General features: G+C 41.2%; 1 protein-coding gene and 2 long non-coding RNA genes across 3 annotated transcripts; 2 read left to right on the top strand and 1 right to left on the bottom strand.

The window, feature by feature from the left end:
* Positions 1 to 22,219: 22,219 nt before the first annotated feature.
* Positions 22,220 to 256,707, bottom strand: LOC114943145 (uncharacterized). The gene is made up of 5 exons (XM_085487919.1): positions 255,354 to 256,707; positions 229,192 to 229,380; positions 167,769 to 167,871; positions 41,447 to 42,141; positions 22,220 to 26,835 (listed from the first exon to the last, which is right to left on the bottom strand). The coding sequence occupies exons 1-5, from the start codon at positions 256,041 to 256,043 to the stop codon at positions 23,017 to 23,019; spliced, it is 5,496 nt and encodes a 1,831-aa protein (XP_085344045.1). The 5' UTR covers positions 256,044 to 256,707; the 3' UTR covers positions 22,220 to 23,016.
* Positions 42,534 to 65,139, top strand: LOC114943147 (uncharacterized). The gene is made up of 2 exons (XR_003821959.2): positions 42,534 to 42,935; positions 64,773 to 65,139. It is a non-coding gene; the product is annotated as an uncharacterized LOC114943147 (long non-coding RNA).
* On the top strand, positions 154,030 to 155,211 carry LOC114943146 (uncharacterized). Its single transcript, XR_003821958.2, has 2 exons — positions 154,030 to 154,569; positions 154,717 to 155,211. It is a non-coding gene; the product is annotated as an uncharacterized LOC114943146 (long non-coding RNA).
* Positions 256,708 to 262,753: the final 6,046 nt, after the last annotated feature.

Raw genomic sequence — 262,753 nt, 5'->3', positions numbered from 1 at the left:
GTGCCGCGCTTGTATATACCTATCGCGACGCTTGTTTTGTAAGGCGTCTTCGCGATGAGGAATTGCGAACAGCGACAGCTGATTTTGTATTCACGATAAAAATCGGAGTCTCGCATTATTATGCTGTCAACAACTTTGCATACATATTGTATTATAATATTTAATGAATGTTAAAAAGGAACATTCAACAAGAAACACATTATGATTCTGTGGATGGTAAAATTTAAAAGAAAAATTATTTCTTGCATTATATGCAGATAATTGACTTTGATCAATATTACAGATTTTAATATGTCATCATCCATACGTAACTAATATTTAATTAATATTTAATTTATTCGCAATATTAAAATATAGAATAAAAATATACGATTCTCCTTTTAAATTAAATTATTGCTAGAAAGCGGATTTTGAACTTAAAGAGTGTCAGTTTTATATTGCACAGCAGGCTATACAATTATGAACAATTGATATTTACATATGAGTAGATTCTTTTTACACGATAAATTTGATTTGTTGCTCGTCGATAAGATTTGCAGTAAAATTCTTTTAAGATCAACGTGAAACCGTGAAACGCGTTTGCACGCGTATTTACGCTACGGTCCAGCTGCGAATCCGCAACACTACGGAAGAAAAACGGTCGTTATCGGGAGAGCCGGCCACTTCAATCAATGCAAATCAAATCGAGAGCCGCGGATACGAAGCGCATAGTCAAATCAACCGAATAAAAGCTTCATGAATGTAAAGGACCCTCTGAATGCGAACGCGGGCCAATCTGGTAATGCGTCTTTGCCTGCTCGTCCCTATAGTGTATCTCGTTCGACGAACAAAAAAAAGAAGAAATATATTGGTACATCGTGTCACGTGAAATGTCAGATAGTCCTGTGAATAATAGACACCACAATGAATATTACATTTACCAGGGAACGAATGTAACAACGAATTAGACGGAAACCATACGAGTTGTCTATCTTAAAATATTTTTATCGACAGATTTTTTGTTGATTTTTAATTTTAAAACAGAGGGATATTTCTTTACGAAAGATGATACATCAAATAATATCAAACAATAATTTTAATATATTCGTACATAATTTCAATATTTAATTTTTTTAACAATTAATTATTTCTGTTATTTAAGTTTTAAAATACATCTGATTAAATTTTTGCAATATGTAAAGAGTGGCGCTTATCTAAAGTGATTAGATTATTAGAAATAATAATTTCACGGATCTTCTATTTTCTGCTCCGAGCCGGGAACTTTGCCTTTTTCCGGAGTTATGCCATGCAGCTCCGAGGCGTCGCGGGCAGATTTCCCGCAGGAATTCCAGGACTCAACCAGCTCGTAATAACCTTTTTGACGCAGAAGTGCAATCAATTGTGTCGCAGAATGGATGGATGAATTTTCGGGCGCAATAAATGCTTGCACAAATAAAGTTGACTTTGTCAAAGAAAAAAAGTGCATTGGATGGAAACTTTGAATCAACGGTTTTGTTTATAAAGTAATTTACTGAGATACAAGCATAGTATGTTTGTGCTGTTGAATCTTTTTATTTTTTGATATACTATACGGAGAACGATACCTCCCTCTTCTCGATATCGCAACTTTTCCCTTTTAAAAACATTGGCTCCGTCATTGCTGTAATTTTGTAAGTTGTTTCGAACGCCTATTGAATAATAATTTATCGAACATTGAATCTATAGATTTTTTCAACAGCTTTGATAATTAATTATTAAACTATCTTACCATTGACAGATTTTTGAAGGCAAAAACGCAACATAAAAGAAATCATATTTACTGCGTAAAAATGATTTATATCGAATATATTTTTTTTATCAATTTACAATATAAATTTTCATATCAGCTGATCATGTCAAACTGTCAGCTGATAACGTCAAACTGTCAGAATGCGAAATACATAGTTCAAAGTATTTTTATATTATTACCTTAGAGCATATGCTCTAACAATAAGATTATTACTGAAATGATCTATTGGGTGTGCAACTAACAAACTTGAGAAACTTTTTAAATAGAAAACTATTAAAATGATATCAAGCTTAAATAATGCTATTACTTCAATCTTTAATATTATTTAATTTTTTGCTTATTATTTTTATGTTGCTATCTAATAATACATTTTATATTAATTTTGAAAATTTGTATCCGCGATTTGTCCTGATCTGACTATCTACCTCTCTCCGTACCTATTATATTTTATTGGATTTGTTATCACATTTATACAATTATCATCATTATCCTTTGCAATCTGTCGATGTCCACGGGGGATGCAACGTCGATGCAATCATAAGACTTGAAGTTAACTCCTCTCCTTCTCTCTCTCTCTCTTTCCTCATCGTTTGAGTACCGTATAAGGCGAGGCGAATGTGAGACCCCGCGTGAGACAGGCTCGTTGGCGCAATAAAAATTTGACACAATCGTCCACATCGCTGTGGAAGAAAAACGGTCGAACGGGCGGACGGCGGCGGCAAGGTGGTTGACGGAACCGGCAGGGTTAACGTCGGCTGACTTTACGACTCGCGCTCTCCGCGCAGGGCGAAAGGGACGACAACGAAACTCGTTATTATCCGACCGTACTTCTTCGCGGCGTCCAAGAAGAAGACGGCCGCGATGGCGGCCGCGATGCCGTCTTCGGTCTCGCGGCCGCTTCACGGGCCACTTTCCGACCATAAAGAGACAAAGATGCGCTTCTCTCTCGTACCTCGCGGAAGGCAGTAAACTCTCGTTATGCGCAAAATAAAAGAGGCAACTTGGAAGCACGCGCGACCGCGAAAATTCTCTCGCTCGCTTCGGAATTCCAGCATCGAGATGCATCGCAAGAGCGCGGATAGATTCTCTCAGTTCTGCGACAACGTGGACAGATGATTTAATTTTAATCCCTCTATACGCATACGTCTATATTTGTAATATAAGATTTTTTTTTAATTTATTTATATATATATATAATTGAAATTCAACAAATCTTGATGCAACATTTTAATCTTTGATGTGCATTCATGAAACAAATATCAAAGAAAAATCTCAAAAATTCACTTTACCCCAGGATTACAAAAAAAAAGAGAATATTCAAATGTCACATTGCGTGAATATGCGGAAGATCTTTATAATTTTGCGCACATTTTCTCCGAGCTTGCTCTCAGAAAGCAGACATATGCTTGAGACCGAGAAAGAGCACTTTTGTTCCCGTCGGTCCCACGGGTGGACTCTGCCAAGACGTGACGTTAATCCTTCGTAAGCTGGACGTTTCTGCCGTGCTCTCCGCGGCATTTGCGTATGCACCGAGTCGACGTGTGCGAAGCGGCGGCGAATCGGTTGGGACGCGTTAACGCCACCCTTCGTCCGTTTTCGGCGGATTGGGACTGAATGCTCGCGACGTTCCATCCCCGTCACGGTACCAATGGTTAACCAGCGAAATTCGCGAGACGCGACCGTATACATTCTTGCCGATATACATGCGTTATAATGTTTAGAAATTCGCTCATCCAAGTTCAACGTCAAAAGAAATTTAATTATCAAGGTAAAATATAGTTAAAATAATTTATAAATTTTTTATAATGTCAATAAACTATTTTTATAATGTAATGTAGATAGATCAATTTTTAAATCAATGAATGATCAATTCAAGGTGTTTCTCTGATCTTTTGAGCGCTTTTAAGAAAATTTGTTTTATTTTTGCACCTAAAAATTTTACAATAATCTTTCGTGGACAAATTTTTTGATATAACTTTGGAGGACTCGTTCTTGGGCGAGCTATCGGCTCTTTCGGCGCCGGTCGCGGTGGAGACTTGAAATACGACCGGTGCTTATTATCATCTTTATTCGACTTTGTAGTTTGGGCGCGCGAGCGAGCGAAGAGGTAGTAGAAGGAGAGGCCTCGTCGGTCGGATTTTACGATTACGAGACTAATCTCGTTTTAATGACAGGGTCCCACGTGGCCGGCGAATAATGAAGTGTCAAATCGGCTGGGCGCGGTGGGCGTTGTTTTCCACTTTGGGTCCCCGGCTACATATATATAATATATATATATGTATACATATATATATATATATATATATATATATATATATATATACACGCGCGCGCACGGCGGTGGGGCTCCGGTAATGTATTCCGCGGGCAGATTTTAATTAGCAGCGGGAGGATCTCGCCCTTTACCACCAGCCCCAGTATATCATTATATTCTGAGACTCTCCCCGTATTACCTGTTTTGGAAAACGTCCCGCCAGATGTTTCGCGGCCGTCACGCTCATCGCCGAATTTTACGCCGGCTTTTTGGGACGGAAACTCGAAGAGAGGCGCCGCAGCACCTTGTCTTCTCTTAAAGGTCTTCCGTGATATACATTTCGTCTTCGAGCGCTTGGGAAAGCCGAAGGGAACATTACTTGGTGTTGAGAAAATTTTAGCGTATCGAATTCTAGCGTGTCTAAGAATAATTCGATCTTTTATAGGCATTGTGTTTCCGATGACGGTTCTTGGAAGTCCGGGATTTTTTCATTAATCAATACTGTAAAAATTAACAAAACGTTTATGAAAATGTAAATGTAATGAACGAAGATCATTTTTCCACTGCGATTGATTAATACACAAACAACGAGTCTTCGCAATATTTATACGATCGAGGGAGCGTATCCCCGAGCAAAGTGCATAGAACAATGCATCGCGCGTAACATGCGATTGGTTGCACGCGACGCAATTCTCCTTACTCGCTCGCAAAAATCACATGTGCACCGCATGGTTGATGCATAATGAGTTTGTATGCCGATATCGCGAGAAGCCGATCCCGGGTTGATGGGCAACGCAACTTCGGTCGCACGCCCGACGGACGACTTTCGAGTTGCATGGAAATATTCCTGATACAAAGTAGCTTGATTCTCCCACCCTCGCCTTCCTTTCATCTCCTCCTCTTCGTCTTTCTCCCGAGCCTGTCTCTCCCTGACTGGATACTAATGACCACCGTCGCGTATCGGTAATTTCGCTCTTTCGCCGATGGTGACTCGGGTTCAAATGATCCCAGTGTTTTTGACTAATGCGTGCTATTATGACGAACGAGGACGTCCACCGCGTTTAAGTGACTGGAAGTAAGCGGAGGACGACGGGCACATATTATGGTACTTAACATGTGACTCGAGTATTATTGTACAATTTAAAAATAATTTCTCGTACCTGCATTTGTATTTATAATATATATCAGAGTCTTTACCATTTATTGTTTCAATTAAATCAGGATTTCGGTGCAGAAACGCGTGATGTGTGACGTGAAAAATAGCCGTGCGTAATAACGCGGCCGATTACCGTCGAAATTTCCATTCTCAAAGTACAGTCGCGCAGACGGAGCACATTTTTTTTCAGGCAATTAGGAGCGCATCAAGTGACCGCCATAAATGCGCCCGGGACGATTACGCTCCGCGGTTTACCCCGAACGACTTCCCATTCAATTAGCGCGAGCTTTCCAGCCGCAGCATCCTAGTGTACGCACTTCGTGATATGACCCTTTCTCTGAGAGGAGACGAGTGTGCCTCGTTGTACCTTCACCTTTTAAATCGACACCGCGAGATTATTGTATAATCCCTTCGGGCAACGGCCGATTAAATTATCAGTATAAATATACACAATTCTATCAATTTATAAATGTATAAACAAATAAATTGAATATTTAATTAAATAAATAAATAAATATTTATTTAGAAGTAATATTCGCGCTGTGAAACTTCATAAATTTCCATTGCTCCTTCGCTGAAAACCGTATCCCCGTCTTGACTGATCTTTCATTAGTACAGGCACCTCCGCAAATAGAGAAGCTGGTTCTATACGTTAGATGGAAATACGATTAGCCGATATACGTAAGGGTCAGCGAGTATACTCGTGCGTCACGACTCGAGACTGCCGGTTGCCTTGAGAAAGAGAGACGGGGAAAGATCGACGATCATCCACCCCATTCCTTACCGCACTCGTATATACCGATCGTCTCGTTTCCACGCGAAATCTCGGCCGCCATTAATTCAACGCCGGCCGACAGGTCACTCGAGTAGAACAGCCCATTACAGATATTACAAAGTTCGCGTAAGCTCTCTCTTCCCTTATCCCCGATTTTCTCTCTCTTCCGTCGACTCGTATCAAATAATTATTATTGTTGTTTGCTTTGCGGCTCGTCCGCTGCCCTATTCCCCCGGCGATCCTCTTCGATCCTCTCTTCCACCCCGGATCTATCGCGCCTTTTCGCGATGGGTCGTCGAGGTGACCGGCAATTTGTTTCTAAATTTATTACCGATGACTGATATATAGGCGGGCACACAACACAGCGTGCAGTGCCTCCTCCTTCTCCCCCTTTTCTTCACGTGCTGCGTCCGTGAGATATCGAATTGGAATCGGCTCTCGGGACCACTGCGGCGCAGAGTCGGCCGCGAGCGGCTCTCGATTCTTGACGCGCGCGTTACGGAGGGCCGACGAGGGCCTCGATAAGGGTGCGAACTGACTTAGGTGCAGTCGTAATAAATATCGAGAGAGAGAGGCAGGGGAACGCAGAGTCGTGGCGGATGAATCTTGTCGAAGGAACGAGACAAGATTCTCATCGTTGCGTTCGCAGCCGGATCTAGAAGCCTCCTTCAGCTAGCTTCTTCCTTGTTCTCTTCAAAATTCCGCATCGCAAACTGTGATATTTCCATTGAAAATGTTTTAGATCCATTTATTTAAAAAAAAATATTTTTGTATTTAAAAATGAATGTAGAAAAAATTTATATAGAATGGAGAAACAATTTTAGTTTATTGCTTCGAGGAAAATAAAAAAGCAAGATCGATAAAAGATATACAGAAACAGGTTTCTATCTGTCAATCTTCGCATATGATACATGACGTTTCTCTGAATAGCGGTTCCCTGAAATTCTTCGCGCATAGTGAAATTATCTAAATCGACGAAAAGAGAAGAAAATAACAGAAGACATTGTTGCGACAGACACGTAGTAGAAAAATGTGCGAAGAGAGCTAAAACTGCCGAAACCGGAAATCGCTATTTTACGTATAATCGACTAGCTCCTCGACTATCGAATTAGAGCGGTCTGCTACACGAATTTCACACGTGATTCGATGAAAGCGAGGACCCACGGTTCTCACGTTCGCGTGTACCACGGCGAGGAAAGGCAGGGAAAGGGGGACGGTTTGCAAATAAGAATCGTACGAGGAGGGCGGAGGCCCTGGTCGAAACCACCTTAAATACAGGTCACGCGTGCTTCTCACCCGCTTTCTTTTTGCACCGCGGTCGTATTTATCTGCTGTCCGCGTACAAAAGTCATCGTTAAAGGATTTCGTGGACCAGAGCATTTTCGAGCGCGCATGATTTGTTTCGTGTAATCTTTCAAACGATAGAAATGACGCCTTTCGATCGGCGCGGCCGGTATAAATAGGAATTCCTATACATTAGTCAGAGTTCGAAGAGAATTTCCAAGAAGTAACAGAATTCATTGATAAGTTTCATCTGAAAATTGCTTTATTTTAAATTACAAGAATTTCTGTTGATTTTTTATCAAGCCTAAATTAATAGGAGAAATTCGTAAATAAAGGGTAACACGGTACCTCTCTTTAGTACGGTCTTTCGAAACGGCTATGTCATTCTCAGAACGCATCAATTATTAAATGATACGTCTCATGAGCTTGAATTGAGATCATCGGCACGAATTAGCCTTGGTTTCGGGAGCTGCGTGCGGCAAGATGTGTTTGCGTATATATACCTACACTGTATCGGTATAATCCACTTCTTTGTGTTTCTCTGTTTTCTTTTCTTTTTTGGAAAATTATGCTCGGGCTCCATATGCAAATCCCGAACGGCTGATGGGAATGACGGGCACAACGATGCAAATTCCTAATCACTATTTTCGCATGTTCGCCACGGTGTAGCTGAAAAATAAGAGCGCGATCGCCGGTTTCGGGATCCAGGAGGATGCGTGGTACCCGCCCTGAACCCGGCCAAATCACTCACGCGACCCTCGATCAGCGGCAGCGTTAACGCTTCGTGCGTTTTGAGCGCACTCGCTTTTTTCCACCGCTCATTCGACGTCCATCGATCACGGCTAATTTCGGATACTCGGCGGCGCCCGTGCATGATGATGAGCCATACCTTCTGTGCTTTCACGATATACGTGCGAGGAGTTCGCTATCTCTCTCGCGTTTCGTATTTTTGACCGCAATTAGTGCCCCGTTGCAAAGAAAAGGTATGTGTGATCTATCGTTTTCTTTTTTCTTCTTATTTTTTTACGTATCCCGGATCCTCATAAAGTAGCTTGAACGTTTAGCGTCGAGAAGCGAAGTCTTTGTGACGGCTTTCGTTCCCGCGAGACTCTGAAAGATTGACGTTGAATCAGTCAATAAGAGATAAGTACAGACGTAAGAGCAGCGATAAAAGACGTCACAAAAAAATTTGCGATAGGCTCAACAAGTGTATAAGGGTCAAGAATGTTATAATCTTTATTTATCTCTAATGTCCGATCTGATTTGTTAATTTCGTTAAGAGCTTGCACAATATTCAACTCTACAAAGTGAATTAAATCCATAATTTATAAAGTTTACTTACTTGAGATACACACGATTTCGTATCTCTAAAGTGAATCTTATAAATTACAGACTTGATTCATTTCTGCCTCGCATTTCTCGTAATATAAGCTTGATCGATCGATATCCACGTATCGTGGCCTTCTGATGATCATCGGTGTCGGTTCCCGATCACGTTACGTCAGAATTCTGATTCGTCGATACTGCAAATCCAATACAGATCCGATCAATGAATCTAATGATCTCGAAATGTTAGCATACCTGGACGATTTCAAAAAATGTACATATCACAAACGTACGATTTCTTTCCATTTTAATATTTTATCGACAACATCGTTACATGTCGTGTCTCTGTCGCGGATGTATAATCGCGTCAATTTTCATTGAAGTAGGAAACCACTTAGTCTTCAAACGTCGATTCGCCCCCGAGCGATGATTGTACTTCGCTTGTCCTTCGAAGACGAGATACGGCATCTCGTCGAGGACACGTTGGTCTTTAAATCTTGCCATGTTGCCGCTCGTCAACCCAGCCAGCGTAAGTTTCTTCGTCGTCAGAAGCAACGATTATATAGCAGTAAATATCCTAACGACTTTTCTGTCCCTCTACGTCCTGACGCACCAGGTTCAGGATACGAGCAAAGGCTAACCACGAAGTAATTATATAATTGCCGAAGAATTACTTACTAAAGAGTCGTCCCAGGGACCGTCATTCAGTGACATTCCCAGTCGTTTTTACGAAGATCTGAGCGCGGCAAAAGTCGTCCTTAGTCTCCTTCCCTTCGTTCTTCCCATCTTCTTCTGCCTTCAACCTCTCTCGCGTGATATTTCGACGTTGAATTCGCGCGTTGCAGCTGCGTTCTGCCATAGATTGCAACTAAATCGGCGTTCCCTCGAGTTTACGCCGGCACTTTTCTAATTTCGAACGGCGGTCGCAAGCAAAGCGCGAGAGCGTGAGAATGTCCGAGAATATGCAAAACATGTTCTTTTTCGCGAGTGAAAACGAAACTTGTTTCCACGACGCAGTTCGTCGCGCGAAATCCCTCTCGGGTGGAGATTCCGTTTTCCTTTTCCGTACAAGGTTGATTATTCGAATCGCGGCGCCGCGCAATTTGCGGCCTGAAAACTACGCATAATGCATTTCTCCGATCTCCCCCAGCTACATATCCTTCCCGCGTTTTTGCACACCTTCCTTCGGTTTCAATCCAAGTATAGATATACATCAAGCGCGGACCGCTGTCTATCTTTCCAGATCTGTTCCGAGGCGATTGATTATGTTGTTACTCTGGGTTTGTTTCATTGGCAGATACAAGGGAAGGAAGGAGAATACGAGGAAAAATATATCGACGCAGAAATATGTCTGTATTATTACATTATACAAGTTTATTTATATGTATTTTTCGTTATTTATCGTAAAATATTTTTGTATTACTAAATATAAACTAAACTTAATGTAATAATTCAGATACATCTCCGTGCATCGACAAATTTTGTTCTTATTCTTCTTCGTCTTCGATAGTGTGTTATTATCAAGTTTGCTGTGTGGTTTTATAACATAACTGATTATAATTTTTTCTCGTTCTTTACCCCCTTGTTAAATATCTCCGGTCTATATGAATTATATTTCTCTCTCTCTCTCTCTTCGCTATATAACTCATTCATTTTACACGACGTCGATGTCTATCCGGTTCATCGCGCAAATTGAAAAAGAAGAAGAGGAAATGCGATGTTCGATTTGCACGTAAGCGGATTTAATCGTTTCTCCGCTATGCACGCGTTTAAGGCTCACGAACGAGGACTCGCTGTCCCAAGCGAAGTTGCCACTTCTCGAAGTATCGCGTTAATCTCCATATCGCGTGCCGGAGTGTGCTTCCTTCTTGTACGCAAGAATACTATCATCTTGCGAGGGTGCGCACGAGACATCGATTTGATACGCGGAAGTACGGCGTGCCGTCACGATCGCGCCTCGTCCTCTTCTGAAGAGAATCGGATTTCGTACAAACAGATGAAGCAAATATCCGCAAGAGCGTTATCGATCGCAATGTTCACCCCTTTACACGGTGAACAATTTTGTCATAATATTTTAATATCATCTTTAAACAGATTTATTGAATCGAGAATTTTTAATATTATTTTTATCATATCGTTATATGTATTATTATTATATATTCACATATATTATTTAGTATTTGTTACTTAAGTTATATGCAACTCGAAGAGAAATGATTCGTATTATTTTTTCTTTTTGTGAGAGTAAATAGAAGTTATAGCTTCTTTTTTTCCAAGTGGGTACTTTACATACTTAGGCGGCCGATAAGATCGAGTTTCTCTTTAAAGGACGCGCCGCAATTTTACCGTCACACCCGTTGCAGCGCGGCTGATGCATTAGCACGATTATGGAACTCCAATTTGTTGCCGTTGCCGGATAGCGGCACGTTATCGATACCGACGATCGTGTGGTTTTGCCCGCTTTGCACGAAACTAAGACGCAGTTACGCTACTGAGATTATGATTATTGTCGTGCACGATTTGTCATTCTGTCGCGAATGTCGAGATTTCTTCCTCTACCTAGTCGCCACTATCAGATATTGCGATAAACTCATCACTGTTTTAAATATATGAAAGGGAATAAAAATAGTTCAAAAAAATTGTTCAGGTAATAAAAGTTTAAATTTTTGAACGCTGATTTTTTAACTATTAACTATAAATACGTGCTATTTAACTTTCGGATTAACAAGATTACAGTTGTTGTATTTTTAACACCACATTTTCAAAATATTATCAAGTTTTCACATTATTATTTTATATTATTTCTTGATATTATATATTTGTCAATGTTAATAATTTTAATTATAATATGCGCGCGAAATATATTTTATTCAGTAGTTAAATAATAAAAATTCTGAATTCTGTATGCGAGGGGCATGCAGTTATTATAAATTGATTTATTTTTTTTTCTTTGTAAAAAATTATTCTCAAAGAAATGGATACGCAAACATATTTTTTTCTCTTTCACTGTAAATTCGCAATTGCTGAATATTGTTATTTCGTTGAAAAAAATCCAAACGAATAATAATAACATTGTAAAATCGAGTCGATTAATGCGTTTAGATGCGACGTGATATTATAAGCACTCCGATATTTTAATCGCGCCTAAGATGGCACCGCAGACACCGTAAAGCTGTTCCTTGAGTGTCCCGATTAAAATTTTTTAATAACAATATTGTGTCAGAGAACGGTGACGCAACTTTACTTCAGGCGCGACTTAACTCCGCGCGAGGAGCCTAACGACCATTAATCGTAACAGTAATCCGCGCGCGTCTTTATCGTTATTACGGGATCGTTAACGCGCCGCGGGCATGTATATATACGCACGCACGCACACGTGTGTTTGCGTCATTACGCGGCCGTCCGACCCGTTAACGCGAGAATGATGTAATTAATGCTAGTCAGCGACGCTATAATCGCGCGCGCGAGGCGCGTCTTCCGCTTTTTACGCGCTCGCGACTCGTCACGGACATGCGGTTTTTTTTATTATCGGACTTGGTCTTGTGCGTGCATACAAATATGTGCGTGCTATGCCTACGTGTAAAAACCGATTGGACAACCGTGGTTGCGCGATATGATGGACTTCGTGAGAAAAGTGCACATATTTCGGAAGCAAACCATATATATAGCAATAAAGAGAAAAATGTTTTGAATTTTTACACCCGTGTATAAATATACTTTTCAGTCAATTTATATTGTATTAAAAATTATACACATTGAATAATCATTTATATTTTCTTCAATATATATTTTTAATATATATTTTTAAAATATTTATTAAGTTTTTACATATCTAGGACGCAAGTGCGCGTTACGCGTGCTCGCGATTTTATTTAAAAAGAATAATATTTTTAAAATAATTTAAAGTATGTTTAAATTCGATTAATGTTTTTTTATGGAAATCGGCTAAATAAAGTTAAAATAATATATTTTAAATAATTGTTACAATATTTTAAACTCGATTAATATTTTTGACAGTTATCAGCTGATTTCTGTCAAAAAATATTAATCGATTTCAAAGAACTATATAACATATTATTTAAACCATATTATTATTTTAATTTAAAACACATTATTATTTTAAAATTGAATTAGTAAATTAATTTAATCAGCTAACTTCTGTTATAAAATATTAATAAAGTGTTAGTTTGATTGAAAGGAAAAAAATAAATACATGGATTATAATCACGGTAGGAAAAAAATAATATTAGAAAATGATTATAACTGAGAATATTTTAACAATACATTTACAAATATTTTTACGAATAAGCTTTCGTTCCCATTCTTCGGTGGAGAATCAATAGATCAACTCGGCATATTCCCACATATGAATAGCGCTTCGTGACCAGCCGATTCTCTTCACGCGGCGCAAATCTTTGTCGCAGAGACAGACACGAGAGAAAGCCCCATCTCTTTGGACAACAAACGTTCCTCGCCTGCTGTAAAGGAGCTCGTGGCTTTGCGTGTCACCGCGCGGCGACACCGCAAAGAAACTCCTCTTCTCTCAGGAATCGCGTCGCGAGACGATCGGAGAACGCGGAGAGAGAACTTGTCGCGCTCGGCGACAAACAATCCAGATACCAGATGGTAGCCTCGGTGGTTGCATCGCGTGCAGTGTCACTCCAACTGACGCATCACGAGGGAGGTCGCGCCAAGGGAAAAGCGGTTGCGGTCATCGTGTCTGGGAATCGATTCCGGCGAGATTCTGTTAAACCTCGCACCGCATACAGTCTTGATCAATATCAGTCCGAGCCTACACCGTCTAATTATCTCGATTCTAAAAATGTCTAATAAAGGTGAATCTAATTGTAAACATAATTAAAGCATACGCAGGGGCCAAGAAAATTTTTAACTTTGCGGCTTAACAAAGTTTTAGGAATAAAGAAAAATAATATATAACGCGGTTAATAAAATTTCCGCTTAAAAAGAAAACGACTACAAATTGCTCAATTAATGCGCCTGCAAGTTTTTGGCTCATTAATTCAGTTACACCCCATATTCGATCGCATCGAAGATGGCATTTACGAAGGAATCTCGATAATCTTACAGAATTGCATTTGCATTCTGGTCAATGTTACTTTATCTAGATTGCAGGTACTCGAGATGATTATCTTGTTCACGAAGGTGTGACTGGCATCAAGACACTCGAGTACACGTCACCGCGATAAGATCGTTCGTGGTGTGACGCTTGATTGGCTATTAAGATCGGCGACATCAGATTTTGATATCGTCAACCGAGGTGCGAACATGTGACCGATGCGCGATAAAGATCAACAATTTCGTCGATCAATTTTGAGATCGATTCTTCCTTAATTCTTACCAACATGCAGGACGATAAATAAATTCGCGATTGTAAAATAGAACGTATTTTTATAATATTTTATTTCTTTTATATATTTGTCAGAATCTCTAATTAATATTTACCATAATAAAAATATTAATATCTACCACAATGAGATATTAAATATATTCGATTAATTTTACTTCTCTCTGGAGTGGAATCTCTTTTGGAGTAAAATTTACTACGTACATGTTAATATTTTTTATTGTGGCGAATATTACTCGAAGAAACTTTTATAAAATTCTTCCAATACCATATATTGTCGTACGATTACCATGATTTTCAGGGTAAATTCTAAGAGAAAATTCTCTCCGTGCACGATCGATGAGAGACGTCGAGATAGTTTTCCCTCTCTCGTTTTCCATCTCCGCGTTCGTGAATTCGCTTGTTTAGCGGCGTAATTCCTCCTCGTTCGGTTCGGATCGGCCTAGGACACGACATGTGCGGGACGCCGAAATTGCCGTGGCGCGATCTTTATCGGCGAGTCGGTCGAGAGCGAGAGATACGAGGGACCGATATTCACGGTTCGGCATGGAAGCTCGCCCGTGGCGTCTGATTAAACGGCCGAGTGGCCATAGCTCTAACGTGTGTTTAGACCACGCCGCCGGTATATATATATATAGACATATATATGTATACGGTACCTGTCCGTACCACGAGCGATTAGTTCGTATCGCTCTTCGATTAAGGAACGAGCGGGCACATCCGATATACCTTATGCGCGTTTCTCGATCAAAGCACGCGTGCCCGATGTTCGCCGATTTGCTGCTGGATGCTAGAAATTCATCGCGACTCCTCGTCGTCGCGCAGGTGTCTAGGCTGAATTCGGCGGAAAAAACTGCCTAAAAGTACCTATTCGTGCTTCCTGAGACCGTATATATAGTCGCTTAATGATATGTCGGATGACTAAGAGGACTAATTTCACGGAGATTGGCCAATCGTTGCGTATATTTTCAGTATGATTATAGGGAATATTGGCGTGACAATAATTGAGGCGTACGCGATCGAATAGCTGGGTTCTATCATCTGCGTATCAGACGGGTTTTTAGAGGAAACGGAGGAAGTTGGGAGAATTGCGAATCTGCAAGTATAAAGTGGGAAGGATGTCAAAAATTAAGCTAGAGGAAGCTCGGCACATTCACGCGATATAATTTATTTGTTTGTGTCTGTAGATTAAATGAAGACGTGGAAACAAAATTTGATTTATCAAATATTTAATTAACCTGTAAGATTGCATTAGGAAGAATAAAAACTTAAAGTATAGAGGAAGGAAAAGAATTACAAATATACAAACTGCATTAAATGTAATTATTTTTCAGTTAATGTGTTTCTCACGCAACCAAGTAAAAGTTCAACAGTTGATATGTATTGTATTTATATATTATATGTATACATACAATACTTTTCTATATCAGTCATTAGATATAGTCAGTAGTCAGTCATTAAATCTTTATTTGGTCGCGTGAGAGAGAGAAACGCATTAACTGAAAAATAATTACATTTAATTCAGTTTGTATATATACTTGTGATTATTTTCCTTCTATGCAGTTTTTTATTCACATATGATATGTGTATTAAATTATCAGAATCTCTTAAAAGAATATAGGATCATTAACAATTTTGTTAAAAATCAAATGCGATTGAACCTGTTTTATAAAACAGATTTCATTTTTTACACCTCTCTTATTTTTTCGTATGCAATATACAATAATTGTATGAATATTAAAATCTATTAAAAAGAAAAAAAACTATAAAAAGAATAATGAGAGATGGTGACAAGATGCAGACAAGGATTTTTTAGCATATGTATTAATGTGCATTAATTATATAATCCGCGCAAATCATCGTTCGCTAATAATCATAATTATTTTATTTTCACAGTTTAATTAAAAAATCGTAATTCGGGAGATGTATTGTCACGATTTATCAATGGCATACCGAGTCTATTGACCTAAATAATTCACGTGGAGTTGACCTAAATAATCCGCGCGGAGTCAACGAGCAATGACCAATAATCCACAGTCATTCGAGTTTCAATCCAACAGAAAAATCGAAACTTATTCTGTCGCAAAACGTCTCGTTTCATTGGCCAAACGTCGTGTCTTATTGGCCTACCAGATTTTCTTCTAGCATCCTTTTTCGTTCCTTGTCGCGTCTCTTTCTTTTTCATTCGAGTCCACGCGGACTCGAGCTCGAGCAACTTTTTCTTTGTCTCTCTCGCGCTTTTTCTTATCTCTTAGTCCTTATAAGGAGTGCTCGACGAGCGAGCACCGGCTCGGTCTCGGTTTTTTGGTAGGTAAACAAAAACTGAAACTAGGGTACGCCGACACTTTTTTCAAAGGTTTAGATGCCGCACATCGCACTTCGAAGTGTGAAACTGTATGTCGAGCTGTCATCGAGTTTTCTATTGCGAAAATTTATGTCTTAATTCAGTTGCTCCTACAAATTTCTTTCATACATGCGGTTACTCACACACGCGAATATATCGTCGGTGTATTTTCGAGCATTGGCGTTTGTCTTTTCTATTTGCATTCTTTTCTTATGCTCTGCATTCTTTTCAAGTTGTCTTTAACTTTTAAAGAGACACTTAAAGAAGCACTGTTCGATCAAATTCGATGCGCAGAAAAGATGCCGATACTTTTTTTCGACTACAGTAAGTCGTCATTTAAATGTCGCACATCACTAATTAAGTTGTCATGTTTGTCGTCGAATTTTTTATCGTATATATATGAGTTATTTAGTCACGCATATTTTAATAGATAAACATGAATATTAAAATTGCTATTTTGACAGAAAATATACAGATGACAAAGAGCAGGCAGAGGTTTTTTGCATATGTAATTAATCCGCATGAGAACATCGCGCTTAATAACTATGCAACACTGAGCTATCTTTTACTAATGTGTGTGCGTATATATATATATATATATATATATATATATATACTTTGCCTAAATAAATAAGCAAGTAAATTGAGATCTAATATGAATAAAATACTTTGCTAGAGCTGTTACTTAATCAGCTGTATTAAAATTTATCACGCCGTGTTGCTCAACTGATTTCCATATTTCTCCATTACAAATTTTACATAGAAAGCAAATTTAGAGTTGATTTTTTCTTGAGGAAAATTCTGCAGAAACCGAAGCAAAAAATAAATCTTGTAATGTGTTTAATATTTTCTTTATACTATATCATGTAAATTAGAAAATGGATAAATTTTAAAATCATCCGAGGTGATTCTTGTTACATTAAACATTCATTCGATTTGTGAGAAGTTTACAATAAACGTTGTAATTTTATTACAATCTATATTATTGAGTTGATTATAAACTTATTTTTATTACTTTTTACTATAATATATTAGAAAAATTGATTTAATAATTAAATTTAATATTAAATTTTGATATTAACATAAATTTAATATCAAAGAGAAAGAAATATATATTTTTTACACAAGTGTTAAATATCACAGAGTCTAACTGTGGACTGTAATTAATTATTATTCGATTCCAATAGATTTATACTTTGACAATAAAAATTTGAGTTATAATAAATATTACATGGAAAGAATTTTTTCTTAGAATTTACTCTGAAAATCATGATAATCTTGGGACAATATGGTATTGGAAGAATTTCGTAAGAGTTGTTCTGATTAATATTTATCACAATAAAAAATATTAATATATACATAATAAAATTAATCGAACATATTTTATACTTTATATATATATATTAATATTTTTTATTATAATAATAATTCTTAAAAAATGATAATAATTCTTAAAAAATTCTTCCAATACCACATTGTCCCATATGATTCCCATGATTTTGAGGGAAACTTCTAAAAGAAAATTCTCTCTGTGTATTAACTATATAGACTTCTATCTATCTGTATTCCGCGGATTTCGCTGTCAAGAGCGTGATCAGCTGGCCCAAACGACCACGCGAGAGCAATGGTGAAGCCCCCGCGGTGGATGCAATGGACCAGGGATATACGGTATGGACGGTAATGGACGGGGATACGCGGGGGAATCGATGGGCGAGTCGACGTTAACCGAGAAGAGACCGCCTTCTCTCTCTATCGTTTTGTTCTTTTTTGCCTTCCTTCTCCCTGTCTCCTCTGGCCTCTCCCTTTCCCCCCTCGTGACGAGTTTCCTGTGAGAGAGCGTGGACCTACCTCCACCTTCCCACCCTCGTTCTCCCACGCGCTGCACCTGTCGTGCGCACGAGAGAGCATCCGGAGAGGTGGTAGAATAAAGCTCTAGCCGGGCGAGCGCACGTACTCGGTAAGGTCGAAGCTAAATCCATTTATCTCGCGTACATCGGTGCTACGTACACGTTTACGAATAGAAAAAATAGAGAGAGAGAGAGAGAGAGAAAGGGAGGGAGAAAGAAATATATATGGTGCCAAACTCGCAGAGACACGAAAGAATTTTCTCTTGACGCTTTAAATTGCTAAAAAAAGCTTTCCGAAAGATGAGAATTTTTTTAGACGTACAATGTTTCGTTAAATTGAATTATAGCGCAAAGTGGATTGAAATTTATGTTATGTGTGTAAAACAGAAGAGAATATCAAGAACTTCTGAATGGTCTCGAATAGTTGCTGCAATCATCTGGAATGTTAATTATTATTTTCATTACTTACCAGCTTTACGAATAATTTTATCATATATATCGTTATTAGAACCGCTATTTTATAACTATATATTGTATTTTAAAAGTATATAATAATTTTATAAATAATTTAAAAGCGTAGATTTTTTTACATTTTTATGTTTGCATCATGCATTGTAAAAAAATATTATACAATTGCATGTACGACAAGTGTAAAGTTACATATTAAATAATGGAAATGTTATACATTTTTATTATTCATTGTGTAATTTTACACTTAATTGTTCCTGCAATTTTACATATATTTTTTTTACAATGTGATTCATGGAGTTGCCAAACACTAGTTGAAATCTAGCCGGGATTCGGTTTCGCGTGCATCCGTTATTAATCCCCAGTCGGGGATAGCGCGAGAATCGAAGGATCCCTAATCTAATCTGCCGATTAAAGGCTGGGGTCCAAGCGGGATTCGAGCCTTCTCGTGTCCTCCCTTTTACTCCGAAGAGGACGACAGGCCTGCTCGACGTTCACGTGTAATTAAGCGTTTCGTTTCGGGTGGACCCGACCACGAGACACTTCTAATTACTGCTCTGCCATCATGTCAGTCCGTTGGTTTTTTTCGTTGCACAGTGGAGGACTTATCGGTGAGCAGTCTAACAATAAGCGATCACGGAAGGTCCTTCAAGTCGATCCATAAACATATGTATAACTATTTATTTGTCAAAAGGTTTCGACGAGAGCCATAACTAACTATTTTCGTGCATGATGTAAAATAATTGCATCTCTCAGCGTGTAATATAATGATTATTTTGGAGAAAGTTTTACTTCATAATTTGTAACATAATATTTTCTTTTCCTCGGAAGAGAATGTATGTATTTATTTTCAAATTGGAGTAATGGTAATTTGTGTTTATTATATTCTGAATAAAAGTGTAAGTTTTTAGATCAGTATATATAATGGATGCAGCGGAAATAAATTAAAATAAATGTCATATTATTCTAATTTCAAATTAAAGTTAAAATATCTCTGAATATTATATATTTCGCTTCATATATATAATTATTACTTATATAATCGTAAATAATTAAAGAGAACCATATGTTTTTCGCTTAGATTCCGAGTTCCGTCATTATAACGCGAGTGTGATTTTGTATAGGGTCCAGGCTGAAAACAAGTCTTTTGTCAGAGAGAAAGATCCTTTTTTTCATGATACCCGCGGATTAGTAGGCGTTCACGTGCACGCCCGCGAGATCCTCTGATAAACGATCCGACATCGCATCCTGGCAAAAGGATCTTCTTTCCGCGAAAACGAGGTCGCCCCGTGTTAGAGCGTGGGCGGAGTGAGATCTTTCTATTTTTCATTTTTGCTCGCAAACCTATCTGTTTGTGTCGAAAGCTCGATGAAGCGCTGTCCACCCTTTCATCAAAACGGAAACAGACATATGTGTGAATCTTGACAGTCATCTTCTTTTTCCGAACATCCTTTTTTCATGAACGTTATAATTTTATATATTTTTTAAATCTTAATTAATTTTTTATTTTTTTTACAAATAAATGAAACGATGCATAAAATTATATGAATCAAAATATATAGTAGATATATTATTTTAATGGTAATTTAATCGTAGATAAAATAATAAGATGAAAATTGATAAAGGAAACTTTACGATAGATCCATTGTAGAACTAAATATAATAAAGGGAGAAGGAAAAACATATTTCAGTAGATTAGTTTTGATAGGTATTTATTTTCATAATGATGAGTGTGTGTGTTCTTTATAATCGATCTATAATATACATCGTAGCATTCGGTTTATACATAATTACAATTGTAAATCTCATTCGTCCTCTTAATACGTAATAGTAGTGGGTTCGTCGTGTGTCGCGGGAGAAGGGAAAACTTCGCTCTTTCTCTCTCTCTCTCTCTTTCGGGTACGCGAAAATGCAAAACGAAGGTTTCATAGAAAAAACGCGCACCACATACGTACGTACGCTCCCGAAGAGAATATCTCTCTCGCAAGCACCGGTAAATTATACATTTATATCCGTAGATATATGAAAATAAAGTATTATATGTACAACCAAAAAATTATCATTAGGAGGAGCTCGCACTCTCCCGGTTCTTGACCGAATAACTCCGAGTGAATTTTTTTTTCCTCGAAAACGACGATCCTCCGACGTCAATTGTGATTTTCCATTTGTGAAAACGATAAGGCGACTTTACAAGTCTAGAGGAGGAAGTTATACTCGCGGCAGTGCCCGCTACTGGCCGCTCTGCTGTCAAAGTGTGAGTGTTTATTTGTGTAATGCGTGTGTTTGTGTGTGTGTTTGTGTGTGTGTGTGAAGTTCCTAGGAAACAATAAATAAAATCTATCTATTCTCATTTATCTAGCGCGAAACGCCGTCGCTTTGATTTGCTGGTCGATCCACTGTCTTCGTCTATCTATACCGATCGGCCGAACATCCGTCACCCTTCAGCCTCCGAGCTCTCGAGGGCATATGCTCCCTCTCCTTAAAGTAAGATTGCATTTCTTTCTAGCTGCCGTCATCGCGACGTGATATACATCGCTTCCTCTCTCTCCCTCTCTTTCTCTCTCTCTCTTCATCTTTCCTTACACGCGTCCGGCTTCCTCTTTACATTTACAAAACTAATCGTCGTTAACCATCGCGTCGGACGCGTTGGTATAGAACTTAATCGATATAATTACGCTTTTACATCGAAAGGTACTATGTCTGTTTTATATTTTATATACAGCAGTAATAATTGGTTACTGGTTAAATAGTGGCGTTATTCGCTAAACGTACGTTATCACAACGATGATGAAATTAGCCCTTTGGGACCGCGTCTTCTCAGTCCGCTTTTCCTCGTACTTCCCTTATTCCTTCTGTCCCTTTCTTGCTTTATTCCTGATTATGTTAAATAATCCTGATAATGAGACACGATTAAATAACACGACCATTTCGCTCTCTCTCTTGACGAATAAGAGAAATCTAAGCGGACGAGATGAAACACTTTGGCCGAACGGTTCGTCATGTTCGATTCTTCGGCATCGCGCTCGTGAAAAAAAAAAAAATGATCGCACGCCACGCGAATGTGAACATTTTCAAGGTCAGGCAGTTTAATCGACCAATTAAATTCTGAATTTTTGCCAGCCAGTGCCATTCTTACGATTCTTCACAATGATACGAAGGAAAAATGTGTAACAAATATATTCGCGTGCTGCTTCATTGCTCGCTCTAGAATAATTAAATCAGAAGAAAATCTATAAATTTTCAATATCTTCTCAAAAGTTTTCTCAAAAGCAAGTTTTATATTCTAAGTGAGTAATACTTTTTTTATAAGCAGATATATTAATTGATATTGCACAATACACGATTTTTGTCTTAATAAAAATGAATGATTTTATATTTTTGTGTGACATTTCTGAATTTGTCACTAGTTATTTTTAGGACCACAATTTCTAAAAATTATGATTAAACTATGATTATAGGAACTATTATTCTCAAATGTCAATTAATGTAAAATTGTAAAGTATATAAATAAAATATTTGTATATATAAAATTTTCATGGAACATGTAAATTTTGCATATATATAAATTTTTTGTACAAATTTTCTATATATAAAATATACATGAAATATAAATAAAAAAATTCATTCTGTAAATAAATATTAAATTATTTCTTCTTTAACGATTATAAATAATAGGCTATTTAAATAGCTTTTAAAATTCTATGCTCTTTCAAATTAAAATCATTCAATTTTATACAAAATGCGCGCAAGAGAAGCTTCAAATATAATATAATCAAGTATTATGCAATATGATCTGCATAAGCTGCTACATATTCCAGCTCAAATAAAATCTTCCACAAGAATCTGTCGTTTCTTTTGAAAAAAAAACTTATGACTTATTAGACGTGTGCGTTTCTCAAGTTTATTTCGATGCATCTTCATTATTATCAATACAAAATTTGATATTGTCAAAATATCTTGCGCAATATTGTCGATTAATAAAGCGAGATAGATCGGCAGCGATTCAGCGCGCGACTATTATACCTTATCATTTCTGATAACGCGCGAAATAAAATTTCCAGATTGACTAGATTAGCCCAACAAATATCCTGACGAATGAATCTGAGAAATGGAAAGAACTGGCAGGCAGATATTTTGTTTACCACATTGAAACTGGCTCCGTGGGCAGATTCTCGGCGACCTTGATTAACGGAACCACTTCGTAAAAGTCACATGATGGTTGATCATCCCGAATGCACTCCGCTCGATATTGCACGTTTTTATGCACGCCCGTTGAACGTTTCGAATAAGGGCAACGTTCGCGAAGACCGCATCATCTGCCGATCCCTACATAGAAACGAGATCATCGGCGATCGATCGAGTCGCCGTTAGGATTTTGGCATCACAGTAGGGAATAATAATTGTGTCCGCGACCGCAGAACGAGATCGGTCACGAGCCGCTGCTGGTGGTCAGGATCGGCAAATCGCGGTGGGCCTGGGGGTCCCTAGAGTGCGCGTCCCGCACGGCCCTGGAGCCAAAGACACGTTCGCAGCCGGGTATAGTGCACCTAGCCTCCTCTTTACGATCGTCCGAGCCTGGCGAGGACATGGGCGAGGCAGACACGTGCCTGTTGCCCTGATCCTGGGTCAGTCTCGTCAAGTGGTTCAGGTGCTGATGAGTGAGGCCGTTCAGACCGGCCAGGTGAGACGCGAACGAGGAAAGACCCGGGAAGGGGGCGCCGAGATGCGGCGGCAGCAGCAGCGGATGCGGCGGTGGTATCCTGGCCGCCAGATCAACCGCGGACGGTAGGCTAGGTGCTAAGGGATACGCACCCAAGGCGCCTATGCCAGCGTCGGCGTAGAGTCTCGCCAGGAACTCGTTATGCAGCAACGGGTTCATCTGCGGATCGTCAACGCGCGGTGATAGACTCGGCGGCAGACTGGACGAGAGCGGTGGACTCGACGAGGTCGACAGCAGTTTCCGATGCAGATTAAGATTCGCCGAGTGGCGATCGCGAGATCGTTTCGAGGGGAAGGCTGCGTTACAACCGTCTACGCTGCAGCGGTGCATCAGTTTAAGGTGAACGTTTTGATAATGGGTCTTCACCCCAAAGTGATTCTGAAAGACTTTGCCGCAAGCGGTGCAACGGCGCGGATTCTCACGGTCGAGCGGCACCTCCTGGGTGCTGACGAAGCCGCCGTTCTCGTAGCGCGCGTAAGTGATCAGGCTATTGTCCGTATCCATGGCCGCTGTGGAGGGTGAGGCGCTGGATGAACGAGAGCCATGTGAGGAGTTGTCCATGGTGGTCTCCTGGTGGGTCGTGAGGCTGATAGGGCTGGTAGAGCCGCGGCCAGACCTCGAAGCCACCCGCTGCGTCTCGGCGTACGGCATCGCGCATCGACCCTGCGACAAGGACTCGAGTTGACGCAAAGTGTTGGTCGAGGAGTCGTGGGAGAGGTCGTCGGCTGTCGTCGGACGGCTGTCGACCGAGCTCGGGGCACGGGGGGGATCATCGGGACGCTCACCTTCTTGATTGCGCAGCGCGTCGTCCGCATCATCCTCTTCCTCCTCATCTTCTTCGACCTCTTCCATGGGCTCATCATTGTCGTCCTCCTCGTCCTCCTGGTGCTCCACCTCGTTCACTGCTTTTCTCTCCTCCTGCGCAGACGTCTCGGCGGGTTCTCTCTTCGCGGTCGTTTCCTCTTTCGCCTTCGTTTCGTCACTCTCCACGCTCTGCCGCCGATCTTTCTGCTCGGACGACGACGTGGCGTCAGAATTCTTCGCCGAAGAAGTTGTCGTTGTCGTCGCCCCGCACGGCGTTGCGCTCGACGACGGTGCGTTATCGATCTTTGGTTCCGGAGTGATCTGTCGTTTCGGCGATTTGATGCTGCTCGCTCTCGAGCTCAAGTCCCGCGGTTCGTCCTGAAGATCCTCCGCGTTGTCCTGGGAAGAGGGAGCGTCGCGTCGATTATTGACGGACGTCTCGCGCTCTTTGGCGGCATCCGGCGAGCGCGAGTCCGATTCGTGAAAACCGCCTCTGAGATTTCTCGGTGAACCAGGGAGTATCTTTCGCTCTTCCGCTTCGAGCCTGGACATCGACATGTCTTCTGGCTGATTCTGAAACTCGGTCATCGGCGTCGGCGCGACGACGCTGTCGGATAGACAACGTCGTTGGATCCGCTGTTCCTCGTCGTTGGAGGAGTCACCGTCCGTGGACGAAGAGTGCACTTCCACCGGCACGGCACATCTCGTAGGATGCTGGGACTTCCTCTTGCGCACGCCCCGGCTATGGAAGGAACTCGAGTTGAGCGAGTGTTGGCTCACGGAGAAAGACTGCTGATCGATCGTGCCCATCGAGTCGTTGTCCTCGTTGCTATCCGGATTGCTGGCGAGATCCTCGTCGGCAGTGTCGCCGAAGTATAGCTTCGGTCGCTTCGCTAGACTGAAGTCGGCCGGCTGCTCATCGTCGTCGGTACGTAGCGGCTGCAATCTAGATGGCAGATTGCTGGTCTCATCCTCCGCGACCACAACGATCCCACCATCGTCGTCATCGTCATCTTCCTCGCCTTCCGGAATCATGGACGACGCCTGAGTGGATGGTGAGACCGCGCCGCCACCAGGATACGAACCTCGCGCCGGCGTCGTGGTCGTGGTGAGCGCGGCGCTGGACATCGCCAACGGCATCGTCGTCGAGGTCGTGGTGGTGGTCGACAGACTCGCGTTCACCGACATTCTCTGCTGATGCAACGCATCGTCGTACGGTCTGCCCTGGCCCTGCGTAGACGACAGGTCCAGGTGCTTGAAGTCCAGAGCGCACAACGAGGCCGGCGAACGAAGATCCGGCGGCGGCGTGAGCAACGGGAAGGAGCCGAACGGCAGATGATTCAGTCCGGAAGCTGGTACCGGAAGTCCGACCTGCGGCGGCAACACCAGGGCGTGCGCCATGGACGAGCGGCCGTCGTGCGGCGAGATCTTGCGACGTAGATGCGGCGAGTGCAGCTTCGGGTTCGGATTGGCGCTGTGTCGGTTGCGAGATCTGCGCGAGCTGAACATCATGCTGCAACCCTTGACGGTGCACTGGTGCATCTCTCGCAGGTGCACCGCGCTGAAGTGGATCTTCAACGCGCCTTTATCGCAGAAGGTTTTGAGGCAGACGTTGCACTGGACGCGTTTCTTGCCGGTGGTGGGATTGATGAAGGGCGTCCCGAGATTCGGCGGCAGGTTCGCGGCTGCGCTCCACTGGCTACCTGGTCGTTTACCCGGAGAGTGCGGCTTCCTGCCAGGTATACCGGTTGGCCTGCCCAAGGTCGCGCTCTGGAGGGATAACGGAGGCGGGTTGTGCCGATCGGAGAGCGAGTGCTTCGACAAGGCGGAGTCCCGTCTGCTCAGGTTCAGCGCGCTGTCCGAGTTCTCCTCGTCGTCCTCGTCCTCTTCCGAACCGAACTCGCTGCTCTTCTCGCCGCCGCTGTGCACGTCCGCGGATATGGTTAACCCGGCGCCAATTCCACCGGGTGATTTGCCCATCGGTGGTGGCGGGAAATGCGTCGGGAAGCTCGGCGGTAACGCGCCGGAGGAGACGGCGACCGAGAGCGGGTGTCCGAAGGTCAACGCCGACGAGGAGACCGGCGCGACCGGCATGTGCGGCCTCTGCAGCTGCGACGCCGCGGACGAATGATGGGGCGGACTGTGCGGACTCTGCTGATTCCTCATGGACTTCCGATTTTGCAGCAGCTGCTCCGCGGACGGCGGCGGCGGCAACGCCGGAAACGCCGGCAGCCCGAGGGTGCCCAGTTTCCGGAAGTCGAACGGCTGCATGCTCTGCAGCCGATTCAACGGCGAGACCGTCAGGTGCGAGTCCAGGGAGCGCGGCGGCGAGTTCGCTCTGCTGCTGGCGACACCGCCGATGGGATTCATCGTGGACGAGGAATAGTGGTGCTTCTGCGCCGTCGGCGACATCGACGAGTGCGAGATCGACGACGGCGGCGGCGGCGGAGGAGGCGGTAGCGGATGCGGCAACCGGGAACCCGGTGGCGCCAGCCCGCAATGTAGCATGTGCAACGGAGGTGGCAAGTGTGCTAGTGGCATCGTCGGCGGCGAAGGTCGTCTGCTCGGTGACATAGCATCCGTACCCGGCGTTCCGGCGGCCAGCAGCAACTGCTGCACAAACGGACGCGTCTCGGCGAACCTGAGGAACTGCTGTAGAACCAGCGGCTCCTCCTCAGCCGAGCAGATACTCCATCGGTCCAGCACCGGGCCGTTCTGCGAGTCCTGCGAACAGAACACGAGACGGATTAGTCCCTTCGAACTTGAAGACGACGCGCGAGGTAATGTAATCGAACAGAAAAGTTTTTTGTCTTGTGTTTGTTTAGGGGTGCGATTTTGGGTGTCCCTGTCAGATTCATGAAATTCAATCTTTTAAATAGCTACCGTCAATTTTTATTGTATTTTATTTCTCGTAGTTAATGTCGAAACGTTTTCTAAAGGTGATGCGATTAAATTCTTTCTTATTGAAAATTTCCTAAATTATAAATCCTTCGTACTTGTTGACAATATTTAACTATGTGAAGATCTTTTTGTTGTTCAAACACTCTATTTGCTTATCGTATTTTTTTTACCTTAAGTCTATTTATCTATTCATTAAATCTTGAATCTATTTCAAGAAAACGAGCCAAAAATAATCATATTGTATTATACATAATATACATAAAGAGCATTTTCTTTTCAAATTTACCTTTAGAATTATGGTAATTATGAGAAAGTATGATATTGGAAGAATTTTATAAGAGTTTCTCTGATTAATATTTGCCACAATAAAGAATATTTACACAATAAGATACAAAATACGTTCGATTAATTTTACTATGTATGGTACATATATATTAATATTTTTTATTATGATAAATATTAATCAAAGAAACTCTTATAAAATTCTTCCAATATATATTCCATATTATCCCACGATTACCATAATTTTCAGGATAAATTCTAAGAGAAAATTCTCTGTGTATACAATGGCTTCATTAGATCATTGCAAGAATTTATAAAAAAAATAAGAGTTCTCTATTCTCAAAATCAAACAAAACTTTTGTCTGAAATATTTTTCACCAAACTATTCTTGATAGCTCCATATAATTTTATTTCGTATTAAGGATGCTGAAAATGTATAATTATTACATTTTCTTTTTAAGAAAAAGTTCAGAGAACTATTTATACAGTATATCGTAATAAAGTTTTAAAGTTCTCCAAGCAGAATTGCAACAACGTGTATTATGACAGCATTGTCTCTTTCACGATGAAACAAAGGACAAAGGATTTTTTTCGAAGCAATTTCATACAATGTTCATTGCACGTGTTCGTAAATTACCAGTGTTCACGATTATACTGTTTAACCTATGCGGGAAATTGCGTAAATGCGCAAATCACGCGGCAAAGAACGTGCGATATCGTCGATCGATTCACATAATCGTAATGTGGACGAGGAAAGTTTATTCTTTTATTCGACTGTAATTATATATCAGGAGATAAAAATGTTGCTTCTCATATTGTCAACCGCAGAAGGTCAGACGTCCCGGTTTGCGGTCCGTTACTTATTTTTATGAAACGGAATGCGCAAAAACCGGCTGATAAATAAAAAGGATTGATTGATGATGCTTAATGTAGCGAGTAATTAGTTCTGCTTCGCCTGTTAACAGCCAGAGATTGCACTCGAACGCGTTAAGGATTTAACCTTGCATCTCAACGGCTGTATTGTATACATATACTCGATCTGTCTTCCTCTCATACCTGTTATTAACGATCCCCTTTTTGCGATCGGACTTTAGCGATTTGTCATCGCGCTCCATTAAAAAAAAACCCCACGTGTTTAACAGTACGAATAATTTAATCCCTCGACAAATTCCAATCAATCTCGAAGTTCGTTTCTGGAAGTATGAGGTAACGGGATTGGTCGCAAAAAAATAATAATTATATAGTTGTATATTAAAAACGCGTTACATAATTTTCGATATTTTATATATATATTTTTTTTAATTTTAGAAACGTTTTACAAGAGCGGAGAGCATCATTTCCTTCGTTTGTTCATTTAATTTTCTATTTCTGCTAACATTGCAGAACACCGGATGTTTCTCGTTCCTTTGTCGCGATCGTGTGTTACTTGACAAAAGTTAAACTTTTCGTCTTGGCCTCCCTCTCGGGGACTGAGATATGTATCCTGTCGAGAGAGAGGAACGTAAATCTGGCGTTCCGCACGAAAACGTCACGTACATATATCGCGTGTGGAGTCACGGCTTCTTATAAATTCGGGGTGGCGAATCTCTCTCTCTCTCTCTCTCTCTCTCTCTTTGCGATTTGTATATTTATGCATTCCGACGAAGCTCGCGGACGTAACGCAGGTCGCCCAGCGCCGCGACGCTTTTCGCGTCCCGTGTATATTTCTTCAAGCACGCGCACGCGTACGTCAAGTACGCACACGGCCGAAAACGTGTGTGCGAGACACACTCGCAGATCCCAGGACGGACACTCGTGACCGCCGACACTCCGGATTCGATCGCGGGAACGACGTCGTTATTTCTCGCCCCGGGCCAACCGCAAAAATAAAGAATGTCGGACGAAATGCCGGCGATCGCGCCGCCAGATATATAATAGGCGCTGCCACAAAGTTTTTGTTCTCTTTGATAGAATCGATTCGGCGCCGTCATGGTATCTCGATCTTACGGAGCTATTTGCGCTCCTTCTCTTTTTTTATTAAAATAAACAGTACATATATACAATATATGTATAGAATGGAGAATATCACTTGCGCGTATAAAATTTGAATTCATATTTCATTTATTCGCTGAATAAGAAAAATATTTGGTTCCAAACTGATCAAAAAATTCGCGAAAATGAAACCATAACTGATTCGCATAATTTATTAAATATAAATGAATAACGCATCGATTGAACAATGTTTTTCATTTTCTGCTGGCGAGAAATTCGTATAAAAAATGAATGCAGTTTAGGAACACGAGCAAAAATACATTTCTCGCATAGAGAAATGCTAAATGACGTTTGTAAAGAAAGTGAACGACAGAATCCAAACACGAAAAAGATAATTGAAACCATCTGGATAGAAAGACAATGAATAACGAATCGACGTACCGTTACATTGCAAAGTATAATTTTCCGATTTTTACTCACGTCCGACGGTAATCAAACTTCAACAGCGACAGCTGTGACGTCCCCGTACCGTATATATTATTTCTCTTGTAGATCGCACGGAGATTATCGTTTGATGATGCACGAGTAATGTCACACCGTTTCTCATGTGTCCACAAGTGGACGTTTTCTCTCCGGTTGCTTCCCGCGATAATGGGCTCGTCTCTTCGCGCACGATGTATGCAATTTCAGGATTTTTACGCGCATTGTGATACCAGGCACGCGGGAATTTGTTACGCGGTTCTTTGCGCGCATTTATTTTCTCCCATCGATCATCGAACTGCAAACGCGACAAAGTCTCGACGTCTCGCAAAACGGTATTATGCCTTATTGAAAGTTATGCAAATTTTTTTCGAATAACTGCAAGCTCGATACCGATTGAATAAAATGCAAGATTCGGCAAATCAATTCCAGACACCTAATCATATCTTTATTATTATAATTTACTAGAGCTTCTAGACATCTATCAAACTTTTTATAAATATGACATCTTTCTATAATTTCTTTTGCGTGTCACGGAAAGAATTTTCTCTTGTTAGAATTTATCCTGAAAATATAATGATAATCGTGGTACAAAATGGAAAAATTTTGTAAGAGTTTCTCTGATTAATTTATCACAATAAAAAATATTAATATGTACATAGTAAAATTAATCAAACATATTTTGTATCTTATACTGTATAGATATAAATATTTTTTATCATGGCAAATATTAATCAGAGAAACTCTTATAAAAAATTCTCCTAATATCATATACTGTCCCATGATTATCGTGATTTTTTTCAGGATAAATTCTAAGAGAAAATTCTCTCTGTGTACTGATTGCAATGGAGATTTAAATTTCTCGAAATGATACTAGATTCGATTTTTATCAGCAATCTTCTATCGTGTTCTTTGTGTAAACGTTGAGATGTGATCTCGAAATTGAAAAAAGAAATAAAAAGCATGTGCTATATTCACGAGACGTTTCACCGCTTACTATACAGTAGCTGTCGATCCTTGAGATCTCGAAGGCCGAGGATGCTTTTCCCATAGATACTTCACGAAAGATTCGACGCTATACGCGTCATCATTCACCCGCGGCTGTTTTATACACACATGCGTGACGTTCGGGGTGGTGGGACGAAAAAAGGGTTCCGCGAAGCGCTTAAAACGCGCTTCTCTTTCGTCCTTACGTGAAAGGACCCAAACAGTCAGTCGTGTCTGAGAACGCAAGACTACCGTGTACCGTGGGACTCGAATTTTAATCCCGCACGCGAATGAGGCTCGTTCCGACAACGCTCGACCTCTCTCCATCCTCCCTCTGTCTCTCTCTCTCTTTCCTTCTCCAAATTCCGCAACGTGGAATTTAACCGTTTTGTGTCCGATGGGACACGAAATTAGCGTGAACGTGTGGGTGTAAATTATGACGAAAATAGTTTTGACGAAGAAAACTAAAGACGAGAGAGAGAGAGAGAGAGAGAAAGAAACAGAGATTGTTAGTTTTTTTTTTTTAATTATATGTATATGTGTAAATTTTGATTGTCATGATATAATTATACACGAAGAGAATTTTCTCTTATTATTAGAATTTACCCTGAAAATCATAATCGTGGGACAATATAGGAAGAATTTTATAAGTTTCTCTGATTAATATTTACTATAATAAAAAATATTAATATGTGCATATAGTAAAATTAATCGAACTCATTTTATATCTTAGTGTGGTAGATACTAATATTTTTTATTGTGATAATAACTCTTATAAAATTCTTCCAATATCATATTGTCCCACGATCACCATGATTTTCAGGGTAAATTCTAAAAGAAAATTCTCTCTGTGTAATAAACTGAAATTAAGAATACGTATGTCGACTCCTATATGTTAACGAAAAAGTTAACATCGAAGTCGAAAATTAACTTGTTTTGCGATTTTATAGTATTATTATGAAAATTAAAAAACTGTAATAGTTGTTCATTTTAGTTTTGAATGCTGCTTCTCGAGTTACCGCAATTGCAAAAGTACATTATTTACTAAGCATTTAAAGCTGTAATTTAATTTTTAATTTAATTTTTATCATTCAGTTAATTAAAAAAATTCTCTCCCACATCTTTTAACACATAATTACGATTCTTTTTTACTTCGGGCACGACTTTACAAAGTATATGCGACCGTAACACCGAGTGTGTGAGCAAAATGCGTAACATACACGTTACGTTCAAAGTTCGCTTTGTCGTTCGGGGGGATGCCTTTAATTAAATTCGGATAGATATAATTAATTTAAATAATAGCGTGTGTACGTCTCAACATTCCACATATATGTACGAAACACGACGTCGAGGACCCTGGGAACTTTAGTGGCTGGTACCCAAGAATAAAGGAGGCGTTAAGAACAAGAAGCATAGCATTACTGCGTTATTGCATAATGGATAATTACGAGAGCCGAAGACGTAAGATAAACCTCGTTTTACTCGCTTGCTCATTACGTTTTCCTCAATCCTCGTATGTTTCGCATAATTCTTATTTCGTTCACGCAATTCCCTGTGTACTGTTTATTTTATATTATTACTCATTAATTAATTATAATAGGAATCTCGAGCATTAATTAACGATTTAAAAAGGTGACAAACTTTTTAGAATGTTTTTTTTTATATAATACGGTTCAATTCTCCCCTAATTATTTATTTAAAAAAATAATTATTTTGACAAATGAAATTTATTATTACCTTATCTGCAGAATCGAAATTATTTTAATCAATTGGTGATTAGGTATCGTAATAATTTATAAAGCGCGACAATGATAGAAAAATACGACGCGAAGACTGACAGAGTCGTTCCAGTCTGTAGTGCCATCTGGCGACGCGTAGTAGTTTGCTGGCGCGAAGTACGACGCAGTTCAGTTTTCACCGCGAAAGAAGCGAAGTGGCGGCGATCGACGAGGAGGCGAAGCGAAGGAGGAAGATCCAGCGGCGGCGGTGACGGCGGCAATGGCATCCGTGACTGGACACTGCATATGATTTCACGCTAAGTGGGCCCTGTCTTATTCGTGGGTAGAAATCGTAAAGATCTCGCGTGGATATCCGCCGCTAAATTGGATTGCAGCTACCTGCGTCTATCCTTTTCTCTCTTTCTATTCTTCCCGCTCTTTGTCGCGGCCACACACCGCAACTGCGCCGTTTATTTCGACTTTACTCACGCGCTCTCGTTAACGTTGCGACGATCGCGAACGAAGAGAAACTGTCGGCGAAGTCGTCGTAGACGCAAAGAGCTCGGCCGCCGGCACGTCGTAAAATGTAATCTCGATTGCAACGCGCGTGAAGTTTCACCGAGGTGACCGGGAAAATGGCGTCTTAAGCGAGACTATGTTCGCGCGCGCTTGGAGATGGTATTTGAAATTTTTAGAGAGGTACGGCTTGCTTTGAATATACCGTGGGATTTCAAAAATCTTGTGTACGAATATATAAATATCATTAATTTATATCTTTCGTCCCAACAAATTGTATTTTCATTGTTTATCGCTACGCGGAGAGAATTTTCTCTTCATTTATGAAAATCATAGTAATTGTGAAACAATATGGTATTGGAAGAATTTTATAAGAGTTTCTCTGATTAATATTTACGACAATAAAAAGTATTAATATGTACATAGTAAAATTAATCAAATAACATTTCTTATAGTATTTTTATTGTCGTAAATATTAATCAGAGAAACTTATAAAATTCTTCCAATACTATATTGTTTCACAATTACTATGATTTTCATAAATGAAGAGAAAATTATTTATTGAATATTAATCACATACACACACAGAGAAACTTTTATAAAATTCTTTCAATACCGCAATGTAAAAGAAATGTAAAGTATTACATAAAAATGTGTAAAATTACATGAATAACAAAGTGTAAAGTTACGATAATAATGAAAATGTATACATTTTCATACATATCATGTAATATTTTTATGTAATACTTTACATTTTTTACAGCGCATATTGTCCCACGATTACCATGATTTTTTTAGGTAAATTCCAAGAGAAAATTCTGTGTATAAGTTCAATTTTTGTTTGCTTTTACAATACAGGATACTGTCATCTTTGTACTGGACAAATAAAACGCGGAAGCGTATAAAATTCAGCATTAAATATATACAGTGAGAATAAAATATATTCTTACAGTCCCCATCTTCGAATTTTAAGCTAAAAAGAATTTCAAAGATATCGATTACGTCATATATTCTACCAAGATCATGATTTACAAGTACGATCTCGAAACTATGCGATACGCAATATGCTATGATCTATTTCCTACTTACGTCATTTTTGTTCGAAACCTCTTTCATATATCATATGCCAGATATATATACAAGATTCGCGGCTATAATATCAGGATACGTGATACTCCGTTAAACATCATAGCTGCGCGAAAAATAAATTTTATAGATATTAATCGCATATATAGGTATATCGAGAGAGAAAGAGAGAGAGAGAGACCAGACTCTCCGAGAGAAACGCGAGAAACGGCCGGTCGCATTCGTCGCTAAATACGCGTCCGAAAATAATGAATGCGTGACAAACTGACAGGATGAGAGACAGGGAGCACCGAAAGAGAGGAGAGCTTCGCGTCGTAAGTTATTCCGGTCGCGGCATCGAGAAAGAATGAACTATGCGACTCTGATCGCTCGATCTTGTACGTTTAACGCTGACATTATCGTCGGATAATTCGCATCGAGGCTCGCTCCGGGCGAATCCCGAAACGCATTCCGATGATTTACATTCGAAACACGTTTCCCGTCGTCACGAGAAAGAGCACTGCGTCTTATCCGGACCGGAGACATCCCGGCAAATCGTCGGCGATTAACCGTATCGCCGCCGATCGGCAAGGGAGTTAACGGTACGCATGTCGTTAATTTAATGTTAACGCGATATTCAACGCGGTGGAAATTTCGATACTTTGTAGATACACGCCTCTCGTCGTTAATGTTTAAAATTCATGTCAGCGTTGAATGTCAGTTGGCCTCTGGTAGCCTATTGGAAACTGCACGTCAAAGCTCAATCCTTTTTAGAACGGATATTAATAGAAAATATGAAAAAAGAAATTTAGTAGATTTATAGTTAGAAATATAATATATCTGCGACGAGTGAACCTATGCATATTAATTTTCGCAAATGTTTGTCATGATTTTACATTTTGTACATAAGATATAAACGATCAACTTGATAAACCTTTCGTGCATCCCGATCGCGTTCGTTAATCTCATCGTCTTTTTGTCAGAAATCAAAGCCCTACCTCGGCCTCGCACTCTGTAATTTTTCTCGTATTGCCTCGATCTCGTCCTATTCGTCCCCTTTCTCCCGGGACTCTTCCTGTTTGTCTTCCCATCGTCATCGTCATTTCCCCCCTCGATCGTTTCGGTAGCCATGTAAATGGCATGTCGAAGTTTTAATTCGCCGATTGCGCGCGCCCGATTTTGCGTTTCCGCTCGAGTGATCGATCCGCGACGATTCCCCTCCCTTTCCATTTGCTCCTCTCTCTCTCATCTGGCAAATACCCCGGGATCGGTACCCTCGAATCGTCTCCGTTCGCTCGAGAGATGCTCTGTAATTTACGGTTTTGGCTCATGCTCCCATCGAGGTGGAGTAATGACAGGTCGATCGGCTTCGGGCTACCATCTTTACCGATTTCCGCTGCCCGGCCGCCCTTGTCTGCTTTACGTCGCTATATTTTCGATATTACGATTCCTCGCGAATGTGCCGCGACGATCGATCCTGGGTCAGGCGATCTTTTTGACGGGTTTCGAATTCTGCGAGACCACCGGTGAAGGACTTGTTGCCGTCGTCCTTGACGCTTCTGTCCGAATTCAATCGGCAATCGGAGAGAGATACTTTGAGAATGATGTAGTAGTATCGCCGAAATTATCTCTGTTTGTAGCGATAATATTTTAATTCCTAATATACATGTGTGACATTTAGCAGCTATTAATTTCGTAATTAATTTCGTTCGGCAATTTGGGACTCTCATTAATTCTCCCGTAAAAAGTTACGAGCGTATTATTACTTTTTCGATAATATCATTATCATATTAATTGTCAATAAGACGCAACATTAATTTCAAAGTAGATAACAAAAAAATTCGACTCTCGTATATATATTTCAAAGAAATGTCTGTAATAAATTTATGTGAAATATGCGAATTTCTAGGAGAATTTTAACGCATCTATTTCAAGTTTTACTTAATCAAAGAAAAATGTATCGGTTTTTACGACCCACCGTGAAAAAAAAACTTTCGTTTTCTCTCGGATAATAAACGCGATTTTCAATCCCTCGCGTTAGATTTCGCTCATGAAATTTCTACTAGAAATTCCATTTTCGAGAAAAAATATAGCTTTCGTACATTCCGTTAAAGAAATTCTAATTTAAAGTCTGCAATAAAAAATTAAATATATATAATATATAGTCATCGAAGAACTATTAATATAACATTGATTAAACATCGCGTTGTGTGGACAGAAAATCCCATCCGAAAAATTATTCGCAATTAGGCGATAGTCTTCCCCTTTCCCCAATAATCTTTCCGGCCAGCGATGATCGAAGATCGGTCCCAGAATCCTTTCCCGACGCGCAACTCGCTCGTAAATCTCGCGCTGCCACTACGGTAAAGAGGCGCGGTTTTGCGTTCCTCCATCGCGGGCATCTCCGTCGTAAAGCAGCAGAATCGACGGCAGTTAGTCCCCGTAAAATCCCGGGTTTCTCTCTCGCAAAAGCTGCAACCGCTGCGCTTCCGTTGCTCCACACGACGCGGTTGCGACGTGCGAAATTGGCCTCCGCCGCGCCGCGCGAAACGTCATTCTCTCTCGCGTCCACCGAGAACTCTATGATTTACCGTTTCCACGTTCACGACGACGACGATGTTCTCGACACTCGTGTAAGGCATTCCGAACGATTCGCGGAAATTTTCCCGGCGAAGATGGGATATTCAAATTCGAGGCACGACTGGAAGTTTCCTGGTCGCTCGTAGAAATGACACTTTTACGTCACCGCTCGTGATTCAAGAAATCTCGTCATTTCAAGCTACAGTTATATTTTCTAGTGAGGATTATTTTAACACTCATGTATATATATATATATATATATATATATATATATATATATATATATCGCGCGAGAATCAAAATATTCCGCAAGGAAATAACAAGAGATATAAAACAATGCTAGACCGCGCGAATAATTTGCATGTCGAAAGACAAATGCATGTAAATGTGTGCTATAGATGATAAATTCGGAAAGCTTCGACGCCGTGACGAGAGATATTCCGATAAATAGCGAATTCACTGCCAGGAGACACTATTGCAATATAAATCACGATCCAGGAAAGTCTTTGCGAGTCATAAAAGCATAACGCTCGATCGCGAATAGCTTACATACCGAGATGCAAATCCGGAGCGGAGAGCTCCGAGGTCTCGATTTCTCATAGATCGCTCTCCCAACGTGACACTTGCGCGCTATAGATCATGATTCAGGAAGTCTTTGCGACGATATTCTGGTAACGAGCCGTAAAGTAGCGCTCGACCGCAACAAGTTCGCCAGATGTGAAAGAGAATGCAAATCCGTAGCGATGCGAGGCCACAAAAATCTTCTTAATTTCCGGCGGATCATTTCTTCGGAGCGATCCACTTTCGCGTCGTAAGACGGGTGATTAGGAATTATCGACTCGGTGAAAATATCCTTCCATAATGAATTCATAAAGCGGCGTTTTGACCGCGAGAGTGCTGTCAATGGCTCGAGGAAATGCAAATTCTAAGCAGATGCTTATACTTTTCTTCGACTTTCCTGCAAAACCGCACGGATGATTGGAATTTAGCGACTCGAGAATCGTGACGTCTCTAATAAGCGACTGACAGAGTTTGCAGCTGATTCATATCTCGACAGCACTTGATACGTGTATTCAGTAAATATTATCGATAGCTATTATGAAATTCCACAGAAAAATTGATTTTTCTATTTTTTTTCTCTTACGCAAGAAATGTTAAAAGAACACAATGTGTATTATTTTTGTTTATCAATAGAATATCTTCTATTATTATATTATTTAACGCATACTTAATTTTTCAAGGAGAGTAAAATTTTGTTCACGTGTATAGCAAGCTATACTATATTATTTCGATAATAATGACGAAAGTAGCTAGAAAATACTCTATTAGAGCCATGGCGTTAATCTAATCCCGTCATAACCGAGAGAGTTAGAACTGTGTCATTCACGGCGCTTCAACTTGTTAAAGACGTAACGGATTACTATCGAAGCGTGTATTTCGACGTCCGTTCCGGATAATCGCGTGTCTTCTCGTCCGACTTGCTTATGGCGACGAAATACCTAACTAAGCGCGGTGGTACACAAACGCGGCCCTCTCTCTCTCTCTCTCTCTCTGCGCGAGTAATATACAGGAGAGAAGTACGCGCGAGCTAATAGAGTTTCTCGAAGTGTATCGTCACGCGAGCTCTAACAAGCTTGAATTTCGGTTTAAATTTGTCGGACGAAAGTAAACAAAACGATATACACGCGTACACGAGCCCGCACGTGTCAACCCCGGCGGCGCCCTCAATGACAATCCTCGTGTACGAGAGGAACCTCCAAGGTTTTTTTTTCTCGCATCGCGTGCGAAGAGACATGGACATGGGGTGTACGAGATGTCGCGTTTCTCGCCTCGCTCGAAATTTATTCCGATTATAAATTCCGACGACGCACGCGCAGCCTCCTCGCGTATATATTCCACGCCTTTGCGAGAACGAAAAGCCGCTGCGAGCGGATAAGTGCATCGCGGTGGTGCATATGTACATATATCTCTACGCATCCGTCTCGTCCCGAGAAACCGGTTTCCCGTACGTTTTAATTTCACGCCGACATCGGCGCAATTCAGTTTACACGGATACTCCCCGTTTCCTAACGCGTCTCTCTGTCTCTCTCTCTCTTGAAGATTAACGCACGATCGCGTGCATTTTCGGATCCTCGTGGTGGACAAAGTATAATGTGTGTGATCGAGCATTTACTGCGACAATTTTCTGCAACGCGCGAGTTTCCATTGATTCGTCGCGATTATCTTCAGGCTATAAGATTAAAGTTTAAATAATCATCGAGGTGATGTGTATTTGTGCGACAAATTGTGATTTCTTTGTGTTTCAAATTTTGTCTTCATTCGACTATTATTCGCACACGTTGCGCGAGCTGTCATATTAGGCAAAATGGATTTTTTCAAAATATAGATGTTATTATTTAATTATTTTCCCGTGTTATCGAGATTGGTGCATTCATAATTCGAGGCGAGAGAAAATTATGCAAGAAGTTATTTGTTGTAAAATATCGTCTTCACTTCGATCGCTCACGAGAAGTCTATACACATACAGGTATGCATATATATATATATATATATATATATATATATATATATATATATATGTTGCCAGATTCTTTGTAAATTCAGCTTGTTTTCAAAGCTTAGGCTTTTTATCAAAATCAGATTGGATTTAATATTTTATGTGTTGATTGAATCTTTTTTAAAAAAGCTAATTTTACAAAAAAAAAATTGCGACATATATATATGTGTATATAAATATAAAGATTTTATTTATTTTAGTAGAATGTCAAGATCGATATTTAATACGATACAGTGTATACTACGAGGAATTGCGGTTTCATTATTCGAAATGTCGTTTCAGATCAGGTGCGATAATATAATCGTGGTAATAGAGTATGATTTCAGGAAGTATCGACTTTGTTCAAGAATGTCATTTCTATTTTAATCACTTACAGATTATGCGTTCGGAATTACATAACGAGCTTTTAAACTTTTTTATGATACAAAAATTATTGATAATTATGTATTTTTATATATGCGCCTCACCGGTCGCGATCATTATGATATAATATCGCGTATGCTTCCATTTATAATTTTATTCAAACTATTAATTTTTTCTTTTTTTATTGATTTTCACAAACTGTATTTTAAACGTTCGTATAATCACACGAGCCGCACGTGAGTTACGATTAACGTCACTATAATTATCGGAGTTATTATTTAGCGCGATTTATGTTTTTTTATGTTTAAACAATGTTTCAAGCAATTCATCGATTTTTTCGATTCGATAAAATTTATTAGCGAATTTTTATTCACAATGACAAGTACCCGAATTATTTAAACTATTAAGTTTTAATGATAAGTCTCACCTTGATTAATAAAACGTCACTACTTTTTCACTGATCGACACTCACTATTAAAAAAGAACAGTCCCTCAATATGTTTTGATTCGATTCCGGTTGATCCAAGGAATCATGATGATCCACGGTGAACCTCGTAGAAAATCGGTAGCAAAAATAAAACTGCATATTCGATATATTGCAAGTAAAATGAGATACGCGAGAAAACAAATTGTCAATTAAGAAATCGTCACTCGAGCTGTCAAAAGGGCTCTAATTTCAGATATGACATTTGCAGAGAAATGTTACTCAACATAATCACATATAATTAACAAAATTTTAACGTTTAGATTAGAATGTCAAAATATGTCGTCTTCGAATTGTGACAATATTTTTTATCAGAGTACCACTTTGAGAAATATTTTTGATCGATTTGAATTTCTTTTTTTCGGAAAAGTCTTCAATATTGAGAAACTATATCACTTTGTCAACGGAATGCAAAACGGAGTCGAATCATGCATATTGCTCCAAATTATTTTTTCGATCGATCCTCCTCACGAGAGGAGATTTTTTCTTTCTTCTCGGCAACGTCCTTCGTACTTTCCGTCCTCTTCGACGTTAGTGGATGTGTCCGACGGAGGACTCCCATTGAGATTTATATGTTACTGCGCAGGTACCTCACTCGTCACAGATATCTCGATCTTCCGCTCTGACATTTGCACCACTTACACTATCATGCGATACACTTTTACGATGCACTGTTCATCGTCAATTCTGCCTTCTTCTCGTCTTCGTCCTCGACATTTTTCTGTTGTCACAATAAATCACGCGACTATATTTTATAATCATAAAATTATTTTAAAGCATTTTAGAGAAGCCTTTTATTTTATCGAACTCCAATGATTTAATAATCGTCGACACTTATAATTTATTTTATCAAGATTTATCACGTGCGACCTTATGTAGAGAATTTTTCGTATTTAAATACAATCGAAGATATACGATCATTATATAATATACGTTTTACATGTCATATTTCGCGGTAACAATTTGAAAGGTCTCGATTCGCGTCAGACTTGGAGAAGATATTTTTCGATACGGACTTCGTCAGAGAATTACCGCGAACTTGTCGCGTGCCAAAGCCAAGGCATATTCGGAGCACCTATTCACAGAAGATGTCACCAAAATAATGATCGTCTCTAGCGGTTGCTGTCACAACTCTGGAGGTAATCCAAGTGTCAAAGTCGTCGTTCGCCTCGGTTACGAAGAGCGCAGCTGATCGTCGCGCGCGAAACATCAACCGCGTGTCTCTCCGGCGAGCGTCCAAAGATACGATATGTCAAATAGTCCCAGTATCGTCGTCACGTGGTACACGATCGCGACGTATCCGCGATTCGACCGTAGGGGTTGTCTCTCGTCGCGCACAAATGTATCATATGTGTGTATGCGTGTGTGTTTGTGCATGTCAAATTTTTTTTTTTTTTTTTTTTTTTTTTGACTCGACATGTGTCAACTCACCTGCAGTATGTATCCTCGCGTATAATCCTCGTGGGTCCAACCGAAGGCAGCTAGGATACGTGTCACTTGCGCGGGGGGCAACTGGTTGAACAACTGATCGAGCAAGATCTTAAGGCGTATCGGCAGTGCGCGCGAGCCGTAGAGTACGAGGGATGCGACGTCAAACGCGGCCGTCGGCTCGACAGTCTCTGAAGCCGGTGGCCTCTCCTCCTTCTCCGCGACTTCGCCACCACCACCGGCACAACCACCTCCACTAGTACCACCGCCGCTGTTACGGTCCCCACCAGGAGTACCGCCGCCACCACCACTAGTACCACCACTGTCACTGCCACCACCACCACTACTACCACCACCACCACCACCACCACCACTACTGCCACCGCCGCCGCCACCTACCCCTCCGCCTCCACTTCCACCCCCGGTGCTACCATCCGCGAGTATCGTCGTCGCCGTCGTTGTCGTCGTCGTCGTCGTCGTCGCCACCACCGCCGTCCCGGTCGTCGTCGTTGTTGTCGTCGTCGTCGTCGTCGTAGCCGGGTGCTTTACCCTCCCTACGACGCTTTTATCCTCCCTACCAGTGGAACGAGGGCTGGAGACATCCCCACCATTGGTACCTCCACCGAGTCGCTGTTGTTGCTGTTGAGCCTGCTGCTGCTGCTGCTGTTGGTGGTGGATGCTTGACAGTCGCGCCAGCGCTGAAATACAGGTAAGTGGAAAAGAGAGAGGTCAGAAAGGATTTTCTTTGCTGATAGCGTGCACACGCGCGTGCGAGCGCGTGTGTCGGTGGTGAACGTGGACAAACGTCCTCTGTCCCCCTTCTCTCCCTCGTGTCCCCACCCTACGCGCGTCCCACCAGGATGTCCTAAGCTCCGGGGGTACTCCCACCCCCGCACACGCATATAAACACACACATCTTTCGCGCGTCTCTCCCTTTCCGGTCGACTATATCGTCCGATTTCTCTCTTTCTCTGTCACCCGGTCGTCCCCTCGAGCGGAGACTCGCGTGTCCCTCTTTCCTCGCCGCTCCATCCTTTTCTCTCCCTCCGATTCTGTCTCCGGCATCGTCGACGCAACCTAGGGTCGTCGTGGTACCGAAGGTACTTAGTTACCCCTACCCGTCCTCGCGACCGGACCTATCGTCCCCACTCTGGATCCGACCCTACTCTAGTACTCTGCCGGCGTCATTCCTACTACTACTACTACTACTACTACTAGTACTACTATCGCAATACTACTACCACTGCCGGCGCCGTCGCCGTCAGTCCGGTACCACCACTAGAGCCTGTGCCACCACTATGTATGCCGAGTATGCGAGGACGACTACACGACGGGAGTCGCGCGGCTTATCCCCTCCATCCGGATTTTCTCATGAGACTCCGGCATCCATCAACCTGCTGCTGCCGCCGCCGTCGTAACGTCTCGACTCGTACGAGGACCATCCGCACGCTACCGTCGTGGAGCGGCGAGGAGGGAGCGATATTATCCGAAGGTATCCTTTCGCGATTTTGATCACTCGATTTTGCTACGGGATATATTTTTTTTTTTTTTTTTTTATAGATAGCTCTCCCCTTTTTAAAGAGTCTGGGGGAGTCTCCCCCAATTTAATAAAAAAAAAAAAGAGGATCAGCTGTGTCGATGTTTTTTTTTTGCCATCAGATGAGAGTAAGATACACAGAGAATTTTCTCTTAGAATTTAGCTTGAAAATTATGGGACAACATCGTATTGGAAGAATTTTATAAGAGTTTCTGTGATTAATATTTACCACAATAACAAATATTAATATCTACCATGTTAAGATATAAAATATTATCAGAGAAACTTTTATAAAATTCTTCCAATATCATGCTGTCTCACGGTTATCTTGATTTTTGGGATAAATTCTAAGAGACAATTCTCTCTATGTAGATTTTTTTGCAATCTACTTTATATAGACGATTTATATTTTGATAAGAATTCTATTTATAAACTTTATATATCTCGTAATATATATAATTGTGCGTACAAAATACTGAATAGGAATTGATCTTGAATTTCTTCGCCAATTATTGACCGAGATTTAATTTCTGACGCAAGTATCATTGAATAAATGCGATATAATAGAATTTCGTCGTATAATATTTACGATTTATATCTTCGCAGAATTTAATTTGTTTGATTTCTACGATACTGATATCGAAATAAGATATATAACACGCTTCTAAATACTATAGACATGTATTTATATCAGAATACTAGATCTGTTTAGAATTAATATAGCATTTTGTGCGGTTGTACAGATAATCCAATTCGAATTGCACTTTGATATCCGAGGAGAAAGTTAGTATATTGCAAAGGAATCAGACAGCCATAAGTAATTCGATGTAAGATGTGTTGTGCGAGTTTAATGACCAGTTCGGCTGTAATTACAAATTAATGTACTTATTATTACTTGCAATCGACCAAAAAAGGGTGTATTAAATACAGAGCACGCATAATGCGATTAAACATTATTATTGTTATTATAGACATCGACAGTTCAGGAGTTTCATTTTTTTTTCTTCAAGAACAGTAGAATATATTATCAATTCTCCATCAATTTCAACAAAATCATTATAACGCGATCGCTTATCGGCGATCCGATTCTATTGGATCACGATTCCTTGTTGCGGCACTATATCGAGAGAACTCGCGCGTGAGAGCAACCGAGATATGGGATGCATTTTATATCAACTATCCCCCTCGCACTACCACCCTCGCGCCTTTAAATTAATAATCGTAGCCCTATAGCCTATGTTACGAACGCGGCGCGAGATCGGGCGCGCGATAAATCGCGTACATAATAAGCCTCGGATAAACGTATGACAAATCGACGTCGTATCGTATCGTCGTGAAATCGATAAGGTCGGAGATTTATTGTTACCTTGAGTGCGCAACGTTCCCTAATGAAGCAAAAGCGGATCATCGCCTCGCTCCGCGGTATCGCGTTATAATAATCGCGCTTAAAGAAATATTGGAATGAAAAAAACACGTTCTTTCTTGGTCGACGTCGACGAAAATCGCAACGCACCACGTCGTGGAAACACCCATATATATTCAGCGGAGACCAGCGACCGCGCGGACGCTTTCCCTCCAGACCCGTCACGCTTTTCGCACCTGACGATTACTATCTCGGGACACGAAAGTTTATGGACCTCCTTACAGTCCCGCGGACTTAACGCAGATCGTATCGCGAATCGCGTACGGTGTTTCGCACACGACGAAAACGTTAATCGTGCGCTAATGCACCTTTCCTATCTATTTCCCACCATCGACTCGCGAGGCACTTGCCGAGGACGGATGATCGAAAGTGTCCGTCAGACGAAACTCGCCGCGAGTAAACGAACGATAAGAGATTGAAGTAGCGCAATCTCGCTCTTTTAAAGGAGGATATTGCGATTGTGTGTTTGAAAGCAGAATCGTAATGTGCGCGCGGATTGTGTATACAACGCAGCAAATTCCCAAGGTTCAAATTGTAAAAAATCGCTCTTTTCTTAGTAAAAATGTAATATTAATTTTTAACTTACACTAGTGTCGGAATAAAAATTCTGGAAATAAAAAAATTGTCTTAAAATAGACCAGGCTATCTGTTCTACATTAATTAGTCATTGTTATTATGCAAGTTTGATTACGATTTTTGGCCGAAAAGGATTGGAACCGCCAGATAATTTCGGATTGTCGTGTCAATGAGAAAATCGGTGGTCGGGATTCATTACGATTTTTTTGAAAGCGTCAATCGGCTTTTATCCGCGTTATAGGTGCTATATCGGGAGGAGAAGGTCCCTCTGGGCCCAGCGTGGGATCAATAAAAATCACGGAGTCATCTTGATTGGGCGCCACTTGTCATTAATGACTATCCGATTTTTCGATTTAATTAAATGGCAATGACGATCTTGCCACCTAAATGTCGGCCCTGCCTCGCCCCATCACACATTTCGAATTAAAGATCCCGATTAGATAACGATAAAGATTATTATATACAATCTTCTCATCCTTTCAAATGCACAAAATCGCTAAGCCCGTTCTGCTTTAAATAAAATCATTAATTAAAAACAGATCCGCTTATCAGCGGTGTAATCGATAATCCCTATTTTGCGTATCCGCGCACAAGGATATCACAGTAACACACGACTGCTGATTATAAACGCGCGCGGAGAAAATACACGGCCGAGAATGTTGAATATAAAAACAAATCGCGTCAGTCGGTGGCGTACGAAATCGCATTTCCCGCGGCAGTGATAAACAAAATAGAATTATCTACGGACCGTCGCTATTTACCCGATCCTTGTTTTATTTCCCCTGACAGGCGGGCGTTGTTTTTTTGCGTAATACTCCCGCGCACACGCGGTCGAAGCCAGAATCACAGGTATGTATGCGTGGCTCTGTGTTTGTACGTGGATGCGCGCGTGTGTCAACAAATTTTTCCGCGAGCATGTCCACGTATCGGAGGGGACGGTAATCCGATATATCCCAAACGACATCCCCGCGTGCGCTTGATTTGCGCGATATAAATGAAAATTAAACGAATCTCTCCCGCGTTCGCTTTTGTTCGCGGTTAAATTAACGAGTCCGAAATATTTGCATCTTCACGATCATCGTATGTCATGTTCAGCTACGTTACGCGTTTTATTTCGTTAAAAGATATGAAAACACAATTTTTGTAAAAAGCAAATTTTTTTCTTTCAAAAAAATTGAAATATTAAAAAAAAGTTATACATAACGCACAATTATAGTAATATTTATATGTAATTAAAAATCTATTAATTTTCCAATTTTCGATTCTATTAATTTTTGAAATACGATTTTGTATATTTCGTTCATATATAAGTGAGAAATACGTCCTTTCGATTCTAATTCAAATAACAGAGCGGAAAAATGTGCGAATCAAGAAAAATGGGGCGCTTTATAATCCTATCTCCGGAAGCGGCGCGATGAGCAAAGTCGAGGAATTATCGTTGTTATTTACTCCGTTTCTTTTATTTCATTTTTTTTTCATGTGCGCATAATACTTTAATATTTTCATAGCACTCTCCGAAAATTGCCAACAATTGTCAACTCTCTAACAATCAGACGCCAAGTTCGTTCGGTTAAGAAGAACGCAATCAAATCAATTACGATTAACGACAGACGATCGTTCTTTCCGCACGATGGATAACCAATATCGTGATCGTTGAGATACGCTCGCTCTTGAGTAAAATCTCTTCTCAGACAAACATGATTACACCGTCGATATGAATGTGCCTGCGGTATTTTCCCGACTATCCGATGCCCCCGGCAGATACCCTTCGACATTTTCGCGAGCGGAAAGTCCACATTGCCGCAAGTCTATCGACAGTTTTTTTTTTTTTTTAACGACTGTACATCCCGCGGTGTTTACGGGGGCGGCTTTCGACCCTTTTCGAAAACTCGAAAGCCTGACGGCCCGGTCGATCCCGGGTGCGCTCGGCCACGGAATGGAGATTCGAGAGTTTACACATATATGTGTGTGTGAATGTGTACATATAATATATACATATGTACACACGTGTATATAACCGCACGAGGACGTCCGTGGTGGGATGTAATATCAATACGCCGCGGAAGCTGGATAGTCGCGTCTGATTTTCCGAGCGCATCGGCACGTGGATAATGTTTTAATGGAGTTTGCGGAGTGCGAGGAGAGACAGAGAGAGAGAGAGGGATACTTGGCCAGGGTTGAGGCCAAGGGTGAAGTCGGCACACGGTTTACATACCATTTACTCGCGCCCCGTCGTAACCTCGCCGAACGCTTGTTTACAGTGCTGTACAAACGGTATTCGCCGATATTCGCGATGCCGATCCCACCCTGAGCTCTCCTATCGTCGCGAATCTTAAATCATTTTCCAGACCATTCCAAAAACTTCAATTAAATATATTCGAAAGAATAATCTTTTCGCTGTCATTTTTCTCATTTATTTGTCTAACTTGAATCATTCGTGAGAGAGACTTTTAAATAAAAATTTGATCGATATTTTGCTTTAAAAAAAGAGAGAATATATCTCTTTTGTAAGTATTTTCATTTAATTATTGAAAATGACACTGTTGACTTTCTCGACAAATTCGGCTGTGTGACTGCATCATTGACATTTGTTACACAGCAAATAAAAAGCTAATATCGCTTCTTTGACAAATATACGCCCACAGAGAAAATTATTTCATCGGATACGTATATAAAAATTAATGTATTTACCGGGAAATGATACATATGGGAGGTGCAACGCATTATCGCAAAGTGAAATCAGCAAACACCAGAATGTGTAATAGGAATTTTTAATCACGGTCGTTTTTTCTGTGAAAAAATTAATCAGAAGGGATTTTCGTGTGGTCGTAATTAGTTGGACACAAAGTCTTCTACGTGAAATTTACACCAACAACGATATGCATATTATTATTACAAGATGGTACATTTTTGTATTTTTAGATAGGATACTGTAATTACGCTAAAATTTGATTTGCGTACACGTGTGTATTTTTTTATCTATATCTACAATGAATATACGCACAAACAGGAGATATAATTATCCGAAATTGTTCTCCGGAAATCTAGAATTTAAGGGATATAACACGCGACTAAGAGACCAAGTCGTATTCAAACCTGCGTCAACGCTATATTTGTCTGTGTGTATGTGTGTGTGGCCGCGTTTATAATGACACTTTCAATCCGACGTCGGTTGGCGGCGGGCGGCCGCGATTATACCGTCCGCGCAAAGTAAGCAAGAAGTAACTTATTACGTTGTTAGACAAATTACACGGATGGGAGTTTTGCGTAATCTCTCCGCACCGCGGACTTCCTTCGGCGACGCGAAATCTCTCCTTTGTCTTATCTGCCTTCCTTCTATAGCTTTCCGAGTATCTGTAAATTCCTGTCACGCAAAGAAGGAGTAGAAAAAAAAATAGGTGCAATAATTCGAATAATTTGATTGAAATCCTTTCTCCTTTTTTTTTTAATCGTGAGATCTATTTGTAAAAAAAAAAGATACCTCACAACGTCACCTTTTTTTTGACGATCTGTCATGTTCGCCAAGTTTAGAATTCATAAGTCTACGACTGACCTACCTATCCGAAGACGTAATCGAGCATCGAGTCTCGCTTACGCATCGATGGTCTCAAATTGCCTTTTCGTCCTCGCGTGAGACTTTATGTCTTCTGCCGCGCCATTTCGCAATGTCTCGCTGGAACGAGTCGGTTATTACGTAAGAGTTGGCTCATAGTCAGCCCTGACACGATCCTCGCGCAACGGAGATCGATCGTGCTACCCGATCGCCGGGTTTTACGAAAAGTTAACCAATATCCAGAATGTCGAAGAAATCCCCACAAAGGACTAATAGGCGGTCACCGTGTGTCCTGCGCAATCGTTCGCACAAATGTGGGTATTTAAAAGACAACCGAGGCACGACAAAAGAGTGACCGTTGTCCGGAGACAGATAAGAATCTACCAGGTGTCCGGTAAAAAGGACCTTATCTTCCACGGTATATTTCGGTCGTGTAAACCCATGTTGCGTGATTCCTACCAATTCCAGCCAATGATCGCTCTCTTACGCTACCTTCCTTTAATTTGTGAGTTTATTCAGATTGCAAAACAAAAAACACACATCCCGTTATGCAAGTGTAGTGTCTTGTCCTAAATAGCGAATGCAAAATATAGACAACACGCTGAAAGTATATATTAAATAATGAATAAATGATTGACAAGAATAATAATTATTTAATATATAATATATAATTAAATAATTATATATTATAATATATATTACATTATATTGTTTGATCACTGCTTCGGACTCGAGCTGTTAACGACTATTTTTTCTGATGGGACATTGTATTTCGAGAGAATTAACGCTTCAGTGTTTTCACACATTTTTAAATACTGATGCGCGCACCTGCTGCTTCTTAACATTGTTCGAGGTGTGTTGCGACGAGGCGGTCGTTGGGAAACGAAGAAAAGGAGCCGCTAATTATCAAAACTATCATTTGTTACCGAACGTAGGGCGTTCACATTCTCGGCATGGGGGCGCCCGATGGGCTTTTTGACGGTCCCGAACGCGTTGTTAGCTTCCTTTTTCGCGCATCTTCGTAATCGCCTTTTTACGAACTTTATTTTTTTCAACCTGCACAAGTTGAGTATGCCTATTATCGCATCGCTAATAGATCGCATATTATTAAAAGTGCATTTAAAAAGATTAAATTTGTTTGCGGACTCCCTAATTAAATTGTATTAGAGCTATAAAACGATTTTTTCCACTACAAATTAGAAGGATTTTCTCACTTTAAAGTGTCATTGATCGATGCGCAAGTGTCAGTTTCAGGACTTTCACTCGTGAAATATTTGCCCAACAATTTCGGGAAGGATTTCGTTAGCGTCTCTTCAGCTTTCTGCGGGAACAATGCCGCAGAGAATCGCATAGGCGCCGAGGACCGGTCGTGATTTGCATGGTTCACCCCGGTGTCCTCTTTTCATCACACACACCATAGATGAAGCTGCGACAGGTTTTCATGCTTTTTAGTTATGCTAGCGATACTTCACGCAATCTTCCCTTTCGTTGTTTCCTTCGGTATATTCCCTTCCGCGGGATATATTTTCCCTCGGGCGTTGAATAGCGCGGACAATACGGCCTCGTCGACTCTTGCTGAAAACGCGTCACGCCCTGCGAACGAAAGCCGTTGCCGTGCAAGCGGACCTGATTGTCCGATCCCGAGAGAGATCGCCTATCGACTTGTCTGACCGCGGTGCCAGTTTGATATATGGAGTATGTATATACGTGCAGCGTGCAACGACTTAGATAAAAGGAGATTTGATTGTTGTTTCAAAACAAAGTTATATTCTTAAAACGAAACGGAAGAAATAATTAATAGAGTTTGTATATATATACAAAAATATACATATTAATTAATATATGATTTTGTCTTCATTTTTAAAATAATTATAACACATAATTATAATAACACATTTTTAATCTTGAAAATGATGAATTCGCGACAAGAAAAGGTTCCATGAATTCTTCGTGAGAAAAAAAAAAATGTTATGGCTGAAGAACTATGCAAAACACTCTGTATAATTCAAACTTAATGGATTCATTTGTCCTTCTTTTTGCATTCCGTTTACAACATCGATAATTCGATCAAATACTCCTATGCCCATAGGATTTTCATGCCGCGGTTTTTTTTTTCCAAGCGCATATTGTTGGTGCAACGAATCCGCGGGGTCCCTGTAGACCCAGCGCGATTACAATCGGTTTTTCGCACCTCCGTGTTTTTACGCAACGTTCGACGGATAACGGGGCGATTTCCGGTTACTCCCGAGGACGATCGTTCTGGTAGTTCGCGGAAAATTCGCCGAAAAAAAGCGGTAGGAAAAGCCGCCACTGCCGGCTTTCGTTTCGATGAGGGATGAGGTTGCTCGCGAAATCCGGGGTTATTTTTGCGCGTCGACACGCGCTGCGCTGCGAAGGGGTTAATTCTTTAATGGACGCGTGAGTGTGCGTGAAAATATAATTTTTCATCTTTCGAAAATTATTACCATTCGCAATATTCTGTTTGTATATACGATTCTATAATAATTATAATTCTATTGTATATTTCTACTTTGCGCGGTTTATCGGACCTGGTTCGGTTCAACGTGTCAGGTGTAGGCTAATCTCTTCGCAAATCACGTCTGGGTCCGTTGCGCAAGGCGGTCGCAGCTTCGACACGAGTTGATCATTAATTTTAGCCAGCCAGATCAAAACACGGAGAGGTGCATCGTCGGAATAGAGAAATAAATCGGCGATACTTTGTCTCTATTGTTCTCGCCGTCCTCTCGTAAACTATAAATCGGAAGATTTATAGACAACAATTAAAGACATTAATATTATATCGACACGGTATTATTAATGACACATCGTTCGAAACAAACGAAAAAACAGCTGATTCGTTTCCCCAAAAATTCGCGCTCACCGGCATTGCATCAAAATGATAACAGAGTACGATAACAATAACGTTGCGATATATATTTTTTCTATCTATCTGTATCTAATCGATCTATCTATCTGTCTATCGTGAAGAAGCGGCGCTAATTTAGGAATGAAGGAAATCTAAGTTCGAAAATCACTGCGATTTGGAAAGCGTGCCGACGATGAATCTTTAAAAAGAAAGAGGACGTTATGCGGCGGGAAAGACAATGTATCGCGCTGCGCCGAGATGCAGGTATGTGGCCCCGCGGCTCTATATATCGGGCCCCTCTTTCTCATCGCCGGAAAGCCGACGATTAGGCCAGTTTTGAAACGTAATGTAGCCGCCGTCACGAGGCCATTTGTCTTGCCGCGCGTCGGTGGACGTCGCGCTGCGGGATATACATTCTGTCTCGAACTGGAGGAGAGCGAATATATAAGCGTGTATAAGAGCGAGAAAGAGAGAGAGAGAGTGGGAGAGGGACCCGCAAAATAATTGTTCGCTCGATGAGATGAGGGGGCCTTACACGCTCGGGGCCTACGGGCGACCCAGAGCGACCCAATTCGACGTACTTTTGTGATCCAAATGGGATGAGTCAACGATTGATGCTTGTGTGTGCCGGCCATTGGCTCCTATCGATTTTGCCGCCTGTCGATGGCTTTTTCGTTCTTTGGCCCCTCCGCCTCCTCTCTCTTTCTCTTTCTCGAAATCGTCTTCTCTCTTGGAAGAAGAAGTCGTCTTCGCTTTTTTATCGCGTCGGATCGCGTTCTTTCAACGAGTCCGCAAATGGCATCTTTTTGTGATCGCGAACGAGGACTCGCGTTGTAGACGTATGTCTTTTGAAACTGTAGCGAACAAATTGGAAATTGAACGATGTATCTTTTTGTGAAGAATCTCCATCCGAGTATAATATGGCATTCGAAATTCGAATCATTTAGAGAGAGTGTAATAATATATAAGAGTAATTAATAATTTGCCTCATATTTAATTTTTTCTCGTATAAAAGTAAATTATCCAGCATGCATACAGAAAAATTCTCCACCAAATGTCGCCGCGACTGTCGTTAATAATTTACGGATTTCGGCGAGCGGGGTTCAACAAGTGCCGTTCGTACGTGAAACGCGAATGGAATTCATCGATTCATCACATATCGACGGTTTTTGCTCCTGCGGGCTTCCGCTTCCATTTCATTCCTCCCTACCTTCGTTTTGCTCTGCTCGCGATCGGTCTTTTTGCTTCACGGCTTCGCCGTCCACTTCTTCCTCCTCTGCTCTTCTCTCATCCTCGGGAGAATCCCTCGTGCGAGAGATACGAAGAATTAAAAACCACGAATGTGTATATCACGGACTGGTTTCCCCAAAAAGCCAATCAATGACGCGGACGATTTGACTCGGTCCGAGTTCCATTTAAACAACGTATATACAGATCGAACCGTACGCCACACACAAATGCAGAGAGATATACGATGAGATAAAAAAAAAAGAGAGAAATAGAGGTATAGAGGACGTAAAAGGTTGTCGGACAAACGCGAGAGACAGACGTGTCCTGTCGTGCGAGTCCTGCGTCGCGAGAAGGATCCCTCAGCTTTGATGTGACCGCCATCGGGTTTCCCTTCCCCCGAGCAACGACGAGGAATCAACCATGCGAGATGGCCGTTTGACATTTTCACTACGGGGGACGAGCTATGATAATAATAGGTTTAACTCCGTCCCGGTCAGAGACTCGCGCGCCTCATCGTCTCCGTCCGCGTGAAATTGTCTGGAAACCGGCCTCGTCCTCGAGGTATATGTCCCCGTCGTCGATTTTTCCGGATCCACGATCTCGACCTAGAACGTGGACCGGTCGCGGGATTAGCCGGGCGAACGCTAAACGGATTCTTCCGCCGCGCCGGTGTGTTTCAGTGCAATCTAGCAAAAACAGAAGCCAATCTCTTGTACCGTAAGACGAATCAAGTTGACTCGGTAGGGGGCAGAAGAAAGGGTATTTATTGCTTTTTATCGATGCGCACACCAGAAGATTTCACTTTTTACATCTCTTTAAACGAATATGACTTTTGCTATTTTGAGGTAAACTGCGAGCTGACCTGTGTTTCATGAGCGTCCGCAAGATTTTTTCCATGGGGGGGACATGATTAAATTTTTTTGTTTCTTTTTTGTTATTTTCATTTCTTTAATATTCAATAGGTAAATAAATTCCAGTGTTTATTCAAAAGGAGAGCGCAAATGCTGAATTTTTTCTACTAATTCCAAGGGGGGCAAATGCCTGGTGTTAGTAAAACTTTAAACTCCAACGTTGAGATAAGTAATGCAATTTTACAGTTGTCTCTCAGAAATTCTCAAGTAAAATCACCCAAGATCGTGACCGTAACGAGACCAGACTCGCGTTCTCCTGTCAATCGTCGGACCACGTGGCGTAAAAACGATAAGTGCGCACTATCGATCGAAGCCGGCTCGTATCGGCTGCGCGCGCGTGCGGCAATTAATATCTATTATAGCGGCGGAAGTGAGAGGAGCCTGCGTGTGATCGCGCCGGGGAAGGACGAGAGCGCGGATGACGTGCCGATGACGTCACTGCCGGTCAACTACAAGTATTTCGCATTAGCCGGGTTCCGCGCTAATTAATTGGGTTAAAAAGACGTTAGGCGAATTGATCGGTCCATTCAAAGGCGGACGCTAACAGCATCGACGCGTGTGCGCGCCGAGATAAAGTTATTATTCGCTCGTATCAATTTGATACGCCTGCGCGATCGCGTGCCGACGCGCTATATCCGCCTTATCGTTTCAATTTGCTCTCTCGCGTAGATCGGGACCGTTCATGGGAGAAACAGTCGTTCGAGCCACGGTTCTTTCCCGCAATAACTTTTCGTCTCCGCGCGTTTTAATTTCTTTTTTATTTTTTTTTTATTTTTTAGATATCCACTCGGATATCTAAATGTGTGTGAAACCAAACAGAGGCGAACCTCTCGAAAGATTTACGGGGAGCTTAATTGATGAACCGTTTAATTTTAGTCCATCGATTAAGAGTCGACAGCTGATTATATTTTATGAAAATTGATAATTAGAAAAATATAATATTTCATTAAAAATTAATAGGATTAATATGACGATAATATTTATTTTTCATTCTGGTCAATCGGTTTCTAAAAGGTAGCGAAAGGAATTATATGAAATATGTTTAGAATCCGGAAATAATATCTTTGGAGATGGACTTTCCGAGATTAAATCTGTAACGTCTTTGAGATTCTCTCGCGCGAGTGACGAGCTGACGAAATGGACAAAAGAATTAGCGAAATATTGCATCCTTGCGGAAAATCGTTTATACGAGGAAAAATGGCGTAGCGCAATCGCGAGTTTTACGTGAAAGGCCCCCCACAATGCCTCGGACAATCGAGGTCTGTTATGAATTTTCAAAAACAGTGTACCGCCCGCAAAAGGCCCCTCGACAGCCTTTTGTGTGCCTGTCACCGAATATTTGAGAGATCCCTAGGGAGTCCCAGAGAAGATCGAATCACTTCGTAGCACCATTCCTTCATCCTCTATCATCTTTTTGTCTCCGTGTCATCGTCGCTTATCTCTGATTCGAAATCAGGGAGAAAGCTCGGATTAGTGATTTTCTTTTATCATTAACATACGAAATGATAAGGACAGATTTCTCGATTTATATTTTTTAATGTAAATATATATGTAAGATTGGCTTGTATGTATAATATTTTTTTCGCGATACATGCGTAACAATTCATGATAAGATTGCCGAATAATTAATCGGTGCAATCGCCAGACCGGAAGAGAGTATATATTCTTATACCACTCGAGATAGGATTCGCAGAATAATGCGCGACTCGTTCGCGAGTTCTGGAGGGAGACGGACGTGAACATAGAGATCTTAAGGCACAATGCGACGCCTGTGGGTTACCATTGACAGGAAAGGGCCGTGTCATCCCAGCCATGATACACCCCATTGTGCGTCCAAAGGACTTTCTGGAGACTGCATTATCGTTCCTATATCATTTTATTAGACCGCTGGTCCTGATTTTTCTCTCCTCTCCACCGGCCCCCGTTTCTCGCTGTACCAAGAGACAGAGAAAGAGAGAGAGAGAGAGAAAGAGTATAGATGCGCTGCTGGGTATACAGATATACACACATACGCGCGTCGCGATGCGTCAGCAAGAAATGGGAGCTGCATCTCCTCCTCTCCCGAGTCGAGAGAACTTCCTTTCGAAACTCGGCGCGGAGCTCGCTGCGTGAGCGTAATTAATTTTGTCGGCTCGGGTGGCGAGAATAGCAGGTCGATGTCGGAGATGATCGGGAAATGACGCGATTTCAAGTTGAACACAATCGACCTTCTTCACTCAACGGAATGGATATACATTAGATACAATATCGAATGAATTAATAAGAGTCACGAGGCGATATATATATAGTATATATATTCGTTTTACAGTTTCCTCGACACAATTTAATTGGAAACCGCGTCTATATATTCTGGGAATTTCCGCGAAGCGCGGAAACTTTGAGATCCACTTTGCGATCCACGACGTGTAAACGAAACTCGTACACGCGCTATCAATTTCGAGTTTGTTTTTTCGAATGTTGAAATTCCGTTTCGATATTCAATTTTCGAAGCTGCAACAATTTTTTTCGCGTCAATCAACCGATATATAATTATATGAAGTCAATATGAAGAATATCGACGACAAGTCGACAGAGGAGGATCGATCGAGCGACTTTCAAGGTACCATTTCATGTGCAGCATGCTGCCGCAGCAGTTTGTCGCTATTGGTGAAGTTCAATTGAACGAACAGCAAAGGCAGCGAAGCAGAAGAACACGCAACTAGTCGATTCTAATTATTATTATTATATTAATTAAATATAATGGATTTTTTAAAGAATAAAATAGATTATTACGAGAATATGAGCAAAAGTGGTAATTTTAACCTTGCAATACTAAGAGAACAAAGAAATATGCTCTAATAAATTTGAATCACGCGACTGATTTGCTGCTGCAGCACGCTGTGTATGAAAAGGCATCTTCAGCCGGATATTAGGCGCTCGTCCCAAGTTCCCAAGTTCGCTGCGACGCCATCGTGCAATTACGGCGAGGAGAATCCGGCAATTACGCCGCGCCGCGAGTCGAGTGCAAAGGTGACACGCTAACGGCGGAGTGATTGATTTTAGCGAAAACGCGAATCAGGGAGCAATTTGTCAAGCCGTCGACGTTCCATCTCTCGCAACACAGCGCGGCCACGCAGCGTGAAGATACCGATCTCCTTGCGCGCTCTGTCTTCGTACAAGCGAGAGAAAGAGAGAGAGAGAAGGAGCGCGGTTTCGACTCCTTCGCCATCGATACACCCGACACACGTCAATACACCGCGTCCAGGCCGCCGGCGATATGTGCATATCGCGCGATTTTCGATCGCGAATGGACAATGCACATTGCAAGCGGGACCAGGCCGTCGCTCTCGCTTCTCGCGATTTCGCACGTGGGAACGCGCGGGAAAGGTCGACCGGATCTCGAAGACAGAACACTCAGACTTCTCTCTCTTTCTCCCTATCCGCGGATCGACAATGCGCGAAAGGCGAATAAAAGAAAGAGAGGTACACGCTCTCGCGCCCTATCGAAGCGCGTTTCCATAACCATCGAGAGAGGTTCGCGCGTTCCTTCTTCGACCATATTATCGCCGTCGCTGCGAGATAGAAAGGCTGATTTAAACGCGAAAATCGTATATACACCTCTACTGGCGTATCACCTTTGCACGAGCGAGGGAAACACCCTGGCTGCGAACGTCCGCGCTTCGGAAACGGTGTGTTTGGTGATTTCACGGAGATATCTCGCTCGGGGTGTGCCTTGAAAAAAAAAACAGAATTATAAGAGAGCGAGAAGATGCTCGCGTAAATAAAGGAGATTAAAACAAGATTTTCATCTCACTTCAAATTCTATGAAAACAGAAATTAATTTTTCCTTCTGTCAGATATTATGAACTCCGGAAAAAAATAGAATACAATAAAAAAAAAAATTATTTCTCATTTTCAGGCTCTTGCGTTACTCGAAGATCGTAAATCGCGTCGATGAGATCTATGGGATCGCCGACGTATAATGAAAGCTCGCACCGTTAATCGCGCCGCGTAACAAACGCTCAGGCGGCACGCATACGTCAGTCCGGGATCGTTATCTCGGCCTCGTCGCGCCGGTGTCAAGAAGTTAGCCCTCTCGATGGGGGTTGCCGAAAGAGCAAGAGAGAAGAAGGCACAAAGGTGCATAGGGGCGCGAGAGTGAACTCTCCCTCCTTCTATTCCGCGCCGGAACACCCCCCGTCGTCTCGAATCGGCGCCCGAGATCCCGCTATCTCGAGACTTTATTAAAAGTCTCTCTCTCTCTTTCCGAAAGAGAGACCGGTCGCCCGCTTGCGTGGGACTTGATTGGATTTTACGATCCTCAGCAGCTGCTTCATCGGCGCTTTCCTGCGCGTCTTCGCTGCGACAGGAGCGAGAGATCGATCGTAAACGAAACGCTCCTTCCTCGTTCCTCTTGAACTCGGTTTTATGAGCTCGCTGCTTCATATATCGACCCGATCGCGCACACAGCGGGAGGATTAAGATGCGCGAAAAACGCCCGATTCGATGCAGATGACAATAAATCTTTGCGCGTTGCAACATATTTAACCATCACACAAGAATTAAAGAATTTTAAGTCTGAATTTATTATTAGTTCGCATTATAATACAGAGAGAATTTTCTCTTAGAATTTTTATCCTGAAAATCATGGTGATCGTGAGACGATATGGTATTGAAAGAATTTTACAAGATTAAGAAATTTTGTGAGTTATCACCGCAATAAGATTAATTAATAAGATCGATTAATTTTACTATGCACATATTGATATATTTTTTTGTGATAAATATTAATATCATATTATCCCACGATTACCATGATTTTCAGGATAAATTCTAAAAGAAGATTTTCTCCGCGTACATCTTAAATTACGATTTATATCACTTGTATGCTGCAAAAAATTTAATAATAGGGAATTCCACGTTTGATTAAAATGATGTGTCGTAAAAATCGTGTTGCTGAAGAAAAATATCGTATTTTTTTCTCGTTCAATAGAAATTATTGTCCGGATACGAGACAATCTGAAATACAAGACAAGAGGACGAGGGGAGCGATTGGATGATGGAGAGGTTGATTTTTATAACGAATAACACATAGAGTCGCGTGTGGTCCGTTAGGGCGATAATTAATGGCGTACATCGTCGCGGGCATAAATATCGCTTATTATTATGGGCCGAGATATGCGACCGGGCCGAAGTGGCGGTGTCACATTTGAATAACACGCCCGCGAACTAGTGCATAAATTTCTAATTACAAGAAGGAGAATACTCGTTCTGTTCACGTCGGTTCGCGACAACGGTGGGCTAAGCCCTTATACGATCGTATAAAACGTCGCCTCGAGAATATATAAGGCTGTTGAAAAACTTATTTTCGCCGACGAATTTGTAGCAAAATTATATTTCCCAGAAGATATTATTGGCATTAATGTCGTTTTTTTTTTTTTAAATTTAATATAAAATTGAGTATGATTTTTCGCTAAAATATCTAATATAATGGAATTGAGATAAAAAATGTTTATCGAGAAAGTACCTAAGTATTATTGAAATAACGGTGTCGCATTGTATAAAGATGATTACAAGACTGCGGTGTTGATAGCGGCGATAAAAATTTTCATCAAGATTAATTAAGGTCGGGGCGCAGTTATTGTAATTACTCGCGATCCGATCTCCCGAGTGTATCTAATTATCGAGCTTAATCTCGGCTGATCACACACTCGGCGCAACAATGCGAAGTTGAGCGATGTAAACGATCTTATTAGTATTCCCGATGCGCGTCGACGAATGACGGCATATGCAATATAAAAACGAAGTAACGGGTATATCAGTAATAATAGCGCCGGTGCATTGATAATTATATTATCTAATGATATGCCTCTCCATTAACAGTGCAAATACAAAGCTGGAGTACGCGAGATGTTCTCAAGAACTTGTAGGAAATTGCGCCAGAGGAACGTTTAGATTCAATATTTAAATAATCACTCGATTTTAATTTACTGGAAGGATTTAATTAAATTATAAATTACTCGGAATGAAAGCTGTCTAAATAAAAAAAATTAAATTAATTACAATAAATTTTAATATGTAATATTTATTTTATATTTTTTTTACATTATTTGATATTTCGTTTAAGATGTATCTTAAACCTAAATGAATTATAAGTTCTAATATATTTTTGCACAATCAATATTTACTGTTACGTGAACAAGAAAAGGTTTTCCGCAACCGGCTCTTAATTTGTTAATTGATTAACATAAATGTCTATATAACTTGAGTTGGCAACTCAAGTATTAATTCCTGCGTCGAAGTGCATTAACATAAATAACGTTGCGCGTTTTTGCTTTATTATCGTATATATATATATACATATAGTGACGGCACACATATTGAGTGGCACAGAAGGAAAAACGCGGAATTGATTTCGCAAAGCGGACAGGTAGCGTTGATCGCGCAGCGCATAATCGCTTTATTTATTAATGCACGCCTTTACTTTACGAGGGCGGGTTACACAACCCCATAAATAGCGTATCTTATGGAGCCTAAAAAACCCTCGGTGACACTAAAATCCGTAGTTTACACCCGTAACCAACATTTACGGTCTCTTTGATCGTGGCCGCCATTGACGTCTCTGTCATCCCAATTAGGACGTAGTAAAGTCTCCCCCTTTTTGTCGGGCGTCGTTTTAGGGTTGAATGCGACGGGAGGTTTTCGTCGATAATATCTTCCGCAAAGGGACATGGCACGAATCTACGCTATAGAAGGAAAAAAAGAGAAACCGGTTGTGTTTCTTCGAGAAGAGGACAATATGGATGTAATCAAACGAACCATCCGACGTAATCGTGTCTCCGTCGAGACATCGATTATATAGCACTCTTAGGTGCATTCCTGAAAAGCGTTTTTTCAAAACGGATGACAGTGAGTTTCTCTTAATAAAAAAATAAAAAAAAAAATCAAATCATAAAGTCACGACAATCTTAACTGTTCTGCGTAAAATGGATATGAGAGAGATCCGGGAAAATTAGTATATAATTCATTTTTAATTATGGAAATGAAATTCGTTTCCGCATCTGAAAGACAGCATAAAGAGCGCAGATTAGCATTTTAGCGATGCACTTACGAGCGATTTCCGAGAAACGCGTTTCTCACGCGAAGAAAATCGTAGTGTAGCAACAAAAATCGCACAATCGCGTTTCAAAACATCGCATAGAATTTAATTGCGCACGTGTGCGCGTTAGATTCAGAGATCGAATCTCGCTTCGATTCTTCGACAATTTAAGGTAGACACGCGATGGGGACTTTCACTTTCAGACGGTATATGGCCCGATGGCGATCGTGGCCGCGCGTGTGTTAATTGTATTATTAATTACCGTAAGAGAGCCGCGAGCGACCGATGCGCGCATAATTAAAAGCGCATTTTGCCGTCGCGTTCGCTCTCTCTTTCTCTCTCTCTCTCTCCTGCTGTTGTTGATCGCATTCGCATGCGCGGCGATCGTTTCCTGTCGTTGTATATACGTCGTGCTATATAAGCAGTCATCGGTGATTTTCCGGCGATGGAACGAGAACGCGCAACACGAAGAACGAATCGCGTCTCACCGCGGGAGATCCCACGGAAAACAAGATCTCATCAAGATAGCTGGATGCTCGCACTCTGTTGCACCGACCTGACGTACTGGCCCCTGCAACTGCCATGCACCATTAACCGAGATCCGAGCTAGAGACACCTCGTGTATACGAAAAGAGAAAGAGAGAAAGGACAAGAACGAGGGATGAAAAGAGATGAGATGCAACGGCTAAGTCACGTTGTACCACGTCGAGCAATCTTCCCTGCCTCTTTCTCTTTCTGTTCTACGCATCATTTTCGTGGTTGAGCTCTCCCGTTTCTCTATCTCTCTCTCTCTGTTCTTTCCTTTCGCTTCGATCTCTTGCTCCGGCAAAGGCCGACGATCGTTGAAATGGGAAATCGTTTAGGTCTCTTCGAGAGAAATGCACGCGCGAACTCATTGCGAGATCACTTAATGTTGTGCACTTGCTCCAATTTTTTCGACATTTATAAGCAGGCCACGATATCTGCCAGATGCATTTGGCATCTTGGTTTGATAAATGATATATTTTTTCACAGACGTATATAAACCTTTGTCACATATAATCGTTAAAAGTTTGCGATTGATTTCTCTAAAGTGGGAAAATAATTTAAACGTAATTATTAATTATTTGCATCTTTCAGGGATAGTTTGAAAACTAATTTCAACTTTCTTCCCTCAAAATTAACATTACGCAATAATTGTATCATAGCATACGGTCTCAAGCTCATAGTTTGTTATCTCCGCAGAAATATTTCTGTATTCCAGAATCCAGCTTCTCTCTCTCATCGCGGTACATAATAAATACCCTGTTCCCTTCTTTCTTTCCTGCTCACCTCCGAGAGTCGCTAAAAGTTAGCGAGCATCGTTTCCTCATAATCGCGAATGACGGATCGCGATGTAACGAGGGTCAGTCGTATAAATTACAGTCTCTCTCTCTCTCTCTCTCTCTCTCTTTCGCGTGTGTGTTACGTAGTACGGTCACACACAGGTGGGAACCGTACCGTCCCCCACGTGCACATAGCACTTCTCTAGAGAGTCGAGTGGGAGCGAAGGAAAGACAGTATTTGTATATATACGCCTCGTGGTGTATCGCAGGCTACGGATACATCCGCGTGTGCTGATTGACTTTAATTTGAAACGGGCGTCAAAAACCGAGCCGATGATAGTACCGCGCGGACTCGAAATGGATGGTTTTCACGGGGCCCGGCGATGTGGTACCGCAGAAGAGAACGGGGCCGGCCGGCGATGTTATCTGGTTCGGTGGGAGGCATCTGCCGATATGTATACAATGCCATAGGTCCGCTGGGATTATTACAGCCTTGACAAATTGCCGCGGTGAAGGCCGACCCTGGTAATTACGGGGCGCAGAGAGACGCAGATATAAGGACCGACGTACACACGTGTGTGTGTGTGTGTGTGTGTGTGTGTGTGTGTGTGTGCCATACTATACATATACGTGCGCGCTGCTCGTTTTTCTGTTCGCGATCGGTGCTCTGATTGGCAGATCCGTGATGCCATTATTGGGAAAGATTTTTCGCCTTTCACGACGCATCACAGTTTGTTCGGTCTCTCCTCGCCGACGGCGTAATACTCCGTATTTATTTTGCGAGCGACATTACGTCGGAGCAAAGGCGTTAATTAATGCCGCTTTCACTTTCAGATGTCATCTTTTTTTTCATACAAAAGAAGCGCGAGAGCGTAACAATTTATCATAGCGAGAGACGGTAAAAAAACAAAGATGTGCCCGGATACTTATCGTTATAAAATCAAATATAAGAATTAATAAAATCTAATAAATAGAATTAACAATATAATCAATCAGAAATATATATCTGCAGATTTTTCTCTCTTGAAAAGCGGCAGTCGATACGATATTATATATCGAATTCTAATTTATCTTATACATATACTTCGATGCCATTGCTCCCAGAGTTAATTATATTCAATTATCATCTTATCGGTGCAGTCCGATAAGACAGCCGCGACATGTCCTTGACATCTAGTATTTGCTCGGCACCGATGACCGGTACTCGCTCGTAAATCGCTGTAAAAGAATGAAGAATAGCGCCATGAGTGATGGCACTTCCAGGCGGCTATAAAGGCGGGGGTGATGTTTGGCGGGAGATCAACTATCTCGTACTCGAGCGTGTACGTGATCTCGTAGGACGATGGCTACCAGACTTGAATCCCGGTACGTTCGTGATTACGCTGGATATATCACCGCCGCGCTGCGGGGTTCGCGCGTTCGATGTTTTATTTCTATATCGGACGGATGTAAATATGAACGTAAGATATGTGAAAGAGAGGTCCTGAAAAAAAGATTGAAATTAATGCATCGGGGTTAATGAAGGGTCAGGAGGATCATCAGTTATTAATGGAAACGGAACTATTACGTAGACGAGGAAGCGGAGCGACCGGAATCGAGTTAGATCCAGTCTCATTTTGGCAGCGTAATTGGATGACGTAGAGATGATATTTATTAATATTATCTATATATTATCTATACATGATATGAGAAAAAAGACTGTAGTATCTAAAATTCATGACTGACTAAAGCTGAGATTAATGCACTTCATAAATAGATAAGTTGTTTTATGCTGCAGTCGGGAATTTAAAAATTCATAACATAGAAAATTATGATTATAACAAAATTGAAAACTTTAAATATGATACGCGATAAACAAGAGAGATGTCAATGATATTTTGTCTCACGACATTTAAATATTTTTTTTCAAGATACTCTTTCGCGAAAAGTTTCAGAAATTTCGCGATTTAGCCGGAACAAAAGAATCATGAGTCTTCTAAAGAGATTATTGGCGCAGCTATCTGCGAGAGTCTCCCGACGACGATTCGGCTGATGGCAGTGGTTGATTGTGAAAAAGAGAACACGAAGGAGTGTAATTACGAGCGCCCGCTCCGAAAATACGCGTACGTCCATAGACCAGCCAGCCAACCAGCTAGTCAGAGCCCGGGGCATTAATATTTTCCCCGGTCTTTTCTCAGACGACCTCGGCCCATTAGCCCACCTAATTTATGCATCATCAGCGCAACCCTTTCCCCTTCCTGCATCCATCTTTTCGACTGAAAAGTTTCTAAAGATTTTGCTTCTCTCTGCCCGTCTCCTGCTTTTCTCTCTTTCTTCCTCTTTCATCCTATCTCTACTCTTTCCCTCGGCGATGTGGCTCGCGTCTTAATTGCGAGGAAAAAGGGGTTCCGCGTGCCGCCTTTTCAACGCGGAAAACTTCCCTTTACGCCCCCGCCGCTTTTCTTTACGTTGTATGATAACAAAGAGCCCAATAAATGGTAGGTCCGGTCGGATTATCGGGCCACAGGCACAAAGCGAGCTATATAAATTCATAAACGTGTCATGAAACTCTTACGGATTTTATTTCGAGGACTTTGCGAATTGTGACAATAATTCGATAGATTCGAGCTCTCTTACATCGCGCTTCATTAAAATAACAACACGTACCCGATTTCGAAATTTATTTTTACACTCTAAAAAACTTCTGAATTATCAATAATTTATCTCACGTCTGATTTGTTTTGCCTTGTTCTCCGACAATTTTAAATATAATATTATTTCGATAAATATATTATATCAATCCATCTATTAATTTTTCGATCGGAATTATTTTAGACAACAAGAGTTTAGATGTCTTAATCCTTTCTTTCAGGAACATAACGTGACGGTTTATCTATTCGCTATATGGGATGGCGCATGGGGGTCGTAGGACGCTACAGATTGGTAGAGATCCTGGACAGTAGCCAGGTGCGTTCCTTGCTGTCCGTGACGTCATTAATCCACCCATCGTTTTTCAAGGGATCGCGAGGGCATTGTGTAACAGGCGGGGGATGCTACGCAGCTGCTAACAAGGACGGGTTTGCCAACCTCCATGTCCCGGTACGCACACACAGATACGCGCATATACATATATATATACACAGATACGTATTATATACAAACATTGTACGAAGGATTCCACGCCCGGTAGAGAGAAATGGCGGATCCTGATTCTTGATATTAAAGTTTCTGCCTCCGACCATGATTCGTTCTCTTCTAACGAAAGCGTTCCGTGATTGTTTCCTTTCGTTGTGTCTACGTAGTGGTCGTGTACGTGAAAATGGTCGACATATGTCTCTTTCCGTTTCGAAGACTCCGACTAGGATTCTTCCAAGATGAGATTGTACAATCGTAGGGTTGGATAATAACAGGACAGATGTCATGTTCCAAATTAATCAGATTTTAAAGGTGTATACTTAATTTTTTATTTACAATTATTTGCATTAATATCGTAAAGTACCCTAATTTGAGAAACATATGCCTCGAAAATTAATTATTCAGATAAAAGAGAATCGAGCGTTTTTTATTTCTTCATTTTCTCCCCATTACTTTATATCGAAGGAAGATAACAAATTTAAAGAATAATGATTTATATAACGCGATTATACATATAAGAAATATTGACAAGTTTCTGAAACAGATAAAAATCCTTAAGGTTCGCCAATAATAATTAATAAAAATCTTTCCTCAATGGTAAAAGTCGACCAAACTGGCAATCATTTATTGTAGATAATTAGTTGAAATACAACGTTTCGGCTGTCATTGCAGCCCTTTTCAAGTAAATCTATAAAAAATTACATAAAAAAAAAATTATAATTTTAATACATTTCATCGCAACAATTAATTATAAATTCATAAACAAAAAAATGTTACATACCAAAAGTAAATGCAAAATAAATTAATACAGTAAGTTTCTAAAAGTTCTAAATTTATTACGATTTCTAATCCTAATATTTAGCGTTAGAAGATAATTTGTAATATAATTAACTAGTTTCTCGATGCATTAAATTTAACTTTACGTAATATATAAATCAGGAAACGTCCAACATACATTATACGCAGTGGACGCTTCATCCTTTACGAAGCACCGCTTTCGAGATATCCCTCGATCGCGTATATACCTATATTATCGAAAGAAATAAACCGGCGCTCATTAGTGTTCATTAAAGCTCCAATTAACTGCGAGCAACAGATCGGAGACGTCGCGCTGCTTCGGTAAACATCCTGGCAACAATGATGGCCGAATCGCATTACTTGCACTGAAAAAAAAATTTTGTTGGATTAACAAAAATTCTGTTCGAAAATGGACGAAACAGAATTCTGATTGAATGTACCAGAATTCCTTTTAATACAACAAATATCTTGTTTGCACCAACAAACTGATTTGTTGTACAAACAAGATGCTTGTTGCATTAAAAGGAATTCTGGTAGATTCAACCAGTAATTCCGTTTCATCCATTTTCGAACAGAATTTTTGTTAATCCAACAAAATTTTTTTTCCAGTGTGTAAACGTTCGGGTTCTGATTTATAATCGATTCCTCGCAATTCTCTCAATGAAAACCTGTCCATTTTGGAATCGCTCGACCGAGAGAACCAGAGGATATTGGACGTAACGCCGTCGTGACAGCGTCGAGGGACGTTGCGAAAGCAATGACAAGAGGAGGAGAAAAGGGGGTTGAAAGTAGGGTAAAATGAGAGAGGAGGGAACGTTGTGCGGACGGGGGGTGATTTGGACGGGGTTTAGAGACGGGGCTTGCCCTAATGAAAGAGAGCTGAGCTCCCACTCAACTAGTTCTCATCTGTCTGGTTTCCCATGCGAAATAAAATATCGCTAATCACTCGTGCGCAGGGCGGTAAGTACCTTCCGTAGGACGTACACGCGTGCATCTGTGTACTTAGTGCCCTTTCCAACCTCCCCCTCCTTTTCCCCCTTTACCATCCCCCGTGTCATCTCCCTCTCTCTATGCCCTATGATCGTGCGTACGTCCCACGATGATGGCGATTTTGGCCATTCTTTTGGCTCAACGATGACTAAAAACGAAGCCTTCCTTTGTTCGGTACCGATAAATCCCCCGCGTTATGAACAAGATATTAAATATTCCACAGATTCACGACTGCCGTATCGATTCGATTCGAGTCAAAAACAGTATTACATTACCATTGTTTTTCATTTTTTTTTGTTTTTTATTGACGTATGGTCTCTTCTTATTATTTTATCCGTCTATAGAAATTTAAAGTGCAGCAAAAGTTTAATGGAAAATTTATGATATATATTACATTACCATTGTTTTTCATTTTTTAAATCGATGTATGGTCTCTTATTATTTTATCCGTCTATGCCTATGGATTTCAAGAGCAGCAAAAGTTTAATAGAAAATTTATGATATCTATATATTACATTAGAGAGCATTGTTTTTCATTTTTTTTTTATTGACGTATGGTCTCTTCTTATTATTTTATCCGCGTACATAAATTTAAAGTGCAGCAAAAGTTTAATGGAAAATTTATGATATATATTACATTACCATTGTTTTTCATTTTTTAAATCGATGTATGGTCTCTTATTATTTTATCCGTCTATACCTATGGATTTCAAGAGCAGTAAAAGTTTAATAGAAAATTACGATATCTATATATTACATTAGAGAGCATTGTTTTTCATTTTTTTTTATTGACGTATGGTCTCTTCTTATTATTTTATCCGTCTACAGAAATTTAAAGTGCAGCAAAAGTTTAATGGAAAATTTATGATATATATTACATTACCATTGTTTTTCATTTTTTAAATCGATGTATGGTCTCTTATTATTTTATCCGTCTATACCTATGGATTTCAAGAGCAGCAAAAGTTTAATAGAAAATTTATAATATCTATATATTACATTAGAGAACATTGTTTTTCATTTTTTTAAATCGATGCACGGTCTCTCTCTTCTTATTATTTTATCCTACTATATAGATTTGAAGAGCAGCAAAAGTCGAATAAAAAATGTCCGATATCTATATATTTTCAGAAATATATATGTTGAATTTTTCTCGTAAAATAAATTCCATTCGTTTATCGATATCCGAGGGGAACATACGCGTTCCAGGAGGAAAAGAATGCTTACCGAAGGTACTCGCACGCGTTCGCAGAAAAAGGGCGAAGGACAGGGAATGTGGCGGCGCGTATGATGGCCGCTTTCCTGTCGGCTGAATAAAAAATTCAGTTTTAAAGCGACCGCGCGGTTCGGGACAACCCTTTGTCGAGGGGACGGAAGGGCGCCCCTTCAGACGAGAGGGCACGTACAATGCGTGGGGCGTGTGTCTCTTGGTGTGCCCTATTTACACAGCGACAGCCACCGAATACGAGAGAACTCTGATGTGTCGCGTTCGCTCCGGCCCTTTTTATTCTTACCCTCCGGTATATTTTCCTTCCCTCTCGCGCATTCCTTGCCTCTTTCTCGCCCACGTGTGCACCTCGCCCCACAAATATCGGCGTGGACAAGCCCCCGGTGTATTGTGAGACCCCTCGAGTGATCCCAGCCAATCGGGGTACCGCATGACGATTTTATTATGAAAAAGCGAAACGTTAGGGTGGATCGAACCCCTTTGCAATCCGCGACGGGACGTTCGCTTGCGTGTCCTGAATGTTTACCGTCTCGCTGACGAAAAACATGGAAAGGAAAGAACAAAGACGCACGGAAGAAGAACGAAAGGGTGATCCTGAAGCCGCCGAGATGTAGAGAGGAGACCTTGAGGGATCCGCTTTAGTCGAGAGAGTGATCGCTCCTCGTGCTCGCGAAACGACGAGGGTTGAACGGTCGTCCTGCTCGCGTCGAGAGAGAACTCCTCGTTTTTCTCATCGTGACGGTCTCGAGTGCCCTTAATTTCCCCGTCGCGTCGTCTCGCCGTTTTCGCGTGCGACACGAGTATTAAGCCGACTGGAAATGAAAAGCGCGCCGAGACGGATCTGCGCGCTAGAGTGACATGACAGGCTGTTAGTCTCTCCTGGCGATACTTTACCGTGAATTATTCAAGGATTCGTCAAACGGGAAACGTTGTACGAGATGATGTCGTGCCGGAGTCGCGGGCGCAAAAATTGCCCCGCAATAAAATAATCGAAATTGGATATCGTGGAGAGCTCGCGTGTTTCATTTTTAAATGTCGAAAGATTCGGGAGAAAGATAATTTCGAAATGCTGAAATCTATAAATATACTATTGGTATTTAAATGTCCACAATTTGGAAGAAGAATAGAGAGTATGCGGTAAAAACAAATAAATATTCTTAAAATTTGACAGTACAGTTTTAGCAAAATAATTCCAACCGTAGAGCCTTCCTCTCCTCCCAACTTTCTCCACAATTTTCTTTAAAGAAAACATTTTAAGTAATAATAACGTAAGTGAGACACATGTGCATTGCATAACCAATCCGGAAGTTATCGCATAGGAACCATTTATTTTTTTCGTCTCGATGTAAAAAAAAAAAAAAACAGAAAAGATTCTAAAATAACTAATAACGTTACGAGATTATCGTCACGACGTAGGAGAGATATCGTTTTCGGGGGTTCCATCTACGAGCACCTGTCCCGATAGACCTGATCCGATGCTAGATAACGCTTCTTACTCTCGCTTCCGTGCCGGCCTGTCCTCGGGACCGGAAGCAATACGCATAGTAATAAAAGTAACGACCGAGACCGAGTCGTGGCCACGTGTCATCTTTCCGGGGGACGAGCAGTTTGGCGACCATTGCGCACCGAGGCGGCGCCGACAGGTCGGCTTGCACTTACAACCGTGGCCGGAAGCTAGCCCGCGGGCTCCGCGGTCGTGTATTAATAGGGTGGCGCGCACACACCCGGATGAACACACCGAATGATTATCGGTAAATGACAGAAACCGCAGATCGCCTGTCGTCGGCTATACGTAACGTCAGTCGTGCGCAGGCCGCAGCGCGCTCGAGAGCGGCCATATGTCGGCCGTCCGAATTAAAAGTTGCCGACCCGGATGAGCGATTACTCCAGCAGGTTCCGGCTCTTTCGACAAGTTCGAACTTTTGTCCCTCGATCGGGAAAAAGAGGGAAATTTTATAATTTGAAATTAAAAAAAAAACATGAGCATTTGGCCCCCCTTGGAATCGGTAAAAAAAAATTAAGCATTTGTTCCCTTTTTGGATAAACACTGAAATTCATTTGCATAAATAAAATAAAACAAAGTAACCAAAAAATTAAATTTAAAAAAGAACAAAAAAAATGTAAAGCCCCTTCCTGGAAAAAACCCTGCGGACGCCCACGACTAATTGTGAATTGAATCGCATAATTTGCTCGGATTAACTTTTATTTCAAAAAAATAGAAATGAAAAACTTTGGAAAAATATTTTAATTAATGAAAACAATATTGCGCGTGACTATTTAGATATGGAATATTTTTCATAAAAAATTGCAGTATTATTTTTTTTTTCATTTTACCGTACGATTAATAGAAACGGTAATGAATTCGATTTTACTGATTGAAATAAATGTAACAGTCGCGCGGCAGATTGGCCAAGTTTTATCAAACGTATCATTTAATTCTCGTGTTCGCGATATGCGCGACGGGTAAAATAATCAGTCACTTTTTTTTTATTCGTTTAATACAACATCCACTTGTTTGTTCCGATCAAACATTCAACGTTGCAGCGAATCGCAATCAATTGAAGGGAAGGAGAGGAAGGAAGGGGCAGGGAGATATTACGGTTCTCGTCAATATTAGTAACTGCTAAAATGCTAAAATTCGAGTAAAGTGATTTTTAACCGGGATAATGAGATTTACATGCCCTGTAAAGCATATCGGCGGATATACTGAATTATGTTAATGCAGCGCACCCCGCGTGTAAGAGTTACTAAAGTTTTTTTTAATTATGCCATTATCCTTAGAGACACGAGAGCGTATGTATATGTAAGATATAGACATTTATGAGTCGCGCGACATCTGCCTGGCTTCCGACTGCCGCGAGATCGAGAACTCGGTATATATAGCAACCTGTTCGCTTTTTATGGGGCAAACGGGAAAAGGACGGAGGAGAGAAGAGGCCAGATAATTAGGTTTGTCCGAATAATTGGTCTTAGGAGAGCCACCGGGGCCATAACTCGGGTGCCCTCTATCTCTTTCTCTCTTCGCTGCACAACGGTTCGCCGGTAATTTGTCCGAAATGCCTTCCTCGCCTTCCTGGATCTTCCTCCTTTTTTCTGACCTCCGTCACGACACCATAATGAAAACGGCGAAGTGTGGAATTGGCGGGCAATTTTCTGGAGTTCCGTCCGATCTATAATTTTCGAAAACTGTCCACCTGTTCCGTGACGTTACGAAATATACGGGGACACGCTTCGCGGAATAGCGCACGCCCGACCACGTAGATCATCTATAATTTGCTCAAACATCCGATTTATGTTAATTCCGGATCGGATGCGAGATGAGCGGTGTCGTTTCCACGAAGATGGAATTTTTATTTAAGAACGTCCGACGCAGACGAAATAAAACTAACTCTATACTATAATATGAATATTTATCACTATTCCTGTTCTTTAAAAATATTTCCAACTTCCGCGTATTTTTGCTTTTACGAAACATATATCCCGAATAGAATTATACTTATAATAATGTTTTCACCTGCCTAGATGGTTTGTTGCGCGTAACTATCGGCCACGACGCATCTTATGGACGAATTGGGAGGAGAGCAATTTCAACAAACATCGTTAATCGACATTAGTGCATCGGTGACTGTCCGTAATAGCCGGTTATAGGCCGATATCAATTTACGGGAGGAACACACATATACAGAATACGCATATATAGCGCCGCGGGTTTAACGACCGATCCCGAAGACACGGTTTCCGCCCACGGCGGCATAAACCGATCGCCGGGGAACCTGTCGCTTCCTAGGCGGTTAATTGTACGCGGAATTGCATTCCGCCAGCCGGGGGACGATGCACCACCACCGATGGCATCGCGCGCGAGCTAGGGCCACGACACATCGTTAATTCGTTTACAACTTCCACCGCATACGTGCGCGAGCCTCCTCGCTAACATATATCGGAACAAACGGACAGACGCTTAATGAGTTTTGTTGCGCGGGGAAGGAGGTCCGCGCGTTATAGGGGTTGGAGAGGAAAGAGATAGAAGTGGGATAGGGCCCCGGATACATACATACATATACATATATATGTATAGTCGAGTTATTCGTGATCGCTAATAGGAAACGTATCGCGCGGCTGAACGGAATTAACGGAAGTCTCCGCGCGCAAGTCGCCTCCCGGAAGACTCTCTCCAGTCGGTCACGATAGGCCTCCTCCCATTTAATCGATCGATTCCCGTCTCGTTTATTCTCGCGGATAAAGACGCACGAACGCGGTCCGAGCGAACGCGCGTTGGCACATATCACGCGTCAACTTGTCACCTCGTTACATTCGCCGACTTTCGCGCCCTGAGAAATCAACCGGATTCGGTTCGTTATCTCGATTCGAGCGAAGTCGAGCGAGTTGAATCCAAGCGCAATTGACTGACACGCAAATTGCAATTTTTAGATTTACGTGCACACGCGTCCCCCTTTTTTTAAATCTAAGTCTCGTTTAAATGTAAAACGCTTGGAAAAACGTTATGACCTGGTTTCGACTAACTTTTTATCTTTTTCTTTTTGCCTCGAAGTGAAATCTCCATTAATTCGGGCGGACATTTAATTTATCCGTACTCTAAAACCTTATCCACGGAGATTCGCGAATTTATTATATTTTTGTCGAATTTTTAAATTTTCTGGGCTCTTTGCATATTTTCGATCTCTTACGTCACTTTCGGATGTATACAATTAATTTTATAGAACACCCTAGAAAGAGTTCCTTTAATTTTTATCTTCTTCGCTTCTTAATTTCCGTTATTTAGAAACGCCGAGATACAGAGAGACAGGACCATATATAGGATTATATATATATATATATATATATATATATATATAACGGACTCCGCTGTCCCAATCGTTTGTACGAAGGGTTCCTCGGCTTTCCTGAAAGCGATGAAATGCGAGCGGGAAGAGAAGCAGAGCCAGGACGAGATAATAAAATTCGCCGTGCGTCGTTCGCGATCACGGTGGTCGGCTATTCGGCATGTCACCTGCCGCTCGTGAGAGAGAAGTCACGCGTTCTCCAGTGGACTCTGGAAACTCTGGACTCTCAGGTGTGTGTCTCCTCCTCTTTGAACTTTCCTCTTTCTCTCTCTCTCTCTCTCTCTCTCTTTATACGAAAAAAAGACACAACAGATTTCGTACGAGTTATGAGACCCAGTTTTTCGAGCAGAATCTTACCGTAACAAAAAAAAATAATCTGTATTACATAATAAAACTGAATACATAATTTTAAAGCTGTCTTTTCTCAAAGAATTTGAAAATTTGTAAAAATAAGAATTAATATTAATATTAATCTTAATATTACACAAAATTAATGATTACATGTGTATCTAAATCTAACGTCATCGACTGGATAAAATATTTTTCATCCTCTTTAAAGTAAGTTTCCTGTTCGCGAACACGCACACGCGTAACGATTCGCGGAGCACGTAACGTTAAGCAGATGCCGAGCTGCCTGCGGGACGGTATTAATAATGGTGAGAAGGAATTTAATATGCGCGCGGACACGCCGAGTCGAGCATCAATCAGCTGATGCCACGAGGTCGTCGGGTATCATTGTCATCGTCGGCGTTTCCCGTGGAATAAATCTACGGTGAGACGCTCATTGTCAACTCCACCGTGCAACGGATCCTGCTGCTGCTGCAGCCTGTCGTTGCCAGTCTCAGCACCTCCTCGACATAAATCCTACGCGCGTTCCACGTTTGTTGCGCGCCTTCGCGAACCTCTCGCTACCGTGTCTCTCCGATCCTTTAACTATCGAATTGACAAAGTTTTATGTCGTTACTCGGTTTAATCTTCAAAATAGAAGAATATAATACAAAAATATAAAATAAAGAGTATATATATATATATTGCGCGTACGTAAAATAATCGATGTTACGAGAGAGATTAAACGTAACATTTAATAGATCGGAAGTAATGAGAGACTTGCAAACGAAATCGCGATGGGAGCCGCGAGAAATTCGAGTTGCGGACTTAACGACGTTTTAATCCCCGCCGAGGAAGGTAACGCGTGCAGAGCGCGGAATGGATCGATGCTCCGCGGTTTCTCGTTCACCGCGAACGCACGCAAGTACGCAGGTCGCACGCACGCACGCACGCAGACCTCGCGATATTGCGAAAAACCGAGCGTGGCGCGTGTGAAACCACGAGCGCGACTCGACGCGTATGGAAATGGCGCGCGGTTGCCATTGTATGGAAATGGATACGAGTCCGCGGCAGAAGCAACCACTGTGACCAGCTGGCTCTCCTCCTGCCTGCCTACCTATCTACCGACTCGTGATGTCGCTGTCAGGAAAGCGGCCTCGCTCGGACGCTTACAAGACGCTCGTTTCTCGAGAGACGACGCGAGATCAGGTCGACGTGTCCCAGAATATGTATTTTTTTCTCTTATTGTTAGATGTAACTTGTAAAAATTTAGATCTTCGAGATTCGCAGCGTTTAGACTTTATTTTTTTTTTTTCGCGTGAAGGAATATGCTTGTGTTGTTTGCGGTGCTTAACGAGCAATTAGTCCCGCGTTCTTCCCGTGCGCGGTAAATCGACGCGCGGAGATTAATTGCTTTGGCCGTCGTGTGTTTTAGACACGCGCGTCGGCGTCAAATCCCCGGCAGGGATTTATCAAAGTTAAGCCTCGCTCCGATCTCGCTGGTAATGTCCTTGTCAAGAAAACGGCGAGCCCTCTCTCGCGAAATAAAAATGCGGACGCGAGCACGCTCGAGGACGACGCTCGCGTATGTACATACGCGTTTAATGCAAAGATGTAAAACGTGACGTATTGGTTCCCACTTGTTATGTAAAAAAAATCGGTTTTTTTATAGAATAATGTCACACATATTAGTTGCATCATATAACGTTGCCCACAGTAACAAAGAAAATTCCTAGTACGTGTGCTTTTATAACAACGTCCTCAAAATTATTATATATTTTAAATACAAAGAGGAAACAAAGAGTATTTAAAAAAAAAATTTAGAGAAGCTTAATAATAAGAAATATCCAAATTTTTTAAAATGTACAATTTTCCTATTTACTGATATATACACCTCTTATTTCTGCGAAAGAGAATATACGATTATATAATGATATATCTTCCTCCCCTAAAGTCGCTTGGCGAGTCACAAAAGAATTTACAGAAGACACGGGACGTAAATTCCGCGAGGGTCTTTAACCGACAAATTATAATCAGCCGACAACGCTATATACGTCGTTCGGAATAGAGAGTCCATATCTCGCCTTCATTCCGTGTAATAACTCGCGCGCGCCTCTCTCGACGCAATCTTCCATAGCATAGATCGTTTCCTCCTCGTGTCCGTGATCAACTGTGTGTGCGCTGACACGTAGGTACGCAGTTGTCGTGTATACCGCGGCAGTATCGCGGCTCGAACATCTGTCTTCGCTCGTCACCGCGCGAATGCTAATGTGCACCCGCTCATTATATCCAGCTAGAGACCGGCCATTTTCACGGCGCGGCGGTGACATTTCTCCCCGTAATTTATGATCCCGAGATGGGGAGAGAACACGCGGAATAAAATTTACATTCCGAGCTGGAATCGGTGCGGAGTCGGCGTCAGGCGAAATCGAACGAGACACCTCGTTGCGCCGAGGATCAGCTCTTCTCTCTCTCTCTCGGACCTCCTGCGGACAGCGGTCCAGGATAAGCGCACGTCGTAAAAGTCATTTTGCAGGCTCGCGCGAGGGACAGGTGACCCGCGCGTCGTGTACCCGGCTCGGGAAGACGAAAATAAAAGGTCGAGATGCGCCAATGTCGTCGAGGCGAACGGACGTCGACGCTCCCGACAGGTCCGAGCCCTTTTCCTTTTCTCCCTCACGACAGCGTGTCGGCTGGCTTCTCAGATTCTCCCCCGGCTCCAGAGACATCGTCGGAGGATCGTCGGTAAATATACCGGGACGACACCGAGGCCCGAAACCTCGCTGGTGTAAACAATACTTTATGGCACCCGATCAGTGAGCTCTTTTATATCCCGCATAAAATACGCGAATGGGATCTCCGCGTCTGGCAATAATTTTGTCACCATCTTCGGCAAAGAGCATAGCTATATATATATATATATATATATATAAAGAGTATATAGAATGCAACCGCCTAGATTTGCCAAAGAGAGGATCTACGTATATATCAAATAATTGGATTCTTCTTGGAATTGAATCTAACTTTGATTAAAATTATAATTAGCGAGATATAATTGAATTAAAATTTGGAAACGCTGTGTTTTCTAATTCGTTAGCTCTTAAATGGATTCGCAAGGCTCGGACGAACGAAGCAATATGGTAGTCCACATTCGGCGAATGCATTGTTTTTGGACCCTCTCATTTGCCATTTTTCTTTTTCTCCGTCGCGGAAACAACACGGCACACCGAAGCAGGTGCATGACAGTCTAGACTGTTCCGTGTTGCAGTCCTTCTCAGGGACAAGGACAATTCCGGGGGCCCGGAACTTTAGCCCTCTGGCCATCCCTTAAATGTTCTACCTCCCAAACTGCGGCCACGGGACAGTTCCCTCGAAATCTGGAATATCATAGAGGAAGAATCCTAGTTGTACAACGTTGTATCCTAAGCCGTCAGATAGATGCCAAGGAAGGGGGAGAAAGGCAGAACGAGCCACGGGCAATAATCTCGATGGCTCGCCAATTACGTTCGTCTCGTGGCCATCTGCTCCTCCGGGCCAGGAGACCCGATGACCGCTCATCCTTCAACAATCTTCCTCCTGTTCCGCCCCACCGGGGCTCCGAATGCGATCCTTCTCTCTCCTCCACCTTCGCGTCCTCATCGACTCACCGAGTATATGGGGCCCCGATCGAGAGAGTTTCGGGGCCGAGAGGCGGCGACGTAAATTGCGGAATCGATACTGGGGTCCGCGCTCGCGCGGTTTGTCGCGCGGTAATAATCATACGACGTGCCCCAGGTGCGCGCACGAGAAACAAAATGTATGTGTGTGTGTGTGCGTGTTTCGTGGATGGAAAGACTCGAGATATATACTGCGACCGCGTCTCGAGACAGAGCCGCCGCTCGGACAGAGAGATATAATTACGCCGAAATCGTAGTTAGGCGCGCACCTATAGCACACCGCGCCGGGGCACCGAAAATTGATCACGTACCGTGTCGGGGTTCTGGTTCCCCGTCCCTTTCTGGTCCCCCACGCTCTCTCTCTCTCTCCTTTTCTCCGCTACCGCCCGTTCTTCTCTGTCATTATCGGGAATAAAAGTCACCGCTACTCCATCGAGCTGGAGGAATTCATTGCGGGGACAATCTCGTGTTCAAAAATTATGGCGGTTGCATAGGTCCTCTCTCTCTCTCTCTCTCTCTTCTCATCCTACTTTTTCGATAACCCCGGTCCATATTTATATCGAGGCCCATGAATGATCGAAGGACTCTTGAATCAAATCGCAATTTGACGCAATCGGAGAAAAAAATGTGTCAAGTGTTTCTGCGGAACGCAGAACGTCGGGTAGGTTCTCACGTCTTGGACGGCAACGGTACCCTTCCATGAGACATCTCTTCCACGTTTTAAATTAAGATTAAAAAAAAAGTTACGAGCTAGAATTAATAACGGTAGATGAGAAGGATATGATCCGGCGCCCGGACTCATTTAAGAAATGGGAAACCTATTAGCATAGACGACGTCGAGAAAGAGGAGGAGAGACAGCGGGAGATCGTCCATTGTGTGTTGCCGGCCAGGACGAGGAGGCCTCTCCGCTTTCGGCCGGCCGTGTCCGCCGGAATTCGTCGAGCGTATCCGCGCGATGCGGTGTGTCTCAACGAGAGAGTCGGACGCGCGCCGTGAAAGCGAGTAGAGAGGTCGGTCGTCTGTCCGATTCCTCGGAGGCGAGGAGAGCCATCGCCGTCATCCTCAGGCCCGGCGTCATTTTCACACGCCGCCGCGCCAGGATCGGCGCCGCTCCGCTGCGACTCGCTTGCGCAAGCCGAGCGGTCACCCGCGAAGCGGCCCTCTCTTTCCTCCCGTGTTATTACGAGTATCATCTCTCTCCCTGTGGGCGAAATTATTCTTTGAGAAAGATACAACGAAATTTCAATTCCGACGCGACAAATTGTACCTAAATTAAAAATCGAGAAAATTATATTTTGTCCATTGAGTTGAAATTTCATTTTTTTACTGTTTAATTACTGCCATTACAAAGCCATCACAAACTGGTATTTAATGAAATTCTCTTTTCGTGGTTTTTTTTTAATGCGATTTTTGTAGACAAAATTATTCTTTAAAGAGAAAAAAGAAGCGCTATATTTTGACATTGATTAATATGAATGCTATACAATTCCTGAAATAATTTTTAATTGTATTTACCGTAAAATTATGATTAATTAAAATAATGATAATATAATTATATCTATATATTTCTGTTGTTATATTTGTGTTCGCGTCTAAAAAAATGTAGATTTTATTTTATTTTATTTTCCGAAGCTAACTCGAAGACAGGGGTCACGATAATATTTAAATAACGCAACAATTCCCAAAAATAAATCACATTTATGTCTTCTTTCATTTTTTCGTTCTGCGAACGCTTGGCGTGATCGCAATAATTTACACTTCCACATTTTTTTCTCGCAAAGGTTCTCTTCTTCTTCCGTTCTCTTCTCTCCACGTCAACATATTCGCATTACCATTCCCGTTACGCTCTTCCGCGATCAGACTCGGGAAACTCGAAAGTCCGCTCCGTCCTTTACGCGCAAGCGTCACATCCGGACGTAAACGCGCGCGAATCGCTTCACGCACGTGCGTAGATACTCACGCAATCGCGTCGTACCGCGACCGATTCGCATCATAGTAGAACGCGCAGCACTACTTGTTAACATTTATACGATTATTATCACACCCCAACTCCTTTCATTAAATTATACTTTTATAGACTTGATACCGTATATAAAACTATAAAAGAGGAATTAATATGTATCTTGCACTCATTTTTAAAATATGAATTGCAATTTAAAACATTCTATATATTTAACGCTAAAAAATGTTTTTCATTATCCGTCTTTTTTTTTTAATTTGAATTTAACTCCTTTTAACAATTAACGAGTTTATTTAAAAATGTTGTAATTTTATTTTTAATTGTTACATTATAACTGGCATTGAATAAACTTGTAAATAATCAGTACATTGTTTCTAGAAGATTTTTCGATGCGTGCTAATTGAATAAGAGAGAGAAGGAGAAAGAGCCAATCGTTATTTCGAACATCTTTATAAATCACTATCGGGGTTTCCCTCTTTCACGCATGCATACCATTTCGAAATATTAGGGTCGTATTTATCCGCGTGTGACATTTACCCTAATCGACCTCGGAGAATGGGTGTGTCAGGTTGAGGAACGCGCGGTAGGTCCGGGATAGTATAGAGTATCCGCATATATCTCTTCGGGCACAGTCCGTCTCTCGTCGTCGTTCCAGTGCGCGGAGCCAGGTCACCCGTCGACTCCGTCCACGCTCGGGTAAAGAAGCAGTCCAAATGGAAAGAATAATTAGGCGGATCTCTCGGGCGCGGGCGAGAGGGTCCTCCTTTCCTTTTTCGTTGCATCGCGTGTGCATAACGCATATACGTTCGCTCGCCGATTCGTTATCTCGCGACTTTGTGCGACGCGTGCTCCGTATATATATACATGCGTGACCACTTATAAACCGGGCCCCGTCATCTTCGGGAAAAAAGAAGAGGAGGGGGCACACCGTAATTATTTAATGACGCGTTAATCTCGCGATTTCGTATTTCTTATTTGTATCTCTCGAAGAGTGTATATGCGGAGAAGAGAGATGATGCGGCCGAGTGGAACGGAGTCCGACAAAGGTGGACAGAATGGGTGGACCGCGCGCGTTATCGATGTATCGCCGTGTGTATTAGTTTAGCTTTCATTAACGTGCCGTTTTATTTGACTGTGACCCGCGCGATCGCCGGCTCGATACCATCGTAATTGAGGCATACGTTAATAACAACTTGTATATATTTCTCTGGAGAAGCATCATCGTTCGATGTCATTCGAGTCAGCTGTTCAGTAGTTGCGTCTTTGAGAAAGTATCGAAAATTTATTTCATTGAAAAATGATTTTTGCATTCGAGCACTTCTTTCTATATAACAATCTTCTTGTTAAAATCAACTCATATATATTTTGTTAATTTATTAATTTTTATATTATTACGATTATTAGATATATTTTAATATTAACGCATTTTTTAAAAGCATGATTTCGTTTTTTTTTAAAATAATATCTTGACGTAGTTTTATGCGAATAACTCTGTTTCTGTATAGTTTTAGTATATTGACAGTTATGAATAATTGATTGTTAATTTCTATTAATCTTTAATTTTAAATGATGCGCTGAAGAAGATTGAAAAAGGCAACCGAAACGTTCGAACTTTTTTGTCTGATATTTTATGTTAAAAATTTTTTTCCACAAATAAATATTAATAACAGAACTTAATTAGCTCTTATTGCCTTTTATATGTATATTAATTTTTAAAGAGCTGTTACAAATTATATTAGATATATTTTCTCTAAAACAAAAAATTCAACACAGTGCAACAGTTCATCTCGTTATCGAGCTCGCGAGGAAGGGGCGAAGGAGGAATCTTAAATGCAACGCAACTTATCTAGACTTTTAACTAGAATCTCTACTCGCACGCGGCTGGTGCTTCTAGCTCATCAATGTTGCCGACTAGAGGCGTAAGCAAATCGAAGTTATATCGCATCGTTGGCAGTTCGTGCGCTCGTACGCGGCGTACGCGCGAAGAGAGAGAGAGAGAGAGAGAGACTAATCGAGATTCGAATCGCGAAATTAGTTCGTCGATCTCCCCGAAGAGGAGGAGAAGCACAGGAGGTTTCATCCCCGCGTTCGCGTGTGGTCACCCCGACTTATTAAGCAGGCCCATTCCTTATAGGTAGAGCTCCGCGCGATATTGCCGCTCTCTTCTCGCGAGTTTAACATTATAAATTTATCAGTGAGAACGCGGGGCGACCAAAAGAAACGCGTTGATCGAAAGATGGAGGTACGAGTTCACCTCTGACCCGCCCAAGTATTTCGATATACGCTCTCGTGCCGCGGAGATATTTATTGGAGATAATTATAAGAGCGGTCGTAAAGTCTCGGACGGGCCCGTTTCTTAGCTGATATCTTACACTGCCCCGTGGAGGGAGCGAGAGGCCTTATACACGTACCTTTATACAAGGTGTCCCTCCCGAGCGTTCGCTTCACCCCTTGGGCATCTTAACGAAGCGTTCGCATGAGCGAGAGAGATGTCTTCTGGTGGAATTTCAGATTTATTCAATCACTTTATGAGTAATTATGAAATTGTATAGCACATTTATATAAATGAAATAAATAATAAACAAACCTTAGGAAATCGATGTCTGTTTCAAGTCGATGTATTTACGTATAATAATAAAATTGATTCCCTCTGAGCAAATCTTAAAATTAGTGGAGCTTGTTTATTTTCGTTTGCAAATATTTCCATGTCATCTGCCAGTTAGTTTTGAATGCATCGACATTTAGATTCCAATTTGCCACGTTATAAACTCTTTTATTTAATTAGCGTTTCCAGAAACGATGTGCCAAACTAAATTCAGCTTGATATTATAATATCATCGTGTTGTGTTATTTCACTTCGATCGCGTTTCACGAAGACAATCGTGTTATAATAATTTTATAAATAGATTAGAAATTCCGGCCGAGTCCTTCGTCCCGAAGGCTACTTCTCGGGCACCCCGTAGATGCCGAGTCGACGAAGGCGAGGTGGTTGAAGATAGCACCCGGATAGCGAGCCGCCATGCAACCCGCGGAATGAAAATCGATCAGAGAACCCGGTGCGAGGATCGAGATGATGCATCGATATCAAAAGTTGTAGAGTGGTTTCGCGCGCGCTCGCGCTTCTTCTCTCTTTCTTTCCTATCCCTCTTTCCTCGTATCGTCATACCCTCCCTCTCGCGATCGAATCGCTGTTTATCGGGGAATATGTCCGTGGCAATTTGGATTTGAATTATTCGCAATTTTCTTTATCTCATTTCCAGTTATATCTCGCGAGTCCGGGTCTCGTCGGGATCGCGAGCCGATGATGTGTCGGATCGAGTTTCCATCTCGAGACTTTCGAGAAATCGTGGATATCTGCCGCTTTTAAATAGACCGGCGCTTGAGTGGAGAGAGAGAGAGAGAGCTCTAACGCGACTCGTAGATTTGACGGATTGATATCTCGATAGAGAAATTTGCACCGTGTCAAGGAAGTGTTTTACCCTCAAACTTAACGAAGGGAAGAAATATTTTTAACATATTAAAAATATATATAATTTACAGCTATATAATAAAAAAATCGAAAATTATGTATTATTAAAAATTTAGATATGTACAGTTTTTATTGTAGGAAATAATTTTAATAATAGATATAATTAACATGAGACTTCGGAATCTTGGCGAGCACATTTTAGCAACAAAGAATTGAAGAAACTGGCGAAAATTGAAGATTTGTATAAGTCACGCGTTGGAGGAAAAATCGTAAGCATCGGGAAAATCATAAGTACCCCGAGGCCGTTAATTAAACTCGAAAGCGCATCGTTCTCTTTCGGTTCGCTTACTCGCGCCGTCGTTCTCGCTATTTCGTGCTCGAAGAAGATGCTCCAAAGCGTACACTAATTTCAGGGATTGTAACGGAACTGCCGCGTGTATTAAGAGAGAGAGACCGGTTTCACATTGTTGCCGTTCCAGAAAATCAATGTGCAAGAGAGGTTGGAGAAATCGTCAGCAATTTTTCCGCGATCACGCTACGCGGTGATCTCTGATGTACATCAACGACACGGCGGGAATAATTTTACGGTTCTGCGTTTTTACACGCCGATGTGTAATAAGGCTTATATACTTTTTACGCGGACACGGTAATTGAATTTCTTCTTGAAAAAGGCCTTATACTACGTGTTAATACGCAAAAGTGGAAACTACGAAATGTACAATATATATAAGTATATATACACGATATTAAGGATATTTAAACATAATAATAATGTTCAATCTTTTTTTTCTGCATATCGTTTTAATGATGCACGATAAAACCTGATATATGCCTGAATTTTTTTTCTAATTGTTTTCCAAATCTAGATCGTACAATGTGATAATGCAATACCTTGATAAAAATGTGGGAGAGTTTTGTCGTCTTCGATTAACAATTATAATTAATCCAGACTTTCTTTTCGTATATCTCACACGGCGATTATTAACTTTCACCGATACTGACCAGCTGTGTACTAAGCAATTAACTCATTTTTCCTTCTGCGCTCATATTGCCAGGTAGCAGTACGAGCTAGAGAAAGATAGCGAAATACGTAAAAGATCAGTCGAGATACATCGGTAATACAAATTGGTATTCGAAAGCTCGTATTAGGTTCCTCGTGTGGCGAAAGGAAAGATTAAAAGCATCTGACCGGTAAAGGAAACGTCGGCTTTCGAAACGAGATAATGTCCACGGATTCTCTGGCCTGGGATTTCGATGCATACCCAGGGCGATGCGATGTGACGACGCGCCAGACAGTTAATTACCGTGTCCGGTAAAACGTTGATGCGAAGAAACGCGTGGCGGGAGAGATTTTACAGTCGCCGCACAGTAATATTACGGTCGCGTGCTTCCGCAGGTTACAATCGCCAAATGCATCTAATGTATGAATTGTGGTTCTTTAAAATTTGCGATTTGAACACCCGCGACTCTATCTACAAGCGGAAACGTTTATACTGATATTCGTCATCAAGATTTGTCAACGACGTTTCCGCGGACAAAAAAATATTAGTTAGCAAAATTCTAGATGCCTACATTATACTTAAAATACTTTTATTATTGTGCCTAATTTTAACTAATATTTTTAATTATGATTTAACGGCAAATTCTCACCCTACTATACTATAAATTAAAAATATTAATTGCCATGAAATTTAGGCCAATTTAAATTTAATTTTAAATTTCAGATGTAATACAGGGATACCTAAAAAATTTAGCCACAATAATTAATACATTTTTTCCACAAACTGTGCTATCTACTATGTCATGTTGTCTGTATCGTCTCGAGTAAAAATATGCAAGACTCCAGTTATGAGAGATCGCGCAACGGGATCGACATCCTTTTTCATTCCGTGCGAAAAAAATGCCGCTCTGTATTTATGAACGCATACATTTTGCCAGTCTGTATCGCGGATTTTATTTGTCAATTTACCGAAGAGATGGATCATGTCACGATATACATTTGATGGTATTCGAGTAATCACATACGTCATATCATAACGGAAAGCATGGTGTAAAAAAAGATATGCCAATGTGTCGTCTGAATAAACGACGTACTAATGAGAAACATTATGATGGAATCTAAGTATCGCGGTCGACAAATTGAAAAGAATCTCCCCTTTCGGTCGCGATTAAAGATTACAAGAGATTCGTCGTCTTCATCAAGATTAGCTAACATATCCTGTGTGAAAGCGACGATCACGAATCCTTCCGTTGCCTTCCGTTTCGTCGGGGGATCTCTATCATAATGGACGAGAAAATAATGAACTATATTTATGTACGGATACAAGATCGCGAACGGAGTTAAATGTATTTTTTACGTACATTGTGTCACGGAAACGTACAGAAAAGAATATACTGATAATCAAGGAATATACGTATATTTTATTGAATTATTCATTATATGCACAGGTACACATTTGTACAAATAAAATGGATATATTACAAATTTAAATTTCAACGAATTAAAAGTATTATTATCTTTAATGATGGGATTTGTCTACCTGGTTATATCAAAAAGTGAATAACGTTCTCTCTTTTCCCTCTGCTTATATAGAGACTGTGCAATTATTTTGTATATTTGATCGAAAATACATATGACAAAATAATAACCATCGCAAACATTCTTTCGATCTTGATTATCTATGAGATCTCCGACATAACGAGCTGAAAAATTTCCATTTCCATACAAACGTGAGATTAGCAACGTAAAGAACTGGAGAAATAACGGAAAGGGACGATGGTATCGGCAGGAAACGCATAGTCCTTGTATTCGACGATGTGTTTGATGCGAGTGACAGACAGAAACGGATTCGGGCCAGGTTCCGAGCGATACCTGGAAAGGTAATTTCGAGGGAGATTGCGGTGGCAATTAAACGAATCGCGAGACTCACGCAGCGCGTCCCCAATTAGGTTCGTGGACTGGTGAATCAGCCGGATGGTCGGTTCCCTCCTGTGTCGTGTGACCTCTCTCCTGAGGTCGAAGGTTCACCAAGTATTGCGACGTTGAATTCGTTCGCGACCGAATCGCGCGCGGTTCACCGACACCAAATATGCAATACGTATTAATTAGGGGAAAAGAGACCGCCGTCACGGCAATTAATCGAGAGAAAGGCATCTCGAACGCTTGCGCCAGAGCCGAGGCGATATTTCGGCAATTCCGTATCGCAACGAACCACGACCGACTGCTATTTATCGCGCGATGCAATGTTCCTGTCAAAGAGAGCGAAGAAGGAACAGATTTTTCGAATTACCTATGTCAGCGAAAAAAATATAATAATAATAATGAATGACAATATAGCAAGAGCAGTCAAATGTTAATTTAAGATCAATATTGTAAATTATTATGGTATATATATATATATATATATATATAATTGTCAAAAGACTAATACGCACATCTTTGAGAAAATCTCTTGTAAGATTTTTTGTTCTTAAGATATTAGATTAGAAGTGCAATTATTTATATCGAAAAATAAAAAAAACTTCTTAGAGAAAAAAGCAAAATGTTTGATGCTTACATAAGTTTGTTGCTGGGTTTCGCTCTACGTTGATCGAGGTGACTGTCGTCGGGAAATATTTATAGTCGCGCCTTGATATGATTATTTTGACGTATCGACTGACTTGTAGGATTCACGTGTAGGTGCAGAAATTCCACGCGAACGGCTATATCCGCCACGGATTCGTGATGCGCGACCAACGTTATGGAGTGACCGCTATATTAATTCGCACATTAGCACTTTACACCACGTTAACTGCCGTGTAAAATCACTTCCTTCTCGCCACCTGGGAACACCTGTCGAACGTTTTACAGGATATCGGTGTGCGGCGGTTTCGGTCTCACGTATACGCGGAGCAAGACGCGATGATCGCGATCGCGCTTCGTGAATCAATTACAACCTCCACCATCTCGCGCTCGTTTCTCAATTTACATTTTAATTTTGCGCTCCGAGAGGATCGATGGGACGAGTTATTATCTCTGTTGATTTTCGGGGTATACGCACGGAGCTCCCATTAATTTCAACGAACGCGTGAACCTGACGTCAATTAAGCGAGGACGTGGTTATTAATTTATTCCCGGCGCTCGCGACGTCACGGGACGACATAAGATTGAGTTCACTTAACGAGACCATTTTTATGAAAGTCACCGACGTGCTCGCCATTAGAATTCTCACTTGCTCATGCACACATATGTATGACAGCGCTTAGAATTGAATAAACAATCTTTTTTTTTTTTTTTAAAGAACGGTCAATATTTAGCTTACGTGAATGGAGGAACTTCCATAATAATTTGCCTGATCCTATTTTTATTCGTGACTTTTACTTTTAGAATTGAAGCTAAATGATGAAATTAAAAATCCACGTGTTATCAAAATACTCCATCTCTTTCAACAATTATAATCTTTTTGAAAAAAGGATTCGAAAAGTTTCTTCAAAAGCATTATTTTTTATCCACCAATTAAAGAGCAAAATACTGTTAAATTGAACCTTGTCCATCTATCGATCTATCTCTCTGTTCGCAATCTTATAAATTCGTACAATGCCGGAAAAGAAATCGCTCTCCTCGAGAGAGCGCGTAATAAAATAAAAATCCTTTCCTTCATATCGTTTTGTACTCACGCGTCCAATTCACGGATACAAAGCAGCGAGTAAGTTAACGCGACATTGTACAAACGGCGCGTTAAACGGCGTAATAACCGGTCGCTATGAAGAAGAGGGAACGAGTGCGCGCGAGACACGCGAGGCCACTGACTGAGGGCGAGTCGTCTAATAATTCCTGAAGAGCGATTCCTACGTACGACGTGGCGAGAGGATCGATAACGGTTTTCCCGAACGCGTATTCGCGTGATCGCGCCGTGTCGCCGTAATATAAAAGGGGTAGGTAGGTAGGTAAATCGCGTACACGCCCCCTTTGGGCCGCACCCCTTGATCACCCTTTGGATCAACGCGACAAAGCCGTAGTGCGTATGTCACAAAGAGGGCTGCAACGTAACCGTACCGCTCTTGTGTATGTGCGCACGCTTTCCCTTTCCCTGGGGGCGAGACATGCAGGTGGGGTGACAGCCCCGATTTCATTGCGAACGGCATAATTCGCCGCGGAGCGAGACATATATTACACTTTCACTCATCTGTAATATTGTTATAATGATGACACCGACTCGTCACACTGTATGTATAGAGCTCGTTTCGGAATTAGGGAGCATATTCACGATCAGAATTACAATTTAAGAGAGCTGTTGTTTGATATCAATAACTTAGTTTCCAATATTTCGAACATTTTTGACGATTTAAAAACATAGTATTTAAATGAGTAATATTTTCAGCTAGCATTTATACTTTATCTAAACGTTGTACGATTTAATTGATATATCTTTATTAGTCTCAAAGATAAAATTCCTATCTTTATTTAGAATTAGCAAAATTATTTACGGAGAAAAATAATTAATAATAATTTAATGATGTTAAAAAAAATGACTTATTATTTAAAATCACGTTATGCAAGAGTAATAATATGTCTTGATTTGCGAGAATCCGAGCTGAATCTATAATTTAATCAATTTTGTAAACGAGACTTTATACATACGTCTAAAGTAAAACTGGGAATGTACGCGTGCGTTATTCCAATATTTGCGTAGCTGTCAATAATTTCGCGACGTAGAAAGCAAATATTCTTAAAGTGGCCGCTAATTGTGCGGTTCACCCTACAATAACGCACGCGACTTTCGCAACGTCGACCTCGCCATTACGTGGTCGCCCCAGCCTGGTGCACATTTTTATTCCGGGGATATAGCTTTAATTTTTAAATACGGACTTTACCGTCTCTCTTGTGGCAGCCGCCCAGCCGATAGCCGTTATTGTCTCTCCCCTGGAAATGGCTCGACACGAAACGCACGCGATGCGCGCCGGAACAAGATATTTCGGGCTCGCACGATGGACCGAAAGCGGGTGACTCATTATTTCGTGGCCCTTCGTTCTCATACTCGTCTCCGCTTCCTGGGTGATATCGCGTCGTTGCTAGCCGCACCGAGAGAAAGAGAAAGAGAGAGAGACAGAGGGCCAGAGTTCGTGTGTGCACGCAAACACGCACATCGATGAGCACAAAACGGGAGCGACTGGCTCGCGTTGGAATCTCGAAATGTACAGGGCCTCCGATTTCGGGGTTCGCTGCCGTATAATAATTTCAATAATCCCAGACCCCAGCTCTACACGACGGGATTAATAGCCGGCCAGAAAGCGAGAGTACCGGAAAAGAGGGGGCACAGGGTGAAGTTTGGACGGGAGAAAAGAGGACGATCGAGAGAAGGAGAGGAGAAGTTTCGAGAGAGCAAAGCGGAGAGCGAGTCTATTGAAAGAAGAACACGAACGAAGAAGGGCGCCGATTAATTTCAGCTCGTTGACGGTCCATGCTGCTATCAATATCGCGCTCGTATATCCGTGAATTATTCTTTTGCCTATAGGAATCGTGACTTCTGCGATCCATCAAAATATTTTTTGTATTACACGTGCAGGCAAAGTGGCACTTTGTGTGCGGAAAGCGGCCGATTTCCCACGCCGCCATTTAGCGGCGACGCGGTGAGTGAATAAGCCGCATCCAAAGCCATTGCCTACGGCTGAGCTGCGTTCAAAGTCATTGTCCACGGCTGAAGCCGTGGGCAATGTATTGAACACGGCTATTCCCGCACCGTGCCGCCGCAAGATGGCGGCGTGCGATCGGCCACCTCGCGCACAGAAAACGCGCACAAAGCCTTCGACTCGTGCGTCCATCCCCCGCACTCGTGACCAATTGTCAACTTTCCGCACTAGATACACAATATACTATTTTATTTTAAATATTAATTTAATTTTCGTGGAATGAAAGCGCTAGGTTCTGGATGACGGAGTTTCGCAAAATCGTCGATGAAGAGAGCGTCAATTGGAAGCGCGCGTTTCCGCAATTTTATGACCCGCGAAGAGCAGGAAAGCAGGAAAGAAGGTGAAACGCGTAGGACGAAGAAAAGGACGAAAGGGGGGAAAGTAAAAGAAAGGGTTCGCTAAGCAGATGAGCGGTGCTCTCTGCCGCGGGGGTCTCGAACAGGTTCAGGGCGAGCGAAAGAGCACTCTGTTGCAATTGCTTCGCTGTCGGTGCGTGCATAGAAAGATGTGGCCGAAGGAGTGGTTATGCGACGACGAGAGGAAAAAGAGAGGAGAAGAAGATGCGAAAAGGAGGAAAAAAAGAGAGAAGAGAATGGAAAGGAAAGACCAACTCCGGGAACGAACACGGTGGGCGAGGGAGCCCCTTTAGTGATGAGATTCGATCCTGTGGAAGGAGCGAATTTGGCTACCTAATTCGCGAAAGAGAGGTGGTGGGGTTCAAGGGAGAGGGCAAACGGCGTGGCTGCAAATGGGATTACGCGGATCCCGCACTTCAAACGGCGCTTTCGTTCTTCCTCCCTACGTCGTGCTGGGACGAATTGACAATTGACAGAATTGATACAGTAGCTGCGGGAGAGAGCCACGTGTGTGCCCGGCTGGAAACGCGTGTTTCGCCCGCGGCCGTCGCTTCTATCTTCCTCGCGAAATTGCATCCGACCTCCCTTCCCCCTCCCCGCTTTCTCCGCCCTTCAGCGCGCGAACGCTTACGTTGTTAAGCCTTTTTTCCATTACGAGATTGTTACGGCGTGAAGGAGGAGGAAGAGGGTAATGCGCCGCGACCGGCAATATCCTCGTGTTTTTTTATGCGACCTTAAAATGCTCTCCTCTTTTTCGATTCATGAAGATTCTTTGAATTAGAAGACGTACGCGAGAGCGTTGCTTCTTGCCATCGATAAGATTACATCTCGTGATATTGCTCGATTCGCCTCTTCAATCGACGTGAGTGCCGCGAGAAAAAAGGGCGCTCGCTTTTATCCAAGCTAAGATAGCAGATCTTATCGTATTACAAAAAAAACTGATGCTAACAATGATATACTCATATAAATGCGTACATGTACTAGGAGTGCCTTTGAAAAAAAAAATTATGAAAGGGAAAGGGAGGAAAGGAATGCTGTGTCTCCCCTATTATCGCACTTATAAATACTAATGACGCGATAACACATTTCAATGGAAAAAGCACAGGAGGGAGAATAATCATTTCCCTTCTTCAACACATTTGATAATTATATAGTCACATATGTACGATAATTATAACCCAATAAGAGAGATTTTTTTGCAGCTTTACTACAAATTTTTCAAAATTGCGACAGAATGAATTAGAAGTCGCACAATCATATTTAATATATAAAAGATTACGGCAAATAATAATTATCCTGCTTCTCGTGTGGGAAAAAATTATTTCTTTGACTGTATAATTACTTGTTACTGGGATTTTTTATGAGCCAATTACTGTCGTAAGTTATAAAAATAAAGCACAAGTATAACAGTACAAGGAATTCTAAAATTTTTACTTGACGTCTATGTTCCGCATACTTTAGCGCATTTCGGATCCGTCCTCTCGTTATCCGACCTGCGTAATCGCGTGCCAATTATCGAGGAGCGTCATGCGTGTCAGTTTGCTTTATTTTTGGCAAATGCGTACGCAGAAATTGGGTCTCGTTAAACCGACGGACGATAAAATCACTGGATCGCGACACCGTAAAGGTCTCCGCGTAATTACACGACATCCGGCGGAGATTCGGGGTTTTGTGCTGCAATTATTGTGGTTTTAATCGTTGCCGATTTTCACCGGGACGAATTATCACCGATCGTTTATTAACCGCTTTTGCTTAACGATACCCTAATGTGGACAATATCCATGCTCTTCCAATTTCCTCTTGATTAAAAGAGACACGAAACTTTACTCGTTTCAGAAAAAAAGATAACCAAATGTATGTGCACTTAAAATTTTTTATTAGAAAAAAATATATATTACGTGCCGTGAGAAAAATTTTAATAACGATCTATAATATTTTTCGTTCTTCTTCCTGCAATTTAAATAATCAATGAAACACGAATTTAAATTGATACGTCGGCTAAAAGGCGAGGTGATGAATCGCCGTTAAAAGCAAGCGGATCATCAACAGCTCCTGAGTGATTAATTAAAAAAAAAAAAATCAGAAAATACAAAAAGGGTATCGCACACAGCTTGCGAGACGGCGAAAAGAAAAAACGACACGGATGAATGCCGATACTTGTTGCATGTCGTTTCTTAAATAGGACGTTCGCGGACAATAGCGATCGCTGGAGGTCGGTATATCGCAAGCGTAGCTATATAAGCTCGAAAGCTTTTCATTCGCCACAGGCAAAAGGGAACCGGCGTTTTTTTGTGAGCCGCCTCTTTCGCCGGATAAGGGAGACGCCACTTAATTAAAGCGCCGAGCATCATCTCTCGAGATAGCCGGCGAGTGCCACTCGGTGGTCGTCCGTTCTGCGCGGAGTCTCCATTGAATCGCGAAGAAAGATCGTCCTCTCTCCCGCGTATCTTGATTCTTCGAGTCTCATTCGCCACTTTTTAAATAAGTTATGTTACGACGATCGTATTATTCCGACCAGTTTGTCTGCGATTTGTTAATTAAACGTGAAAATAATCAGAAAGTTCGCTCAGGACTTCGCTTTATGACATTTAAAGAATAAATTAAACATATGTCATATCATTAAAATATTGCGTTCACATATAAGCTGGTATTCATTGAAAATCGATGGTTATAAAAGGATCAAGTTTGATCCTCGAAAAATATTCAAATAATTTTGGACCGTCGGTCGGTCGATTGGATTCTCGCGAATCGCGTTTCGTATAGGAGGAACAAAAGGAAATAAAAATGGATGAAAAAGAGAATGCGAGAAATGTCGAGCTTTGATCGCCGGTGACTCGTCGCGATATGGCGAAAATCCGATTTGTCAGGCAATTTGTCCCGTGACAAAATTTAAATCGCAAAGCACATTGCGGACAGAGGGTGGACGCCACAAAGAGGGGGAAAATCGAATGTCCTTGCCAGGGGGGAGGATTCAAAGTGGATTCGGATAATACGTGGTAAAACGCGTTCGAGGGTGAATCCTAAATTTCGAGCGTAATCTCATTTTTCCGCCAGACGCTTCTAGTGTGGCAAGAGGTATATTTACCGTCACGCATAGTAACTTATCTTGATGGATGAAACAATAAAGTGTATTTCGCGAAAATGGCGAGAAAGCATTAGATTTATTTCTTTCTCATTTCTGTATATAAGTATAATTTTATATATATCATACAAGTAGATAAGTATTTTATTTATAATAGGACATTTTTCTCGAGGAATTTATGTAATTTTAAATATCTGAAATGTTCTAATTATCATCTCAATGCGTTCGAAAAGTTTATTATTATTTTGTGATCATTACCGCCGTTTCTCTATCTCGCCACGGGAGAGGTGCTTTAATAAAACACCGTCGAAGGAATTGTTGGATGCCTTAAATTATAGCGGGGAGACGCGCCCTCAGGTCAAGGATTTGCCTCTATTGTATACACCGGCTCGCTGTAATACCTGTTCCATTCGTCGTGACACTTGTCACCTGATTTTATCACGTCGTTAAACGTCCCCGACGCTCGTATCGACATCAACGACGCTTAATTGTATATTTATTGCCGACGTTGGAATCTCGTCGTTTATGTCGCTCGCGTCGTCCCTCTCGAAACGGTTTTACGGCAATCGAATGCCGATCGTGCACTCGACTCTTAACACTTATTTTTCGAGACATGTGAAAGCGAGGACCCCATATTTACGAGGAAAAACGCTGTCTAAAGCGCCAGATATTTCTGAAAATTTTGAACGTACGTCTTTTTTAATCATCAATATTTTATTATTATTCCAGCAAAAAGAGAATTGTATCTATATAGATATGCGCGATGATAAATGCATGATGATAAATTAAAAATTGTTGAGACGTAAAGCTTTTCACTATAATAGAATATTTATTATCTTGTCATTTAATTCAAATGAAAATTCCAGCGAGACGTTTTCATTTAATGTCCTGTTATTGGAGTAAAATTTATTAAGGGCAACAAGCCTCTCTCATTGTAAACTGTTTCGTAATTAAAACTTCTGTGCTAATTATTATCGGTGCATGTGTTTGATCAAAACCGAAATGTATTCGCTGAAATGAAAACGATCGTATAAAAAAGATATATGTAAAGTTTCGATAATTTTAAAGGTGAATTTAAAATCAGGAGAATGAGATACTCGCTTTCATTCCCTTGAAAAAGTCATTATTGATTTTTATTATTAAAAAATGTAATTCCTCTCAAATATCTCAAAATATGTACAAAGCCACCAAAAAATAACAAAAGAAATAATAAAATTGTCATTATTATTACTTATAAGCAAATCCTTGGAATAATATTCTTACTTCTTTGATTTCAATTAGCATTTCTCGAATATCTACATTACGCTAAAAAAATTATAGTTTCAAATAAAATGTTTTCAATATTGGATTTGTAATTATCGGATTATGATTTCTCAAGATATCTCTCGCTTGTGACGCCGCTTTATATTTAATTATCAATGTTACGATGTGGATAATGAACGCGTGCATTAAAATCCTCAAGAACATTCTCAATGGAGGGCAAAAGCAAAAAATAGGCCAATAAAAATTAAACGATGATAGATTCGCTCATATTCGAAATTTTATTAGCGTCGTCGAAGGGAAGAGGGTATCGTGTGTTCCCCCTTTAAAAATCGTTGCACGTAACAGATGTTAACTCGAAGAGCTAGAACTCGCGAAGTGGTTTTTCAACGACATCGCGACCTTCATCGCAAGATTTCTCGATTTTCGGCGCAAAGTGCAACGCGATTCATAAAAAATTAAGTTAATAACGGATTACGATTTGGTAAAAATTGGAATATCGAGAAAGATGAAAGTCTCTTTAAAGGTCTAAGTGTGGTTGAAAATTACCGAGTTAGATCGATAGACGAATATTTGGATACTATTTATTTTGCAACTACATATACATATGTTATTAGTGTCTTTTCATCTTTGCTTTAAATGTACTCACTCCAAAAAAAGCAGTATATTTAAAATTTGGAAAAAATCACCAAATTTTAAATGACCATAACTTCGTCAATAATAAAGATAGAAAGGTTTCTAAAAAATGAAAATAAAGCTTGGAATTTCTACTTTAAAAATCTATTTATTTTAATGTTGCGATATAAATTTATTCGAAATGGCGGATGATAAAACGAGAACACGCAAAATTGAAAATTAATAGTCCGAGTTTGTCAAGCCACATAGCGTGAGTCAAATGTCGTAACTCTATAGGATAAAAGGATATGATAGTACAGAGTCTTCCCTTTAAAATTCTTTTTTATTCATCTCGATACGATGATTTTTCGCAGAGTTATTCGCATTTAAAGTAAAAAGCTGCCTTTTTATTCAAATGCGAATAACTCTGCGAAAAATCATCGTATCGAGATGAATAAAAAAGAATTTTAAAGGGGAGACTCTGTACTATCATATCCTTTTATTCCATAGAGTTGCGACATTTGACTCACGCTATGTGCCTTAATAAACTCGGACCATTAGTTTTAAATTTTGAATGCTCTCGTTTTGTCACCCGCCATTTTTAATAAATTTATATCGCTACATTGAAATAAACAGATTCTTAAAATAGAGATTCCAAGTTTTATTCTCATTTTTTAGAAACCTCTCTATTTTTATTATATGCGAAGTTATCGTCATTTGAAATTTGGTGATTTTTTCCAAAGTACCACTTTTTGTGGAGTGAGTGTATTTCAATCCATTGAAACAATTTGAATCGAAGAAATTGCAAATAGTAACGTCAATTCAAAAGTAACAATCTTTATAAAACGTATTTATTAAATAGAGTCTATTACATACTTCACTTTTGAAGATTTCTACTCGATCTTAAACTTCGCTTCCTCGACTGTAAAGTTTCGAACGAAGACAAGCGGAGCTGTAGCACCGTTACAATAACGTCTTCAATTAACAAGTTTAAAAGCAACGAAGAGAACGTCCTCTGACGAGAGTCTGACGTTTCTCATTTTGCATAGCCGCGGCTTCACGACTAAAAAGGAGGTCTAAGTCGAAGTGCTTCGGAAGTTCGTCAGGTTCCGTAACGAAGGCGAATCGTGACGGCGCTTCGTTTTCTTCTTCGCGAAGCGGGAGAGTAGAGAAAAGAGAGAGAGCCTCTCGATTTTCACTTCGCTTCCTTCCGCTAATCGTTCTGGACGGAGGGAAAGAAAAGAGGGAGGAAGGAGGCGAGGGCGGAGGAAAGTCGTAAAAAAATAAGGTCGTTTCACAAGTACCGGAGGAGAGATGGACACGTTCGCAGAAGGGCTGCGAACTTTCGCGCGCGTCGGCACGGAAGGTGCCGAGTTCATGAAAAATATGCGATCACGCGAGCCTCCACGTTGCTGCAAACAGATGCACGCGACGCATTCTGGATGTATGTACGTACATATACGTATACTCGTGTTAACGACTACACAGGTCCCGATCGTAAAACGAACAGCCCGAAACTGTCCGCTGTGTATCTCGCTAAGATAACGTCAAACTGTTTCACGTGAATGATAACGCCTTAACATGTTTCCATATTCGTCGCGTATATCTGATCGGTGTAATTTTCATGTGAAAATTGATACCCTGCGAACGCCACGTGACACTACAATCATAGGGGATGCCTTCGAACACGTTCTCCTTTGGTCTTGTTCGAGTTGTGAAATCATAAATGAGCTGTTTGTTGAGAACGATATCAAAGTAACAATTTTTGAACTAAAAAATCGTGATTTATTTTTTGTATTCATTTATGAATTCGTATTAAACTACAGATAATAAAATGAAAAAATTTTACGAGAAATGTCAATTGATGATGTGTTTCTGAATTAATGTTCATTAACACTTATGCCACAAAAAATCATGTATATTATATTAAATATAATATATTCAGTAAATTTTATGATTTAATTTTTGATTCTCTTCCAACTGTGAAACGACAAATTGTTATAGCCTATTTCGATCCCTCGTGACATGTTTACAGATTCTAACGCGATACGTTTTTTTTGGGAGGTGGCAAGCGCGTGTATCGTAACTTGTGTTAAATATGCGGCACGTGTTGTCGTCCGACATTATTGCCGATAGATTTATGCGTTAGGATAATGATATACATTGCGTATAATAATATAACTCGTCGATTATTCGCGTCGTCGGGCTGTAAACCGGCCTGCAATTTAATATGCTAAGCGTGAGCGCGCGCGCGTGCTGTCGAGGCACCTTCCCAGTTATGCGTATACATATACGTACGTATACGCGTGGAATAAGCCAGGTGAGAAAAAGCAAAGGTTACGGGTGGAGACAGAGAGTCGATCTTGAGCGGTGGCATCCAGAGCGAGAGAGAGAACTCTCCTGAATGTTGCTGCCAGGGACGATCCATGAGTCACGATCGACGATGACCTATGAATACACGTACGATAGATCGTAGCCGAAGGTCTTTCTGACACGTTCGGAGCTCATTCACACGCAGATGCGCGCAGACTCTCGATACTCGGATATTCGATACGCAATAATCTAGCGTGTTTATCGACTCGGGCACACTGTCAAATACCACGCGATTGCTTTTCCAAACATAGAGATGAAAAATCTAGATAAATATTGTACGATACGATCTCAAAAGATATGTATATTCAGTGTTAATTTTAAAGATAAAGTTGTTTAATTTGTGTGAAATTAATTTTTTCCAAGAAAATAGATTATCATCTTGATGTTATTAAAATCGAGCAAAGATCAATGTCAATTTTAAAAGTAAATTTGTCGTTTAATTTGAAATTATTTTTTTCGAAAAAAATTAATTATCGTCTTGATATCATTATATGTATAAGATCATAAATACTCTTTAAAAAATATATATATTTTTTAAGTAAATTCAAAGTAATTAACATGTATTTTTAAGTAATTTTTTTGCAAAATTAAATAATTTAAATTTATGAAATTTAATTATAAAAAAATTTGAAGAAACTCTATTGCAACTCCATAAAGATTAATAAATTAGTGACTATGCGTGGGATTGAATAAATGCTGTCGAAGAACTTTAAGAGCGGCTTCTCTCTTGATGCTACACGTCGCTCGAAGGTACAATTTACCTCTAATTAGATTATCGCCGACGACAGTGGTGGGTCGTCGCCAAGCTCGCTTTCCGTTTTATTGTTGCCTCAAAGAAGTCTACTGACTCTCGTATATCCTCGAGAAAGAACGCGTTTCGAAGGGTGGTGCAAGGTAGACAACGGAATAAATTCGGTCGGAATTGCGTGTATACCTGTTGGTGTCCGCGCAAAAGGGGTCGGTCGTGTTTTCGTTCTTTCTATCATAAACTCGTCCCTATTCTTCGTCAGATGGTATGGCATGAATCCCGATGCGCGTCGTGATTTTACAGCTTTTCCAGAATTTTAAGGACCACACTCTTAAATGTCCGAGAAAATATTCGCTGATGGATATCCAAGCGCACGCTTCCTATTCGTCTTTCAATAAGTAGGTCCTGTCGAAAGTGAATAGTGTGGCGAAATAAATAGCGACAAAGTTGCGTGTGATTGTTCGATGAACCCTCTTGTAAAATGGGTTCGAGAGAGCAATAGAAAATTTGAAAACACATTGTAATCAGAAGGGTCAGATCCAAAAGAAGGAAGTAGAAGTATTAGCAAAAATAAATATATAAATGTATAAAAATAGATAGATAAATAGATATATAAATACCTAAATTCAATAATTTCTCAAATAATTGTCAATGCCTAAATATGACAAATTCATGAGCAACTGTATCGATTGTGACTGTATATGAGTCTAAAAAAAATAATCGTCCTTTATGTACTTATTATTTGTCAAAAACTTGAACTTTGTAAAATAAGTATGATATTTCTCTCTCGCATGCGACATGTCTGTGGAAAATACAGATTTTCGTCTGAATATACATATACTATCACTACTCCGTTTTGGAATATCCGTCGTTCATAATGGTCGAGCGATCTCCGGTTCACGCTCCGTTTCCGATCGCGCGTCTCGCGACGACGTCCCGGCCTGTCCTTCGTTCTGAGGTACCCTCGGTCTGTCGCCTCGCGGAACGACCGGTTGACAGTTGACACCAGTTTGACAATGCGCCGCGCTCTGCCATTGTTGGGAACCGCGTGAGCGTGCCGGCTTGCCATTGTTGGGACGTCGCGACGCCTTCGTTCTCCTTCTCTTTCTCTCTCTTTCCCTCACTCGTATTTTCTCCCCTGTTGGTTGGTTGCTCTCCTCGTTACGAGCATGTATTTTGACTCTTGTCACCATGTTGCAAAATTTTCCTTCTCTGTTTCGTTATTAATTTTATTTTTGTAATTATAATTTAAATGGGTGCTCATTCAAGGTTTATATTTATTGTAATGCTGTACAGAGAATAATTTTTTCTCCGTTGTAAATATTTTTTCTTCACATTTATACTATTTTCTTAGTTCATTATATTTATTTTTATTTTAATTACATTCACGGTATTATACGTATATACCTATATTTTATGATTAAAGCGATACTATATGAAAAGCGTATTTCGCTCTAATTTAATCGATCCTACTCTTTCGCGTTATGCGTTTTTTAACTCCGTCCCTCGTTAATTCGTAGCCAGCCGTGGCTCCTCTCCATTTGCAGCCGTTATTTTCGCGCGTACACTCTCTTCTCCTCCTCTTTCTCTCTTTCCGTCCCCCGCGGTACACGTGTAAGTGAATAATTCAGTGACAGAGATATAGCCGTCCGGAATTCGCATCGTGCCGTCGCTGTCGGCCTCGCACGGACCCGCAGCGACAAGTTACACAATACCGACGTGACGCGCCCCTCGATTTTTCGCCTTTTATGCGAAACGGCGACGCGTGGGGGTGGCGCCGAGCTCCATTGTGGACTCTCTCTGCTCTCTGCTCGTGGCCAGAGAGTCGCGCGCGTACGCAGGGGAGCGTCGCGACGCGGGTTACGCGTTCGACGCACCGTAAAAATTGAAATGGGGGCTCGCGTGGAAGCGTCATGTCGGGAGAACGAATGACAGGATATCCTTCTCGTGCAGTCATTTACGTTGAAAAAAAAAAAAAAAAAAAAAAAAAGAATCCATATACCCGCGATCTCCTGGAATCTCGTGGAACTCTAATACGAAAATTTTCGAATCAAATTCTCGCGAGAAAACGCGATGAAATCTACTTCTGTTTTTCAAGCAAACACACGTTCGCAATTAATCGAAAGTCTACTGAGATTTGTATACATGCAAGTAAATCCGAACTGCAATTTCTTACACTTGGACGTGAAAATTCCTTAAAAATGACAGTAAGATATGATAAAATATGAGAATGATAAATGTATGTGCAAGAGACAAATATTAATTTCTTAAAAAAACGTAATGACTTTAATTAGAATCCTGTAATTCGACTTTTAATTGTCCTAATAAGTTTCTGCTTTAATTAACCGAGGTTATAGAGGTTGCCCTGTAATTTCCTTTGAGTCATTCCGATTAAGCGATTTGGTGTCTTGACCAATCTGCAAGAAACTAATGACTACGATTTTTAATTCCAGATAATGTCGGGAAGTTTAGTCTAGATTCTTTCACAATACAATCGGTTAAATCGGAGATTTGTTCCGTGACTTCCTGTGTAATTAAAAAATCGACTACTATGTATAAATATTTAAAGGGGAACTTATCAGCAAAAGAAATCTAATTCATTGTGAATCAATCCTTCAGATCTCAAATAAAATTTTCCCCAATTAAAACCGCATATTTATTTTTATCGAAGCACATATTAATACGTATTAATATGTGATCATGTATATGTGTATACATATATACGAATAGATACGAATATATGTACGATCGATTCTCTATAATTCTTACGAATAAATTAACGATTCGCGAATTAAAAGTCAACATCCAATAGTATATTTAAAGTCTAATGAGGCAACATATTCTGCGTTTAAGAAAAAAAAAGAAGAAAACGCATCGAAGATGAACGGGAAGATATACATCTGCAGATAGCATCTAAAAAATATTTCGAGATTTTTTTCTCAAATAAAATTGCAACGTTAAAAGCCTGGAGCTGTTTCCGAGCCAAAGAAGTAAGAAGCGCACAATAAAATCGAGAGCTCGAGACGTTGCCCCTTCTCCGAGGAAATCAATTAACGCTGTCTGAGTGCTTCAATAACATTAATTGATCGGAGAAGAATTGTTGGGGGTGAAGAGAGAGAGAGAGAGAGAGCAACGTTTCTCTCCCGTTCGCGCCGATCGAATCTCTTCCGTTTAGGGGAACCTCCGCGTTCGAGAAAACTGACGGGAAAGGCGGCACAAGCACGCGGGACGACACCCGGGTGCAGCCACACGACGTTGACGGAGCGTGGTCGTCCAGATACGCTCAACCAGCCAGCCAGCCATCTAGGACGCGGATGCACCTCGCCGCGTTTGATAATGCATTAACGCCGGTGGATCAGAATATTAGCATAGCATACGCCCATCGCATTTGAATTGAGAGGCAGCGGCCCCTCGGTGTATAAGCAGAAGCGAGGAGAAGGCGTCCCAGCGTCTCTTTGTCATGCTAATATTACGGCATCCATCCCGACCGGGCGGCGGCGGCTCCGGGCGCAGATAGACAGAGATAGAGATAGATAGAGAGAGTGAGAGAGACGATGACTCTGCATCGTTTACGCTCCTGTTGCGGCTTCGACCGCGTCGCGGTTCCCCAGAAACAGAGAACCAGTCTCTCCTCTCTCTCTCTCTCTCTATATATATTCGTCTCTCTTTCTTTCTCCGCGAATCTCTCCTACGACGATGCCATTTCGGAGAGGTGCCGCGCCTCTATCTCGAACGGGCAAATGCACCTTCATGCGCTAGATGCATCGCGAAACGAAGTAGGATGCAGATATGCGACCGGGAGGATGATATGTAAATCGAGAGGAAACCGCGAAACTCGAAGAATGCGTTCAGGAGGTCGAAATAAATAAAAAGCCTCGGTAAACAAGCGAATAACTGCGATTCTACGAATCGTTAAATTGATCATACGTTTTTCTCGTCTGTATAAAACGCAATCGTGGATATAACTGTGCATCTTTTTATTTCCTCGGAAATTTGTTCTATTTGATACGAAGCGCGTGATTGCATGTAAGCGACGAATAGCAAACAGAGCAGAGTTTCTTGGGAATATTTGTTTAATTAGTTTAAGTATATTGCAAGTAAGATTGCAAGTAAGATTGCAAGTTTTTAAGAGTACAAAAATTCACTCGTAACAGTAATATTCAAACGATACACAGCCGTACGGCTCTCTTCATTCCTTCTCTGACATCTATCGTCATTTCAGAAGCAGGGCAATGGCCTTGCGATCTGCATGAATTTCCTACAATCATTTGAAGCCCGAAGACCGTAGCCGCGCGCGCGTTCCTCGTGATCGCTGATGCTTACTGTATAGTGAAATAGATAAGGAGAATAAGCAATAGCTGCAATTCGATTTATCGTGAACTACGAGTGTAATAGATCGCCTAGATTTTTTTTCTTTTTTTGTAAATTATTTCTTGAGGGAGAAAGAGAATCTATATATTATATTGCTTGCTCATGGCTTTTCGACACGAAAAATGGTTTACAAGCACAAATAATTTTCTTTTAACCCTGCGTTATTCAAGTATTAACAGAAAAAATAACACCGTCGAGTCTTGTTTTTTCTAAGCATAAAGTAATTCTCAATTTTTTTTAATAGCTGAATATAAAATATAACACCAACAATTATATTTTTATCTCTGTCATGTTTATACTATTATTTATACTAGTTTTCAGCCTGTAATTTTTTAGTATCTAGAGGCAATTTTATTCTCAACAATTTTTCTGATAAATTATTTCTTGAGAGAGAAAGAGAATCTATATATATTTCGTTCGCATGGATTTTCGATACGAAAAATAGTCTATTACAAGCACAAATAATTTTTTTCAATCCCTGCGTTATTTAAATATTAACAGAAAAAAAAACTCATCGAGTTTTGTCAAACCTTGATTTCTCTAAGCATGAATTAATTTTCAATTTTTAAAAATACCTAAATATAAAATAACAAACAATTCTATTTTTCTATCTCTGTCTGTTACCGATGTTATGCAGTATTTACACTATCATTTACACTAGTTTCCAGCCTGTAATTTTTTTTCAGTGCCCCGAGGCACTTTTATTCTCAACAGGTCGAAAGATTCAATCGTATATTATTATGGCGCCGTTAGAATCTCTCCGCGGCGCAGAATCGGTATGTGTTAATGGAAAAACGAATAGTTTTGCAGAAGAGATCGTGATTTCCGTCGACAAGTCCGTGGTGAGGTGACGCATGGTGAGAGGCCGAGTGAGAATAAATCGATATATCGGCGATAGAATGTCGTATCGTCAGGCATCTTGATCGGAGCGATAGTACATCGATCGTCGCGATCGCGATTAATAGCAAAGCCGATATCGTGGGATAAATGTCTCTGCTACGTGTCGCCGATTGCATGTATATACCCGAGAACGGACGCTGCGGGCTAAAAAGAAACGTGCTGACGCTGCGAATAAACGACGCGATCGATCGAGAGAGAGAGAGAAAGAACACTTACATTCGATCTTTAAAGAGACTATGTGCAATCCGTCATACGATTAATTCTATTCACCGTGGACGGATCGCTTAAACGATTAAATGGTCCGTTCGAGAAAAAAGATTAGATACGGTAGGAAAGAATGCGAGCGCTGTACAGCTGATGATTGTACACAGTATACAGGGGATGAGATAGAGAAGAAGCTTTAATGAACTATTACGTAAGCAGATATTGCGCTTTACGACGCGTCGATCCATTTGGAATAAATAGCTGAATTTTTTATATTTTCCGAAATATCATCCACGAGCTGTCAGCGTCCGAATATATCCGATATTCGATTAGAAATACTTCTCTGTTCGTTTATAAAAGCGGCGCGCTTTTCCCTCCCATTTACACGAGAGTTCGCTTCTCTCTCGCGGTATATATATTAATTCCATCGCGCGAGATTAATTCTTCGGAATTAGTCACGGCGATATAGTCGATTGATGCGATCAGATAAAGCTGCCGATAAATATGGCTGGCTATTTTGCACACAAACGGAATATAGCAGACACGAGCGGTGCACGAGCGCCGATCTCCGACGCTTTCGCCGTTTTGTGTCGGTCGCGTAAACGCAGAAATATAATTGCCCCATGTTAATAACGATAGGTCAAAGCCTCGACAATGCGATGTATGACGCATTAAATTCCGCGCAGCCTTCGATTTATCGGGCGGGGAAATCGTCGATCCCTAGGTGCGATTGTCACGGTATAAATCGCGGAAAAGGGAACGCGCTCGACGAGAGAAGAGTAATTGATTCTTTATCGAGCGAGAGACAGTCGTGAAAGATCGCTCGTGCGAATGACACAGATTGAGAGATAATGCGAGATTTTTCGCGATTTCACACTCATCGCTCACTTTCAGATTGATAATCCGCGCCGATGGCTCTCTGCTTCGCGCTTTCGCAAAATATTATTGCGTATCGTTACGTATCGCGTTATTTTTCTATAAGATTTCGTTGTAGACGATCAATCGAATCGCTCTAAACAATCGGACGAATAAATTTTGCCGCGAAATTCCCGACGGTGAAATGATCCGATTCCGATCGAGGCAGATGATTGGCTCCCAAAATACTTGGAACAATCCCAGATTAAATCGCCTGACCTGCTTGCGGCGCGTTTTCGTTCCGCCCTCCGAATCTAACGAAGAAACGCACATCCCGTGCAAGAATACCGTTCGATCGCGAGAGCCAGTGCAGCGATATATACACGCATCGAGGATATGGAATCATAAATAAACCGGAGGTACTGTTGCGCGTGGGTGTGGTCATTCTGGCGTGCTCGGAGAACGACCTTACACGCGTTGTCGATTGGCAAACAGGAAAGAAGACACAAAGCTGACCAAGCTGAACGTTTCATTGAGTCAAGCAAGAAGCGTTCGCGATTTATATTGGTGTGAAATTTATAATTAGCGTTTTCTCTATTTCAGAGAAATAAAGGTATAAATCAACGCAAATCGTTTCGCAAAGGTTCGCTCACCTGCGCGATATCATCTTCAAGAATGAATGATTATCTTTTCCGGAAGGCGAACGCAATTCTCTTTGACGAAATTTTTCGTTATTTCTATATTATTCATTTTAAATCTAATTTCTCGAATTCGCTTCTTCTTGTTTTTTATAATAAAAGGATTAATGTATTGATCTTTATTGCTCAACTACAACCCTTTCCTCGTCATTTTGTCTCTTTCCTTCTCTCTCTCTCTCTTCTCTTTGAGTTGCGCCACGGCAGAGGTCTTTCTCTCTCGAGATTTTTCCACCGCGTGGACATATCAGTCGTTCTTATCTCGCCGAAGTGAGCCAGTCAGCGAGCTGTACAAGGGCTACCGGCTGGAATCAGATAACACGGCACGACCGGAGACAAAAGGATGCATTAGCCAACACAATCCGGTGGCTAATTATCCCGCTCTTCCATTTTCGAGGATAGGCGTGACGATGGACGCGGGTGAAGAAGCCGCGAGAAGAAGGAGAGAGAGAGAGAGAGAGATTCGGTGGGCGATCGAGCGTCGACTCGATCTCGGGCCTCCGATCTTGCCGACCCGCAATGACAAATCCCGCATAAATTACGAGTGCCAAGGCCGGCCGTGATCGGTCACGCCTGCTCGCGTCGGCACCGATCGACTCGACTTTTGCGTTACGTAACTCTTCGACCGAGGATTTAAACGCGGTTCGCGAATTTTTTGCGACTTCTTTCCTCTTTCGCCTCCCTCGCGCCTATCTGTCGGATGATGAACGAACGAGTATCATCTTTTTAAAACCTAAATATTTACTAGTTTTGTTTGAAGTTGTTTTTATCGCCCGGTTACTGACGTTAATGATAATGCAGCGGAGAGACTGCGCATGTGTTTTTCAGCTACTTGAGATTTTGAAAGGATTCCGGATGACAGACAATTGATCCCTTAATCACACTTCTATTCCTTATAGTTTTCAAGAGAGAGAACTTATATTTTTCATCAAATATTAATACAATGCATTTTTTTATTTTTGCATGCTTTTTGACGCACTGACCTGACTTATGGCTACTCGATCGCAAATTATCGAGGATGCTATTCATATCTTGCCTGAAACTTACCTGAAACAAAAATAAAAGCGCATATATTAGTACAATACATATATATTTATGTGTGAATAAAAATCAACTTTAATTTTATCAAATTAATGTGTACACAATAAAGGGATGATTTAAGGTGTCTTTTTAATATCTAGAAATTTATCTTGGCATGATAAAATTCGGTAAAAACTCCGAATTGGTCGAAGAACTTTAAATGAAAAAAAATTTGCACACACTTTTTCCGGGACATTTCACACAGAGCTAATTACGTGTCGTGAAATGCGGCTGGGTACAACAGTCTCAACAGGTACGGGCATTAAACTCTGCGTGGGAGGCTCGCTCGGCCGACACGTTAATCACTCTCGCGCGTTTCATGAAATCCACGGGCTCTCGATATATAAACGACCCACGCCGTCGCGCGGCGAGGACACTCGCACTTTTGCGGTCTCGCGGAGGACACAACCGAGAGCCGGTTGTGTTCGCGCAAGAAAAGGCGGAGGTGGGCCGTAGGTGTGTCTCTCTCTCCTCCCCGAGGTATGTATCTGTCGGCGGTGGTGACATAACAGATCGCGTGTCCGGAAGAAAGAGAGAGAGAAATCTCTATTCTATATCAGATCGTCCACGTGGAAATTGGCACTTGTCGTAGAGCGACCACCGGTAGTTTGCGGTCGACGACAAGACACGCAGCAAAAGACACGCGCGCGCTATTGTTCGGGGACGGATCGGATCCCGATCTGTCATTGTCCTCGGACTCGACCGCGTAAGCCGAGAGACACAACTAAAGAGAGACTCTAGACACTCTTGTGACAGTTTCCGGACTGTTGATCGCCAAAGACGTTTCTATTGTCGTCGATCTCATGACGAATTTCTGTTCGAGGAATTCGACACAACGTGGGGCCGGTGACATCGTGTGCACGTCAACGATCCATAAAAGCGTAACAGGATTATCCCTGGTCGGATGAGGAGGACCCTAGTGCGAACGAAAAGTCGTGCTCTTTGTCGCGCATTTGCGGAGCATCGAGACCCGTCGACCTCGAGAGGACACCGTGGCTTTTTTCCCTTTTCTTTCTTTCTTTTTTTTTTGATTGCGAAGATTAGCGCCGCTTTAAGCCGCTCAGCGACATTTTTGCCCGCTCGTGCATGCGGCGCCGAGCAGAGAGATGTTAAATGGCGATCGTAGAGATAGAGAAGCTTTTACGAAGTTCATCAGCGAGCACGGATCTAACGAAGCGGACGGTAATTATCTTAGGTACGCGCGAGTTTCGATTTAAGCACATTACGAGATCTGCCCGTAGGATTGAATCCCGGTGATTTCATTTGTTTCGTACTTTTTGAAGGGATCAGAGGTGAAGGGATATAAACAGAAATATTTTAAATCAACTTTGAAATAAACTTTTTGATAAAACTTTAGACACTTTTACGGTGCAAGATTATTAAGATAAATATACAAAGTTATTAAAATATATTATTCGATGTTTCATGGAATATTTTTCGTATCTGTCAAATTTTTTTTCAGAGAGTATTGCAGTGTTTTAATAAAAAAAATTTATCGTCTCCATAATGTTTGTCTCTAAATACATGTTTTCTATGTACATTACATTTTCTCCATACAATATGAGTAATACGCGCTCATAAGTCGTTTATTGAACTTTCGCATTTCGAAGAAAATGCGGTCGATGAGAATACGATTCCTTTCAATCAAGAGGCGAGGGGGAGAGGGGCGGGAGGAGGGATCCGATTAACGTCAGTTCTTTTTCTGTCACTTCCCACGAGCTATTCCCATGCAATGCAAAACTTGAGCGGGACGAGTCAAGGCTGAAAGATACCAGGTGCATCGGTGTCGTTCCGCTTGCAACGGGTCTCATTCCAGGCGAGATGACGAAGCCGGTACAGAGTCACTCCGAAGAGGAAAGGGAGAAGAAGAGGGACGACGAGGTGATGCAGGAGGACGAAGGAAGAAACGAACGAAAAGACGGAGAGTGTGATGAAATCGACGGACCCGGGCGATGACGGGATACGACGAGGTGGAAGCCGAGAGAGGTCCCGGCAATTAGTTCAAACGAACCGGGAGTGGCGTGACACGTACTTTGTCGCGCACGTTTTCTGACATCAGCCACCGTGGGAGACGTCTGCGGATATACCTTCGTCGTTCTCGTCACCGTCACGATCGTCGTCATTGTCGTCTGACAGCGCGCTCGACGGCAAAACCGACGACTGGTGATAATTGTTTTGCCGGCGTGAGGATGCGCACGAAGGCCCGAATCCGTGACCCAGTCGAGGCGTAGACGTGCAGAAAAGTGATTTCGACCCGAAAAAAAGCGATTGGATCCGCGAAGCTCTCCCTATTTCGGTCTCCGAGCAAGAACTCTAGAATTCTCTCTTATAGAATTTACCTTGAAAATCATGGTAATCGTGGGACAATATGATATTGGAAGAATCTTAGAAGAATTACTCTGATTAATATTTATCACGATAAAAAATATTGTTATGTATTATACATAATAAAATTGATCGAACATATTTTATATCTTATTGCGATAGATATTAATATTTTTATTGTAGTAAATATTAATTAAAGAAACTCTCATAAAATTCTTTCAATATTATATTGTTTCAGATTACCATATTTTTTAGGGTAAATTTCAAGAAACATTCTCTCTGTGATATAGCTTCGATATCGATATTTATGTGACGTATTAACGAGTGCCATTTTAATATGACAATAAATTTCGGAATACCGAATAGTATTGTTACATGTATTTCTGTATATTCTTACACGATTATGTGGAATTAATTCATACGTTCTAAATAAAAGAGAATAAACGATATACCTATAACAATTACAAATTATTATCATAACTAAATTTGTTAAATAATTGCTCATTAACTCACACCGCCGAGTTATTATTTCTCATTATCGTACATCATTATCATTAATTACCAAAATTATACTCTTCCATGACTCTTTGTGCAGGCTTTTCGCTTTCTGCCTTCCTGATCGTAGTGTGCGCTTTCGAGCGAGCAAAGTGAAAAGAGAGAGAGAGAGAGAGAGGGAGAAGGAGGAGGCAGTTGATAACTATCGAAATCAATGTACGGGCCGCAGCCTCCGTCGGCAGATCACGCCGACCAGATAATATAGACGCGGTGAAGATTTTAGCGGGGAGAGGTCACGAGAAAGAAAGATGCGATCTATAAAACCGTAGAAAATTCTCCACGGCTTTTCGTCGTCGAGTATCGAAGGGTTCCCTTCGCCAGACAGCCCGAGATTCGATCGCGACCGTGGAGAAGGCGTCGCTCCTTTCCTTCTTCTCTCGTGAGGACGCGATAATCAGATAATGCCGGGATTAAAAGTGTTGCCGCGGCGGCATTAAATATAGATTTCGGTAATGACAGGTCCTGCTCCAGGAGCTCCTTCAAGCCAGGCGGCCTCTTCTGGCTATGGCCTACGATCCGACGTGTTCGACATAAAAACACATTTATAATTTTTATAAAATGTAATATATAAGTTTTATAAATATGGAATTCATATTTAATTGCATATCCCGTAGTTTAATATTATACGAAAATTCTTATTTAAATCAGTTGTGCGAAAGAGAGATAATAATTTATCTACGCTAATCAAACATGTCACGTAAAATGATAACGGAATAAATCTTGTTAGGCTCGAATTAAGTATACTACTGTTAATCACGCGTAAACATATTTAGGAATCAACGGAACGGAACGTCGATAGAGATTGTAAATTACTTCTCCACTATATATGAACTAGTCCTCGTTTCTATCCGTGACACGTTTCGCCGAGAGTTTCTGGTTTTTGCGCTCGGCGATGAGTATTTTCTACGGGACGAGATCGACCGAAGGCGAAGACGAAGACGATGGGAGAAATGCGCGCGGAATGCTGCCGCGGGGCGTCTTAATGCGTTCTAAATTGCGGCGAATGCGCTTTAATTGATTGACAAAAAGCGCCAGGCGGAAAAAAGCCGGTTGTGCTGCCCGGTTTGCCTGATGGAATAACGCGCCGTGGTAACGCAGATAGGTCGCCGTGTCATTCGTTCATCTCTCGCGCAACTATATATATATATATATATATACATACGCCCCGCAACACCTCGGAGGAGAGACCGAGGCGATCGTTTCCCTGACAAATTGACTTTTAATGCGTCTCCTTCTCTCTACCGCGGCCTGGCCGCGGCGAGTTTATGCGCGCATTATGTCCCGCGTGTTAAGTATGTGCCAGTTTCTGGATTCGAGACGCGAACGGCGGAGGACTTTTTCGAAGGTTCCCACTTTCGTGCGGACAACTCGCCAGCGATGTTCCCATGGCGTGTTTTGCGCTAAACACGACATGTAAATGTCATATAAATCAGAAACATGTGTGTGTATATATATATATATACATATGTAAATTAAATTTAGATTTATCAATTCTGAAGTTGATATTTTTTGTCGCAATTCTACACGTCACTGCCTGAGGAGAGTGTCGGTTTTTTAATATAAAAAAATATTTTTGATGAAAATTAGACGAACATCTGTTGGCGTTAAAAATGTGCCGAAAATATCCATCCATTATTATATCATTAAATATATGTTTTCAAAAAAAAAACGGGGAAATATAATGAATAAAATGCATTGAAAAATTCGTTGAAATATAATATTCGGGAGACGAAAGGAATTTAATCGAAAATTCCATCGTTCTAACTACTTTTATGCGACACATGTTATTACGCTCGGACGGAATCTCTTCGGTGTATTTTGTCGTTTAACGAAATTGGAATAAGCACCGTTGCGTCCAACGGTAATCGATTATTTCGGGACGAGATTCCAAATCGAATTTCCATCCTTAATTGGCCACGGGAGATGAGAGTCGCGCAGGTAACGATTCGTAAAAAGCACACTATGTCACAGTCCCACAGTAATTTAAATCTCATTATATTGGCCCGTGGTTTGCGGTTTTAATACAGCGGCTCTCATTCCGTTCGGACATTCACTCGTGCACGTCAGTATATTTTTTTCGTACAGAAAGATTACTACAAACAGTTATTAATCAAAAAAATTAATGTCATTAATAAATATATGATATAGTTAATATATGATTTTATTCCGCATGTCAAATGATATAACATAATATCGCAGCAAATGTGATGCAATTTTTGAACAATCGATAAATGGATTATATTACATTATGATGCAACAAACCATGTTTACGATGCAATAAAGGATATTGGGTCATGTATAATGTATAATAATTACATATTTAATTACACATTTATGTTAAACTTCTAATAATAATAATAACACGCGGTTTCACGCAATTAATATTTTTAGGATAAAATCTAATTAAAACAGATCAAACAATTTCAACGATATATAATCTTTGTGCTTTTGAGAAGCCCCGGTTTAATAATGTCTCCCGTCCAGTAATATCACCACTCTCTCAAGACGGGAATTCAGCATGCACACAATATGAATCACGGTCCCTTATCCCGCGGTGCCTAAAATAATGTCCTCCCCTCCTTCCCCAGACGTGCCAAAAAAAGAAATTATAAGTCGCAATCAAGCGCAAATTTCATGCCAGGATGGCGGATAATGCAACTCTCGAAAATATTGTGCGCGCATCACTGATTGGGGTGGGTACGAATTTTATAAACTCGCAAAACGCGACGCGAGGGTGGTTATGTGAACGCAAAACATTCCGCGCATTGTTCGCGTCCGATAATGATATTAAAACGTAAAATTCCAACCAGCGAGCGTTACACCAACGGAATTAAAAACGTCCGCCATGTATCGCGTCCTCGTAAAAATCTTGCGAGCGAAGGGGCGAAATAATTTTCGCGTTATGTATTTTGCATTACAATTTCCGATATGTGTTTCCTGTAATGACCAGGACGGGCGCGGTCCCTTTTTACTTTTTTCGATGAAATATTAATATAACATCACGCGCAATTTTTTATTTGATATATGCAAGATGTATCAAAAAGATGGATAGTGGATTCCATTGAAAAAATTGAAGGTGGTCTTCGTGTGATCTTCAAACAACTATCTAAGGTCAAATTCTGGTCACTACCTTATGCTTCCCTCGAAGCCATACAAAATTTAGAATAATTTTCAACATCATCCCTTTAAATTAATCCGGGTTACCACGAAATTTCGTTTAATATTTACGGAAAGCCTAGTGAATTTCGTTTAATACTTACAGAAAATATTTTTTGAATATACAGCAAGATATATAAAATGTTTTCTTTTTTTCTTTTTTAAATACAGTAAGATATATAAATATGTAGATCTATATACATAAATACATAGTGTCCTGGAGAAAACCTGGGTGGTAACCCGGATTAATTTAAAGAGATGATGTTGAAAATTATTCTAAATTTTGTATGGCTTCGAGGGAAGCATAAGGTAGTGACCAGAATTTGACCTTAGATAGTTGTTTGAAGATCACACGAAGACCACCTTCAATTTTTTCAATGGAATCCACTATCCATCTTTTTGCGCTAGGTTAATGCGCGTATAATAAGATATTTGTTAAACCTATACTAATATTTATGGATTTTTTGTCGAGTTTAGCAGAAAAGAATTATAATGCGATGTCAGTGGGAGATGACAAGAAAAGGGCCAGAAAAGGATAGCTGAATGTCACGGCAAGTATAGCAATGGGAGCAGCAACAAGTGGTGGTAAATGCGAAAGAGAGATCGACGGATGTCAAGTCGTGGGGAAATAAAAAAGTCACCCTTATCCTCGCGGGGCGGGCTAATAAAGGTCCGTGACAACAAGCGACAAGAGGGTTCGCCTCGGGAGGGAAGAACCGGCAGGAAGCAGAACGAGAGAGGCTTAAAACGCCGCCGAGCCGGCACAATGGAATTTTATCGAGGTACCTCCGGCCTTTTTTTTTCTCCAACTCTCTCCTCTCGCTTTCGCGGTAATTCGACCTATCGCGCGCGTAACCAGATAAGGCTTCAAGCGGAAGATAGAAATTTTACGGCTTTTTCGCCGAATTATCCGTGAAAATACGACAGCGAGCAAGTTTTATACGCGTCAGTTCTCACGCAGCATTTTTAATTCGATGGAATTACGATTGCAATAAAAATCTGTCGTCGATTTGATTATTCGACATATTATATTCAACTATATTTTTTATCCTCGTCAAGAAGACATGATTGAAAGCTAAGAATTAGGATTTCGATTGACACAGTTTCTCGATAAAATATTTAATTTGATCGAACAATGCGAATTTCTTCCATTCAATCGAGGAGATAAAAAATATCGCCGACTTTTCTCGCAAAGACTCGATCGCGTCGTGAAATCGAGAGCGCGATTGTAAACGTCTGATAAAGAGAAAATGCAGAGGGGAGGAGGCGCAATTCCTCGATGTATCCTCAAACGATTTTCGACCCATCCGGGTGCATGTAAAACTTCTAGTTGCCGATCGGATCTATCTCTCTTTTCGGCGGCGGAAAGAGAGCCAATGTACACCGGAGCGATGCGAGCATCGGACGTTCGAAAAAAGCAAGGAAGTTCCGTAGGAGGATCGTCCGTTTAATTAATTTCGCCGATCCGAGAGGCTTTGATCCTCCGCCACTCGGCGGCCGAAATATCGCGAGTTCACCTCGACGGAAAACAAATATACGGAGTCCGGCGCAGCGCGCAACTCTCGGGCTGCTTAACATTACGTAAAAACCAATTACGTGGGAATGCCTCTGTTGATTGGTATCAGAGATGACCCTCCGGGGGTGGAACGTAAGCGGGATCGAAAATGCCCGCCGGAGATGAAGAGAAAGAGAAGAGAAGGGAGCCGGCTGGTACCATCGAAATGTATCCGATGTCAAGAGCGGCGACCAGAGATCGGAGAGATGCAAACGGGGGTGGGAGAAAGGGGGTGCGTGGCACGTGTCACTTTGAAGCGCGTCCGTGGGGAGAGTGGAGTCGCGCGTATCACCGGACAGAAATTTTCCAGCAAACCTCGTTAAGTTTTCATTTGCCAAATGTAGACGGCGCGATACGACTCGCCTGGCCAGGACGACTGTATAAAGCCGCCGGCAATTACCGCGCCCTTTTTTCCTCCATCCCCTGCGATATCGACCGCGCTCTTCCGAACGATATATATATATATATATATATATATATATATATATAGCTATTTGCGAATGCGAAAGCTGCGCTTGACCTAGAAGCCCGGTGATTTTTAGCGATTATTTCGAAGAGCGGAAAGTATGCATATGCAAGTGATCAACGCCTTTAATAAAGTCCGAAGTGGCGTTGATTCGCGAATGAAACGTTCGCGAAAATTGAAATGTCCGAAGAAGAGTGAGATTTAACAACGGTTAATACAACAAGATTAGTATAAATAGTAGAACTGAAGTGAACTAGGACTACTCCGGTATAAAGTTCAATAAAGAAAGTTACATAGTGAAGCTACTGTACGCTTCACTTGGAGTGAACTGTCAGATTTTCCTCCGGACTCTAAGTATATACCTCCGTCTAAGTAAACAGGAAAGTGAAGCTAAAACCAGCCGCGAAGTACAGCCGGATCCGGATATTAAATCAATTCGAGTGTGTAAATACATCGTCGCGTGCACATACATACATATACATATACATATACATATATATACATACATACACATATATATATATATATATATATATATATATACGAGATAGAGCTCGCGGTCGAAGGAGCGATAGAGACGCGTAAAGGAAGGGACGAAAGCGGGGGCGGAAGAGGGAGAGGAGAGGCCATTACTGTCCACAGATACAGAGAGTATGTACCCTAAACCGTAAACGGAGTTCGGACAAACCCCCGGATAACCGCCGGGAGGCGCGCCCGACGACTTCCCTGTGATCGGCGTACCGTGTAATCGCCAAGTATGCAGATGATTAAATTTGCAACATCATCGCGGCAACCCTAAAGCCCCGGCAAAGGGCTGTACAGCTAACGGCTAGGCTTGATACGCAAGGAGTTTGACTCCGTGGTCTAAGACCAAGTGAAAGACGACGTCTTCCCGAGTCCAAGATTTCGCATATTTCCCCGACGCACGGAAGGGAGCCGAATTACAAAGGATCGGGCGTCTTAAATTGCTCCGAAATCGTGATGACGTCGCTTTTGCGATGAGAGTAAGTTTTATTCGCGCAGTCGTTACCGTAATATACGTATATGTACACGCATGAAGAGATAATTACAAAATTGTATATACATATATGTCATCATTTTTAATTATCCATATTATATATTTAAAAAATTAAAAAAAAAAAAAAAAAATAGCTTGACGTAGTTTTATGCGAATAACTGTGTTTCTGTATAGTTGTATTATATTGACAGTTATGAATAATTGATTGTTAATTTCTATTAATCTTTAATTTTAAATGATGCGCTGAAGAAGGTTGAAAAAGGCAACCGAAACGTTCGAATTTATTTCTGCCTAATATTTTATGTTATAAATCTTTTTCCACAAATAAATATTAATGAAAGAACTTAATTAGCTCTTATTGCCTTTTATATATATATATATTAATTTTTAAAGAACTGTTACAAATTATATTATATATTTAACTCAATATATAATTAAAAATGTTAGATTTAAAAAAAAAAAAAATATATATATATATATAGTTTTTAAAATCTCCTTTTTGTCAGACGATCCTTCAAGTTAGAAATAATAAGTGAAAAGAGGAAGTTTACATTGACAATGAAAATACCAGAATAATAACTAACGTGCCACAAAAAAATCAGCAGTTAAGAAAGCCATTTGCGCGTACTTCCAAGTGGCTCGCTGCCAGAAAGAAACCATTGAAACTCGACATTACAGATAACAAATGTAATCTTCAGAGAAAACAGAAGCAAACGAGTATTGTACGCCGGCATATTTCCTCCTCTTTTGCTGTTCCGCACGTCCAACTTCATCATCGTCAAAAACATTTTGCCGAGCATCCCGAACAAGCGTGGCCATTGTGCGCGAGAACCGTATGAAATTCCAGAGACACGTCGCGCATCGAGCAGGGAAAATATCATATTTTTGACTTCCCCCTCGTTTCTCTCTTCCCTCTTTTTTTTTCCTCCCTAAAAAGAAAGAGATTCGCCTGGTTTAGCAAACGCGCGTCGCTTCCTAGACTCCATTGTCGCCGGGGCCTCGAGGATCGGGCCAGGTAACGTCATATTCAATGGTCGACCAATCACAATATTTTTGACGAGTTATGTCAGGACATAATGGGACCGACGAAAGAGAGGAAGGGAGAATTTTTCTCCCGTAAACTTCGCGTTCGCCAGCAGTGGAACACATGCATCTTCCATGGCGATCCGAGGACGCCACAATGGGCCGCAACCGAAAGCGGTCCTTGAGCCTCTAAAAGTACAAAGACACACACTCCTAGTTTGCGTCCTCTCTCTCTCTCTCTCTTCCACCTTCTCTCCTTTCTCTCGTTTCCTACCCGGCGATATCCCGCTCATCCTAGGACGCCGCGGTCTCCCTTGGGATATAGACGCCGTCGAGCGTGCGTAACGCGCTCAGCGACCCGTGAGTTATGAGGGAAACGCGCGCAATATTAATATTTTGTATCATCCTTGCGTGCCCTCACTCGCTGCCCCTTCCTTAGGATCCCAGGACGCGATCCCCGCCTCGCCGTCTTTTGTCGTTTGAAGTTGTCTTTCGCCGCCGTTGCGTTGCGGCGAAAGAGAAAGGAAGCGGAATCGCGAGGGCGGAAAAACGCCTTCTGTAATATGATTTTGACAGGACGCGAGAGCACGTGGCTGCTTTTTTGGAATACGAGATGAGCTGTTTCCATTTTTTTTATTTATCGCATTTATTATATTCTCGTTTCACATATCGTATATAAATACTGATGATATATATAAAGAGAATGTAATAAATAATATATATCTTTATTGCTTTCACAGTTCTGTATTCTTTTCTATATAGACTTGACACGTCTTTTTTTTTGCTGTTTTGTTTGTCGATCGCTGGTTAAACACCTGAGATCCTTCGGCACGAGACTTGCGCAAGAAGGTAACCACGACGAAGATCATTATTCGGCCGCGTTATATTCCACCGAATACCGAAAATAAACTGCAGGCCTCAGGTGGCATTGTCCGATGTTGAAGCATCATCTAAACTAATTGTTGACAGCCGGACAATGGCGAGGCAGTAATAATAACTTACAGCTCGCTGGGAAGCGCATTGTGTTCGGGAGATCGGTATCTTTACCTGGAATCCTTCGAAAGAGAACCAGGGTGGACCCTACCTCTTCATCGTCTCCTCGATCATTCCGGTGAGAAAAGCGTCAAGTTGCAATTTTCGCATAACGATATGTCTTTTACGTTTACAAATTTTGTTGGGGATGACATAATTTGTGGTATGAAAACAAACCAAGCTATCTGACATGTCTTAAAAGAAAATTAATATTCTTTTTACAAATCGATATTCTATTTAATTCGTCAAATATATTTTGATTTCTTAACAAAATTCCATTTTTCTCGATCCTTTAATATTATTATAAAATAATATTCAAGTAATTTATGTATAACATAAACGTCAATTTTTGTATAAAAAAAAAATATTTATTAAAAAAAAAAAGGAATTTCTACAGAATGATGAATATGGAATATTCATTACACTCGCATCTCCTTACAAGTTACACACGCAGACACGTGATTGACGGCGATATCTAGTCAAAGACGCGTTTCTGCCAATGCAATGGACGAGCTTAGCTCGGTTCACCGCTCTCTTTCCGCGGACGGTTCGAATTTCCTACGAGAGATATCCCATCACAAAACACCGGGCTTCTCTCTCTCTCCCTTCTAGAGTCCGGCGACGATGACAGGAGGGTTTCCTTATAAAAACAATGTGCGAGGATGACTTTCAGTATGTCGGATCGGTGCGGTAGAGGAAATCGCGCCTGTCTGTTGAAAAATGAGATCGAGGATGGCAGCAGCCTCCTCTCGGAGAGGATGGAGGCCGAAGAAACGAAAAGGGAGAACACGAGTTGTGGAAGGTGTGACCGCGCTCCGCCTTCCAATGTGGTCGCGCTGCGAAGAAAATTACGAACTAAACAGTACTTTCACCGGTCTCGGTTATTTGTATTATTTCTGACATCCCCGGGTGCCATTGTTTCCGTTTCGGGATACACCGGACCGGGCCTTAATAATGACGGCCACGCGGGCAAATTGGCAAAACGAGCCGATAATTGGGATCGTTGTTATTTTCCCGACTCCCCGTCGATGATCCTCGTCCGTGAAAACGCGCCGCGTCATCGCATTCTCAATTTGTATCGATTTTACCGTCTTTTTTCCTTCTCTCGCTTCTCCGAAAGGCAACATCATCGTCAATATCGAACACCGTCTAAATTCTCAATTTCATTTCTTCGAATAATAATGGAGAGTCCCGAAATACGTGTGTATGTACACATGGCCCCCTTTTGCCGATTGCATCGAGTGCCGCGACGCGATCGAAAGGAGAGACGTCTTTTATTCTCGCGAAGATACTGTGCAGATATCCCGGTGTATTTTTACAATTATTATAGGTGCGCGCGGGACCCAAGGATATACGCAACTGTGCGATATCCTGTTTGCTCACGCACAACCGCGGAACGCGTCCTGCGGCTGCAGAAAGAGGGAAGGAGAGATCTGGAGGAGGACATCCCTCCGGATGGAGAAATGACCGCAAGGCGAAAAACTGTTTCCATTGTGACGATCGGAGGCGCGACATAAATGGTACATATCGATAGCGATTCCGTAACGGGGTTTGCTGCTCGTTGCGGCAAACGGATGTTAAGTGGTTGTTTAAGAACATTCTTACGCCGGATGTTTAATTTTCGGTGAGTGGCTTCCGTCCAAGAAGACCGACACCTGCGAGCCCCAGTGTGTACAGATCCTCCCCGTCTCATTGCCTAAGGTAAAGAAAAATTATCGAAATCCTCTCCCAGTCGCGACCTCGTGTTTCTACCGCAAGATCGAACAGCTGTTCGTAGAGAGAGATTCACCGCATCTGTCAATACTGCACCTTTTGGACGAAATCGTGGACAATTTGTTTGTTCACGACGTAAAATTTTATAGGAATGAAAGAAAAGAATTTATTATTTATTTCTCTCTCTTTACTTATTTTTAATTCGAATTATTTTAATTTATATATATATATATATATATTTTTTTTTTTAATTGTATGTGTAAACTACTGCTAATTTCTCTCTTTTTTTAATTCCCGATTCATAAAGTGTCTTTTAATATTTATACATACGTATAAAATATTCATTAGGATATATAATATCATTGCGGGAATAAAAGAGCTTAAGTTATAACTATTTTACACACGGTGTTTAAGAATTAAAATTATGACGTAACTTTTTCCTCCGCACATTTTTTTGTCGAAGTAAATCACTCGACTGACGGGTTCCGGCATGTACCTCCCAAAAACATTTTGTAACTCGGCGCGTATATAGATTGGTTATACATATATCGGTCTATGTCGAAAGTGGTACGAAATAATTTTGCGGCGAGGACGTGATCGGACGACGCGACGCGGCGAACAGAGAGAAGAGAGACCGCAGGTATGACGCGGGGCGTGATCGTCGAATAGCAAGAATGCGGCTCTCCTCTCGTCTCTCCGCCTCGTAGTGGACTTTCGAGACGAAATTACCCTCCTCCGGGTGACACCGCGTCGCGGTAATGGCCGGTTCACATTGCATTCCTGCACGCAAGCCCGCCAGGCGACACTTTGGGTAACGATCGGTTTTGCCGGTGCATCGCCGAGCGATTCTCTCTTTCTCTCTTCGACAAATTTGCTCTTCGGCACGTAGAAGAAACGCGTTCAGGGTCGCGCCGCGGACGCGATCTTTTAATAAATCGCGAGAACGCTTTACCCCCGGGGTCACGTTCGATTCCTCGGCACTCGAAAAATATTATGGTCTCGTGCCAGCTGCGCGACAGAGCGTCGTTTAGAGTCACGACGGCCTTTTTTCTCTCTTTCCGACTCCGTATACGTCGCTACTTTGCTCACGGGGGTGCTTTCTCGCTAGCAACGCATTCTCGATTTATCCCGGCCACAACGACGTCATTGTCCGATTCACTTAGTGTTCTCTGAAGCGAATTGTGTGCGATCGATGCCGTTGATTTCGAGTCTCCGCGAATTTCTTGCACTTCGATTCCGCGCAACGTTCTTTAATTGTATTTCACGCTAAGAAAAAAAATTCAGTTTTACTTATACAGAGGATCGTTTGAACTAAATTTATGGAAATAAACATTTTTGTATGCGAAGAGAAGAAATTATTTTTGAAGTGCCAATTTTTAAATAATTTCAGATATTTATTTTCTTAGATCAGTGAACCTTAGACTCTTAAAAAAAAATTTCTTTCTCATTTGAAACATACATATTTTTGTCGAAACATGTGCGCGTTATCTTACTTGTTTGCTTCTCTGTCTAAATGTTGCCAAAGCGACATTGTGGGCTATCAAGTGCATCGACCGCGTTTAAAAGTGTTTTCCGATCGACTTTGTTACTAAAAAAAAAAAAAAAAATCGAGAAAAAAAGGAAAACGAACTGTATTTCTAGGGCACCGGTTCACTCGGAATACCTTGCGAATGACAAAAAATGACGAATTCGCATGGCGAGAAAGAGAGATAGAGAGAGAAGGCACTACTTGTCACTAGTTGTCAGTTTGTCGATCGTACGCGAAAATAGAGTTTAGATGGAATACGACGACGACGACGACGTCGACAGGTCCGACGCGACAGATGTTTCGCGTCTCAGCGACACTCTTGTATTTCTGTCCCACTCAGTATAAACAAGCGAGAGTGACGATCGCGAGTCCGAGAATAGACTTCTTCCTGGCGGCTCTAGGGTTCGTCGATCGCGGATCGATGTTACATTTCGAGAATTCGCTATAAATTTCCGCAGCTTCGCTTCGTCAGAAATTGGAATAAAAATAATACAATCGACCATCTCGAAGGAAAATTTATTTTATCCTCAAAAATGTCATCTTCCATCGTAATCTATGGAGAAGAGATTGAATTTTTTCTAGATACGCAAATTAATTAAAATTCGCGAAACAGTCTTTTCTTCGTGAAAAAAATCTTCAACCACGAGCGAACAAACATCCAGCCAGCGCGATCTCCAAGCAACAAAGAGAACGTTCTTCGTTGCGTCACCTCCGCTGGACCGCAACGAGAAGAAATTCTCTCGCGGCGAAAGACGATCGCGATGATGACCACCATTCGATGACCGAATCGCGTCGTGCTTTTTTTTTCCTACTTTCTGCGAGATTCGTCCGGATGCGGTCACGGCGAGTGTAATTAATAAAGCGGGCTTTGTGGGTGTTTTGTCGCCGGCCGCGACACGCCGTGACGAGGGAGGAATTCTCTCGTACATCGCGCCCGGGGGACGCCAGACTATAAAACGCTCTTTGTGCGAGGCGCGTCCGGAGCGAGGCTCCGCCGGAGGAGACAAATGTAAACATTCTCGCCGGTCGCGGAGAGAAGAGTCCTCTCGAGGAGCCAGAAGAGAAAGAAGGAGACACAGGAGGAAAAAGATCTCGCGCGAGAGCACGGGGATTACGCGACGTATTATATACCCCCGGTGCCACACATATACATATATATATATATATATAGATATATACCTATATAGGCGAGACCTCTGAGAGATATCGTATGTCGTAAGGGTTATAAGGCAAGAAAAGTAGATGACGCTGGACCACTCGGAGATGTCTACTTCCGAGCCGCTCCTCTCGCCTCGAGGGTCATCGTGGCTTGTTTTTTCGAGACGGCGCTGCTGCCGGGGCTCCACAATCCCCTTCCTCCCACCACCAAATGGCGATCGGTCATTTCAATATCAATGAAGCGGAAACGCTATCTCTCGACGCGAAGAGCCCGTGTGTGCTCGCGTCTATGCGGACGATAAGAAGGTTCCAAGGGTGGAGATCGAGGAGAATCTCAGACGCGTCTCCTTATACCTTTTTACCACCGATTATCGATACCCTTATCTTACATCGCTGACCGATTTTTTATAAACGGAATAATGATAAAAAATTCCGAATCCGGTGATATATAATTAAAGGAAAAAAATATAGGAACATCTTCCTTCGATTATATCGCTCTATTCTTTTTCCCTCCTTCGAATCGCCTCGCACGAGCCTTCCGATCGGATCACGTGCCGATTTTGACACACGCCCCGCTATTATTCAAGACCGAAACGCGGATCGTTTTAGAGATCGCTTTATGCTCTTGCTCGTTTTAGCGAAGTGTTCGCACCTCGAGACGTCTAATTAGCTCGCGAACCGATCTCGAACGATGCTCTTGCGGTCTCGACTTAATGCCGGAACGATTTAGTGTAGACGCGCCGTTTACGAGAGAGATTATCGCGCGGGACAGCTGGAAATCCAGTCGCGATAAACAGCGATCAGCCGGCTGCCTCGGAAATTTGGCTGCGGTCGCGAGAGGATCATTACGTTGATTCCTTCGCGCCTCGTTTCCTTCCTTCTTTGACGGCGAGGCGTTTAGTATTTGTATCGTCAGCGAAGCGGAAACGGACACACCTCGAGGTGGCTACGTCGAGATTCAGCGAACGCATATGCACACGCTACTCGTACTATATACTGAATCATGTGTTGCGTCGCTCGTTTCAAGAGTCGATGTGCCCACTCGGAAATATCCACTTACAAGAATGACCCGCGTAGGATTCTTCAATATGTATTGTAGGGGAGAGTGAGCCACCTTCGTCGTCATCTCGAGTTTATTTGCTTGTTTACGCGATAAGAATAGCGTACAAAAAAAAAACCGAACAATTATGATAATCAAATAAATATAATATCGTGATGTATAAAAAATATATAATTAACAGTTGACAGATAACTCGACAATACCGATCTATTGGGAGTATTCTATATAAATCGCTCGATCCCGTGATGTTCGCGATCGCCAGAAAAAAGGAGGAGCGGATCCTCCATCGAAGGATATAAAGAACGCTGTTCCACGATAAAGACCTCGTTCCTCGTCTGGTAATTATTAGGGCCGCGATGGCGCCCACCCGCGGTGTCCGACACGAATACCAAAAGCTGATCACCGCGCGTCTCTAGAAAACGGGAGGTACGGGAGTTCTTTGGAGGAAGAGCAGGGAGAGATGTGAGATCCTCCGCAGGGAAGAATCACCGGTTGGTCACCGGCTGATCGCCGACAGGGTCGGCTTCGCTCCGACAGAGAGCAGAGACAATACGCCACCCGCGGCGACGATGTATATAAATTGTCTTCGAGGGCGGGAGTTTTGTGCGGCCGCGCGTGACAACGATCGACGAACCGCTCGCGCGATTAATCACGGAAGCGCGCGCCGCGAAAGCCGGGCGACGATTTACATACCGTTCGATCGAGAGAAAGTGTCCGAAAATATATTTTTATATTTACGTATTCATATATATTTTATTTATTATATATATATATATATGTATAATATAAATTATAATCATATTTATATTTATATTATATAATTAATAATCCAAGTAATTTTTCGAAGAATTTGTACGCGATATTTAAGAGAGACATATACGATCAATAATTACTATAATAAAAGAATAAAAATTGAAACGAACGAGGGGGAGGATATAGATTTCGATTTCAACTCCATTCCGTTAATAAAGGCTGTCGCATCGAATAGGTGAATTCTCTCAATACACGCACGAGCATTGAAACAACCCCCGGTGTTTCCTCAAAGCGTCGAAAAGCCAGCAGCCATTTTCGGGCGGCCGAAAAGCGCGCGACCCTTCCGTACATCCCCTTCGGCAGCGGCGCGACGATTAAAAGACAAAAGGGGTACGCCGTCGCTCTTTTCGCCCGCCTCCGCTTTCGTCCACCTTGTTGCAGCGGCAACGCGCGTTCCATTGAGTCGCAGAAAAGGTCCAGCGCCGGCTTCGCCGGTTTTGTGCCGCGCGAACAATAGCCGAGCGCTGCTCAGCTGCGGTTCGATGTTTTAACAGTGTTTCCAAACACACTCCTACGCTTTTATGCGAGAGACCTCGGGCCGTTTCTCTTCTCTCTCGTTCTCTCTCGTATAGGATACGATTAACATGCGGTATTTGCTCAGCCAGCGAGACGTCGCGCCGAGAGAGACTGCGCTTTTCTGCAGCTAACGTTCTGCCGCCGAGTGGAAGACATTGGTCTGTATTCTCGTACGTACACTTAACGCTCAATGCGTCTGGCTGAATCCTATTTCACGTTGTCGCTTAACACAATCGCTTCGCGTTAGATAAGCAGAGAATCGAGTTAAACGCCTCTCTCTAAACGTTATTATCCGATATTAATTTCATATTTCATAGAATCCGAACACGATGGATTTTTTTACTTTAAATTTCGCACAATTCGGAGAAAAATGCAGCATTTATAAAATTTCTTTATATACGTATAAAAAATAATATACAACAAAAAATTGTATTCTTAAGATTGCGCATTCGCGTTATGGAATTTTGTCTGATCTTTGATATTAATTTTCTTCAATGCTTGTATGATATTTCTAATAGAAATACATTGAAGTCATGTTTGGCAAAACGTGTGCAAATTATGTTTCCACGAGGCGGGGAACCAAGTTGCGAAGGCTCGCGGGCGAACTATGGTAATGTGCGAGGGACACGGGCTTACACATGAGGAGGAGACTTGCACGGATACCTGGGATAAGCGTTCCAGGAGATGGTGCCTCAGGACCCTGTATGAGTACGGTCCGCATCAAAAGGAACCTACCGCCCATGAGAGGAAAATGGCTATGCGGCCAGGTCGCCTTTGGAATTCTCGAGAAATCCGCGTGTAATTTTTAAAACAAACTGCATACATATACGTGTCTCTTTCTGGTGGCATTTTAATCTCATGCGATTGAGGAGCAAATTATATCATCGCTGACAATTTATGTAACAAGTTCGGAGCGTAATAAAAATAAAATGTTGAAGCGAGAAATTATTTTATGAAAAGTGCGTGATTCTATCATTTCATATATATGCGAAATATAAACAATTATATTATATATACAATTATTATTCATATTTTATATATTTTTTATATCATTTCATTAGTAATCGCAAATTACTTAAAATTATTTAATGAAAGATATTGATCTCTTATAGGGTGATACCGATTGTATCTTTTAATCTGCCAAGTGCTAATGCGCATCATCGATGAAGCCTCGGGCTTCTTCTTTTTATTCGCACGTCAGAGAGCGTCGTTCACGACGAAGGCGCGTCTGTACCCTCATTAGCGACGATCAAAGTATGACATGTTCGATCTTAACAATCTTTCCGGATTGCTTTCGGAAAGCAATTAATAACGATAATCACATCTCGAGTGCGCGCGGATTCTTCCGTCAAGAGTACAGTCGCGTATCGTCGATGACAAGCCGACAACCGCGGCTGAATAAGGACGAAAGTCGAGCTTTGATCGTCGTGCCAGGTTTCTTATTTTCGATATATTGCATTCGTCCTATCTCGGAGAACCTGCCAACATCGAGAACTTCTCCGCGCAACTGGATAGACACACGGATAGAATCGGGACAGCGAGCAAGCACTCTTGCGGGTGGCTGTACGTCGAGAAGAAGGTGGACAAGTTGAGTCCTGGGTCTCTGAAAGCGTGGGCGGAGCGGAGCACGCATAGCTCCCGGCCTCTTCTCTTCTTTCTACCCCCTCGCATCTCTTCCACCTTCTTTACTGACACACCACTACATCCTCCTCCTTTTGCTCCTTCTTCGTGAGCTCGATGTTATATGCGCTCTCTCCGCTGTCCTGTCTCTCATTCTCCGCGCGTACCCTCTTTATTTCTCTTACGCTCGTTTCACTTCCACCTTGTATCCAACGTTCTACTCCCGTTTTGCTCTCTTTGTTGTCCGCTAGGATCCGAGGATGACGTCGAGACTTTAATGCTTCTTAGGGCATACACGTTCGCGTGTGCGTGCACCTAGATATACGTGTGCATATCTCGCGCATGTATAGATTAGATTTAGATAATAGATAGAACGAGAGTTGTCGAAGATTTTTATAAAAATTGAACGATGTAAAAACAATAGACATCACGATCTCTTACGCATCAGTTAATTATTATTCCAAGCTCTATCGCTCAGATATTTAATATTACGTGTTGAAAGGCTTTATTCATCTCCGAATCATTTTATTCTAATGACTAATGACATCTTGTCATCGAGAATCGCGATATCGTCGTCTAGAGGAAACAAAAGTCCGAGCCGACCATATAAGGCGCAAAAGATAAATGCTCATTTCACGGTGCTCCAATCTCGCGGCGAGACACTCTGTATATCTAAATATATATATATATATATACGCGATAGCGCTGGACGGAGCAGATTACATGTTGGAGAGCCCACCCGTCACCTAGCCGCGGAGATCGCTCTCTTCTCTCTTTTCTCTCTGTATCTGCAAGACGATCGTCCCAAACGTCGAGGAAACCCCGGAGGAAGTTCCAAGATACGAGAGAGGCGTCTGGACCCCTTCTTCTCGAGCAGCGGACCGCATTTCTCTGGGCGATCATGCCGTCGAAGTACATCGTGCACCGCAGGCTAAGGTCGGCAATTAACTGTTACGCGCAGAGAAAGAGAGAGAGAGAGAGACGGCGGCGATCTTGAACGCCTCCCATCTCGGTCATCTAATAAGATTCGCTTCAAGATACAATGTGTTACATGCGCGATACACGAGCGGTTTTGCGTCGATCAGCCACAGTAACACACAGTCGGGGAGAGCTCATCGCTTCGTGTGTAAAACGCAGTTAAGGAGTAGACGGTGGTTTCTCGGAAAGTATATCGAGAGAGAGAGAGAGAGAGCCCCTCTCTCGAGGAACGTATTATCGCGTGCATGCGGAAACGGCAGGCGTGGCGAGCGAAAAGCCTGTCGGTGTAACTCGGACGATTTACATCCTTATGTAGATGCACACTCGAATTTTCGTCTCTCGGAAGTGTGCTACGCGAGTTCTACTTGCGAGCCTGAATTTGCATCATCATATTATGTGATGATACTGAAAATGTCCTGCCGCGCTGAGAAATATTTGACAGTCTCCGCGAATTATAGGTAATTGAAACAAAATTTATCGTTTTTGATGAAACGCGAAATTTCTCCAAAAAATTGATGACATAGAAATCTTTCCGAGAAAGAATTATCGGGCACAACGAGGGCACTGCGCGTACTTATGTACCTGCTTATCAGGTGTTCGCCAAGTCGAACGTTTACATTTCCACGGGCGCGGGTTTGCAACGGGAACGAAATAACATCATGCGAAGAGCAAGAAAGGAATGCGCGCGCGCGCGTTAGAAAACAGCTGATCGCTCGATCGCGGCCGCCTCGCGTGCCGAGCGGAGCCGCGGCACGGCGCGATTACGCAATTAACATTCGGTTTAATTACCAGTGCCCGGAGCTTAACGGCTGGGCAACGAGTCCGCCTTGCCCCGGTCAGCGAGCGCCTTGCGGCGGCGGCGGCGGGAGCTTGTATTCTCGTGTTGCACCTCGTTAGCCGGGCAACACCTGGCCCCCTTCGTAGAACTTGGTAGTCTATTTATACCCGGTGCGCGCACAATTGTGCATGCTGGATTATCTCGCGAGTGTGTGACTTTCGGCGACGCGGAACAGTTCCGCGTCCGTCTTCGACGGACTGTGTGCAAGAAATAAGTCCTCTCTCATCCGGAAAATCATTATTTCCCTTTTTTTTTTTTGCATTAAGTGCGAAAGCTATTTTTCTTCTAATAAATGGATGAGATGGAAAATTTATTATGAATAATAAAAAAATTTATTCTTATCCGTATTTATTTTCTAAGCTAATTGTGCCGACGACGTAAAACGGATTCAACAAAAATTTGTCACGAAATCCTTTTTATTATAATTTCGCACTTGAATATTTGAAAATTCTTGCAATCATAAAAAGGTTATACATCGAGATAAATTGGTCTATTTTCGGATAACGATAACGTCGCGGTTGGAGAATCGCCATTAATATCGCGCGAAAGAGAAAAGACAGAGGGTTTCAGAGTTGCAATCTCCCGAATCGCGGTGGATCGAAACGATTTATGGTATTCTGGCCGCGGCGAGGTAAAAATCTCAAACTACTTTAGCACTATATCTCTCCCTCTTTCTCGCTGGCTGCATTAGAGGCAATAGATACGCCGGGATAAGATATGTAACCTTTAGAGCGTCGAGAGATCAACTTAATAAAGCGAGTTAGTGCGGCACGTAGCTCTAACTTGGGTAATCCGCGTGCTGCGCCGACAGAAGTTGCGCCAGTTCGGTTCGATGTTGCGGCGGGTCTCGGTCGACCTTACTGCTGGTTGCGCTCCAATACGTCACGCCGCGGGCGCGATGGTTTCGGTAATAATTGTGAAAATCACGAGCTCACGATCGTAATTGGCGACGATGGACGGCAATGGTCCGATCGAGGGGGCAAGAAAGATTCGCGAAACATTGGTCCTATAATCTACTATGTATCTCTGGAAGCAGCCTTCCACGTCTTGTTCGCGCAATCTTTTAAAGGACTAGCTTAATTTCAGAATATACGGTATAGATATTTTTTTGTTACAATTTAATATATTTTTAATCAAAGGTTCTTATCTTAATCTCAGATCATATATAAGTTTCAGATTATTATATGTATATTTTTAATATATACATATATGATCTGAGTCTAAAATAAAAATTCTAGATTAAAAATATGAAAAAAAGATAAATATGACGAAAAAGAGCTATGTACGGATGTCAATATTTTATTTCAAAACGATTTTATATACATTATCCCGTCGTAATGTCTTACCTTTTGAAAACAGCGGTAAAACACATCCACACGTCACGTTCTCTCACTGCGACGCTTTAATTCCCCTCATCAGGCTTTCGCAATGCGAGATAATCGGGCTGCGGCCGTAACGAATCGCTCGTAAAACTAGACGACTGTCCTCGTGGCTGGTAATTTTCTCCTCTGTCTCTCTCTCTCTCTCTCTCCGCGAGAGAAAGAGCCTATCAGCCTCGCCTCGGATGACGTCGCGCCATACGGACTCGCGCGCGCGGAGGACAAAGATCTCAATTGTTCGCGTTAATCGAGAAGTCGCGAGGTGGGTCCGAGAGATAGAGCTCCCCTTCCATCCCCCGATACGTTTTCGCGATTCCCCCGTCGCGACCGAGCTCCTCTGACGTAATCGAAGAACCCCGGGCAGCCAGATCACAGATTAAACAACACTCGAGTCCTTCTCCTCGATAATTACCCAGGCCAGGGTAATTGCTGCAATCCGGGAACGGCACGCAGTTACCCGCGATAATTCACCCAACGGTGATTTCGAGTCAGATTGCCCGGGCAGAAGTTACGTTATACGCGCTCGGCCATGCTCGCGCACCTCCACCGAAGTTGGAATTGGTTGAGGTAGAAATTGAGAGAAAGAGAGAGGGAGGGAGGAAGGGATCCCATTCTCACAGCCCCCTTTCAACTCCCCCGTCTTCGTACGCCTTCGCCGTGCAACGCGACCAGATTGCGAATGCAATCGTCGAAATCGGCGTGGATTACGCGTTCGCACCTGCTGCGTCGATCAATGTCGATCCGTCACGAATCTATTTACGGTACATGTATATGTATACGTAATTCTCCAGGACGCGCGAGGGATGATGCTCGCGTGATGACGGCCTAACGATTCCGCGTTCGAAGATACTCGTCGGGGTTGCGATATATATATGTACATGCACCCTCGAGAAAAAATTCGAGTCTTGGATCAAGACCGGGAAAGTAGAAATTGCCGGTTATATACATTATAAATTGACGAACGTTTCTTATCAAATAAATTTCCCTCGTCGATTGAAATTACATTTTTATGCTTCCTTTCGTGCAAAAGCACTGGCACTTTTAAATACTCGCCGACTTTCGGCCGCTTTAGCGCTAAGCGTAACGAGTGAAATAATGACGGGAGTGGTTATTGAGGATAATGAAGAGATGAGTCACGGTGAGTGTGTCCAGTTTACAACGGAATCGGCACAATTTTCGTCGGCTCGTCGCAGAAATTGCAGAATTTCTAGCAATTTTCTCCGGCGAGAAAGAGTCGACGTCGGGATAAAAATGTAAAGTAGGCGTGGAAAAAAAGGTGAAAGCGGATAAGCAGCGTGGATGGAACTAGAATGGCTCGGACGAGGGAGGGGAGGGGGATATGACAGATATGTTGTTCAGGCTTTAATTATAGGGGCCCACGTGAGTGATGTATCTCACGCGAGACGCCGCTCCGTTCGCCTGCATCTACTACGTCGTGGCACATTTCGAAAAAGAAAAGATCGCCGGGGCACCGGTAAAGCACCCGATCGATCCTCTTGCGCTAATATATTCCGGTCCCCGAAGGACACCCCACACCCCTCGAGGAAGACAATATTTTCGGGTTTGGCTTGGTCATCAGTTTGTAATTAAAAGCTCTTCCCCCACCAAATAGGGGGGCCCCCGTGTCATTATTTTGAACCGCGCGGCGCCAGGACCTAGTATCTCATCCTTTCTCCGAGATATATACGGTGTACGCGGGATCCCCGTATGTATATACCGGGTGTTCGAGGAAGGAATAACCCCGGTCGGTTCGACCAGTCGAGTAATTTAGCATGCAATCTGGGTGTCTTGAAAAATTAACAGGAGCGATTAATTGGCGCCGATATTCCGCGCGAGTAATTGCCACCATTACGTTACGCGACTGCGTAGTGATTACTAATTAACGCGCGCTGTTATACTCTTGATTAACCGGTCGCTCGATTACGTCGATGGCCGTCAATCGGGCCCCCGTGCGAGAGCAGCGGGCATTTCATCACTGGCCAAACGAGTGTCGGTTACACGATATATTTCAATCACGGGGGGGGATTAACGGTAATTATTTTAAGGAACTATTTTTCATTTTTAATACTAATTTCATCAGAACTAATAAGCCCGGTTACGAGATGATACATTAAAAATTTTGTTAGGGAATTTAATTATTATTTTAACACGTGGTTTGACATTAATAGTATATTGTGTATCAAGTGCGGAAAGTTGACATTGGTGAACAATTGTCAATCCGCGCGTGATACACATACTATTTTGTATTACAAGTGCAGGCAAAGTGGCTTTGTGCGCGTTTTCTGTGCGCGAGGTGGCCGATCGCACGCCGCCATCTTGCGGCGGCGTGGGAAATCGGCCGCTTTCCGCACAGAAAACACGCACACAAAGTGCCACTTTGCCTGCACGTGTAATACAAAAATTATTACATTAAATTATTTATAAAAATTGTTATTTCGCTGATCTCTCTCTCTCTCTCTCTCTCTCTCTTTCTCTATTTAGTATCAAATATTCTGCCTCTCTCTATCTGTGTCTCGTAACAAAAGTCGCAATCTTAGAGAAAGAATACTTGTTCGTCGCGCTTCGTCGCGGCACCCGGTATAGAAAATCACGTAGGTGCGTGTCTAGAGGCCTTTTTTAAAGGCGTATATAGAGATGGGCGGAATGCCGGCCGCGTTTTATTTACGGCCACTGGGACAGTTTTTAATTTGTTCTCCCTCGGGGGAAGTGGACCAACTAGAGGAGGAAGCGAGAGAGAGAGAGAGAAAAGAGAAAGAGACGGGAACTCTGTGCTGTTCTCGGTCTCTAAAGAGTTTTCGACCTGTTAGTCGTTAGAAACCCAAGGAGGCGTTTCAACAGTCTTCTGACATGGGGGAGAAGTAAAGGGGTCCGGAGAGGTGGCAGCGGTCGATGCTAATAAATCCCTAATTATAATTGCGCGTGACGGGAATAACTCTTTGATTTAATTATCGGATCGATGGCTATTATTGGACGGTCACAGACACGATTAGTTTGCCGATCGGGGTCAAAGGTTGCCGCCTGTCGCGTTATTATCGTATCTTTATGTTTGTTAAATTTGTCGTAAGTGATGTATGTGTGAAAGCAATCGTTGTTACTCGGTATAAAAAAAAATTAAAATCCCCTTCTTATTTATTTTACGCGCGTTATCATCGCGCGTTTTGCAAAGGGATAACGCGACAAATTTAAACTTCTTCGAAAATAAAAACATTTTTTAACGAGCCTTCCTTTCGAATAATTTTCTAAAGTTGTTTCTTTGTTTCGTAGCGAAGAGTATAAATTCCAAAAAGATTCCTCTCTCTCTCTCTCCCCGTTATTAAACGACACCTTTTTGCCAGATAATCGACGACGACGACGACAACAGTAATTCGATTTAATTGGCTCCCGAGATTATCCTCGTCGAAGAGATTATATAGCTAAACGCCAGACGAATTGTCCTTCCTTTCGTCGCTGATTGTGGATAATTGAGAATGGATTCGGTCCGACCTCCCTTCTTCTCCGGCAATTTTTTTTTTTTTTTTTTTATCATTACCGAGAATTCGGGATCTGTCAAAATGTCCCGGCCATGGTTGCGCGTTAATTACGGTCCTCGGAGGCCTCACCGGAATAATTATAATAATCAGAGAGACACGCCCCTATACCGCGTTTCTCTCGGTTCAAAGACACGATGTCTGGACAGATTTTTCGGTATCACACACACAGTTCTCGTACAACCGAGGGCAGACACGAGTGACAGGAGACAGACGGCGAGAGGAGGGCAAGAGGGCATATATGAGAATGCGTTATTATTCCGCCTGGAGCGTCGTTTCCTTCGCCACTTCGGAGGCACGTCACGGCAGAGGGACCTCGCCAACTCGTGCCAAGCGGCACTGATCGCGCAAAAAACCCTAACGCGCTTAATTGCGACTTATTTTCGTTCCGGCGAAATCGAGGTCGTTGTCTTTGTCGTCGTCGTCGACGACGTCGACTTCGCGGTTGTTGATTCGCGCCCCACGGCTACGGCGACGCGATAGATCGATGATCTATCCCGTAGAGCGATCTATCTCGTATATAGAGGAGAGGATGGGAAAGGGAAAAGGAGAAGAGATCTCCGGCGGACCTTTTCTTGTCTCCGCTGATTTACGAGCGCCGGCAACGAGCAGAAATCGAACTGGAGCGACCGCGAGACGACGGGGCACCTTTAATTACGGACACCAGCTGGCTGCGCATCCGAGATCGCTGAATTGTCAGAGTCGCTCAGCCCGGCCGATTTCTCGGCGCGTTTGCGTCGAGTGATATAGTCGATCGGTCCAACGCTTTCGGAAACTTTAATAAGTATAACTTCCTAACGCATATTATGGCACAACTATTTAATTCTGCATTTCGATATTAATATTGTCAATTCATATATATATATATATTAATTTACAAAAAACCCAAAGGGTAGATAAAATATATATATATATAGATTTCGGCACGACATAATTGTAAAATTGCTCCGGATTAATATTGAAAAATAAATGTTTGCACGACGGAGAAGAGTGTCATTGTTTCACGCACTCTCTACACGCGGGATCCGAATTCTGATAAAATTGTCTCGGTAGTATACCTAATCACCCGATCGCCTGTTCAACATACATAAAAAAGTTTGGCGTAATTCGCATTCTATCTACGAACGACGACCTTAATGAAAACCACTGCGCCTCTGTCATTAAGGACCCCGTGTCTCACCTCAACCTGCTCTCCCTCGCTCTTTGTTTCATTGGCTGGTGGCATCCCTCTTGTGGAGAGGGGGAGGAAGGACCTGCGGGGGTCCGAAACCGTCTGTCATCTCCGAACGACTAATGGTCGCTTCACGCTGCTTCATTATATTTTCTAAATGTAAATTCGTACACACGGTCCCAGGCTCTTTCTCGTATAGCCCGGAGGCCGGGGGGGTCCTTATAAAACTTGGAACTCTTCTTCGCATTACGACAGACGAGGTCGACGGGGCGGGATACGATGGAGGATGGTTCAAGAGTGAATCCAGCCGCGGGCCAAAATCGCGCATCGTTGATTGCAGGCGACAGTTTATGGTTCTGTCTCGTCCTGCGGACCAATTAGCCCCCTAGCTTCCAAGAAGACTCTCTCTCTCTCTATCGCTACGCTCCTTTCATCATTTTACAGCCGGCGTTAGCGTGCGACGTCTCGTCTTCGCGCGGGACGCCCGGTAGACAACGGTAACTTTCACGCATGCTTTATAGTCTGAAATTGTATTGTGTCTTGGAGCCAAAGGGTCCGAGAGACGATCAGACCCGCGCCGATATAATATAAAACGAAGACTCTTTCTTCGGTGCCACGTGCGTCACAAAAATGATTATATACAAATATTGAGGATACTATAGAAAAATATTGATACAAATATATGATCATAAATTATTTTAATTTTACCAACTATATCAGAATTTTATAAATTATAGGATGTGTAACTGAGCAGCGGCGTGAATATTTATTTAGTCATCGATTTATTAAAACGTACAATAATTAAGGGAAACTAAGACATTAATTTTACAATTTTATTTTAATAAATTATGTAATGCAATCAAATTAGCGACAAAAAATCAAGAAAATCAATCAGGCATGATAAGAATATTATTTTTATTAGGCTCATTACTTGGAATAATATTCCGTAACTTAATTTCTTCGCTTCTTTCCCGAGGCTCTCGGATATCTCTCTTTAGTTGCGAGACTTTTTTGCTAAGGTCGATGACGGAGGATGTTTTGTACGAGTCGAAGGAAGGGACGTGTGTATATGATTTAAAACCATTCGTAGAATTAATGCCGCGATAGTAGCACTTACAATTACAAAAGCGAAAATCACGGCGTATACATATAATCGGTTGCAGTTTATACAAAGAAACGTTCTTTGTCGCGTTTTAAAGCCTTCGGATCCATCATTGACGGCGACCTTCGAGAAATCGGCACAAGTTAATTAGCGAGAAGACGTATTATGCAATTGATTTTACCATTATGCATCATCGTGCGAAAAAACATCATGCATATACAAATAAATTTTTGACATTCGAATATTTGTCAGATTATTTTATCATGATAAAATTATCATCCAAATCTATCGTTTCGATACCAAATTAAAAATTCTAAAGCACTTAAAATTGTTTTTCAATAAATTTACAATTTCTGATTTTTTGTTTCGAGACAAATATATATGAGACATCTTCAAAACTTCATTCACTCTTTTCTTATTTCAGTTTCGTCGAATTATTTTGATTTTTGCGAACAAAAAATTGGTAACGCAGCGCGCTCGTGTATGTATACGGGGGTACAAGTGAAATGAAATTTTTGATGCTTCCGAAATTCGTGTAAATATTGCTCGACACGATTCGTGTCGTGGAATGTTCGGTACACGCATTCCTCCGGAATAACCTGTTTCAGTTCGTCCGCGCGAGACAACGTCGAGAGAGTAATCGACGTCGCGGGTCCCGTCGCGGTATAGGAAGGAATTCGTCCGTGAGGGAGAAAAAAGCAAACGAGAAGACGCAAGGGGGCCCCACGATTGCCCGGAGCGTCGTGGACGATGCGTCGCGGCTATTATGGGGCCCGGGCCTTTTTGCGAGGCGGACCGATCGGTGAGCCATTGTCTCGAGATGATTGCAACACGTTCGGGGCTGCTTATAATATAGGGGGCCCCCTATCTCTGTCTCCTTCTCCGCCGACTCTCGTCTCTCAGCGCGGGTCTTGTTGCGCGGACCTACTCTCTTGGAAGCTGTAGAGCAGAAACGATCCGACCGTGGTACAGAGACACACACGGAAGGGCGGATACCCGACTGTTCCCCTATCCTCCCCCTTCCTCCGGTGGAGAATATGGATCCTGGTTAATGGGATCGCCACGGATCTTCGTCCTCCGGAACCCTTCGGTCTCCCTCTCATCTCGTTTTTTTTTTTTATCCTTAACGTTATAACGTATAAGCGGAGAAGAGGAGATTATTGTATCAGAATTTTCTTTAAAGCCTAGCTATCATAAGTTATTGCATATCGAATGAATAAAATTTCAATTTCAAAAGTTGTATATTCATATTCTAGATTTTCAAGAGATTCAAGTTTAGAATAATAAAAATATTTTCGACACAAAAATATATCTTAATGAAATTCGTAGCGATATATATTTAAAAATTGTATTTATTTTCTAATAATCTCGTATTATCTCGTGTGCGATGACGAATTACATTTATTCGCGGGAAATCTTCTCGATATCGACGGGAAGAAATGAAATATCGCACGAAGAAGACACGCACGCGGGAAGAAGCTCCCTCGTGGGAAGAAAAAAAAAAGAAAGGGACAGAGGAGGAGTTCGGTTAATGGGATCGTCTTGGATCGCGTCGTACCTTTTTTCTTCGTCCCGGTCCCAGCTTGTTCCTTTCGTTCCCTCCCTCGGTTCCGCGGCGTCCTGGGAGAGAGGACTCTCGACGACAACACCCAATGAACGACCGCAGAAAAACTCAAGCAATTTGAGTCTTCCCCGTTGCTTATTACCAATCGCCTCGTCAGTCACAAATTGGCTCGGTGGGACCCGGTGTGTGCCACCCTGTCCTCCTCCATTTCGGAACCATTCAAGCCGCACTCGTATTTGCAAGGGAGATTGAGTACGGCCAGGTTGACGAGAGACGTTCGCACGTTCCTCCTCCTCGCAAAGGAGAGGAAACCGCCGGAAGAAAGTATCCCTTTACGATGTGGATTTTTGCTTTCTCTCTCTCTTTCCCTTTCTATCCCGACTCGTTATTCGAAAATTCCTGCCGAAGGGCGTCCGCGATCGTAAAAATTCATTACGGAGCACGCGAGTGTATCTCGCAGCTGCGTGTTTTATTTAACACGCTTCTCCTCCTTTTTCTCCTCTTCTTCTCCCAAAGCAACATTAGCGTGCCGATGGAACCGGCAATTATTCCTCTTCCGCATCCCGACGTAAGCCTAATTCCGTCGGGCAAAAAATGATACGATATACACGGGGATCGAAGAGCGCGAATTGCGTATGTGCACACGTGTATTACAGACACACGCACAGCTGTTTCGCCTACTGACCCAGATACGCCGCGGGGATTTGTGTGTGGGTGTCAAGTTGGCGAGTTGCGCGGTTGCATCGCGGCGGCAGTTCATCACACTCCGGGGTCGGGGATTGCCGTGGACGACAAACCAGCGATTGCCCAACTTATTATTGGTTATTGATCGGTTATTTATTCAAATGAATGCAGATTACCGTGGCGGGTTTTCAATGCTCCGCCAGTTAGCGGGCGCAATGAATAAATTGCTACCGGGCTGCTCGCGCGCGCCAGTACTTAGCGTCGTGCTTCTGCAAGGTTCGCTTTCTCAATGATACCGAGAGAGGCAAGAGCATGGCCAAATATCAATTCGCTGCCGACCCGTGAATTATATTCGTCGGATGCGCCTTCGACTGCAATCGCGTATCTTATATAATTATCTGTATATTTTTTTGAAATGCGCACACCGAAGTACTTATACAGAAACATACAATTATATAGCAAAGACTGGATGCAATATGCTACGGAAAAGCTCGTTAGGCGGAAAGAGGATCAACAGATGACGCGGATAAAAACTCATCTTTCACGAGCACATGTTAGTTGATCTCAGTTAAACGCATATTCGAATTTATCTTCAAATTGTGGGTCATTCCTCAAGTTTGCCATTCGTCGCCTGATTTAGATTAAAACAAATTCCAGCAAACACCGATATATAATTGTTACATTGCTATAATAAAACATGTTAGTTGTAATTTCCCATTCATAGATGTAACATTTTAATGTAACATATATTACTTTATAGTTATATTGTAAATTATATACCAAATAGCACATTGATGTATTGATAAGTCAGTGCTATCTTGGGATATAATGACAATATAACTACAATGTAATATATGTAATATTAAAAATGTTACATCCATGAGTGGGAAATTACAACTAACATATACGTTACATGTAACATGCTTAAGTATATAACATTTATATACGTACTGTGTTTGCTGGGATCATCTCGAACGCAATCCGTGGATTTCCTCGTAAATCTCCTAACAACGACCTCGCGCGAAACTCCACCTTCGCGTAAACAATTCGCGAAACGAACGCACGAATAGGCGATGCGCCGCCGTTGTCGTCGGATGCCAGGAGAGGTGCGAATCTTCGTGCCCTCAAAAGGCCCATTCCTCATTCACCGTTCCCTTCACGGACGTCGTCCGCAACGGAGGTATCGTCCCGAAGAGCGCCGCCGATGCGCATCCCACGCGCATGAATTAAAGGCCGGCTGGTTAGTCTTGATTTATCCCCGAGCATCGGTCTTCCCTCTTCTTTTGTTTCGTCGCTTCTCTCGGATCTTCTCCCTCCGTGGTCGTCGCGCGGCGCTCGGTGCATCTATGAAAGAGAGAGAGAGAGAAAGAGATTCCTCTTGTTCCTCTTCCACGATTTCTCCTCGCGCCCCACCGTTGCCCTTTCGTAATAATCCCGCGAGAATTAACTCGGGGGCCCCGTCTCCCTAACAAATGCGCTGTTTTCAGTGTGCCGTGAGCGCGCAGTCATCCCGCAGGACCTCACGACGTGGCGGCCATTAGTTTAACCGGGAAACGTGATGGAAAGGTTGCCTGCGTGCCGGCATAACGCCCGGCTAACAAACATTGTTGTGACTTCCACGGGGTGAAACCGGGTATCCGTCATCTCGCTGATCTCTCGCTGCTTCTTCTTCTTCTTCTTCTTCTCCCTCTTCCTCGTCCCGTAAACGCACCATCTCCATCTTCATCTTCCATACCTTCTCCAGCTTCGTTCTTCCTCTTTCTCCGGCTTCGCCCGTTCCTCCCCCGACTTCCACAATCACCGACGCATTGTCGAGCTAAGAGATTGCCCTCTACGCCCGAGAGTTATGCGCTTGGGATGAGACTACGCCTCCTTGAATTCCCTACGCAGGTCGCTTCTGGTGCCGGTAACAACGGTAACCCGTTGTTTCGAGATAATTCAAAGCGTAGCGGGCCTCGAAGACGCGTTAAAGGACTGTTTAATATGCAGGACTCATTATTTGACAAATGACACCCCTCACTCACTTCTGCTCTTGTCTTAAACAATGCATTAATCTCGTATCTCGCGCGCTCTCTCTTTCTCTCTCCTTTTCATGCAATTCAAGGGCTTCGTAAACGATAATCATCAATCCTCTTTGATAAGATATATATGTTTGTTATAACTATGGATATAAAAAGTATCATTCACATCGCGTACGAGAGAATAAAGCCTTTAGAAAATTTACTCCGGTGTTTATACGTGAATTGATAAGTTTTGCCACTCGATTGTCATACAATATCTTCTTTTTATGAGGCGACGCGGTGTTGTAAACTTGATTATCATATTTCTAAATATACTCTTATTGTTTATATAATATTGTCACTCTGTTATTTGTTGGCTGTGACTATCGATGGATTTCGATAGATACAAACCAATGGAAAACCGAAAAAGTATCATATTTTGTCCATTAATATTAATATTGTTAATTTACTTAATAGTGATAACATAAGTATATCAATTCTCTTCATTCTTAATAAAAATATGAAATAAAGAATTATATATTGTGTGTTATAATAATTGTTACATCTTGCAATTTCCATTAATAAACATCTCTAAAATTACGTGATTAGAAAACATGAATTACGAAATTAGATATCTCTGGAAAATTTTGGATTCTTTGAATGATGACAATATTCCGATAAAAAAGTTGTGTCATCAGACATTTGTTTACTTGTATCCATTATCACTGTCATATCGTACAAATATGCAGACGCATTGCATTTGCGTATAAAAATTGACACGCGGAAGATTCGATTGCTCGATAAAAATAACCGCGCAATTAACTCGATTGCTCGATTGTCACTACTTTTCAAAATAATTATATTCGCTTAATAAGACATTCTCTAAAAAAATTCTTCGTGATACTGATATTAATAGGAAACTATAATTACGTATTCATTTATATATGTTCTGTTAAAACTCGGACTTTATTACTTTATTCCTTCTCTGTAAAGAGGACAATTCCATTTAAAGGCATATTTCAATGATGGAGAACCTATCTCTTAAATGAGAGTCTACTGACGTAAATTCCTCAGTCTTCGGGGGAAACATCATTACGGCAATTTTTCTTCTTTTATTCAGACAACTCATCGAAGCGGTCTTTAATTCCGCTGCGAAGAAAGAGAAAGAGAGAAAGAAAGAAAAAGGAGATAAAATAAAGCGCGCGCGCGAATAGCGACGAGCGGGAGTTAATAAAGCAAGGGAACGCTAATTAGACGGCCATTAAAACGATAAACGGTTGATACACGTTTGTCAACCGTACACATATACGACATGCGATTTTAGTTTTGTCTTCTCGGGATAACCCCGCGCGATAAACTCCGAGTCGATATTTTTGTCGCGATGTCACATGTTGCGCTTTCGTGAACAACGACGTATATAGTGTCAACGCACATGTCGTGTCCAGCCTATTTGTTTCATCATACACAGTGTCTTTAAAATTGTACAATTTGTCTGATAATTTCGTATATAATTCTTGAAATTCCTCCCTTCATTTAATTTTAAGCGCATTAAACAAAATAAATACAAGTATACATAAAACTCCATCAAGATATAAAAATCATTATGCAATTAATTAAAATATGACATGCATTTGATTTTGAGCGGTCGAAAAAATAAAACTTTATCAAGAGAAAAATTACTTAAAACTAATAAAAAAATAACATGTATTAATTAATTTTATCATAGAGTTTTATTTGATGCAAGTTTCCAATTTTTAATCGATCGTAACACAAAGGATCAGTTACGCTATGAACGTTAAAACTACAAATATTTTTTTTTTCTAATTTGTACGTATTGTTTAAGGCATAGAAGACTTTCTGGAGTTCCTTGTATAAGACACAGGCGGTGTTTGCTTTCTCGCGTAACGCGACCCTGCGAACCTCGACCTTGACAGGCGACCGGCCGTATTGTGACAGCGTTCGACAGATAGTGCGTTGTCGATAATTTCTTTGTTGGAAATAATGCGGGTTTTGTCATGCTTCATGTAATCAAAATGTTTGTTCTCGCTCTGCTGAAGATGCATAACTGATGTAAAAATATATACATAATTTTTTAATAATTACATCGAATAAAAATTATAATAGACTTCTCCTATAATTAAAAACAATTTTATATTATTAGACCTGTTGATTATATTAATTTATTATCATTTCTAGATCCTCTAGAAAAATATACTACGTGTTTCCAGTCATATGTTTAGTCTATAATATTTAAGTAAAAGAAAAAGATTCTCATATCCGAATAACAGGTTGGCAAATTGTGCTGCCTAAAATCGATCGCTCTTTATCTCTCGCGGTTCCATCCCAAAAGGACCGAAGAGAAGCGGTGGAAGACACCGGGAATGACTGGCTCGATTATTGAAATCTCACCGAGATCATCCGTATGCATCTCGGTTCGGCACCGAAAGCGCCGCAATTGTTTCGAACCGAGAGAGAAAGAGAGACCGACTATGGTCGGTCACTCATCAATATGGAGTAGTCCGATGCCCAATCCGGTGTCAGCCCTCGGGCAGCCCTTTTGAAGGTTACGAGGCGGACTGTCATTCCTTTGATTGGCTTTTAGAGAGGACCACTTCCCCTCTCGGCTCTTTGTTTCTTCTCCGCGTCTTTCACTCTTTCTCTCTTTTATTTTCTCTCTCCTTCTCTCCTTCCATAATACTCTTTCTTTTCTTATACTTTTAATCTACCACCGCTTTCAGTCAGACGAGGAACAATGTCTTTTTGCTTTTAATCGCAGCGCGTCTCTCCGATCGACAGCATGCTACCGGAAAGTCATCACTTGGGAAGCAAGTTAATAATATCCAGTAGGACTATTACCAATTTATGATCGCAGATTAAAAATTCCATATAAAACTATCACAACTAAACAGAGATTTCCGCTCCCTGTTTATGACCATTTCCGATATAGATATTCTCATAAATTGTTCAAGAACGGAAAATCAACCGATCGCAAAGGACCTGCAAATAAATCGAAAATAGAAAACGAATTTGAAAAAAAGAGAGAGAAGTTCGCCAATACTTGGCCTCGTACGGTTAATTATCGATCTCGGGCGGGAAAGAAGTTTCGTCCTCCGCGCCCAATTATAAATTACAATTAGGAACGTAGAAAATGAGGATGCGGCCGTGGAAAAGATTGCCGGCGGTTATTTCGGGCGCCGGAAAAAAAAGTTGTTTTCGCTCGCCGCGTGCGAGATTCCGGGGCTGTATATAAATAATTCTCCGCGTTCGCGAGCCACACCTGGCCGGCGCTCCGCTGTGTGCTTCGATCGGCGCCATTGTGTAGAAACTATACACACACGTTTCCTTTTCTTCGACTGAGAGAGAAAGAGAGAGAGATTCCCCCGTGTAATCGCTCTGTAGCGGGGGCGCGTGCTAACGGAAACGATAGGGATCTCCGCGACCATCTCGTTCTCTGGCACGGGCCACCTTCCCACACCAGCCAATCTACCTGACCTATCTACCTGGTAACTATGGTAACCTTGATAATCCTTGCGAGCCCAATATTGGAGCACCGAGAAACGCCCCGCGTTCGAACACGTTTGGTCGTCCCGAATAGTAATTTCTTATCAGACACGGTAATGTACGATAAGAACCTACCCTATAAGAATCGACCTTGTAACCATTTGAAATTCGATGAAATCAATGGAAAAAAGGGAGTTCGATGTTACGTGTGTCTTCGCTAGCACTGCGGGAAATAAATGAAAAGAAAAATATAGAAAGAGCAGATAAAGAAAGAATAATTTATGTATATCAGCTTTGTTGTGTGTTTACAATCATGCATTTAATTGAGCGATATATAATTCGATATAGTCTTGGCGAGCTGCCTTCGAAATCCGAATTCTTATTACGCAATGTTTATATCGGATTTTACATATACATTTCCCAATTATTTCTCGTTACCGGAGGTGGCGAAAATTTAAAAGCGTATCTCGCAAGAGTGCATATCTCCGCATTGCGGGTAACACACAGGTGCGCGAGCGTATAATTACGTCATTCCGTGCTTCTCACGTCGACTTTCGCGAAGGCGCCCGATGCCGCGGTTAAACAAGCTCAATTAGCCGAGAACATCGTAAATGCACATTGAATGACGTTCGTCCCTTTTTTTTGTGCGTGATAATTAGCTGCACGAAGAAATCGCGAGATAAAAGCAGCGAGCGCGCTCCGGTTCGCTCGCGAAGTATCTTTTTTATGCGTAAGCGTATCTCGTTCACCGCGCGATCGAGCTTTCTGCACGGGTAATTAACGGGTAATTAACGCGACGTACCGATCCGAGCCGACTCCGTTATGTATAAACTGATATATCTATATATATTTATAAATTTATATATATGCATAACAATTGTATGAGTGCATCTCGATTGCTAGATGATATCTCGATTTTTTATGCAAAGAAATCTTTATTTTTGTCGGGATAAAATATAAACTTGTGTCAGAAAAACCAGCACGATTTTATATCCGGATGATCAAAACTTCATATTCCTACATAAGCGTACATTTATCGAGATCATTAGCATATTATATTAAAATAATAGAGCATTAAGTAGAATTTAACTCTGAGATATTTTAGTTGCCGATTTATAACCATCTATATATATGTACATGAATTTTCAGAGAAGAAAATTTTCGCGTGATACGATGTGACGAATTTCCACGTCGAAACCATAATGATTTCTCCTTAATGCGCAGGTCTTTCAAACTATCTTTCCGTGACATAATGAACGCCCGTCCGTGATAAATTATCTTTCGACTATGAAACCACCCATGGAAGAAATTCTTTCTCTTTTTTTACAAGAGAATATCGCCTCTCGCTTTTCCACGGTGCAACTCTTTTTTATCTCCGGTTGAGACACATTTTTTTCGGTGATGTAATTTCGTTTCGCGGCGAAACGCGTGGGTCTCTCTCCGCGGTAAAACGTTTCTATCCGTTTGAAGTACGGGTTCACGTCGACAAGGAGGACTAATGACGCCGCGCGAACGATCCTGCCCCATGTGGGCCCCGTCGTCGGGCCGAACAAAAAAGGCTCGCGGGTTGACTCCCCGGACCCGGCGAAGGTCCGCGCGCTCGTCGCCCCCTGGTGACATTTCCCATTCTTCTCGGCACGCTATTACCAGGTCAAAGCCGCCGCCCCCGCGGGATGCCGCGCGCCGACGATGCGGTGCTCAAAGAACCACTTTTCAGACCGCTTTTCTGAGAGGGGTATCATATGTCTCGGCATCGGTCTATCGACACTCGTCGATATTTCGTGGCCGGCCGATCCGCAGGCTGACAGTCGGAAATTACGCGAAAACAAATTAGTGTAATTGTGGCGGTCTTGTAAAAAAGGAGCGCGCCTGAGATCTTGAGGAATTGATTTTTAATGCCTTCGTTCTTCCAAGATTTCACATTAATTACAAAAATATCGATTGTCAAATATTGCACTTTATTTATTTACGTTTATTACGTTTTATTTGTTCTTTATGACTGTAAAGGAAGATTAGATAAGTACTTGAGTTAAACTTCGATCCATGCATGTATATAATACATTACTGTAATTAATGGATCGCGACATGAAAGGATATATTTTTGACTTTTAACACATGTCCATTATACGTATAAAAGGTGTTAGTCCAAGCGCAAATATACAATCGACATTAAAGCGCGTCGAGATGCTCACGTGATTGGAAACTTGCCAGGTATGAACAAGACTTTGGCACTGTCTCCATTCAGATCGAACAAGGGTACGAACAAAGGTTTGCGTTGCTCTCCAATTCGAGAATGTGCTTCCAGCCACAACTTTCATGATTTCCTCCGTGCTACAGTGTTACAGTGTCAATTATCTCTTAAATAATAAATTAAATTGAATTTAAGTTAATATAAATTGAATTAAAATTGTTCACAATATTATTCAAAATTATTAATGTGTGAATTTTGTGGAACAAAAAATAAAAGTAAGCTTTACATCATCCCGAGATATTTACATTAAACATACGTGCTTTTTTTATATGTAATCGGTTTCTCCTTCTCTACAATCTTAAAACATGCGTTATTATTAACATTTAACATCGAGGGGTCTACAAAATTTCAGATGCACGCGATTATACATATATATATATAATCGCTCGATTGTACCAAACGATGTGGCAATGAAAATAACATGTTTCTTTCTGTGATTTCAGTTCTTCGATTTAAAGTGACCACCTGTCGCGCCTTATTCTTTTTTTCCCCTCTTCGACTGATATTTATACTACATATATATGCGGTATCACGGTGCGCACATCATCATCGATATAGAGTCGGCTCGCGCGCGAATCGTTTATGCAGGCAGCGATAATCGTCACCGTCGAAAGCGCATTCTCGGAGGGTGAATAGGGTGGTTCCTCGTTCGCCGGCGTAATGGTACACACGGCACATAGCCGCCGGCTCGAAAAGCGAAAACCGCGAGCGAAACGCCAGCGAGAGAGGAGAGCAGTAATGCATGCGATTATGCGGATCAATGAGCTATGGCGCTATTTATGGCTCTATCAGGCTCGCTCTACCGCGCCGCTTCCGACTCCACCCGTGGCTCGAGTCGATTTTTTCATCCCGATCTTCTTTACACGATCAAATTCACCTGCGTTAAGTCACGTTAAATCCAGCTAATCACGGCCGAATAACGGAAACAGATATAAACTCGCAAACTGGGGTTATAAGCGTCTATGATTTAAGCTAATTAGTTTAAAGTGTTTTAATCAAGATATCTTATCCGAATTTTTCGTTTTTTTTAGAGAGAGAGAAAAAGAGATTATGTCTTCTATGTATACTTGAATATTTATTCTTTAGGAAATATAGAATTATATCTTTAAATCAGACAGCTTCATTATGTTTTAAATATTAATTCAAAGCATCATGCTATCGGCGATTCTAAATTTTTCTAACTAAATAAATTATCCTGCTAATTAAATGGACTTATGTGGCTCTAGAATAATCTTTAAATTGAATTATCCGAATATGCACATAAGAAAGTGAATACTTTAGAACAGGCGGTTACTTTTTACATTCTCACTAAAAATCGGCTGACACTTTTCCGTTGCAATCGCACAGTCAACGATCAGAATTCCTGTATTATGCGCAAACGAGCCTAATATCTTAATATTCGCCTTATTATGAGGGCACTGCGCCAGAAGGGTCTAATGGTCGACTCAATTAAGACACCATTAAACCGGCAACATTTACAAGTTAACGATAATAGCGGTCATGATACATTCCCGCGGAATAATGCCGGTCATATGTTCGTAATGCTTACGATCCGGAAGCGCATGCCCGCTAGGACTACATTAATTTCTTTCGATGATGTCGTGACCTTTTCAAACGGTAATGCCTATCATTATTCACGAGGAAATTGTCTATAACGTTAAGTGAATCTACAATGTTGGCTCAGTAGTGACCGTAATTAAAATTGATCAATTTATCTTGATGAAATGTTGTACGTCAAAATTACTTATTTTTTTTTTATCTAATAAAGGAAACACTAAATATGTGTCACACGTAAATATACAAAAATAATATTTTGTTATCAGTAATGTTAGGTAAATCTCAATGTTGGATCTTAAAATTAATAAATTTACCTCGATCAAATGTTAGAATTATTTTTTATCTAATAAAAGAGAGAAGCATCCATTACCTAAATATATGTATATCGGTCTACACATAAAGATGCGAAAGCGATGCTTTATTATCAATAACGAGCTGGTGATAATTCGGTTTTGTTGATGATCGATGTCTGCGGATCGTCACGTCGAAGAATGATCGTCGCGATTGATGCTGCGCGGGACCACCCGTGTCGAACAGCGTCGACCTAAATCCGATGATACTTGAAAACGACGTCTTTCGAAATCGAGGTTTCGTAATCCTTCAGTATACGACAAAGAGAACGCCCTTTCTGACGGCGAGAAGTGACGTTTCGATTGCGTAACTCGAAGATATAAAGAATGGACGTTATCATTTTTTGTTTACAAAGTATCTACATAGCAAATCGTATATGATGTAAGCGTGTTGACTTAAATTATGCAGAATATATTGTAAAATTCGTCAAACTGAGCGATTATAGACATTTGAAAACCTTCTTCTTTGAGTAAGAATCTTCATAATCTATCTATCCGCGTTATTCCCGACGCTTGCTTTATTTGATAAATAATATGACACCTCCGAGTGTTAGGCTCCGAGAATGAAACAACAGGCGCGAGCGCGTTAACTGCAGCACGAGCTGCACGATACTTCACGAGTAGGACGCAAACGGCTTTATTAACACGTGCACGGCCAACGCAAACACGGGGAAATTACTGGCGGTTACTAACAATGCCTGTCGGCCGGGAGACGTTGTCTCCTGCTAATAAAGCAACGCTGCGCTAATTATGCCGTGCTAACCGAGCTACGGTGGCATGTATATACGTATATATGCGTAATGTGCACCGTAATCGCGCTTCGAAAAAGCGATGTTCGAGGACAGACGCGACGAACGAACAAAGAATGCGAATTTATATAATTAATAAGATACTGCTTGTGAGACACAAAAATCGATGAAAGAAATAAGCATAAGTTTAACTTACGAATCTTTCATTTTGAGACCGCAAATGTTATTCAACCGATTTTTTGGTGAAATTAGACCGATGTTGATGAATTTATATAATTAATAAGATACCGCTTGTGAGACAAAAAATCGATGAAAGAAATAAACATAAGCTTAACTTACAAATCTTTCATTTTGAGATCGCAAATTTTATTCAACCGATTTTTTGGTGAAATTAGACCGATGTTGTCGAATTTATATAATTAATGAAATACCGCTTGTACATGAGACAAACAAATCGATGAAAGAAATAAGCATAAGTTTAACTTACAAATCTTTCGTTTTAAAATCGCAAATGTTATTCAACCGATTTTTTGGTGAAATTAGACCGATGTTGATGAATTTATATAATTAATAAGATACCGCTTGTGAGACAAAAAAAAATCGATGAAAGAAATAAACATAAGCTTAACTTACAAATCTTTCATTTTGAGATCGCCATTTGATTCGACCGGTTTTTTGGTGAAATTAGACCGATGTTGTATCGCGAAGGTTAATAAAGGAGGCGCCAGGCCGCGCTAGAAAGAGTCTCAAAAAAATTGCAAAAAAAAAAAGAACAAGCCCGGGAGCAATTATAACGCTTTTGCGTCGATGGTTATCGATGAATACAAATCGAGAATCGCCTATATCCGCGCGCGCGGTTTTCCTCGTCAGCGCTTATGCAAAGCCGGTCTCGCGCGATGGTTGCAGCCAGTCTCCGGGTCTCTGAATAATGCATGCGATATTCGCGCGGGGCAAACGAAATGTACGCTCGCGCGTATATATATATATATATGTATGTATGCAGGTACATATATATATTGTATATGTATAATACGCGTATATGCGTTTTAGCGAGTCCGCAGGTGGAACCGCACGGTTATTAGAATGATTTATACGAGGTGGACTGTCGGCTTTGAAACGCCGAGCGGTCGAGTCCTACTTCGAGAGACCGTCTGTGCCTCGTCCACCTCGTGGCGATCCAGCCTCCTCCTCCACCTCGTCGTCGTCTATCTCGAGACATGAAAAAGAAATCCCCGGTGTGAAAGCCGCGTTAACTGCAGTATTAATGCGTTCTGCTGCTCGACGGCGCGATTTTCTCCTCGGCAACTGTCGTGCCATCTTCGGCAATGCGTTCAGCGAGATAATACGAGCTATGCTCCTTCTGCGCGCTCGACAGTGCTACTTATCAGCTGCTTTTTGCAGATAATTTTGCGTAAAAAAGTTTTACGGTAACAATTAAGTAAATTTTTCACTACCCAAAACTGAGAATCTAGACTGATTGAATAAATTTCGAAAACGAAGAATAAAATAAATTTTAATGCCGGGCTGTCTGTCTTGCGGTTATTAAAATATAAAAAACTAAAAGATAAAAGTTGCGAGAAGAGATAAATAGCACACATGTGAGCGCGTACAAAAAAAGTCATCCGAGAGAGAGAAAAAAATTATTATTAAAACTAATCTTATAATTATATAGTAGATTAACACCGACAGATTAGATACACGTTTACTGCACGACCGTTGCCGAAGGAGGCCGGGTTACCTTCCGCCAGATTGATGGTCGGTGGCGAAGGACTCCGAGAAGGGTCGAGGGAAGATATAACGCCACTGTCATTAGAGGCGACTGTAAAAGCGGATTTGAAATAACAGTATATGGTAATTCCAATGACGGCCAGGCACGCTTACCGCGGTAATACACCGATAATAATTGCCAGTTCTGTCGCCATACATCAGACCGTGCCATGAATATCGCGAGACGCAGCAGCACACCGATACACCGCACTGTTTACGTCGTTGCGTGAAAAGTATGCGAGTGAAAATTTGCCCGAATAGGAAGACGGTGATGTAAGATCGTTAACCCCTTTACCGCGAGGTTAAGCAGTTCGAAAGTTTCTGCGGATACGACGTTAAATTATCCGAACGTACGTTATTATTAATGCGTGCGGTCGCAGTATATATGCTGCCTCCTAAAATGTAGATTTAACATAGCTAAGTACTTGAAAAGGAGAAAAAGTCCGGCCGAACCACTTGTCAATGAGTTATTTCATTCGTATTTTATTTATTTAAAAATGGAATTTTTAAAAAAAATGTGTAAAATCTACACAATTCTCCATTTATGAGAAATAGGACGCGAGGGTGAAACAAATTTTAAATTACAAAGTTGCTGAAAGCAGTTTTCCCCAAGTCCAATTACTATATACTTCCTCCTCGAGCTGCCTTTTAACTTTATATACACTTTGATTGCGAACGAAACACAATATATATCGCACGCACAATTCCTTCCTATGATTATTCCGAATTTTCGTGTTAAGTGGCACAAAAAACCGATGGATCCAACAACCTAACTCTCTCCTTTCCGCTCGCAAGTTTAATTATCATTATTCCGGCCCTCGCTCGAGTGTCGTTCTCATCGTGGCAGTTTCCACCCCCTTCGCGAACTCAGACCGGAAGTGCGAGCGACGCGAACGAGGGCGGTCGAAGTCTTTAGCCCTCTCTCTCTCTCTCTTAACCCTGTTAGTTCTCCCATTGTCGGGCGAGAGCTGGAAGTTCGCGGACGGTCGGACGATCGGGAATTTCCGCGAGGGATCGTTACAAAACTTTTAACGGCTTCGAGACCCACTCGAGCACGGCGCCGAGGCTTTTCGCAAGTTTCGCGTTACCGCGGCCCCCAACATGCGTTGTCGGGGGGCCGCGCATGCCAACTTTCGAAGAACAAAATCAATTATGGAACGCCCGTTTTTATGCTTCGCGAAGGAGGTAGAACGAGCGGGCGGAGAGAGAGAGAAAGAACGAAAGGAACAAGGAGGGGCACGCCGTGATTATCGGGCTAAAGTTGCAAACTAAAGTAATTCGCCCTTGGCGCCCCGAACGTATTCGGGATTACCGGAGGATTATGTGCGGCTGGTTTTATTTTTCTCCGCCGCGAAATAATGGACTAGGACCGGGCAAATGCACTCTTACTCATCTCCCTGTCTCTCTCCCCTTCGGCTTTATCAGTCTTCTACTTCTTTCTCTTTTCACACACGAATTATCTCGCGGCGTCTTGCTCTCGCATTCTTATCCAGACACGTCGCTTCAAATATTTTTCACTTTTCCTTCAATTATATGTACTTCTAAGTGTCTCGCTTTTAGGACTTTTTTTTGAAATTATATTTTTTTTAATGAATAAATTACTTTGGCAGAATTTAAGTGTATTAAATTTAGAATTTAAATGATGTATAATAAAAAAAAATTGTACAAGTAATAATTTGTCAAAATTTAAGATTATATTATTATAGTTTGTTAAATATATTAAGATTATTAATTTTGTTGTTAATTATATTAGTGGGGGTAGCTTTTTTAACTTTATTGGAACGAAAAATTTTAAGATATATTCAAATTCGTAAAGGGCCTAATAAAGTAGGATATATAGGATTATTTCAACCTTTTAGTGATGCTATTAAATTACTTAATAAAGAATTATTTTATGTGTAATAAATCTAATTATAATTTTTTTTATTTATGTCCTATAATTAGATTTGTTTTAATAATAATAATGTGATTAGTATTTCCTTATATTACTAATATTTATTTTTTAAATTGTGTCTCGCTTGGTATAAAAAAAATGTCTAAATATCCTAGTGAACTCAAATTGAGCAATTTCATGATATTTTTTTAATTTCGAAAAAGAATAAAAATTTGGAATATAATCCCGAGTTCTGATTAACAGAATTCAGAGGCTTCCTCTGATGAACTTTATATCGCGAGGCACGCTGGTGATTCTCGTTAGCGCGCCTCGTCGCGCCGCAAAAAGCAAGTGGAGTAGTGAAATCACTCATGTAGTCCCGCGACGCGTTTCATTCACCGCCGGGCAGAAATGGCCGCGCGAGCCGCCGGCTCATTAATAATAACTTATCCACGCGCGCGAGCGCGTTCGTGCCCTCCTGCGTTTCATTAATTTCGCGCGGGAGACCTCGTTAGAGCGAGAGACGCGCGGGCGAGATAATGGATCCCCGGGTCACCCCGTCGTTGTCGTCCCCGGGTGCGCGCGATCGCGAATCTGCTTTCTTTTTTCTCGATTCGACCGGAGATTCGTTCGACCGGGCAAAAACCTAAGTGCAACCGCTTATACAGAGGAGTGCCCTCTCGATGCGCGCAGGACGAAAAAGGGAGACGATGAGTCGTGCCGACAGCGGACACGCTGGCGTGTTTTTAACGATAATTTCTCTTATCTCCCGCCAGCACATGCTGTCCGCAACATTCGCAACGGGGATCGCATGTATCCGGCGGTAAATTGACCGAGCCCAAAGACAGTCGCGCAGATTGTGGACGCGGGCTCATTAAAGGCTTTCACATCTCGCGCGCGATCGTACTGATACACAGCATATCTCGCTAAATTAGCATGACAGATACGATGAAAGATTTTAAATCGGTATTCGGTTGATGAAATGATGAAAAGCGTGAAAAAATATTATCGTTACTAGTCAATGAATTTTCACAAAATATACTAACATTATTTTTTAGAAGCTATGTATATGCATATGTAAGAGAAATTCGAGTTGTTTTATACAAGGCGATATAGAATACTCTCCGATTTGCATTTCAAGCATTCGACATTTATGTTATGACAGATCCGATTACCGGAGGACGATTATTGACCTACAAGAGCATTCGCGATGCGTTATAAAATGGATCGTCTAAGTACACGGAATTACTGTAACGCGGTGCTAATTATCATTGACGTGCGCAAGACTCGGGCACGCTTCGAAAGAAGTGTGGCTGCTGTGTTACTAGACAGTTATTAACTGCGTTCGACAGTGTATACCACTCAACGTTCCCCTTATGGTTGCGTTTCCTCTGAAATTATGCGCCGACATTGGTGTAGCCTCGACTTTGGCGAATGCGCGATTTATCACAAGAGTTTCATTTAAAAATATTTCGTTACAGAATATTATTGGCTAATTTGTTCTCTCAAAAATTTCGCAAGCTGCGAAATAGAAAAAAAAAATCACCATTTATTTTAAACAACTAGAGTTTCTCGCGTTATTAAAATCGAGAGATTAATTATTAGTATATATCATTATTCATTGCTTATAGTACGACTAATTTGACAGAGTAAAAAATGAGAAAATCCAAATTAAATTAGTAGGAATTATAATTGACAATACGTTTCCTACGCCACGCTGCCAAACAGTTGCGAAAGCACAACAGACATTTAACAGATGTTTGAAATATTAGACAGAGTCTTTTAAACGTCTCCATCTCGGCCGCATCCTTTGGACGCATGTCTGAGTTGTCGGACGACAAATGTGATAGCACCCTTGTCCGATATCTCGACGGACGTACGCCACTGCACGACGATAGCGCGAACACAAACGGATCTCTGTCCGTGCCTATCCATAATACATGGTTCGAGCTATACGATCTCTTGTTTTTGTCACTGCCGACTCGACAGTGGTGCATAAAAAAAAACAAGAAGATCCTTCGGTAGCGTTATCCCCTTAATCTCCTTCTCTTCTGTCTCGTCTTACACCCGTGTCATCCGGGTGAAAAAAAAAGCGAATCCTTTCACAGTATTCTTGTATAACGACGCAGACATCGACGCATCGATACTTGTTCCGTTATAGAAGCGACCATTCCCGTCCCTATCTCGTTCTGCGCGACTTCGATCACCGCTCGGTAACGGGAGAACCATGTTGTGATAGCACCCCCGCAGCACGTTCGCTCCGCTGTAAGTTACTCGGGAGTGAACACCCCTGGGGTCGGCAAACGATGCGTAACTAACCTCACGCACGCTTAACGCATTGACGTGACCGCACACTGCCTCCATTCATAACCCGTGCACACGTTATCCTCGTCCTCGTCGTCGTCGTCGTCGTCGTCCAGTGCGCGCGATCGCTCTTTTCTCAGCATCTCGAGAGCGACAATGTACATCAAAGTCGACAGAAATAGATAAATGCAAACACTTTTTTTATATTTCAACCTTTATATTTTTTATATTTCACTTTTTTATATTTCTTTTTTTATATTAATTATTAGAAGTCCTATAATACATGTGTAGTGTAAAAAATGTGATTCAATCGATCAAGCTTCTTGCCTCGAAAAATTGATGTAAGAGAAATTTATGTTTAATCCATAAATTTTATAAATCAAAATCACAATATATGAAAAATTATCTCCCCTTTTATCAAAATGTACTGCATTAACATAACGCCAATCTGACAGTTGTTCTTCATCGAACTGTCAGTCGTGACAGGAAGACACCACGTGGTCTTAGAGAAATTGATCCCCGATTTTTTTTTCTCGTTAGCTTTCGTGGAAAGGGATTCACGTCGATGAGAGAGAGAGAGAGAGTTGCGGGATTTTCGTGGTCGAGTATTTCCTGGGGGACCTGCACTCTGTCAAGGCGAGTTTATCCGCAGAGTGACGGGCCTCGCCCACGGTCTGTTTACACCGTAAAACTGACGGAGGCATGCGATCGAATAGCGGGTTATATTAGGTGCTACGAAGTGGGTCGGTCACGTGCTACTCGCGGACGTCAGGACGCGAATATACACATCGTCGGATCGAAAAGTGCTGTCTTCTTTTCGCGCTACGTTAAAATATTTGGAGGGCAAAAACAAATAGAACTGCGAATCAACATCTCACCGAAAGCTATACGCTTTTTTAAACTCTCTCTCGATGTTGAAAATAGTGTGTCGTTAATATGAATAAAACGTAGATTTAAAATATGCATATTCAAATTATCTCTTCTCTTAATTGTACGATATTCTCTTCTCTTAATTTTATGTAGATATTCTTATGCATATCAGAAATCAGACATGGTAAACAATTGTCAAGTGCAATATGAAAATAGACTGATTTGTGATGTACATAAAAAAATATCTATATAAAATGAAGATAACGAGATTTGAATTCTTTTAAAATTCTATAACATCGCTCATTAATAGTTGAAATTGTAGTGTTTGTAAATCGCATGGAAAGAAAAAGTTTTATATCAACGCGTTTGATATTCACGCATTTGCTGCAAGTGCGTCGCAAGATTCCAATGACACAGATATCATTATCTATCACGAAAGACAAGCGTATATACATCGATTCATTCGGTTTTCGTAACACACGAGAGATGACAGCCGGCGAACCAAGATGAATCTTCACGACATGTACCGGGGATTATCGTGGTTATCGCGACAAACACGGACATAATGTTTTCTACGCGGACTCCGAGAAGTGTCGAAGAGGCAATAATAATTAATGTTGAACGATATGAGCGTTCACATCGAGTGACACAGACTGATCGATGTCATAGGCCGGTTGTCTTGAGCGATAACCCCTTTCCGTGACATCGGGCCGCGCGTTATCATTTCCACGAATGCCTGCTGCACACACCGAATTCTTTTCCTCGGATCGGACTTTCTACGCGAGCGAGAAGATACGCGCCTGATTTCTCTTCGTCCCTCACGTGTATCTCTCAGCCACGCAAATTCCGCCGACGTTCACTATCAATTTCTATAACGGCGAAGCTCACTCTCGACTCTTTATATTTCATGCACACGTTATTCTCCGTAAGATCTCGGCGTCGACTCTTCCTCGAACGTGTTTTCGCTCCGTTAGAAGTCTCCGATATCCTTAGCAATTAGAATAACGACAGTGACGACGTCAACTGATAACTATTTTATCTTCTACGAGAAAAGTACTTGTGTTCAGATTGATAGAAATGTGAAAAATTTGATTTTTATAATTTGCTTGGAATATGTACACATTATTAGATATTTGAAAAAATAATAAATATTATATTAAAAATGAACTTTTCATTAAGCGAATAAATTCTGGTTTTCAGCGGCTAAAATGGAATATAGGATGGTATGTGTACGTCGCAATGCAGCGTGTTTGTGTTCTACGACCGTCGGCATCTTATTATTTGGCATCATTCTTCGAGAAATGAGGGGAGAGACGCCTCTGAATCTTAATTCATTGCGGTACATATTCCGCGGTCCTCGTTATTGGATTCCTCCTGATAATTCTGCCTTAAATCATCTCGACGCTGGAGAACGCCGGATTGGAAAGGGGCCTCTAATTTCGCGCTGAGTCTCTACGGGGTCGTGGATTATGCAGGAACCGGCAAAGGGTTGATCCTCGAGGGACGCGTGCGTCGACGTGACACTACTTGGCCTCTCCGCTAATAGAATACCGCCTTCGGGTAAACGGTTGTTTGAAACATTCCGGAATACCGGTCAGCCAATTACCAGTTCCCCGAGACTGATTATTCCATTTTGGATGCATAGATTTTTCTCGCGAGACACGAGATAAATCGAGAAATACATATCTAAATATATTTCTTATGATTTTATTTATTTTTAGATTTGTGCTTTTCATCGTTAAGCATGTTTTGTAATTTGATTAAATATGGACAGATTATAAATAGTGAAACGTATATACATATATAATATATGCATATATAAAATATTTTATGTATAGGTATACATAAAATTATTTTACATAATAATATAAATAAATTAATTTAAATAACAAAAATAATATTACAATTGATATAAAAATATATTTTATATACATATACACACATGTATATATATATTCTACCGTGTCCATAATCTGGCACATTCAATCAAGTCGTAAAGTATGGTCGGCGGTTAAAAGCAAATCCAAGTTGAAATAAGATTCGAACACGCTGTGGCAAGATCGAGAGTTAATAATCCCGGGGTCTCCGATGATCGGAGAGTTCCCCGGTGCGCCTCGATACGAGGAGGCAGTCACTTTTACCCACGGACCTTTCCATCTTCCAACGTGGACATCTCGCGAGTATCGAGCAAGTACCAGCGCCGAAGTTGTTATGACAGTCAGCGGCGGACCATCCATCACCGAGATTCGGTCTCGGCAGGCCGACCGCGAGCAACTTATCCAATATTTAACGTTTTGTCCCTCGCGGGGCCAGCTGATATATCACTCGCATTAATATATATTTGCGGGGGAGATAACTTCGGTTAGAGAGAGCCTCGTCGTGGCCGAGCGAAATAAAGGCGGGAGAATAAGACATATAAATGTCGACGGAGATTTTCGCAGTCACCTCGTGGAATAGATACGACTATTTATCGCGAAATATTGTCAGGGAGAGAGAATGGGAAAGAGCGAACGCGCTCCGTTTCTTCGTTTTCGAGACGATCGATATCTTCGCTGCTCGCGCGCTCGAGAATTAGGAGAGTTCGAGAGTCCTCGCGGAAAATGTCAGATCCGCCCGTGATAAGCCCGCAATAGCTTTTTCAGGGCTTAAGAAGTCGTTGCTGATAACGCGGCTGTTTCGCAGAATTATTCGCTAATACAAAGTTTCTTATGCACGGTACGCTGCTCGCGGAGGCCGCGGCCCGAAAAGCTTGATGTCAATCTGCAAGAGCCGCGTACTTCCAAACGTGTAATTACGGAACCGTTTCTCGGCGTCCCGCTTTATTTCTCGCATAGCACTTCGTTTCGCGCTCTTATCTACCGCGCGAAATCTCCTCGCTAGAGTTACGGATGGATACGACTAGCGACTTGCACGATTTTTGGCTAAAAATCGCACGAGATAAATCCGCGCATATTCAGTTCCAAGCGAGCGCGTATAAAATTGTGTTTGTTTAATCACCAGCAGCGCCTTCTTTCAATCTCTTATCTCAGAGGTGCGCGCAATATGTACTTTTGTCAATTCAACATAATAAAGCGACACGAAAGTGTTTTATATAGTTCAATATGCACATTCAATATTTTATTTTATTCTGGCATTATTATAATACGTAGTTGCTCTTATTGATCTTACTTCATTTTACTTGATTAATTCTTTTTATAAATATATTTGATAATGATTTATGTATTGAAACTTATGCTCATCGAAATGATACAATGACGAAAAATAATTTTGTTCGAAATAAAAAAAAAAAACCTCGAAATACAATGTATGTACGTGAACTTGATCGAAGGAACTTTGAACGAACTCGGGGGCCACTCCAAGTTCTTGCTGAATTACAACAGCGTTACTGTGAGAGTGGCATTCAATATTTTATTTTATTCTGGCATTATTAATACATAGTTGCTCTTATTGATCTTACTTAATTTTACTTGATTAATTCCTTTTATAAATATATTTGATAATGATTTATGTATTGAAACTTATGCTCATCGAAATGATACAATGACGAAAAATAATTTTGTTCGAAATAAAAAAAAAAAATTTCGAAATACAATGTATGTACGTGAACTTGATCGAAGGAACTTTGAACGAACTCGGGGGCCACTCCAAGTTCTTGCTAATTACAACCGCGTTACTGTGAGTGTGGCACGAGCGTCCGACACGACGTCCTCATCCATCTTAGTAAATTCCTCGCTGCGACCGTCGCGGCGGACTCCAATCTGGCGTCAAGGATACCGTCTGTATGTGATTTTCGCGAGACTTAATATAATTACAAATGCCGCAATACCGGCTTGTTTTAATGCGAAATTGTAGGCAACAAAGAAACTTCGACTCCGACTTCTGGTCAAACTTTTTAGTCTCGTAAAAAATAATCTGTACTACAATGTATAATATACATAAACAAATTAATTAAACGCAAATCAGAAAAATGCATAAAAAGTAAAATATGCATGATCATAAAATATTAAATGAGTTCTAACTTTGTTAATTTATCACTACAACAATATAATTTTATTTTATTAAATTAATTAATTAATAAGCCCTACGTTTAAACATGTATACACCCAGTTATCTTTTTGACGAATCTTTAGATTGATTAACCGAGGATAATAAAGAAATACGATGTCTTGAAAATCCCGAGATTCGAATAGCGATGCTTTAAAACGCAGTATACTGTCCAATTTGGTTTGAAATCACCACGGCATCGAGAAACGATCGCGGCTAGCCAAATGAACGCTGCCCCCGATCCAATTACGTCGTTCGTGAAACGTTAAAACGCCCGTGGCTCGCGTGACACGGCGCTTCCGCGCGTGGGGCCCTACATGTTCCTTCCTGCGCAGTCGAGAAGTGCAATCTCATCGGAGCGGCCGGGAAAGATTCGCGCGTTTCGCGGTCGGAATACCGAGAGGCCTTAGAGAGATCGAAACGCTTTTTTTTTCTCGCACCGCTCGATCGATCTTCCCTTTTTCCCGCGAATGCTCCGGGACTCTGTCGACGTAACCTCGTTAAGGTCGAGGTCGAAAAGAGCTTGGCTGAGGGTTAACGCTAACGCTAAAACGCGGCGCATACAAACGGGCGCTAATGACGCGGATAGCTTTTGTTGTTTTTAATTAACCCTTTCTTTTAAGACGACCGGGGGGAACGGTAAAACCGTCGAAAGGGGAACCGCCTTCGTCCCTAAAACCCGGGCCCCTTTTCTGCCTGCCTTATATATCCCTTTCTCCGCGGCCCTTTCCAGTCGTCCCGCGGGGGATGTAAATATGCGGAGAATTGCACCTCGGAGACAGGCGAGCTTTTCTCGTTTACGAGCTACGACGAGCAGCGCCTGCAATTAAACCTTCATCTAATTACCCCCGCGACCTGCCCGGCTAATTGCCGACAGACCCGCGGGATCGACTGGAAAGCGATGCTACCTGTTTGCAAAACTTTTCTTCCGTTGATGAGAAGCTCTCCTTGGATACGCTTTGGCTTTAAGCACGGTGGCTTTGTAATTTCCCCGGGCGTAATTTGAATACGACGTTGTATCGAGAAATATATATATATATATATATATATATATATATATATATATACGCGCGTACGCATTTTATTACCCTACTTCGCGTATTAAAAGTGATTGCGGTGAAAATATTAAATCTATATAATTATTATGTGCGTATTTCGTTCGTAATTATGTGCCTCTTCGAGAGGAAAAAAGTCCATTTATAATATATGTGTATAATGAAAGGAGGAAATTATTATCGTAAAGGTAATATACGAAAGCTGTTATAAAACCAGAAAAGTTAGACTTTCAATAACGCGACGACGTTCGCCGGACAAGTCGGTGTGCAAACTTAAGGGGACAAAGTGGCGCGACGGACGTCGGCGCTTTGTCGCGGTCACGGCGCTGTCAATCACCGGTGATAGGAGGCGACACATTAATCTCAACGGGGACCCCGTTGACCGCACATCCTCCTCTCTTCCTTTGCGGTCAAATAGTCGCCACAATCCTGTCTGCCGCTTAGCAGCCGCACGGTCGTCTTCTTTTTTTTTTTTTTCGTTCTCCTCCACTAACAATACACTTTGTTTCAAAAATTACGAAACGACTAAAAAAAAATACACAAAAGGATTCATGATTGTCTCGAGCCTTTGCAGAGTATCTCCCGAGAGTATTTCGGTTTAAAATTCCTTGAACAAACTTAATAAATTTTTGAGGAAATTTCATCCTTTAAATTTTAGTGAAACTATTATCATAAACATTTCTAATTTTTGTTTCTTTCTCTCGTTTCAAATAATTACGAGTTAATTTTGTTCGTTTACTTTCTCGATTCCTTTTGAGAAAGGAGAATCTATGCTTGACAGGCCGATCACGAACAGCGACGCTTGCGAAAACTGACCGCGGCTGACAAATGCGTAAGAAGGAGCAGTCGGACGTCTTTACGGATGAAAAACGGAGGTCGGGGTTATCCGCGTTATTAAGTGGAACGTTTCTCGGAAGAATGACGCCATTTGTTTGCTCCGATATCACGGAGACTAATCCGCGTTCCGCTAGGCTGAGCCAGATGCGAGAAAGGTGTTGCCTATCCATTTTTCAAACTTGTGATAACAAACATATATGCAATTCACACGATTTAATGCAATATATTATACATATTAACAAATATATTTTTCATCCAAAGAGCACGAACCAAGTTGCAAAAATATTGCGAGATTCATAAATACTTAATAAATCAAGTCCACATTCTTGAATTATGACGCGTTGCAAAAATCATAAATCTCTCGTTCAACTTTATCAACGTTACTTAATTTAGTTCACTTTGCTCCCTTGTCGCGCTTCCCGATTTTAATTGCAGAGAAAGAGTTAATCGATTTAAGCTAAGGATAAAGTTAACTGACAACGGTGATAAAGTTGGCGAAACCGGTCATTAGGCAAATGGGATTCCGAGTCACACTTGGCATTGAACGTGGCGTCAAGTGGAGCCTAGGTAAGAATAAGGCCCAAGTATACTTGCGAATGCGCGACAGGAAGACGGAAACCACTCTCTCGATGCTCGTATTCGTTCAACGGCGCATTATCTCGCGCGCTCGAATTTCAGGGCAAACCGCCAGCAGCTCTTGCAAAAGGTGGGAGTAAAACTCGAAGAGAAGATTTATCGGTCTCGCGTCGGAGACGCGTCGTCCTCGTCGTGAGTCGATATTTCGGGGGCCACCCGGCTGATCCATCGCGATAAACGTATTATTTAATTACCGTGAGTAATTACCGATTATTACACGGCGCGGGCTGTCTCGGCGCCATTAATTACAACCAACGATCGCGGTCAAAACATTCGTTACGCAGCACTCTTTAATCGGCTCGGCTCTCTTTTTTCGTCGCGGTGTTTCAGCAACGAGCCTCTCTCTCTCTTATTCGTTGATCGATCACGGCCGTTCGAGTGTGAGTACTAGATCGAGATGATATCATGAGCTTTGCGTTCGATCAAAATTTTATTATTCTATTATAACAAGAAAGAATCTTTCGTCTCAATTCCGGAAAAAGCATATTTTCGAACCTGTTTTGCTCTTCGAGATAATTCGACGTTATCGCGAGAGTAAATAAGCTCACATCTATCCGAGCCACGCTAATAGATTCCCCCAGGACGTTGTATCTCGGGATAAATGCCTCCCTCAGCGACACCGTTCATCATAACCGAAGTAGGCTGAGAGAGGATGGTTAAGGGGACGAGGTAAGAACGGGAACTTGGTACGATAAAGAGAGAAACGGAGCAGATAAGAGGACTCGACAATCCGTGCGAGGTGGTAATCAGAGATCCCTCTTCGTCCTTCGTCATGGAGGAAGCAGCCGGGAATCGACCGTTTCTCCTCGACGGAGAACGAGAGACAAATAACGCTCGCGTCGGTTAGATTGAGGAGATCGAGATGCCCGGTGAATGTACATTAATCTGTATCAGCCGGCGCCATCAATATTTAATCCTAATCCCGAGAATTGCCGCGCTCGCGCGCAGATTCTACGTTGATGGGACACGGTGCCCTTCAGTCGCGTCACATTCATGGCACATGACTGTCCCTTCGAGTTTGACCCCGGTTTCACCGAGAGTTCATCTCGTCGACTGAAGTCACTTGCGATATAATAATATTAAGATAAATCTTTTATGATTTTACCGCTCTCTGTTGGACATTAGAAATTCAATTTGGAAGATTATACATTTTCGTGCAATCGACATATACTTCAAACTTTATTTAATCATTTATATATTTATATATAATTTATTTTATATTAACTTATACTAAATTAGAATTTTGAATTGCGCAAGCATCTATAATTACATTTTCTTCTTGCAATGAAATAAATTAAAATTTTGTTCGATGACGATAAACGAAATTTAATTTCTCAATATTCAATACAGATAAAATTGTTTGATAAAAGATGCATTTAAGAAAAAAATAATGTCTAAGAGTAAAAAAAAATATATTTTTTTCTCGTAGAGAAAATATTTCCTATAAACCGAATGGCGAAACGCGGGATTTCGGTCTCGCGTTCGCAAATGTGTTTGCAATTTTCAACGACGTTCCGTCGACCCGACGTCGCGCGTGTCGTCGTTACGCGGCCGGCGGTGTGAAAATGGCCTGCGTGCCAGAAAGTCGCGGATAAGTTAAACAGCGGCCGAGGTAGCGAGGCGTCGTAAAGCGGCGCGGCGCCTCCGTGTTTACGCGGCGACGACGTCGAGGCCCACCAACCGCGTCCGGTCTCCCTTCGCGTTCTGGCGTCGCGGTTGATCGGGTACCACGCCTCTCCCGCTCATTCCGCGTCTATTTTCGCGCGCGTGACAAATCTGTACGCCCGCCGGATTTATCGAGCGACATTCTGGACCGCGCGCGCCCATCGTGCCCATATGGCAGAGCCCCGGCTGCTATTTCCGTCGTCCGGTACACTTTGCGCGCGCCTTCGACAAGTGTTAATTCCCACCTATCGACAAGATAATCGACCAACGAGAATCTGGATTAAACTATTAACGCGCAGCAAATAGTGCTAACGCGTATATAGAAATTCAGAGTATCGTCATTTCTCCCCTACTCTAACATATCGATTTTATAAGGTAAGTCTAGGAAAAAAATTGATAGGCTTATTATCTATATGATTTTCTTTAACGAAGAGATATTTTATCTAATAAATATTTGTCTAATTCACCCGACAGAAAGAAATTTATTAAAAAAAATCTTATATATTAATTTGCATATTATCTAAATATTTTTTAAAAGTATGAATTTCGCCTGTTTCTCAAGTGCAGCACGATATATTGGCGATTTCTCCCCTTATCACTCTAACATATCAATTTTATAAGGTAAGTCTAGGAAAAAAAATACTTGATAGGCTTATTATCTATATGATTTCCTTTAACGAAGAGATATTTTATCTAATAAAAAAATTTGTCTAATCCACCCGACAGAAAGAAATTTATTAAAAAAAAAATATATAAATTATATAAAATCTTATATATTAATTTGCATATTGTCTAAATATTTGTTAAAAGTATGAATTTCGCCTGTTTCTCAAGTGCAGCGCGATATATTGGCGAATCCTCGGCGCGTGAAATAACAAGCGAGCTATCTCCGGCACTCCGGCGCGTTAATGGATCTGCGTAGGGTATCTTCCGAAGGTGGAGCGCGTTTTCGCGCCCGTAGAACACGACGATGATGAGACAATGATGCGGCGCAGCAGGACCGACGCGTCACCGCCGAAGGAATTTCAAAGAGTTCCAGGAGGAGACGATCTCGTCATCCTTCTTTCGGCCGGCAAAACCGGACCGTGATTTACGAGCGTGTGTTCCGTCGCGGGAATTTGTCAGTCTGTATCTCGTAGCTGCCTATACGTGTTCTCTCACCCATCCGATATCGATCTTCTTTTTACGGGTACACGTATGTGTGCGATTGTGTATAGATGTATAAATTGAAGCCCTGGCGAGAGACGAGCGAGAGTTGGCGCGATCTTTCGTTCCCTTCGCGCTGAGAAAAAGTAAGTCTTAATAAAGTCGGGACGAGATAAATTGGTACATTAGCATCTCGTGATTCATGGTGACGTTTTCTAGGTGGCAGGAGAAGGAAGGGTGGACGGCTGTGATATATCGCCATTAGCATCGGTTTCATATTGGAACAAATAGGTTCGCGTTTTAAGCTTTAAAAGGCGCGACGCTCTTAATGGGACGTAATGCACCACCCCACGACAAAATAATTCTCAACTTTGTCCCGGCTTATAGGATCGCGATGGGGTCATATAACCGTTAATGAAATGTATCCGCGATGTGTTCTCAAGACAATGGTAATATATAAGTCTGACTTGTCAATTAATGTACACTATGTTAGAAAAAATGTCATTAATAAAAAAGTAGGAAAATTAAAATGTCATAAATATTGGAATATTTTGCATTAAAAATTGCAGATATCAAATGTGATCGTTCTCGTTTTTAATATAGGCATATACATATAATCGAAATTGTAGAATTGAAATTTTATAAAATCATTATTTTTAATAATATTTTAAATTAAAATTGTCTTCAAAACGCAACTTCTGGAATCTACACTTTTCGCGATACGAGATAAAGATATAGATCATTAGAAGGTTAAATCCAGTCTTGTTACGCGTTATAATAAGCCTCTGAATCATTATAATAAGCGTCCGGATAAATAATTGCAAGTGCGTGTTTCGTGGAACGTGGAGTAAATCACCCCCCGTACAGAGCTCGGTCACAGGCTGTGATGCGAAACAAAGGTTGCGACGGGGGGCGAGTGTAACCCCCGCTCGTTCACGGTCGCCGTAATTCACAGAGAGAGAGAGAGAAGAAAGGGGCAAGAAAAAGAGAGAGTTTGGTGGCGCGTTTATTAACGGCGGTGCGCGTCACTCCGGGCTACGCCTTTTTAATGATTTATCGTGCACGCGCCGAGACGCGCGTATATCCCTTTTGCGGGCCAAAGTTCGACGTCTTCCTCTGAGGGCCCTTTCCTTCACCTTCCGCCAGCTGCCGATCGTGAGAGGTGCAGATGGAGGCGCAGATGTTGCGTTTCAACCCTGTCACCGTTCTTAACTGCATAGTTCCTCCTCTCGTTCTCGAGAGAGAGAGAGAGAGAGAGAGACCTTGCCGATCTTCTCGAGGACTTCCTCTTTTCGCCAGTCGTGAAATATCGTATAATTTTATCCATCAGCAATTTTAGACATGGACCATAAGGGCAGCTATTCTCTTACGATATTTCCTATTTGTAGAAATAAAGCGAACAAGGTTGGATAAAAATCGCGAGCAATTAATAATAATCACATGATCGAGTTTGATTCCTCATGATTGCATTAAAAAAAAGGCTCAACCTGAGATTAAGTAATCAAGAATGAAAATAATGAAATAATGTTATATACTTTTTTTTCGTGACTACGCGATATGAATCGCTTCTGTCAACACGCTTAGCGAATGATCGCAGCGGTTCTTAGCGAGGTCGAAATGAGTCTCGCTACATCGAACCTAGTATAATAATATATTACAACTTATTATCAACCGATTCGTAATCGGTGGCTTTATGACTCCGCGATAGATATCCCCGGTAATCAGCTGAAAAAAAGACGTACGATGAAGTGCGGTGAAACACGTCTAATTGGACTAGATTGTGGGGCGACCGGAATAAGGGAGAGCTGTAGATGATCGGTTCGCGCAGGCACGTAAAGTATCGAAGGCGAACTTTGGAAAATTCTGCCTCGCACGCTATAAATTGCACTCTCCCGTATATTATCCAGGAAAGGCGCGTACGGGATTTAGAGTACACGCGGTATCCTCTTATCGTCGAGGTTACGCCGCAGCGGAAAGGAAGTCCCTATATATATATATATATACATGTGTATGTACGTATGTATTCAATGTCGAGGCTTTAATCGCGTAACTGTACCTCGCCCGTATTAACCCTTCATTACACGCGCATCTAATTCCCGCGATTTTTTCATGAAGGCCGCGCGTCCGTTCTCGCGTATCGCCGTGAATATATATCGTACGTAAAACGCGCAGCTTAGGTTAATCCGCGTGTAATAGTCTCGCGAGGTTTCTCTTCAATCGTGTATGCTTCTCATCGCAACCTGAGGTAGACTTAAAAAAAAAAAAAAATTCTTAATTGACAAGAGAGAAATAATGCGTGCAGAATGAAATTTTTTAGATATGTAAAATATTTTTTATTAGAGAAAGAGAGAGAGATGCGAGACGATTTTTATTGTGTAAATATTCTATAAGACTCATAACACTTTAAATATAATTTTACATATAAATGACTCTTGTATCCGTCGAGCGTGACTGACTTTGATTACGAGAGATTCATATAATTTACGATATCTCGCGAATATCGATGACCCTAGGAAACTATCTTGCCGAACTCCAGGGATTTCCGGGCAAAAGGACGAAAGGATCATTAGCGCCGGCTTCATCGCTCATACGCGGGTTTTTGATGAAAATTGCATGGAGATGGAAAGGCGCGCGAGCGCACGGTCCTCAAAAAGACAGACACGTCCTGTCGATATAAATAAAGTATCGAAGGGATGGACACACTTCGGCTCCATCCGACACAACGACGAGTCAAATGAAAAATGCCGAGACGGCCGATCAATGTAAATATATTCATGACATGGGGTGGCCCGAGAGCGGCCACAGGGATGTCGGGATATAATATATATATATATATATATATATATATATATATATATATATATATACACACATATATATGGCGGGGTTCTATAGGATGGGGTTCGGCCGAAGAGGACTCGATGGCACTTGGACGGCACATAATTCACTCTTTGGCAGCTCATTACAATTTAAAAAGGCCTTTGTCAGCGCACTATTCGTGATTTCGTTCATGGCGCGCGTTCAACGATACCTCGCACAATATCGCATGTACGGTAGCAGCCAACAATACTCTATTTATGTTAGTTTGTTTGACATGTGTTAAGTACTTAAGCGGAATCAAAGACGTAAGTTAAATTCGATCACTTAAATAAAAAGGACGTGTCCTGCTGAATGCATATATGCATGAGAGAGAGAGATGGAGAGCCAATTAAAAATTAAATTAGTATATTCAGATAAATAATGTAAAATATACTTACAAATATATAATTTATATCTCTGAAAATTTCGGTATGAATTATTTAAAAATATGATTATTGATCTTAACAACAAATCCATCATTTTTTTCTGTTGAGAATGTATATTAATAAATTATTCTCCCTAATCACTGATTATTCGATAATGACGAATCTTTTTTTTTTGTATCATTTTATCTTCGCAAAACCGGTTCGAAAAAAAGAATGACGACAGGCCTTTTTGTGTCTGTGTCTATTATTTCTAGTTTAAATTGTTCGTATTATATCGACAGAGAAAAATGATTATATGTTTGTGCTTCCGAATCTGATTTACAGCTGTTATGGCAATTTTCTTTATATTTTATCCTTAAGTAATTTCAAATTGATATAAAGAATATATGATTTACTGAGACAAAATATACAAGATATTAACGAGATTATTCTCCTTAATAATTATTGTTTCCAATTGTTAAGATATTGCAATAAATTAACAAATTCATACACCATTTCTATAATTGCTTTTAAAATGGCATTCTATTAATACATATATTCGAAACAAGTATAAAAATGGCAATAGAAACAGAATCTTTACGTTTTCTCGATATTCTGAGATATCACGCAAAAATAATGGAGACATAAAAAAGACTTTTTAATGAGCAACCGATACGCTCATTAAGAATTACGTATTCGATTCGTTGCAAAAATGTACGCCAAACTCTGCTACTCCATAATCTACCAAATGATAAGTGCATCCGGTGCTCGAATATCTCTATAATTATGCACTTTGCTCGCATCTGATTATTAACGTGTTCCGTTAATCATTCTAATCCGGTCTTTGAGAGCCCGCGAATATTCGCGAGAATAATTATCTTGTATCGCTCACGTCGTGCAGCATTTTGTGTAAACGAAATACGCGGAAGATTGCGACACCTTTTGTTCCAGCTTAATACAGAAAATCAGCGGGCAGAGGTACACGAGAAAGGGAGAAGAGAGAGAGTGTGTGCAACCGTGTTCCCGCGGGACCAGACGGAAGGAAGCCCGAAATTGATATGTATTCCATGCCGCGCCGCGTCCAATCTATCGCGGGTCAAGCAAGCGGAATTTTAAGCGCGGTTTGACGTATGCGAGTGTACGTACGCACGTATATATATATTCGTCGGGTGTGTGTGTGTGTGTCGTGATGGAACTTTGTGAGAAACAGAGACCACTCTCGGCTCACCTCCGCATTCACATTCGGGAACTTACGGAGGCATAAAGTATTCCTGCGTCTTATATCTCGTCGGGTATTCGCGAGTATTCGATAACACGTGCGCGCCCTTCTGCGAAGGGGTGGCGCGCGGTCGCGATGCCCAACGAGGGCTGGGCCGGTGGTCATCGTTGGAAAATTGAATTTCGTCCCTGAGGGCCGGTCGGATGAAGTATGCTGACAGTTGGAAAATTTGCGTTTAACCGCGCGCACACGCGACACCAAGCGCCGGAATATCCCCGGGAAAATCTTTCCGCGCGATCGCTTTTCTCGTTTTTTTTTTTTGCCTACTACCTTTGTTTTTTTTTTAATCGAAAATACACCTGTTTATGGAAATATGCCAGCACGCACAATGATTCTTTCGTGACCAAGATACATTTTTGGACTCACCATGAGGCACCCATCCGTGATGACAGTTCTCGCAGTAACGGAGGTGACGTTTACCGGGAGTGAAGGAGTCGCAGGAGCAGCCGTTCACCGTGCAGCGGATGGACTGTAACAAACAAAGGACAGTGTTTCGTTAATGAGAGATAAATGAAATGATTAAATTACAGTAAAAAGTATCATGTGATATATTTAGGTGGAACGGTCGCAGAGAGAGAGAGAGAGAGTAAAACACCTTCTATTTAGCAAGAGAAATGTTTTCCACTTTTAGTATCCCATATATATTCCGAATAGTTTAGCGCAGATTAAGAAATGATCGCCACAGGCGAGTGGAAAATGGACAGCGTACGAGGGCTCTGGTATTTTTGAGTGACCGTTTGGCGTAACGTCACCCCAGAGGAAGCTCGTAAGAGACAGGCTCGTCGGATTTTAAGGAACCGTGAATATTTTCCACCCTTCGGCACGAAATTAACCCCCTGGGAGCCACCATCCAATACCGCCTCCGGGACGGAAAGGAACCAACCTCACGTATCGGTATTACTTTATATATATACGAGCGCGCGCGCACGATAGAAAACTTTATTTTCCGCGTTGCTGCAGATAATACGTACACACCTATGTCGAGATATCGACGTATCTCCGCATCGGGACGCGAAAAAGAGGCAGCATTCCGTCTCTTGTGTTTATTACATATCGGAAAGTTTGCCCGCGAGCAACACGAATTTGCACTAGGAAACTTCACTCTGCAATTATCGCGCTAATATGCGTCCGAGATTTTATTCTTCTCTTCCGAGTCGCTCTTATTATATTCTGCGATTTAATATAATTTATTTTTTTAACATTATAATAATTCATAATTAATGTAATTTTATTTTTAATTCTCAAGAATTTTTAAAAGTAACATTTCTCGCTACGGTTGAAAAAAATCCTTGATCATTATTAATTTTAGATATAATTATTTATTATATAATAAATGCACATTTTTCTAACTTTCTTCCATCACAATCATCGCGCATCTTCCGTATACCGGTCGTAACGAAAATTTAATTTGTCGAAAGACGGTGCCCCCCCGGAGACGTCCGTGCGCGCGAGTAATAATTTGGAATCAGAGGCAGTTCTGGCTGCCAGAGTCCCTCGTAAAACGGCGGCGCCGTTTATAAAGAGGCGAAAAAAAGGGCTCCGCGGGAAAATGCGGAGGGTTAAAAAGTTGTTTCGCGGCGGTGTAGCCACCGTTGTGTGTCGTCATAACGCTGTTACGGCGTTACACAGCGACGTTAATATAAAGACAAATGAAGCGACGCACAGCGATATGCACGCTGTGCCCGCCTTCTGCCCTATTCGGGCTATGTGTCTTTATATAGGACAGTATCCCGGTGCCATCGCGCGAGAAACGCATCCCGCCGGGAATCTTCTGTCGCGCGAGAGAGAGAGAGAGAGAGAGATCTGCGAGGGCGACGCGATCGACAAAATTTCGCAGGCGGCGAAATTTTATTAGCCGCGCCGCGGGTTATTTATTCGAAACGGCGACAGATTATATGGCAATATTAGCGGCGTAAAACAAGAGGGAGCGTTATTATGTCGGAATAAGAAACGTGCCGCGGATCGTCTTCGCAGAGGATTCCCGACTGTTTCGAGATAACGTAATTTTGTTAACAAATTTTCCAATAGATAATTTTCTATTCCCCTTAATTTTCTTTTATTAGCAATGAGTCTTGTAACGTTCCATTGGATTAGATATATTTCCTTGCCATTTGAGCTATTCATAAAGCGCGCTGAAAGCTCCATCGTAGATATTAATTTAATGAGAGAAATGATTACTAATGCATTTAAATCAATTATTCCCGATTTATTTAGAGATAAAAATTTACCTATGAATGATTATCCTGATCTATATAGCATGATTTCGCGCGTAACACTTCCTGGATCTTTCACTTCCGTCTAGCATTGTCATTCTCTCAGTCTTACAAGAGTGATAATATATCAATCTCCCAATGACGAATGCCATTTCTCAAGTTGCATGCAAAGGAGTTGTGTCATTCATTCGATTCAGTTCTTTATTCCAAGCCGACTTCTCTTACACACATCCGAGTTCTAATCAAACTTATCTATAAATGTAAACATATAAATTCTTTAGCTTGCATATTTCGAGATAAATAAAGTCGCGCAAATAAAAAATGCATAGCCGAAAGTGACAGCTTTGACATAGATTACGTCACTCGACTTTTTCATTGCGTAAATAATATCTGTTGAAAAAAGAAATGATTGAAATTATATGTCAGTAAAAATAGTACGGAATTTTAGATTTTATATACATTAAAAGAACCGTGTATAAAACTGTTTCTATTCTCGCTTACGACTTGTTACATCAGCATTTCACGGCTTGTATACGTAAGTCTGTCGATACTTGACTGTACACGGCGAATTGGCCAGGCTCTGAGACTCGAGTGTCTCTATCACCTTCAACGTCCCCCTTCGCTTTCGCGCGCCGTCTCTTCTTCTGGTATCGCGCCGCACAGAAGGCAATAACATTTTTACGAGCTACGAAACATTTATTGCCGGCTGTAGGCAGCCACGGGGTTTTATCATCTCGCTCCTTCCTTAATACTCGCTGCTTAAGGATGCACGAGCGTATGTACATACACATATTTCTTCGCGGTTGTATGTTTCTCGATTAGGGCGATAACGGCTTTGGCAACGTGTCTTTTTAAAGGCGCCTTCCATTTCTCGACGTGATTAATACCCCGGAAGCGAATCTCTTCAACAACAACTTTGTCCCGTCGTTAGTTTGTTGTTACAATTTTTAACCAAGTGCTTCTCTGGAGCTACAAAAGAGGATAGTACACTGTCTCGTCGAGGCTCTTAATATTCTAACATCTTCTGAATTAAATTTATATAATTATTTGCAAATATATATATTTACATATAAATAATAAATAATTTATATATAAAATAAATAGTCAAGTATATTTGAAAAATAAATGAAAAAGATATATGGTAATACGACTTTAATTCGAGGACTATAAAATATGGAAAAAATCAAGCGAGAGAGATATTACTACAATAATTTTCGTATAAAATTTTCCGCAAACTATTTTTTTCTCTCCTACAAATATTGGATATATCGACGTCCAATGGATATTCAAGAATACCCGCTGCGCATCAACTCCGTGTATATATGTATATGTATACGTATATACGCTTTCGAGAGATCCGCGTTGTACAATACTCTTGCACTGTCGAAAGTTGCATTACGCTCGCGCAAAAAGCGATTACGGGGAACACGTTGCCGGCGCGTAATTAACGGAGCGCAAGGTGCGCGGTATTCAGGACGCGCGCTGCGGCTTTTCGGATGTATATGTGCGCGTTGCGTTGCATTGCACTGCGTTGCGCTTTCCGTTGTATCACGGCGCCTAAAAAGCCTCGCGGCGCGCGTGCCGAAATTAGCGTTCGCGGCAGCTGGCTTTTTTGTCGAGCGAAGAGAGAGAGAGAGAGAGAGCGCCCACAGCCACTGTATACCGCGTGCTTCTGAAAGGCACCGAACGATCGATCGATCGATCGACCTGTCGTACAGATCGTGATCGATCGCACCCCCGCGGCCAAATTTTCGGTCGGTCAAGGTTTTTCGAATGCCGATATTCCGCGAAAGAATTTTATCGATGGCGCGAGTAATTTACTAGTCAATTATTTAAAGATAGTTGGCAAGATGAGTCTGTGATATACCATTCGATATGGGAATTATAATGAAAGTTGCTTATCCAGTTTATTATTATTATTTCTTCTTATTATAGCAACTTGAAAGAAACCCGTGATTATATATTTTTAATTAATAAAACATAAGTAATTTCTAAAAGAGAGATTCTTGTCAATGTCATTATCTTGAATTAAATTTGTTTATCCAGTTTATTATTATTACTTCTCCTTATAATGGCAACTTGAAAGAAACTCATTATTAAAAATATATAATAAATGAATAAAATCGTAATTTCTGGATGAGAGATTTTCGTCGATGTCATTATCTTGCGATTGAGTTATCATTATGATGATACATTCATGCGGGACGTGCATTAAACGATTGAGGAAATACGCCGAAATCAGCTGGAAAGTGCGCGTACGCAACGCGATGATGCGTGTATAATATATGACATGACGTTAGCACACACGCGCAATCAGCCCAGCCGCGCGTATATGCTCAAGGGACGGACGGACGGAATAATATTGCGACTTATCGCGGTACGATAATTAATTGCGCGCGGATACGGATTACACGAGTTACGCAAAATTTCCATTCAATAACGCCCGCTATCGTGCTAATAATTATTATCAACGTCGAGGCAGTTATTAACAGTGCGCCATTGTATTCGCGCGCGTCTCTTCTCTGAGAAAGCGCAATATCGCCCGACAACAAATCAGATCTTTTGACATTACGCTAATTATCATTACTTGGAAACACAGACGTTCGTTTTGCGTCATTTGTGACCGATAATGATTATTATTCGAAACATTTTGCCTCGAGCGAGCGAGAGAAGAAATGATGAACGAGACTAAATATATCGACATTGTCACAAGCGTCTTTTTATTTAAAAATGATCGGCAAACTTTCTTAATTTGCTCTCATTAAATAAACATCTCTCTTTTCCCTGTGTTGCAATTTTACTTGTAAGTATAATTACATAAAGAAAAAATGTAGATACGAAGTTGTGTAATTAATCTCAAATCTGATGCAAAATTTATTAACAAAAATAATTTTAAAAACTTGATAATTTCAAACAATAGCTTTTAGCGTAACAGTAAAATATTTTTCGTATCAATTAAAATCACGATAGTGCATTTTTGTAATTCCGAAATAAGATTTCATTACCAATGAGATTTTATTGCGAATTTATTAACGTTCTTGCCGTGCTCTCTCCTGAGATTAACGCGAATATCATCCCGAGATTAACGCGCGATAACATTGTTCGGAATCGACCGCAAATTATGATCGATACAGCGGCTCGATTACAGGAAACGCAGGCGTAACGCGAAAGTGCCGAAAACTCGACGGCTCTCGGGGACGATGATGTCGATGATGTCGATGATGTCGATGATGCTGATCTGATGCAACGGCCAGATGCAAATCCGACGAATTCGCGCACGCCCGTGTTTAATGAACAGGGCTAATCTGGACCGATTCGAAACGCAGCGGCAGCGCTAACAGCATATATGCACACACCGATTCGACTCGTTTATCGTTGCAAATTAATTTGGCCGGCACGAATTAAACCTCAAGTATAAAGCTTGGCGTATACGCGCGCGCGTCGCCCGTGGACTGCGCGAGCTCATTAATGAGTTCGAGGATTTAGGCTCTCTCCTGTGCGTTGCGCTGATCGGATCTCCCACCCTTTTGCGAGTAATGAATGCGTGGAGGGGCATTATCCTACGGGGAAACTTCGTACGATCTTTGCGTGCCGTATTAGCGAAAAACCGGAAAATGCTCCGCTAAATAGAATCTCTCTCAATAAGAGGCTGCGCGGAAATTCAATCGGAATATTCGCGAAAGCGGAGTCTTAACGTATTGATACCTATCGACATGCTTAAAAATTTAAATATCAAATAAAATAATGAAATCTCGCGTTATATGAAACAACTGATTGAATTCAGTCATCATTGACGCCAAGCAGAAATACGCGTTATAGAAAGACCAATTGAAAGAGAAGAAAAATTGCCGCAGCGAGGCGATTTTTCGTCTGTAGCCATATCTCTCATCCTAAATATAGGCATATACTCGTATACGTATATATATACGTGCGCCGGCGAAATAACGAAATGCTAACAGCCATTCGTAACACGCCGCGCGTTTAGCATATTGTCGCGACCACAATGGCAATTTGTGTGATATATCTGCCCGTTTCGTCGAGAGACGCGTTTAAATGTAGCGGAATTAACTGGTTGAATACTCGGGCGCCAACAAAAGCGAGGAGATGCGTGTCGTCGCGTTCATGCGAACACGAAACATTTTTTAGGCCGGAAAAAATATCGCGCTTCGTAAAATTATTTATAATGAGATAACGTGCAATTAATTATTCTTTCAATTAATATATATGATTGTTTTAAATACTTGGAAGAAATATGATTATAATTATATTTGCTGCACACATGCCTCTTTTAAATTTATAGACAATATATTTCATCGAAACTCGCGACGTAGCTGGTCAGTCCTGCGTGGACGATAAATATCGCGCCGGCGACAAAATATCGCAAAATAAGAAAGGTCCTTTATAGAGGGTTGACGGACGGCACCCCTAGGACCACTAAGTCACGAGCTATGCTAACTTTGGTCCCGACCGCCTCCTCGGAAGATCACCCTCCGCTATTTCCGACCGATGAAATAATACCACCCCGATTGCCGGTCCTGATACATGTAGCGTGAAAAACGCAACAACGATACATAGAATATATAAGCAGAAGATTTCTTCTCTCTCTCTCTCTCTTTTTCCCAATATATGTGTATGTATTACATACAAGACAATTTTTCATTTTCAAATTTATACAAAAAAAAATCGAATATTATTCGCGCTAATTAGGTGTTATAATATTTAATAAGCACATCTTACTGATATAAAAAAAATTAAATTCTAAATGTATTTAAATATGTAACGTAAATTGAATTGATTATCTGAATGAAAATCGTTTAAATTAATCATAATCGTTCACAGCCAAAAAGGATCGTTGGGTTGTGCTTCGCAAATTAAAATATCAAACAAAATTATAGTTGTGACTAATTTATCTGTTACACTAATAAGTATACCTAAGCCCAGGGTTTGTTTGATACACAAATAATATAATATCATATAAAGGAACGTCTCAATCCTTCATCGGCACACGACAGGTAGAGAAACTTCAGTCAAAGGAAATCTTAATTATTTCGAGAAATTACTGTGAAAAAACCACAAAGCCGGCCTCTTTTCCGCACCTGCGGGAAATGACCCGGGTCCTTTCTACCACTGAGTAGAAAATTGCTTGTCTCCTCTGTTCCATGCCTTTTCCGTTCGCCGCGCACGTGGACGCAGGTAGGCGAACGTTGAACGGGCAAGAGAGTGTGTGTGTTTTCTAAATCTCGTTATTACAGCTCGCGGGCAAATGCGAAAAATAACCGAGGGCTTGCAACGTTGTACTACCTAGCTATCGCGGCGGAAGAGGTAGTAGGAGGACGTAATCCGCCGGTTTAACCGTAAAACGGTGATCGCCTTGAAAATATACACACGCGCGCACATTCATATATCTATGTGTGTGTGAGAGATTTGTTGCGAATTTTTTTTGCCGAGGAAAATTTGTCATTCAACCCTCCTAAAGATTCGAGGTCTTTACTTATTAATTTTTCGAGAGGACCGACGCGAGAAGGTACCATTTGAACAAACAGCAAAGGCAGCAAAGCAGAAAAACACGCAACTAGTTGGCTCTAATTCCTATTATTATTATATTAGTTAAATAATAGATTTTAAGAATAAAATAGATTATTATGAGAATATAAAAGCGTAATTTTAACCTTGAAATAATACGAGAACAAAGAAATGTGCTCTAATAAATTTGAATCACGTGACTGATTTGCTGCTGCAGCGTGCTGTGTATGAAAAAGCACGTGGGGAGTCACAAGATTCACTAGTCGATTGTGAGCGAGTCGCGCCTAAAAAATGACTAGACGTTTTAATAGAGCGACTTTTCTTCTATCATCGTCCCGATCTATCGGCAATTTCCGATTGAGTCGCCGTTTCGTCGAAGAGGGAGAGAGAGAGGGTGTATCATCGGTCACCATTGTCTAACAGCCACGTCTCTCGCGCGCTGCGCCTTGACTTTTCATCGTGAGGGGCCGCACCCTTTCGCCGTCGTACGATCGTCGGCCGTTAAACGAAAATGAACCGTAATGGCGTAATGGACGGTGGCAGGCGCTGCATCGCCCGTTGCAGTTTCATCGAAACGATCGAGAAGCTATACGCGAGACTCGACTTTCAAGCGATGAGATATCGGAAGAGAAGCTCCGTCTGACCGCGAAGAAGAGATTTGTTCGTGCGAATTGAAAATGAAAAAAAAAAAAAAAATAACATTGCAATCGTACATGATTTGTTGCAGCGAAATAGTTTTGCACTCGCAGCAGCTATCTTCTCTACAATCCTGCTAACATGATTCACAATGATACAAATGGCAACGTCAATTTTACAGAGATTCTCTCTCACCTTTCTTGTGAATAGATTTATAACCACGTGAATGAACCTCTGGATAATATTTTTCGACATTCCTTATGCGTGTTGAAAAAAAAATTATTGTACAACGAACTCGAAATATGATCTATGCGACGTGATATATTATGTAACGTCATTATATATTAAAATATTCCGTTAAAAGTATTTTCGCAAACTGGCGATGACAAGGCTTATCGATCTTTCGTAAACACGAGTGTAGTTGAAAATGTCTTGGAACGTATCGTCCTTGCTCGTCCCCGTATATCACGGTCCCTTCCGAGACACTAAAATCGCATGTTGGGCTATCATTACAGAAATGACGTTCGTCAATAACGCTTAAACTTCGGTAGCAAAAGGAGGGTGTATGTACGAACGATCCAGACACGTAATCGCGTAATGGCCGCTGGTGGACCGGGAGGGGCACCCTTATTTGTCTCACCGGACTGCTACGTAACGACCTGAAACTTTCGATGCCGTGACACACTCCGCAGCCACACTTCTGCAAATGAAATGACACACGCGATTTCGACGGGGACCCGGCGATTTACATTTCGTCGACGGGCGTCGAGGTTTGGCTAGCCGGCTGATGGCTCTCAGACACGGGATTTTGTTTCCAGGCAAACGTCTGTTTCGCGAGAACGCAAGTCGTATGCCTCGACGTAATATTCGTACACACAGGATAGAAATTGCGAGACTCTTTAGATACCATTCAGACAACACCGCGTTACGTTATAAGCACGAATTAAGTGTTTGAATATTTTATTATTGAAAAAAAAATATTCTCTTAGATAAATATATAGTATATATGCACCAAAATATCGCGAATAATATATTGATATAAATACATATAATTTCTATTATTCTTATACGATCTAATTCGCAGCATTATTCTGACATAGAATATATTAATATCTAATGTTACTGAGTCCATAAGAAATCTGACGAAAATAAATTGCGCTTTTAATACAAGTCTCCAGCAATTTCGTAAAATTTCATATCATTCCGTTCTGCGTGCTGCGGAATTCTCGCAGATGGAGCCCGGAATGAAACGAAAGGTCGGCCACGGCGACTCGATATATTATATACAGTGATGGCCATTTCTCGTGCCTTAAGGTCATGAGCTCAAGAAGGCGTGTTTCGAAAGGAAGAACGAGGTGTGCAGTTCGCAGGAAATCGATAATCGGACCGTTTGACCGGCAACATCGTTCCCAAAGATGATATTAAGCAATCCCATCACGCACGTCGCGCGCCATTATTCCACGAGATGAGTGATTACAGCCTAGTCGTCCGTTGTTCCCGGAACACGACAAGCTTATACAGGCATGCTCGCAAACTCTCCCAAAACGAGATCGTGTAACAATACTCTCCGAGATGTTTTATCTCCGGATTCACACATTTCTCATAATCGCGGAACTACACATCAAATCTTAAATTGATCCTATCTAGTCTTTTTCTTATATTGTTATAGCAATCACTTTTTTCTTGACTCTATAAAATATGACGTAATAATTTTCTTTAATCATCCATGTCAAATATATTGCTGAGTTTGATCTCTTAAACAATAGTCCTCATTTTTGTAAAAAATAATATATATACCATTGTGACCAAATTTGATAAAATTATATGAAAGCAAGTTTTCTCAATCGAAGAAAAATGTAAAAAATCGTTCCGACTGTTTCCTGCGATATCAAAATGAAGTCTCGTCCTTAATAAAAACGAAATCAACTTGCATGCGCGCTCGGAGATAACTTGCATATCCGCGATGGGAGAAGCGGTTAGACCCTTTTCGGTCCGGAGCATAACGCCAACCCCTGCCGGGGTCCAGTCGATATATCGGCTCGTAAAAATCCGCGGGAATAAAATATCTGCGGAGGGGCCGAAGGTCGTCGTCGCCGAAAGGGTACAGCGCGTTTATAGGTGACCAGGTACACGTACGCGACGGTCCAGCGCGCAACGCGCGTGTAGGTGCGAACATTGTTAACAAGTCTCATATTTTATACGCCGCTTCAGAAACAACGAGGCGGAGAGATAGCGATACAGAGAGGGAGAGAATCGGAGGGAGAACGGGTCGGAGGCCAGAGGTGCTCCGCTTTGGTATTTGGCCATCCGGAAGGCTGGAAGACACTCGGGGAGGAGACGTGCAATTAAGTTATCGTAAAAAGCGTATATAATCGAGGCGCATCTGATGCCGCTGCGTCTGTTTGCAAAAAAATATAAAGACGTTATAAGAGCGCAACGTGTAATTAAAGTAGTTCGGCGACCTCCCCGATCTGGGCGTAGCTTGACATTTTAAAAAGCGTCCGTGCGCAACAACAACGTGCAGGTATAAGAATTTGAAGGGTCGTAAGTGCCGTGCCGTGTCGAGTCGCTTGATCGAACCGAGCCGAGCTTTCGCAGAAATTTGGACGAAATGTGAAACGAGAGATCGTTACGAGAAATTGTTACATACAATAGTATATTGTGTATCAAGTGCGGAAAGTGATACACCTACTATTTTGTATTACAAGTGCAGGCAAAGTGGTTTTGTGTGCGTTTTCTGTGGCCGATCGCATCTTGCGGCGGCACGGTGCGGGAATAGCCGTGTTCAAAGTCATTGTCCACGACTGAAGCCGTAGGCAATGGCTTTGAACGCGGCTTATTCACTCACCGGGTCGCCGCTAGATGGCGGCGTGGGAAATCGGCTGCTTTCCGCACGGAAAACACGCACACAAAGTGCCACTTTGCCTGCACGTGTAATACAAATTAATGTAACATGTATATTTGAATAATTTCAAAAAATGGTGGCTTTTGGAGATTATGTTAAATTGATTAGTTTTTAAGGCATGCTTCTCTCCGACGCTCTCTATTTTGTAACGCGATTGTATGATGTATATGCGATCGCAATATTGGAAATCGCCCTTCGTGTGTCGAGACACGTTGTATAGCTTGCGTAATTCTTGATCGATTGGATATCAATTCGTGGATATCTATTAGAGAATGGATTACACGGAAATTTGCATATAAATGGACCTGTCAATGTAAATAATCGCGGTCAGTCCGATTCGTTCGAAGAATGACGCCGATTGTATTATAAATTCGTGTGCATCCGCGATTGAGAACCCTCCTCGACACGACGATATTTCCAAAGGCTGTTACCCGAGCGGCCATAATTTTAAGCATAAACACTGATTTGGCACGAGCACCGTGTCCGATGCGCCGCGGCTCTCCTTGCTCTTTCTTTTTTTCCTTTAACTGCCACGTTATGGAACAATGAAGTCTGTTTACCTTGATTAACTCTTGCGCGAACGAGAGCGAAAAGGGAAGACGGGAGAATCGATTTGCACTTCGACCGCTAGTTGCAAGAAAATTAAAAAGGAAGGAACGAGTGGAACAAAGCCGTATCAAAAAGTCGCGGCTGCCGAAAAAGTAAAAAAATGTACTTGGTAAATTTCTTTCGTGAGACACGCGCGTGCGTGATATTTCGACATAATTCTTGGAAACGAATTGCAAATTGTCTTTAGAAAAATCGCTCGTGAAAATATACGAATTCACCTGTGATATAATTACATAATTATTCAACATTGAAAATTAAAGGTCCTTAATTAAAATTCAATTTGATATAAAATTCAATATATTTAACGCTGAAAAATCACACAATGAAAACAACTATATATCAAACTTTCATTACAAAGCTAGGTATAGCAATACAAAAGTACACGCTGTATTCCGTCTTTTCCTGATATATTTCATCGAAACTCGTAACGTCTCGAATGACCATTATATCGAACGGGCGTATAATTGCGTATCGGTCGTCACTCCGAAATATCGACAGAATACGAAACTCCTTTACTTTAGCCTCTTTCCTGAAAAACGAATCCGAGAGAGAGAGAAATAGAGGACGAGACAACCGCCGATCTTTCCCGATTCGCCAAACTTCCGACCGCTGGAGGAAAGGATCCGTGGCACTTACCCGGTCGGTTCTCTTTATTTTGCCCAAGTGCTTCCGGATATTCCCCGCACGTGGGGAGCTCGGTCAGGAGGTTAGATTAAGGAGCGGCAGAAACCTCTCTCGCGCGCGCACAACCCTCTCCTTTCCTCCCTACCTCGCCTTTCGTCCGCTTCTATTTCGTTCCACCCTTCGACGGTGGGTGGAGAGCAAAAGGGTTTCGCCCGGCAGACGAAGCAAACGAGTTCGGTTCTGCCCGGTGTACTCTGGTTCGGAGCAAAGGGGTCGGTAGGTGGAAAGTAGAAAGAGAGGAGGAGGAGGAGGAGACGCAAGGGGGTGGGAGGGGGAGTCGAAAGGGGATCGCTGCCTCCTGCACACTGCCCCCGGGGGCGGCGTATTGATCCGGAGGCGGCGGCGGTCATCCGGCCGCTAATTAAATGCCAATCGCCAACCCACTCCTCCCCCTCCCTCTCGCCACCCTTCGTGCTCACGTTTCGCTGCCTCCCACCCCTTTCCGTCTCTCTCGTCCTCCGCCGCCGACGTCCCTTCTACACTCAATTCGCCCTCTACTTGCTGCGCGCACCCGGGTCTCCGGCGAACCGCCCCCTTTGAATCACCACGCTCGCGACCGCCATACACCCCGTGATATCGTCATATCCTGTGTGAACTACCCCGTTCTCTCTCTCTCTCCCTTCGCTCGCTGATCCCCGCGGCCACCACGCGCGCGTTCGTTGTTTCATCGCTGGTAATCGTGGTATGCGACGCGGGTAACCTTTATTATGCCGCGCCGCATCGCTTTACACGCGCGAGCCGATTCCACGCGATTACACGCGGGGAAAATACACGAGAGAGAGAGAGAGAGAGGTCTTTCCTGTTTACAGGATGCTCCGCATCGAAATTCTTCAAGTCTATCGTACAATTATTAACCATCTTCCAGTTTTCCTTATACGATAAATTTCCCACCCAACTTTTATTCCATCTTCGTTTGAAGGGAGATTACGGTTTTTCCCGGCCGTCTTTTTATAATTGAATAAAAATAGTAATTAGCTATGTTAAACTGAACAAAGATGGGCTATAAGAGCTATTAAACGTGATACAGTTGACAGTTGATGTTAATAAAATTTATTTAAACCAAATACAGAAGAAATAAACGTTTCGGCTGACATTTCAAGCTGTCTTCAGCGCAATAAAAATAGTTTAATTAGAGATTGAATTGTAATATTAAAGACGGTTATTAACAATGTCAAGATAATATATAGTCAGCTTTAGATCTCGTGGGTTGGCGTTATAACAAAAGACTAATATCTTGACGAATATTTGCCCGATATATATAATAACATTATAGTCTCTGCCAAAATGATCAGGGTTTAAAAACAAACCTTGATATAAAAAGGTGAAACACCGAGTTACTGTCTCATTTGATATCTGAGAGTTGTGACGGTTAGACGTTTTGTGTTGTCTTCACTAAAAACATTGAAAAAGATGTCGGATCTAAAACTTCTATAAAATAATCACCATTTTGTTTGAGTGAGTGTGTAGTGCATTTTACTCGGCAGATTATAATGAATAATCAGATACTGTTTATTTAGATCTCAATTTAATGCTTAACAACATTTCAACATAAAGATTTAATCAAGACATCTCCCTTGACCAGTAAATCAGGAAGTCTATACTCATAACGATGACTTGTTTAGCAACATATGTAACGAGATCTAAAGCTGACTTTATATATATATATATATTATCTTGACATTGTTAATAACCGTCTTTAATGTTTAATATTACAATTCAATTTCTAATTAAAATATTTTTATTGCGCTGAAGAAGGCTTGAAATGTCAGCCGAAACGTTATGTATTTATTATTTGGTTTAAATGAATTTTAATAATATCAACTGTCAACTGTGTTACGTTTAATAGCTCTTATAGCCCTTCTTTGTTTACAATTTTTATAATTAATTAAATTCGATTCCTCTCGAATGAAGAAATATCGATTGTGTCTATGAAGCGTGTTTCGGCATCGAATCTAGAAGAAGTCACCCCCTTCACGACAGGCGAAGAAAGGTCGGTTGATTGACTTCCCACGGGACTCCACTTTTGGAAGACTACAGCTGATCCCTCTCGGCTATCTCGACTTACTCACTCATCTGCCACTTCTTTTTTTCTTTCTTTCTGTCTCGAGCTTTCCCTTATCCTATGAAATCCACCGAACTATCCTCGCACGTGACCAGCTTACTTTGTTACCAACTTTGCGAAGCGTTCGACTAAGCACAAGCGGAATCTTGACTCAAGTATGTCCGATCTCGCGATTACGTCGTCTTAACTACGTGCATTTATACGGGAAGTACTTTATGTATTTTATTCTATTACTTATTTTTTTTATTAAAAGTATTTTATAAGATCTATAATATACGAACAAATAAAATTCTCTGTTCATTATTAATTATCATGCCTAACTAATCGCTCAATTAATGTTCGATTCCGGAATAAAGACGATTTACAGCGAATATACGATCAACGCGAACGAGGGGTTCAACAAGCTCCTCTGGGAAACGTGTGTCGATTTTACAAAAAAATGCCATGCTCGTGCGCTTTACATTAAATCGCCAGCGTTTTCCTAGCAAATGACTTTTTCAGAACCGCGCTCCTATTGGCGGCGGAGTGCCCCTTCTTTATTCGAAGCGGTGTTAATTGGCGCGGAAGTAATTAAGAGATGGCGACCCTTCTCTTTCTCTGTCCCGCTTCTTCTCCCTCTTCTCTTTTTCCTCGCCTCTCGTCCGCGCCATCCCACCTCCATTCTGGCTAACGAGCGAACGTTGCTCTGGGAGATGGCAGCGTCGTGATTAATAACAAGGTCCTCTCCAAACCTTGGCGTGCAGCCTCGACGTCGAAAGGTTGTAGGTGAAATTCCTGTCGGCGCAAGCGAGCGAGAAAGCGACCGATCGCGCGTACATCGGCGAGTACGAGAAAGGCCGCGATTTTTTTCTCCCTCTCCTTCTCTCGCGCTTGTTCTTACTGGCGCGCGAAACGCGCTCGTTCCCAACATCCGTTGCCGTATGGACCGCCAAGTAATCTGCTCATCGATCACCCTCCAGTTAACGTGTCCGCACATAACCCCGGGATGCGCGCGTTGTTCATGCGAGACCGAACGATTGCGCCGCTTTGTTTCTACCGTCCTCATTGCGATTTTAACTGTCGCGTGTAAAAAAAAAAAAAAAAAAAAAGGGTTGAGTTTTTTGACGATCCATCATAACGATAAGATGCGGTTACTTTCTTTCAAATGTTTTTCAAAAAAGTCCGATAATCATATTGTTTAATAATCATGACAACAGTGTCAACTAACTGCGCTTTTGTTAAGGAATTTTTCATTTGAAAAGGACCAAAAACAGATGGTCAAAACGTTGTGGAAATAAAATAAAAATTTTCTTGGCTAGTTTGGATCGAATTAAATATATCGTTCCTATAAAAAAAAAATAGTTTTGAAGATTCGAGATTATTAATGCTGTAATATATAGAAACGATATTTTGGGGCTGCTAATGTCGTAAGATAATTCGAGGATGCGTTGCTGACGTGACAAATTTCTATTTCATATATACGTATTGCTAAGTTGATATTTATTTAATTCAACTAAGAAGAGAGATTTAAAAGCTCCAAGAGAAAGATTCGCTATAATGTCGAGAAATGTCATGAATGTCTTCACCATCGGTTTAACCATCACCGGATGTATACGTACGTTCATACCTCATCGATCATCTTCAAATTAGCATAGTTAAGCGAGTCACGATGAAAAAACAAAAATGCCGACGTGTGTCGCGTTTACAAGTACCACTTCTACAATCGTAAACTTGCCAGTAATACTTGCGAGTGATGATTTATCAGCGCAGAACACATTCCTGTGAGAGCAAGTGGAAAACGACTACCGTATGCATATGTGAACACAATTAACGTGACATACAAACAGAGATAAATATTAAAAGCCGGATAAAAAGAATTATTTATAAATACATTGCAGAGTTATTTCGCAAAGATATTAATTTCTCCGAAATATGTAAATAATAAAAAATCATTTGACTATAAGTCTAAATAAAGAAATGTAATAAAAAGGTTCATTGGCGTGTATTAATCAAAATTTCACTTTCGCAGCGAGAGAAACCATCTTCGTATAAGGTGTCTCGGTAGCTAACGAAATTGTAAGACCAGACCCGCGTTAATCACTGTTAATCATCCGTCACGGTTTCGAGATCCCGAGAAAAATTGACGGGTTCGCGCGAAAGGGACGATAGCTTTCTGGACTATCAGTCTGTTCTTCAACGAGGCATATCAATCTCCGTGTCTATATATCCGAGTCGGCATCGCCCGCAAGGATTATCGTGGCTCGTCATTAGAGATCCGTGGAGGTCACACCTGGCGCCCCCAGCTACGGCCCTGAACGTGGATAAGGTGGAAGGTAAGGCTAATGGCCCGGCAGATGCGAATCATCGTCCATTCTTCCCGAATCTTCATAAATATCCGATCGATATGCGATGCGGCCTGCGCGTGTACGTGTATGCACGAACGTACCGGAATCTGTGTGCACGTGTGCCCCCATGCCCTAAACGTTCCAGACCCGTCCAGACGAAGTTAACCCGTCCTGAGATCTTATTCGCGATGTTGGTACTCGAACCGGCCCGCAGGAAATCCCCGTTTACATCGAGCGAATAGAACGGGTCTGCTTTTCGGAGATATCATAGACTGTGTAAATCACGCTCGCGTAGCAAAGCCCTCAGGTCGATATTCAAAAAGATGGATCAAGATTGGAATGCTAATTCTTCTAAAATATGCATAAAAATCGGTAAGAAAATTTTTTAAAAATTATTTTTTTTAAATATCATTATACTATATCAGCTCGAAGGATTCTTATTGAATTTGAAAGATTTCTAAAAATCGTAATGCTATTAAAAATTGTCAATGACAATTAAAGGAAAAATAAACGAGGAAAAACTCCGCGACATTAAAAAAAAAACCGAGATATATTCTATCTGGTTCGCGAGAAACATGCTTTCTCAATTTCGGGCATTGTTCGGTTAACGAGGTCAGGTGGCAACGGATTACGGCAAAAATATGGCGGAACTTGGAAAACGAGCCGGTTAGAGCCTCGACGCAGTAAAAAGACTTGTTGAGGTAATGGCGTAATTCGGTGCGGCTTATCGACGCGGGGCTTACAAAATGGCTCTGTGTTGCATTGTAGAGGCAAGTAGGTAGGTAGGTAGGTAGGTAGGTGGATAGACGTAAGACGTTTCTCCCTCAGGCGATTCTCTCCGATCGAAGTCACTTGCACGCAACAGGCGAGAAAGGAAGCGGCTAGTCCAAGAGGAAGTAGCTTGCTCGGCTCGCTTGGCGTGGCCGAGTGAAAACAACAAGCGGAGAGAAAAGTTCGGGCCCCCGGATAGAATGTGCCATTACCAGCCGTTGCTGATCGCGCATTATCATCGTTTAATTGTAATTGATCGTTTAGCTGTCGGCTTAATTGACGCCGCTATACGGGAACCCAAAGAGCAAACGCGTGGCGCGGTTTCTCTTCTTTCGGGGCCCGACTCTCTTCCTGATTAATAAAGCGACGTCAAAGTGCGCAATTTGTGCGCAAATCGATTTATGGACGCGGCAAAACAAAACGGACGGGATAAACGCGATAATCTGTCGATTATCGCCAGTCTCCTTCAGGGGCGAATGAGCGAGCGAGCGATGTGTGTACATTACGAATAATTATCGCGTTAAATGCCGCGTTAAAGCCCGCACACGCCTCCCACGAGAACTATAAAGCGCTAAACGCGAGGTCTATTAAAAGCGAGATATTGCCGCGATGATTTAAGTTCGAGGCGGTGATAATAATCGTGGAAAGTTGCGATTTTTCGCGTGAAATTTTTATTCCCGATCACCTTCGCTTCTGCAAGAAAGGCTTAATAATTCTCTGCAAAGCATATATCACGTAGAAGAAGTAAAGTTTTTTTTTTAACGTTTACGGCATAAGGGCATTTCCCGCTACTTAATAATACAAGCTTCTTATGAGAACGAACGTCATCTACGCAGTTCTCGTTCACGGAAACATCGCCGATCGATCGGCGACGACTCGATGTAGGAAAAGCTCTCTTTCGCGCAATTACCCGTTGCTCTTCGTCCTCAACGACTCGTCATTGAATATGTATATCGGGAAGTGCATTGGCCTTGGAGCGCCGCCAATAGATTAATAGCCGCGGAATGATGCTCGAGATTTCGCCGGTATATATCGCATTACGGGAAATGACGCGACGAAAATCGTCCAATGACTTCGCGAACGGTAGAACGCGTTCGAAGGGACGAACGAGTCGGCGAGGAAGGGTCGAGGAGGAAGACGAAGGGAGAATATCCGAGCGATATCGTACAATCACTCTTGCCTTCTTTCTTTCTCCGATCGATCTTCCTCTCTCTTTCTCTTTCAACGCTAAGCTGGCTCTCAATATCTCTCCGAGCCGCGTTTCTTTATCTAACGATTGTGGGACAACCAATCAACATCTTCGTGACTGGAATGGATTTCTATAACAAATCCTTGACGCTTTCTGTATGAAAAACTCTCTCTCAAGCGTGTCGAGTCTGTCGGCATTTTACATGACGTTTTACATGACACTAGTCACAATTGAACATCAGCTGATTTGATTGTACGTTTTCTTCAATTATTTTATATTGTTTGAATCTTATATTGTTTCGTGTCATCTATTATTAATTCGGATTTGCATTTGATTTGAACGATTCTTACTTTAATTTGAATGCAAATTATTGTCATACTTAATTTGTTAAATACTTTGTAGTATAAAATTTTTTGTTTTTATTTTATTTATTGACAAAATTGATTAATATTTAATCTTTCGTTTTCTATTCTCTTTTACGTCTCTTCGCATATACTACGTCTTTTCACGACAATGACGAACAAAACAGTTCCTTATTGAACAGATTGTATTTCACACAAACGAAGTAACTACACTCCTATTTTTTCCACCGAATAGTCACAACAAATCTCATAATCATCGGTGACATCATCTCTAGTACAAGCATACTAAAAATATGTACATCGCCGTCTTTCGTTAATGATGATCTTGTCCGCGATGACTAGTCATTTATTCGCGCCCGTCAAAAACCTGTCACACAATCGTCTACTAGATCCTGAACGTTATACCTGCGAGATATAAAGGCTATATTGTGGGTGATATCGGCGAATGGACAAAGCCCCGGAGATCGACTCGTACGAAAGAGAGAGAGAGAGAAGGATACAGAAGGAAGAGAGAAGAGGAGAGGACACGCGAATCCTCTTCCTTCCTTCCTTTCTTCCTTCCTTCCTTCCGCTCTTGATCGTCGCCGATTCACCCTTACAACGGATGCTTACGAAGCAGACGTCAAAACATTCGTGAAATATGAGGGTACGGCACGCGGAAGATCGATTCGTCGGCACCCTTCGTGGATGAAGAGACGAGCGCTCGCGGTGAGAGAGACGAGGCTCGCATTGTTAAAAGCCCGTAATAGATTATGCATTAAACGCGGCGCAGAATAGGAGAGATAGCGTAACAATGGATCAGCCACTTCTCGTTCCCTCGGGGACGCCGCCGCCGTCATCCTTCGATCCCGTGAAATCATTATTATCCAGGGAGAGCCGCGACGCGCAACTTCGCGATCGCAGGACGAGCGTCAAGCTCGACATCTAAAGCCTGGTGCATACCCACGTGCAATGTCTCGAGACAAAGGATTAAATTCATTCGCGTACAGAAAAAACAGTATCCTCGAAAGAATGCAAATATGCCTTGACTCAAGTATATTTTATCCTTATAATAGCGCCAAATATAAATAATTTTGGATAAAGGATAATTTATCCTTAAAACAAAGTGCAAAATATTCTTGGTTGAAGCTGAAATTTACTTATAAGTATTGCAAGGACAAGTGAGCATCGGATATAAGCGATACTTTCAAATATATAATTCTTAATTCAAATGTGACTATAAGTTTGTTTTTACTATATAATGATTTTTAAAACAAGAATATATTTTAAGAATAAAATATACTTCACACAAACTTATTTATTATTAAGACAAATGAAAATTTGTAATTACAAAGAGCATTATGTGCTTAAATTAGCGTTCAAGAATAAAAATATACTTGAATCAAGAATTCCTTTTCTTCTGTGCACTGCTTCAATGAAATTTAGAACAATTTTTTGACAGAGTAAAATAAAATTTCAATCACTTGATAGAGTGAAATAAAATTCAAGATAATTTTGATTCGACAAATAGAGTGAATAGTTTAATAATAACAAAGCTTTGTGCCAGATTTGTTACGTTTTAACTCTTGTTAAGTGCTATGTTTCGGTCTATACTCATCTATAGACTTTCGAGCGAAAGACAATAGACACTTGTCCACGTATAAAATATTTCTTCGCTAAAGTACACGAGCTAAATATATCGGCCGCATATTACCCGCTGACGTTTGCCTACGGGAAATGTAGGTGTGTATTAAGCTTAAGAGGGTCGATTATAATACCAAAGGACGATGCCTTTAGTTGATTTGCGACGCGAACCATCGCCCTCGTAATTCCGGCGATATATATTTTGACGTTTAAGATATTCATTCATGTAAATTCAATTTCGCGAGGCAAATTGTCGCTTGGAAAGGTATAGACCATGCATTACATTTTAGATATAATGGCCACGTATAGCATTACATTACGTATATTATATGTATAAAAATATTGTAAAAAATTATTACTTTACAATTCAGTAAAATGATAGGAGACTGAAATTCATAAGTACTAATTCATATCAAAATCAACAAGAATGTCCGCGAATAATTGACCATGAAATAACAAAATAACAAAATTTGGATTATAAATATGTAGTTTGAAAGTTTGTATTAAAAATTAAAAAAAAATTGTTAGAAAATCGATATATTATATTAATAAAATATAATTTCATATCTGAATTTTTTAATTCTTTCGTTCAATATTTTCAAATTATCGCCGCGTTCTTCTATAAGACTCGCATCGTTATACTGTTTTCTTTCCAAGCAACAATCAAGACATTCCTGCATGCGAAATATTTCGCGAGGATACGCTTCCAGAGTCTCCATCCCGCGAGCGATCATCCCGCTGTCCCGTAAATGCGACGCAAAAACTTTATTGCCGCGAAACAAGAAAAGCTACGGCGGTCAACGACCGATCTCGTAACGGCGGTCGACGCTTCCCTCTCGTCCAGACATTTACGGAAACGATGTGCTATAGAGTCGAGCTTCTTGATATATAATTCGGCTAAGCAACCTTGTGAAATCCAATAGAGAACCAACGTTTTTTTATACATCCATTACCTAAAAATTATCTTTTTAGAAATTTTTCAATATAAATATATTTTATATACTTTTACATATCTTTACGGCAAAAGAATGAAGAAAAGCTATATAATTTTCATCGAAATTAATTAATATATAATTTTCCTAAAATTCCTTTTCCTCTCAGGCGCAACAAATTTTGCAATAATCAGAGACGGCGTACCTTTGCAAAGATTCTGTATTAGAGACTAGTGGTAGAAGAGAGAAAGAGAGCGTCTGTGAATCTCTACGAAATTTCTTTCGGCGCGAGAAATCTCATTTCTCCGGTCCGGGCCAGAGTCAAATGTCGGATGAATTACCCGGCCATTTCGTCGTCGAGCGGATCGAGCGCAAAAATAATGCATGTAATCTGCTCCATAAACCCGTTTGACCTCTCGTCCCCGGGTATAATGTCTAACCCTAGCATTACCAAAATCTTCTCGGCGGAACCGTAGGTAGACGCGCGGAGAAAGGATAGGGAACGAGACGCGGTGATATGCTGAGGAAGAAAACAAGAGAGAGAAAGTTAAAGCAAGAGAAAAATAAAAATGGATAAGAGGGTGAGAAGGGAAGAGAAGAAAAGAGGAGACGATTACGACGATTACGGCAAGACGACGTGGACTCCATATGTGAGACATTACGCGAACGTGTAATTTCACTATTACGGCTAATCTGTTGACATTAGAGAACAGTCCGCCAAATTGTTGGGTCCCCGAATCGGAGCGCTCGCGCGCGCAGATTCGCCTCTCTCTCTTTCTTTCTCTCTCACTATCTTGTCTCTCATCGGGTATTATGTTAAACAGTTTAAACTATTCTAAATAGTAGTCGGAAAACGACCACCGGCCTTATAGTCGCGACGACGATTATTCTAATTGTGTGTCTCTCGCGAGCCGCTTCTAACAGTCTGATGTCTTTAAGAGGCGGCGGCGATTCACCGCAATTCGAAAGAATTCTAATCGCCCCAGGCATTTTTCGGCGCGACGATCGATTCGCGAGTGATCACGTGAAATTGATCTCTGAAATCGCGCTCGTTCACGAAATAACATTCCATCGAATGTTAACATCGCTAATAATGTAAAGAGTTGTGCCAAAGAAATTTTAAAAAATATATCCGATTTTGGTTTTATTTTATTAATTAGTTGACTGCATTCTTTTTCTATGAAGCAGAATACGAATCATATTTGTACGTCGTTAAGAGACATTTGATTGATCGCCGTTATTACTGCAACTGCAAAAGGCAATTAATCGATCTCGCTTCGCAAAATATACGTCCGATCGATAACAGCGCTTACGCGTTAGCGACAAGTGTTTCTCCTCCTTTCTTGAACGGAGAAAGCCGCTTTCCCCGAGCGAGAAAAACATCCAGTCCTTGGTATTTTCGCGGGCTTGTGAGATCCATCGATCAACGACGAGTCGACGCGATTTTTGACAATCTCCGGCGCGTCAACGGCTCGGTTTGTTCCCTCGCTTCCGCGCATATAATCGCGTGTATACACGCACGATGGATTAACTCAGGTGCGGCTCTCGTCTACGGGGAAGCCAGTTACATTAAGAGCGTATTCATCGCAGATCCGGGAATATACAGGGTGTCCCTGATTAATCAGACCTCTCATTGTCAAATGGCTGAACGAATAAAATAATTACTTATTTATTTTCTCTGTAGAAATTATATCGAAATTGTTCAAAATGCTAATCGCGTTTTTTAGATAATCAATAATTATTAATGAAAAATGTTTCAATATTTTTTAAGAATTTTATTTAGACACGAAATACTAACCGTAAAAAGTATCTTCTTAATTTCTAATATATGTATATTTTAAATATAATCATATTGCACTGTAATGTTACGAAAGTTATAATATACTTGACATTTAAGCATTATGTCGTCCGTAAAGAAAAAAAAAGAGCCAAAGTACGTTTAAATAGAAATTTATCGATCGCTGAAATATTCAATGTCGAAAATTGAAACCCGATGGTGATGTGTCAGATCTTCGACGGGGAATAATCGACGTTCGAACTCGTCCAAGGATCTGCGCCTCGAGGGAAACGCGATTGGTCAGGGACACCCTGTATTGTCAACCGAACGACCGTTTTTTCATCCGGCCCCGTTGAAACTTTTCAAGAGATTTTAATTGCGCGAAGGTCGCGCTCTTCAATCGTATCCGATGACTGTCGACAATCGGCGCGACAGCTCGAAACGTCGGTCGCGATGGCGGAACGACAAGAATGACGTAATGAGTCGACAAGAGATCCACGAGAACGTGATCGTCAGCTTGAATATTGCCCGATTCGCCGATGATCCACGACACGATCGTTTCGCAATGTCAATCCGCTCTGACGGCTCCTTAGGTCTGTTTACACAACGCGATTTTAGACATTCTATAAGAGCACATCGAAATCTATGGACAATATTATTGATTCAAGAGAGAGAGTGACAAAATAAATAAAATTGTCTTCTCGAAACAATCACTCGTCGTTTAAAAACCAGTGCGATTAAATCCCCTTATTTTGATGGCAATAAATATATGTTTAATATATCGAGAACGTTAATGTAGTGCAATTATAAAATGTGAAAAGATAATTTTGTTAGATCGATAAATTAGCATTCTGCATTATTTCTACCTCCATAATGGCTTCGACTCGTGCCTTCAATTCAGAGCATTCTTTTTCTCGCTCGCTTTTACGTTATTAATACGTACACGTGACGCTTATCGCGTTTGCTTCGCCGTGTTCCAAGCAACCTTGTTCGACTCGCGCACCCCTCACGTAAGGGAAGTATAAAAAATTCTGTTAACTTCCTGGCAATTTGCAACCGATGATTAAAAATGAGTAACGGCCGTGGCGTGCTGCAATTTTTACGCACCTTCCACGAACGCAGGCCGTAATTCCTCGCGATTACGCGCGCATTCGGAAACCCGCACGATTGGCGGTATAAAACGCGCGAGATCGGCCGATCATCGATTAGTATAGATGCGCGCGACAAACGCGCTACTTTCGTAGCATGATGAAACGAGTGTATACTCTCTATCTCTTTCTCCCCCTCCTTCGGAGGCTCGAAATTACCAGGTTTTACCCCGCTTGACATCAGCACACCTCGTAAATTATACACCGATTATACGCGACGATGATTATCGATGCGCGTCGGAACTTCTGCCCTCTCTTAACTTTACGCAAAACGACGACGTTTCCCATTCTCGCGTCACGCATGTATACGCAATGCGATCGTTTCGTCTCAACGCGCCTGTGGTAGCGAGACGTGTCATTAGCGGCGAGCTGCATCGTGCAACTTGCGGCGGCGGCAAATGCTGCTATGATCGATGATCGCGCGGATAAAGGAAACCGGCGACAGAGAGAACCGAGGGAGAGATGAGAAGAAGAACCCGTCGATTTTCTACACGGCGAGCGGAAGCTCGCGGCGGAAAGCCAACCCTGCATATATAATGTTATATATATACATATATGTGTATATATGTGTATGTATAGTTAAACGCCGCCGGCGGCGATCATTTCGGGTTATCGGTTATCAATTATCCGATCGTTAAGCTAAGTACTCGCCGTTACCGGCAACACAGTGTGTCCTCGATGATTCTGTCGTTAAGTCGAGTGACTCGTAGCCGAGTGTATAACGGTGATATCTCGGCATCGCTCGCGCGCGCGAAAGGGAACAGGTTTGCGCGTCATTAATCCGACGATCGATGAGACGTATCCTTCGCAAATGTGCCTCGCGAGTCGAGTGCCTCGAAGAAGAGGTCCCTCCTTCCCTCTCGAGAGAAGACGTTACGCGCACTCGGCATTACGATTGATTGCTATCGCGATTGAGAATCCTTCGGCTTAAGTGGACGCGACGGCTACTTCTCGATCTCGCGCCTTTAATCGGACATCGATGACGAGTTGTATTACGGAAGACTCTGTGTGTTTGCCCACGGATTCGGCGGATTACGTTGTTTGGCGAGACGTTCAAAACAGAGGGAGAATGACTCTTTCTCGATTAATTAATTTTCAATCTCTATTGAAACGCGATCAATACGCATACAAGTGTATAAATACGTATATCGAGGAGAGCGAGAGATGAAGTCAATGTCGTGAATGTCGGCAGATATAGGTACAAATTACAGGCGATCCCTCTGCTGCGCCATCTCACCAAATCGCCGTCCTCGAAGGTGACAAGACCCGATCGTTTCTTTCTCTCTTTCTTTTTCTTTTTTTTCCTCGAACAGATACAACAACCAATGGCGTCCGTTCGCGTATATATATATATATATATATATATATATATATATCAGATTGACCCGCCCAAAATATTTAAAATTTTCGTTATTGCTCGCATATATATACATCAGCTGGTAAAATACACTTTTATTCAACAATTTCGATTTAATTGCTCAATTCCTCTTCGCAGCGAAATTATTTAACTAAATTTTTTATATTTCATACATTTTTCCGCACATGAGCAATTTTTGAAATTTTATTTTCCGCGATAACATTGCAATCGGCGAATCGAATCGTTCCCATCTCTCGCGTTCGGATTCCAACGCCAAAGTTAATTGCGGCCGCGTCGCCTCTATATGCGGTTAACGTTTAACAACGGCAGCTTTTTCCGAATAGTTTCGCGACAATTACAAAAGAGGCTCTCTCTCTCTCTCTCTCCCTTGTCAGCCAAAAATAACCCCCCACGTTCTACGCCGTTGCGGAGCAAGGTGCGGAGAATAGACAGTGCGAGAAGAGTGTGAAGTGTGAAGACGGTTAGGGACTCGTTAGCTCGAATGATAAGTCGGAGCAATTTCACAGCTTGAAGTGCCGACAAAGCGAGGACGAACAGATGCCACAGGAGAACTCCAAGGAGAGAAAGAGAGAAAAGTTTCTCTCTGGAATCTTATTCTAGTACGTCATCGTTCGAATGAAAACACTACCGAACCGCGATTATGTACGGGGAGGTTATCGCTAACTCATATAATCGTAATTTCTTATTAGCCTTTAAAATCTAATTGCATCGTACTTTCATCGTTTAATGCTATATATGACTTACGTTAGTGATATTTCCCTTCTCCGTCAGAATTTAAGATAGAAGACGATGTATAAAAGATGTGTGTAATGACACATAGATACAGATAATGATATACGTCATAATAAATAATCGCTAAGGCAAATTTCTATTAAAGTTAACGAAACGAATAAATTAAGCTCTTCGACTAAATAATCAAGTGACATACATCGTAACTATAATCAAATGACGTACACAAATATAGAATTATTTAATCGAATCTGGCAATTTTTGCAATTCAATGCACGTAAATGCATTCACATATGCATATAATAAGAAAAATAAATAAAAATTTCGCGATTATTGCATCAACAATTTATTATAAGTTCTTATAGATTAAATGAATTACAATATTTCTCTTGCGCTTCTTGTATAATAAAAAACAGGAAATGGATATTTGTGCAGCTATTTCCATCGCAAAGCTCGTGGACCGGACTAAAATCAGTCGAAAAAATACGCATTTAATATCCGTATAATTTAAATATTGGATATCTCGCGCACGATTCATATTTCATGCGGAAACATTGGGGCATAAATTTTATATTTCGCCGCGAACATTGGAAACATTTTTACGATTATCAGACGCAAGAAAAATGAAGTATGTAACTCGTCCCGGGAAAACTCACAATTTTTAATTATAAGGTAAAAATGTTATAGTCACGAAAAAAAATATTAATTATAAATAAATATTAGTAAAACGATGTATCCGTATAATAAAGTATACTGATTCTCGCTGAATAATCATTGAGAGATTATTGATTTAAATTTCCGAATAAATTACGCATACAATATAAACTGCGGAATACAAATGTTGACACATCTCTTGATTGACCAAAATTTAGCTTAATTTCCATTCGTTAAAACGATACCATTGTATAATTCCGCAAAGCGGAAATATGTCATGCGAATGACTCGCCACCGTGCAGAACGGATTAAAAGTCATAAAATGAGCGTGGCGTCACGAACGAGAGATGGCCGATTAAATTCCGATCTAGCAAGGGATTTAATCTCATATACGCGGGAATACATGAGAACGCCTTCTAATGTCCCGAGGCATCAAGATCCGTTAAAATGATCCTAGAAAAACTGGAAGTGACTCCGAGACCTCCTCGTAATTTCAATGGACGCGTCTTCCGAGAGTTGAAAAGAGATAGAGTTGGCGTGAGAGATGGAGGAAGCTACATGATACGACGATGCAGTGAAAAGAAAAAGAGAAAATCAGGAAGAGAGAGAGAGAGAGAGAGAGAGAGGCGAGAGAAGGACGGAGAAAGAGATCGAGAGAGAACGGAGTAAAGTGCAGATCGTACTCAGCCTCCGGTTGCCAAGCAACGCGCTAATTAGCCCACCCAGCTCTTTGGAGTGGATACTCGACAGTACTCGGTAGGTTACCTCTCTCCCTCTCATTCTCCGACTGTCCTTGTCTCTGCAACCATGTCTCGTCTCGGTCTTTGTCACTCCGCTCTCTCAACAATAGTGACATCGGTATACGATCATTAATATCGCGATGGTCAAGAGTATGTCCTGCGATCGATATCGGGAACAGGTGAAATTCACCTTGTTAGTCGTCATATGAAAGTTCATTGCTCCTTTTTCCCCATTCTCGCAAGACCTAATTAAAGTTAGACTAACGAATTTATTTTAACTCCGTTCAAGTATGTGAAACCGAGTTTTTCAAACCATCGAGTAAAATTGGATAATAATTTTTCAATGATAAAATAGAAACTTTTAACGCCACTACAAAATAAGATTATATGATATTATGATATTCCTAATTAATAATAATATTTCGCAAATATTACGAGATAAAGAACACGAATTTATAATTGTTCATTGTTTTAAATCGGGCAGTTTTTTGTTGAATTAAACTACTTTAAAAAGAGATCTGTAAAATATATATCGAGATATATTTTAACCACATATAATTATTCTTTTCAGAGTCAAACCTTCCCAACGACATCCGTATAAAAGTCTCGACAAACTCATTGCATAATATGCGTGTCAGTGCATGCGTGTTACGGTTCTTTCCACGCATCACATTTCATCACGCATCACGCATTGACAGGATGAGTATAACGTAAGCGTATTTTCACAAGGGAATTATGCCACCAAATGGAGACGACTACGCCTTACGGTGAGAAGATTGCGAAAACTGAGGAACATTTTTTTTTTATAAGAATTTGGTGCGCAAGTTTCTCTCACTATCTCGATTGCATTAAATTTTAAGTTGAACAATGATAGAATTAAATATACGAGTATTATACCTTACTGTAAAAAATTCTGCAAAAAATTATCAGTTGAAAATTCCTTATCAATAAAATTATTTCCGCGTAATGCGAATTAATATTTTTTTTACGAATATTTCATGATTTTGAGAAAATTGATAAAACTGTATCAAAATTACGATATGCAAATTTTCTCCTGTAGTTATAGGTACATTACATGATATATCATGTTATTTAAATTAAAATGATATATATTAATTTTAATAATAAACGAGAGAACGAGAGAGTATGATTAAAATGCTAAAAGTAATCGTTTTCTGTAACAGCGCAAGAGTAAGAAGCATCGCACTCCCGAAATACAAAACCGAATTATAAAACAAATAGATTACGCGGTGGAAATCAACGTAAAGAGCTTAGAGAATTGACTGGCGGAGAAAGCTGCAGAAACGAAGATGCGGGTTAAAAGCATCGCCCGAAGACGTGCGCCATCCTCGGATAACCGTACAGGTGCGCCCGCGAGAAGCTAGCTCGTAAAGATGCAAATACTCTCAGGATGGACTCGTCAGCGACTGTCAAAGCGCGATTGCGAAAGGGCGCCCTTCGGTCGCGGCGGTCCCTCGCAGCCTTTCGCGAAAGAATATTGTGTTGCGGTCGGAAGATAAACAATGGACGCGCAGAGCCCTTCGTCGAGTAGCAGGCTGGGGAGCGTATCGTTCTTCTTCCTCCTTCTCGCTCCCCCATTGCTCTGTAGCTGCTGCTTCTGCTGCTGACTTTCCTCGCTCGCATTTTCTGTTTGCTCGACAAATAAACCCTCCTCCTTGAAGAAACCCGTGCCTCCGCATCGGAACGTCGCGCGTTCCTTCCTTCTCTCTTTCCATCCCGCTTGATCCTCCGGTCGTCGATAGAAGCACCCTTTGACCGGTTCTTCGAGACGAAAATGTCCGTCAAGATCTCGAAGGAGGTGTCTTTCACTGTTGTCACGGCGCTCGTTGATACTGGCTTCCATAGTCTTAATATGCTGTTTCCAGGGTCGATCGTCTTGGGCGAGCTTTATTTAGGGTTTGCAGGATAAATATAACACCTCCAGTATAGGACCCTGCGCGCGTAGGCTTCCTCTACACCGCGGATAAATAAATAAATCGACGATTTCTCTCTCTCTCGGGCCAGGCCGCGCACGCTCTTTCTGCCCCGGTCTCATCCTTCAAGAAATGACGACGGGGACGATCGAAGGACCGACTTCTTCTTCTTCTTCTTCTTCTTCTTCTTCTTCTTCTTCTTCTCCTTCGCTACCTCACTCGGTAATCTGCCGGGTCAACGACGATTGTTGTTCTAAGGGCGTGAAACATGACAGGTGCACAATGAACCGTGGTGATGCTGCAGGTGACGGCTGGAGGGGCTAACGATGGCACCGTGAAAGTCAGGAATCCTCGTCGACGTCGCAGCCCGCCGCCTCTTCACGATGCGCGTGAAACGCAGGACAATTTGTGGATCGTCGCGGGAACAAAGATTTTGGAAAACCGCCGATTCATCGCCCGCGTATTGTTACTCTCCAGCATCGCGTCGCTGATTCCGACGTGATTGTGATATAATGTGATTCTGATGCGTGTCTCGTCGTACCTACAGGAAGGCTTTCTCCCATGTCCACTCGTATATATATATATGTATATATTATTCTTTCTTCCTTTTCTGTCACTTCACGTACACAGCAGCAAGACGATTTTGCTGTCTTTAACATTTTTCAAGTCATTCATCTTTATACTTCTTTTCTGTATACGATTTCATCGTCTCAAGTGTCAGTAAGCTTCTGCGATAATCTCTCGCGATTTTTAATCAATCGACCTTTACTTGTATTTGAACATCGGAATTCATCTGTCTTCTTCGTCGAGCAGGAAAATTCAACGATACACCGCGAACTCGACTGTCTGTAAAGCGGAAGATGGGTGACGTTGTAAAAGCGGCGCGAACGCGTCGATGCGCAAATGAGAACTCGCGAACTCCACGGACGCCTTATACGGTACAATGTTGGGCACACGTACGCGACGTATCGCGAATGGTAATGAACGAATGGCAATGATAATTAATCAACTTCAACGCCGCTGTTGTGGCGCCCTTAGCGCGCAGCCGGCGAGCTGTAATAACCGCATATACCGAGAGGGCCTGTGTGTGGTCCATGCTCGTTCCTTTCGTCCTCTCGTGTCCCGACCGCGATATATACGAATCCTTTGAACACGAGCACGCTGTCGCGCACACCTGGTTACGCGAACAATATCGCACGTGGTTTTCGTGAGAAAGCGTCGGGAGTGCATCAGGGATCATTTATTGTTGCACCGCAGACCATATCTTTCGCTCATTTATTTCCTCGGCTTGAAAAGACATGCGCGCAGGTGTGTTTCGTCGGGACTGTGACATCAAACGACAACGAAACCTTAAAGAGCGTTCTTAACATTTTATGCCGTTACGTAAGAGACGTTCTTTTTACCGTGCAGCTTTTATAATCTTGACCATTAAACTGTCCCTCGGTATTTATATATAAAGACTTCCGTTTCGATGTTAATGTGTGCGTTTCTCTCATCCGTTGCGTAATTTATATTGTGGACACTCGGTAATAAAGTATATTTCTTTCCAAATTGAATTTTATCCTTTTTACAGCTCGAATCCAAGTTACATCGCGTATATGTATGTATATAAGTAGGTATCCTTGCGTAAGCCTTTCGTAAAAATCGCGCCGGCGGTTAATCCGTTAATTACGCATTGCTTGGTCGTTCAACCTGAAAGCGGCCACTCGGTGGCCTGCTCGTAAATGAGATACTCCGCGCTTTTACGACCGCGTCGATCGCGCGCGACGGAAAAAGCAAAGGGGTGTAAAAAAAATTCACCACGGCAATAGAGAATATCTATCTACTGCGCGAGCCTAATTTTCAACGCTACCGTCATGCTAATGCGCCCGCGATCCCGTTCGGGAAGTGAAGCATCGACGACCCTCGACGACCTCCGATTTATTATATTAAAAATGATACCGCGCGTCCAACGGGCATTTACGGCCTTTATCGAACTTTAATCCAGAATAATCGCATAATTACCGTCGGCCATACACCGAATCCGGAAGCAGCTTCTGTCGAATGCCGAGCCCGGTAATCGCGGCAGGTAATGGGGCAAGTTTTTGTCACCGTCGTTTCCCTCCGCCAGCGTATGTATGTGTGCGTGTGTGTATCATAATTCTATTTTAAGCTGTAAAGAGAATCTCCGACAGATTCGACGTTCTCTCGCGGCAAAAAGCGTGAGTGATGTGGACTGTCAGGACGAAGGCGGGTCGTCACTCGACTACGTTAGACCGAGATGAGCGAGTGAGCTATTCGGACGTATATATATATATATATATAAAGGCGAAAATGCGCTTGCATCGCTTGCCGCGCGCATTAAATGGAAAATGTTGGAATAAAAACTAAGGAAGGAGCGAATTCCTTATCCGGGCGAAGGATGCGCTTGGATTATTGCGTGCATAAAAAGGGACAATGTTCAAGCAACAAAAATGCGATGTAAACGTAGAAGCAAGAATCCGGAATCGCTGTGCGCTTTAAAGGAACTGTCGCAAAAGTGTCTATCTCAAGTAAAATATTAGACTGCTGCTCATATAAATAAAAGTTGAAGAAATTGTTAATATAGGAGCGTAAGATAGAATAAGTAAGATATTATTGACTATTAGCTCTTATCGTCATAAAATTGTATATACGTTTTATGATTGAACGAAGAAAATTCTTGCGAGAGCCACGAGAATAATATTGTCGCGTAATTGCAATCGAGCTGTGTATCACCTTATATCGCCGAAGCGCCCGTAATCCGTATTAATCCCCATACTTAGAAAATAACGACGACGATACTAAAGATAATAAATACCATGACGTTATTTCCGCGGCACCGTAATTGGCGCCACCCCGTAAAATATGTAATTACAAACGATATACGTAGGACCATCAAGCAGAGAACGGCAAGGCTCTCGGTTCTTCATCGACAATATCAGATCGAGAAGACTGGATGCACTGTCCGAGCGTATAATTGGGTCAACGATGCTGGCCGCATCTTCGATCGCCACATTAATTCTCCATAAAAAAAAAAAAAAAAAAAACCGCAAAAGGAAATTGAAATAAAAGACAGATACGAAACGTAAGATGAGAACGGCCTTATATATACGGTAATTCCTACCTGTCCTTTAACTTCCACGACTACGTCAGAGAAAGAACCCGATATTATTATAAACATTGTCGCGCAAAAAAAAGCAATCTCCGTTCCGTGTCTTTTCTCGTATAAAACGCCTTTTCCTCTGCCAGAGAAAAAGAAGCATACGTGATCGCCGCGCCCATGATTCCGCAACTTATCTCTCGCATTATTTGTCATTCTACAACTTCATCGTAAAGAGGGAGAGAGAGAAGGCTTTTTACAGATTTATATAAAAATTCTAACAAAAAAAAAAATCGTATGTCGCGTACAAGCTCCGCCTTCTCGTTCACGTCGCACGCACCGAAAGAACGCACAGAACCACGTTCTCTCGCGAATGGAAAAAAGAAGCACGGTGAATTTCCTTCTCCGAAGGGGAAAGAGGGAGGAAGTAATTGCTATTAAACGATCGACGAGTAATCGAAGCGATCGGAGCCGCCGGACGATATAAACAGGCCGTCTTTACGAGAGGGACAATGACGTTGCAGTAGGAGCAACTCGGTGACGCCATCGAAGACGAAGAGATTCCGGATCGAAGTCGCCGGCGAATTCAATTTGCCGAGGCGAGACAAGGCGAAGCGAGACGCGGCTGGATGAAAGGTATAGATGCCGTTCTCGAGATGCGCGCATCGCCACAGATGGCAAAAGAAAAGGGTGAAGATTCAATGACGAGGAGCAGATAGGAAAAGCTTTCGGGTATGATAGCTCGAACGAGCGCTCGTAAAATTCCGCGCGACTAATTACAGGCGTATCGTGAAACGAGTTGTCGGCGGAATATATATAGACGATTGTCGCTAATTGCACGATCGGATCTCGGTGATCTTAATGAAGCGCGAAGAGATTCGCCCGGCCGGATTCTCCTTTCTTCGTGCGCGCGTGAGCGAAATGCGTGTACGAGTCACGACGAAGATCCTTCAAAGTTATTGACGCAAAGAAACGTTCGTGTAAGAAGACTCGCGCCGATCGATTAGCGTAGACTCAATGCACGATGAATAATCGTCGAGCATTGTGTTATTATTTGCGAATACAGCGGTATTCAACACTGAATATACAATGGTTCTTACAGATTGAATTTAAAGTAAATGCGCTTATCTCAATAGACCGTATAACATCTATATAAATTGCACAGAAAAATAGAAAAGCGCGACATGTACATGTAAAAGTAATAGAGACACGGATAAGAAAAAAAAAAAAAAAAAAAATACGTAAGAGAAGAAAAAAATGAAAATGTAAGAAAATATATGTAAAAGAAAGACGAGAGATCTGAGAACCACGACAGGTATATATGCATCCCTGCGCTGCGTCATTTTTAAGAAGCGCCTCGCATATAACGAAGATTCAAAAGGCGTAGAACAGATCAAAGAACGAAATAGTGGTAATAAGGAGCGGCACGGTCGACGAATGGGATGTCATTAATATAAAGAAGAAGACCGGTGGTCAACCCCGATGGACGGATAACATTCCGCGCGGCCAATCACCGTCCGCACAATACCGTCTTGATTTTTCAATGGTCTAAGCGTACACGCATACGCATACATCCTATACGCGGATCGGGTCCTCTCGCGATACGCGAACACCCGCGTCGTGCGCGATATACATATATATATATATATATATATATATATATATATATATATATGTATACCGTTCAAAGGCGGCCGCGAAAGAGAGAGTCCAGCGCGTCGTCAACGGGGCCCTGACGGCCCCGACGCTACGTCGGGGCCCAATGGCGGAATTTACATGGGTGCAAACGCTTCTCCTTTCACGCCTCGTACGCCGGAATGACAGGCTCGCAATCTGCGCGTCCTCCCACACTACCGCAGGCCTCTACTCCGACAATCCCTCCCTCTCTGTCCCTCTCATTCGAGACCCTTTTCGCTCTCGCCTCTTCCTTCCTCCTGTCATTTATCCCGGTATGCATCACCGTATGCCGCGCGTTTGCCCGCCGGCCACGAGACGCGCCAAAGTAGGCAACGACTCTGAAACAATGCATCTAACGTATAATTTGGTATCTGAATCCTTAAAATTTTTCTGCGTCTCGCATTCAGCAAAACCGACGACGTCAAAAACGATGACAGCGAAGATACAATATTTTCTAATCGAAATGTTCTACATTTTTTTATAATAAATTCGAAAGAAATCTTCTGATAGGCAAGTACGCAGAGAGAATTTTATTCTCTTAGAATTTACTCTGAAAATCATTGGAAGCATTTTATAAGAGTTTCTCTGGTTAGTATCTACCACTATAATAAGATATAAAATATGTTCGATTAATTTTACTATGTATATACATATTAATAGTTTTATTGTGATAAATATTAATCAGAGAAACTCTAAAGTTCTTCCAATATTGTTCCATGATTATTATGATTTTCAGGGTAAATTCTGCGAAAAAAATTCCCTTCGTGTATAAACTCAGGTATGAAAAGAGCCAACAAGAGGGATACAAAATTGTTTGTAATTATTTCGAAAAAATGAAATTTGTTATATACTCGCATACATTTTATTTCCACGAAGTCTTTCCACAATAGACGATTATTCTTGCAAATAACGCGAGATCTCCGCGGATTCGTACGGGTGACGGCTTCCCCAAAGGAAAATCTTTCGGGGTGAGACGTCGTGTGTACGTACCCCAATAGCAATCGCACACTCGTCCTTATCGGTAACGTGACCGGGCGTAATGCACACATCGCGAGTGCAGGTGGTGTGTACGCGGGATCGCATTATCTGAAATGCACAGCTGCCGTCTCCCACACGGGTCCTCCCGACGGGCAAAAACAAAACTCCGAAGCGCGATACTACTCGTTGGTTCGCTCGCTCGCTCGCTCGTTTCCTCGCGTGAGCACACGTGTGGCATGTTAATACACAATAAGAAATTAAGAACGTCCGCGCAGAGAGAGAGAGAGAGAGAAAGCCGCTCGCGCGCGTTTTAATGCGGCCCGAAAACGCAGCTACTGACGCCCGGCCACCGCCAACACCATCGTCGGATGCAATCGCGGCCGGTGCACGGAGGGTTATACCGCGAAAACTGTTAAAACTTGCCTGTGAGAATGGCGCGCGCCGTTGTTTGCTCGATAAAAAATTGACGCGAAATAATAACGCCCCGCAATTTAGATCATCCGTCCGATCCGCGAAACTCGCGCGCGGTGAATTTATTGGTTTTCGACACTATACGACTTTTCTCTTACGACTCAACGTGTATCGTTCGTTAAAAGTCTTTCCCATGTTCAGTAACGAGAGACGTAAGCCACGTCGGTTCCCTGACATTCTTCGAGAGAACACACGCGCGAGAAAATTGGGATACTATAAAATTTCGAGCGCGTACGTTTCGTTTACTCAGAAATCTTCGGCCTCGTAAAACGAAAAGGGGTCTTTTCTTATATACGTCCAACGGTCGATTGCTTCCGCAAATATCGCGGAATGGTTAACCACGAGCGTACATTATGGTAATGGATCAGAGAATGACACCGAAATGTGAAACGACGGCGATGCCGTCAAGGAAATTGTCTTTCTCGGGAAGAGAAAGAGAATGGAAAAATCGACGCTCGATAAACAGAAGTTCGTTTAGCGGGTCGGGAGAGCTACCGATCTGATCAAACAAGCCGAGTGATCGCAACAGTAAAGGGGTCCTTGGTCGTTTCCGCGGTGCCGGTTTTGGGCAGGAATTTCCGAACGAAAAGCAAAAAAAAAAAAAGACGAGAAAGAAAAGAAGAGACGGTGAAAAGGCAAAGCCCGGGAGCCCGAGACACGTTAACGACCGGTCAGGTGTTAATTGCGGTGGCGGCCTCGTCGTTTCTGGAGACGACTCCGGACACAAGTGTGGTAAAGACTTTCGCAAACACACGGAGGTATCGCGTTTGGTACCGATGAAAGGAAAAGTTAATACTTTCGGTGCGTATCCGGTATATGCAATCGAAGATTCGACGATGAAACAAAAATCGAACGCGCAATTAAATTAATACTTCCATTGTATCAAGATTTGATTGAAATTTATATTAAGTATTACATCGCTTATTGTAATAAAGTAAAGTGTGTAACAAATATTTCACGGTTGCAAACATTTTTTTTTTTTTTTTTCAGTAAGGATTCTGTTAAAATTTTAAAATCGCGTTTTTAATAAGCGTGTTCTTGAATCTGAAAGAACCGTCAAGAATAATCTCTACAATTTCGTTCGCTACATTTTTGTAAAGTCCATTTTAGACTCTCTTTCAAAAGAATGTTTTTACGAGCAACGGTACGGTACATTTTCCGTAATTTGGCTCTCGTTTTCTAAGTGCAAAGGAGAGGAAAGAGCGAGGTTTGCAACGACAAAAGGAATCATTCGCCGCCGACATGAATATTCAAGACGAGTTTTGCATTTATTAAAACAACACGAGGAGACCCTTTCCTTGCGTTCGCATAATTACAACGTCTATCTGTATCTCTGCTTTTACGGGCAAATGCGTTCTCGTGTTTTCAAAAGCCGGACTGAGTAATTTCCCTTTTAACGAGAACATAACTAATTCAGCGTTGACAATTCCTCATAAAAGAATAATTGATCAAAGAAACAGATATTTATTATTGATAAATAATGTATCTAAATATAAATGAAAAATGTTTCGCTCAGCTGTTAATTGTCAAAGTTAAAGCGGATATACATAATAGTCCAATAAATAAACGAAACGACTGTTGAATAAGAGCGCAGAGATTCGCGAGAGGAGAAATTATCCTTTGCCGTTTTACGGCGAAGCAACAGCGGGACTTAGGAAATAATCGCGTTATGGCTTTCGCGGTTTTAATCTCCAGGACACACCTACGTGCAGCCGCCGCGAGTGCTCGCTCTCTTATGGCTCTCCTATGACTCAGAGATCATCGATGCGATTCTAATCTCGATGTTTATTTTGCCCCTTCGCGCAGCAGGTTTATAGAAATAAATGTTGTACGTACATACACGCGCGCGCTACGCAATAACCACGTAAAGTTACGTGGAAACATAAAAGCCCGCGATTCGTACCGCGAGAGCCACGACTTCGTTTCGTTCGTCACACTTGCGCAAAACTCGCAAGTGTCCGTTACGCCTGAGAAATCGCAGCCGCGATTAGTTTATAGCGCTGCGATATTTATTAATTTGCAAAATGTCAGGACTCGAAGAAAAAATTCTGCAAACAAGTTACGCCGCGATTACGATTGAAAATTAAATGTTGGGAATATCTCGATTCTTCGATGATTAGGATATATTTATTCAGATTTTTTATAAAAAAAAAAAATAATTATCGTATACTATGCCATTTGTGATAATTAAAAAACGGTTTAAAAATAGAAGATTAATTTTTTTTATTTATTTTTTTTTTACGGAGATGAATCGCCAATCTCGCGGAACCGGGCGCACCCATCGCGCGCTTGCGCAACGAACCGGCTGGTACATCGCATCGAAGGATTAATAAAGTGTGCTCGGGTTTATTGCGCGACTCGCTTCGATTCCGCGGCGCGTTGACGGCTCGGAATCTCCGCGTGTTCCGTGAGAACGTCCGCGTCGATCGAGAGAACCGCGACGATATCAACGGGAGAGAGCTCTCGGGCGAAAGAACGCCCATAGAACCGCGCGCACGCACACGAACGCGACGCGCAAAATGCGTTGCAGGTAGCCGGAGGATCGGTTCTGGTAAGGAACGTAGTACATGACGGCCGATGCCGATGCGGTAATTATACCGGGAGCACGAAGGAGTCGTGCGAGCCTGGCCTGGCTCGGCTCGGCTCAGCTCAGCTCAGCTCGAGAGAGCCGGCCTGCCCAGGTGCGCGAGTGCACCTAATTACGAGCAAGAACACTAAACTGCAATTAACAAGCCTGCCTGGCCGCGCCATTTTGTCTTATTGCCAGAGCAGAGAAAGAGAGAGAGCAGAGTGGCGGCTTTTTTATTTTTAAGCAATAGGTCCCGCGCAAACGTGCCTGCAGCAGCCTCCGTCTCTATCCTGGAGAACATGTCGACTGACCCTTGCCCGGATGGACCGGATAGGAAATCAAGTGCCCGTCGATGCGTCGGAAACTTCGCGGCCGGATCCGTACGTGACGAGAATTTATGGCCGCGAGTTTTACTTCGTATATACTCTCTCCGGCGACTCTCGTTCCCGGATTATCCCGAAGAGAGGGAAGATGGGGGACGAAATAAGCGCTCGTTAATTCGCGATCGCCGAGGTTTATGTTATTGCCGCGCGCGCAAACTTTTTTTCTTCTTCGCCCCCGGGACCACTGATTATTACGGATAACATTAATTCGCGATCCCGATTGAGGAGATAATTACGCATTATATCGTCCGGCTGATGAAACGAGTTCCTCGGTGGGATCAAATGATTGAAATAGAGGACAGATAATAAGACGATCCCGCTTCTTGAAATGTGTTGCGCGGTGAGAATGCTAGAAGGTTTTATCTTAACAACATTGATATATCGAAGTATTATGCATTAAATATTTTACTTTATTTCAATTCAGTTCGTGTGCATGAAATCGTATCTCACGATATGATCCGGGAACTGAAGATCTGATTTCTCACGTACATATATATATGTATATTCGCGCCCATTTCTACAGTAAAAGATAAATCACGATATACAACCATTGTTCGGCCGTATAAGTTTAAAAACTCGGATAAGATACAGCTCTCGTGCCTGATGCAGGTGCGAACCTAAACATCTTACTCTATCGCTGCGATCGAATAGCATGAAGCCACATCAATTTCCACCCACGAGATTAAAAGGTGATCCGAGATCACACAGTAAAGTGCTCATTAAAATCGTTTCCGCGCTTGTTACTCGACAATCGCATTGTGTATTTTCGATCCATTCGCCTTTTTTCCTCTCTCAAATCATAATTCGATTAGCCAATAACAGCCATTTCCACAGATGCAAAATTGCTATCTTTTTCAACACGAGATACCGTTTTCTAAATTACACAGATTAAGATAAATTAAATCAATAATTTGAGAAAAAAATATTTTGATTTTAAAACGTTTTTTTTCGCATTTTACATGCCTCTTAAACAGCAAACATTTTTCGATACTTTCGATAAGTGTGCTTGTCATGTGTTGAGAAACGCTCGATTAATCGACGGTGGAAACGAAACGAGATCATTGATTTTTTTCCCTTTCTACGACACCGTACATATTTTTAGATAAAAACGTGACGAGGAAGACGACGAGCATCGGCCAAACTAATTATCGGACGTTGTGCCACTTATGTTACACAGAGGACCGAAATCTCTCTCTTTCTTTCTCTCGCGGTCGTTAAACGATAATCGCGGTAGTCAGATACCTACGCGTGTCTTCGAATAGCTGCCACCGTTGCTATTTTACGAACCGTGAAACGATTATACGACTATACACGAGAGACTCGCGACAATATGACAAACGATAGCCGGCATAATCGACTGCCTCAAGAACGGGTGTCGGAAGTCTCGGCTCTCAAAGCGCTGGCTAATGTGTCGAGGCTTTACGATGAAATCACTTATGACCAGTTGGACGAGGCAAAGTTGTTCAACAAAGTACAACAGATGGATTCTACAGAATTCGGAACGCGCTTTGTTTCTTAACATACATTCCTTTTAAAAAAGTACAGATCTGTATTATATACACAAAAAGAAATTAGCCACCATAGCTCGATTTTAGCTATGGTAACTAATATCTTTTAGTTATAGTTAAACGGAGAGTTTTAGGTAAAACATATTAGCTATTGTAGCTAAAATTTAGGCATGATAACTAAATGCTATATGTAATATAAGAACACTAAAAATTGAATTATATATAGTAGCTATTTTTTTCCGTGTAACGGAGGTATTTTTGTTGAATTTCTAAATCTGTCCGGAAGGATATTTCAGACTTGTTCTCTGATCGCGATGCGAAAAGCAATTTGTGTACACGAAATACATATATATAGGTATACCGGAAATATATCTGTTACTCTTTGCTCCTTTTATAACACATGCGAGTTTTCATTTAGAACGAGAGGAAATAGTTGTGCAAATTTGGTTCTGAATTTTATCGAATTTCGATTAAATTTGAGCTCTCAAAAGTAAACTCTCATTAAACCACGGTTAAATTGAGTTTCGCTCGCGATCATTCGTTCGATACTCGTTATGAAAGCAAAACTGTCGTTCGAATTCCACGAGATATTTCGTCGTATTTAATGTACCTAGTGCTCGACCGCAGTCTACGACCAGCAATTTAGCGCGCCGTCATTATTCTTCGCGCGTCCCTTTGGCAAACGGGACAGAGTCTAATTGCGTCGAGCTGTAGAAAAAAAAAAAATTGACGTCGCTCGTTAAGCGTCTCCGAGGCCTGAGGGGCTCCTCAGAATCTCTTCTGTCAGCTCGACGCTGATCGCTCGTGTGCTTCTTCGACGGGACGTTGAAAAAGAATCGCGTTTCCCACGTATCTCGATAAATCGTTCCGACGAATTAGCCTTTCCTCGTCTCGTAACATTCCCGAGAAAAGGTGTCGGCAAACACAGTACATAGTCGCGCGACTCGACGATAGACAGAAAACACGCGAGAATATAAATTGATTTGACTCTATCTATCACGATAAGGAAATGAATTTCGCGTAGGAATAAAAAGAGCTAACTGCACAGCTGCCGGTATCTTGCGCGCGGATTTAACATGATATAGTACGTCTGTTGCTTTCAAACAATTGCCGCGGGAATATTTGTTGAACAGTAGCTAATTACGGCCTGTAACGCGTATGTTCTCCATTAGCATATACGCCCATTCACACGCACAAGCGTGTCACGCATCTATATCTCTTTCTCTTTGCAAATCCACCATCAAACCGCGGATATCTACTAGCTTGTTGTAGCAATTTATTCCAACTACGTTGACTGTCTCGCAAGAATGTCTACACGTTGATTAACTCGTCGAGATGGCTGATAAGGTCTCCCGTTAATAATCAAAAAATTCCATTGAAGTGGAAAATGTCAACGATATGCGCAATCATCGCGACGAACGCGCGATGCATTGTTTTAAACGGGCGATCGGCGGTCTCGACCGATGCGACGTGGAAATTAGAATTGCGCGATGATACAATATATCCTGCTCGCGTGTCGAAAGGATCCCATGACCGAGAAGTCTCGCGGCCGCGCATTATTGTATACGTAATATAATCGCGAAAGGTCGCGAAGCGTGCGTGCGCCGTGCCTTTTCCGACGAATATGTCCGCGCTGACGAATAGAAGAGCCACGCCTTACGTGATCGGAAAGATACACTTGCAGCAACTTGTTAAAGACAAACGTCGAACTGTCCCCGCAGGGCCCTATCACGTAAGCTACCGCGATGAAATAATATGGATATTGGACCTTGGTTTGCGACACGCGACATGCATCTCGCTCCCCTTCGTCGAAAATCGTAGAATATTTATTATGAGCATCGCGATTTTTATCGTACGTCATTTGCTAATGACACGTTTATATTAAGTCGATTGAAATTTACGAATATTGATATAATTAGAATAAAAAATGTCTTAATATGTGGTTGCATATATGCAACAAAGTAATAAACAATGCACATAGACAATAAAAAATTGAGAAATCTTAAGAATTCATAATTTCTATATACAAAAAATCAGTATTATATGTAAAATAATAATTATTATAACAATCGGCAATCAAGAAAAACACTGTTCAGCATGCTATTTCTTACCTGCATTTCTTTAGTACGAATACGAGTACAAGTGATCGCATAATCATTTAAATATATATATAAATATTTATTAGAATTTATTATATTTATTATTATCATCTGACTTCTGACTGTTAATAAACTATTTTTTTTCTTATTGTCGATATATTTTAAAAAATATAATTTTAATAAAAAAATGATGTCGACGAGAGATCCGGAATACACCAAGACTGAAGAAGAAGAATCGTCGAAATGTAAGTAGAATTATTGATTTTATTTATTGATAAAACGATAAAACGAAAAATATACGCTTAAGTATTAACTAGATATCATCATCGTTTGAAATAATAGATTCTAAGTATATTTGCAACATTTTGTTAACTGAAAAGACAACTTTACTGCGCGATTATTTGATCAAATTGAAACTCTGAGATGAAATACATATATAGGTATATGACTTTAATATTTTTAATAACAATAGTAACATAACATGTATATCTGTAATTATCTTCTATCGTTTCTTTCGATTCCGATTTGTAATGTATATATATATATATATATATATATATATATATATATATATATCGTATATCAAAATATATACGTTGAAAATAATTATTGCTGCGAGATTTTCACGTGCCATTTATCACGGAAATCAATCAATCGCGTAAACTGATAATAATCACTAATCGTAATAATTATAGCGAATAATCTCTCTATACTTCTCACGATCGCGTTTCGATAGATAATACGACAACACAAAGCTCGCTTTGCGTGCATGAAATAGTGTGCTACGCTACATATGTATATCACAAAAGCATTATGAAATTATGACAATTATTTTGTAACTACGATTAATACGTAATTAATGAACAAGATATACATACTTCGAGAAATATATTTCGTATCACACATTTAATTTTTCGCCAAACCAAGGATATTTTATCAGTGATTTTGAGAACAAATACTTATAGTAATATATTATCGGATCGAGTGTAAGATCCTTCTTAATAACGCAAGAGACGAATATATTTTATTATTTTCTTACCATTCGTATATGAAAAGCATTTATTATCATAGCACGAATTAATTGTCGTCATTCGAGAGCAGACAGTAAAGCGCTTTATATTTCATATTATTTATCGAAATGCGATTACAAGAGATCACTCTATAATTATTACGATTATCAACTTGCGCAATTAATTTCCGTGATAAATAACACGTGATAGCTATTGATCGAACTATGTATTTAGCGCATATATATACATTTAGAATAAGTATTGAAAAGAGCAATAGAGGAGATGATTATTGTTGTGCTACCTTTGTTATTGAAAATATGATGCAAAATCGATTGATAGTGAATCGAGCAATATTGTTACGCGTTTAATTAGTATAAATATGACACCGTATCCAATAACATTTTGATATTTGTTAACTGCTCGATAAAAATTCGACGTTTTTACATTAATGATTGAAAAACTCATATTTTACATGATTTATTCCATCGAAATCTATCGTATAAATAGGCCATAAAAAGACAACATATATCATTTTCGATATATAATTATACAAATTTATTTTTATCTTTTATATTTATATTATTATATAACGCAAACATATATTTCATTAGTGAAACATTGTCGAATGACAAGTAAATTCCACTGCACGATCTTCACGTGTTGGACAATTCATAGCTTGTCACGTCCTTTCTTATTCTATTATAATATATGTATGTATAATAAAATGTGCATCACGTTTGATCCGGTGTGCTGTACAAAATATCGTGCAATTCTTGTCTTTTGCACGTGAATGTTGCAAAAAAATGATAAATAAAAAGTTCAAAGAGTATCCGGCATAAACAGTAAACAATATATAATTTAATTATTTTTTATTATTTAAAATTTATTGTTAGGTTAAATGTATCAAAGTAATAGATTTCACATTATTGTTATAATGCATAATATTCTCTTTCTAGACAATTCTCAATTATATTTTTAAAAATATACACTTAAAATGTTTAATAAAATATTTATTAAGATAATGTTTATACGAAAAAAATTAAATTTTTATTTATACATTATAAAAGTTTAAAAAAGCTTTTATGGAAATTATGTAATCTTTCTTAGTAAATGTCTGTTTAAAAATCGAAAAAAATCTTGTGTGCAATAATTATTTTTAACATATTAATTATTTTGGATATTATTTTATATATAATTTGAAAATGTATTTGCTTTCTATAAATTAACATTTGATGCTATAATTCTGTCGTTGCACTTCATATCACGATGAGTTTTAAATCATCTTTACTTTAATTGCGAGACAATAGATTTATGTAAATAGTATATCAAAAATATTAGAATAAAATGAAAACATTAAGGTTTCTTTTTTACGATTAACACTAATTTTAATGTATAAACTAATGTTTTTTATTATAATTTTATTTAATTTAATTGTTTTATACAGCCACATACGTATTAACAAAATTCAAATATTCTCACTTCATAAATTTTCCAAACTTCAGCGCAAAGTTCAACGAGATCATATTTTAAGTTTCAGCTACATCTTATCTATATCTTAAAAGGCATTATTTTAAAATGTTCAAATAACATTTGAACTTATCAGTATAACAGTGATAAAGATGAGAGATTAATAATATTAGTATTCATACTTGATTAACATTCTTGAGCAAATGAGAGAACAAATTACATATATGTTGCAAAATTTAATTAATGTAGAAAAGAGAGGCAATAAGAGATAAAATCGTAGTCAATATTGTTGCGCGATAATTCTATTGTCGATAAAGCTACACTAATAACTGGAATTGCTAAGTTAAACAGTCCATCTAGCAGATCTATTATGGTAGAATGTATTTCCTCCTCCTCTCCCTCTTTAGATAGATATTGGAAAGATATTTCGAATTATCTGACAGGAGTTATACCTTGCTCCTAAGTCTGCTCACTTTTTCCCGGATGGTGATATATTACGACAAACTCTCCACGTAGAATGATAATGGGCGTTTAACCTGCATAGAGGTTAACGACAAGAAGGCGCTATTATTATTTTCTATACCCACGGTCAAATACGGAAGTAGTCCTCGTTTATTCGATTAAAAATAATACAAGAAACTTACTCTAATATTTGCAACGATCGAATTTGTCAGCAACAAGAGATTTGCTCCGGAGAGAGCAAATATCTCCCGTTAGGTTCACCGTAAATTGAAGACCGGCAAGCTTATCGATATACCGGTATATCAGCGGATTAGGAAATTAATCGGTAGTAAGAGAAGTCGCGAAATCTAGTAGGGAAAACGTCATTATAGCCGGCTATCGTCGACCTCGTTTAGAACTCGAATACGCCCAGATCTTTCTGCCGCGCCAGGTGCTTTATTACGCTAAATACCATCGATTCGAGAAATGCAAAAAGCAGGCACACTTGATTAAACTCTCCGTACTAATGCACAGGCATTGGATCGGTAACGATGCGAAGTAGGTTCTCCACCTCTATCTGTCCCGCGAATGTTTATATTTATCCGCGCGTATCGCGAGCGATCACAGATTCAATTATATCCATAATTTTTCGCGATCGCGGGAATATCGGGCAGCTCCGTTTCTCAAAAAAATCTCATCATTAACGTTGCTTACCGAGCTTTGCAGAAAATCGTATCAGTAATACCGACCGCTCCTTGTCCGGTAATTGATATTTAGGACATTACTCTAGGAAGAGCAACAGGGAGCGGTAGACGTAACGAGCTTAACTGTACCTATCAATGAGCGTAACTTTGAAATTATATGACAGATAGTAGGGAGAGCACGACTGTCAGGGACATTCGCTAGGTTATATATAACGCACTTCCATATGTTCGTGACAGAGTTAATCGTCGTGATTTCGAATACGTAGGACGCGAAGGAAGATGAGATGACAGGAGATTATAGTGATAGGAGTTTAACTTTGAGAATCGAGGAAATAAAAATGAATTATCGCATTTGATATCTAACAAAAATTACACGATCGCGTTAAACGCAGTGAATCTCGTGCACGTTGACATCGAAAATTTATAAGCAGTGCTCGAAGAAATCTCGCGAAGAGGGAGGAACCGGTCCCTCGTCTGATTTTTAAGTCGTTGCCGCCCTCTTTCTTATGACAGGCGGCGTCAAGTGGTGTGTCCCGAAAGCGCAAACGTTTCGATAGCCCAATAAAAGTTTACAAACTCCCGTCCACGCTCTCTCCTCGAGCACCATCGATATTCGATGGAATTGACTCGAGGGAAAGAACTCTCCTCCGGAGAGAAAAGTGCCGGGCAATAAAGAAGGGATAGTAGAGACCCTCGCCTTCGTGGAAGAGCATACGTGGGACAAATATAAATCGTAAGACTCGTCCGAGAGAGAGACTCGCGATCGTAAAATCGACGATCGTGTACGTCGTATCGCGGTTCCGTTCACGCAATTGCTAATTATGTTAATGCGCGGCAATAATGCGTACGTTGAATACATAGTTGTAATTTACGTGACAAGTTTTTTTCTTTCCAATGAATATACAAGGTGTCTCAATTCCATAACACTGCTTTCTGATTATTTTATTGATTATCAATTTGAACTTGTACTTTTTAATAAAAATTTTTGTCATTATTTAATGCAATTATTCAAACAGCTCTAGAGATCTCTATATACTCAATATACCTTTATATACTCAAATTAAAATTCTATTAAAGTATAAAACTCTTCTAATTTTTTAGTAGTTTATAATTCGAAATTTATTAATGACATTTTTTTTAAGAAAAAAAAATTATTTTATATTTAATTTGTCAAAGAATTCTGCGACACTTTGTATACGTATAATGTAGGTACAAAAAAAAAGATCGAAGCACGCGTGATTTTCCCGCCTCGCTTTCCTGTTCGCGTCTCTTCCGCTCGTGCGTAATTATTATTATCTGACGAAACGAGTAGATCGAAGGACTTTGTTCGAGCAGTCATAATGACATCTCGACTTCGCGGCCTTCGTCGTTTTTTTTCCACCGATTACATGCATACAATTATATTGAAGACTCTTGGCATGATTTAATCGCGTTTGCGAGAAAAACCGTGCATGATACAGGTGATTCGCGACTTCCGCAACTTCTATAAACTACCTTTTTTTCATCCAATTAAAATTCTCACAGACTGTATCATTTTTATTCTCCACAGATAATGTTGGGAGATTATTTTGAAATCGATGCGCGTGAGTTTCACAATTGTTTTCAATAAATTCCTACTATTCTTTTTTTCGCTCTAATTTTCAGCATTGTTATACTATAGTAATCGCATTTACATACTTAATATTTTCTTGCACATTTAAGCGCATACGTGCAACGCAATAAATGAAGTCAGTTTCAATGCGTCTCTCTCGAGTTTCTTCCCACCATTCGACGACGCGATATAAACGTCGAGACGTCAATACCGGCATTACCGTATCCGCCGATTTGTGCACGCAGTTTCTCCCGTAAAAGAACCAAAAGGGATGAAAAACGGGGGAGGAGAGGAGAAGGCATAAAACGAGCCGTCCTCCGCCGGAGCGTAGGGCCGACGCGAAACAATGAACTCTGTAATTTTCTCGAGCGACGACGTTCCGAGCGAGACCCTTTTCACGCGCCACCATAGCCCTGGGCTTCCAGTTTTCTGCCCAGATGAGGGCTTCCACGTCGATCACGGCGGGAATTGAGCGATCAAATCGCGATCCTGTGCAACGATCGATTAGATGAAACGTATCCGAGGGATCACGTGCGAAGAGAGAGAGAGAGAGAGAGAGAGAGAGAGAGAGAGACTCGATGAGTCTTTCGTTAATTATTTTTTCCGCTGCTAACTATTCGTGTATTTTGCTTATTCACAAATATACATGGAGAGAATTATCTCTTAGAATTTACTTTGGAAATCATGGTAATCATGGACAATATGGTATTAGAAGAATTTTATAAGAATTTCTCTGATTAATATTTATCACAATAAAAAATATTAATATGTAGATAGTAAATTTTACCATGTACATAAAATTCATCGAACATATTTTATATTTTATTGCGGTAGATATTTTTATTGTGATAAATATTAATTAGAAAAATTCTTCCAATACTACCATAATGTCCATGATTACCATGATTTTCAGGGTAAATTTTAAGAGAAAATTCTCCCTGTGCACTTTTATCAAATTACAATGAGAATATATATAATGACTTTTTTTAGTTAACGACAAGTATATGCAAATATGTGACATAATATGTATATTCTAAATATATCAATCAAAAATTGTGCTTTTACAAAAAAGAATTTTTTTTTATTTTCTACAGACTAGAGTATATTTCAAATATCGTCCTTTCGCTAATCGATATGTCGATCGGTGAACGAACACCTGTGTGGAACGTTCTATAAAAGCTCCGGGCGTCGTATAATGAATTGCATTCGTCCGCGATGTGCCGTTGGTATTACGTCAATAAATCTATTCGGAAAATCCGCCTCTTTTTAATTCGTTAAAATCGTTTACGAATCGCGCTCGCGTCGATCGTATCGCCCGTTATCGAATCCTCGTTTCGTCGACCTTTGTATAATTGATTCTATTCAGAATTCACGTTCGAGAATGTGCGCGAGTGAATCTAGCTGGTTATGTGCAAATAATCATATATTCAAATTGCTTCAACGTTTTTTTATTATGTAATACCAAAATTTTATCTCGAGATCTTTCTCTCTCTTTAAAAATTTTTTTTCCACAATAAAAGCCAAGTATTTTAAAAACAAAATATTAATAAGAATAATGTACATTATTATATACATATATTAATTTATTATTATATAATTATTTAATAAAATAGTATATAATTTATATGTATATTAATTCTAAAGAGAAAGAACCGATCGAAAAATTCTGACACCGATTGTTACTATTAGTCATGCTCGCACTCCAAACGACACGCCCTTATTATGTAAAGTACGCTAAATACGGCTTCTGCTAAATTAATTTCACGCGACCATCGTCCCTAAACCCCGCAATTACCAAACAAATTTATGGAAACCGCGCGTCTCCGAAAGATCGTAGCTCTCCTCCCTTCTTTCAGCTCGGCCGATCTTAAAGAGCCGCGTTCCCCTTCTCGCGCGACTCGAGTTTCCGCGAATTCGTGTCGCGCGCTCTGCAATTACGATGCGGTGCCTATATATCATGAAACATGAATATTTACCGGCGTATGCACATTGTACGCCGCAAATTAATTGCATCCGCCCGCCGCGTGCGCTCTTGACGCGTTATCTCGCCGACAGATCGATTCTAATATATAAAAACTATCTCCCACGACGAGTTTCGCTCCTCGTTTCTTCGTCATCGCGCCTTCCTTTCCTTCGAATATTTCCGCGAATCGATTCTGCGTTCGCGGCAAACGACGATCGCGCGCGGTTGGTTAATCAGCGGTTAACGACGTCGCGTTATCGCTTTTAAGTACACGTTTGTCGCGCAGCGGCGCGGCCGTTTTATGTAAATGCCGTGTAATCGGGGACACGAACCGGCAATAACTTCATTACCGCCGCGAACTAATTGCGGGAAATTAGCGCGGGACTAATTGCGCCACGTCGACTGTGCCGCGATCGAGATTTAATCGATGTAAGGCGTATCGAAATGCCGACTTGCGTGGATAAAAGAAATTAAGAGCGCGAACGTTTCGAAAGGAAAGGGTAGTCCATCGCTTTTTCGACGCGACATTATTATGGTGTCTTCATCGAAGACCGTTGAAGGCTTAGTTTCGAGAGGATTTAAAGGTGTTCGGTAATTAGCGCGCGGCACCTTGCGCATCTTTCCTCGCGGAACATCGTGATAGATCATCGTTCCGATAACGTTAAGTATTCGTCAACGTCGAGGGCTCACAATAAACGCATATCGGAATTAACTTATCGTCGATCGCGAATTAAAACACCAGCTGACAGCACTTTGTGTAGTCATCCGAATTAATTTGGTCGCTAATAAAGGGTACCATTTTCCCCCGTGGACAAACCATCACCTAAAGACGCATCTTAATGTTTATCTCTTGCGTGCGTCACCGGAGCTTTTTGTTCCGCTTCAGAACAGATTTTATCATTATATTGAACACGCGCTTAAAATTATTAAACTATTCTCTTTCTTTCTCTTGTGAAAATTCATTTAGATACTATTATGAAGATAATAGCTTATAAGATTAATCTGAAAACTTTGAAGAAAAAATGCGATTGTAACACGAAGAAAAAGCACAGCATAAATCGAGACAGTTTCATCAAATTTTGAGCGAAGCAAAAAGAGATCCATCGAATGTTCCTTATATATATATATATCCTGCAAAAAATATTTATGAATACGTCGCGCCTCGATACGAAACACCGGCGAAGAAGGGAAAAGTGCATAGCGGTATATGCACATCGGCCGCGCGCATCTCGAATATATATACACATACGAACGCGAGTCGTGTGTTGCGAGCGACGCGAAGTCACGACCTACTAATGAATGATTATGCTACAATTTGCCCCGGGACGGCAGCTATCGCAATTTATTAAATTACAGTGATCCGCGCACCGGCTGGGATCCGGTAGTCGCGGGCTCGCGCGCGTCGCGTTTCGCGAGGATCATTTCCACCCGTCGATTTTCGATTTCGATTACACGAGACCGCGAGATCGTGCACGGCCCGACGCGAAATGCCCGGCCCGAGCGGTATATAACAATGGCATTCGCGACGAATGCGAAATGCCAGCCGAGGCTCTTTGCAATTTGCGATTATCTCGCTCGCTCGAGATAACAAATCCATCGCACTCGTTCATTTATATCGAGAGTGCTACAAGAATTCTCTTTGTCTCTGGTACCATCTCGGCCGACATTATAAAAATACATTTTCTATTTTATTACTAAATTTCTATTCATTAAATCTTGTTCTCGATATTACACAGATTATTTTTTAATGCAATATTGATTTTCGCTTCGATTCGAGCCTGTTTGTGAAATGCATTTCGAGCTACAAGTATCTTTTTAGGTGAGATATCGAGAGAGAGAGAGAGAGAGAGAGTTATCACTATTTTTCAATATTCCATGATTGCTATTTAATTAACATGAATCATTCATTTTATACAAATGTTAAGCATAATAGTAAGAGGAATTTTAATAAAATTAATAATGAACAAAAAATGCAGATATTACGAAAAGTCTCAAGCAGTGTCATTAATAAAACTGATTCTTCGCGAACGACTAATTATATCGTGAACTGCTAAGAGCTTAACATTTGGATAATAATACACATTTATTTTATTGATGCCGAAAACGCAAGATATCGCAGTTCAAATTTATCCAGTTGAAATAAGTTACCGAGCAAATGAAAGTTAAAAACCAGGACTTTATTACATGTTTTATTGCTCCTTAAATAATTGAGATTACATTATTTTTCTCATAATTGGATACCGCAAGGCATTTTTTTACAACGCAAAGCAAAAAATGCTTTGATTCATATATTACTGTATAATATAAAAAAAAATGCAAATTCTACGAAAACTATAACATAATTTCGTAAAATCTTTCGCTAGAGTACTTACAAATATTTTTAAAAAATTGTTTTACATATTGATAATCTTGAAATAGAATTACTGCATATTTGTATATGCTTATGCGATTGATTTCTCTCTTATAATCGAAATACATTGCTGCATAATGCAGCGTATCCGTCAATAATCATATTCAAGGACGTCGAATATTATCTCAAGACGACTAATATATTCTAAACGCGAGATTCCTCTCGGAAATTAATTCGCGCAAAAAACCGCTAATAATTAGTCAACCAAAAACATTGCAAAAGAATAAGCAAGACTAGAGGGAAAAAACGAGAGATTGTCGTCTGATGAGTTCTCTCATAAGAGAAAGAAACAGATAAAAACAAAGAGAGAGAGAAGACAGAACAGGATAATGGGAGAGAAGAATAGATGTGAAGCGCGGACGAATCGCATTATCGGAGGTATTTACGGGAATTCGCGACGGAATCGTTGCGTGTCCGGTGCCGATGCAGTCATAAACAACGGGGCCATTAATTTAGCCGCGAAGGATGCCCAATATCCTTCGGGAAGCCTCGGCGGCGATGCACCGATAGACAGCTAACGCGCGGATAAAATAAGCTTAGAGGCGTGAAATTGGCAGTAATTTTACAAGCCATAACGATCTACTAAATCTGTAAAATAATTAAGGGCGCAGATGTTTCTCCAGGACTACCATCGCATCTCTCCCGTATCCTTCTCTAAACTCCTCTCCTAACCGCTGCTACTATTACGGACCTCTCTGCTAGGATTCTTTTAGGAATTTCGTTTATCATATTTCGTTTCGCAAAGACGACAGCTTTTTATCGTTAGCGAACAAATATCTTTTTATTGATAAAAAAAGCTAAACCGTGATATATGATAAAAATGCATTTTTCGTCTTTCGGCGCGAATAAAAATTACGCGGAATAATTAAATGTTTCCCATATCCGATAATGAAAAATACGAACATTTACGTAACGCTTGGCCTTATTTAGTTCGGTAAAATGTCTTAAATTGCTGCACCGCGTGGCAATTTATGCGCGTATTACGTTTTAAACGGCACATACTTATGTATTTCAAATTTCGGAACGAAAGCGCGAGAGACGTAAGTATAAGGAGCGCCGTCGTGCTCTCAGCTGAAACGAGTAACCATACATTAATTCTGGCTTTATTAAATTTATTGCGACGCCGTAATTCGAGGGGCCCTGGACGCCCCTTATCAGCGCGAGAAGAGCGCTCCCCCTTTGCGAAATCTTTTGCATCGCGGCCTCGCCAATGCCTTGGGTTACTGTCCATGATGAGACGGTATGTACACCGTTCGGCAGACGTGACACCATTAATGATACGGCCGAAACCGCGAAGTTACGCTCCATCGGCGTGAGCTGGAAGCCGCCAGAGAGACCACCTCGAAAGATCGGTGCTCCCAATATTATCATACGTCCCCATTATGTTCCGTTTAAGACGTAAAATTTACGTGCGATTCAATTCTTAGTAAAAAGTAAGCTTAAATAATCAGTGAAAAATTAATTCTTTCGAAAAAAAATAACACAAGACAAAATAATAAGGATACTCGTCATTTACAGATTTAATAGATCGTTAAAGATCGTTTTAAAATAATAAGGAACTTATTATGTTATTTTTTTTTAATCTCGTATATGTGTTTTTCGTGGGAGACACAAGTGAAATAATTGAAGGACGATCGCGAAGTGATGTCACTTAAGCGAAGGAAGGGAAATACGAGGTGAGTACGAACGCAGAAGGAAGCGAATACAGACAGGTCGCTAACGATCATCGCGATTCTACATTCGCGTTCGTAAAAATGCAAAGAGCCGTTCTACTTCGCGATTAAACTCGCTCTCTCCCGCTCACGCAGGTGAGAGCCTCGCGTATATTCTTTGCCAGATGTATCTAGCTCGAACTGCTGCTGACGTATACACGCGTGATACAAGTGTGATCTGTTTATTGCCTTCCCGGCATCGGTTTCGTTTCACCGAGACTTCGACATCGTTAAACTCGTCCACCCGGGAAATAAAGATCTTTTATGCGCGGAAATGCTGCGCGTGCATTCTCCGCAGATTAATTTTGCCTTCTCAAACTCTGAAACGTCGCTCGTAAAGGAATGGCGTATGCTCTTGCTTCCGAGAATTAAAAGCATTATATGTCAAGTGCGATGTCGCTGATAATAACGTGAATCGTATATGTATGATTTGTTTAATAATTATGTAATAACATGAAATAATCGCGTGTGTCGTAATATTTTTACGAGGAAAAATTGTTGCTCCATTTAGTGACTGGAAAGGAATAGAATATCATACACGCAAATAAGAGGGAGAAAGAGAAATATAAAAAATCAGAGCGCCGCGGCGCCGTGCAACGCTCCGCGTATCGTTTCTCGGAAATAATTAACCGTCCGCGATAAAGTGTCTTAGGTTAATGAAACATCCTTTTGTGCGAGCCATGAAGGGACGCCTTCATAAGCAGGCGGCGACATCCAACGCAGCACGGCAAATGACTTATTAGCAAAGTGACTTCGGAGCCGCGCCGCAACTCCGGCCGCAAAAGAGGACAAACAAAATCGGCCGGTTATTAACCGCCGGTTGTCCGTCTTCGGACGACGTCCGTCGACGGACACGACTACCGACGTTCTCTTGCCTGGCATATCTGGTAGCTAGTATACATGCACAGGAGAGAACATACACTGTATGTCCAGGGACGGCGATCCGCTCGATTAAAAATAAATCCGCGACTACTTATTAGTCGAACTAAAACATCGAAAGATTCCTAATCTATGAATACTTCGAGATATCTGATCAGAAAAAGATGAGAAAATTTATTTTGATCATATTTTAATGTGCCAAATAATATAACATGTCTCTATGAAAAATTTCTCTTTTTTTTGTAATATAATTTAAATTTATGCCTCGCGCAAATTTGTGCTGAAGAAAAGTGGACGAGAAAAATCCGCAATTTTCGATCTAAATATTAATGAAAAATATTCTTTGAACTTTCATATATGAACTCTCTTGTTCTGTACCGAATCAACAATTATTTTCGAAACAAAAAAATCATAATCGGACAGTCGCGGCGAATTCGTCGAAGAAAGAAGAGCCGGCCCTGTGATCGAAGCCGGTACCGGTCAGGAACCTATTCAGGTCGTGGATGGCGGTTTACGGTAAGGTCCACGGGAAGATTGCTTATTAGGGAAGACGCGGAGCTACGGAATAGAAAGGCCAGTGACAATTTGATAGATTGAGCTTTTTGTCGTCACGGCTCCGTCGTCGTTAGGGCCGGCACCGATGAAATTATTGCGTTTTTTGTCCGTCACCGGTCGAATGCCTAATAATGAAGCGCATGCCATCTTATTTTGCGACCGATGGAGAGCGTTGCGTCGTGTTCTCATTCGGCTCTCGAAGAGGCTCAATATAAAATATTTTATATATAAGTATCCCCCTTTCCCGTAACTCCTAAACATTATTTTCTCGTTTTAAAAACTAAAAGCATAGACTACATAGAAATTTTGCAAAAATATATAATTTAAAAATAGTATAAAATAAATTAAATATTTTTTAGAACTTTTTTCCAAAAAAATATTTTATGACTTATATAAGATCTTATATCATTTTAATATTCTTGTACAATGTATAAAGCAAATTAAAGATTTTAATCACAAATATATATAGTGTAAAATAAAATAAAAAAAAACAAAGAAAGTAATACCGGAAGAAAATCTATTTATTGCTTTGCACAGAGTAAACGGAGATCGAAAGAGATGCGGATGTTTTCTCGTTTAACGATAGGTACTGTACGACATTCAATAAGCATCTCGTAAAGTGCGCTCAACAAATCTTACGGGCATTTTATTGCCGCGTAAATTAAGGCATACTGGAAAGAAGTTTCATAACATGCGGGAGCTCTGAACATCGAATCTGCATTTCTCTAACTGCAATATACAGTCTCAAACATAGGTCGCGTATAATGAATTCGTAGGATATCATTATGCAAATATGTCGTGTCGATGCAGATAAAAGTACCCTGATTGACTGCACACTAAAATAATGTCCCGTTTTAATAACATTCTTATTAACAATAAATTCAGTAATTTCAGTAATACTATCACTTTTTCACTATAATATATGTGAATGAGCTTTTACCATATATCTTTACAAGAAAAATGAAATTTTAATCTCTTGTTTTAAAGCTGAAACATATAATAAATATCGGCATCAATTTTCCATATAAAAAAATATGCGCAGAATCCTTAATTTTCTCACTATAAAAGAGTCTTTAATTCTGGATACGCATATCATTATAAAAGAGCTATATCATAACGAAAGAGCCTCTAATTTAGAACACGCTTATCGTTTAAAACGTTTATCGAAAACGCTTAAAGACACCTCGCGATAATGAAATCCATCCTAGAGAACGGTCCGAAGCGGATCCAATAAGCCGTCCAAAGCGCTAATTTACGTCGCGCGCACAAAAGAGAGAGAGAGAGAGAGAGAGGAAGAAAAAAAAGCCGTATGAGGTAATCGATGCGTGCTATGTATATACCGACACGTGCGTGTGCAGCCACCGCGCTCAATTGACGCTCGCGCTAATTTTAGAGCGCACCGCGGCGCCGCGCGCGAGCGAGATTAATCCCGTAGACGCGGTGAATTAAGGCCGATCCGTATCTTAAGGGCAGACACCGAGTTTGGTATGAAGGGCACGACGAGGCTGTGCTCGCGCGCGAGAGAGCCAACGATCTAATTAAGCGGCCGTACAATTAGATTTTGCCCCGCGGATGTCCCAGTTTAACACATCGCATATCGGTGCAATGCGATATATATATATATATATATGACGAGGAGGAGAAGAAGTTGCGAAACACATTGTATTTCGTACTTTGAAATTTTCGCATCGATCGTGACTATAGGTGTCGTAAATTTCGAGCAGGTTTCTGTTATCAATCAACCGTTGTCTGATTTGACGTTCTTGTTACTTTTAGTACGTGATTAAATTTTTACCGCTGAATAATTGATCTTTGGAGAAGAGAATGATATGATTCCAACCAGTCTTTAATTTTGAAATTTTTATTTTTCTCTATTATTAAGCTATTAAGAAAATGCTCGCATTAATAGCGGATAGTTATAATAACGTCAATCACGGACCGGTTTCGTATGATCGGCATTTAATTAGCGCATTCTCGTTATTTACTTACTACTAGTTAACTGCTTATCTCGAATAACGAGATTGTCGAGAAAGAATCTGTGTATTACTTTGAGATTTAACTTCAAGATTTTTTTCGTTCGTATCAATAAATTACTCAATTAAACAAAATGAATTAATCGTAATTAGAGATATCAAACTGGTTTCTTGACATGGCCAATTTAATCGACTATTCTCGTCATTTATTAGCCAATTCTCATTTATCAACTATAATCTTTTTTTGCATAAAATACATAATTTGCACATGTTTTTACTTCTAATTATCCTTTTTCATATGATTTTCGTCAATTGGTTTTAAACATTTATTAAAAATATTTTAACATAAAATCCATTAATATTAAAAATCATGGCACTTTCCAACATATATTACCTATGAAAATCTTGCAATGTATGGAAGAAATAGTGAGTGGTAGCTCCATTTTCGCGATTTAACCGCATCGATATCTCGCTAAAAGTATCGCGGTCGAAGCTGCTGGGCTCGTAACCTGGCCGCGCAATAAAAATTCGTTAGATCTCTCATATAAGATACATTTTTATGCCACTTTCGGGCGTGCGCGCATTTTATATTAGATATAAAATGTTTTCCGCGAGAGAAGTGCGTAGTATCTTATACCACGGTTGCACTTAGATGCTCGATTTAACTGAAGTGCAAGTACGCATAATAAAGAGTAGCTCGCGCTCTTTCTCTCCCTTGTACCCAGACGAATACCGTATATAAATCGCGCTAATAAAAGTAGGGAAAAAATACATAATATCTCGTAATATAACGCGATAATTAGATTTATTCTCGAAGAGTCGGGGGATCGTCCTGTGTAAAGCAAAATAATGGAAAATAGAGAGTTGAAGCAACAACACAGAGAGAGTTGAAATACTGCTACCGTTTCTATGTACCGAGATCGGAACTGATTCCTCTACACGGATAGTTATGTTACCCAAATCGAACTGTGCGGGATGGTTCGAGGGTTAAGGTTCGCTGCGTGCTTCGAATTTCAACGAGCAGCCGCGCGAGTATCTCTCTCTCTCTCTCTCTCTCTCTTGATCCTCCGAAATAAAATCACTGCGCGTTATCGCCGTTAACGATCCGGATAGAATATCGAGGATCGCGTAACCGCGCGCCGGTTTATATACCTCGGCACAGTCGCAATTTGCGCAGTAACTGTTTCTCGGAAACGGAACAATTTTTTTTTCTTTTCGCAGATGCACATTTATTAGCGCGACCGTGCGCGTCGATGTATTATTGGACGCATGGAAAATACATATATAACGTCCGCGAATAATAATCACCGCCGTGTTACGATTTTGCCTGACAAATGATTACAATAGGAATGTACGGCGAGATAATTCATGAGAGAAATAAAAATAGACGATTCGAGCGATCACATACGGTTTCCGCGCGTTGCTCGTAAATCTATACGAACGAAGAGAAATAAACCTTCAAATGACACCGTTCAATCTCCTTCGAAGCCGCTATTTATATCGAAAGCAAGTATTCAAATGTCAGTTGCATAATCTGCATATTTTATAAAAATTTCTGAAATTGTTAGAGAATTATCGCACGTCATTATAAAAGAATATTAAAATGTACTACTAATTTTTATGTACAAAATTAAAGCTTAAGCTTCTTCGGTGCAACTGCACAGAGAGAATTTTCTTTTAGAATTTACCCCGAAAATCATGGTACAATCTGATTAATATTTACCACAATAAAAATATTAATACTTATCACAATAAGATATAAAATATATTCGATCAATTTTATTATGTACATAGTAAAATTTATTATGTACGTATTAATATTTTTATTGTGGTAAATATTAATCAGAGAAATTCTTCTAAAATTCTTTCAACACCATATATTATCCCACGATTTTCAGGGTAAAAATTCTGAGAGAAAATTCTCTCCGTGTAGTTATTCGTTACATCTAAGCAGGCAGTTGCATTCCTAAACGCGTCGCAGTTGCCTCGCTGGTTCCGACGAAAGAGCTAATTATAATCTCGGACAAAATTATTTCCGATACCGGGTATGCACGTTGCAACCCATCATCGTGGGCTGGTACAAATTGCCTCCTTCGCCCACTCGGTGCCATCCTTAATCGCGGCACCTAGATCGATCATTCGGCGCGACCCGCGATCCCGCGCGATAATTAATATTCAGGCGTCGCGATTTACGCGACGTATGAATAACAATCGCGGTCGAGCAGGAGAAGGATAAAGACGGACCTCCCGGCACAGAGCGAGAGCCTCATATCCGCGAGATCCGGTCGCGTGGCTCTATTAAGCATCGCGTTTAAGTGACTCCGGTAACAGAGAAAGAGAGAGAGAGAGAGAGAATCATCGGCGCTAACGAGCGCGTTCTCTAACAAGGCCGCCCACGCGGTCTTCAGGGTTTCCGAGCCTCGCGCCGCAGCGGCGTCGTCGCCCGACGACTCCCACGACAGCATCGACGTGGCGTCACGCCAATCTTTTCCACGAAACACGATTGTTATTGTGACAAAACCGTAAATTGAATATCGATCGCCGGTGCCCGTAACTTACACGTTCGGTACATTTCTGTGCCATGTCACCGGCCGTTAACTGCGGAAATGAGTTCTACGCGATTTGGGTGACTGGGTAACGCGGGGACGGAACCGTCGACTCGGATTGGCTTGGTGTCAATATCGCGCGAGATAGATATAAGACAGTAAAGAGGAAGTTTTGACGGAAAGAAACGCAGTCCGGATTGTCACATTAATCTTACCTTATTTAAATTATTCCCAAAATCCTGTCTATGAATTCCGTATAATCAATGAATTATACTTTCGAGCATCAAATTCACATTTTAAAAAATTTGCGTGTCTATCTTTTTTTTTATAAGTTCGACAATCTTACGACATCATGATTTACTCGACTACGAGGAGGTAAAACACGAATTTAAAACATGACACGCCAGAGGAGAATCGTTCATTCGGGGTTAATAGAACGGAGGACACACCACGTGACACTGATCCACGACAGAGAAGGTAAAATCACGGTGTATAAGCACGTAAGAGAACTTGATTGTTTTCGTGCTAGACGCGTATTTCAGACTGGTGTCACCTGCAGACACGCTATCGCGACAAAATACTAGGTTCGCGGCGCAAATTACGCTCTACACTGACGACGGAACAGGATAGGATCGATATACGAATGACGATTGACCTCGATCGAAGGCTATAAAACTCACCGCCACCATTCGCGCGCGTGATACAAACATACCCATAATTTTAAATGAAATTGCTGCTCATTACGCGTTATTACCCGTTCGAAGAACAGTTGTACTTTTCAATTAAAATCGACGTTGCTTTTTGTCGCGCGGCAAAACTTCGCTCTACATAACTGTTCGCTATATCCTGCGTTCGCGAGATGCGCAAAACATCGAATCGTTCGCTTTACTACTTTTAATAGCGCGACATTGACAATGAGTATGCAAAAAAATATTGTTACGATACACGCGCGCGTTACGATTTTACGCACATATACAACTCGCGGTTTTGCAACAGCATAAAGTTGCGGTTAAATGAGTTAATAACAATCATAGTCGAGAATAATCGATGCCATTAACGACATTGTGAATTAATTAAAATCGCCAACGAGCAAACGAGTATTACTTACCGCGCGTATTATCGGCATTTAATTATTATTAAATAATTTAATAATCGATCGTATTTAAAATAATTGTTAATAATTTATAAAATCAATCTATCAAAATGTCATTATTCGCTTTTTTAAACAAATAATTGCAAAAAAAAGTTTTCCGTTTTTATTTTTATATATTATATATATTTCTCTATCATCATGTATTATGTCGTCTCATTACTAATTTTTAATATTCGCTATCTGTCATTCCTAATATTTTCTTACAATTTTTTAGACTGATCTCTTAAATATTCCCCTTGTTTCTAAATTTTTTACTATAAAAACACAGCAATATTTTTGGTTCAATAAAAAGTGTCGAATAGTTTTGACTCGGTTACTTGTAAGATCTGTATAATGGCAAGACTCCGTACAATTATTACAGTCTAGTTGGCAGGATCAAATCACAAATGATCAAACGTGTCACTCACCGTGCATATCGTTGGCGTCTGTCCATGAACTTTGTTGCTATTTGAAGGAGGCTCGGGCCCTTTCGGAGCATCCAGATGTGTCCGAGATGGTAGAGATGATGAAGTAGAAACGTTACTCGAATTTGGAACGTGACTCGTCGCTAGCGGCGTGCCAAGCGAAAGGTCTGGGCGGAAAAACCACGTAGGCCACTGCAACAGAAAAAATAAACCATTCTTATATTTAAAATATTTGCTTTCCTTGCATATTTATTTTGCGATAAAATATGCAAGTTTCCTAAAAATAAATCAGTCTATTTTGCGTGATTACAGATGCTTTTCTCTCTTATTATTAAATTAAAAATATATTTTCTTGTTAAAGAAAATAATGAGATATAAATTTTGGTGAATTACAATTTTATAACAAAACACTTTACTTAAAGGAAATTAATAAAAATCATTATTAATTAAAGTGATTGCAAGATATCGTTTTTAAAAGATTTTTATTTATTTTGTATTATTATTTTTTTAGAGAAGTCCAGATACACATATATAGAAAAAAAACAGAGAGATAAAACACGTATAACTATTCAATTTCGAATTATTCCAATTCAGAATCATATTAAGGATTAATGTATAGCTAACATTTCTTGCTGTTTTTTTTTCTTTTTTTGTTTTCAATCGCGTGTGTTATGGTATTTTCGGCACAAAAGGAATGAAATAATGTGAAATGACATGGTGATCTTGTCCGAAATGTCTCAGTGGCGCGATAAAGCCAATTGACTGCACGAACAGAAACAGAAATCGTCTGTGTTTGTCGATGTGTGGTTTACATGAAATTTGTTACGTCGGTAATTATTTTCTTAAGACTGCGTCCACATAGGCGAGGCTAGTTATAAATATATTCAACGTTTTACAGTCAACATTTAAAGTCATCATTTATTATTCCATTATTGTTTCAAAGTAAAATCATAATATCACGCTGTCATATCGAGATAAACAACTTTATTTAAATTTGGTTTAAAATTGTTTACGCAAGTGTGTGTTTAGTTGATTCCTTTTATTCTTCATACACAATATGTAAAATGTATATTAACTTCTTCACTTTGACATTTAATTCATGCCCTTCTCGACCATGCAATTAAAATGCGCGTCTATTCACATACGCAGTCTGAGACAGACTATATTAAGGCATTAAACTTTACCCGATAGCGATCTATAATCAAGCAATGCTTAAAGTAAATTATATGTCAGATGTATAGACAAAGATATCTATTTGCGACAAGATAAAGATATATTTATACCTCGCGACTCGGAAATTATTTATATTCTAAATTATCTGTAAAAAAAAGAAAAGTTGGAGCAAGTTCCTCTTAAAAGTTTAATTATATATGACTCAGGATATATTATCCTATTCTGCTTGTGAATAATGCGCGTTATAAATATCTAATCTGAGATTCTCTCGAGCACAATGAAGAGGTTAATAAGCGAACTCATCCATTTCATCCGTTTATTACTTGGCGATGTGCACTAAGGGCCTAAGGGGCCTACCTACCGTCGTTTCGGCGGATAAAGGTCTCGCTATAAGCGGAGCATTGGAGTGTCGCCGCGACTGAATATGAGCGACTCCCTAAGATAGATGACATAAGCCTCTGATCCTGCAAGAAGCGTACTCGCCGAGCGCGAGGTCGTCGCGCGTGTGGTCCATTGAAAGTGTTCTTGTAGAGGAACCTAACCGACGAGGCGAGGCGAGGCGCACAAACGGAAAGAGAGAAAAGGAGTCTGTCTTTCTCGCGCGCGATACTCGCGTCCCGTTCACCGAGATGCGTAAGGACTTTTTGATCGTCCTCGTCGGGGCCGCGACACGAATTCCACGCGATTAATCGCGGCCGCGTGCGCGATTCGATCCGCCTGTGTACGTCCTGTAAAAACAGCCTCGCTACCAGAATTATCACTCGTCGTAGCGCGCTGCTCTCTCGCGAATTTTTGCGGACATTCTTTTCTCACTGTCTCGAAGATAAATGAGTTTTCTCCGTAAAACAGAAAGAGTTCGATCATTTATACCATCTCTGTCAAAGTCCAATTATTCGCCGATCGTGTGTATCGATATAATATTTTTTTTTTTTTTTTCGTTGAACTTCTGTTTATATCGTGGAAAATCTTACGTCACGCCGTTGCCGTAACACACCGTGTGTTTTAGTTATTTTCGTGCCGGAAGGTTTGGCATCAGCACCATCATCCACTATTGGTCACGAAGCAGTGTGGAAAGTTAGTAACAGGCGGGGGTGGGACACGGGAGGTAGGAGAAAACGATTTCAGGGTGGTCTGGCGAATGTCTCTTGTCGTTGGCTAGCGGGAGTTAACGCCAAAACCGAAATAACAAACTCCTAAAGTCCGTGAGTTAACGCGCTACTTCGCGCCCAAGTTTTGACGTTTTGACGCACGTGATATTTTCTGTTTATCATAACGGTGGTCCTTGCAACCGTGGAATTAACTCGACGTCGATGTGTGATGATTTTCTCTTAAATTCTCAAATCGAAGAGTATATCTTTAAATTTTTTAAATGCGATATCTCTCCTCGATATCTTTCCATCTCACATTTTTCGAAGAAATAATAATATTAATATAATTTTAAAAATATATTTTGATTAAAATTTTAAGGCTTAAATGTCTAAATATCTAAGATCAAACATTAGTAATTTGCGATGAATACTAATTATATTTTTTTTTTGTTTCGTGCAGAAAAATGAAAAATAAAAAGAATTGACTGCGAAAATATATCGTAAAAGCCGTGATTAAAAGTGTATTCAATGACTCTATAGAAACGTAAGCATTGGAGCAGTCGGGATGTATTTTATCTCGGTGTACGCGATGCGAAGTATTATCACCATTTTTTTCCATGCTAGCATGAGAGTAGTATGGTATTCGCGCGAGCAAGCCGCGTGTAATATCGAACGAACTATTTTTATACGAAACATGGGATGTGCTCTCGAAAAACGCGGCGCGGTATTCTCCAAATTCCACGCTGGCGAATCATCGTTCAGACTCTCTGGCCATGCGCTATAATATATATCTGCCGAATATTCCGTTTTTCGACGAGAATATCGGATAAAAAAATTCGTCGTCGCGGAAGAAGCTATTCTATATTAACAATTAAAATAGATATTTTCAAGAGAAAATTTAATATAGCGTGTCAAATTCCGGACTACTCTATTTTATAATTTTATTATAATTGTTTATAAAACTATATTTTCTATATAGAGACCTATATAGAAGATTTCTCGTAAAAAATGAATACTTTAATTTAAAAATATCATATGTTTTCAAGGTAGAATATAATAACCAGTCTTAAAATTATATAGTATAACTATGATAACATAGTATAACTATGACTATTAGTACTATGACATAAAACTTGTTTCTTCTATTCCTGCACTGGCTGTGCACATTGGTGCAATAAGTTAGACGAGTATATTTTGTCTCACTGTAACTTATTGCAGCAGTGTGCATAATTCAACCAGTGCGGGAATAGAAAACAACCTATAGCGTTGTGTGCGCGTTAAGTTAAAATTGTCTATAAGACATATATAATATATAATTGAGAATCCCACTTGATGGCGCAAAAGCCTGAAGACAATTTGTGCTTTTTATGTGGTGAACGAAAAAATTCCCATAGTCACGAAATGTCACACGTTCGTGACAAGGAACGTGACTCGAATCGACTCTTTCTCTCTCTTTCTCTTTTTCTCTCTATAATCACCAGGAATTTCTCGCAACTCAAGGAAGCGAGAAGCGAGAAGCCGAGATTCCTTAGACGCGTTTTATCAGCAAACAATCGGCTTTTGAAAAGAATATTTTGTTACACCGTACAAAGGATGAAATTACGTCAATTTGAAGCTTATATCATAACTTCGTTGTAGCACGCATTTTTGAAAAGGAAAATAAAACAGATTGAACAACTATTATAATAGTTACAACTGGCAATCATGTGATACAATCTTTGCGGGTGAATTTGTGACTCGAAACGCCGCAAAAACCTGTTTCTAATTTCTAATTCAATTCATTCCGCAATAATAAATGGCAGTGACGTGAAAGTTTTTGCGGTCGTCGTGCGAAATGATTTCCGAATGTCTTTGTCCTGTACCGCGTATACAAATGAAATAAACATCGTCTACACGCGTGCGTTTTCTCTCTCGCAGATCACGAAATGCCACGAATATAGCAAATTCCATAACACAAAAAAAGAATACCGAAGAATGCAGGCTAACTATAAAAATGTATTTTTCGAGAGCGTTCTATGTTGTCACGCAAAGTTGATATTCATTTAATCCTTATAATGTCTCTTCGCCACAAAAAACCTTTCCACTGCAGACAGATCAATTATTATATTTGTTAATTGAATATTTATTCAAAATATTATTAATTAAATTAAATTTACAAAATTAAAGAAATAATTTCTATATTATTACCTTACATTCACTAAATATAATTTATTAAAAATAATATATATATTATATACGTTATTATTTATTGAATACAATTTATTAAAAATAAATTAGTCACTGCACAGAATCTTGATTCGACAGTAGAAAAATTCTCGCACACACTTGAAGCGTATCGAGAGACCTTGCGCGGCAATTTATCAGAATTTCACGCGAGCCACGAGAGGATCGCTTTGCGATTTTCCACGCTTACTCGGGAAGTGACATTATTCGCGCTGCGCGTCGAGCAGCCGGAGCCGCGGAGATGAACGGCTCGAAATTTCCAGAGCCCGAAGGCCGCTACTCGCGTAATGACGAAGTGAGGCCGGCCCCAGCGAGATAAACACGAGTCCGGACCGCTTCATTAACGAGCGGCCCGGAAGAAAGCCCCGACCGAGTGCGTGTATCTATACGTTTAACGCGCGCATGTAATATGCAAGCATGTATTGCGCATATATTACGTTACGAGTGGCGTAATATACGAACACAATCTCCTCTCTTTCTCTCTCTCTCTCTCTTCGCGGACAATGACGACGACAACAACGAGGATGAAGACGACGATGGTCGTGTGCGGATAATGGCCGCCATCGTTAAAACGTTGTACCGCAAATGACTGAATAACGAATTTATGCTTTCCTGAAATTCTCGTGCGGCGAGATCGTCTCTCTCTCCCTCTCACTATCGAGCGAGGACACGACGCTGATGGAGCATCCACCATCTAAATTATAGAGAATTAACGATCCCCGAAGTAAAGAGCGAAGCTTATTTAAAGCGTTTATTTTAATAGAATTTCCATGTGAGATTTCTCGAAAAATTACGAAAACATGTCTGACATCGAGAGAGAGAGATAGGCGTCTTAAAGATCTCTCGAGTATTTCAAGTATTTCGTACACATTTCAAAGAAAATGAGCGACTCCCGCACAAAGTGTATCCTCCCGTTCGCCCGACAAATGTAGTAAATCTCGAGTAGCGGTGCTTATATCCGGATGTAGGAAATCTCGACGTCATACTCGATACTTTGGAGCGCTTCGCGCCGGGGAATAAGTGAAAATTATGGTAGCTCGTCCCTCGGGCAGGGTGTTATTCGGCCTAGTAGTCGAACGACATGCCGTTACGAACGAACGAACGTCGGCTATTTCGGAGGCACCGCGGCGAAGTCTAATCACGCGTTTCACCTATACGAACATTACACTTACGTCAGCGCGATATCTCGCGACCAAGTATCAATTTCGTAGGCGACACGCTACCGCGAGCGCGCCGCGGGATAACCCGTGCCGTAAAAGCGCCGAGAAGTTCAGGCTCGTGTACGACCTATGCAAATGTACGACGGGCCGTATATGTATTTATGCGCGCTCATCCTCGACCTCCGGCGCGCGCGAGAGAGAGACGAGCCTCCGAAAGCGGACCCGATCGATCCTTCCGCGGGCGTTGATAACGTGGTCGATGCCTCGCGCGCTCGTAAAAACGTTATATTAACTTGGATTTACAACGGAATTATATGACAAACTCGAGAGTAAGTGCACGCCGATACAGTGTAATAATAATAAATCAATTAACTTTTTCCCTCGAAAATTTATGCATAAGCGAGCCTTTAAACGCCTTTATTTTATACATATATATAATAGCTATGTATATATATATTTTACAAATAAAAAATATATTTTTTTTATTTTATAAATATATATAAATAAATTTTTATAAAATACTTGAAATGCTATTTCAATTTCCTATACGCGTTCATAAGAAAACCACGACGGTTTCCAATAAAAAGTCTAGAGGGTCTATAATTAACGCGTTTAACGAGCTCAAGTTTAACTCTACATTCCGCGCCGACATATGTGCGTTGATTTAATTAAAGCAGTGCGATTGTCGCTGGAAACACGCATTTTCCGCGGCGCGGAAAAAAGTGCGCGCGACGCTAAACGGCCGGCTAACTGCTCTAATCTGATGAGAGGGCCCCGTGCTCAGACGGTGTGACATCGGCGTGTCATGTCACAGTCTCGTGACTTCGCCCAGGCGACATCCCCGCGCAAGGGGGACAGAAGGGGGGGAGGGGATCGCGCAATCCGCGCATCAAAGAGCCGGCGCGTGCGACACGCTATGTTGCCGCCCACTTCGTGTCCCGTAATTGCCAGCGACAAAACGATCGGCGCGGCGCGCGCGCCATAACGTGACGACAAAACGCGTTCCGTCATGCCACCGGCAAAGATAAATAGAGAAAGTGAGAGGACGAAGGAGAGCGCGCGGGGGCGCGTCATGCCGACGAATTAAACCGCGGAGACACGCGGTCGCGAAATTCCGCGCGTCATGTTTCATTACGCTCCCGCTCCAAGTCCGAGGACAATTTATGTACGTAAGGCAAAAAGCCGCTTCGCTATCCCGGTTATTTCTCTTGTCCGCACTCGTCCGTCAGAGATGCGCCACGAAGACGTCCGCGTTTGCTTATTGCTCATTTTACACCCTCTTATCATTTCTCTCTCTCTCTACAACACGTATTTCCATGTTACATCTCTTAAGATCCAGTTTCGTCCGCGTTATGTCATTCGTATATCTACACTGCAAAATATATTTGTGTGAAATTACATCATTATGCTGGGTGTTTTCGATCCAGCATAATCATGCAATATTGCTACTCATATATGTGGAAGATTGTAGATTTTATGTAATTACATATGAAATATATTCTTCTATATTTTCAAGTTTAAAAATATTCCACTGGAATATGGAATTATACATACGAAATGCTAGTAATGTATAAATGTTGATTGATAAGATAAAGTATTAAATTTAAAATTACAAGTGATATTTGTATAAAACTAGTAATTTTACATTAATATGTATTTTCACTTTCAAAAATATAGAGAAAAAATTACAGTGATAATTAATTTTTCCCAGTTTTGAACAAGTAATTTCCATGTAAAAGAACAGAAATTTTTTTCAGTGCATCTAATGTCATCGTATTCTTGTCGAGACTTTGCTCCGCATGGATTTTAATGATATTAATTGTCTTTTAATATCTTTTAACTATACCTATATAGGATAGACAATCGAGTTTCAATTTTCTAATCGTTACGTGGATTAATAATTTAATTTCAATGCAAAGGCTAATTAACATATTGAAAGAGTACCGTGCAGACTCCGTTTCCTTTTCAAAGATCTGTCAAAAAGATACACATGTATACGTGGAAAATTACATGCTGCGTGCGAATACAATTTCTTTCTGACAAATATACTCATTATCGCGTTTAATTGACTACTTTACCGATCGTATATGTAATTAAATACAGTTGGTTTTTACATTTTACATACGTGGATGGAACAGGTCGTGTTCCGGTTATATGTATAGTACCGGCCATGATAACCGTCATGACATTCAGTAATGTTAAGGATACCGATTAATGTGCTGTTAGTCGGAGATGAATTCCGCTCGATAAATGCCGCGACACACTCCCGTAGTTGCTACGTAGTAGACACATCTTTTCTCGTATACAAGTCGGACCACAACGCGCATAGGAGAAAAAAAAAAGAGTTGCGCCGACGTCTATCCGTCCGTGGTTTAGATGCAATCGCTCGCGGGAAAAACGCAGGAAAATAGACAGGTTGACGCGTCTCTCGCCGCGGAACATTGTAATTACTCTCGGTGATTTGCACAGGCGTATGAGAAAATTCTTAGCGCCAACACCGAGCCACGCTTCGCCTCGTCATCTGCGCGCGAACGCAATCTCGAAGGGAGGATATACTCGCGCAATGAATCACGTGCGCAGCTTCGTAGAAAATGTGCGCTGCGTAGAAAAATTCTTGCGTAGCTTATTCGTGAAAATGGGTACCGATTTCGCGATTTACACGAGTAGCGGGAACACGCAACTTTGTGTTGAAATGTTATTAACGGGACTTCTGCAACGGTGATTATATATGTATACATCTATCTCTTGTGCTGGATATTAATTGTAATCAACACGTAGAGAGTTTCTATATTTTCCTCAGTCACATATACATAAATTATATTTATTACTATTTTATGCACGTATATTGTATATATTTTATCGTTCTAGAATACAAGATGACTCATATATAACGTTCTTCCCTGAATATTTTCGATAGATATTTCCTTAATTTACCATCTTTTCTTTTTTTATATTTTTTTTATCTTTATTTTTACATATTTTCTTAGAAAAAAATCTTTAATTCTAGACTACATAACTGACAATCTTCTGCACTTATTTCTTTTATTTTTATTAAAGAATAAAAAATTTCCTTCGTCTGTATTACACGAAATTATCTTAAATTTACCACACGACTCACTAATAATTTAATACAAATTTTTCTCGACGATTGATTATACCCTTTATTCACTATCAAACCTAGAAAATGCGTCGTGTTCCGAAGCGACCGCCCAGCACACGTAATTACAGCTCGCCATTTTTCTAAGGAAAGGAGGGACCGCTGACTTCTGTCAACGACCTATCGACTATAAGCTGAATAATACTGACGTATCGTCCCCTCGTCACGTAGCATGATGGCTTAAATAAAAAATACGTTAATGTCGTGGTAAGCAAGGAAGCCACTGATGGCAATGACGGATTCGCGGTAGGGAAAAGCCATTGGCATTCCTCCCTCGCGTGTATACGCGCGCCTTTATTTGCTTTTTTTTTATAGAGTACATATTCGTACCGCGAATAAAATGTTGGGGAAAATGGCAACGAAGAAACTTCTATACCATAAAATTAATTTAAAAAATAAATTTAATTTGGAGAAATAATAAATATCTAAAGATATATCCTTCTGCGTGCAAAATAGAAGAAAAAAAAAACGACGCTCAAGAGCGCCAGAAATACGAGCTTGAGCTTAAAAGGCATTTCATTCTCTTCTCAAACGTATACTCGGTAACTAATTGCGAGTGTATGTACATATATCCGGGTGGGCGTGTACGACGTGCATGCATCTCGTGTATACCGAGGACGATTCTTCGTGACGTCGCTCCCGCGGTTTTTAAAGATGTCAGAGCCGCCGGTTCTTCGGTCTCAATTAATTGCGCACACGAATTATGCGCGCGGACAATGCTATCGGGAATCTCGCGAAACCCCTGTGGGGCACGACGCGACCACACGCAGCACGCATTAATTCCTCTATTACGGGCATTGTAGGCCCGTGTATATCTACCCGACGTACGCACCGTTATTGCGTATACGCCATGTATCCGCCCACAGACGTGGTATCGGATATCCGAATTCACGATCGTCGTTGTAATTCCGTTAACGAGTTGTCTCCTCGTCTCATTACTACCACAATGTAAACAATATGATGGAGAAAAGGAAAGCTTCATAAAACCAAAAAATATTTGCTTCGGGTACGAAGCATTTATAAAATCTGTATATTCGTATTCGTAAAAAGAATTTTAAAAAGATTATTATTTTACGTAGATATATATATATATTCCTATCGTCATATCTCTGTGAAAGAAAAAAATAATTAACAGAGCGCAACCGATAAAATGTCGGAGTGACCGGCATGTGCATTGCAATTCGGCTGTTATTGTGAGAGAGTTATTTTACGACACAATGGTGGAAAATCTGCCTGTAACTCATGCTAATGGCGATATTACGAGCGCCACGGTCCATCATGAATAACACCGCGCAACGATGTTGTCGAGTATCGAACCAATGCGACGTCATTGTAGCTCCGCCGTTAACGAGCTGGCCTCATTGTTATCTCATCGAGTTTTCCGATAACCACGTGATCTCAATAGGCGCGCGTTACCCTCAAAACTCCGTTTCGTTGATACCACCAGGTGCAGCTGATCGCGTTATCGATACGTATTAATGAACGTCGGGATTCTCGACACGAAATGTGTATCGAGAACAAAATACATTTTTATTCATCCGAATGTCGGTAATCATATACGCGTTATTTTATTTTATTATTAATATATTCACAATTCCAAATGTTTAGATTTGATATATATGAAAAATCTTCCAGGTAATTTTTCTTTCCATTAAGGGGATCCTATAAGCTAACCTAAGTTTCCTTCCTGTTTTAGCGACAAAATGTGAGATTAGATAAACTATTATATAAATCCTATTTATTGGCTATACGGATTGTTTTTACCTGAAATTGGAACGTTTCGCTCTTTGTTAATATTAATACTTTAATTTTTTAATATTAATACTTTAATTCTTCGACTCCTCAAAGACGTTTAGGATCGCCTTAACTCGCTCGTCTGTTTAAACGCAGGAAAATTTCGAATTTGCCAAGTGGAACTTTAATAATTTCGAATTTTCAATGTGGTAACTCGGTCAAGCGCTACAGCAAGTTATACATCTTGGCGAGATGTAAACGATGCAAATGCTGACTACCTGTTGAGAGACGACCGCGAGCGGGAAGAATCGCAAACGCGGAAAGAGAACCCAATTAAAGCGCCGAACGCGTCCTAATTAACTCCTCAATTACACGGTTCCCCTCTGATTTCGGGCAAACAAAGAAGGTAAGCCGGGTCACCCGTCGAAGAGTGTATTTCCCCGTTTCTCTCTCCCGCCACCCACTCGACAAACCACCCCTTCTACCTACCCTTCCTCCCTTGGACCTTGTGTTCTACCCTACGCTGGTACCTTTCCGTACATCGGTCCCCTCAACCTCCTTCCCCCGAGGGCTCTAGGTACACATTATAATTGCGCATATTAAAATGGCGTCACGACTGCGCCAGCCATCCATCTAGCCAGCCGGCAAGCCAGCCATCTTTAATCAATAATGGAGCATCAGGGACCATGACAACAGATACCCTTTCCCGGGGTTTCCGTCTCGTGGACTCTCTTCCTCCCTTCTACCTCTAGGCAAGGGTTTGGCAGTCTTCCTCCTCGAGCTCGGATACATTCGCGTCGTGTTACATCCCTCGACCACCCTTGGCCCTTCTCGTCTATCGACCCCAAAAGTCCGTGAAACTTGACGAAATCGTCTCATCTTGAATGTCCTCGCGAGAGAAGCCTCGATTTTCGGCGCGTTGCTAAAACTCAGAGCGAGTTTCGCGCTTGATTATATACGATACTCCGAAAGACAGTTTTTGTTCCTAGATAATAAAGATATGCTATCTTGTCCGAACTCCCCTGCGGACTTTCCCACATGAAGAGCGCGCTTCGAATATTGACTAGCCGAGAAGGCAACGGGCGAATTATAACTTTGCAAGAAAATGATCGCGAGAGAGAGAGAGAGAGAGAGATAGAAGAAGATGATGGTGTCTCGCGTGTGCGAAACAAACAGACGCCAACGACGACGCTTTCGCCACATGAAATATTGAGCCGGCGGTAACAGTTGATTCTACCGCATTACCGTAATAAAGCAATGTAAATACATGAGAAGGGACACGGGGATATGTTCAGGCTGGTCGAGAAACGAAGAGAGGCCCCGGTGTGGAGAAGAGAAGCTCTCCAAGCGGAACGATGCACGGCCGGGCACGTGCGAAATGTACACGCGTTTCCTCTCACGCATCGTATCGCCGAGCCCTACATATGTATATATATATGTATGTGACTGCGCGTGTGTACGCACACACATACATATATATATATATATATATATACACGTGTCGCGTGCTATGGCTAAGCTCTCGCGTGTACGTTCACGGCCATCGATCGGCCGTCAAGCCGTACGCACCTGTCAACGTGTCATTATACGTCCGGTACTTCTGTTTTGTGCGCCGTGACACTCCGTGAAAATGACGGTCTCGGCTGACGCACAAGGATGTATTACACGGCCTATTCACGCGACGCTAATAACGAGCGGGATTGTAATAGAGAGCCGCGCATTTCAGCCTGGATTCAATCTGTTGTTGCGCCATTTAAAGGCCCACTTTTGCCCCGCCATTATATTTATGACGTTCGCTCTCGTGACAGCGAACGTCGTGAAAAAGAGGCTCGAAATTGTACGTCATGTTCCATCGACCGTAATTTTGTTTTGTTAGAATCAAGCATGATGGATCTTCCGAGTCACGCGTAAACGGCAATAATTCATTTCCTTGTTACTTCTTTATTTCATTTTCTCCGTTTTTATTTTTTGAATCGTTATAATTATTTTAAATTAACTTAATGTGGAATTAATTATGCAAGCAGTTCTAGTGAAATAATATAATTTTCATCTTACGAAACATAATTAATACCTTTAAACAATTAATGTATCTCGGGACAAAAATGAGTAACTTTCACATATAGAATTACATTATATATGTGATATGGTTTACATATTATTGTGTGGAAATATTTATTGTTTTATTACAGTTACTTTGTTACTTTTTAATTTTTTAATTTTCTAATAATTGTCATTATTATTATTGTAGCACTTGATAAGAACCGAAACCCATGGCCGAAACGTCGTGAATATTAAATAAATATCACTTAATTTGCCAGAGTTGATTGATTAAATTATTTTTTAATTTTCATCTGGTGTGACTTCAGAGTTTTTACATCTTTTCTTTCACATATATTTCTCGTCTGTTTCTACGTCGAAGATAGTTCTCGGAGCGACGACGCGTCGATTCCGTTCTCGTCGCGAATTATATCGAAAAAAATAATACGTACGCTCGGTATCCAGCGGCGATGCCGGTCGAACGAGTCAATCGGATGAATCCAGCGGCGCGGCTCGCGCGCCAGAGCAAGGGATACGAAATTAATAGTGTCTATACGCGGGAACAAGACGAGAGCGAGGGCATTATCGTCCCTCGTTTGGGCATTGGGAGCGTGTAAAGGCATGATGCAGAGCCGAAGCGGTCCAGCTCAAAGCGACGATCCACCATTGCCGGACACGCCAGGGGCGCAACAGCTTGATACATCGTTACACGCTGTTCCTTCCATGTGCCCTTCTGCAACATCTCTCCCTTCGTTCTCCCTTTCTCCTCCCTACTGTTTCTCTCTCTCTCTCTCTCTCTTATATATACATATATACGCTCACACCACCTCTGCTGCTGCATCTCCGTTGTCTCGTTCCCGCTGTATCGCGGTGCGCCCTGTGTTGTTCCCCTTGACCACCCCCTGCTCGAGCTAAACCCAAAGCCGATGCCGACGCGACTCTAATACGATCTCACGATCGACGGCATCGTGCGAGCCGTAAAGCTCGGTTTGCAACGAGAGAAGAGGCAGCCGCCTACGCGACCGGTTGATCTTTAAATCGCGCCGAGCCGAGTCGGTGTAAAAGCGTGCTCGTGTTTTGCATTCGAGATCGAGATGAAAAATCAGAACATTTATCTTAATTTTGTATTTTTTTTAATAATTATATATTTGAATGAAAAAAACTTACACAATACAAAAAATATAATACATACTTTTTTTTTATTATGTTCTATGTAAGACATCATGTATAAGATGTTACTTAATTTTTATCTCTCAATCGAATAAGAATGAGGTGGAATTCTCATAACACCTAAATGCACGTGCGACTACGTACATAGAAGAATCTTTTCGTCTAGCGAAGAATGCCGTGCACGTAGAACCGGTTGCCGAAGAACGCGAATCCCCATCGGACGGTAGTCGCGAGATGCGAGAAATTACGCGAGAGAAAAGGAGAAAGAGAGAGAGAGAGAGAGAGAGAGAAAACGATGCGAGTGAAACGGTGACACGGGCACGTATTCAGGAAATATACGAGACAGGGAATGACTGCTGTGAAGTTAAAGGCGATCACACACAGAACCATTCGCGAATTTTTCTTGTGTCTGTTTTATTGTGGATTGAAACTTGCAGTAAAAAAAAAATGAGAAAATGAAAGAATCTACATGTATGTACAGATATGAAACTTTTTCATATTTTCAATATTAAAATTATACATTTTATGTACAACCATGTCGAGCGTGTAGAAAAATTTTTATTTAGGTAGGCAGACATCTTTATAATTTATTTAGCCATCCGGAAAAAATATTTTATACTCTTCTCATTATCGATACTAGAATCCATTAATGAACTACAAATTAATTGTTAAATTAAATCAGCGTGATTGACGTTATGCTGCAATATTTATGATATTTGGCAATGATTATATTATGCACTTGTTTGCATTTAATTACGGTCATCATATTTTCTGAGAGAAAATAAAGGACAAACCTAAAAATTTTTAGTTTTAAAGCTTTTTGTTTCAACATATTTCCAAATTAGTTTACGACCAAAGTAGAGATTAATCAGCAAAAAAATTCTGTAACTACGTATCAGAAGTCTACGTATTCTTATAGTTTGAAACTTATTCGATTATGTTAAAACAAATTATGGTTTCTTAAATAGATTTTGGATAAGAGATTCTATATTGTTTTCACACATACAAATTCTCATGTTAATACTATGACATCAGACAACATACGAGATACTTATAATGAATATTAAATATTTAAAATCTTCAAACTATTAATAAATAGATAAAATATTGATAATAAATAATTTTAATTAATTAATAATATATTTTTTGAAGATAAACAAAGTTTCAGAGATACAAACGAGTAAAAATAATTAGTAAATTAATATTAATATATATAAATAAAATGTTACTTTATATATTGTTGGGAATTTTAGAAGATCAGTGATGTGTACACATTTATTTTCTCGTAGAAAATGCTTGCAACTACACTGACGATATATTCGCATGTGTAAGTGCGAACATGTGCGAAAGAAATTTGTACGAGTAAAAGCCATAAATCTCCGCGATAAGAAACTCAATGACAGCTCGATATGTAGTTCACAGTTCGAAATGCGATATGCGACGTCTAAACCATTGAAAATTGTGGAAAAAGTGTCGGCATATCTAGTTTCAATTTTTGTTTACTTTTCGAGGCACCGCGAGACATCGGAACCAAGCGATGCTTGCTGCTTTATAAGGAATAAGAGATAAGATAAGACAAGAGAAAAGGAATAGAGAAAGATGCGAGAAAAAGTTGCTCGAGACTCGAGCTCGAGTGCTCGAATAAAAAAAAATGATACACGAGGAGAAACGAAAAGAATACTAGAAAGAAATCCGAAACGCGATGTTTCGCCAATAAAACAAGATATTTGCGAGTGAATGAATTCAATTTCTACTTTTTTATTCGATTAATTAGAGAAATAATCGCATTTTGCGCTATATCAAATCCACATCTTTCACATAATTCCTCATAGAAACATTAACAAGTATTGTACTTCAAATTACTCTTCAATTGTAAGATGTAGTTTTTAAAAAAATTTTATTTATTTTGCATTGCAATTTTTTCAGAGAAGTCTTACACACGTATATAAAAAGAAACAGAGAGGTAAAATACGTATAACTATTCAAATTCGAATTATATTTCAATTTAGAATCTCATGTTCACACTTTTTTATTTTTATGGTATATAATAAACTTCTAAGAAATAAACAAGATTCTTAAAAAAATAAAAGATATTTCTTTAAAAAAATGTTATAAATTCATATCTCTTTCACATACATAATATACAATATTATATTATATGTACGTGTGTATAAAATAATTTTTCTAGATGGCTAAATAGTTGTCAAAAATTAAAAAAACTTAAATTTAATAATTTTACGATTTACATCGATGATTAATCTTAGTGATTTAAAAACGCGTTGCAAGAGCTGTGGATACGAGAAATTACAAATCCAGCATGGGACAACAGAGATGTAGGCGATAGAATAACGCGTTGGCGAGCTCGGGGTCAAGATGAAGCACGCGCGCGGAGTTATGTGAACACGACTTAAAGCACCCCGGAGTCTTTCGCAGGGACATCGAAGACATGCCGCTGTTCGCTGCTTTATGGAGGCATCAATTACTTTAATATTCGCGGCCGTAACATCCCAGTGCAAACGCACACACGTGCCGCATAGCGCGCTATTGCGGGTCGTGGTAGGTGTCAGCGGTCATAAAGTCAGCGCGCAGCCAAATGACGCTTTCGAGCATCTTCGGTGCCTCTTCGTAACGCGATCGGCGGGATCGTGAAACACCGATCAAATTATAATGATGTTCGCCATGAAAGAGAGAGCAAGTTCACGCGCTTAATGACGCCGTAAAGAATCGCACGCTCCTATATGAAGCTGCCGCGTATTTGACCTCTGTAAAATTATTAGCTCATATTTTCAGAATTTTAGATATAGAGTTCTGACTCTTCCTCAAATAATTCTTGACATATTATATTATATTATAGCGTTATTAGGTATGTTAAAAATATTGGACACATAAATTTGTTAGTCTAATAAAACTCTTGAGGTCCAGAGTATCTTGAAGAAAATACCAGAGATTGCTGAGGGAAAATTTTCCACGGGAAATTGGAAAATTTCCATACGAGAGACGAAAGATCGTAGCGCGCGAGAAAATGGAAAAGACCTATCCTAATCGAATTCTACTCTCACGCAAAATGAACACGTGTTTCGATATCGACACGCCTGCGACGAAATTGATCGCGGGAGTCGCGGCTATAAATCAATTATTGATTCACGGCGATCATCCAGCGTAATTGCAACGTTCGACTAATGCGAAACGATGATGAATGGGTGTCGTTGAATGGCGGAAGAGAAAAGAGACCGCGCTCTCGGAATTACGAAAGGCGGGGAATAGCGCTCTAATGCAAATTGCGACTCGCGGCATTTAATCGATCGCTCGAGCATGTACGGTGCTGAGGTCGAGACTGGACGCTCGTTGAAGTGACGTCGAGTGGTGTCGTCGGGGTCGGTCAATAAGAAGCGTATCTATCTCCTCCAAGCGGCGTCAATTACTTTAATGGCAGCGATCATAATGCCAACGATAGCTGAGCTCTCGTGAGCCAGTGTCAGCGCTCGTAAAACGTAGTGGCGGCCAATAAACGAGCGTTCCCGTGTCTCTTTGTAACGTAATCGCGAGGTCAGATAACGTGTCGTCGCGATTATGTTAAAAGTGGCCGCTTAAACACGTATACACACATACAAAGATACTTAAATGTACATATATATAAAATTATATTGACGTTGACTCTCTCTTCGTGGATATTCATTATACATATATATATAAAATTTATATTTACCTTAAAAAAAAAAAATATATATATATATATATATATATATATATATATATATATATATATTCAAATGAATTCATAAAGACCCGAGAAACAATGTCCAAGTAATAATTTCATTCTACTTGCAATATCACGTATATAATTTTTTTAGATTTGCCATTATCACAATTTTATGTTTTTATGATATTGATTTATGACTTTTATCAATTACAATATCTATTCTTATAAAATTATGCCTCGAGATGTATGATGATTTACCTGTATGTAAACGCGTATCTACAATGCTTACGTCGCTAAAAGCAATTACTGATGATAAGTGATGCTAATCAAAACCAATCAAAACGTCGAGTATGTCACCAAGATGCGAGTAGAAAATAGCATACGATAGTAAATGTCAACTAAAGATGTTTTTTCGTAATATTCACGCATGCAAATCACTATTTATTTTATAACGTTGCTTTGTTAGGACTTTGATTAGATATTTATAATGATAGCTACAATACTAGCTACAATAGCTATATGTTAGATCTATATCTCAAAATTGTTATATCCTAATAATTAATGGGAAGAGAAAAAGATAGCGCGTATATACACTTTCACGCAACTTGATTGGGACATAAGATAAAGTTTTTAAGCATAGCAATTTTAAAAAATAGCTAGATATATTGATATATAAATTATATACAGATTTTATATGTAAAATAGCGACATGCATTGCTAATTCATTACATATATATTTACAAATCAAAATGATATAACGTACTTATATGATATGTAAAAATTAAAATTTAATTAAGTCGTAAAAAAAAATTTTCCTGGCTGTCACATTTTATTAGCATATTCCGGCCATTGAACTAGGCGACATTTTGCGTTTGTCAACACGATGGAGGACAATTCAAAGCGAGTGGTGACAGGCTCTTCCCAACCGTCTATTGTTCGTATCACTGACGAATGCAACGTTGTTAGAGTGCCCCTTTGACGGATGTAGTCATATGGTTTGCGTTAAGTATTCACAACATTGTGTTTGTATGCGCATGCGTTCCCACAGGCCTCGTATGTCGCTTGGAAACGCGCAAACGCGCCACAATGTGTCCTATTGCAGGAAAAAAAATTGCACGACATATCTCCCCTCCTTCGGTGCTCTTATGACATTTACGGGATCTCACCGCGATCGACGCAGGTTGTATGCGGCTCGCAAGAGAATAACGATATTATATAACCGGGAAAAGATTTCTGCCGCTATATACACACAATAAAGAATTCGCGCGTATCGTTCTATGTTAGTTTATGTCGACAGTTGAAAATACACGGTTCTCTCAGTCGGTTGCGGCACGCGAGCAGAACTTAATTAAGCCGCGCGGCTTTTAGGTCGCGCGCGAGAGCGAGAGATTATAGGAACGCGATTACGAATAAGAAACGCGATATCGCGTTACGGTCGACCGGTTAAAAATTATTCGCCTTTTTCTATGTAAGTATTTTATGCGGAAAAAAAGCTCTCGAAGAAGTAATCTCGTCGATGATTGCGCATTTAAATCAAACTAACGTATAATGATACGTAGGAAAAAAATAGATCTTGTCATCACGAAGACTATATCAGAAAATTATAGGTACTTTATACCAATATCGGAAAGCGTTCAAAAATGTCAATATTTTATCTCATGAAAATATATGAAAATAATTAAAAATAATGTTTTATAATATAAAAATTATTTTTATATTATAACTGTAGAATTATCTTATTTCAAAGTAATAAAATTGCTATTATATTGTAGCTATATTTAATCATTTGAATTCTTAATTAGAAGAAAGTTAAATTTGTCAGTCATAATTTCTCGTCATGTTTGATTAACTAATAATTAATATTGAAATAGAACAAAACCGATGCAAAATTTTGGAATCTACTTTCTTTCGACATAACATTGGCTACACTGTCGTTTTTGTATTTCTGCGTTAAAAAAACGAAACGTCAGCCGTTGACAGTCGCATGATAGGGCGCGTGCGCGCCGAAACCGCAGACCTGCAGCCGGTCGCTAATTATTTATTTTTCGTTATGCCCTGTTTCTAACGTATAGGATGACAACATCCTTCTTTTAGTCATGATACGTCTGATCTTCGATCGGATGTCATTATATACCTTTCTATTTGCACAGAACCGAAATTGACACATTTTTCTTTACTTTCGTCTATCTCGTCAACATAATATCAATATTTTTTTCCATACTTTAATAATTTAAACATTAATTTCCAATCTACTCCTCCTCTAATGATAAGTATGGAAATGTAATAAAAGCGATTTGTTTATACACAGTTTATCGAAGCGATTCGTAATACACCTATAATTAATATTTAACGTTGAAATTAATTAATTTCGCGTCTTCAATTAGCATTACAGGCTCGGAGAAAAATGAAAAGAAACGTGGCAATGAGAAACCACCGCTGAAGAGAGACGAAACGGGACGCGTCGAAGGGGGAACATGAGGAGTTAAATGCCCGCCATTAATTATTCATGCGTTACAAAGTGACACGCACCAACACACGCGCGATTATAACTCGCACGTGGAGTGATATCAGCGATGTAGCAGAGACTGCCTCGTAACAAGTGTGTCGTATCCCGCGTCATTGAGATGCCGAGTGTTTTGCGGCGGCAAAACTAGTATATAGGAGCGTGCTTTTTATTGCGCGTCAACCGTCGTCGTTAAGTAGACGCGTACGTAAAGAGACAGATAGAAATCAACATACGCAAGATATACAAATGTATACCTGCATCCACGCGAGCACCGAGTAATAATGCATTTGTCTATATCGAAGAGAGTCGCGTTTTACATAGACCGTAATACTTAAACGGCTTTATGATCCGGGTCGTCGTTACAGAACGCGGAGGTCCGTGACGCGCTGCGAGTAAACGGTGGTGAACAACAAACGCCGTTGTCTAGCGTGTTTGCCAACGATGAAAAGCGTGGCGATCAAAAATGCGAGCCGACGACGGCTCGTTTCCTCGACGATACGAGACGAATCGGGGATCCCGAACGTCGCCGCAGCGCCATGTGTTGCGCTCAATTGGACGCCCTTCAGGTAGAAAAACGCACCGGCGTGTCCGGCTCGCGCACGCATCTGGCGAGCGGAACCCGCTTCGGGGCGTCGCGGGCCCCTCCGACATCGGAGGCGTGCAAACGTATTCCTTTCTTTGGTCCCACTAGGATCTTCTCTCGCCGCGATGCTCTCCCGCCCATTTTTATTTCCACTTACGTCCGGATAACGTGTGGTCGCGCGACGTTATTCGCAAATTGACGCGGTTTCGCGTTTTAAAGTGATGTATAGACGTGTGAGCAGGGTTATAAACTTAATGATCGATGAGGGACAAATCGCGCAGAAAAAACCACCGTCGCGATATATCTGCATTCGTGTCACGCGACGAAATAAGTTTGCTCGCGAGAATGCGGATGCGGCTTCCTTTGAGCGAGTTTTTGTATCCATAACTTGGAATATTTCAAGTGTCATAACGCACTTATATTTTTTTACGTAACAAATGTCTTCGTAAGTATATTGTAGAACGCTCTATGCATACATTTTCATATTATTTACACTCGTTGAAAACTAATTACACGATTACTTGTTATTTTAGGGGAAAATGTCTTTGCTACAAAATTATTCACGGAAAATCTATATACTAGAAAAAGTTATACCACTGTTTATCTTCCTTTTGATCTTTTATTCTCTTAGGATATATTTAGATAATATCAAAATTATGGGTTTTCAATACAATCTTACAAACAAAAGAATTGCAATATTATTACAGTAAAAAAAAAGATATAATTCAAAATCTGTGAAGTATAACCTCAATTATTTAATCTTTTTTCTATTTCTTGTGTATTTTTTATCTATCATCTATGTTAATACATAAATGTTACGTGATTTTAAATTATACATGTGCAGGCGTATGTTTCCTGTTAACAATGTCATCATATGCAGTGGCAGATGAAATAATGTACTTTTTTATGATATAGTATAATGAAAAATTATTCGAATAAAAATTACCCGATGATATTTCATCAAGACTACTTATTAAAACTAGTTTTTTCTCGTGCGACTACTATCATAGTGATCTGGGATTATATTCCAACATACCGAGAGGAAGTACTTATCTTTTGCTATTAAAAAATAATTGTCGCAATTAGCATTAATGTCATTATATATACAAACAATGTCGATGCTTACATATGGCTAGTATTATCGAAACAGTAAAATATGACATAATTTTCAATTATAAAAATTAATACCACGAATTTTCACTGTGTGTGCACAGTAATTTTCTCCGCAAAAAAAAAAAAAAATGCGAAGACCGCGGAACTCTCTAAATCCCATTCTCAGAAACGAAGTCGGCGAGTCGTAACTCGCGACACACACGGCGAAGAAAATAAGGAATGTCCCACGCTATCGCGACACCGATCGCCTTGCTCGGTCTGGCTTGCAGGTGCGCGACTTCCCGGTCGCGAAATTTATAGACTGATTCGCGCCTTCGGGTTTTGCGAGTCGACGCGAGACTCCGTCGTAAGATCGGGAGCGCGCGCGCGCGCGGTAAACGGAGCCGAAGGGATCGGCTTCGATTCAATGCCCTTATTCGTTGCGGTCGTACGTTACTGAGCGTTATCTCGATACAGGTGCGTGCCCGCGGAAGATGTACGCGGTCGTTAAGCGGGACGAAACGGTATGCTGATGAGGGAAGCGGAGCTCTCGCGGAGAACTTTCAGCCCGGATGCGGTAAAGACGCGACGATAGTCTCTCGCGCCTAGTTCGGTCGTTCCGTTTTGGAGCTAATATCATCGCGGATATCGCGTTTCTGGAGCAGAATGCTCTTACTACAACGCATTTAAGTATAGAAGAGAATATATAGTGTTCTATGTAGGTATAATGATAATTGTTAAATTGAAATCAAGTATAGGTGTAATTTAATTGGGACTCTGTAACTTTGTCAAATATGTTTCTAGTCATAAGTTTTATAAAATTGGATTTTATCAAACTTTTCAATTTTTACCTTATATATTTTATATCGTATATATATTTTTTATATATTTTATTTATTAAATATATATTGAGATTGCTCTTTAATTATGTTTTGAGTTGAATTTCTTTATTAAGATAAACTCACAATCAGTTATATAAAGGTATTAAATCTATCTTATATTAATATAAATAATTTATATTACGATCGATAAAAAAATGACTTGTGACGAAAAATCATGCATATCAGGCTTGAAAATAAAGGCGTTGAAAGCACAGTGTGATATCGGCACGAATTAAGATCGTCAAGCAAGTATTTCTCGCGGAACGTATCGCCACGTGATACCCAAAGCTAATGCATTTCTCATACTTTCCGCGAGCGAACGTGCGATAGATCTCTCTCGCGGAGAGTGAGTCACGCCTAACCGATCGACGCCGATCTTTACGATAAAGGCCGTTCGTGTGAAACTCTTTAAGCGTTAAACTCCTCTACAAATACATCGCGATTCGTACAACAAACACAAACGAAATCCGCTCGAATCGGCTGTTACGCCCTCCGAAACCTATCGTTTCACGAAGCCACCAGTTGAATCGTTCTCGCATCATAAATTTGGGAAACGCGACGAAAGTGCCATAAAGCGAAAGAAGCGAGGGCTAATCCGGCCCTCGTCGAAAACTGCGCGAACTAAATCGGCAAGTTCGACGAGCCTAATCGTCGCCTCGTAAATTAATGCGGCCGCTTAACTGAAATTTCGAACGATATTTATCCCCGATTTGCTCTCTCTCTCTCCGGGCCGGCGATAAATTATAAGAAACGGCGGATTACGTCATAATGGACGTCGAGCACGCGCATCTGTTTTACGAGCGCAGTGTTACGGTAATCGTCGACCGACCCATCCTGGCCGCGTTTTCCGCTTATAAATTGGTCGAGCTCTCAATGAGTCCTGTATCACTCCACGAGTCGGGAAAAAGAGGGAAGAGAGGGAAAGGGGAACTTTCATTTCGAGGGACGGCGAAAGGGTGCACGCCAAGTCCTCTCCCGAGGGGCAGAACCACAGCCGCGATGCGTGTAATCACTGTAATTTCGGCCAGGGCGCAATTTTTGGCCCGGGCGATCGCGACGTCTCGTCCGATTTCATTAACCCTTCATTCCGACCCGACAATTTCAATTGCAGCCCCGTACACAATGTCTTACGGAAGCAAAAAGTCGTGGGAAGCAAGAGTTGTATGGTGTAAGATATCATCTTTAATTGTTCTTTAAGTCTTCTGTGTCAAATAACAACATTGTGTCAAAGCATATGGAATAAATTATTTTTATTGATGCTCCTTATTACTCTTATACTATACATGCATATATGAATATGTTAATGTGACTAATATAAAAGGAAAATTATTTATTTGATATTATTATAAAATACGATTAAAAAACTGCTCTGATTTAATATGCTTTTTGATGTTAAAATAATTAAAATCAAAGAGCGATTTCATTAAAACGCTAATAAAAAATAAAATTGTTTTCATTTACATTTATGTAGTAAATATAGAGATACATAAAATATGATAATTTTAATGTTGATTAGTTACTAGTTGATTATTATAATATTGAGAAGATTAATGCCACTCTTTCTCTCTCTCTACGATGCATCTTTATATTGCAATAATCTCCACTTTTTTGCTTGTAATCTTTTTTCTTCGCACGATTCTTTTTAACGACACAATTTTTAATCGAGAAAAATGTTATTTGAAAAACTAAATTTTTAAACTTGAAAAAGATAATTACTTTCTTAATTATACATAAAAAACTAGATAATGATTCGATTGCTTAATCCACAAAGAAAAAGCAAAATGTAACAAGTTTATACTTTATGCTGTTAATATATATAAATATATACATGTTCAGTTATACCAGATAGAGAAAAATCGAGTGACATTTGTATTTCGGAAATGAATTTTTATTTGTTTAATCAGTGTGGGATGCATTAATACAAGGTTGCATATATGTCGGATCGATGTGGTGTACGGAAGATTAAGAAATTTCGACGATTTACGATCGCGCGGATACAGTAATGCGTCGTTCGCACGAAATAGAAGGTGCAACATATACTGGGCAGCTTGCTCGGATATCTCATTCCCCTCTCGGCGATGATTCGTAAACGCCGGCGGGCAAAAAATGAAATTTCTGCTGTGCCGCCTACGTCGTCGTCATCGTTGATACGCGCGCGATACTATCTCCATTCTCCGATTACCGATCTTATCGCGGGCGCAATAAGATCGCGCGATCACGACGAACGCGATATTCTCGCTTTCGTCACAGGGGTATTGTTCCTTTAATAAGTGCCACACCGTTCCGAATAATCGCATAATCCAACACGAGGCACATATAACTAATGCGGGATCGAAGCAATTTCTCTTTTCGCAATCTTTGAAAAAAAATGTATATAAAAATAAAAATGCGCGATATATAACTTCAATGAGCATTATATTCAATTTCTGTTAAATCGAAAAAGCTTTCAAACGATGAAACACTGCGAATTATCAGATGTGGGAACAACTCAACAATCTCTTTAACATTCATGACTTTAAGACATAAGAATAGACAGCCTCCTTATGACTGTTGATTACCATAGAGATTAAAGTGTGGATTCTGAAGTACTGTCATACATGATAGAAAACGATAACGAGAGAGAGAATTACATGCACAAGTGTATTTATTATAAATGAATGATACATAATATATCGCTATGTAAATTTTATTTTCGAATATTTGTAATTAGCAAAACGTGATGAAATGACAATTAACTTTAATATTACATATCGATATATAGCCAAAACAATAGATCAAACTATTTTGTACTTGTAAAAATTGAAGCAAACTTATTGTCAAATGATATTTAAGAACGAGATAAATCGCAAAACATAATTATTATCATTTGATATAAGGATACTTATAATTAGCAAAACGTCAAAATGACAACCAATTTCAATTTTATATTTTCACAGTCAAAACAATAGATTTCAAACTATTTTTTGCGCTCGCAAAAATTGCAGCAAACTTATTGTCAAATTATATTTAAGAATTGCAAAAGAGCTTAATTTATTATCTGACATAAAGATATATTTATAATTTAACAAAATGTCAAAAAATGACAACTTTAATTTCATATTTTCAGTCGAAAATACTCAGTGTTGTGTAGTTTCTAGATACAGTATCTGGATACAAAACATGATATCTGAATTGCTTTTTTCAGATACATTTTCACAGATTTTTTTGAATAGCCCAATTCTTTAAATTTTTAAAAGACTACAAGTTATCAACATGTCGTCATCAACACCGGTTGAGCGATTATTAAGCATTGGTCAAATTTTAGTACCATAGCGAAATAGTTTGAGTGACAATATCTTTGGGGCATTTTTCACGCGTTAAGACTAACGAATAAAGTCGTAATATAAACAAACATATTAATAAAGATAAAAGAATTATTCAGTACATTTTGTGCGTATTACCATTATTATGATAAAATATAATTTAAAAGTATCTGAGTATCTGTATCTACATAACATTTTAATTCGTGTATCTGTATCGAGATATATTTCTTACCCATCACTAGAAATACTATACAATTCGCGCTCGCCAAGATTGCGACGAACTTGTCAAATGCAATTTAAAAACGAGAGATAAATCGCGAAGCGTAATTATATTCGTAAGTCAAGAAAAGGAAACTTACAGGCATCGGCGGATGCAGTCCCCGGAACGCGGTACTGCTCCACTTACGTTGCCTGGCCGGGTGATAGTGGCTTCTGTTGTATGCGCTGTTGTTCTGCTGCTGCTGCTGATGATGATGATGGTGATGATGATGATGATGATGATTGCCGTACGACGAACGCATGGTGGGCCGGAAACCCGGGTACGGCATTCCGGCGTGTTGGAAGTCGCCTGCGTCGAAGCTCCTGTGATGATGCTCCTGAAGAAAACCATCGTTGGGGATCGGCGGCATCCTGCCGTAAGGGTGCGAGGACACCGGTTGTTGTTGTTGCTCGTGACCGTCGGCGATTTTGCCGATCGGCCCGTCCGGCGAAGGACGTCCGGCCGGGAAGGGCATCATCGCCGGATGATGATGCCCGTAGAAGGGCGGGAAGCCGAAAGAGTTGGGCAGTCCCACGGGACGATACCCAGGTGGCTGGCACTGAGTCCCGAGAAGGTCCGGGACGTATCCCGGCTTCTTCTCGCCGTAGCGATAATTCTCGTTGCCCGGTTGTCGCTGATAATCCTCCGTGGGCTCGGGCATCTCGACCTTAATCCTCACGTCGTTCCTATCCGCGGGCTCGCTCTTGATCGCGAAACCGGAAGGCGATCTCGCCGGAGGACTCGTCGCGCCGGAGTCCTCGTCGCAGCCACCCACGCTGCCCTGCTGCATCCTCGGGGGATTCACGCGTCGACGCCGCGGCGGCGTTCCTCGACCAGCCTCATCGGTCGCGAGATGCGGGATCGTCGATGTTATTGGTTGTCGATCGCGGAAGGCGAGACGAGAGAAGAGCCAGTCGTGCTTGGATGACAGGGGAATCGCATTATTCAGACGCGTGGATTCCGCCTTGAATTGTTCCCGCGACTCGTAGATTCGGAGCGCCGCTGCGAGAATCGCGTCGCATAATCTCGCGCGAGTGCGAGAGTTCTGTCAATGTCGAGGAGTGCTGCAAGCGCATAGCTGACGAAGTTCCGGCAGAAAAACGTCTTATTTCCCCGGTATATCGTCAAATCCTCTTCTCGTAGAATTTCCGCGTGGAAACGCGCGAGCCGTCACGCACTCACACGCACACGCACACCCGGAACGGGGCGTCGTCCGCGTTGGACGCGTGGATTTCGGTCGCGTGGAGGGGAGGGCAAGGGCGGCGTGTCACAAGTTTCCGTGTCACGTGTCCACCGACCTTAAGCCCCGCCTACGATCCCGATTTTCTCTCCGCGTGCCGGATCGTTACCCGGTGTCTTCCGGTATCGACGATCCGTCATTCGTCGAAATCGGCGAGCGATCTAAAAAGAGCGAGAAGTTTCCGGTCGCGCGGGAGAAAAATAAAAAAAGAAATAAAAAAAAAAAAAAAAAAGAAAAAACGTCACGCACTTCGGCTCCGAAAACAATGTCAATTTCTCGCGCTGTCCTCTCTCGCCCCCGTCGCCCTCACCCACGTTTGTCCACCGCCATCTCCTCTCTTCTCTCCTCACCACCTCCACCACCTTCCTCCTGCTCCGCCTCCCTCTCCTCTTCTGCGACAAACCGCCGAGCGTGAAGCACCACGCGAACACCGGACGCGCGATTGGCGCGTTTTCTTGCCGCTACCGCCGGCGCGAGAACTCTTTACGGTACACTGCCTCGGGAACGCGTCGCGGATCTCCCGCGCGGAACCACGTTAAGTACCGGACTGGGACGGTTTCGCGCCCTTGCGCGACGAGCGCGTATCCGCGGGGATGTGTGTGTGTGTGTGCGATCTGCGCCTGTATCTGTGCGCGCTGTTCTCGCACCCTCGACGAGCAGAAGACACCCTTGACGACGACGACGACGTCGTCGTCGAACTCGCGCGTATAATTAGTCTCGGCGAGAGATGCTGTCGTCCGCGGCGCGAAACACGCAACGGGGCCCGATACGCAAAGGAAGGCCGGCGGCCTCGGTCGAGCTGATCGCGTACGTACGAGTTTCGTTTCACGCAGCGTGGAACTCTTGGCGGAGGTGCGCGGCGGCCACCACCAGTCGGCGGAAACGCGCGAATCCGACCGAATATGGCCGAGCATCGATATCCCTCTCTCTCTTTCTCTTTCACTCGCTCGATCCTACCTACCTACCTATCTACAGCTACTTCAGCTTCAGCCGCCTCCCGCCTTCCGCGAACGACTACACACATAGCTGCCGCCTCCGCCACCGAGACAGCTCCGCGAAGCGGAGTTCATCCTTTGTGAGAACGTACGTACGTACGTCGTCTTCGCGGTAAAGAATCGGATTTTTTGGCTTTTTATTTTATCCAATTTTTTTGTACGACATTTTTGTGACGAGTTCGAGACGAAACGATATAAACGAGATAGCACTCCGAAATCGAAGCGTTATTATTCGAGATCGTATGGCTTTTATTGGGCAATAATTAACTTGAAATAATACACGATTTATATTTGTCACGCGATTTTGTTTAATTATATTATATCGATCGGTAAAATGCTCGCAACGAAGAAATATGAAAATTGATTATATGACAAATATGTAGAATACTTTAGAAGTTAAAATAGATGAAAAACCAGGACGGCCTTCATCGATCTTGAGAATATATTTTATTTTCAATTAAATACAGAATTAAATCCCTCGCAAAACACCGAAATTGCGCTTGTTCAGGCTCGAGTTTGGAATGAATCAATGCAAAATTGCATTGCAAATTCGGTTATCTATGAATCTCATGTTTCGGTGCATAGGTTCGTTGTAACGTTATAAGAGCATCGCTCGCGATAATTCGTTGATGCGTCGGATCTAATGCGTTGTATTTAATACGAATTCACTGTCCTCGAATTTTAATTTTACGCATTTTTTTTGGCGTACGCGCGCATATGCATATGTCGCGTCGATCCTTTTTTTCGTCGCTACTTTGCATCGCTCGCACCGATAGTTTCAATGAGAACCGCCGGATCTGCCTGTACCGCCGCCACACGATATATCAGGTTACATATCCGTTGCGTCATGTAAATTGATACCTGTACACGCTCGTACACCGATCGGGCATTTATTTAAGCCATAAATTATCGTAATGTCGATTGGACATGCTCCTAGGTACGATTTTACTAACCAGACCGTCGGCGTTTTAACACGAACCTCTGTGCGCCGAGACAATGAAACGCGCATCGTTGCAGCCTTAAAGCTCGTAATATTACACAATTTACAGATAAACCGTATGCGTCGTTGGCATTTTTGGCAGCGGTTTCTTGCGTCGAGAAAAGAAGAAACGATTTTTTTAAGTTGCGCGTATCGAAAGAAATGGAAGCGGAAGTTGTTCATCGTTTATGAATTATTTTAATTAGAGATAAATGGGATTTTTTCGGGCAAAGAATCGACAGAGGAATTGCTCATAATTCTTGAAAATTTAATAACTAGAATTAATTTAGTATCTCTCTCTCTCTCTCTCTATTTATATATTTGCAATTCGGATTAAGAGATTAATTACTGCAAAATATTCCGCGATTACCCTAATCTATTTTTAATATCTCGATACGCGCATTTCTCTCCCCCATCGTCGACACCTTTCTTGGACGCTCATAACCGTCACGCGAATAGAATTTTTCCGAACGAGACTTTGTAGGCCCTCTCTCTCCTTGTTTTGTCTCGCGTGGCAGGTAAAACGACGGCGTTGATGCCGCGCAGGTACGTAGAGCTCGCTTCGCCCTTTCGAAGTAGCCTATACGTGCGCCCAACCGTATTGCGTTGCCGAGACAAAAGGAGCAGGAAGGACGGAACCGTGGGTTCTCTCTCCCTCGACGAGCAACCCGTCGATACTCGGGGCTTATACGACTCGCGGGGCGAATCGATGCGTGTGTGCATGCACTCTCTTCGCAGCGGGATGACTGGTGAGAGAATTCAATTTCCGTCGTCGTTATCGTGCCTCCATCTTCAGCTCGTCCAGATCATCCTGGCTGACTCCTCGTTCCTTCTTCTCTCTCGCTGCCGGCGAGTAACGAGACAAAGCCGGCCTTCCTCGCTTCGCCTGCGCTCTCGTCTTCGCGACCTTTCCGCCGGATGAACTGTCAAGAAGCCCGCGTGTTATCGAGGCAACGCTCGATAAGGATCAGCTGATCGCGAGCGACTACTCCGAGAGCGCGTGTTTAATTATACCGAGAGTAAATCGGACTAGATTTCGCGTCTTGCATATCTCGCTATATCACATCGATCGATTTATTTAGATTCCGTCCGGTCTGAGTTTATATAATGTAGAAAAATAATCGAGGAAGTTCCTCGATTTGAAACGTGACAGCTAACAGATGCTATTTATAGACTTTAAAATATATGTTTCGTATAAAAGTTATTAAAGGAAGATGAAGAACTTTGGAAAATAAAATGGTATAAGCGAAATGTCTTTAGATATAGATAAACTTTCTTTAGAATTGAGAAAATCAACAGTTGATATCGCAAGCAGGAAACGATAGCGACGTGTATGTATGATAGATCGAGTTATGGTTCTCGATAAATCGATTTTACACGCGAAAATGAGAGACGGGGACTTGTTTTGACGTTTCTAGTGCAAGAAATGGCTGTTATGCTCGGATGTTAGATATACGCCACGCAGTATCATCGTTTACGGTTTTACGATCTCGGATCGGACATATCGGGATCGAAAAATCACTCGCGACATTCGCGAGTCCGAGCTATCGGTTTTTTTACGAGATAATGCGCGTCTCCTTTTTACGGTCACGTCGATCCATGTTCGGAACATAGCGATTACATTTTACGACTGAGCGAATATAGTCCCCGGTTACGTAATTCCGGCCTGCGCTTCCCAGCTGTCCGATCGGTATAGTTTAGGCAAAGGCAGCCTGTTCCGGACGTTACAGTATACGAAGAGAAACATAGGTCGATTTCGTATTTATATCGATCGTAGAGATATAATTATTCCTCTTGCGCACATTCGTATTTTCATTATTTAATTATACTCCGAGTTGGCCGAGAGAAAAATATCGGACAGTTTTCTTATCTCATCCGATATTTTTACGATAGCGTAATCGATCGACTTGAAAAATTCGGTGTAATTTAAGTAGAAAGTTTTTTACGCAATGCTCGATTAATTCTATCGAGATAAAAATATTCGTGTAACGGATAACATAAGATATACGTTTCATAATTACAAAACGCTATTTCTTAATGAAATACGTTTGTGTCATTAACATTTACATCGAATATAATACGAAATCTTTAGCATTCGGATAATTCGCAAGACAATAATAATCGATAGATTTTGGTTATCCGAGTAGTCTTAGGTACCCCGATTTATTTTGACAGCCGCAGAGCGCGAACGATAATTATACATACAAATCTCGCGCGAGGGATGTCGGTCATTGATTTTGCCCAGGTTAAAAGATAACAACATATTCCCGGTATGTGTGTGCCGAGAGCAAAGTTGCACGGATGTGTAGAATATCGCGAGACGCGTTCTCGCCAGGGTGTACGGATCTATATTTCCGTCGCATCGGCGATAGCCGCGTACACGCCCAGCCCCGTGGCGGCTGATCAATCCTCGAACGGACGCACCTAAGGACATCCTCGCTCTCCGGTGTTCTCGCAGAGCAGGAGAATCCAGCGGCGATCTCCTGCGCCGCGGCTGCTGATTCCTGGAGAACGACAGGAAGAGGCGTGTGTCACCAGAACTCTGGGGACAGATTGAGCCAATGGGAAGAGATGGAAGGCGTGGATCGCCAGGAACTACCGGAAGACAGCGTGCGCGGACGACACGGCAAAGTAGGGGACTCTCGAAGCGACACGAGAACGATTCCACCGTCCGTTTTCCCTTTCCCTGTCCAAACCGTCGCCGCATCCGTCCGTGTGGGATCTCACGGTCGCGGAGTCGCCCCTGGTCCACCTGGTGGGAAAAGCGACGGAGGGGTCGTAGGGGAAGAGAGTTGGCTGGTAGGGACGCCAATACACGCCCATTCTCTCGTGGAGGGGTGAGAAAGAGAGAGAGAGAGAGATGGTATCGCGACCTCTCCCCCTCGTTCTCTTTCACGACCCTGCCGCCGGCGCATGTGGCATCTGGTGGTACAGATACGACATCGCACGGCTGACGCGGAGATTGCCGCCAATACAGGCACACGTGCGCGCACACACATGCGAATGCGTATGCACACTAGCGCGCGGAACGACTCACGGGGAAACTGCTCTCACCGATTTCGACGAGCGCGTGTTGTATACTCGTGGAATTTGAAGTAAGAGACAAAGGAGTGCATTCTGTTACCTTTTCGAGCAATTATTTCAGAATTGAGTATTTCCCTTAAAAAATATATATACGAAGAAACACTTTTTTCTCAATATTAGAGATGTAATCAAGTTTAACTCCAAGCTTCTATCAAACATTTCTTTAAATTATGATGGAAATCATTATATTTGTCAGCCATTGACAACTGACACGGCTTTTTATATCGATTCCATTTATTCATTATCAATGACTTATCGCGCAAGAAAGAATATTAATGCAATTGGACTTTGAAAAACTGTCTCGATCTGACCTCTAGTATCTATCACGAAGAGGAGATCCCGAATTGGTATCCAGATACGTCGTGTAACGAAGATTGGAAAACGGTGGAGCATGTGTCACGAGAACGATTGACGCCTCTTAATTGTGGATTTTCTCTTATCTACTGTCACCCTTCTCTTCTCCGGGAAACACTAAGCCAACGGATTAGTCTCTCTCTCTTTCTCTCTATCGCTGACGACCCGCGTCGAACGCGCGCCTAATCTTTCCCTCCTCGATAACCACTCATTCTGAGGGCTTATTGCATCTATCGGTGGCTCAGTACATTCCAGACCGAGGAATTCTCGACGCGGTCGAGACAAATATCGCTATCGATAACTCCGCAATCCCCGATAGTCGAAATATCTGTCATTCTTCAGGTACTATTTCCTTGTAGAACGTTTTGTCGATTATGCGGTAATCAACGTTTCAATTAACGACCTTTGATACTTTGTATCGAAAACGCATTTTAGCGGAATATCCGAAAATTTGATCGATTTTAATGGGACGTAAAGCGGTAATAATAACAATGTAACAGCACCTATGTATATATGATGAAAGGATTTATGTGAATCGATATTACATATACTTATGTGCACTGTAATGTATATCAGAATGCTCGTGGGAAGATGCTGATTACCACAAAGATTTATACAACGAATCTGTTGAATAAGGAAAATAATATATTTCATAATAATTAGTAGATAGTAGTCCAACACAGAAAGGATTTTCTCTTGGTAGTTACTCTGAAAATCATGCATGACAATCATAAAATAATATTAATATCTACCACAATAAGATATAAAAAATATGTTGGATTAATTTTATTATGTACATATTTATAATATTTCTTCAGAGTAAGTTCTAAGAAAAAATTCAGAGTAGG

This window comes from Nylanderia fulva, unplaced genomic scaffold (assembly GCF_048542155.1).
Source record: "Nylanderia fulva isolate GAGA-0341 unplaced genomic scaffold, ASM4854215v1 Scaffold11, whole genome shotgun sequence".
NCBI classification, from domain to species: domain Eukaryota; kingdom Metazoa; phylum Arthropoda; class Insecta; order Hymenoptera; family Formicidae; genus Nylanderia; species Nylanderia fulva.
This window is presented reverse-complemented; position numbering and strand designations above follow the sequence as displayed.

Coding starts and splice junctions, on each gene's coding strand:
- LOC114943145 (XM_085487919.1), bottom strand. CDS start 256,043: ATGCAGCAGGGCAGCGTGGGTGGCTGCGACGAGGACTCCGGCGCGACG. Junction 229,381..255,353: donor GACTGCATCCGCCGATGCCT/GTAAGTTTCCTT, acceptor TTTCTGTTGCAG/TGGCCTACGTGGTTTTTCCG. Junction 42,142..167,768: donor TCACGGATGGGTGCCTCATG/GTGAGTCCAAAA, acceptor CCTGTATTTCAG/CGCTGGCGCGACTGTCAAGC.